Source organism: Ammospiza nelsoni, chromosome 19, assembly GCF_027579445.1.
Source record: "Ammospiza nelsoni isolate bAmmNel1 chromosome 19, bAmmNel1.pri, whole genome shotgun sequence".
NCBI classification, from domain to species: Eukaryota; Metazoa; Chordata; class Aves; order Passeriformes; family Passerellidae; genus Ammospiza; species Ammospiza nelsoni.
This window is the reverse complement of record NC_080651.1, coordinates 2,613,592-2,898,490: the sequence shown is the minus strand read 5'-3', so window position 1 is coordinate 2,898,490 and position 284,899 is coordinate 2,613,592. Positions and strand designations below refer to the sequence as shown.

The window sequence follows — 284,899 nt, the reverse complement described above, 5'->3', positions numbered from 1 at the left end:
CCTTGCTGAATAAGTTGTCAGGGTGCAGAACTATATTCTGCAGACTTATGCATGTGTAAGGGGTGTGTAACATTTTTGTCTGAATGGAGCCCTATGTTCTCATAATTTATAGTAAGTAATCTTATTTGCAAAGCATGCCCTTACAGTTTTAAAAAACAGGTTAATTGACTTGCATAAAAATCAAACATGTCAAAGTTTTCCATCTCAACACAAACACCACATTGAGCAGCACATTGCTACAATAGCCATGATGCAGTCTGAGCTACCTATTGAGATATTTCATAAACCAAAATGGAATCTTAAAAAGTTTGTCAGTTTTGCATACCTCTGAGTTTCTGAATTTAGGAGTCCATTACTCGACTAATTATACAATGTTTTATTTTTTTCCTTATGTAAATAAACAAACTTGTGTCTGAATTTTGGCAAGGGGCACTAGAAGCCAATTAGAAGGTGTTCCCAATGTATTACAGTATTACAAACAAGATGCCTTTTCTTAGAAAGGCGAACACACCGTGTTTCTTTTAATGAGTGTGAAAATATACCAGTTGCTTAATCACTAGCAACTTATAGTTATAAGCATAAGTGAGTCCTTTCTCAGGAATGAAAAACATAGCTTAGTTTCTTTACTAACAGATGACATTTTAATTTAAAGCTCCAGTTTTTGTCTGGAAGGGCTAAAATATCTGAATTATTTGAGAGAGAAATAGGGGGTAGAGGGGAGGTATGGGAGAGCAGGCAGGATTTTCTTTGAGTAGACTTCACTCCATGCTCCTTAGAGTGGTGAGAGGAGTGTGTGTCCCCTCAGGCTGTGTCTGCAATGCCATCTGAGGTACTGTGCCATGTCTAGCCTGAAACTGGATCCAAAACTAAAGCACCGTGACTTACTTAAGAGTAAAATATTCTCTCTGCATGTTTTAGGTCTGGGTTGGAGCAGCATCCCCGGCAGAGCAAGCCCAAGGAAGGATGGTGGCTCAGCTATAGTTTCTTCCCATGGTCCTCTTCTGGGTGAAAACAGGAACACAGCCTGGAGTTACTTTGAAAGGATAAAGCATCCTCCTGTGCAGCCCAGGCAAGTCACAATATGCTCGTTGTGAAGCAACAAAAATATTAAGCTGGATAAGAGGCTGGATAGAACAAATAGCTCCATATAGAGACCCTTTATCCTTGTTTTCCTTGAAATGTTTGTCTAGAAACATAAAGATTGCTTGATTTATGACTTGTTCAACAAGCTCCAAATCAGATGGTGTTGCATTCAGAGCAGTGAATCTGTCAGCCTGGCACTGCTCCACTGCAGCCAGTGGAGTGCTGAAAATTCCACACAACACGTCCCCAGCTGCTGCTCACTGGGGTTGTGGCAGGAGTGTGGTGATTGTCAGCAGAGAGAAGTGTGGAAGGATCTGGACCTTCACAATTTTTAATCCTCCTCAGAAAAATAAAATAAGCCTTGGGAAAGCTCTCCAGTGTTACTTAAAAAATAGAAGAAAGAGTGTTAGTGGTTTTACACGGATTATATAAATTACTAGTTTATTATAAAAAGGGATCATTTTAAAAAGAAAAAAATTCCCTTGAAGCAAATGTTTAACTTCTTTGCACTACTTTATGGATATTTAATTTTACATTTAAAAATAATTAAATCTTTTAAAGCAGAAATTTTCTCTTTCCTTTTTTGTTCTTTTTTTTTTTTCTTTTTCTTTTTATCAAATAACGCTGTCCCTGCTTCACAGCACCCCAGCTTCTTGTGTGCCATCCTCGGTGCTGCTCGGCCCTGAGGCATGAGCTGGAGCTCAGTGAGTTGCTGTGCCTGGCTTTGGCCAGGGTCTGTGCAGGTAATTCAGGGCAGGGCAATGCTGACTTAGCCAGAAAACCAAGCACAGGAGGCTTAATCCAAAGCCAGCTACACTGCCCAGCTTTAGTTGTGCCAGGTACATGAGTTAGATTCCTAAGTTAGCAATTTGTGTCCCGGGTTCCACTGGGACAGAGCACAGCTCTCAGCCTATTTACTGCCTTATTTGCTCTAAAGCACCATCAGAATTTTCACACAGGCATTGTATTAACAGCAAAAGCAGCTCAGGAGTCCCTGAAAGATAAGGAAGAAGAAGAAGAAGAAGAAGAAAATGTAGAAAATTGCCCCTTGTGCTGTGATTTATTTAGTGGAACATTGGTCGTGTCAAAAAAATGGGTTATTTTTTCCTTTTGCTAATGCATCTCAAAATGTTCAGGTTCTGAAAAAATTGTGAGGCTTTGATTGGGTAGAAAACCTTCTGTTAAAACCAGGGAAAAAATCAGGTTTGCTTGTAAAAATTCTTTGGATTTCAGTACCCAAAAGCGGAGGGGAAGAACTTCGTTCAAAACTAAAACATTTCAGCTTTCTGTCACTGAAAACCAAAAAGTTGTCATTGGATTTTTTGTGGTGAAAGCAATAGTTTCTAATCTAGTTCTGAGATTTTCCAGGACATTTAGGGAATAGCAAGCTATGCTGTGGATGGGGACACAGAAAGCCAGTTCTCAGCTTTGTCAGAGCTTTCTGACAATCTCTTTGGGTATGTCCACATGCCCTGACAGAGGTGACTCAGGGCTCTGCTGGAGTCAGTTATGTCTAGTTTGGTACAAAATAGTCACTTTATGCTTTTCTGCCTCAGTTTTTCTTCTGTAAAATGGGAATAATATTCTTGACCGCTTTTCTCTCCTCACTTGGTGCTCTCTGACAGGGTCTGTGTCTCTTGGCAGATCAGGTCCCCTTTGGAACTGCAGACACATCACTGTTAAAGGCTCCTGGTAGTACTGCTAAGGAAAGAATATATGTCTAAATACTCCCTTTTATTCAAATTTTTATTTGAATAAAGCAAAGCATTTTGCTTTACTAGGAAAGATCCTCAACCATTTCAAATTTGGAAGGTGTCTACCAAAGTGAGAGCAGCTCTACCAACTTACACCAACTGAAGAGCTTGGCCCCTAAGTGTGCTTGGGGGGAAAAAGTAAACTTTTGGTGTAGGAATCCTTTTGTTAATATAATTAACACATATTTTGTGTTTACAACATTTTTAAAAGTTCTGTTAAAAATAAATTCTAGAAGCCCTGAATAAATAAATACTGTACAGAAGAGTCCTCTGTAGCCACAAAGGTGCCAAAAATTATCAGTAATCCTCAGTCAGATGGAATGTACAGTTGGCAAGGGGATGGCAGGAAAAAGCCCTCACCAGTTCTGCCTCATATTCCCATACAATGAGAGATGCCAAGTTTTCCTGTTAGTGTCTGTGATGCAGTTGAAGATGGGAATGTTTGTCATTACAGAGACCTTGTTTTGGTTAAATAACCAGTGAAAGGCTCAGTTCAGTTGCATATTTTTCCATCACTAGATGTCAATTTCACGAGCTGCTTTATTTTGTTAATGAAATTTGACCTTCATTTCTTCTCCCTCTGCATTTAACCCAGTTTAGGTCAAAACATATACTATGCAAATGAAGAACCACAAGTCCAGCCCACTACTGATGTGGTTTTAAAGTCATGAATAAAAATAAAAATTATTTACAGGCTAGTCTGGGGCAATATACGCCTTGAAAACTGTTATACAGGATCCTGGCAGCTGACGTATGTATTTATTTAGGCTTTTACACTGCCAGGATTTATAACTGGGGGGCTGGGGGTGGTTTTTTGGAAAGTAACTGGTGATTTTAAAGGCCTTTATTCTGAGTGACGAAATTCAGACAAATGAAACTGGCATGTGCTCCCTGCTGTCTGAAATACAGCTTTGTTTGAGCCCTGTGTAGTAAAGCTTCAAGCTCTTGAGGAACCCCCAATCCCTTGTCAATGCTGTGTATCTTGGCCCCTGGGCACAGTGCATGTAAGTGGATAATGGGCCAAGAGCTGTTTTTATTTAAAACTGTGGAATTCCCGCTTGGTCCAACAGGAATTACACCTGTTCAGCCAAAGGCAGACTTTGGCCCAGGCGCTGAAATTTAAAGATGCATCAGGGCACAGCCACCCCAAGCAGTCACAGCCTCAGCACTGTCTTGTCTCACAAGTACTGCACCGACACCAAGCACACCACGAAGGTGGAATCACAAATAGTCAGAAAATGGGAAATCTGCTCAATCTGAGGTTCTCCAGTCAGCTTGACTGGCTCCAGCCCTAATAAATACCCTCCCTAAATGTTCCACCATTAGATCTCTGTGATGGCATCGCTCTGTGCCAACAGAAAAGTTAGAAACACTTTGCTGCTTAGAAAAAACATCTGCTGAAAAGTTTAGTAGCTTAATTGCAAAGTGTGTAGAAATGTTTAATAGCCAGAAGAGTAGAGCTGTAGGAGTGACTGTGCCTGCATAGCACTTGAATCTTTTCAATTAGCCCTGAAGGTAGACGTCTGAGAACAGAAAAATTAAGAGACTGAAAAGATTTGCCATCAATGCCGTGATTAAGCCCCATTCATACTCAATTTCTCAGTGTTTTCCAGACCCCAAAAACATAAAGGCAAAGTCTGAACTATTTAAGGACTGATGCAGCTCCAGATTAAATTAATATCTACATTATAGCAGCTACTACTGTGACTGTCAAAAATTAGTTTTACCCCAGAGAGAAGGTACAAAGGAAACAATGGAAGGTCTTCTGCATGAAACCCTGAAACCAGATCCTAACAGGCACACAGAGCTGTGCAGATGTAACACAATCTAACCTTTTCATGTTTAGACTAAAGCACTTTCATTTAACATTACACTTAACGGAACAGCTTTAAACCAGCCACAAAGAAGTGACCTGGCATGTTTTGACTATAATAAGCATTGATTCCATGCCTATAAATTTTATAGTTGAATCAATTATACTCTTTCTTTATAGGATTAGGGAAAATGTTCCATTTCAAATGGAATTTTTCTTTTTTATTCTCATGACAGAGAGGAATTGAAGAGAGAAAAAAGAAAAACGAGTGAGCAATGCTAAAATTATTAAGAAAATGCCTAAAGTATTTTCTGCGAGAATAAAAGCTGTCTAGATAGACTTCCACAGTCAGCCTGTGGAAAGATCCACAAGCACTGAAAATATTTCTTTTTTCCCATAAAAAGAGAAAATCATCAGCTGTGGTCTGTCAGTTCCCAGAGAAGTTAGGAGGTGACACTCAGATCCCAGATAGGCCTGTGCTATCAGATGCAGCACTGATAACAAGGGACACGCTTTTCCATCAGAAACAGGATCTGGGCTTTGGGGAGAGCCCAGTTAAATTTTCATCTCTGCCACAAACTTCCCTGGGCAACTCTTCTTTCATTGGAATGGTCAGGCCTGGTTCTGTGTTTTCATGAAGTGCCCAAGTGCCCAGTCAAATGGGACTTTGAGTCTTTGGTGGGACTGAACACAGAGCCCATTGATCATCAACTGATACAATTAAATTTTCTCTATGGAATGCAGTGTTCCCAATGCTTGTGGCATGCTGAGTGGTAAAGTTGCAAAGTAGTAGGGAAAAGCTCTGAAAATCTTTGGTTGAACATGTATGGAGGTTTTGAAGTACTTTTCAAACTCCTGATCATGCTACTATTATAAAGCAGACATAATTCTGGACATGTGCAGAAGAATCAATAAGACACCAAAGCCTGCTGTTAGTCAGAGGTCACAGAGCAAGGAAAGGCCAGACTAGAAACTCTTCCCATTGAGCCACATCCCACTCTGGAATGGAAATATCCACTTCACCATGCTGAAGAGAGATTATGAAACAGCTTGTGACAGATATCAACAACACAAACCAGAACTCTTCCGTGTCTCCAAAAGTCAGACAAACTTGTGTACTGCAAGTCTTTATTTACAAGGGCTCTGAGTGAGGTGCCAGTCCAGAAGTGCTAAAGACTACCTCATATGTAAGGACTGAAATCATATCTTTCCTTTTTAAAAAAGCAACTAGGACACAATTTATGCCCAAAAGTTTGGGGTACATGTTACAATGTGTGTTCCTGGGTATCCACACAGAGCTTTGCTGCAAGCCAGTAAAATCTAACGTGTGACCCAAAAACAGCACAGCGAGCTGGAAATTTTCTGGGTAAATCCTGCTCTGGGGAGACACCTCAGAAAAGCTGTACCAAGAGCAGAGGAAGCCTTGGCTTTGCCCTGCAGGATGCAGTGCAACATTTTCACAGTGCAAACGGGAGTGGCACAGACCCTGCTGTCAGAGCATCCCGGCCCAGAGCACATCCCTCCCCCGGATCAACAGTGATCACACAGCAAAAGAGAAAAGGAGCCTCTGGCTGTTCCTTTGCACTTCCTGAAGGTCAAAGCCTGAGCAAACACACTCTGTTCAAGTGATGAAATGCAGATCAAGGTGTACTAATTTATGATGTTTGATTTTTATAGCTCTAAATTGCACCTTTTTTCTCATCACAATTACTCTAAGTACCTGACAAAACAGTGCCCAAGCAAATTTCCATAAAATGGGGATGGGGGGGGGGGGGGGAGCCAGCTTCCCTTGAAGGATACACCAGGACTTCTACATCAGAAGCAGTAAAATATCCTTGAGGCTTCTACAAACACTGAAAATGTCTTTTCAGTCAGCTGAACTGTGGTTTAAAATAGATGAGATTTTTAATAATCTTCTGGCCTAAAAAAATTACTGATCTCTCTTTGCTTCCTTTATTGGAGTGCAGACATTCCTCTGTATAGTGCATACATTACTGTAAAAAAGCAGATATCCCATTTAGTCCGTGATTTTTTGCAAATATATCACCTTAAAGACCTGTTGATGCAACCAGCATGTATTTAAAGATGCCCTTCAAAGATTTCCTCAGGAGGGTAGTTCTGAGCAGGTAAGGATGGGTTCTTTTTGCAAAATAGGATTATTTCACCCCTGAATAGCCTGCCCTGGTGTGCCATCATTAGTAGCCTGATATGGGGAGTGATAATGTAACATTTCCCTGATTATTTGGGGGGTTATTTTTAGAATAGTAGCATTTATATAACAGTCTTGGTAGAGATTTAGGGTACAAAAACCCCCTAACCCAGGCTACAGCTATTAACCTCATGTGTTGTGTTTCTAAAAAGCCACTTTAATACAGTGCGGTATAAAGTACGTATAAAGAGAAAAATCCATTACAACCAAGGGGATTTTCAATTAAGTATTAGGCTGGTAAGAGGGTTAACAAGTTTGGTGCTTTGCTTCCCTTCCTTTCTTTTTTTTTTTTTTTTTTTTAATCATGGCACAGGTTGTTATAAGCAGTTAATGTGCAATTTTGGTGCCACAGATTAAATTGTGCAGGCAAAAGTACTGCAGGTTTTGTAAAGACATATATTCAGTACATTGATACATATAAATAAGATTATACTCTTTCCCCTGTATTTGCATTAGCCAAGACAAGTATTAAACATCATAATACAGAATGGTTATTCAGAGCTCACTAATTATTGCTTCGTATCTTTAAATGAGATTATAATATGGCCAGCTCTGGATCCTGGTACAGCCTGCCTGAGTTATGCTGTGACATTTAGAGGCAGCAGGAGAAAAAAAAAAAAAAAAAAAAACTTCACAAAATATTTCATATCAAGTTGATAAAAGTGTGTGTCTGTGTGTCTGTGTGTGTGTCTGTCTGTGTGCAGGGCAGGGAAGAACATGGACCTTCCCCTCCAGGTTACAAAGGGCTGTTCCAGAGCTGGGATCCCTGACACTCAGGCTGGCTCTGCAGGTGCTCAGGGGAAATCTCAGCAGGCTGCACCAAACCTGTGGTGACCATCAGGGGTGGCTGCCTCCCAGACACTCCCACGCTGCTCCCATAACAAGGAGCTTTCAAGGACTATCCCAGAGATTCCTGATCCAGCTGAAGATGGGGCTGTGCAGTTGTTGTTCTGGCTCTGGGGTCAGTAAACCTTTCCCAGTTCTGACCTTCAGATGTTTGAAAAAGAGGATGCAGGCTGGGTGAATTTTTATTTTCTTTAGTACTTTCATGGCACTGATATCTGTGTTCCATCCTTTTTTTCTTAGGAGCCTGTTGAGTCACTGCTGCTCTCCCCCTCTTCCACCTCTTACAGTTTTTAACACAGTCACATCCCTGGCTCTCAGGATGGCTGAGTTTTCCTTCTGTTCTCTACTGAGCTACAGCCTAGAATGCTTAACATCATGTGTAAATCACAAACAACCACACAGAATTCCCAGTAACTGCAGTAAGATAGGGAGGAAGAGAATCAGGCTCTGCATGCTCCCTCCTGGAAGCTGCTCTGTGCTGTTGCTCTGGGCTGCTGCTGCTGCTGAGCACACTTCACCCCAGGGCTGGCCACATTTCCATGATGAATGAAGCCACCCTGTGTCCAACATGTCTGTTTTGTTTTAATTCTGCAGAGCTCTTTGGAATCTTCTAGGAAGAAAGGCACAATATAAGTGTGAGATTGTTGTTTTTATTTGAATTGGGAAATAGCCTTTCTGAAAATAGTAAGTTGTAGATTAAATGCCAGACCAGGATGAGGCAATACAGCTTTGTACACAGAGAGGATTATTAGAAATATTTCTTTAGAATGATACCCAGAATGTGAATTACTCAACTTGCCAGGTTACTTATGAAACAGAAAAAGTTACAGAAGTGCTTATGTAACATTGTTTTTCCAGAAAAAATAGGTGATTTTTCTCAGCAGTTCCATCTGCTAAATGGACTAACATCTTGCAAAACCCCCTCACTGCTTTCCCTCCCAGAACTCCTGCGAGGGGACACACACAAAAGCAGATCTATGCGTTACAAAGAGCAATCTCAGATGGTTTAAGTAGGCAATCGGATACAAGAACAAGCTTGGACTATTTGATGGGTGAGAAAGGTCAGTTTGTTTTTAGCTTCTCTGCATATAAATCATCTATGAAAAAGTTTATTTTGCAAACGTCTTGAGCAGTACAAACAAGCAATACAAAGTTCAGTGATTTGGGGGTGGGTGGCAAGTTGGCCAAAAAGGTCTCTTAATGTGCTTCATCCTTGTCACAGCAGCACTCCCTTACACCCCTGTGACACAATCCCAAATTATTCCCTCTCTGCCAGCAGGGATTTGCAGGGGGTTGGCATCAATGCAGAGTGACTCTTGCAGGGCTCACCTCTGCTGAGTGCAGCAGTATTCATATATTAACAACTGCCCCCTCTGCTTTTGGAATGATTGGCAGGAATGCTTAATATTTGGGGCTGAATCCTTCTAGAAATGTAATTATTGTTTAGCACAGAAGGAAAAAGGCTTAGTCAACACAGAGTATTCCCTTCTAGGCAAATGTATGGGAGGTCTCCAGTGATACAAAGTTATGTTGTGCTACTGTTTTATCTGCTAATAGCATGTGCAATTTTGGGTACTGAGCTGACAGAGATCTCTTTCAGAGGGTGTATAATGCACCCCTTCAAAACAATGCTTCTTGATGCTTATTTTTTTATTGTATCTTAAAACTTACTACAGAACAAAAACAACCAAAAGGAAACCCTCCTCTGTGGCTCCCCAGTAAAGCACCAAGTGTCCATGTCACTCCTTTAATGGGCATTTCTATTTTATGCCATATTTTAAAAATGCATTTACAGATTTCTTTCTAATTCAATTTTGTGGATTAATTTACTGCTCATGAAAGTGAATGATTAATAATAGTGGCTTGGGCCAGACATGGTGGGGTAGGCATTGTGCAAATTTCCCTGCATGGCTCTGCCAGAGCGTCTCTGGACCACTTTTACCCTGGAGAGTGGGGCTGGCCAGTTGTGTGATAGTTGGGGCACGTGGCCTGGCTCTTTCATCACGTGCCACCAAGGAAGAATTTCCCTCTGGAGAATCAGTGGCTGGCATGGTCCTGTAGTTTCTGCTGCTGCCATCCGTGGTGCTGGCAGTGGTAACTACAGGAGAACCAGCTGGGAGCTTTGAGCTTGGCTCCATGGAAGCACAGAGGAGACCAAAATCCCTGTCCCTCACAGAGGGGCTGAAACTTCAGGACCTGAAGTTTGTTCATATTTCATGTCAAGGATGTAAATACTTAGTGTCTTTAGGAGAAGAGTCATCTTTCTGAAGTCAAGCATATGCTGAAGTCATTTCTTGCCTGTGAAGGCCGACAAGCAGCAGAATCCATAAGACAGGGGGGTAAGAATGACAAAGCCTTGAGTTCAAGTCATTACAAATCAGAAATCAGCATATCACTAATCTGTCTGTATTAAAGCATAACTTAGAAAGACAGTTAATAAACAAGATTCCCTTATTAGTCCTTACCTGCTGTTCCTTGAGAATCCCATATTTTTTGTGTGTTCAGAGCAACTCAGGCAAGTACTAGGCATTTATGGCCACACGACCTGATCTAATTACAGGAATAGCTCCATCTCCAAAAGCTTGTAGTGCCCAGTGGGTTTCTCAGAGAATCCTTCCCAGTCCTGAAATGCACATTGATTTTCACAGCTGTAATACGATTCTGAGCCCTCACTTGGGCATCCTCACAGGTCCTGTTGATACTGAAAACATGAAGTTATACCAGCTCTGAAAGGTGCAGGTCTGAGCTTTACTCAGCAGGATTCTTGAGAATATAGTCTTGAGTAAAACTTGTGCTTTGACACTTGCTGTCTCACAGAAATCCCTTTTATTCCTCTGGAAAGAAATCTTATCTTTACAATTATTGCCACAACAGAGCACTTCTAGAAAGCAGAATTCCCTGTGACAGCTGTTCCAGGCTTTCTCTTCCTATTTTTAGACAGTGGGGACATCACTCATCTAATATAATCCCAAGAAGCACTGTGAGTTAAATGTAAATTTTCAGTAGCAAGAGTTTAGTCCCAATGCTTTAAACATGTCTTTCAAATACATTTTAACTCTGACAGTCTTTACCATATTCTCTTTACATTTTTATAGAATAGACCCTCTCTTCACCACACACTTTCTATTAACAGTATTCTCAGCCCACTTGAAACTTAGAATAACAGAAGACATTAGAATAACAATTTTCAAGTTTTATACTTAAAAATATATCTCTCACTGCTGTGGGTGTGAAGCTTGGACACTTTTTTTAGGACAAGAAGGCAAACGGAGGCCAATAAATATTTACAAACTGTCATAAGAGGTTATTTGTTTTCATAAAAAACCCATTATAATTCTGAGTCTGCTACATAATTTCTTCAAACATTTTGTAATGTTGTAATAGATATGAATTACCTTCTGGAGGCAAAAAGGGCTCTGGACAGAATGAAATGATGCCACAGTTATATGAAGAGTAATTAACTGCAGTGTGTAAATAATATGTGTGCTGCTTGACCAGAATTAGCCAAGCCTAACACAACTCATCTGATAATGCTATTTGTGGTTTTAATTTTTCTCCCAGAGAGAGTTCTGGCAGTCCAGAAGAGTCCAATGAAAAGTCTGATGTAAGACTAATGGGAGTCAGTGGAGATTTAAAGTAACGCTGGTTCATACTGTGGGGTGAGACCAAGGATGGTTGCTGAGAAGTTTTTAGAAAACAGCAGTTGACCCAATAACATTGGAATAATTGACAGATATTCCCTGGACACAGAATCAATGCTGATGGAGCTGGAGGTTGCACATGGCATCAGCTTCTGCAGGGTGATCATGGAATTTGATGTATGGACTGCACCTACACTCCTAAAACTGCGCAGAGGCTCTTGGATTGCAAAACTCCATTGGACCCCTGCTGCACTCTGGGATCTGCTTCCTGCATTATTTTCAACACAGATTTTAGGCTATTTCATAGGCTAGTGGCTACTTAGAGTAGAAAATCCAGCAATGTCTTCCTTACCATAAACAGTTAATGTGAGGCTAAGTAGATATCTAGGAGCAGAGTGGCTACCAAAACTGCCACTTATAAACATATTTATTTTATAAATAAATAAGTATGTGTACATTGCACCCACATTTTCTTTCCCCTTTCAAAAATTTAGCTTTATAAACCCAGGATACCAAGCAGGATTTTTCTTTCTAGGACCTTATATAAATGATTTTCATATACTGCTTGAAATAACCTATCTCTTTATGATGAGACTTTATTGCATATTGGCTTTAATTTATTCACACCATGTTTTGCAAGGCTGTCATTATAGAAATTGCTTATGAAGAATGTTCTACTAGGCAAATAAAATGCCAGCTGAATATATTATGCAAAACTCTGATTAAATTTAAAAAAAATCAAAATCAAATCAAATCTTGATTGATCATAAAATGGGGTTTTTCCTGGTTAAAATCATGCTGTCTGCACTGAATTGTAGGTACGCTTTTTGCAGAGCTCCAAAAAGAACTTTCCATCTCTCCTCCTCCTGGCTTTCACTGCTGGAAATCCAATCTAAAACCTGGTAAACGAAGAAGGATCTTCACAAAAGAATTTAACACTTGTTCCTTGGGAAAGTGTAAAGAGTGACCATCAGATAGGACTTTGCAGAGAAAATATTTACCTGCATTGATGTCTCAGTAACTTTGAAGAGCATTTTCCAATGAATAGTCAATGTTTGGCTTCAACTCAAGTGGCCCAACACCTCATTCAAGCCGGCAAGTTTTGTTGACCCGCAGACCTAATTATTTACACTCTCCAGGTATTGTGACCTTTAAGAAGCACATTTTAGATTGAAGTGAATGGATTTATGCCAATTTACACCAGCTGAGGAGCCAGTCCTTAGTTTTACACCCTGTTCTTAAACATTCTGAGTCAGAACCAAAGTACAAGGGTTCATGGAATCTAAGTAATTTCTGGATGTGCTTCTGGATCCATATCCAAGATATCCTTGTTTTAGCCTTGCTTTCCATCATTATGAGCTCCAGAAGATGTGTTCAGTCAATGCTTCATGCATCAGAAAGGATTCATTGCTGTTTCAGTAATTCCTGTCTAAGTACAGCATTTTTTGTCAAGGCCCAGCGTGCTGCTGGGTAACACCAGGGAAAATCAGGAGCAATGTCACCCACCTGGCTACAAAAAAAGAGAATCTTTGCTGAAGACCACACCTAAGGAAGAAAGAGGAGAGAGTAAGGAATACACCAGCATAGAGCAAGCAAACTCTAAAGCCAGAAACAGCAGCTACATTTTCCAATGTTCTCTTAGTGTCACTGGACTAAATGGGTGTGTAATTCAGAGGCTGAATTCAGTTGTAAACTAAATCCATGGAAACACAGCAGAGGAGAGCTAGCCAGAATATCAGGAGCAAAACTTTGTTGTTGGAATTGGAAGGGCTCTTTCACCAAGTTCACAGAGCAGTTCTGGAGTCCTTGGCATGTAGAGCACCTAACTTTGAAGTGAACTGGCTCCAGCCTCCAGAGACAAACCCAGAATTCCTTTTTATCCCTTGAGCAATTGTGCACCTACAGAGATAAACTCTAGACAAATACACAGCTATTAGTGCAAAGAGCTGCAGCTGTCCAACACACAGCAACTGGAGGTGTTCGAGAGTTGTGGTGACTTTGTTGGTGACTTTGTTGCTCAACGTCACTGGATTCTGGTCAGGAGAATTTAATCCATCTTCTTACAAGTAATTGCAGAGGGGCAGATGAGAGCATTCCAAATCTGCTTATTTTAAAACCAAATTTCGAGTTCAATTCTCAATTTTGCCCAAGCATTGCTGTGATAAGGATCTCTATCTGCACTTAAGGTGTTTTTAGCCCATGGAAAGGGGCACAACCAAGTGAGCTACAGTCAGTGGAAAGATTTCAGGGGTTCCTGACTCAGTGTGTGGCACTGGTGCTTTGAAAAATAGGCAATGATGAGCACTAACTGCAACTGTCCTATTATTTTTCCACAGAAAAATACCAGCTTATCAAAACAGATTTTGAATTTTAATTCAACATTCTGATATTCAGGAAGAAATCTGGATCAAAATCAGAGAAAAAATAAAGAGTGAAAGGAGCTGCTACTTCCACCCGTTTCAAAATAGAGAAGGTGGTAACTGTGACAGTTACTTAGAACATGAGTTGACTGGCTTCTAGTCCCTCTGATTCAGAAATTTAAAGCTTATACAGCAGCTGTACACTAATTATTACTATGAATTTTTTACCTTTTTGGCTTCTTCTCTGATTTTTGGGCATGAGAATTCAGACAAAGTTTTTTTGTTCTTTGGGAAAGGCTTAAGAGTAAGTGCTAAAATGTAGCAATTCCTACAAAGTACAGTTCTTATTTCATAGCCTGGGTTTATCTCTGAAGCTCTCACAAAGCTGTCAAGAAGGGTTTCTGCACTCTTCCATCTCAGTTTCAGCTTTGAGTCTGTGTTGGGCCAGGGAGCTCTACTCCTATGGACTGAGATTTCTTAGGAAACACAGACATTACACTGTACAGGAAAGACTAGACAATATATAAACGTTCTTATTCTTTCAAAGTCTTATTTTATCTGTTGGCTTTAATTTCACAACCATGTGTATGAAGAATTGGGTGTGCCAATCCCATTAAGAATAATGGGAGCAGAGGGCTTAATTCTCCACTGACTATGCTGAAAATGTGCCCCCTAAAGAATGCTGAGTGTGTAATTGATTTGGGCTATTTGTTTGAACTTGCCAAATGGATTTCTTGAATATTTGTAGCTAGTTTTGAAAGCACTCCCATCCTCAGCCAGACACACAGGTTATTAAAGGATTTGATTTGACATTTAACAATTTTGTATATTAATATTCCCCACTTTTTCCTAGATCAACATAATCCTTCTAAATCCCAGCATCAACAGTCATTACACCAAAAGAACAAGATGTGGCTGCTGTCGCTGTGTTCCAGTATTGAATACTTGGTTAATTTGGACAGATTTATATTCTGCCATTTCCTGAACTGTGAGCAGGACCTTGCAGGTTCAGCCCTTTGAAAACATTCACATAAACAATCTCACTTCATTACTTTGAAGGAAATAGATTCAGTGGCATCTGTAAAGTGGTGATATTCTGTGACATAGAAAGATGTCTTTTTGCTCTCAGTCTTGGCTAAGACTAAATCCTAGCTAGGTACCAAGAGACTGGTACCTGATGGAGATCTGATCTCAGATCTACTGAGGATTCCTGTCATTCTAAGCTGTTTCAGAGCAAGAAGCTTATTTTCAATTGATGTAATGATTGATAGTATTTTCTATAGACAATGTGAACTGCAAACCAAAGGATTCAATGGGGTTTTTTCCCCAGCTTTTCCTAGGCCCTCATTCTGTCTGGCAACACTAAAGTGTTTTCCTGTCATCTCATTCCAATGATCTCAAGCTATAAACTGTGTTTTGCCAACCTGCCTCAAAGTGGGTATTGCATCACTCAACAGATAATTCCATTGCAGTGAATTGGGCTACTCAGAAAATTTACCCTTCAGCTTCAGACCTGGGTGTGATGGGATGAAGAGTCACTCATCAAGTGACTTCCCTATTCCAGTAGGTAGAGCAAGGAAGGAATGTTGGCTCTGTGTGAAGAGTCAGGAGCCAAAACAGCAAGGTCAGCATAGCAGGGAGATGTAGTTTGCTGCTGGTGTAAACCAGCAGTAATTCTCTACCCCCAAATGAGAGTAGTGACTCAGAGGTGTGTCTGTGAGTCACAAACAGCCTGGGGTTTATCTTCAAGATGCTGTGATTAACACTCAACCCCTTGTTGGGGGCTGTGCCTAAAGGTATAACATTCCCTACAGGATGAACATGGATCTGAGCTGGGATTGGTGCTGGATTGGGTAACACCAGTGTTGATCCCAGAGTCTGGGTGGTGAATGTGAGTAGTACAAGTCAGCCTTTAGCAGAGGACACTTTTGAGAAATAAGGAGACCTGAAACTTTTGGCAGAAGATGCCTAACTTTTAATTTAAACTCTTGTCAGACATGCTTCAAACCCAGGCTAAGGAGCTTGATTAGGTTAATTTAGGTACAGCTGAGGGTTAGTTATGGCGGAAACCCCCAGTGAGTGAATGAAGAACTATGTTTGGTACCATCCATTTATCAGCAGAGGTTTGTTCCCATGTACCAGCCCAACACTGACACTGTTGTGTTCTCCAGGCACCTCTCCAGGTTGTATCTATGGCAAAAGGGAGAGAACAGCTCTCAGTCTAGAGAAAGGCCCTTCCCCTGGTCCTACTGCTCCATACACCATGCTGAGCACCTCAGGAAATCTTTCTGACCCCTTTTGCCTTTAGGTGTAAGTTCTGGATTGAGACATTGGGACCTTCTAAAGTTTATTCATCATATAAACCAGCAGTAACTAAAAATATACCTCTTCTTTTATATACCTCTTCTCTTTTTTTTTTTTTTTGTTCTAATATGCCATCTCACTCTTCATATTTCTGTTGTGATTCATGGAAAGACCTTGAGTCTATGATTCACGTATTTTAAAAATCACCAGTGTTATGACCTTTATTTCCTAATGTGCTGACAGAAGTTGTGGTCTTGGTTGTATTTTGTAGTTTCCCCCTGGTAAAACATCTTGAGAGAAGTTGTGGTTGATGTTGTTATGCAAAAGAGGACTCTCGCAGTGAGGATGATGAGGTGTAGGTTATTTGCTGGGCTCAGCAGGACTGAAGTGCTGCATTAGCAGCCCAGGCATTGGCTTTTCTAAGCCTGCTTAGGACACACAATCCAAGTCTCAGTAGCATCTCCTTAACCTTTTCTGCTTTCAAAGCAAATTAATTAAGTAGCAGAGAGAAATGGGGTGAGAGCTTAAAATCTTCTCTAGCTGTTCAACAACACGTTACACTTTGGTCAACAACACGTACTTTTAACAAAACAGAGATTTTTTTTTAGTAAAAATACTGTGCTCTTGCTCATAGTGTTGGCTGCTTGCTGTTAGTGTTGGAACCTCATGGATCCCTAAAAGAATGAGAGTGGCAATGCAGCCATTGCCTGTGAGTGCTGTGGGCATTGCCTTGCCCGTGGTGGAGGGGAAATGGTGCAGTGCCTCCCACCTTCATCTTCATGGCACAGTTACCTAATCCATTTTCTGCCCTCAGCAGCTACAGCTCAGCATAAAAGTCACATTACCAAGTTCAGGAGGAATCCAGAGAATGGCTCCAGTGTTGTTCTTAGGTCTCTGCCCCTGTTTCTGTCAGCTGCAGCTGGCTCAGCCACTGCTGTGGAGAAAAAGGATTTCCCCTGAAAGCTGCTTCTCCCAATGCCAAAGCATTTTTGTGACACTGCTGGACTGTGAAAGACTGATACACAGCAAACAGTATTTGTGCCTTGCTGAAAGGACCATTTGGGGGTTCCTGTACTGTAAATGTTGAAGAAGCAGAACTTCTAGGGAGCTGATCTTCTCATATTCCACTCCACCCTCTCCAGGTTAAGATGCAGAATTGCAGTCTCAAAGGAAATTATTTCCCCTCTACAGTCTTAAACTTTTCATCTGGGCTTGCATGTTTGACTTACAAAAATCTTGAATTAGGCAGTAAAAGAAAAAAACTCTGAAACAAGGAAGCACATAGCTCATCTTTATTTGAGCTGAAGTTATTTACTCTGATAACAGCCAGTCTTTGGCAGCAGCACTAAAGACCTGTCCCAGCTCCTAGGAGAAGAGGCATCCACCCAAACCCACCTCATGTCCAGCACTTGCTGTGCAGTCCTGCAGCCACACATCCAGCCTGGACTCACCTCCTGGAGCAGGAGCTGTGCTCAGGGATGGGGTCCAGCTCTCATTCCTCTGCCTTCTGGCCCCACAGGGCTGCTCCTGGTGCCCCAGAACCTGATACAATCCCACCCCAGGAAGGAGAGACCTTGCTCAGAGAGCAGGAAGAGAAGCTGCCACGGTCAGGCCCACTGTGTGAAAAGGGGTGAGTAGAGCAGCAATATTGATGTTTGTGCTTTTGTTCAGTGGGGTTATTTTAACATTTTCATGTCCCTAAAAACCAGTATATATGTTCTACAATAAATGGGACAACAGCCCACAACTTAGGTCTGTCAGCTCCACTGAGTTCCATGCATGTTCCATAAATATGAATCATATAGTGAACTAAAAAAAAAAAAAAGGAGGGGGTGCTGATTTATGCTTATTTCCTCTGTACAACTACAAACATCTGTGTACAAAACAAATATGGACACTGAAGGAAAAAAAAAATAATTCCATCCTTTTCCTTTCCCCCCCTTATATGAAGCCTTACAAAGACAAGCCATGTGGTCAACATCTGGAATGTATGTGGGAATTATTCAAATGAGCCTTAGTGGTAGTTGCCTTGTGCCAGGCTCCTGAAGTGGCAAGGAGGAGTGACAGCCACCACAGTGTGTACATGCCACAGTCTTGTGCACCACATCCACATTCCAGTCATCTTCTGGCTGGGTTTACCAGTGGTGGCCAACAGGCCTGGGAACATGACCCCACCTACTTCATGTCAAGTATATTTTGCATGTGTCTGGCCGTGTCTGTTCCAGGATCTGTGTTTCACAGTGCCTTTCTTTGGGAGGGGGGGAATGGATGTTGCTGGCTTTAGTTTGGCAGGATAACCTTGAGCCACCTGAGCAGGCAGAGGACAGTCAGTCACATTCAATGAATTGAATGCTCATGAATTGAATTTGGGAACAGCACCAGGAGAGGCCATGAGCCACAGCAGAGACACAGTCCAGTCACTGCTGCAGCTCCCCAGGCCGTGCCTGGGAGACCCTGGCACTGCATGGCCGCCAGGTGAAGTCTGTGGCCCTTGTGCTTGGGCTCAGGCTCTGCTTGCCTGAAGTGCACAGCCCAGGCTCCAGTTTGCCCTCAACCTGTGCAGCCAAGCCAAGTGCTCTGACTGGCTTCAATGAACTTGAATACGTATTCGTGAATATATGGATGTAAAATACTGCATTTAGTATCAGGTAGTTTGGGATTAAGTTTTCTTTCCCCTTGACTATTAGCTAAAAGTCACTGTCCATACATAGGGAAAACTTTAGCAAAATCTTTGTCTTCTTTGCTACTCTGTGAAGAATGGCAGAAAACACCCTGTAACTAAGCACACTTTCTCTCCTGACCAGACAAATCTCGCTCCTTTTCTTCCCAAGTAGCCAAGCATCTTCTAATTTGACGCTGGATCGCGAATGCGTTATTCACATCAGCGGCTCAGTGCATCAGTCATCCGGCACTTACGCGGGTTCCGGGCTAATTCTCTCCGAGTTAACTTCGATGGGACAGGCGTGCGTAAGCAGCCAGGAGCCGGCGGGAGCGCAGCGATTCCTTGGTGAGATCAGCGGTGACCGAAGCTCTGCGCTTTCACCAGCGGAGCTCGGGGGGCGGAAGGAGGCGCTGAGCCCGCATCGCCACCGGCAGCGCTCGGGACTCGCTGCCGCCGCATCCCCGGCGCGGGCGGGCGAGGAACGGGCAGCGGAACCCTCGGACAGCCCCAGGGGCTGCAGCTGCCCGGGACCCGGCACCGCTCCAAGGCAGCCGAGCCGAGCCGAGCCAGCCGAGCCGAGCCAGCCGAGCCGAGCCGAACCGAGCCAGCCGAGCCGAACCGAGCCGAGCCGAGCCGAGCCGAGCCGAGCCGAGCCGAGCCGAGCCGAGCCAGCCGAACCGAGCCGGGCCGAGCCGAGCCGAGCCGAGCCGAGCCGAGCCGAGCCGAGCCGAACCGAGCCAGCCGAACCGAGCCGGGCCGAGCCGAGCCGAGCCGAGCCGAGCCGAGCCAGCTGAGCCGAGCCAGCCGAGCCGAGCCGGGCCGAGCCGAGCCAGCCGAGCCGAGCCGAGCCGGGCCGGGCCGAGCCGAGCCGAGCCAGCCGAGCCCCCGGCCGTGGCCGCTCCGCCGCTGCCCTCTAGCGGTGCCGGCCCCGCGCCGCCGCTCCCCGGCCCGGGGTCCCGGGGGGTGCTCGGGCAGGGCCCCGCAGCCCCGGCCCCGCAGCCCCGGCCCCGCGGGTTCCCGGTCTCTCCCGAGCGCTGTCCGTGGGCATCGCCGCTAGCGCAGCACCTTGGAAAGGCAGTATGTCTCACTGTTGGTAGGGCTGGCCACCAATATTTTGCCAAGCCTGTTTTTCAGTGGAAAATTGAATTCAAACAAACAAAAACCAAAACAAAAATAAAACAAAAACAAACAACAACAACAAAGAAAACAAAACAAAAACCCCAGAAACATCTTTTTCACGATGGAGATCTGCTTTTGCAGAAGAAATGTGTTTCCCTCGAGAAGAATTCAGCCTGAATTTTCAACTTCTGTCTGCTCTTAAGTTTCTGTTGAAATTACTCGTATTTAATTTTTTTTAACACAAAGCTTGCATTTCTACAGCAGAGGAGGAGTCATTTTCCATACAGGTCTATGAATTAACTCTCATAAAACCCCAGCCAGCAGCATGAGCATAGTTTTCTTTTTATGGATGAGAAGCCGAGAAGCAAAGAGGTTAAGTGATTTGGCTTCAATTCCTACAGGCACAATTAAAAGTTCCTGGCTCCCAGTTCTGTGCTCAGAATGTTAGATCGCATGACATATCTTTGAGAGGCTGTTAAATGCTTTCAGACTCCCTTGGATTTCAGTGGGAGGATCAGCCAATGGACAAGAACAGGAGCAGGGATGGAGCGTCCTCCAAGGGCTGGAGCCAGGCCTGGGGACTCTCAGTCGTGGCTTATCAGACAGAGCTGGCACTTTCTTCTGGCCTGCCCAGGCAAATCTTGTGTCTTAAGATGGAAGAGTGGTGGTTGTTCCATGGACAGTGGTGTTTAGCTTTGGTTTGATATCTAGTTGAGACCCAGAAATGGAAACTGGAACCATTGGATCTTTGTGAGTGGTGACAGTGCAGCATTACACCATCAGCCCCAAGAGGTGATGGTCCAAAATAAAAGATTGAGTAGCTGAAAGGGGACTGAAGGGCTCATCTGAGCCTTTCTTTAGTTAGAGCCAAAGAGCAGAAGTGCCTAACCTGTATTTCCAGTTTGGGTACTTTCATAATGTCTAAAATTGGTTAAATCATAGCATTCCAACTCAAACCATTCTACAACTCAGTTTTCCTCATACCTCAGTTTTCATATATGCTTATAAAGTGTTTTCTGGCCTTGTGAGGGAGCAAGGTCTTACTAAAAGGAATGGTATTTAGCTGGGCAGGAGCTTCAGTCAGCCATGCTGGGGGTTTTGTGTATTCTCCATAGCTGCAAGAGGCAAGATAACCTCCCACTCATGCTCTGAGTGTGCACATGGAACTCCAGGGGCACACCCAAAGCAAGGTTCCCACTGTCGTGAGGCAGCAGAGTCTGCAGTGATGTCTTTTTAGTGATTTCCACTGACATGTCTCTTCTCAGATGTTTGGGATACTGAATCACTTTGTGTATTGACTATCTCACTGAGAGCAGCCAGGATGGAAAATGTTACTTGGATTCTTTTGCACACTGGAAAACCCAACATTTGCTCTGGGTGGTTCAGATCTTCTCACTCTTCATACTCTGTGTGTGTTGATGCATTTACATTGAAGCTTTATTGTCTTCATTCACAATTTCTCTATTTTAGGGCTTGTTATTCCTTCACTTATGTTCTTCCCGTATTCTCAGCCAGTTTCTTGATGAAGCAGGTTGAGGAACTGAACTGTAAGTTCAGAACAATTCCCAGTCTTGCAGGAGCTACACAAGAAGCCCCACACCAAGTTCAGAGGCCACTGGCCAAAGCATGCCTTTTATCACAGGAGCCAGTACAATTCTTCTCCTTCCCCACTTCAGAAAGAGATTGTTTTAAAAATACAGTTTCAGGGATGTTAGTGATTTATTTTTAATTCTGAATAATTGATTATGGAGTCCTTACCACTTTAATACCAGCAGGTTTTTTTATGAGCAACTTGAGATATTTTTTTGCTGTTCCTTAGCCACTTGTGTAGTTGAAAAGTATCAGTAAATTTTAAGGGGAAAAAACTCCTTACTTTTTTTTTTTTTTTGCCAACACAAAACTTCTAATCTTGTTTTTCTTTGATCTCTAATTTCTGTTTCTTCCTACAGCAAAAAAAAAAAAAAGACAGATGTTCCTTGTTTTAGGGCCCGGTGGGCACTAATGGCCTGAACTGCCCTTCACCTGTGTCCTCCCCACGCTGTGCCCATGGGTCCAGGAGCTCTGTTTAAGCTCAGCTCTGGGCTCTGAGCTCTTGTTTGGTCAAAGCTGTTGAGGTGCCCAAGAATTAAAATCACTCCTTAAAATAGTGATCTGCTACCCAGTGAACCAAATTAAAATTTTTAAAATGCATATCCCCTTCATGTGGAAAGTAATTCCAGTAATTAATTTTAGTAATTCAGTTTTTATGTCCTTCCTCTACTCTGTTAAGGAATAGCCAGATAAATTGACACCTTCTAGTCCCTGGTGCTTATGCTGGTTTGAATCACAGAGTTCATGTTGGTGCCACCTACTTTGCCCCTCGTATGAGAGGTTCGTGAGATTTTATTGTACTGAAATCACTTTTATTACCAAGTCAGTTCAAATTCAGTAATTTCCAGTTCAAATTTTTCTATTTTGCAACTCAGACAGCAGGTGAACATCTTGGTCCAGATACACCTGTAGATGAACCTGAGACTGGTATCTAACCATCCACTTTGGTGATGTTTAAGCAGTGTAATATGTATCCTATACATTATGTAACAATTCCTAGAAAAGCCCATGCCATTTCTTTTATTTATTGATAAAAATTAACATAATCAGACAAAAAGCATAGGGTTTCTGCCTGAAACTGAGGAAACACAGGCACCTGGAGTCACAGCAGTGTGGAGTTGGTGGCTGTTAGTGGAAAGTCGCACATCAGGTCCTGGTGTCCATCACTGAAATACTCCATGAACATTAGCCCTCATAATCCCTCTTTCAAAGGCACATAGAGACAGAGCTGCCTTAAAATAGCCTGTGCTGTGCCTTGTCCAGGAGCCTGCATTAAGCCACTGGCAGATGCAGCGTGAGGCTCTTCAGTCCTGTCACTGTGCACCCATTCCCCCTCTGGCATGGTGACCCTGTCCTGTGCTCCTTGTCCTGGGCAGGTCTGCCAGCTTGAGCTGGAAATCTCCATACTGAGAGGGACTGGGAAAAAAAAAAAAAAACTAAATTGGGAATTGGTGACCTGGATTGTTCCCGTTCTTTGACATTTGATTTCTTCAATCCCTGATAAAAGGAGTCTTGCTATCTCACACCAACACAAATAGAAGGAAAATGATGTTCAGCGTATTTGAGGGAGAGGGCAATGAGGAGCACTTCCCCAAAATATTGCTTCAGAAATTTTGTGGGAGTTCAAGCTTTGGAGTCAGGAAAAGGCAATTCAGCTAGGCCTTCAATTTCCCTTTTTTTTTTTTAGCATGCTTTATCATAATTTATTATTGCTGAGGTCCACAAAGACGTTGTGTAAGTGGCCAGGACTTTCTCTAGTGAAAGCTGCTAAAATTCCCTGTAATTTGAGCAGGGCCACATCGATTGGCATGGACTGGGCATGGTCTCTCTGGAATTCAGTGGACTTCTACTAGTATCCAAAGCAATTTTGGTTGGAGATGCACTCTGATTTGTGTATGAGGTGCCTGGCAACGTCGTAATGAGCAGCTTTATAAATAACTCTGTATTATTATCTTTATGTCTTAGTACTGGTATTGTTATTTTTATGGTACTATAATGTTTATTATGGCTATTTTATGGTGTAATTTGATTAGTATGTTACCATAATATCACATAGAAAAGGGGAGGGCATTCCTATCATACTTCTGAACACTACCCCTTCTGTTTCCATCTGAGGAACCCAGAGCCCTTTGGTGATCATTAATTGTCCCACACCATAAGTGAACTCAAGCACAGAGAACTTAAATAATTCCCCCAAGCCCACACAACAAGTCCATGGCAAAGCTGAGAGTTAGACCTCAAGAATCCCAACTCCCTGATGTCTGTGTTAACCACTGGGAAACAATCCCATCCCAGGAACAGCAGGAATAATAGAAATGAAGATTGCCATGATGCAGGCTTTTTAGGTTAGCTGTAATTAGAACACTCAATGTTTTACAAACCCTTTAGGTTTCCTGTCTAGGACTTGATCAAACCATAAACTGCTCGTTTAAATAAGCTCCAAAAACAAAACATACTAGGAAGCTGAGGAGCAAGGAGACAACATTTAACAGCAAAGCTATGTTTATTGCTCATTTGCTTTCCTTGCTGGGATGATGCCGTGTACTCAGATTAAATATGCAGAGCCAAATTTATCCCTTGGGTGTAGTTTTTTTGGACTCTGAATGACACCAGGGTGAATTTGGCACATTTACACTTAAAATTATTATGGGTTTTACGAATATTTGGAATGGTGTCAAAATGTTGTGGGTTAAATTCTGTTCTCAGTTCCACCAGTGCTAACACAGGTTAACACCGTTCTGATCTGACGCTGGATTTACAGCAATGTAATTCCACTGGCCCAGCCTTCAGCTGGTGTGAATTAGTTTATCTGCACTGGAATGCAGGGAGCTCAGCTGCTTTACACCAGCTAAGAATCTGACCCACATTTAAACAGAATTATTCCTAAAATACACAATAGCAAATGCAATGTGAATTGAGTGCCCCTGATTTGATGTGGGGAAACACAGCTGAAGCTGGTTCTGCTGCTCTGGTGTGCAACAAGCCAAGCTGGTGTCACAAACCTGAACCTGACCCCCACTCGCTCTTGTGATGCTTTGTAAGTTTTAAAATAACACTGGAGCGTTGCACATGCTGTGTGCGTGTAAATCATCTCAAACTGCTGCAAATCATCGCCCGTTCTCCTGTTTCAAAGCAGAGATTGGGAAGTGCTTGGTGATATTTGGGCTCAGTTCAGATATTCCAAAGCTTGGATGGATGGATTGTTTTGATTCTTTCTTTGAACTCCTTTCCCACCCCTGCTAAAAGAAACAGATCCGCTCGGTTTAGCGACAGACAAGTTGGAGACAACGCGCCAGTGCCCTCGCAGTACCACCCCCCACATGCCAAATTTGCAGACATCTGCGAGCTGGAGCGCGGCGCTGCGGCAGGAAAGAAGGGCTGGTTATTCCCGGGATGTGCTGCCCTTAGCAGGCACAAATGACTGAAATTAACCTTCTTCTTCTATGGGCCTTAGCTCGCTTTATGACTGGGGGTCTTTGGTTTTATACCACTCCGCAGAGGTGCCTTTGCCGTGCTAAAGATTTAGCTAAATTATAATGAATGATCCTCACCAGCACTGTGCCCCTAATTAGAACAAGTCGCACAGACATATTGTCTCCTTGATTTCCTCTGTTACATTTCTCTCACTCTCTTTCTCTGCCTGAGACACATGGGTCCCATTAAACATTTAGCATTTAATGTGGTTCCCTTAAATGACTTCTCAAGTTTTCAAGTTCCATTTAGAATTGTATGTTACTCTCCTGACTGTGGTTTTGATTTTGTTATGTTTCATGCATTTAGCCAAAGCAACTGCTCTTCTCTCCCCTCTAGTGGGGAGCAGCTTGGGTCAGTGGAAGCTTGTGTTTTAGTAATTTTGTAGTCACCCATACAAATCTTTACATTTATATATAAAATAAGGAGATTGGGGAAAATAGCTCCTCATGATTGGTAGACACAAGTGTGGTGATTGTGTGATGCTCTTTCAGTGCAGTGCAGCTGATTTGTCAATGAAAACAAAGCATCTTTTATGTCAGTTTATTGTCATATTTCTATCAAGCTCTCTTTGTAAGTGGTTCTGTAATACACAGAGTTTCTTATCAATCCTTATAAATTTCCAATCTAAATATGAACTATTGACAAAAAGCTCTTCTAACACATGGTGACATGTACAATGTGTATTATCCTCACTGACTATCCCTGTTATACATGGGGAGTGCTGAAGGACAGAGATTTTGTTGTAGACTGTATTGTCTGTAATACACTTCCTCAGTAGCTGCTACAATGAGAATTCCAAATTGTCCTTTCCAAGAATACTGAGTCAAGTTCAAGGTCTGGACCCTAATCCTCAAGGTATTTTGTGGCCTGTGCCCAAGGTGTTTCATAAATCTTGTCTGTGTTTGACTTAAAGCTTGTCTGTACCACTGTAGTTATCCCATTTCAGATCTGTGCCTGGATAATTATTTTGGAATAAGAATTCCTTCTTTCCCTCACTCTTTCCCCATTTAGCTTATGCTCCTCTGAAAATGGGACACACTTATTTGAAGGAAAAGGGCAAGATAATCCAAGATAAGCATCTCTTTCCAAATAGTGTCATTAACAGTAAAGAATACTATAATAGCATAACTTTGCACTGGATTTCTGTGCTTCTGGTTACACAAGTGGTGCTGTATGAGGGACTCATGTCTGTAAAGCTGTTGACTTTCTCAGCACCAGATTAACCCTGGCTGCTGTTAGGATTGTGAATCCAGAAGCATATTCCTTCTTGTTAAAGGCAGTCCTGATCCTATTGTTGCAGCATTTTAATGGTGAACTGTGACAAGCAGCAACAAAAACACAAGATGTCATTTCAATGACAATGTCTTACTGCTTAGGGACCTCAGATGTGAAATCAGCTAAGATTTAATTATGGTGATTTACCAACACTGCTTGTTCTTTAGGTAATTCTTAAAAGTTTCTGTGATGTGTTGGGTTCCAGGGTTCAGCCACAAGGAGTTGAAATGCATCTCTGGCGCTGAGGTTTGGGTTTCATTAACAGTTGAGCCTCCGTCTGGAGTGCTGATAGGTTCTGCAGTGGGGGCCTTGGCTTGTTAGAAACATTAGCAGATTTGTGAGTCCTCCAACGTGTCCATGGGTAATTGTGTTTCAGCCTTGTGTTCTTCACTATAATCTGCTGTCTGATAATGGGTGACAGGGAAGATAAGAAGAGGAAACGTGCCAGGAAGATTTCATTCAGTCTTGTACACTCTACCTGCAGCTGCTGCTTCCTCTGGGGTGGTGGCTGGCTTGGCATCTTCTGCTTTAAAGCAGAGAAAGCCAGCATTGATGTCAGGCTCTTAAAGGCCTTTCTTACCAGCCCCTCGTGGAGACTTTGCTGCAAAGAGATATCCCAGGTCTAGGGACTGTTTCTGGAATCATTCTTCTTGCCATAATGCAAATGGGCAGCTTTTGTTTCTATTACAGCAATGATCATTGTTTATATTAAATAGAGCTCTTTGAAATTCTTTTTGACAGAGCAGTTTTCTATTGATAAATGCAGTTCAACTAAAATTGAAGTGTTTCTTCAGGGAGAGCATCAGTTTTGGAAAAATTTTCCATGGGAAAGTTAAAAAGAAGCATCTTGGCTTTTTTGAGAGGAATGTCATGAAATTGAAGTATTTTGGTTTAACTCCATAATTTTAATTGTTGTCTAGATTTTCATTTTTATACTATGCTTACAAAGACAGGTATTTAATACTATAAAGTTGCATTGGTAGATTTCATCGTTTCTACATGATTGTAATAAAAAGGTTTAGCTAATTCTGAAACTTGGAAAGTCTTAGAAATGCTGGGTTGTGGGGGGAAACGGAAACTTCAATTGAGAATGAAAGCAGATTCTAAATTTCCTATTAGAAGAAATGCTGGTTTCTGCATAGTTTGTGTAGCAAATGCAGACATTAATTTCTCTAGCTGTTCTTTTAATTCTTCATAGCTCTGCAGCCTCTGAAAAAACTTATATTGCATGAGAGCAGTTCATCAGAAAATATTATGATAAATATTTGCCTTTCTAAACTATAGAGTTGCATTTCTTCATCCTCCCAGGAAGGTAGTCCTGTTTCCTACAGGTCTTTTCTCACAATACTGATCCCTTAATTTATATAAATACCGCATGATTGCTGCTGCTGTCTTTGCAATATATTACAATCACAGCTGTGATTATAAGCACTGATGTTGGGGTTGAGATCAATTTTCTTCTATGAATTAAAAAAGGTGACATTTTAATTTATTAATTTCAAAAGGTGAGAAGCCAATATCCAGGCTCTCAAAGACTCTCACACTGTTTTGGTTCTGACTTGCTCTATCATGGTACTCCTGTAAGATCTCTGGTGAGGAATTAACAGTCCTAATTTTGCTGAGCTCTTTGTGGTGGCTTTCTAGCAGAAGCTCTGCGCCTCTCACCAACAACAGCCAGTGCTGAAACATCCTGACACATCTAATTTAAAGGGTTAAAAATCAAGGAGGCAAAGCACAACCAACAAAATGCCATGCCTTTGATTTAATAAAGAGATAATCCTCTTTCTATTAGCTACGATAATAATGACTCACCAGTAGTAAATGAAGGAATATACACAGAATGACATCATGTGAACAGCACAGTGTCTGTGGGACTTAAAACGAAGAGGATTATTCCAATATATCAGTTCTGAGCCTAAAACTGGCAAGGATGGATCTGGAGTAAAATTTAACATAAGAAAGGTTTTATTGAAGCACTAACATGAGAAAGGAATTACATAACTGAGGTTATTAAAAACAATAAGCTCCTATTTCAAAAGCTTTCATTTCAGTAGAATAATATACACCCAGCTCGACATAAGGCTGTAATTCTATTGAGTCATTCCAATGACATCAGGAACCACAAGAGGGGATGTGCTGTGGCTCATTGATGTCTGCAAACCACACCCCATCCCCGGATGGAATTACAACCTCCATCTTTCCATCTTGTGCTGGAGACCAGAGTCTCATCTGGCTCTTCATGCAGAAGAAATTGCCCTGAAGGCCATGGAGTGGTTCTGGACTGGCACTGGTGGAAGAAAGAGGAGTTACAGCACTGGTGGCTCATAGTTCTCAATTTCCAGGCCTCCTGCCTCTAGGCAGCCCATCGATGTGCTTTATCACACAATAGTTCCCAAGTCCTTCACACAGATCACAGATTATTCAAAACAAATTACATACTGGAGCAAAATAATATTTTGTTTATAAGGCCTTCATCTGATTTTTACAGACAAATATCTTGTTTAACTTGATTTTTTTTTGTCTGGATTGTCCTTGATCACCCCAAAGATTGCCTTGCTTGCATGGGGAGCGGCTGAAAGTTTTCACTTTGTCTAAGCTAGGACTAAAATGGCTGTTTAACTGTACTCTGAGCAGAGAGAGGTTCCTAAAGACAACAATATAGAACAAAAACTGAGTAAAATGCAGATGAGATGGTCAAGCTATGAGTTGCATACCAGGAACAGGCCACACAACTGACTCCTGTGCCCCTGGTGCAGCCTTGGGGAGGTTTCTCTGCAGCTCTGGTGGCCCCCATGGGGATACAGCTATGAACCTGGGCCCACAAAATGCTTCTGAAGAATCTTGTAGCCCACCTATTTCTCTGTCAGAAAGTGCAGGTGGTGTCACTTGTGTGTTCCTTAGATAGCTGCACTGGATACCAGTTAAAGGTTTACTCATACTAGGCTTAGATTTAACCTTTTATTATAACAAGTAAGGAAACACCATTAAGATCTAACAGGCCAAATCTCCTTCTATTTATTATTCTTGTATTTGGATAGTAAATCCTGAATGTCTGTTTCTGGTAAACTGAATTGCAGTGGGGAGCAGAGGAATCACTGGGAGGTCAGCGGGATTCACGGTGGTGCCACCAAGGACGTGTCCAGTGAGCCCTGCTGCTGTCACAGCCGTGCTGGGGAGCACCTGCCCTGCTCCCTGACACGGAGCTGCTGCTGGGTGTCCTTTATGAGGCATTGGAAATATTCTGGAATCTGCTTCCCACCCCGCTCCAAAGGAGCCCAGATCTGGTGGCTTTCCAGGCAGGTTGCAGAAGACATCCATTGTCAGAGAGGACAAGGACACAGCTCTGCTCCTCTGCCCCGGAGTGGGGTTAAAATGCTGGGGAGTTGATTTCTGGTTCAACTTCATTACCTGAAAACTAAATAGCAAATGTATTCAGACCCATTAGGGAAACTACAATAAGGACTTCTACCTATGGTTTGGGATAGGAACAATTTTTACACTCGGGACAGAAGGAATTGTTTATAAAATCTTATGTAAAATGTAAGAGTCTGTATTTTCCCCGTGTTTCTCTTGTCTTCCCCACCCACCTCTTCTCAATGACTACAGAAATATTTTGTTATCATTCAAAGAGCTGATTTCTTGGTTTGGATGTTGGTCTTTGATAACAAGTTTCTAAATGCCCACTTAAATTTACTCTGCTGCAGATTGCAGGAGAAAGGCAGTTACTAGATGAAGGCACATCAGTAAAAAGGTGGATAAATAAATGGACAGGGAAGACGATGCTTTGGAGCAGAGCTGTAAAACTTCTAAGTAGGGTCATTTTTCTAATTATAGAATGGTGAGGCCAAAGACTCCAGTGCCCAGGCAAAGGATGAAAAAAACTATCCAACTGAATAAATAAATCTCTTAAAGAAAAAGATAGTTGTCTGCCAAGAAACCTAATATGAAATGTTGAAAGTGCAATTCTGAAAAAGATTTAATTGGAAATATACTCCTAAGAATATGTAAATAGTCTTTCCATTTCTTAACTAAAAGGAGAAACAGATGCCAGTTCTAAGATCTGAGATCAAATATGAAAAGTACTGAAGCCCCTAAATGTCACTTTAAAAGTATATAATTAGATTCTTATCTTGCTAAGAGGTTGGCCAGTAGTTTTTCAGTGAAAGGTATAAACTCTTTGGATATATTTTACAGCAAATGGTTCAGTTGTCTGCTCTAAGTGCAGTGAAATTCAAACATCTAGATTTTAAAATGTAATTTAAAAATTTAAGTGGCCTTGTGGCAAACCAGTGATGTGTCAGTTTTGACTAGCCAGTGTTGTGGTGCTCTTTAGTTGGGACCTGCTGATCGGGGATCCAGGGTCTGTTTAGTGTGTGGGTGCCCCAACACTAAAAATTTCAGTGATGGTTTGTGGACTTGATTATGATGTCAGTTGCAGATAGATCAGTGAATTTGGGCAAAATAAGTAAACCCATTTTTATTCATTCAAGGGTCTGCTACTCAACAGAATGTTAGCCTTACACACAATGTTAGCAGTTCCATAGGATTGGGGGTCAGTCATTCAATTCCATCTGGTTTTCCCTTCCCTGACTTTGGTAGGGACCACCCAGGAAAACAATGAACCATAGAGCAGGAGTTAGTGTAGACAGAAGGGATGGCTCAGTCACTGCCTGACATGGAAATTTTCCATTTGCATGATGATATTATATAATTTTTTAAAAAATAATATAATGTGCACTATGCCTTCCTCAGCCACCAACAGACTGAGACACAGGGGTTTGTTTTGTTTGTCTGGGACAACCACTCTGATTGCAATTCTACTGAAAGCCAAGACATAAAATGATTGTGACATTTCTGATCCAGCAGGAATTTCTAAGTACCAGAAAATTCAAGCAACTTTCATTCCACAAGTCACAGGTTCAGGTAGGAGACTTGGTCCTGGGCTGATTTTGTTCAGTTTTGATTACTGCAATAAATCTGAAATTAAACTGAGCTTTCCAACACTGAGTTTCCAGTGATGCCAGGCTAGATTTATGGTTCTGGGAACAAACCATACAGTTTTGCAGAGATTGTGGTGTTGCCATAGAATCATAGACCTAAAGAGTCTGGTTCATTCCCTCTGCTTGCTCTAAACAAAATGAACTCCACCTAAATCCCTTCTAATCAGATGCTTGTCTGGCCTGTTTTAGAGACCAGTAATGGTGATTTTTCCCTCAATGTTCATAGAAAAATACCTAGAAAATGGAAACTACTCAGACCAGCTCCTTTGGTACACCCAGATGTACCTCATGTGTACACCACAGTGTCTGTGGCCCGTGCACAATGAAACCAGATCTTTCTTGGATTAAATGTTTCCATTTTGCTGTTCAAAAAAACTTAAATGAAAGAGTTTATACAAAATGATGGAGATAAAAAATGGTTTCAATAAGCTTCTTTCCCTTATCTTGGGGAAAATCTTGGTTTAAAGCTTGGAAAAGTCAGTACTTTCTAGTTTTTCCAAAGAAATGTCCTACAGTTATGAAATTGTGACAAAATGCAGAATTCCTCAAAACTGGAGTTGTCCAAGCATTCCTAGCAGGAGGTCAGCATGGTGCTGGAAGGGGAATTTTATACAGTTTCCTCTGCCCATCCCTGTTCTACTGGATGTGCTTCTCTTTCAAAGCTGCTTTGGAAGGATGAGGAAAGAAATGGTGAGCGAATATCACTGTCAGTAAAGCCAGCAGGAAACCTTCCCATTGCCTTCTCTTCACTCTGTAGCAGACATGAACAGATACTGAGGAGGATTAGGGGTGCCTCATCCTTCTGGGCTCTCCTTTGTGGCCTTGTTACCCCCAAAGCCACACTGAAGCCTTGCCCTGAGCTGCTCCTGCCTCCACTCACCCCCCTCTGCTAAACTTCTGTAAATCCTCACCATCATCCCAGTGTGTGCTCCACTGCTGACTTTGGAATTAACAACGAATGTTCAGCCTGGCCAGGAGAATTTCTGGGAGGGGTTTTTGTTTCTGTGGGGACAGTAGCCCTGGCCCTGTTTGGCAGCACCAGGGCCAGCACAGGCGGGTTGGCATCCCTGCAAAAGCAGCACCTCTGCCTTTGCTGTCTGCCCCACACTCACATCTCCCACACGGGCCTGGAATGTGCCTCTTGTCTGCTGCTCGGCTGGCTTGGGAGGTTTTGAAAAGGTTTAATTTAGCTCTCATTTGAGTCTCTTCGCGCTGCCAAAAAATCTGAACTTTGGTTCCAAACAGAGTTTAGAAATCCTGATTCCCAGGAGAAAAGAGGAGGGGACGACGGCGAGAAGTTGAGCGTTTTGAAGGAGCGAGAAAGAGATGATACCACATTGATTTTTTTTTTTTTTTTTTTTTTTTTTTCCCCCTCCTGTTTAAGGGGACAGGTTTTTTGTGTTCCCATCCTCATCGCGCTGTGGCCGAAGGTGCGTGAGCAGCTCCAAAGTTTGGGTAACAGCGACACGCCGTGGTCAGCGGGAGCGGCCGGGCCGCCCTGGCCTCGCTGCCTTCTGGAGGTGACACTGCTCTGCCTTGTACCGTGTTGGTGACAATGTTCTGGCTTGTACCGTATTGGTGACACTGCTCTGCCTTGTACCGTGTTGGTGACACTGCTCTGCCTTGTACCGTGTTGGTGACAATGTTCTGGCTTGTACCGTGTTGGTGACACTGCTCTGCCTTGTACCGTGTTGGTGACAATGTTCTGGCTTGTACCGTGTTGGTGACACTGCTCTGCCTTGTACCGTGTTGGTGACGATGTTCTGCCTTGTACCGTATTGGTGACAATGCTCTGGCTTGTACCGTGTTGGTGACACTGCTCTGCCTTGTACCGTGTTGGTGACACTGTTCTGGCTTGTACCGTGTTGGTGACAATGCTCTGGCTTGTACCGTGTTGGTGACACTGCTCTGGCTTGTACCGTGTTGGTGACGATGTTCTGGCTTGTACCATGTAGGTGACAATGTTCTGGCTTGTACCTTGCAGGTGACAATTCTCTGGCTTGTACCTTGCAGGTGACAATGTTCTGGGTTGTAGATGACAATGTTCTGGCTTGTCCCTTGTAGGTATCAATTCTCTGGCTGTACCTTGTAGGTGACAATGTTCTGGCTTGTACCTTGCAGGTGACAATTCTCTTGCTTGTACTATGTAGGTGACAACTCTCTGGCTTGTACCTTGCAGGTAACAATGCTCTGGCTTGTAGCTTGCAGGTGACAATGCTCTGGCTTGTCCCTTGTAAGTATCAATTCTCTTGCTTGTACTGTGTAGGTGACAACTCTCTGGCTTGTACCATGTAGGTGACAATGCTCTGGCTTGTCCCTCTCTGCCATGCAGGGATGTGCCAGGCTGAGCTCTGGGCAGCCCCTGTGTGAGGCTCAGAGCAGCCTCTGCTTCGCAGTGTCCCCAAGAGCTCCGGCTGTGGCTGGGCATGGAGGATTCCCAGGTTATTCCCAGGTTATTCCCAGGTTATTCCCAGTGCTGGAGTGTCTCTGGCCCACTGCAGCCCTGCCCCTGAGAACAGGCTGTGATATGTGGCAGAGAGAGCTGGCACAGACGGGATGCCCAAGGCACAGATGGGCAGTGAGGGCCTGAGGACATCAGGAGAGTGAGTGTCATTCCACCGTGCCACAGCAGCTGTGGGCACAGAGCAGCTGTGACAGGGTCTGCCCACACAGCTGCAGAGCAGAACCAAAGTTGCAGCTTCATGACCAAAGCAGGGCTGGCCTGGTGTAAATCACCATCGCTCAGCTGAAATCAATGCAGTGCTGGCGTATCTTGTGGTGTTATTGGAAGTCTGGCAATATTTGGTGCATTGCTTAGAGCCCCAAGTCTTATCTCACATGGATGCATAAAAATCTCAGTTTTTGTTTCCAGAAAGCTTTGTACTTGTGGGGGAAAGCTTGATGATGTGACCCAGCACTCTGTGAGGACTTAAATATCTGGAGGCATATGGAACAGAAAAAGAATATAAAAAGGGGAAGAAATCCACATGAGTTCTCTGCTACACTTTCAAACTTTCAAAATAGCCTCATTATTCTGGAGGCCCTGGTGGCTTCTCTATTAGCTGGGTTGAAATGAAATTTAACCATCTTCAGTGTCTTAGGATTTGACCTAAATTTCCTTAATACAATAGCATGGGTATGGCAATAAATTCTTCCCATTTCCTATTAATCATCCGTTTTTAGACCCTTTTTCCCCCTTTTCAGTGTATTTCCAACTAAAACACAGCAGCTATGATCTCACTAGCTCAGAAAGAGTAATGGTTTGTAATTTTGTAGCTATTGATAGTTTTTCATGCCATCCCAATAATTAGACAAACAAGACATTTCATGTGCATGTGTAAGGAACAATTACACAAAGTAGCAGTCACAGGAACCACATTTTTGGTAAGATATTTCTTTCCTGTCTGGTTATGGCATCTATGGCAGGCACTTCAGCAGCTGTCAGAGAGAACTCTGAGGATCCTCAGAAGATCAGCAATGGGACATTTCCTATGATCTTGTTGACCTCACATGTCAAACATAATCAGCTAACACACCAAGCAGTGAGCTGCATGGAGCTGTCAGCTTGCTCCAAACCAGCAGCCCCAGGGTGAGTTCTGCAGCCAGTGGGGCTCCTGAGACAGGAGTGGCTGCTGGGGAGGATGCACAGGAGGATTTCTCCTAAAAGAGTTCTGTGTTGCTGCTCATGGGTCTGCTCAGCTGCAGGCCAAGTTATGATGCAAAGAGCAAGGATAAAGGCATTTGTGTTCTAGAGAGAAGTGGTTTCACTGTGAAGTTTTTCATGCACTGTGGCCAAGGACTGTCAGGTTTTCAAGCTGACTGCACTGGAGGATGTGGAGGTGTCATTCATGCTCACCCTGGAGATGTCAGAAGATCTTGGGCAGCTGGGGACCCAAATGCCAGGCACATCTGAATGATGGTTGAGTAGAAAATACAAAAATCCCAACTTGCCCCAGAGAGGTGTTGATCATCATGAAGATCTCTCCCACCGTGGAATGTCAATTGCAAGGATCCAATTTACAGATGAATATTTGAACCGTACTTCAAACTTTTAGACTATCTAATATAAACCATGCTATGCAAAATTTAAGTTTATGCTTTGCTGAGAATTGTATCCCTGTCACTGACCACTTCCAGATGTGAGAAATGTTACTGATCTTTTGCAAGTGGAATAAAGTCACACTGTGTGACATATACTGTAGGAAGGTGAAGTGCTGCAACAATCTGGATGAAAAAGGGAGCAGAGCAAATATCTGAGGAGGAAGGGAAAATGAGTGGAATAACCAGGCAAAGAAGCATCCTGTGTGTTTAAGCTAAAATTGAACTATCCTCAAAGATCTTTACTTGGTTCTGAAATGAGGATATCTCAACCTGAATCTGTTCTATTGCAACAATGTAAATAATTACTTTGGAGACTTGTAGTGATATAAAGTGGAAGTAATTAAAAGGAGAATTGGGCCTGCTTGATGGAAAATGAAGAGCCCCAAAGTTTCAAAGGAACAGGCAACAATACTTTGTATTTCCATGTCACTCTTCAATTGAAATTCTATTGCACTTACAAATAGTAATTAAACTTCAGAATTGCTCCTTTACAGATTACCAGAGTAAAGTGTAAGGAGATTAAACAATTTTTCTGGGTTGACAGAGTGAGTGAAAGCAGAAGGAAAAGCAAGAAAATATCCTGCAGGAATGCAGTGACCAAAGTGCTGCCCAACACTGAAAATCCATGACTTGTTGAAGCAGCATCCCACAGGATTGACAGACTGGTACTATTTCTGCATATATCTTAGGCATTAAATTAGTTATGGGTTTCATCTTCAAGGACTTTATTAAGATTGGCAAATAGGCCATCAGAGACTTGAAATGCTTGTATTGGTACCCTCAGCTATTGCACATCCCTAGCAGCTCTCAACAGTGCTCAGCGCCTTCAGCTGGGTGACCTCAATTCATGGTTTATGAAGAGGAGAGTAGGAAAAGAGTATTCTGAGAAGGGGGCCAAGCTACCACAGTTTTAGCTCCATAGCCCAGATGCTGCATAAATACCACTCACAGCTCATGCTTCATTAACTTCTTTTGTAGATGAATCCATGTTTGTGTGGAATGCTTTAAACCTGTCTGCACTGATCCCGTGGATTCCCCAACACTGTGCAGCTGAGGGCTGCATCCTCCCCCCCATCTGCATTTTTGGGACCCACAGGATGGGAGCTGGCCAGCAGGCACGTGCACATGGATGTGGAAAAGGCACAGACATGACTTCCCTGTTGCCTTATTCATGAGAGATCAGTTTCTGCACAGTCATTGTAAATCACCATCATTCTGCTCTGCTCTGATATCCCACTTCATTCCGGCTGCCCTGAACACCCTGACCTGGAGTGCTGTCACACCTAATTAAAGCTGGGTGGGTACAAAAAGATTTGGCTTCAAGTGTGGCTAAACATCTTAAATGCATGCTGGGGCCAGATCTTGAGCTGCTGTATTTCAGCAAGGATGTCATTCTATATCTGCTGAAGACATAGCTCTGGTTTCTGATTAGCCAGAAAACAGCTTCCAAAAAAGCCTGGGAATATAATATGCTGGGAATTCTTCACAAACTGTTTTTCCATTAGAACTGGCTGCCAGCCTGCTTAGGAGACTGTCTGACATCAGGTATATCTTTCCTAGGAAGTCTCTATTATCTGATGCTGGTATTATTTTTGTGCCAATTAAACTATTCTGTTCTTATTTCAAAATGAAACCATTCTAATGTAAAAGCCCTGGATGGATAATATCCTTTAATTCAGCTGGCCCAAGACACTTCTTTTGTTTTAGACAAATTAACCTAAAATGGAAATAAAGGTTTTGACAGTCAAGAAAGCATAGTCCAAAATAGCTCACAATTTACAGAGAGCTAATCAGGCAGATGACTGAGACAGTGGAAGTAAATACTGATCTCATTCACACAGCTCTGAACTGAGAGCTACATGATCAAAGTCCTAGGAACCCCTTCTATCAGCTCCAGGCTGAGTTCATAATGATCAGCTATGGAACAGCAGCATTTGGCTGCAAATTAAATCTCACATCTTCTCTGCAAGCAAGCACCCTGTCCAGCTGCAGCAGGGACTTCAGCAGCAAGGAGTATTTGGGGATTGGTTTTTGTCACTGACCAAAGTTGAGGGGAGACTGATGAGGTGTTAGGCTGAGACACCTCAAAGGGACTGATTTTTGGAAATCCTCAAGCTATCAGGCTGTTCTCAGGGCTGGCTCAAGTCAGGCACCCCAGAACAGGCATGCAAAATCACTAGCCCCTTTTAAAAACCATCAGTCTTCATCTGCCTAGCAGGCAGATTGGAAAATCAGGCTAATGTAGAAATATTAACTGTGAAAAGCCTTGAAAGTTCTACGAATCTGAAAAAAGTACTTATTAGTGCTTGTAAAATCTGTGTGCATAGTGCAGGATTTCTTCTTCCACTGAGCAGTAGAACATGCTGTCCTTACTCCCATGCCCATGAAACTGTTAATATGCTGTATTTATGAATAGCCATTAGAAAAAGAGAGCTGTCTTTGCAGTTTTGGTGCTCAGCCAGCCTGCCCACTTGCCCTTATTCTCCCAGAACTGCTGCTGACTGTGCTGTGTTGCTCTTGAGGATGAATTAAGGCAGAGAGGGAAATATTTCTGATAATGATGCAAACTGAAAAGGGCTTGGTTTGCTTTAGAACTCCAGTCTAGGTTGTTTGGGAATCAGCCCAAATGGGCTAGAGCCACTCACACAGATCAGTTTACACACTTTGCTCTCAGTGGCACCTCCTAACAGGCCTAATTAACATCAGAGAGATAATTTATTAGATATTTGACTTCACTTTGCAGTTACACACCGTGTAAATAAGAGTTACCCTGGAAACATGTGAAGAATGACTGTGGCACGTTAATACAACCCCACTGTACTTTCAGATGGATTCTAGGAACGTGTAAAAAGGTGTTGGAAACTCCACTGCTGGAACTGAATACACTGTGATACATTTATTCAGGAGTTGGATTTTGTTCATTTTGGGCCCTTTTACCTCCTCCCACTCGTTCTACCTGTGACTCTCATCCTGGCATTCTGGTGAGCACTGTAAAAATTCATGTGTTGGCTTTGAAAAGCAAAATGATTCTTACCATCACTGATGATATTAACATCTACTAAAAGCTAATGAAATGGGTGGCATTATGATGTCAGGAGGAGCAGAGCCAAGGGTGGTTTTCTGAACGGAGACTCTGCATGAATCTCCCCAGACTGCCCAGCAGTCAAGGAGATTATATTCTCAACTGTTAAAGCTGTTTACACATACCAACCAGCACTGACTGCCTCTTTGTGGCAAGTTGTTTACATGAATTTATTTTGGGAAAATTCCATTAGACGGGACCAAGATTTCTTCATAAATCATTGAATTTAGCTTGTGTACTGATAAAATCTGGTTAGTCATTTATTCTTCTGAGCAGAGTTTAGTTAGGAGTGTTCATTATTTGTGAGGAGCAGCTTACATGGGTAATATAAAAATAATGGATTGCCTATGGCTGTTTTCACTGGTGGATATTTTACTCTGCTGGGAAAGATGTATTAGAAAATCACCCTCCTTACCAATTCAGCTAATAAAACAAAGGACTCATTAACTGGAGTCACAGACCTAATGTATGCTCTGAATTTTGCAAATTTAGCCAGCAAAAATCTCCCAGCGAGACACTGGAACTGCTTTGAAAGTGTCCTGCAGATCTGTTTGCTGTAGTCTGTGGCTGTGTCCTCTGGAGCAGTGGGGATCTGGCTGGGATATTCCTGCAGCTCCTGCTGCTGCTGCAGTGCTTGGAGTCAAAGGAGTCAGTGCTGATGGATGGGGCTGCAGCACCCCAATTTCATGCACCAGCACAGAGTTTTCACAAAGTACCATTTACCACATTGCAGGCATATACAGAGTTTGGGAGGACACAAAATTCATTCCTTAGTTTTGAACAGAAAGTTACTCTTACTCTGCAATTTCAGGTGAATCCACAAAATGTCTGAAAAAAAAAACTATCTTAACATTTTGTAATTTATAAAGCATCTTTTCTGCTGATTTAAAACTTCTTTTTTTTTAAACTACTGGCATTTGCTGCTTATATAGCCATAGATAACCACTATGCATTTTAGAAAGGCCAAAAAAGCAAAGCTAGGATCTAGACATCAGTTTTCATACAAACTTCTGGCAGGACCTGCCAGAATTCTGATTTCTTCATTTCAAGCAAGGGACCAAGGTCAGATTCTTTGTCAGTACAACTGGAATAACTTCTTTATAACTGTCTGCATCAGTTTACACTAACATGGAATTTGACACATTGCCATCAAATGGAAGGTGACTTTTCATCCTCTAAATTCACACAGACATATTAATCCAACACTGAGGTTTGGCATAATCTTTGATTTTATATAGCACATTTCTTCTCCAAGTGCCTGACAAATATCACCCAAACACAGCCATGTCTGGTAGGGAAGTTAGAAACATTCCTCACTGCTCACCAAAGAAGGCAATTTAACGCCTCCTTTTATTAAAAATAACATTAATTCACAGAACCACAGTTTCAATTGTGTTGGAAACATTCGGTCACTCAGACTGAAGGCATGAAGTTCAGTTAATGAGGTGTTTAGCTGCTCCTTCCAGACCAGCTCCTTCTTTACCTTTGCTTCAGGCAGTCTCTGTGTCTCTTGGATGATTCTAGATCTTTACCTTGAGTTAATAATTTGCAGGTCATCTCCAGCAGTTTGCCTATGGTAATGTCCAGTTTCCATAAGGACAAATGGATTACAGCTCCTGCAAACAAGGCTGCTGCCACAAAATGAGAGTGAACTGCTCTCAGACAAGGACAAGCAATATTTTGTCCTCTCAAGGACAAGCAATATTTTGTTATGGAAGAAATATTTCTGTGAATATTAGGTATTTTCTGTTTCATCCAGTGAATGGCTTTTTCCAGAAGTTTGTATCTTCATCTTCACCAGGAAACCTAATAGGCAAGTTATTGTGTCTGCTGGTATGTCTGAGTCCTAAAGCAGGAGCTCTGAGATCTTTCTGTGTGCAGATAACTCAGATGGAGATTCATCCTCCTGAGACAAAGGAAAAAAACTCAGATGGAGATTCATCCTCCTGAGACAAAGGAACAAAATCTTGCTTCCTAGACAAAAGGAAAAGGTTAGGACAGCACAGGTGTTTATAAATGAGTCCTGGATTACTTCAGCCAAATAAGGGGATTTAAGTCAGACTAACAGAACTGGAGTCTGGATGTTTGCTGCCTGTGCAGGTGAGGGAAAAATGCACGAACAACCCTTGAGTTCCCTTAAGCTCCTTCCTCACGTGTTAGGGTGTGGGTGCTGATTTTAGGGCTGCACTTTACCTTTGCAGAAGCAGTGGCATCAGTGGATGTTAGGAAATGGAGCAGGAGTTCCACATGTGCAGGTCCAAGTGGAGACATTTCCCTGCTGGACTGCAAGCTGCTGATGTTCAGAAGGACCTCCCTTTGCAAACAACAGCCTTATTTACCAGCTTGGGGTCCTGAGGGACTCTCTGAACAGCCTTTCCCTAAGAAATGCACAGGATCAGCACATCTCCCAGCCAGCTCAGCCCTAAACTCTGCTTGTTTGGCCCAACCAACTTTTGGAGCTCACCAGCCACACGTTGGAGCATCCCTGGAAAAACAGATGTGGCTGAGGCTGAGCTTGGGTGTGAATTGGACTCCAGAAGAGAAACTTCTCACTTGGCACAGTGTGGGAAGTCCTTGAGCAGCAACAAGCTTCAGGCCAAGCAGTTATTTAATTTTTTTAAATCCCCTTATTGATTCTTTGCTTTTGAAAAGAGATTCTCAGACCCAGTCCTCCTGAAAGCACTGGAGGGATCCAGGGCAGTGTGGGCAGGATTAACAGGAGGGCCTCCACAGAGCTTTGCCAATGCACTTTTCTCCTGGCCAATGCCTTCTCTTCCAAGCCTTGGCCCCTCCAAGGCAGACAGTACCAAGTCAGGAGGAACTGAGCCCTGTTATTAGGTGGTTTGGAGCTGTGGATCCTGCCCTGCAGAAAATGCTGTGCTTGCCTTCTCCCTGACCTGAGGCAGCACTTCCTGCTGGGCTTCCAAGGCAGAAAGTGGAGTGAGGCTGAGTGTGACCAGCAGGGAAAGGAAATGGTGAGGAAGGGCCCTGTTCACACCCCTGCCCAAAATCCACCCTGTGGCAAGGATCTGCCTGGGACTTCCAAGGGAGGTTCTGCTTTCTGCAGTGTTAGGAAATTCTGTGGCTCCAGCCTGTCCTGGGGATAAGGATTCCCCTTGCTTGCTGAATGTGGGGGCCTGTGTCTCTATTTTAGTTGTTGTGCTGTGCTCCACGGTGCCCAAACCCATCCCAAAGAGCAAAGAGGAGCACTGGGACCCTCCCTGGGGCTGGGGGGTCCTGGCTGCTCTTCCCCTTGTGCAGGGGCTGCTCTCTCTCAGAGGCAGCACATCCTCTGACCCCAAATACAGAGAACTCTGGGTTCTGCCTGATTTTCTCTGTGGTTTTGGGAAAACTCCTTGGCATGTCCACTTCTCTTCACCTTTTTTGCCTTTTACACAATCTTTAGGGATATAATTGCTTCTTCTAGAGAGGGGCTACAGTGTTAGGAATGCTGAGGCATTAAAAGTCATGTTCTCCAAGCTGGAAAATCTCACACTGAAATGAGTAAATCCAGAAACTGGCACAGTTTGATGTTTCACCCAATAGATCACTTTTAACTGATTAAAATTACAAGATTAGGGAAAACAGATTAGGGAAAACTTCAGCTTCCTATAAAACAACCAGAGTAAAGATAAGTAACTAGAGAAAGGCCATCTAAAAAAAAACCCAAACCAACCAGAACTCACAGAAAACAGTTTCCCCTATGGCTAAAGGCACAAGCTATAAAATAGATTTTTTTTTCCCCCCTTCACAAATCATTTAAACATAAGTAAGAAATCAGTAGCTCCCTCTTCAGAGGCACCCTGAGGAATAAAAGTGCAGTGAATCATGGGTATTTTATTACTAGTCTGTGTGTCTATCTGATGGCAAGCATCAATGGCTTCCCTTACACAGGGTGCCCAGGGGGATAGAAGAATGCAGGGAATAGCTTACTAGTTTCTGTGTCTGTCTGGTGGCAGAAATCCATGTTTTCTTATAGAAGACACTGTGGTAATGCAGGGGCAGCCTTTCAGAGTGTGTGTGTGTGTGTGTGTGTGCCTGGATTTCTGGTGGCCAGGCACAGAGTGGGATTGAAATGTTGCCACTCAGTCACGGCTGCTGTGCCAGCCAGGCACGGGTTTGGGCTCAGCCCCTCGCAGCAGAGCAGAAATGTTTGCCAGGCAGGTCTGTGGGGGGAGCCAAGGACAAGATTAGGAGAGTGCTGGGGGGAATATCCAGAGTTTAGTAATAGAAACAGATACTGGTACAGGAGTTTGTTCTGAGGTGTGGGAACACAGGTAGAAAGGATCTTCTCAGGCACCGGTGGATGCTCTGGGTTTGCCTGGCAGTGCAGTAAAGCACCAAACACCGGTGTTAGTGCAGCTCACTGGTTTCTGAGCTGCTTCTGGGTGAATGTTGACAGCATTGCAAAGCAGCAGCTCCCAGTATTTGACTTCCCATGTAGCCTGAGCCTCAGAGACAAGAACAGGGGATCAGAGAGGGCCAGAGCCAGCCAATCCCAGAGGAAGACATTTTTTATGTATAATGCTGAGTGACCTGTTAAAGGGCTTATTTCAGAAAATGGGTTTATTTTACCTGCACATGCTTTCAAGAGGGGCTCTCTGGCAGGACATGAGCATCAGCCAGGGACCTCTCCATAAATTCTATATGAGCTTTAATACTTTGTACAGAAAGTTAACCATGTTATATCTACACTGAGGTGTAAATATACACACCTGACTATCTGCACAGGGAAGAGTAAAGTTACACAGGGTAATTTGAAGCAGCTGGGGAGGACAGAGATCAGTCCAGCTACACTCAGCACAGGATCATTTGCCCTACCAGCACTACTCTGCCTTTTCCTGCTGGACTCCTGTGAGCTCAGTGATTTCCAAAGGGGGCTCCTGTCTCTGCTTTACATCTCAGTGCAACACCCAGACATGCACCAAGTCTTGATTTAAAGACTGAAAGCAACAGGAATCTTGTTCAATCCTAGATAAGATACCACAGTGATGAACTGCCCTCATTGTTAAACTTGTGCCTGTTGTTTCTTGGTATAGACACTGTCCCCAGTGTTGACATTCTGGTCTGAAAGGGAAGGGGTTTCCAAAGACCATGGCTGGTGCTCTTGAACCTCTTGGCTGCTCTGCCAAAGACTGGTGATCTTTTCTGATAATAGCAACACTCCAAGGTCTGGGCAGGAATAGCTTTTATTCTCCTTACTTTGGTGCATGCTTCTATTCATAATTTCTTTATAATTAAAAAAAAAAAAACAACTCATATACAATTTTGTTCCTCTGGTGATTTATTTTATTTTCATGGTGTCTGGAGACATGATGTACTCCCATCCTCTCAGAGTGGTTATTAGCATCTGGCCTGGCTATTTCTTATGGAAAATTATAAAAATGTTTGGTGAGCAAAAGAGACATGCTAAGTGCTTTGGTGGTCTGATCAGGGAGGGTAATTAGGGAGACTGCATATTTGGTTTTGAATGACTGAGCTGTAGCCTTTTCTGGTGGCAGAGACACACAAACTGCAGCAGAGTTTTGTATTTTTCCTTTCAATCATTCTTTTCACTTAAAATGTCTGGATGTTTTGCATGAAACTCCTCACTGGAATGTTTTCAGTTTAAAACAACTTGTGGTGTTTTGGTGAAGGGTAAGTAAGCATCCTGACAAAGCAACCATTGGAGCAGCCAAGGGCAGCCGAAATTTCACAAGAGTTGGAGGGTGAATGATTTCCAGTATCACAGAAGATCAGGAGACATGGATAGTGGATCTGAGTCAAAGGACTGGAAATCAACCTCAGCAGGCTCTGGATCAGGCAAGAAAGAGAAGAACTGGCCAGCTGGGAGAGGACAGCTTTCCAGAGGACACTGTAATGCTTCACTTGTAACTTCTTGGGCAAAAAACAGCTGTAATCAAACCCTGTTTGTAGTACCAGAAATGCCCTTTTTTCCCAGTGTAATAATAAACATTGAGCTTATAGGGAATTAGAGGTACCACTTCAGTGAAAACATGCTTCATTAATTCAGTTTTAACAAGAAAACCACATTTTTCTCATTTTTAGTGGTTTTTGTCTATGCAATTTTTGAAAGAAAAACAGCTCAGAATTTTCATGAATGCATTGGAATTAGTAAATGTGAAAAAACAAACCCAAGAAGTTACCACTGAAATTATACTAATGGAAGACAACTGAAGCCTAAAGTATTCAGTTGCTCAATATCAAACTAACACCTACAAGATTAAACCCAAGAATTATAAAAGATTATTAGAAAAACTAAATAATTCTATTGAACCTGCAGATGAACTATACAAATTTTAAGAAAATATTTAAGAAAATGGCAAAAAATAATGCTCACTGTAAACATTCTGGGACATGATTACTTTCATGGTTGTGTATAGAGAGGAGTTTTGTAATAGCCATAAATCACTTGTGGACCAGACATGGAATTACTATCACCAGCACTGGGATTGTTATTGCAGTGACCTAAAATAACATGGTGCTGCTCTTGGACACCCTGTAAGATCTCAACATATCCTGATTTCTTCTGCTTCTATAATTTCTGCAACCATATTGGCTGAAGAGCTCAGTTCTTCCCTTGGGCCTTGAACTGCAGGCTTTCAGCTGCTTCAGGGTAGCACTGGCCCACAATTTTGTGACTCTTTCTATAGTTCTGTGCAGGGAATTGCTAAGGGAAGATGAAATTCCATGGTGGAGGCTCAGACCTTCCTGAATCTTCCAGTTGCAACCCAGAGAGAAGATACCTTAGGGAGAGTACAAAACTTGCAACACACAGTCAATATTTTGTGCATATTCTGTATCAGACAATATTTTGTCCATATTCTGTGTTTGTCCATATTCTGTGTCAGTCAATGTTCCACATCAGCCCCTTTCCCCTGCAGTCCCCATTTTCTATCTGTAACTAATGTATATGCATACACATGCATGTTTTGATTTGCCACTTCATTTAACTCCTCTGTGCTAAGAGAAACACTAATATTTATTTCAGAGTACTGTAAAGCTTTTTTTTCCTACAGTGTCTGCTCCCTGATTCCAGGAGAACACTGTCATGTGAAAGAACCTATTCAAAATCCATTGCATTCCCGTCCTTTTAATTTATGCAGTCAGATTTATACTCTGACTTCACATATCAGTTCTTGTCTGCTCTTGAGTTCATTTGCTTTCCCAGCAGACAGAGCTGCTAAAGTAGCTGCACACATACCAGCCTTCTTACACTGGAATGATATTGTCCCTAGGTGGGTTTCCCTATAATTGCCACAGATCGTCCCAGAAATTCTGGCAGAGCACATCACAAGTTCAGCAAATGTGAGAGGATTGGATGATAAAAGCCTGTTTGTGCTGTTCTTAACCCAGCAGGAGTAAAAGCTGATTTTTCACGTGCCCAAAATGAAATTAAGGGGGCTACTCAAAGAGGTCGTGGTTGCATGGTCACTTTAATCTGGCATAAATCTGGCTGCTGCTGAAAGGGGCTGCTCAACCCTCTCCCCCTTCCCCTGCACCCAGGCACTTCTTTCACCCACTCCTGTCTGCACCAGTGTCTGCCTGGCTGTGCAATGTGTTGGACCACTGGATCCAGCTGAGTTCAACTCAATTACTTGAATATTTTTTTTTAAATCAGTTTCTTGGGGTAGTAGAGGCACATGAATGCTTGTGCTGTGGTATGAGTGTGTAGAGATGGTGTCTGGGGGAACAGGGAATGGATCTCCAGTTGATGCCTCAGGTTTAGCTTTTATATTTTTCAGATTCTGTGCTGCTTTAGTGTGTGAGTCTGGGCTTCATATTAGGGGATGGTGAGCTCTGTGCACAGAGTAGGGAGACAAAACAATTCCTGCTCCAGCTGGGCACCAAGGCCAAATGATCCAGATCTCAGGCCCAAGAGCACAAACAACATGGGCTGAAGAGAGAAAAACAAGAAGGATGGAATTTCATGGGCTGGAGCTGTAAATGGACAATTAGCTCCAATATGCAAACGGAACAGAACTTACAAAAGTGTGAGATCCCATCCCTGGTCATCCATTTTGGGCTGTGCTGCCCAAGGTGGATCCATTGAGGCCTCTTAATAAATCCCTACTTTATTCTTTAGCTCCATGTAGTCTCTGTTCTAGGCCAGCCTTCCCAAGGCATCACAGTAGCAGCCCAAAAGGCCATTGAGTGATGGCCTGATTACACCAGCAGCATCCAACCCACAAAAATGAAATACCCAGGCAAGGCTGTGAACTTCTCACATTTCTTGGCAAGTCCTCTTCTCTTTTCTCATAAGCACCTTCCCATTTCTCAGTAGCCACTGGGCACTGAGGTTTGCAAGGACTTTTTGTCCCAGGAATCTCTTTAGCAGTAAACACAGTTATCTGTGCTGCCTTCTTCTTTCCATTTGTAATGTCTACTATCCCCCACCAGCACTACTCCCAGCATGTCAAATTTATTCAAATTTCTTGTTGTTCTCTTTTTTATTTTCCTTTTACCACAATGTGCATGCCATCCTAAACTTTTCCAGAGACCAGTCAACCAAAGAAAAACAAGGTATTTTTCCACATTATCCACACAATGAGCATTTAATTTCTGAGACACATCCCAAAGTCCATTTCCCAGTTTTGTTGGGCTCAGGGGCAGCACACAGTTGAGTTGTCCCAGGAGCAAAGCAGTGCTTTGGTTGTGGCTCCTGGGTTTCCTCCTTTCCAAAAGCAGCAATCCATGTTGGCATTGTGCTCGTTCCCCTCCTGGCTGCTGAGCCGTGCAAGGGGAGCCAAACCAGAATTCCTGAGCTTCCCTGCCCAGCCCACCCTGCCCCACCCGGCTGTGCTGGGACCTCCACACCAGCAGCCAGGGCAGGAGAAGAAAGGGGAAATTCCCACTGCCAAACTCTGCCACAAGAGAGAAATTCCTGTGTCCACTGCTGGGGCTGGGCAGGTTCAAACCCGCAGCAATGGGAGCTTTTGTGGCATCTGTGGCTTTTTCTTTACCATGATGGAAAAAGCCCCTGTGTGTGGCACATTTGCACAAGACTTGACACCAGAATGTGCTGGAAAAGGGAAGCATAAAACCTAGTAACAGATCAAGAAAAAATCCAGGATCATTCTGGAAAGAGAGAAATCTTCCAGGTCAGTGTTTTGCATTTCTCCATCCTCGTTTCAGTTTTATCACAAAGCTGGTGATAAAACAAGCATTAGTGCTGGTTGCACTTCTGAATCAAATTGTCTGGTGCAAAACCACCCTACACTCCACAAGCTTCATCCTGTGCCACTGTTTCAGTTGTACTGGGGAGAGTCTGGGACTTGTATCCCACAAAATCTGCCCGTTCCAAAGCATAGCAGGATTTGGGTGTGAATTGCTACACTGGTGTGTCACAGTTTTCCACCACAGTGCAGGGTGCCATGTGGTGATGTCCATGGAGTCAGTGATCTGTACAGTTTACAGCAAATGAGGGTCTGCCCACTAAAACCCCTTGTTGGAGGGATAAAACTATGCTGAAACAAGGTTTTATTTTTAGGTGGAACCTCCAAAGTCAGCTTGCCATGAGGAGTTCTGCCATTCTGCTACTGGTTTGAAATACTTGCACTGTGAGGATAAAACTGAACATGACAGTAAGGCTTAAAGCTTTATGTAATTATCCTCTGAGATGAATTACACACAATTTAACAAGAGGTTCTGTGAAACAAACTGGAGTTTTCTGCAGAGAATTGTCTTTGTGGTTTTAGTCAAAACACAAGGGAAATGTTCTTAGCTTCTTTTTTATTTTACAAATTTTTAGAAGAAATGTTCTCTTTCTTGCCTTCTTTTTTTCTTTCCTTTTTTTTTTTCTTTTTTTGGTAGTTTGACTGAAATGATTTCTTATTTTTTTAATTGCTCTGGTCTGCTGTTTTTCCTCCCTGCTCTTGGAGCTAATTTCTCTTTCTTTGTCTCAAGAACTGATTGCATTTGTATCATCTTCAGACAGGTCACAGGATGTACACTGAATGCACATCTGGTTTATATCCTCCTCCCCTGAGCCACTTCCCATCCCACAATGCAGTAATTCTGTACCATTGCCATATATCAAAGCACAAAGGACACACAGACAGTGGAGCTAAGTGGACACAGTACATGAAACGCAACTAAAATCTCAATTAGTTTAAAATAGCCACTTTTCTTTTAAGCACAGTTCCCAGTTTGTGCAGTAGAGCAGTACCAAACTGAAGAACTTCAACACAATGTAGTTTTCCACAAGGCAAAACTGGCCAACAAACTCAGTGTTCTAGGTTTCCTTTGCAACAGCCTCCTGGCATTTGTATGTAATCCTGAGAGACTCATTTCAGGGACAGAAAAAAGAAGTCTCTATTTAGACAGAACTTGCATTGACTCTCATTTTTCATGATATGGACTAAAGCAGGGGTTGCTACAATACCTGTTATTTGTAGGTCATTTCTCAGGGACCCTTGAGCCTGGGACTTCAGCAGAGGGGCAATGTCCTGTAGGTGACAGAGGCAGTGGAGGTGCCTTCAGAGCAGCATCCACTGCCCCTTCTCTGGCAGCTCATCTCTTGGGAGGTGGGAGAATCTCTCTTGGTCAGCACAGGACAAGAGCTGTGGGTCAGAGTGAAAGGACTGAGCCAACAACCATCCCCGAGGCACCAGCACTGCAGGCCAGGAGATGCTCAGAGCAAGGCAGAAAGAAGCACTCTGTGCTGCCTTGGGCTGCTCTGGCTCTGGCAGAGTCTCACTGCAGAAGGTGTTGGTCCCATGGGCAGGTTTGGTTTGGCTGGCAGCAGCTGCAGCTCTCTAGGGGCTCATCTGCAAGTTTGAACAGACCTGCTCAGACCTGCTTGGTGTTCCAGACTTCTGCAGCAGCACAAGCCAGGCAGGGCTGCAGCCACGGCTGGGTGAGAGGAGATGCCACAAATCTGGGGCAGGCAATGCTGGGGGACTGACAGACTGACTGACAGACTGACTGACAGCCTGAGGGATGGGCTGCCTGCCTGACAGCCTGCAGACAGGGCTGCTGGGCAGCTCCAGAGCCAGCAGCTTCCTGAAGGACTGGAGTGTGCAGCCCCTTGTGAGTCTGCAGCCTCACAAGGCAATCCCAAAGATCAGCTCTCATAACTGAAGTCTCTGCTTCTATAAACTCTTGGGTTTATGGGAAAAAAATAAATAAATAAAAGGCCCTCTGAGTGTCAGAGCTGGGCTCTGGAAAGGGATGACAGGAATGAGAGCTCATCTAGGTACTGCAGGGATGGTACAAGCTGGGAAGGGCAGCACCAACTGCCCATTGTCTCCATCCTTCCACGCCTCCATCCCCCAAAGCTACGTGCACACCTGCACCTCCACACACCCAGCTCTGCTCTGATCTGCCCTGAATTGAATTAAGCTGCAGGATCAAAGAGCAAAGCTGGGACAGTTTCCACACAGAGCCTACACTGGGGCTCCCTGCTGTGGGAGACCAGTCCTGTGTTTGTCCCTTCTGGCCTCACCTGATTCAATCAAAGCACAGCCCAAGGTCTGCTGTCCCAGCCCCAGAGCCCTCCCATCACAGCCCCCATCAGCTTTATTCCCACTCAGACTCCTTCCAACTTTGCACAAAATGCAACAAAATGCCAGGAAAGTCAATTTCTTTCTTTTTTTCCCCTCTGGAGTTGGCATTAAAGCTGCAAGGAAAGTCATTTCTGTCTGGTCAGAGAGAGAGAATATCTGTTCCAAATGCTTTTAAAATAGGCACATCAAACTTTATGATACTGCCTCTGAAACAGTGGATTCTATTTTCCTTATATAAAATTTGGAGCAGTTTTCCATGCCCACATCCATGCAGCCTTTCTTGTTCCTGGCTTTGGGGAGGCTGGCTCTCCATTAACCAAGCAATGCACGGTTTCTTAAGGTAATCTTGTATTTTTGCAACCATTAAATCTTCAATTTTAGAGTGAGCTTCTATTGAAAGTGTGGCTCTTAGTAAATAATAATACACAGTTACAGAGTTAAATGCAAACTCTTAAGCAGAATTAAGCTACTTTACCTAAAGATTTCCTCAGAGCATGCAGTCCATTATACCACCCTAAAAATTGTGGGACAGTCAAGGTGATGAATTTATTGTTCTTAAGAGCCCCACCCTAATACCAATCAATTTGGGCAATGGCTGCATTGTCCATATGATGGAGACCAGGAGGGGAGGTTTGCAGGCAGTAAACTCTGCTCATGAGGCAAATGAAGGGAACAATGTCTGAGTGATAACATTATGCTAAATGCTGATCTCTGATTTTCTGTAACCACCAGAGCTCCTTTCAACATCAATCAGCTCTGTCACCACAGGGTGGACACAAACATTGCAGCCCAACCTTAGTGAGTTTGTCTACACAATATCCACAGCACTGCATGGGGAGGTGTTTGCACTCTGTGTGCCATGGCAGCTGAGTTTTGACAGAGAACACTTGGTGCTTCTGTAACTGGATTCTAGAAATAAAAGGAAGCTACTAAAAAGTGCATAGGCCAATAAAAACTTGGCATCTTTTGTAGTCCTTCTTGACTGATAATGCCTGTGTCCATCTCCTGCAGGATAGAGATAGCAGATGAGCACAGCTGAAAACAGATGAGACTCGTGTGTGGGAATAAACTGGGGCAACAGTTAAGGGAAAGGTGACCTTGCTGTCTTTTCATATATTTTCTTGTCTTGTTTAATTTAAGGAGTTATGTTCTAAACAAGCACGTTTTGGTGTTTCTGTTGTCCCTAAGCTTCTCTCTGTGTGCTGCTGATTTACTGTGTGCAGCCCGGAGCTGGAATCCACTTTTCCCTCTGCTCAGGCAAATCCTTCTGGGCACACATGTGTCCACAAGAGCTGCTTGTGTGGGAGTGTGGCTTGTGGTTCAGCAGCAAAGATGGAGCAGAATTTAAAGTTTGGGAATAAATCAGCTAGGTGGCTTGAACATTTGTCATCCCTGGTAATCAGGAAATAGATGGGCAAGTGAATTGATGGAAGTAGCATCCTGCTAGCCCTTGGCAGCCATGAATTTCAGACTGTGCAGGATGATTCCTTCCTAAGCAGGGTTGAAGGTGTTTCAGGGTGTAAATAATGCTGCAGAGCTCAGTTAGCCCAGTGAGTTCATCATCCACGCTGCTGGGGATGGATCCCAGCCAGGGTTACAGCAATGCCCTCTGTTCAGGGCACTCTGAAATCCACTGCCAGAGCAGTTGGTTTGAGGGAAGTTCCTCTTTGTTCCTGGGTGGATGAGCTGCCCTGAGCTCCTCTGGGGTGAGCCAGCCCTGGGTGCTGCTGGAATGATGAATTCAGAGGCGGGTCAGGGGCAGAGCTAAATGAGACAAGCAAACATTCACCCTCAGACACAGTGGGTAGGAAAGCTTTAACCTCCCTGGGCAGTTTGGGCACAGCTGCTGAGGAGGCTGTGCAGCTGATGAAAGCAGCCTGAACTGCACAGAATTATTCTCATTTCACCAAAGCTGGTGAGGAGACCTGAGCAGGTCCAATTCCCACTGAAAGCCTGGGGTGAGAAAAGGAAAACTTGTCACTCCAGAGGTCATGGTCTCATCCATGAGCAATTCTTCCCTGAGTCTGGGCTGGAAAGCTGTAGCTGGGGCAATCACACAGATCAATTCTGTAAGCACACACCAATAAATAAATAAACTGGCTTCTTATCAGCTGGAGGGGTTTTGGTCTTTGACTCTATTTTTGTGATTGTTCACTTGGCTGAAACTCATTGCATCAAAGTGTCTCTTAAGAAAAGCTTTTAGCCCCAAAGTCATATTAATATTTAAACTGTTGTTCTCCAGCAGTGCAACAGCTGTGTGATGTGAAATAAAGACATTTTTCTGTCTTTCCCTGAGCAGCTCTAAAGTATCAAATGGTAAATGAAGAAGGGGATATTTTTTTTCTCTGCTATGACTCTTATACAAAATACTAACAACTCACCCCCAACCCTCCTCTGGTGCTATAGATTTGATCTTAGCAAAACTTTGTGTATCACTGAAATGCACTCAAATAGTGAGGACTTAAAAATAAATCACTCTGGGCAGAAAATGTTCCTGGAAACCTTAATTTCTGCAGTTGGAATGCTGAAATGCAGTTCAGATCCATCCACTGTTGAAACCTAAGCTACATTTCTATAATTTAGAGCACATTAAAATATTCATAAATATATATATGCATGTAAAAATAAATATAGACACAGATCCACTTCATTTATTTGTTTTGCTTTTGCATATAAATGAGCCTGAAATCATGGTTTTCACAAGTGGGAAATGAATTAATGTATTTGCATAGTGGGCAGGGCTGAGTGAAGGCACAGCTATGGTTCTACCATGAGGCTCCTGCTCAGACTTGAACCTGGCCCACCTGAGAATGGCCAGCAAATATCAGAATTGGGAAGAACAAGATGTCACATGCCTTGGAACTGCTCCCTCCCTAAAGGCACAGAATCTGCTGTGCACAATTTGTGTTTCAAGTTTTTCTTCATACCCAGCAGAGTAGAACCACATTTTCCAAGTGATAAATGAAATTCTGGTTCCTTCATGGGACTCCAGGAGGTGACCAGTAGCAGTTCAGCCTTGATCCATCCCTGCTTCCAGCAAGAATTTGTTCTGTGAACATAACATTTGGAAAATATGTATTTTATCTCTTTTAAGTCATTGTAGTTGCATTTTTAGCAAGGTGAGGAATCAACACACCCTGCTCTGAGTAGGGCTCTGACAGGTTGGGATGGTCCATGGATGGTGACTCCATCTGCAGCCTCAGAGTAATGTTCAGCAGCAGGGAACCAAGAAATGAAGGAGTAAATTTTACATAGGTTGGCCTCAGATGCATTGTCATTTCCCAGTAAATTAGAGTCTTCCACTGGACCTTTAAATTTATTGTCCCAGCATTATTCTATGATTGCAGAAACAGCCTGGCCCTGTTTTGCTGGAGTGTTCCCGACAGGGAGAGCCCAGTGCTGCTCCTGTGTGGACCATGACTCCAATAAATTGAGCACAAACCCCTTTTTGTGGCTTTTCCTGGGGCTGCCACTCAGTGATGCTCTCTCTTTTTTCTCTGTTTTTGGGGCATTTTTTTTGCCAGAACATTAATCAAAGTATTTGCCAGGGAAGAAAAAAAAGAAAAGTGCTCTGCTAATTACTTGAGTGCTTATAAACCATATTTTGGTAATAGAAGCACAGGAGTTTATTACTGATGCTGGAACTAATCCTTTACAGGGCATGGGAAGTAGATAGAAGTCTATCCTGCACTGATGGAACATTGAGCTCTGTTGATATCTGGACAGGAGAAGTGCTGTGAATCAGATATTCCAGTCCATTTTGAGGATTGGTCTCAGTTTTATGGACACTACAGGAACATTTTCAGAGTCACACCAAAGGTTCTTAGCAAATCTCTAAGCCAGGTACATTCTGAACATCTGAAGCACTTTGCTGAATTAATTTCTTGAAATGTTTATTCTGACAAATACAAAATACAAAATGAAGCAATGTTCTGCCTCACTTTGGTCTAAGATCTCCTGTGTTTAAGGTTTGCTCACTCAATTTAATAAATGTATGTGCATGATGCTTGTGTTATATAGAAAGATGCCCAGATGGATCTTTTGATCCAAATTTCCCCAAATGTGGAAAAAACAAATGCACTTCAACTGATCATCTCTTAGTGAAAAAAACAAATTATGAAGATGAGCTTGAGATTTGGAATAACATTAGTGCTCCAAACTTTTGGGTTCATGTTGAGCTGACACTGGCCCTGCTGCTTTGATAGAATAAGGAGGATTTTATTAACTCAGAGTTCATTGAACATTTTCTGCTTTTTACTGTTTGTCATTTTAGTGCACATCTCTACCCCCAGACCTGACAAAGGATTAAAATGCCAGATAGGAGACAAATCACTCAGCATTTCTAATCACACATCAGAAATCTCAAGATACATAGTTCTCACAAGATTTTCTACTCTTTGTAGACCATAAAAGGCTCAGATAACCTTCTAAAATCCACTCTGATCTCTTTAGTCATTAAAAAATAAGTTCTTACTGAGAATCTAAAGTAGGCTCCTACTGCAGTGATCACATTCAATCAATCCAATTTCACTCCACTGCTTCAGAAATTATTTATGCATTCATTCACTGGGAGCAACAGAAATCTTCATTCAAAACAATATTCTGACAATTGAAACAGAAAAAAAAAAAAAAAAAAAAAAAAAAGAAAAAAAGAAAAGCCCTGGAGTGCTGCAGGGAAACATTTCCATACACAGTATATCATCATTACAGATGGTTATAGGCATTTTCTTTATAACTCTTTTTCATATTCATGTTTCAGTAATGTTCCAGAGCAGCTGTCCTGTCTTTGTGAGCGGGAGAACGTGCTCACCTGCTCAGCCTCCCTGAGAAGCAGACAAAGACTGAATCATCCAATTGGTAAGTTTAGTTTTGCATTTTTCATTACCTTCACCACTGTGAAAGCGAATTTCAAATAAAGCAAGTGACTGACTTGCTTTCAGGGAGCTTTCTGGAAATTCCTGTCTTGGTAAATAAGAACTTCTGGTGCATGTTTTCCTGCAAGGTAAGTCTGGTAGAAAGAGCCAATTAGTTGAACTGCCAAATGCTTAGTGGCATTAGTGTAACTAATTCATATCCTATTTATCTGTCTGTGATAAAATCTTTTGGCCTTGCTGAAAAAGTTGATGCTTTCAAAAATCCCAGCCTTTGCCTTTTTTCAAGGAATTCTTGTGTATTTAAAATTAGAGCAGATATTATGTATGTGATCTTTATAGAGAGACACTACATTTCTGGCCCTGGGCACAGTCTGCCTTTTCAGTACACTTTGTACAGCACCTAACACATATCTCCCTATGCTGCTGAAGATAATAAATGTAGGAAGATAATGTCATGCCTTGAAGAATGATGCTTTTACCAGTTGATCAGTCTGCAGCTTAATTTGGGGAAAGTGAACACGGATGAAATGATCTACTCTGAGAGGGAACAGCTTCTGCAAACCCACAAAATCTTCTGTTAGCAAAAATCTTCTGTGTGTGGATGGCAGGCAGTAAAAAGCCACAAACCACTACAATGTGCTTGTAGGAACTTTCAGCCTTTTCTTTCTGGCATAATGAAGCAGAACCACACCTACACCACACTCAGAGCAGTCTGCAGCCCAGAGGGGGAAAATCAGCCCTGTCCTGAAGGTCTTTATTTTATGGGATAGAGGTGACTTTTGATTTTGATCCATTGAGCTGAACGTTTTCAGAAAAGGAGTGAAAAACAAGCAGCAGGAGGAGGGATGTGGTGCTCTCAGCCCTGTGGGCTGGCTCCTGGTTGAGCGCAGAAACAGTGGCATCTAGTGGGCAGCTGCTCAGCTCGGGAAAAGCACTGCCCGTAAAACAGCGCAGTGATGGGAGCTTGTGATCATGTTTATATGGATGGAAGGTTTTCCCAGGAATGTTTTAATCCTTCTCTTTAAAAGCTTTTGGAAAACAATTATTTTTCCAGCTTTCCCACCTTGAGTATTCACCTTTCAGAATGCTTGTTCTTCTGGTTTGCAGGCATGTAGGAAAGTCCAGCGTTTTTCCCCAAGATTTTAGACATGGAGAAAAACAAACCTGCAACTAATCCTTGAACACACTCGGTCTAGTTCAACTATAGAGAGGAATTCAAGCACAGCAGAGCATTGAAGGAAAGATCTGTGTAGAGGAGGAGAATAAAAAAAACCCTGAAGGACTCTGAAAAAAAATCTTAATTACATAATTCTGTAGCTATAACTAAGTAAAAATTTATGCAGTGTTTACTTCTTATGCTAATTATCTATCAGTTTTTTCACTGCTGAGTCACAATAAATGCTTGAGCTAATTTATTTATACTTGATCTGAGATCCTGTTGTCTTGTTAGTTCACTGGATTCTGTGTAAAACACTGGGTATATGTTATGGGCATGCAGAAATACACAATAAGCAGGCTGAGGGGCTCTGCATCCATGGCAATAATCTAAAGCAGTCTAAAGCAGTCACATGCCTTCACTCTCTCTTCAGCTTTCAGAGTTTGCCAGTGATGAGCAAACTTATGAAAGTCTGCTGTGCTGTGCTGGCCTCCCCTTCTCTGGCTGCCTGTCCCATAGGCTGGAGGCTGTTTCTGTGTTTACCTCCAAAATTAATTCCTATGAAGGGATGACTTGGCTTCTTAAATCTGACAGAAGAGCTGCATGTCTTACAAAGCAGTAACTTGGCTATGTTCTTCATGATCACAGGATTCCTGAGGCACTCATAGGCTTTAGTCTAGGTTTCTTTTATTAACTTCAACATTTTTAGTTCATTCTCCTTTCCTTCATACTTTTTTTTCCTCCCTTTATTCCCTGTGTTTCAAACTTTCCTCTGTGGTGTCTGCTGCTTTTCTTGCCTTGAGGGACCAGGATGTTCTTCAGTGGTCAGTTCTAGCCCAGAACAGAGGTGCAGATATTTATAAGAGAGATGGGTTTGGTTTGAACATGAGTGCAAATATGAGTTGGCTCCTTTGCCCATCAGCCTGACACCAATGTGGGCTGAAGGCTCTCAGCACTACACCACAATTCCTTCCCTTGTGAAGTGGGAGAGAATGGGGATCAGTGATCATTAAATACTTCACTTTTCTGTTTCTAGTTTCCTCCTTGTTAATTAGACTTAATAGTACTTCACTTTTAGTTGAGATCCCTACATGAGATCTTTTGGCCCTCATGTGGAAAAGCAAACTGCAAAGCAATGAACAATATTCCACATTTGCCCCAGGATTAGCTCAGTGTTACTGAGAAGAAGGGAGCAGAACCTTCTGCTTAACCTTCCTGGTTACCTTCAAAATGACTGAGTATAACTAGGTGGGAGTTCTTTCATTTCAAAGAAGTACTTGAAAAACGACTTTCACAGGGTGACAGTTGACATAATTGTCATTAAATGAATTTTTCATTGTGCAAATAAAAACAGAGCCAGGATTTCACCTAGTGACTTTAACTCAAAGAGATATGCAAATTTAGATCTCTGTATTGAGAGACTTATGAATGAAGCACACAATAGCAGCCTGATTATACTTTTTCACACTCCCAGATTTAATCTATGATTTATCTTGGCAGTAGGGGAAAGCAAGCCTTTGATGCTTTGAGATTTAAATTATTTCCTTGGAGTAATCTACAAGAGCAGTTTTACTGGAAGAAAAGTATATCAGAAAAACTGTTGATCTAGTTCAGCCTGTCAAGAGCTCTGTAGCACTAATTACCTTGCAGATATTAATTAAATTGTGTTTTATTTTGCTCTCAGTCCTCAGGCTTCAAGTGTGACTGCAGTGAGGAGCTCTGAAAGTTACTTTGCTCCATTCATAACTAATTCTGTTGCCATAAGTAATTCTGATCACAGCAGTCATTTAAGAGCCATCAAGCATTTTTTTGTGTTGTTTTGCAGGTATCATATGTTTCCCATCTGACTGTACAAGATATTCTTTTCCAAGAAAAAGACTTATATAACATATATAACTTATAAGTTGTAAAGGCACACAGGCAGGAAAGGGTTGGCTGGATTCATTTGCCCCTCCTGGCAGAATTACAAGGGAAAAGGATAATTGTGCAGAGAAACTACACATTTATTAGTCAGCACCATTGGGCTTCCCAGCTGCTGGTCCTACAAAGTCTTCTGATGTTGCCTTGGTACTTCACAAAACTGAAGTTCCAGTGAGTTTTGTCAGAATATACTATGGGAGACTAAGAGAACAAAATCATCTGCAAATGAAATTGAGTCAAGCTTTTATTATGAAACAATACATGAAATACTCATCAAGCAGTAGGAAATAGTGTTACATAAATGTTATGTCTTCATGAAATATTATTTAACCTAGAAAACTGTAATTAAGGATTCCTCCAAAGCCCAGAAAGCTGGCCTTCTCTTCATGTTGCTATTCTGCAATTTTCTATTAACCTCTCCCTCCAAATTCCTCTTGCTTCAGACAGTCTAAACCTGTGCCCTTGAAAGGACACTCTAGGACTAATCAGTTGCCCAAACCTCAGAAACTGTGGAAACCCTCAATTCAGTTATTCATGCATGCAATCATTGCTGGTAGAAAATGCATGGTGATCTAGAGCTCATCAGGCCACCCAGAGCTGGAATTTCTGCTGTACCACGAGGATTGCAGAGAGGTTCTGCTCTACAGTGAGCACGTAGCCAATGCAGGAATAAACTTGTCCTCCTTAATCATGTGGAGACCTGCAGAAAAAAGAACCCAGAATATCAAAATCCATGCTGACATTGGCCATACCAGTGACATCTTAAGGGCTTCAAAAAATTTAAACACTTTTCTAACATTAATTCTTCACAGTGGCCTGGGAGCAGCTGTTGGGAAGAATTCCTGTAGCTAAAGTGAGCCAGCTTTCAGATGTGTCTCAGCTGGAAGATTTTTTTGAAAATTGCCAACTTACCCCCTAAGGCTGAAGTTTGGGAATGTTATGTTTTTGTTTTTAAATTAGTTTCAGACCTTTGTTTTATTGTGGATTAATAGAGCCCCACTGAAGTCTACCACAACCTCATTTTTTAAAGGTATTTAAAGAAGTACAAATAGATATAAGAATTTTAAGCAGATGAACTTTCCATCTTTTGAAACAGATCAGCTGTGACAGATACCATCTCTGTATTCTACTGCTTAAAACTTTTGAAATATGAAGCTAAATCTGCAACTTTTATATTAAGAAGTTAACTGGGAATGATATAGCTTCACTTTTATGGTTATTATTCAAACTTATCTCAGTTGACAAATTTCATGTCTGTTTGAAAAACCTCCTTGCAGGTCAGACTGCATCCTGAATATCTCCAGGATGACAACTGAGTTTAATCTTGCCCCAGTGCCACTGAGAGCTAAGAGAACAAGCACAAGACTTGAACAGAAAAGTTGGAAAAAGAACAGGAGGGAAGCAGGAGCAATCTGAAGCCACATTAATAAGAATGTTCTGCAGTCACCTTACACCCACATAGCAGAGAAATGCATAACCAGAGTTTTATTAACAGAACAGAGTGACAGAGTTGGTGCTGGGACTCTTCTGTTCCCTGCCCCTGCTCAGCTGCCCAACAGCTTCCAGCACAAGGTGCATCCCCACCCTCTCTCCCAGGGTGTGGCTCTGCCTTTCATTGTGGAGAAAAGAAGATGAACTGTAGAAGATATATATATAAATATAAATGTATATGTGTATATACCAGTTGGAGGGTGGGCAATGCCATTAGATTGGGTGCACCAGGTCCCTGTTGCAGTGTGGGAGGCAATGAGGATTCAGCCAGTGTTCAAGGAATTGCTCTTCTGATCTCTGCTCCAAGCGCTGGAGGTGAAGCATGTACTCCTGTTTAAAGCAAAGCAAAAGAACTTTAATTGTGTCATCACTCAATTCTAATGTCAGGCCAGGGACCCAGGATAATTTCACAGCTGATGGAAGAGCCAGTAATTTATCCATTAAAATAATCAAATATAGTGAAATATGTTGCTGGTCACTTTGCCCCAGCCTAGCAATATTTAGTGAATGATTTCCTCTCCAGAGCAGCAAAGGTGTTGAGCAAGAATTATACAACAATATTCATAAATTAGGAATTCTGTATACACATTTCTTATTTGCATATCAACACAGAAGCCTTTGTTGGGTACAAAGGATTCTCACAAACAGATTTGTTATAGCCCCTTTTGAAAACTGGTTCCTGCTGCTTAAAGAACATTAACCCTTGCAGGATCATGTGGCAGGACTGAAGGGTTCCAGTAGGTAGCACACACTATCTACACATTTGCCAAGCCACAAGCTGTTCTAGTGCTGCAGCCAGTTTATTTCCATTACTCTAAACATTTATAAATCTAAAAATACTTGCAGCAACAAAATTTAAGCTCTTATCTATGCCAAATCTATATCTTATAAAATTACAATGGCTTTATCAAACCCCATTTGTAATTCCTTCAACACTAGTTTTATTTTAAGCATAAGTTGTTCGAATTTTCAATACCTTTTGTGCTCATAATATCAAAAATAAGTTAAAACACCGGTGCTGACTGGTGATAAATAAAATAATGTGAATTTCCTACACCAATTTATAGAGAGAGGCTTTGGTCTCAGCAATGAATTTATTGAAATAAAACGGGCCGTGTACCAAAACCTTGACCTCATCAGGGACAAAATTTACTTTTAAAAAGTCCCAGTCCCAGTGGGCTCATAAGCTTTGTGAACACCAGATACATTTATTCAAAATAATCCCCCATTGCTTTGCAGAGTGGGCACTGCTGGGATGGAAGCTGCAGCCCAAACCCTCTGCACTGGCCAAGTGTTCCAGCATCAGGATCCTGCCTTTCCCTGGGCTCCCTCTGCTCTCAGCCCCAGAGCCTTGGCTCAGATCTCTGGGGAGAGATGCCTCAGGAACTGGCAGGGAACACAACTGTGTGACTGAGAGGATGCCACATTGTCAAAGCAGGGTCTCAGTCAAATTAAGTTTAAAGCATGCTGATAACATAAATTACATTTTCTTCTAATAATCCAAAGGGACTGATCTTTCTGTGTGTAACTGAACAGGTTTCTGACTCAAGCAGCACTGTGGAAGTCAAAGAGTGTCACAAAGAATTGCAAATCACGTTCCCCAGCTCAGCATGATCTGGCCCAGTACAAACAGCTTTTGCTTAAAACAGATGAACAGAGGTGGGTTCATCCCAGCATTCATTTCACTCTGCTACAAAGCACCCATACAAAATCAGTTTTTCTCCTTGAGTCCATGTGCACAAGCTGTGCCCAGGGATGCAGCAGCCATGCACCTTCATTCTCATGAAAATCTCCATGTTCCACAGGGCAAGGAGGGTTGGTTTTTTATCTGAAGATTTTTCCTTTTCTACTGAAAACCTTGACATTTAGGGAGCAAAACAAATACTCATGCTTTGGCTCTTCTTACAGAGGGTCAGCTTTGCTTTCTAAATGAAAAACAAAAGAAAATAAATAAAAGGAGGCTGAAATTTCTCAAAAAGTGGTAGGACAGAAAGTGTCAAGGACAGAGAAGCAGAGTCAGAAATCCATTTCTTTAATGGTCATGAAAAACATTTCTTTAGCCCTGAATCCCTCCTCTCCCCACAGAGTCACAGAATTCATAAGGATCACCACAACTCCCTGCCCCTCACAGGACCAGCTAAAACTAAACCATAGATTAAATGTTGCATGCATGCATGTAGAGCTTCTTGCCATACAGGAATTATCTCAATCCAACTGTTCTGCTGCTTCATTAATTCTGTATTCAATATTTGTTATATTTACCACATAACCTTAATTGTGGTTATACAGCAGATAGGAGCTGTATTCCTGCTCATTTGCAAAAACTACAAGGCTTATTTAACAACTTAGAAACCAACCCAGTCCTGAGTGTTGTGGGCAGCAGTGCAGCCTTCTGGTTTTTGGCTGTGTTGTGCAATGTTCAGTGTACAGGGTTGTCAACAAGCACGGAGCAATATCTGGGACAGCTTTGGTTTGTTGTGTGCTCACCCAGTGTTGGGCAGGTGGATTCTGTCTGTCTGGTGTACATTGCCCACTGGAAAGGGGAAACCAGAAGCTGTTTCTGCAATCCTGCAAGGCATTTCTTGTCTCCATGGTGCTCTTCATGTCCGGTGGCGCCCAGAAATGTGCAGCACCTTGCTAAACTGAGCCCCCTGTGCTCCTCACATGCACAATCCCCTGTGTGCTCCTGGCTTCTGTGGCTTTGCCTCTTCAGAACCATGTGATTTTAGCTCAGTTTATTTACTTTGGAAAGAAACAGGGAGTAGTTTTAAAATACCTTAAGTACCCTTGATGAGTGCAGGATTATGTGTTAGGTCTTGTCAAAGCAAGGAAAACAGAAGGCTCTTTAATTCTTTTTCTTTTGTTGTAATAGGGTTTAGAAAGAAATAAATGTAGATACTGCATGCAAGCCCAAAACAGTTGCATTAAGCCAGCAATGAAAAACTCTTACAATATCATAAAAAAATCCTATCTGTAGCATCCATAAATAAGTCAATGAAAGAAAATTATTTTTAAAGCTGGTTGAGAACTACCTCAGCCTCCACACTGACCACTGGCACCTCCATCTCCTCTCTGCCTGCAATGCAGAATGTCCTGTAAGCAGAAGACTTTTCCTGTTACTTACTTCAGGCACAAGCTCATGAAATCCACATCTCTATAAATTAAAAGCCATTTTCTTCTCAAAAATTTGATTGGTATTTTTGAACCATGATAAATGATCTCTTCATTCTGCAAGTGAACATTTCCTGAGCCATACTCAGCACTTGCAGAATGTTTTTAACTGTAATTGAAAGAATTTAAAGGTTTTTTAAATATTTCATGGAAGAACTCAGCTGCTCTAAAGGGTGATATTCATAACATAATACCTGGAAGCAATAGAAATTTAATACTAAGCTCAAATGGTTTGGGGGATTTGGTGTTGGGTTTTTCAGTTAATGCAATTTAAGAGTAAATAACATAAATCACCCTCATTGGTTCATCAGGGAAACCAGCTTTTCTTGGTCTCTCTTCACGACGAGTCCTCAGCAGCTGTTTGGCATCTTTTTCAGACAAAATTGGTGAGGTGTCTAAAGATAGAACAGCAGAAATTAATTCTGAAATTATCAAAAAGCTAGTATTTTATCTATCAGTTGTGAAATGAAATGTCCCCAAACCTGATTTTTTTCCTATAAACAAAGTGTTCTTTCATTACAACCCCTTCCTAGGGGATATTGCATTCCAAAAGATAGAAGAGGAATTTTAAACCATTTTTATACTTGTGTTTTCTCTTGTCCTACTAGTATGAAGCAAAGCCCACATATTCATGGTACTATAAAATGAGCAAATACAACAGCACCATCACACCACTGGCATTAGTTGCTCTTCCAACTCTTTGTTCTTTTCTGTGTTGCTTTATAGGATTCTTTTCAAAGTAATGAGTTAGATACATTGCAAAGAAGAGATTGCATTGAACATTCCACTTGCAGGACCTTGGTAAAATAATATTAAAATAGTAAGCAAATAAAACTAAAATTTTGTGGTAACAGTATGGTAATGCAGAGAGTTAAATATCAAATACAAAATCATGATTGTTAAAAATCAAATCCTGGAAAGCCTGCAATATAAAAATGGTTGAGTGTTAAAAATCAAATATATTAAAATATATGAAAAATTAATACTAGAATAGAAGGTTGACAAACTAATACTACTTATATGCTCTGCAGCTCTACACATATGCAGGTTTGTCGATATAAACTCCTACCTGTAACAGTGGTCAGTAGGACCAAAAAGGAGACCAACACAAGAAACTTCTTCATTTTGATTCTGCTTTCTCTCAGTCTGTTCCAAAATGAGCAACCCTGACCAAGGCATTCTCCTATTTGAAGGAACTACGTCAGTCCCAAATGTTTGTTTGTGCTTTAATTTCAGTGATAGTATGATTCTGAAGACATCTGGTCTGAAGGTTTGAATTAGTCTATTATCTGCTCACACATTCTCTGCATAACTCTTTTCCTGAGGGAAAGAAAATAGAAGGCCTTTTTTTCTACCTCAGGCTTCAGAGTTGCACTGGGTATTTTAAATAAACTTGTGAAAATAAAGTCTATCCCTTTATATTTAGCATGGCAAGCAAAGGTTTTTGGTGCCCAAGGTAAACTATTGTTTTTTAAAAGAAACAACTGCCCAGTACTGTTAATCTCAGAGGCAGCTGCAAAGGGGCCCCTTTTTCAAAGATTGTCTCTAACTTTGCTCCAGCAGAGAAGTATTTACTAATGGGGTTTAACTCTAGCAAAGCCAAATTATGACTGCTGAGAAAGACAGCAGTGTTTTCTATCAAATTAATAGAACCAATAGAAATGAAAAGCCACATAATTCTCCTCCTTTCAGGACAAGTTAGCAGAAAACAGGATCATAAAGGATTTAAGCATAGTGTTGAGTAAGGATGTAGGTTAGCAAATGTCACTGCGAACAGGTGGTTTTGGCTTTGAGAAACGTCTAGAGCTCTTCTGGGCAGTGCCATGCTCAACACGTGGTACCAGCATCACCAATTTGTAGGGTATGAAATGCATCCCTTCAACTATAAGATATGGTTGACATGAAAATAGGTACTTGGAGTTCATCATTGGCTCTTACATGAGGGAAGCGAGGAATTTCCCTGGAAATCTGAGTGTTGCCCAACTGTGCAGTATGTGCATTTTCAGTGTTTTTTAAAAGATAGAATAGACCTAGAATCCAATCAATTTTGTATATGCTGTATGAATTTACATCATTGCTCACTATACTGTTTTGAAAGTGCAAAAACCTGTGGGTTCTAATGGCAGCCACTATTTTTAGGACTGCTCCAGGGAAACAATCAAACATGTAACGACAGAACGAAATTATGACGGGAAGGCATTTATGGTTGGGCAATAAAGCACAACCATGGGGAGGACAAATACAGCACAAAGGCAAAACTTTGGGGACCTCACTGCTGAACGTGAAATGTTGTAGTGAGGTGGGGATTGGGCTTTTCTGCTGGGCCAACAGAGGACATGGGGAAACGGCCTCAAGCTCAGACGGGGGAGATTCAGATTGAAGATTATCATGGTTTGGTGTGTCAGGCTTTGGGAAGGGCTGCCCAGGGAGGTGGTGGAGTCCCCATGGCTGGAGCTGCTCAGGAGGAGCTGGGCCTGGCGTGGGTGCTGTGGTTTGGTGTTACAGTGGCAGTGCCGGTCGGACCGGGTGACCGTAAAGGCCTCTTGCAAATCTGATGACTCCATCATTCTGGGGCAGAACGAAATTATGGGGGAAAACATTTATGGCTGGGCAATAAAGGCACAAACACGGCGGTCACTCGGCCCCAAGCCAGCACGGCCTTCGCCTCGGGTCTGGGCCCGGCGGAGCCGGAGCCGGAGCGGAGCCGGAGCCGGAGCCGGAGCCGCTCCGCCAGGCACTGTCGCGGCCGCTGAGCGCCGCTGGCGACATCCCCGCTGTCGCGACAGGCGGGGGGCGGGCGGCGCCCGTGTCCTGGCAACGGCCCCGGGCCGCTTCCGCTTCCGCCGCCCCGCGCATCCCGCGGCGCCGCTCCGAGCCCGCCGAGCTCCCCGGCCCCGGCTCCGCCGGCAGCTCCCGGGCGGGCCGAGGGCCGGAGCTCGCTGTCCGCTCCGCCCCGTGTGCCCCGCGGCGAGGCGCAGCCGAGGCCGTGCGTTCGCGCCCTCCCGGCGCCGGGGACAGCGGCAGGAGGAGCCTGGGCACGGCCGGCGCCGCGCAAGGCCCGGGCGGGCGGCGGAGGAGCCCCAGCGGAACGCTGCCGTCGGCCCGATGCGGCGCAGGTCGGTGCCGAGCCGTGAGGAGGGATTGGAAGATGGTGCGTGAAGCTGCGCCTTGGCTCCCTGAGCGAAGGGGCCGTTGCGGGGCTCGCCCCGCCGCCTGCCCGGGAGGTGCGAGGGGTTAGGCCGGGGAGCGCAGGGATGGAGGGCTCGGGCGATGCCTCCCCCGCCGGGGCCGACTGGCGCCTGGTGCTCTGGACCCTGTGCTCCGTGCTGCTGCCCGTGCTCATCACGGCCTGGTGCAGCTTCCAGCGGTCGCGGCGGCAGCTGCTGATCCGGGACATCTTCCGCAAGAGCAAGCACGACTGGCACTACACGGACCTGTTCGGGTCGCCCTCGTACTGCTGCGTGTGCGCCCAGCACATCCTGCGCGGCGCCTTCTGCAGCTGCTGCGGGCTGCGCGTCTGCGAGCCCTGCCTGAAGAAGGCGGACCGGCGCTTCCTCTGCAAGGAGGTCATGATGAGGGGCAGCGCCGGGGCCCCCAGCTCCATGCCGCACCACTGGATCAGGGGCAATGTCCCTCTCTGCAGCTGCTGCGTGGTCTGCAAACAACAGTGCGGCACGCAGCCCAAGCTCTGCGACTACAGGTACTGCAAGGCGGTCTGACAGCGTGGGAGCACTGCAGTGCCATGTCAGTGTTGTGTTTTCTACAGGGTTGTTGGGAGACCACACCCCAAAAGAGATCCTGCAGTAGTCAGATAAGATACTATTAAAAAAAAAAAAACCAGCTTCAAAGAACCTAAAATTAAAATGGGTGCTTGTGAGTCATAGATTAAGAGTGTGGCATTGCATCTCACATCCACTCGCTCTCTTAATTGCATTACTCCAGCATGATGTGCAGGCTGCTGTATAATTACATACTAGAGACTCTCAGTGTCCAAGGGAGTTTGTATTTTAGGGGATGGTATTAGGAAGTTTCTAATAAATTTGTTGGTTGTACAGTGGATAGCCTGAGCAGTTTGACTGGCACAGCTCACAGTTCAGAAAACCAAAGTGGGCATCTCAAAATTGGCACCTGCTCTGTGTAAATAGAGCAAACAATGTTCTGTAGAGGTTTCAGGTTCATTTTTAAGGATGTTCAAAACAGCTAAAGAGCAGTAAGCTACCGCAATATATTGATAAAGATTGTGTTAAGAGCGTTTTAAAAATATAATGGACCATTACATGGACTTGCACTGTCATTAGTAAGGTTGCTTGCAAAGTTTTCAGTGCCAAAATGCAATGACAGGTGCCCCAGTGTGTTACTTCAGCCTACTCAGAGGATCTTTTCAGCCTAGATTCTGCCAGCTTTTGCTTTGCTTCTACGTGATACTGTCAAACTCCTTGGGAAGTAAGCAGAATTACAGAGAAGAAGAGCAGATTATCAGAAACAAAACCTTGAGAGTGTGTGTGGGAGAGGGAAGGGCAGGAATTTGGAGGCAAATGGGAAAGGAAGGAAGAAGAGGAAAAGAGAGTCAGAGCATAGGCCAAGTGTCATTGATACTCTAAATGTGTGTTGGATTAGTCAGGAGCACTCCAAAAATAGCTTTCCCAGCTGCTTAAATCAAGGCTTTGGATGTAGTAAATGAGGATTAACATTCTGCAGAGGCTGGAAGTGGATATTGCAGTATTTCCTCTTGTTCTAGTCTTGTTTTCCAGGACAGCTTTTAGAATAGGTCATGAAGCAAAGCAGTTTTGCATAACTAAATCCCATCAGCCTTGTACACTTCTGTGTAATCTTTTAGGTTTCATGTGTGAAGGGGTATTATCAATCTTAAGGAATGCATTCATTCGTGACTTGTATCACTGTATTGAATTGAGCTCCAGTATTTTATCTGTGATCTCTAAGATGAACAGGGGTTGAGGTTCTTTTACAGGTTTTCAGTGTAATTGTTGATATTACAAACAGGAGCATATTTATAGCACCTATTTTTTAATTAAAAAGAACTGAATTCGTCTAAAACTGTTGGAATTTTCCCAACAGAATTCAAATCTTTCCTAGACCTGCAAGCACATGACCAAATTTATGTAATTTTCTATAGCCAATACATAAGCTTCCAGGGAGTGAAAATATTACTTATAATGGTGCATGTGAACACAAATCTTTTGACAAAAGTCTAAAATAAATGAGCAAAATCACTGTGCCTGTTTGAAGATTGTTTTCAGGTGTTCTGGTCTTTTTTCAGGTGTGTGTGGTGTCAGTACACTGTGCATGATGAATGCATGGTGGATAGTTTGAGGACTGAGGATTGTACATTTGGAGAATTCAAAGACTTAATTATTCCACCCTACTATTTGTCTGCAATCAACCAGATGCGTAAAGAGAAAAGAACCAACTATGAAAAGGTAATGGCCTGCTGTTTCTTGGGTTTAGAATATACCAAAACAACAACCAAATAAACCCACAGACAGACCTTGAAATCTGAACTCAATACATTGTGACAGTAGCAACTGTCACGTAAATGTTTCAAGATCTGTTAAGAACTTGCTGTGTTAATTCAGAGGTGTTTGTCATTTTACTAACGTGGTTGTTGAAATATAAGCAGATGTGGATTTGTCTACCTTACTTCCTTGAATTTTTGTGAGTTTTTTACTGCTTTGTTCATAGCATTGTAGTATTCATTGTCCTGAGCACTGCAGAATCTTCGGCCTTGATGTGTCAGAAGTATTTGTGTTTTGTCTACTTCAGACTAACTGGTGACTTTCTCATTTCAGCCCTTGCAGGGGATGGGGCTCAGAGCAAGGTTGTAAACATTTTCAGATGTGCAGTATTTTTGTGACTGACTGGTTTATACCTTTTGCAGGTGGTCCCTTACTGCAGTAAGCACTGGATGCCAATAATGGTGCTGGCCAATACTCGCAGTGGAACCAACATGGGTGAAATATTTCTAGGAGAATTTAAAATGCTGCTGAACCCTGTTCAGGTATTCACAGTGCAAAGCCACCATAACAAAACCAAGGTTTAGATCAGAATAGATATCATCTTGTTTTCACAATGGCTGTAGGGTCTTGTGGAAGATCAGTAAAGGAAACAAATTCGTGCAGTTTGTTCTTTTAGCAAAGAACAGCTTCACAGAGAGCAACAAAATATGCAGAGGCTTCTCCCAGCCCCAAGTTTGTTAGGCTTCTAATACCAGTCCATTTTTTTTGCTTATGGTAGTACATGCAGTAATTCAGTCAGAATTACTGCTTGTATTGCCAGTATTACCAATTTACTGCATGTATTACCATATTACCAATTCAGTGGTACCAAAAGTATACCACTTTTGAAACAGTGTACACTTTTTAGAAAATGAACCATTTAAATCTTCTTTATAGGCAACCTGTATTTGAATCCTCACTTTATGTGTGGAAATGTCAGCCCTGACAGTTTTGCTTTGTGTTGTTGCTTTCCCCTTAAAATCCCCTGGGATGGCTCAGGATGTTTTGTAAGGCAGGCAGTTGTTCTTGGATTTCCTGGCTGCACCTTAATACTCTTCCTTTGAAGCTCAAAACCCAGCTGTAAAATACAGCCCAGGAGAAATCACTGTGTTTCTGTTTCAAATGCATCCCAAAAAGGCTTTAAAGAATAAACCTCTTTGTGTGCTGAGTATTTTAAAATTACTTTTATCTGAAGTCTTTCATCTTTACAGAATTCATCTTCATGCTTCTAGATGCAGACTGTTCCAAGGGTTCTGTCAGCTCAGTTTATCAATGCCATTTAATCCTAGGGAGGCAGCTGGTGCTCTGTTGTGAATTTGGGAAACAAATCCTGCTCATGAAAGTCAAGACAACTCATTTGCTAATGTAATATTGCAAATGGAGAATATTTGTTTTGCATTAGAGTTAACTTCTTGAAGTTGTTTATCTGTGAGGCAAATCCTGAGTCCTGTTCTGTGAACTTACAGAATTCCTTATTTTCCTTTTTTCTAGGTTTTTGATCTCAGCAAAATTGCACCTGCTAAAGCTCTCCAGCTCTGCACTTGGCTGCCCTGCAATGCTGTCAGGGTTCTGGTCTGTGGTGGGGATGGCACAGTGGGCTGGGTCCTGGATGCAATTGATGAAATGAAGATAAAGGTATTGTGTTTTAAATTAAAAGGTGACATGAGTTTTGGTGTTGCCAAAGTTCTACCTCTCATCTCTTACCTGCATTTATTGCCTTCATCTTCCCGAATAGGCTTACAGAGGAATATTTGCATAATTGCTTATTCATATTGGAAAAGGGTGTGGGAAATGCATCTTATTATTCCTTGTAGTTAAAGGAAAATATGAACACTTTAGATTTTAATTTATATTAATAGTAGTTCTTTTCTGCAAAACAAGGAGAGAACAAGCTGCTGGATATTTTCTGCATTGTTTTTTCCTCTTTGTCTGAACAGATTTATATTGTCATAGATGGTATTGCTGATATTGGCTGGTGTGCTCTGACTGCTCCCTTCTCCCAGGACACTCAGTGTTTTATAATAACCTCATCATTTTGCCAGCTATTCTGGTTATGTTGCCAGTGCATAAATGAGTGCAGTCATTTGCTTCTGCTCCTTGTCATATGTTCTGAAGAGTCTGTCTGTCTGCAGCCTTGCCTATTAGCTGCAAGTAGAGGAGAAAAAAACAAACTCTGTTTACTGTGGATTTGAAATGGAAGATGTTCTCATTTATGGGATGCTCCTAAGACCTCCTGAGAAAATTAAGAATGGAAAATAATTTTAATAAACTTTATTGCTTAACCTAATAAACTTTTTCTCTTGTGCTGAAAGAAAAAAAGGTTTTATATCAAAGTTTTTTACTGCAGCTTTCTTGTTAATACATAAAATGTTGTTATTACAACTTCATGCATAGTCCAACAACCTCTTTGAGAATTATTGTGTGCTGATGAAGTAGAAATAAAGTAACTATTAAGGTTAATGAATATGAGTATATGGTTGTGTGGTCCTGGGCACTTGATACATTGTCCCTCAGTGCTGATATAGTTGATGAAATCTGGGTTTTTCTTTGTCCTGTTCAAATTGAGTCATTGGTATTAGGTAAACTGTAGAGATTTATCAGCAAAACCTTTTTCTTATCAGCAGTAGGTTATTTGCTCCCTTCATTTATCTTGACTCTCAAATACAGGTTGATACCTGGCTGATAACCTTTCTGAATAAAATAGTAACCAAAGTGCCAGTTTACTGCAAGTGCTTTTCACAGCTGAGTTGCAAAGGCCATAGTACAGCTGAAGTAATTGTTCACCCTCCTGTGGTCAGGAGAGCCAAGGCCTTTGCTGAGGGGGCTGTTCTGAGCAGCTCCTGTCACTGTGCTCTGCAGAGCTGCTCTTCACCTGCTCCATGTGTGGGTGACAGCCTGAAACTGAGACACTGACTGTGCTCCTTGGAGTGTCTGTGTTTCTGTGTGTGCTTGAGCACTGGTACTCTGTGCATCTGTTGTTTAGACCTAACCTCACTCAGTCTTGTAGGAGCATTTTGATGTCTCGTTGCAGTTCACAGCCACGTGTGTTACATCTCTCAGTGTTCCTGTCACTTCCCAGATCCAAAGCATCATTCCTGGGAAGGAATACTCTGCTCAGTGTTCATAAATGTGTTGTTCCCATATTGTGTTTGTATCTCTTTCCTTCTCACAATGATTTAACATTTCCTTCCTTTACCTTATGTCTGGGTAAGTAGCTCAATGTGCCACCTGCTCTGCCAGCCCAGAGCTCTGCTCTGTTACAGGCTGCTGGGAAGGTGAATTGATCTAACCTGAGCACTGGGGATGGAAGGGAGGCAATGAGTGCTGGAGCAGGAGCTAATCTGCAGTGGTTTTGTGTCCTAGGGGCAAGAACGATATATCCCACAAGTGGCAGTTTTACCTCTGGGAACAGGGAATGACCTGTCTAATACTCTGGGCTGGGGTGCAGGTTATGCTGGAGAAGTCCCTGTAGAGCAGATCTTACGAAATGTCATGGAGGCAGATGGAATCAAACTAGACAGGTAAGGAACAGTGAAAAGATAAAATGTACAGAACCAAACACTGCTGTAGCTCTACTGATAGTCCATTGCAGCAGTTTCTTTACATAAACACAAGTATTGCCAGGAGCTACAACCTAACTGAGGTCTGAATTTAGTCTTTTAGTTGTTCTACAGGGCTTAACTCTTTCATTATTTAACTAAATTTGAGTGTTTTGCCTTAATCCCAGTATACATAAGATTCCTAACTACAGCTTTGATACTGAGGACTGTCTGTCTCAATCTTAAGTACCAACTGTTGTTTTTCAGATGGAAGGTTCAAGTAACAAACAAAGGATACTACAACTTAAGGAAACCAAAGGTATTGTTTGCAAGTATAATATGAATTCTGTTAAATACTCTATGTTTGTCTTTTTTTGTTGTTGTTATCAACTTCCCATTAAACACTGAATTTTAAACCCTAATAATGATTTTTAACAAGGCATATAATAATGATTTTTAATAATGTTTTTTAACAAGGCATAATTGGAAGTTCTGTCTTACAGGTATTCACAATGAACAACTACTTCTCTGTAGGACCTGATGCTCTTATGGCTCTGAATTTCCATGCTCATCGTGAAAAAACTCCCTCTCTGTTTTCCAGCAGAATCATCAATAAGGTGTGTTTGCTAAAGGGGCATTTCCTCCTTGGAGTTGTTAATTTGACTTCAGGCTATTTTAGGTTCACATTCCTTTACACTACATCCTTCTTGTCACTTTAAGAGTTTGAATTAGCTTTTCTTAGGGAAAGGGATTCTATGGGTAAAACATGTTGGCACACCCACTCATGAGTGTTCTGCCTTGCCTCTGCTTGCTTAGAAAATTTGCTGTTTGCTCATTTTTTGCTCAGAATTTCTCATTTGCTTTGAAACCTCATGAGTTAAGTGCTTATTCCCTTTTCAAGTGGAAATCTAGTTTCTTATGCAAGTTGTAGTTCATTTCATGAGGAAGATCTAGTTCAAGGATGTGCAAATATATTATGTGTATGTTTTAGATAAGGTTTGCACAGCCATAACTATACATAAATATTTCAAATAGTGTTCCTATGTATTATCTTTTTCTAACAATATTTTCTTTTCTCCCCATTTTGTTTGGGTTTTTTTTTTGTAGGCTGTTTATTTTTTTTATGGAACCAAAGACTGCTTAGTACAAGAATGTAAAGACCTTAACAAAAAGGTTGAGGTAAGTTTTTTAACTTGCTTATTCTCTGGACAGTCAGTGAAGTGTAAAAACTTATCTTGTGAAAGAAAAGGAGAGAAGCTTTGCTCTTTACCATATTTACACTTAATGATATTTGTGTGAGGGTGGCTGTGGCCTTGGAGCATTTTTGTGTTCCCTTTGCTGTCTGCAGCTTACTTCATGGAATTCATGTCTTTGGGCTTACAGCAAATTCCTGACTTTTTTCCTGGCCTTGACTCAGTTCTATCAGTGCAAACACTGATATTCAGCTATAGTTTGCCATAGCACTAGAGGCTTACATAAGTGAGAGTTCCTTTTTTCTTTTCTCTACGAATAGAAATTTACTGTCAGATTTCTTAAAGATTTTTTTAAATATGGAAAGAAAACACATTTTGTTGGTGCAGGGCCAATTTTTCTTTAAGTGGAAGCCTATTGAATGCATAAAGTAGATAAGTTCCATTGAAGTACTGAATTTGATCCACAGTAATTAACTTCTGCTTGTCTTTTAAAGCTAGAGTTGGATGGTGAGAGGATTGAGTTGCCCAATTTGGAAGGCATCATTGTGCTGAATATTGGATACTGGGGAGGTGGCTGCAGGCTCTGGGAAGGAATGGGGGATGAACCTTATCCTTTGGCAAGGTACAGAGGGCATTTTTTGCTTTGTTTTTTCCTTTAACAGTTCTTGCAGTGTAAGGAATTCCCTCAGCAGATTGTGCTTTAGTAGCCAGGCTTGTCTGCAGGCTGGAAGGATTCCTTGGGACAGGCTATCTCACATTTGTTTATTTTCCTTGGAGTAAAGCCATCCTATACATCAAGGGGGTTTTAAGACTATCTCAAAATGTCTGGCATGACAGACAGCAGAAGCATTGGAGAGAGAGGCTATTAACAATAAAGTGAGCCTTCAAAAAGTAGAAGATAGATCCATTTAAGAATCTAAAATACCACATCTCATTAGAGGTTAAAATGGAAAGTAGAAAACAAAACATGTCCAAAATTTTGGCTCCCATGTTGGGAGCAATACCAAAGAGAAAAATAACTTCAAACATTAATTGTTCCCTGTTGTGACTTCCTTCTTCAGAAGGCATCTGTATAAATATACACATAGTTTTGTTACAAGGCTTACAATCCTAAATTTCTAAAAAATACTTGGGCACGGTCCTTACCCAGATCTAAAAAATTAAGCCATTAAAAGATTTTATTTTTGATGAATATCTGAGTAAAAAGACAGAAAATTGTACAAGTTTATGGAAGAGAAATCCGCTGTGAGCCTTAAATGTGCACAATAAGCCTTGGAAAATCATACATCCCTGATTTCAGAGGCCAGCTCAAGTGTGCTGACTGGTGAATTGCTCCATAGCTGTTTGATGGCTTTCTTTGCTGCTCAGTGGGGTTTGTGCTCCAGCACACAAACATAAATGTATTGGTGGCACAACATTCGTCTTCTCTCTGGGAATAGCAGTAAGAGGACATAATATTTGGGGATATGTGCTGGAGCTCATCAGCTCACTGAAAGAAGTCTCATTTTTTCATTTCATAGACATGATGATGGACTTCTGGAGGTTGTTGGTGTTCATGGTTCTTTCCACTGTGCCCAGATCCAGGTGAAACTGGCAAATCCTGTTCGCCTAGGGCAGGCACACACAGTGAGGGTAAGTGCTGCTTAGGCACCTGTTCTCCTAAATATTTTTTTAATACACAATACAGAATCTCAAGCACTCAACTGCTTGAATCAGATCTGAAGTTGCAGTTTGCAGTTGAAATGGATATTTCTCTTGTTGAGTAAAAATGTATTATGTCATAATACACAGACCTCTGTTGCTGTGCTTGGTGGCCTGTGAGTGCCACTCACAGTTTCTCCCTGGCCAGGCTGTGAATGTGTATTGCAGCTGTAAAAGGTGATTTCAGCCCCTTTGAACTGCTGTGGTTGTATTGCTGTGTTTGGTACAGCTGTTTGATTGCTGGGTTGTGTTGTGTTTGGTACAGCTGGTTTGATTGCTGTGTTTGGTACAGCTGTTTGATTGCTGGGTTGTGTTGTTGTTTGGTACAGCTGTTTGATTGCTGGGTTGTGTTGTGTTTGGTACAGCTGGTTTGATTGCTGTGTTTGGTACAGCTGTTTGATTGCTGGGTTGTGTTGTTGTTTGGTACAGCTGTTCTGATTGCTGGGTTGTGTTGTGTTTGGTACCAGCTGATCCTGAAGAGCTCCAAGATGCCGATGCAGGTGGATGGGGAGCCCTGGGCACAGGGGCCCTGCACTGTCACCATCACTCACAAGACCCATGCTCTGATGTTGTACCACTCTGGGGAGCAGACAGATGATGATGATGCCTCCAGCCTGTCAGAGTGACACCAGGGCAGGGAGCAGCTGGATCAAGACCTGGAGATTTTGTGGAATTGGGATTTGATGTGCGGCAGTGAGGAACTTCAGCTCGTTAAAACACCAATGTCTGATCTGGACTGAGGTTTATCAACTAAGGTTCATACTTGTGAATGAACTAGAGCTGAGGAAAAAGCCATGCTTCTGCACTCATGGAAACTTTCACAGCTGAATTACCACCACTGGTTTGCTTTAGCTTGGTGGGGATGCCCTCCAGCCTTTCCAGCTGGAACATGTTCCTCTCATGGCTGGAAGGGGACGGATGCTGCAGCCCTTCCTTGCTGTGCAATCAGGTCTCTGCACACACACAGCACAGTGTTTCAGAGAGATGTTTCATACCCTTGGAAAGGGGAACAGCTGGGGTTTGACCTGCTTCCACCTGCCCCAGAGCAGTTCCAGAGCAGAAAACCAGCCCAAGCAGAATATGGGTTGATGTTGTGACAGCAGCCTGCTCCTGGCTGCCATCTCTGCCTGGGAGCAAGAGCAGTAACTCTGTGCACCTGCTCATGCAATGCATTTCTGATAAGCTTCACTGGGAGAGTAGAGGATCTGGGAGCTCTGGGGAAGGTACTCAACAAGAAAATTGCTTTTGGACCAAAGGTTTCTGGAAATGTTATTTAGGAAATGTCCTTTTTCAGTGGCTTTGTAAGCCAAAGAGTACCCTGAGGTCTTGAGTCCCCAACATACAATTCAAAATACTTGTACCATGAATTGCACTGAATGATCCTGTGACTTGACTTTGCTTCAGCTCAGTGAGAGACTAATTCCAGTTTTTGTAAGTAGCAACATCATAGTTTTTGGGCAGGCTTTTTGGAGGAAAACTTGGACAAAGGAGCATCTTCTTTAGCTGTTTAGAGAGAAGGGTTTTAAAGAAATTATGATGATTGGCAAATGTGGGGTATTTTTTAAAAACTTGTTGAAGAACGTGGCTCATAATTACCTGAGAATGATCAGTACTAAGTCAGTCTGTTAACTTTTAATTGTAAGTGTGGAGGTTGAGAGCTGAGTTTGCAGAGGTGCCATTCATGTGTAGGATTTGTTTGTGGAAAAAAGCATGGAAGCATTTGTTTTCTGACTGGCTCTTAGGTGGTAAGAGATGCCTTGTTGGTTACCCTCATTTCCCTTATGGATAGAAAGGGGGAAAAAGATGAGAGGTTGATCCTGGTCGTGGAGGTTCAGAACACCCACAAGAGCTCACAGAGACTGTCAGGCATGTCTGAAGCTTCTCAGGTTAAAAGCTTCTCAGGTGAAAACATCTTCATGGTTAACAAAAGTAGAAGATCTTATTCCTGCTCTTTTTGTTGTAAGAATTTTGAGCCTGCAGCAGGTGAGAACTGAGTTGAGGCTTAAAATATCTCACTGAGTAAATTCAGTTTAGTTACTGAAGGTGCTCTTCCAAGTAGGAAGAGAATTTATGCTGTGTAAGCCAAGATTATAAGAAGGTGAAGCCTTTGGTCTGAAGTTTGAATGTTGCTGCTTTTGTCATGATCCCCCAGTTTTTAAATTTTCTTTATGCTGACTGAAAATGAGACCATTGGGTAAAGTAGGCTATGTTTCTAGGTTTTTTAAAATGAAACCATTTTTCAAAAACCTGTAAAATGATGTTTGCATTAGCACTGAATGATCTATTTATATTTTAAAATAATTTATTGAAACTTGGCAAAGTCAGTATTTTTAAAACCTTCAACTGTAATCCTCTTTGGAAAGCATTTTTAACTTGATGGTATTCCTTGTAGAAAGTGTATGTACTAGAACTTCAATACTACTGATTCTCAGTGAATTTATAGCAGTCTGGAAATGTGATTAGAGTGTAATGAACTGTAAAGCAGAAGCCATTTGTAAATTCCATATTCATTAGCCTTATATGCATAACTTTAATTATTTTATTGTATGTAAATAGAGATGAAAAATAATAGTAAAATATATGTAAAAAGTGTTTAAAATACTTTAAGTATGCTATGCTAGATTAATCCATTACCTTTTTTATTTTAGTTATGAGCTTCAGTTTGTATTAGCTTCAAAAATCTTACCAGTTATTATTTTTTTAATGACTTGTAACCATCAGCACCCTAAAAGTATTTAAGTTCTATGCTGTAGTTTTTATGTAACTGTGGTTTACAAACAAATGAGGAATCTGTGGAAAAGCAGGGTATGTGCTCTGAAAAGCAGTGTTTGAAATGACACCACTGGCTACTTTAAACTGTACATAATGCAGTTCAGACTTCCCTGAAGTTGATCAGATGATTATTCAAAATGGTTTGAATAATCAATTTGAATAATATTGTTTTATAGCCCAAGAACCTTGAACTGTTGAAAAACGTCACTCTTTTCACTTCTGACATCTAGAAAAAAATAATTGATGCCAAGGTTGGAAGTGTCCCTGTGTTCCCACAGGTGGGTGGGGCTGTTTGTGCTCCCTCCCACTGCAGCTTTTCATGGGTCCAGTCCAACATGTGTGACATCCCCTGGGAAGGGTAAATCCATCATTCCTGCTGGAGGAACAAAGTGAAAGTAGCATTTAACTGGGTGCTTGTTTGGGACAACCCCTGCTCTGTGGTCTTGGTTTTGGAGGTGAAGTCTGTGTCTCACCAATGGACTGTGAGTGATGGCAGCAAATGTGGCCCTGGGGAAGCCTCTTGTGGAATTGTACCTATGGTTTAGAGAACATTCTGTAAGGCTGAAGTGTCCATTGGGACTCTATAGCTGTCATCATTTGTGTGGCAAAAAAAGGTCTTGTAAAACAGATTCAGCCCTGGCGTCCGTGGGAAGCCTTGCTGGTTCCAGCTGTTCTTTGCTTTCAATGTTTCCTCCTTTCTGGTGTGTTGCAAATTGGGTTAAAGCCTGTTTGGAATGGCTTTGAGGGAGCTGTTTCCTGTTTTAGCCCAGTTTGCCCTCAGCAATGAGCTCCCAGACTGTCTGGCAGCAGGAATGGACTTGGCTGATTTGTACCAGAGCTGGAGCTGCCCAGTGTGCATTGTGAATATAAACTGCTCCATGCTTTTTCAGTGTTGTAGGTGCATAGAGCACCATTTCAAACAGCTCCTCCATCCAAGGAGTTGCTCCTTGTAGGCTGGAGCCCTGGAAATCCCCACACTAAATTCTCTGTCTGGGAGAGGGGACTCTGCAGCTGGAGCTCCTGTCCTGCACTGAAGAGTTTTCCCTTATCCTATTAATCATAAACATTGGAAAAATTGAGAAAACAATATTTCAAAAAGCCAGATAACAAACTATTTCTTCTGCCAGTCTGTATATTATAGATTTGTGTAAAATGTACAGGGTAAACAGTAACACTGATTGTCAAGCACTTCAAAGTGAGTTCATTAAGTTTAAGTTATATTGTTGCATCTAGTAGCAAGTTTGGTCAGATTCTGATAACTTTCTTTAATGTAGGTTCTCAGTCCTGTGACAGGCAATAGAAAAAGCATAAATCTGCTTGGAGAGCCTTTCTGTGGGTCAGCTCCTCTCCTGGCTCACAGTGCACTGTTCACTCACATAGAGGATGTGCTGTGTATTTTTACGTGCACAGAACCTCCTGTCAAAGGCTTTGTCAGACAAGAAAATTGGAATGGCTTCACACAGCTGTTCTTGGCCCAGTGACCCACCTGGTTGGCTTTTCCAGTCACCATCACCACCAGGACTCCAAAGGTTCCCCAATACCCCTGGCCTGGATTGAATATAATCTTTGTTCTCATTGCTGCTGGGAGGAACGTCCCTTTTCTCCACAGGTTCTGAGAACTGATCCTTGAAGGGTTTGGTTTCAATTGGCCAATTCCTTCTGGTTCTGTGCTACATTGCACTGAAGCTTTTACAGTGTGTGCTGCTGTATCTCACTGGTTAAATAAAAAGCTCTGCACCTTTAGCTGTGATCAGCACAATAGCATCAGTGTTAGAATAGTTACTGGTTTTTACTTGGCAACAAATGCTTTTGGTAGAGCAGCACTGTAACCCAGTTAGTCTCTGGGGGAGAGCAGGACACTTAAAAATCTGCATGTGTTCTAACTGTACTGACTACTAGCAGTTTTCTTCCTTTTGGAAAATAAAAAAAAAAAAAATTAAGTCTTCAGTTGGAATTAAATTAGACTGTCTTCAAAAATACTAGGATGTAACTGATTCTTTTGAATGTCAACCACTGAATTTAAAATGCTGTTTTCTTCTGAGAAATGAGAGGTACTTCTTGAGCACAGGGTGAGGCAGCAGTGACCACTTCTTCCTGTGGTAATTGAGTAAATGGAGAGAATTTACACATTCTTTATTTCAGCAATGCTGAGGCCACAGTTGTAAAGCACGATTTTGTCATCCAAGAGTGCTGAATACCCAGTTCAGGCTTTGGGCATCTCAGGGAGATACTTCAGGCTGGAAAAAAGCCACATGCCTTGACTAAACCTAGTTGTGTTGTGCAGACTGACCTTGGCTGAGGATCTGGCCCTCAACTGTTCAAAAGAATGAATGTGCTCAAAATTGTACTTTTTAATGCTGCCTTGTGTCCTGTGCTGTGTCCCCCTACTGCTGTATGTAATTAATTCTTTGCATTGTTTAATTTGCAACTTGTTTGTAGATTTCAGCATAAAAATTTATGTGAGTTTATTGCATTCTGTACCTTCAAGGTTTACATCCCTCAAAAGCCATTTTGTCTGCTACAAACTGCTGTAATCCTTTGAATACCTCCAGCCATCTTCTCTTTCTAGGATTTTTGTAGTTAAACAGAATGGATTTTTATTTTTGTAGCTTGTAACTTCAGTATGTATAGTAGTTGTTTAGTAAGTAGTGATCAGAATACTGTAAAATGTTGTTTTTAAGAGCTGTAACTTTTAATTAGTAATTACTCCTTACAGGAAAATGTCAGCATGTTAACAGTTTAAAAAGAATATATTATTTAGCTACACATGCTGTGATGCTGCCACATGGGATTTATATTGAATGTTTGTCTATATGTTCTAAAGTGGCACTAAACAAGGAAAATATGAGCCTCAAGTGCAAGAAATAGCTCACAAAATAGGCAGTTTTCAATTGAGAAAGGTGACATTTGGAATTCAGTATTTTTTATTTCCCACAGAGCAGTAAGGAGTGATCAGTGGACTCTTAGCAGATCAGTTGTTTCCTTGTGGTGTAGTTTGAGATGTGTATTTAGTGCCCAAACGTGAGCAGACACTGCACCATTCCTGCTCCTCAGAGAGCAGAACCCCAGAGCAGCCCCACAGCTGTGCAGGATGTGAGGTCTTGCTTGCCATGAAAAAAACAGTTAGCATGGGCTTGGACCTCCAGAATAAAAGTTTAAATCAAAATTTGCAAATTTTTCCTTGCCATCAAGCCATGTTTTCAAACCTCAAACTGGTTTTCCTTTGGTTTTGAAGAGAGGGCAGGCTGAAATGGAAGAGTAAGGAGGTAATCCTGTAGAAGTCATTGTTAGAAAAGCAGAAATGCTGGTTTTATCTGCTGCAGAGGCACAGTGAGTGTGCTTCTGTCTCATACAAATTGTGATGGTTGGTGCAGGGGTTACATGGGCACAGTGTGTGATTTGGGCCAGGTTCTGCCTGAGGAGCTGCAGCTTCAGTGGAGCCACAGAGCTGCCCCCTCTGTAGTTACTGCACATTAACACAGGGAAACTGAAAACTCAGTTGTTGTACCATGGCCTCTCTCTGTGACTTGCACTCCCTGAAATTCTCTGTGCAGAAACATCTGCTCCATATTCTTCATAGAAATTTGTAAATACAGATTTTTTCCCAGCACTGGCTCTGTTACTGAATTTCCTAATGCATCTGTTTGTCTCGTTATTTGTTCTGTATTTCTCTGTAGATTTAAGGGCTTGGATTAAAGTATTTAAACTCACCTTTTCCTTTTCCTTGCTGTGCATAAAAACAAATGTGAGTCTTCAGCTCTGCAACAGCCCCAGGATGAGGATGACTGCCTGCTCTGGGAGGGCTGCAGCTAGATGAGCTTAGGCATTTTGAGAACAAAGTTGTATTTTGTTGAACTCTGTGGCCGTGCTACTGCCTGAAATTCCTGCTGCAAAATTTGAGCATCTCAAACCTCAACAAATTCTAGACAGCATGGTAATGTCATCTGGAGGTAAAACTAACACTGGTAACATGCAAAGGTCTCTCAGCAGCTGTTTGCCTGCTCCTGGTTCATTCTTCTCCTTGGGGAGGAGCTGAGGTTATGTGGATTTTCAATAGGTGTGGTTTAAATGGTTTGAATTCCCAGGCTTCAACAGTTAATGTGAAATGTCCATGTTCTTATTTCTCACCTCTGTTGACATTGATTTGGGGATCTTAAAACAGCTTCTGATGCTGCACATTATTTACTCGAAGAGGGGAAGGAGCCCTGCAAATGCCTTGGCTGTGATGAGCAGTTTCAAGTAAGAGGTTTAACAGGAGATGTTCTGGTATCAGTAGAAACTGGAGATGGGGCAGGAGGTGCTGCTGAGGGCAAATCAGCAAAACTCCCAGGGGCTTTCCCCAGCGAGGGGAAACATTCAGGGAGACATTCAGGGATCAAGTGGTTCAAGGCTTTCCCCTGGGGGCAGCAGATGGGTTCGTTTGGGCCCTTGGAAGTGAATAAATCCTGTGGGGCCACTCTGTCATAGTGTCAGCTCCCTCCCAAATCCTCTCCTCTGTTCCCTGCTGTCATTTGCACAAAGGAGAGAAGGGCTCTGGCCTCTCAGCTCCTGTATTATGCCACAATCGAACCTTTTAAAGACTATTTGTGTGTTGTTTCCCATTCAGGATGGGGTCAGAGCGTGGATATTCAGCAGGTTTTTCTTAGATGGATAAGACAATAGTTTCACAGAATTAGGGAGTTTAATACCAGCACAAACAAAATGCAACTAAGTTGCCTCCTTAAAGTTCTGTTGAACTACTTTAGGATCAAGAATTGCTCATGATGGTGTTTTCACCTGAATTACCTCCTCTTTTCAATTAGCTTTTATTATTTGATTGGTGGCTCCTCCCACCCTCCTTTAGTGCTTTGGCCAGACTCACACAATTGCCTGTATTTTATGTAAATGGAATTGCTACACCGTAAAATGATATACAAATGTGTCTACCACACAGAAGCTAATAAATGTGTGAATAAACCCATTATTCCCATGTAATGGCAGCTGATTGCAGCCTGGGCAACACGGGGATATGAGCCCATGGAATGAGGAGAACTCTGAGAGGCCACAATTAATTGACTTTTGGAATGACTTCTCTTTTCCACAGTTCTATTTGGCTGAGCAAGATTCACAAATTGCTGTCTTGAACTTTTTTATGGGACAAAATAGCTGCCAGTGAAAGTCTAAATTTGAGTCTGCAAACTTTAGACTTTAAGTCTGCAAACTCCAGAGATTTCTTTCCCCAAAACCTTCCTCAGCCCAATCCACATGGAGAACTTGAGGTGGAAATGTTCAATTTGCTCCAAACAAGCTCCATGCTTTGTTTGGGCTGACTTTTGAATCTGTTGAGGCACCAGAGCAGCTCCCTGCTGAATTGTTTTCCACTGGCCACATGAGGAAGCAGCAGCTCCCAATTTCACTGGATGAAATCATCAGGAATCATCACCTATGGCAGCTTCCAGGTGTAACCTAGGCTGGCAGATGCTGGATCTCACCCAAGGCTTTTTAGAGCAATCCCACACCATGTCCTTAATTGTCCAGCTTCCTCCAGCTGATGACCATGGTTATGCATGGTTGTCTCCTGTCACTGACATTTTATGAAAAATCCTTTTGCCAGGATCTTTTCTCCTGAGAAGCTGGGAAGCTTCAGCTTCTCTGTGTTTTGCTGCTTTGGAATGTGATTTGGAGAATTGTTTACCCAACATGTGAAATTGTTTTTACTTGGTGACCAATGACAGCTGCCTGTGTCAAGGCTGGGAGCAGCCACAAGATTTTATTATCATTCCATTCCATTCCTTTCCTTTCCTGCCTTCTGATGAAATCCTTTCTTCTATTCCTTAGTATAGTTTTAATATATAATTTTCTTTTAATATAATATATATCATAAAATAATAAATCAGCCTTCTGAAACATGGAGTCAAGATTCTCATCTCTTCCCTCATCCTGGTACCCCTGTGAACACCTCCACAGTCTCCAGCTGTGTTTCCTGGGCAGGATGATCTCCTCATCCCCAGTGAGGAGGCAGCACCACGGATCATGGGTGTGGGGAGGAGGCAGCTCAGGACCAGTCCAGAGCTCTGCCTGCCCTTCCCCAGCTCCCACAGCCCCGTGAGTGATGCCCTCAAGAGCCTTTGTTGTCTTCACTTCTGCCTCCCTCCCTGCTTCCGCCCTGAGCAGAGAACAAAACATTCAGAGTTAGGGTTCACTGTGAGTTTTTATTGAATTCAAGCCGCCAGCCAGCCCTGGAATGGGCACAGGGACCAGGTGGCACAAAATCCACGGAGGGGGCCCTGCCTGTGTGTGGCTGGCACAGCTACAAACAATAACTCACCTTATACAGACTGAAGTACAGGGCTGATATATCAGTACAATCAACAGGTTTATAACTGCATATCTTTTTCTAAATACACTGTTTTACTGGTGTCTTTAATTGAAGAAAAGATTAAACTTTCATTTATTTTCATTCAGCAACTGGTTTTTTTATTTACTCTAATTTGTATATTGAAATGCAAATCAATGCACATTCTCATGGTGTTAACACCAGAATTAGTTCTTTTTCTAGACTAAGTTGCTTTCATTTTAATACTAAAAAGAGAATTAAAATTTAAATATATGCTTCTATATATGCCTTGTTTAAAACCAGTGCAGCTCTTACAGGTAGTGCCCGAGTAAAACCACTTCAGTTGTGTTGGAAAGGCTTTAAAATGGTCATTTATCATGCAGTGACTAGTTTTGCTCCTCAACACACTAATATTTATTACTAGTTATTAAAGTTATATCACACTAATATTCCAAAATATGCAAGAGACCTGAAGCTAACCAAAAGATTTCTCAGATGCCCAGAGATTGGTCCCAGTAATGCCAAGGTCCCCAATTCCATCCCCACATGGATCATTCACTCCAGAGCTGGACTCAGGGATCCTTGTGAATCCCTTCCAACTCAGAACATTCTGTGATTCTGTGAATTCCAAATTAACAGAACTTCACTCTATGACTTCTACTCATTGATAGCACAAAAGAAAGAGAACAGAGGATCAGGGGCCCAGTGAAGGTTTGTTTCACTCCTGGTCATGGTCATGCAGGACCCTCATGTGTTCCACATGCTCGGTCCTACACCAGCGTCCCATGCCAAGGATCCCACTCTGTCCAATGAGGCAGAACAGAAGCTGCTGCTCTTTGCTTTGTCTGGGTGTCCCTCCAGACATGGCCACAGGCTCAGGCCAGCACTGACACCTCTGTAAAGCCAAGCAGCAGGGAACAGAGGATGGGGACTTTCTCCACTGCACAGACTGCTGGAGCCGTGTTTGCCCACAGCCAAGGGGGCAGAACTCCCTCAGCACCTGCTGGGTGCATCTGCAGCTCTGTGCACAGCCCAGGAGCAAAAGGATTTCTCAGAGGGAGCTGCTGTCATCTTTCACTGCTGAAAAACTGGAAGGGCAGAAAACCCAGTCTGTCACCCATTCCTGGCTCCCAGCAGGACACAGCCTCCTTCTGCACCTTTTGCAGCATTCTGCTCAGGCCGGGAGTTTCAGTGCTGACTGTGCTTTGGAAAGGGGAGACCCTTCAGAGGGCAGAACTGCTCCAAAGACAGCCATGGCACTTTCAGATCCACCATTCCATATCCTATCCTGACCAAAAAACTGGAAGAAATGAGACTTGTGCTATCCTTGACAAAGTACTAAGAGCTTACAAACCAAGTAAAAATAGACACCAAGCCTGAATTCCTGAAAGCCTCTCTCCAAAGCACTTTGGCTAATGTAGAGTGTAGTCACAGAGGCTCTTTTAAGCCTTCTAACAATTCCCTGCCAAACTGCCAGCAGTGGCTTTGTGTTCTATTTCACCAAGTCCTGTAAGGGCAGCTTTAGAAATCCAAGTCCAGGAAGGCTCTCGTGTGAGCTTCCCATGGGCTACAAGAAATAAAAGTTGGCACAAAAGTCCAGAGGCACCAACAAGGTACAGGTCCTATGAGATCCAAACACCTTGATTGCCTACAGACTGTTTTAAAGTTGTAAGGAAGAAGTACAGATTTCTCTGTACCTGGTGAGAACTTCTGAAGACATACCACAACCCAAAGAACACCAGGAGAATTAAAAACCCATCCCAGGAAGAATGGATGTATATTCTCCTTTGTTCTAATTCCCTTTATGTCAAAAGACTCACCCTGTCTGCCCACAGCTTCATGCAGAGAGGAACCAGCAGAGAGGAACCAGCATTTTCCAAGTACTGCACTCTGTCTTGAGACTCCTCAAACTGGAGTCCCAGAAATATGCAAGAAATCCAGTTTCTACCACCTGAACAACAAAAGATACACCAGCAGAGAATATCCCACCTCACAAAGAGGAAAAGCTTTATGACAGGAGACCCTGCTTTAAGCTAAAGATATCCAGCAGAGAATATCCCAGCTCATAAAGAGGAAAACCATTAGAGCAGGAGAGCCTGAGAGCAGGAATGCATCCCCTGAACTCCTCAGCACACACACAAACCCAGCACTGAAGAGCCTTCAGTGAAGACGTGAAGCATGTTCTGGGTCAGATGACACAGAATGCTTCATCCCACAACTTCACCACAGGATGCACACCACTGCTCTGCAGAATGTCTTCCTGACAACTCTGCTGAATTCCCAGTGTCTGGGGTGATGTCATTTGTTGCCTGGTGATTCTAATACCATTTATTTCCCATCAATTCTAGAAGTCTCTGCAGTTCCACTCTGATGAGATTTGTCATAGTGGCTTTTTTAACTTAAAGCCTGAACTTAGGGATTTCAACAGCTCTTTCTGTAGCATCTGGTGAGGTCCTACACTGACAACACCTGTATGGACAACAGTCTGTGCACAGGCCAAAAGGCAACAGTGAGACCTCCCTCAAAGCTTGAAAGAATTCTTCCTGTTTCTTTCTCAAAGGGGCCATTGTTACCCATGAACACATTATTGCTGTTGCTCCTTTACAGGAAACCACAGAAGCCACCGGCGCCACTGAAGACATTTAACAAGGATTTTCATCATAACTTTGATTTCAGGGCAATCAAGACCTTTGCAAACCCTTGTAGTTTGTACCATCACCAACATTTTGCTAAATCACTATCTAAAGGCTTTAGCAATTCAGACCAAAGAACTGGCAGATTTTCTAAACTGCTTAAAGGAGATGATAATTTCTGCATCAAACAATCAATCTTTGAAACAGATTATCTGTGCTGTAAATGAACTAATCTGAGATACCAGGCCTCACTCTTTCATGTGACAGAGAGAGAGAACAGCATCACTGGAGAACAGCCAGAAGGCTGGGTACAGGGCTTCAGTGAACTGGGCCTTGAATTTATAGATCAGGCTATTCTTCTCCCCCACGGCCATGAAAATGAGGAAGCCGCCATCGCAGTGGAGCAGCACCCCGATCTTGGTGGCCTTTGTGTTGGGCAGGCACTTCTCCACGTCGTTGTGCCAGGAGGAGAGCCTGGAGTTGAGCCACTCGATGCACCAGGAGCGGCAGTTCCTGCCCAGGCGGCTCTGGGGGCCCTGGCGCTCCATGCTGCCGTAGCACACGCCCAGCCCGCAGAAGCTGCTGGGCTGCAGCTCCACCTCCCAGTAGTGGATTCCCCTCTTGAAGCACTGGAAGCCCAGCACCTGGCGGTAGTCGGTGAAGCGCTGAGGGTGCTGCCTGTGCCCTGAGAAGGTGTCTGAGATGGACATCCTGGTGTAGTTGTCAGCCAGAACCACCGTGTTGTGGGCCGTGTTGTAATCCAGGGTGATGTTGGCAGCGTCTGCAATGACAAGAGTCACTCGGAGGGGCTGAAGAACAAAGCATTTCTGTTTGTCCTGTCCCACCTCTGCACTTGCTGCCTGTTTATCTGCCAGCTCGGCTCTCCTCCCCAGTGCAGCCAGCTCTTAGGCCACAGTACAAGCTGCTGGGTTCAGCTGCAGCTCTATGTCACACAACAGCCAAAAGGAGGGAGAGTTTTCCTCCTTCCTGCAGCCTCACAGGATCCCTTCATCACCCAAACACCCCAACAGAAGGCAATAGCTGATCTGGCAGCAAAAGGTATGCCATGTTGTATAGCATCTTAACAAGCCATCACAGGCTCACATTAAAGCCTGCATTTCATTTTAAAACAATCCAGGGCCTTACAGTGTGTTTCTAGGCTACCCTAATGCTGTCTTTTTTGGGGAAACCAAAATCCTTACTTAAAAAACTTCATTTATCCTCATAAAGATTCACAGATGCTGTAGATTAATTTGATTCATCCAGCAAAAAGAACCACTTAGAAACCTCCTGCCCCCCTTTTTCTCCAGAAATTTCCTTCATTTGTAACAACCTATTAAGCTAACAAAACCCCCTCAGATGTCACTACAGAGGACACATAGCTCCAGTGCAACAAGAGCAAGGTCCATCTTTAAGGAGTGCAATGCTGGGTGTCTTACACTGCAGGAGCTCCTCTCTGGGTTTCTTCAGGAAGCTGTCTATCAGCTCTTTGGCAGCAGCAGCAGCAGCTGGGGCACTTGGTGTGGCAGGTAGCGCTGTGTCAACAGAAGAACAGAGAGTTTGGCCAGCTGGGAAGAGACCTCACATGTTTAACACCCCATCAGACACGCTCAGGCTGGAGCTGATCTGATTTAGCCTCCTGCTCCATGCAGGGTTATGTTCAATATTAGCTCAGGCTGTTCACTGTCAAGTTTTGGAACTCCCACTCTCTGCACAGCTTCTCTCAGTGTTTGATTGCTCCCACAGTGGCCAGCAAGAGCTGAACTTTTGTTCAGTACACCAACACCAAAGACCATCTTATCATTTTAAGAGCAGTCAATGAAAATTAGAATACACATGATGAAAGTTTGGACTCACCAACTTTAGCAGCTTTCTTTTTCTCTTCTGAAGGGGGGGAAAGAAAAAAATAAAAAGAAAAAAATAAACTGTGAGTTCTACTGGGAGGCAAAAGCCACTGGTAAGACTGTGTCAGCTGTAATCCCATCACCAGCCCAGCAGGCTGAAGCCATGTACAAATACCCTCACACTGGAAAGCTGCACATCAAGCACAACCTTCCATTTGCTTCCTATTGCACAGGGTCATAAGCCTGGAAGGAGCTTGGTCTCCCCTCAGGAGCAGTGTGTCCAGGCACGTGGAGTGCTCCTGTTCCTGTGAGGAACACTGACTATTCCTTTCCTCTTTACAGCAGAGCTCTCAGTGCAGCAACAGGAGCTGCAGCTCCATTGCAGTCCTGCTTCCCCAGCACACCCCTGACTGCCCCACAGCCAGCACTTGGACCTTGTGCCAAGAGCTCCCTGGAAGTAACAGAAGCTGCTTCTTAACACATTCACTTCAAAAAGAAAACATGGAAGATCAGCCAAACAGGCTACAGTGCCCATTAATTCTGATATCTCGACAAAACAGAACTGAAAAGCCCCAGTAAAACCTGGCACAAAAACCATCACCCCAGCCCTAGACTGGAGGCAGCAAAATGTTTGAGTAAGGCTCCTTTAATCCCCACTTACTGGTGGTATCTGTCTCCCCCTGTGAAGGGACTTGAGCCTGGGGAACAGTCTTCTCTTTGCGGGTCTGGTCTGTGAGGGAGGAAGAAGAAAACCAGAACATGAACAGATCCTAAGCAGAACTCAATACATACAAATCTGTCAAAACCAAAAGGTGTTTGGCACAAACTTAAAAAACCTGCACCAACAAGAGGGTGGGGAGGCTCTGCTTTGCTTTACAGCCCACTCTGACACCACTAGAGGCTGATGCAGCCTTGTCCCTGTGCAGCTCACAAGGCATGCATCCCCAAACACCCAGAGCACCCTCCCTTCCCTGTGCCAAGGTGCAGCTCATCACTGCATCACCACCACAGCAAAGAGCCCTTTTTTTGTCAGGTCACTACAGGGGAACTGACTCAGCTCTTATTTAACAGTAAATAAGAGTTGGGACAGGATAGCTGGGACATAGCTGGGACAGGATGGTGTTCTGTTGTACTTACGTGGTCCGGGAGGCTTCTTTCCAACAGTGGCTTTGTTTGGATGAGCTATTGGAAGGACCTGAATTTTCACAGGTTTGGCTGCAATGGTGATAATTTACATTATGGTTTGTATGGTCAGGAACAGACATGCATTAGTGAGGACATTTTTCCATCTTATCCATCTTTCCTGCCTTTTGGCAGGTAGAGTCCTGCCACTCTAAAGCCTTTCCAATTTCCTCAAATCCACATCCTAACCACATCCAGCCCTGCTACATAGTTACACCATAAATTACTCCAAGGAAGAAAGGCTGAGCTGTGCCAGAAGGGTGTAATATCATGATACTCATCAGCTTATCCAAGTATAGATAACAGTGAAGAAACACTGGCACATTTTGTCTCCCAATTTAGCCCAGACTGTAATGTTTTTGTGTGGAAATGGAGCACTGCAGAGATTGGAAGACACAATTTACATTAACCAACTGTATTTGTTACACTTTTTAAAAAATTGTATTTGGATTGGAGAGGAAAAATCCCTCATTTCAGCTCAAAGCAAAAGTAGAAAATGCCAGTTTCCCCAGTGACACAGTACCTTCTTCTTTTTTCTCCCGACTCTGAATTACTGAAAGTTTCACTATGTCTTTGAGGGTAATGGCAGACTGGTAAGTGGAATGCACAACATTTTGGTCCATTTCAACTACAGGAACAAAAGCCTCTTTTGTTGATGTTCGTTGCAATGCTGTTGCTCTCTGAAATGACAAATGAGACCACCTTGTGTAGCACACAGAGAAAAATACAACCAACTCACTTTAGATGGGATGCAGTTTGTGCATTCGTCTCAAATTCAAGGGAACAAAGGCCACAGTCAGACACAGCTCATGGAAAAATTCCAGCAGCAGCTCAGACACCTCAATTCCCACAGGTAGCCAGTGACCAGCCAGGTCCCAGCACAGAGCAGCCACACCTCACACAGGTGACTCCTGCCCAGTGACCCCTGTGCCTGTGGCAGAGGCTGTGGCTGAGCCGGGACAGTCACCAGACACCCTTCAGCATTCCTTCACTGATATTTGTGTGCTTTTCAGGACATCCTTTGATAGCAGGTTCTTGCACACCACTGCATTTCCATTTGACTGGAAGTCTCTGGAAAGCAGGGGACCATAGCAGCTTTTTGTCATTCAGCATTCTAGAATGAAGAACTGGATTCACACTTAAATGACACATTACCTTCAAAAAGAGAATGTCATCACTTTCAGTCAGTGCCATCTCAATCTGATCTTTGAGAGACTGAATTTCGTTCTTCTTATTTCCCAGAACACTGTAAATATAATCAAACTTATTCCAAACTCTCTTTTCTTCCTCTGTAATTGCTTTCATGATCTCATTTTCTCTTTCTTCAATTACAGCTTTAACTTCTGAAAACTCCTTTCTGATCAATTCCTTCTTTCTTGAAGCTGTCTCCTGGGGCAGACAAGAGCAGATAGGCACTGATTTCAAAAGAACAGTTTATAAAGAAAATATTCTAAAGTGCTACTGAATGAAAGCCTCTGAGAAACATGGGCTTCTCTTCCTTGAAACAAGCAAGAGAAGAGCTGTCGATTTCTATGTGGTTTGGAAAGAAAATTCCTTCACCCACAAGGAATGGAGCCCATTCTCAGTGTCACCCTCACGTGAGGGTGTAAAGCCTTGCACAGTGCTGGGCTCACTCCCATCTCCCACAGAGCCAAAACTCCTCTTTTCTGTTCCCTCCCAGTGACACCTTCTCCTGCCAATGCAGCCTCAGCACCGCAGCCCTTGCCACAAGGGTACAATCACCAGCACCATGCAGTGGCAGCGGGTGCCAGGCAAGCTGAGAGCACTCTGAGCAGCTCCCCACTTACAGCAGATTGGTTCTGTTTTGTTTTCACCGTGCTCATTGCCCGGGCAGTTCTTTCACTCTGGTTATGCAGCTCCGCAAGTTTTTTCTTCAGCAGCGACTGCAACAGGAGAGGCCAGAAAGCATTTCAGAGAGGCAGCTGTCATGTCTGCTCTCAGTTTTAAATACTCTTGTAAGCATTTATTACTCTCAGCTTAAAACCTGCCTTCCCTTGAGCCTCAGGGGGTATAAAAGTACCATCCTGTACATTGTGGCACCCACACCCTCCTCACCTCTCCCAATGCCATTGCTGACACTCCCTTCACAAAGGACCCACTGCTTTCATCAGCACAGCAGTTCCCATGCTAAGAATAAATGCTACATTAGCTCTCAGGTTGCACTTCCAGCGCTAAGCTGATGCTACTGTTCACCCCACTCCTTTTGAGAAAGTTCTCCCTCAGATGAGATTTACCTGCTCCTTTAGTTCAAGATTCTGCTAAGCTCAATCAGGGCCAACTTCTGCAGCTAAGCTGCGTACACACCCACCGAACAGATGGGATTTTGACCACCTAAACCTGTTCAGCACACTTTACTCATCCACACTGATTTTCAACTGTGCTGGAAAATATAAAGGCCAGGTTTCCTTCCCTTCTACTCCGTGAGCCTCCTTCTGTCTTTCATCTACACACTTGAGATCCAGGATACCTTTATAATTCTTCTTAACATCTGCAGCGGGCTGTCGGCCCCTCAGGCAGTGCCAAACCCTGGCAGGGAGCAGAGCAGCCGAGGAGGCTCAGAGCTCTGGGTGACGCCACGGAATTTGGGAGGCCTCACTGCTGAGCCCAGCCCAGGACAGCCCAGCCCCGTCAATCCCCTGACAGCGCCTTCCCAGACCCCCGCTCTTGAGCAACATCTTGGAGAGACGAGGAAAACACGAGGAATGGCTCTGCGGACGTGCCTGAGCGCTGTTGGAGGGCAGATAAGAGCTCACCAATGCCAGACACGAGATTTACAATCGGCTTGTTCCGGCCTCCTCCCCGCACTCCAGAGCGGCTCCGCCGGCACCCAGGGAGCCCTTGGGAGGGGGTTCCACCGGCCACCCCCGCCCAGCCCGGCCGCTCACCTGGGCAGAGGCTTTTGCCTGCTCCAAGGGGCTGGTGGGGCACAGCTTGTGCCCGAGCAGGCAGAGGGAGCAGATGCAGACGCCGTGCTTGCCGCAGAAGAACTCGAAGAGCCGGTTGTGCTGGGGGCACTTGCGCTGCTGCAGGTCGCGCACGGTGGGGCAGAGCTGGTGGTCGCGGAAGGCGGGGCTGTCGCGGTGCGGCCGCAGGTGCTCGGCGCAGAAGGACGCGGTGCACGTCAGGCAGGTCTGCACGGCCGCCGCCTCCCGGCAGCTGTCGCAGAGCACGGGGGGCTCCGCGGCCCAGCACCCCCCCACCTCCCCATCCCCATCCCCATTCTCCTCCTCTTCCTCGCCCTTGGCCCCGGAGCGGCCCTGGAGCTGCTCCACCACCCGGCACAGCACCGTGTTCTTCTGCAGCTGCGGGCGGCCCGCGAAGGTGGCCCGGCACTGCGGGCAGCTGAAGCCCCCCGAGAGCCCGGCCCAGGTGAGCTCCAGGCAGGAGGCGCAGAAGTTGTGCCCGCAGGGCACCGTCACGGGGCTGCTGAAGATGCAGAGGCAGATGGAGCAGGTGAGCTCCTCCTCCAGCCCTGACAGGCCCGGCTCCGACTCCAGCGCCGCCATCGCCCCGTCCGCAGCTGCCCCAAAAACTCGAAACTAACCTGGCCTCGGAGAAACGAAACTATGGCTGGGGCTTTCCGGAAAATTACGTGTCCGATCCCCGCCCCGACGGGAGGGGCGGCAGCCGGGGGACCAACCCTGAAGCGCCCGCCCATGAGGGAGCCGGGCAGCCCTGGGATGGGGGGCTCTGCCCTGAGGAACGGGACCCTCGGTGTGGGAACGGGACCCCGGGGCAGGGACGGGACCCTGTGGCGGGAACGGGCGGACCGGGCAGCCCCGGGATGCGGGGGGCTCTGCCCTGCGGAACGGGACCCTCGGTGTGGGGACGGGACCCGCGGGGCTGCGGGCGAGCCGGGCCGGGGGCTCCGAGCCGGGGTCGGGGCAGCGTCACCCGCCGGTGCCCGGAGCGCTCGGGGTCGGTGCCGCCCGCCCTGCCCGCCCCGCTCCGGCCGGGCCCGGCCCGAGGGAACCCGGCACAGCCCAGGGTGTCCGGCCGGGGCTCAGGCAGGGTGTGAACCCCAAATCCCCCCCAGCACCGCCCCAGCTGCTCCGAGCCGAGGGTAACCTGGATGCTGGAGATCCTACGGACTCATATGTTTGGGTTGGAAAGGACTTTAAAAATAACCTGTTTGCAACAGCTGATGTCAGTGCAATGTTTTTAAAGCACACCGGTTACTGCTTTGTGATTGTGGAAACCATTTTAACAGAAGATGCTTCCTCAAATTTCTTTTTCTCAGTCTAACTGTTCAATAATCCCGTTTCTAACAGGAACATTGATGCTGAATAGCAACACGGCAAGTGCTCCTGTCTTAACTAGCTTGACTGCAAATCGTTCCACTGATCTCTTCCTCTTCTGCCCTGTCTGCTGGGGTCCCAGGGACTTCCTTGGCGCCCTCTGTATTCCTCCACCCATGCTGGCAGCAGGGATAAAAGGAGCAGCCTGGCACCAAGTCTGTCATCCCGCATTAATTTAAACAGAACCTGATAGACTGCAGCAGAAGGAGCTGTGTGCTCTCAACTTACCCAGTGGGCAAAGAACACTTTGTATGGAGAACTGCTGAGGTTCCCTTTAAAGTAATTTAAAAGTATTAGCAGGCAGTCTTGTTGGTGTTAGTCCTTGGGGACTTCCAAGAAGGTTCAAGAGTTACACAGAATCACAGAATGAACTTGGTTGAACTTTCAGTGAAGATTTTCTTTCTAACATGGAACCAAAACTTGCCTTAGCACAGTTTAGGATTGTGTCCTCTCATTCTGTCAGTGCTGCCTGGAAGCCCAACCCCACCTGGCCACAGGCACCTTTCAGGGGGTTGTGGAGAGTGATAAGATCTCCCCTGAGTCTCCTTTTCTCCAGGCTGAACACCCCCAGCTCCCTCAGTGCTTCCTCACAGGGTTTGTGCTCCCAGCCTCACTGCCCTCCTCTGGAAGTGTTTGAGCATCTCAACATCCTCCCCAAACTGAGGGGCCAGGACTGGACACAGCACTCAAGGTGTGCCCTCACCAGTGCCCAGTACAGGGGAAGGGAAAAATTACTTCCCTTTTCCTGCTGGCCACTGTTCCTGATCCAGGCCAGGGGCTGTTGGCCTTTTTGGCCATCTGGGCACACTGCTGGCTCATGTTCATGCTCACTGTATAAAGCACTCAAAGGAAGCGATGTTGGGTGGTTTGTTACAAGGGAAATCTGCTCCTAGCCAGTTCTTTTGGACTATTAAATTCAATCTGGAGAATCATTGTAAGCAATGTTGCACAGATAACATGAACTTGTACCTCCATCAGTTTTCCCTCAGGATAAGCTGCAGAGGGTTGTGTGTCACAGGGCTCTGAGTCCCTGCTCAGTAACAGATACAGGTGCAGGAAGGACCATGGAGGCATTTGGGGCTGCAGGGCTGTGACAGGAGCAAAAGTTCAGGGATCAGCTCTGTCATGTGCTGGAGGGTGGAGGAGTTTCAAGGAGATGGGCACGGTGCCACAGGTTTACAGCGGGTTGGGATGTGGTGACCAGGACTTTGTAACTGCTGTCAGAGGAAAGGCAAACACCTGACAGGGGGTGGCTGACACTGACTGCAAGGAAATGCACTTACAGAGCTGTGCTGTGCACGAGATGGGACACAAGAGCAGCTCTTAATGTCTGCATTTTTTATTTTTCCATAGGTGAACGAACACCCTGGGCTTATCCAGACTAAGCCATCTTTCAAAGACTCAGCACCTTCACTGCATTTTCTGTGGCACTCAAGCGGTATCAACTGATATAGACAAAGGTAGGCAAATAAAAAGGGTAAATATAAACCCTCACAATTGCAGCTTCTGCTTCCGGAGCATAGCACAGGATGTTTACAGCTCAGATGAGCAATTTAAGTTCCACGTTGTCAAAGAGGGCTTGAAATTCTGCCTTGGAGGAAGCCCAACCACTGCTGTTGTCTATAGGACAATGAAGTTGCTTCATGCAAACTTGGTAACAATGGGTAAATAAAACTCAAGATTTTACCTTCAAAACACCCTCTCTCAGGGATGTATTTGTTTTCAAGCATCTGTTTGCACAGCGAGAGTGACTCTGCATCCATTTAATTAATGCCAAAAATACACAGTAGGCAATGGAACAAGAGGTACTGTGAAACACTTGCATTTAGCTTTTGCAACTTCCTAAGAATTAACAAGTAACAATTTCCCTAGCAAAACAATCCTTCCATTAATCCCCACTGTCTGAGCATGACCATGTTCCTGTCTGGCATCTTCTTTTCATCCAGACTGCAAGAACAGCCACACAAATCTAACTGAACTTTTCTCTAAAAAAACAAATCCTAGCATGAAATAATGGTATCTGAAGTGAACAATAATGGTATCTGAAGTAAACCACAAAACACAAATTCCTTTTACTTGTATAAGACAATTCCTTCACAAACAAGGCATTTTAGTAGGGCTGATGCAAAAATGCACAGTACTTTAATGGATTCATGCACTAGGTCAGAGTACATGACAGCTAAACCTTAATGTACAAATTTTCAGGTGTTTGTTTGTATCTAGGGTTTGTTTTCTCCCATGTCTTCTCTGTAGGAGTCAAGTACCTAGCACAGGGATTATCTGGAACTGTAAGACTTGCCAAGGCTCCAGAGGTACAAGGTGCCCCCTCAATGCTAATAATTATTAGAGCTGTCAGTGCAGTGCCTTGCCAGCACCTGCTGACCCACTCTGCTGCTGGAAAGGGAAGAAGAAAGGCAGCACAGAAACTTCAGCACTTTAAGGACAAGAGGGTTTAGTCTGAAACCAACAACAAAGGCTTTCAGAGCCTACATGGATTAACACAGTGGGACACAATTGTGCCAGGGGTTCATGTCAGATTCCACTGGTCCTAAGCAAAGTTGACACTTACCAGTACTATTTATCTGCCTCAAAATTACAGAAGCTTGAAATCCACAGGCTTTTCTGGATGTGTTTAGGTGCACTCTTTAAGTAACTGCAAAGTGACAGCATTTGTATCCTGTGGCAGCAGCAACAATATTTATAATAATTTTCTAAATGAAAATGACCTCTGGCAGTTATACAGCTCTAGCCAAACCCAGACATTTAAACAGTTATTCACAGTACAGGGTTGTGTTTTATCTTTTAATCAAACCATTCCAGTTCTGCAGCTTGCTACAGTAGGATATAAATATTCAAACCCAACAGAACTATATTAGACTTCCTATAATAAACAAAGTTTTCATGTATTACATAAAAACATAGCCTAAGGGAAAAAACTGTTTTTCTTTTGGCCTACTTCTTCTTAAGACAGTAGCATCAACCAGTGCACCTGCCACCCTCAGAACCTGAAGGCAGCATTTCACAGATCTGTACAATTGTTCACATCTTTTCACATCCTAGATGTTCCATTTTCAAGGCTGGATCCATTAACTGGAGGCTCCACAATCAGTCTTGGCTCTATCAGTGCATCCCAGCTTTCAGTTATCTGAAAACAAACCACAGGCAGCACTTGGCAGGTGCCAGCAGCACCAGCAGTTTCTGTGCTATTATGCTTCTGCCTAGACCTGAACAGCAGCACCACTGAACTGAAATCACAGCTCCTCCTGTGAGTCACTGATCCCACTGGTGAACCTCAACCTGCCTGATGCCCTGGAAAGGTGCTGCTCAGAACAAGAGTGATGAAAGGAAAAGCTGGTAAGAAAGGATCTCTGTGAGACATGTTTTTTATTAGCCAAAACAAGAACTCTGATGGGTGGCTGTGACTCCAGGTAACTGAGTACCACACAAGAACTGATTATTATGATGTAAACATGCACGTTCTTGCTGGAAAGAAACAATTGGTTTTGCTTCCATTGGTTCAAATCAGATGCATGGTTACAAAGGGAATGTCCCTGAGGTGAGGAGAGGCAGGAAGCAGGGCAGCTGCAGAGCTGGGGGCAGCACCCAGAGCAGGCCCCACGTACCTTGGTGTCCTGGGGCACGGCGTACTCGATCAGCTCCTCTCCGTCCGCAGACTGGTACACCAGGTCAAACTTCCCTGGCTCCTTAGCAACTGAAAACCAAACAAACAGCTCAACCACCTACAAACCAAAGAAACTTTAAATGTTTACCACAAAAGCCGATGAAAATCAGTTTGGTTTTGGGGTTTTTTTGTGCTCAGTGTCTGGGTTCATAATTGTAACCAAAAATCTCGAGGGAAAATTGAGTACTACACACCAAAATTAAGGTAATTATCTGACTATTCACATGAGAAAGTCAACAATACGTTGCTGAAATTTGACAAAAATGCTCAGATGACAATTCATTAATTCTGGCTTACATGGCAACTGCAGGATGCAGAGTTTGAGAAACATTAATCATTGCAGGTCTCAGGAACTGCACCTGCAGGGGCTCACTTCCACACCCACTGAAGACACACATTATGATCTCACACTTTCTCTAAAATAATAATATATTTTCTTCCTTTCTGAAATAATTTCTTTCAGAAAATGAAACCATACTAGAAGTGAGTTACTGACCACTCAAACTGACTGAAAAAAATTATTTTGTAAATACCCATGAGCATCTTTCAGCTCAACTAGCAAGGGTTAGAACTTCTCAATGTAAATAGACATTTTGGGGAAGGAATGAGGAGGGGAGGGGTGTGTTGAGAATGATCCCAAGATAATTTGGAATACTCCTGAAAGACAAAGTGTTCCTTGGACTTCTGGTTTTCCAGGTGACAGCACATGACATCAAGCCCTTGGTGTCCCCAGGTACCTACATTGTCCTGCTGATGTTGAAAGGATCTCCAGTTCAATCTGCTTTTTTTCATCATTCCAACTGATTATTTTTGCCTCCTTCACAAGCAACAAGAAAAGAATCAGGTAAGACACACTTCAGCACTGGATAACTATTCCATATTGACAACCAGTGCACTCCTTGATTGCTGCCAGAGGAAATAAGTATATTTGGCTATCAAATTTTCTAGTCTCCGTGTATAAAATCTGCAAAGAATTAATGCTCAGCAATCTGTAACTACCGGCATCAACAAAACAAAGTTACTCATTGTCACTGACTTTGCAGTTTAAATCAGTAGTTACCCAGCAACCAAGTTATTTGAAGTAGCAACAAAATTTTACTTGCAACAGTTTTAAGAACTTGCCCTAATTTCAAATAGCACTAGACTCAAATACAGCTACATTTTTCTACTTGAGGGTCTGTATTTTTTGTCATCTCTAAAATATTAATAATCCTTCTAGTTGGTGGTTGTTTGTTTGGTTTTTTTAATCACTTTTAAAATTTTCAATTTGTTTTGGCTTCTAGAGTTTTGATTTTTACTGCTGCACCAGGAATAGCCTGTGGAGTGAACTGAAAAGAAAAACACTGCACAGCATCAAAATATTTAAGCCATACCTCACCTATCATAGTTCTGTGAAGGAAGGGAGGAAAGAAAACCAGTACCTTATAGTCAGAAATTTCAGGACTGTAATTTTCAGTTAGTTCCAGGCGCTGTTGAAAGAAATACAAGTAACAAATTGTAACTTTTCCCAATCTTTGATGGTTCCACCTACATCCAGACACAGTTTCCTCAGCAACAGAAAAGTGCAAGAGCCCGGTCTCCTACTCCTGGAACCCACTGCCAGTCATGGTCCCAGGTACACATCCAGGACTTGCTGCTCCAAAGGATTTAGGTTCAGGTCAGGCTGTGTGAAGAGATCAGGGAGATGGATCCCACTCTCCTCAGCTGCAGGGATTTAATTTTCATTTACTTTTTTATTTTGCAACGCAGTGTAATTATTTGTATGGTAAGATTTGCAGTAACATTTACATGGAAAATTACACTGCAATGATAGCAGAGACAGCCTTTCTTGTGTTCTACAAATACAGAAAGTCTAAAGAAATGCACTTAACTTTTGTATTTGCTCCAAACTTTGTAAAAAAATCAAAGCCAGGCTTTACAACAAGTGAATTTTTTAGAGAAACTGTTATGTCAGAAACTTAAGAGTGGCCCAAATGAAGCAATTTTAACCTACTAACATTCAGCATTTCCAGAGTTTACCTTAAAGGCAATTCTTTCTCCCACTTGGGGTGGAGCAGCTAGAAGAGGTAAAACACTATAGTCTCTCTTGGGAAACTCCACGGGATTCTGTGAAACAAAGAGCAACCCACTGATTAAATTATTTCATCAATGAAAACAGAGGACAATGTTCATGCTGTATGGATTGCAAGAATCACTGAGAAGAGCAAGGTACATGCTTTGTTTTTAGATATAGAATACAATCACTTTATTGTTGTTTCACGAACACATCCTTAGGCTGACAAACAGAATTACAGTAAGTAAAAAATCAGCTTTTATCCCACCAATCTATTTCTGCTGCTATGAATTACTCTCATCCTGCAGGTTCTTTGTACAGTTCAAGCTGCCAGAGGAAGGTGACCCCTGCCTGTGTCAGCACTCACCTGGACAAGGACAGAAGTGTTTGTCGCAGCTTCATTTAACTGCCTCTGTTTGTGGCCTTCACTGCTGTAGTTATAGAAGCAGCCAGGGTTTGCTCCTCTCCCATGGCCCCTCATCATCCCACGAAACCCACGGCCCCTGGGGCCTCTCCAGAAGGGATCCTCTCCCGTTCCACGCCCCCTTCCACGGCTCGGGCTGCCAAAGGATCCTTGCACACTGGCTGGCAACTGTCTAGTGCAGTTCCTTACTATGGAATTACCCAGTCCAGCACCTGCTGCAGACTTTTTAATGACCAGTGTCTCTGAATCTGAACTATCAGAGTCTGAAGAGGAGCTCTGTGCTTTGGGAGCCTTGGTGCTGGCTTTTACAGCCACCACATGGTTTGGCACTGATTTTTCCTTTGCAGTGCTGTCTTGTGCTGGTGTCGCCTTCTCATCCTCTGTACTCGAGTCAGAATCTGAACTAGAAGACTGAGTTTTTTTAGCATTTTTACTAATTGCAGTCTTAGTCTTTTCAGTGTTAGACTTTACAGTCACTTTATTAGTTTTCACATCAGAATCTGAAGCAGCTTGGGATTTGTCTTTGGGAAGTGTCACCACTACAGGTTTATGGGAAGATTTATTTTCCTTCACATTTAATTCACTGCTGTCACTGTCAGACGATGTGCTGGAGGTATCTGAAGGTCCCACCCTCTTTTTCCTGGACTGTGTTGTGATCTTTTTGGTGCTATTTTTACCAGAATTTAGAGAAAAGTTCTCATTTGCCTGTTCTAAAGCCATCTTTGTTGCAGCAACCTTTGTCTGCTTTTCATCCTTCTTTTTTGTTGCCAACTCCTTCTCCCTCTCTGTTTTTTTCATCTTTTTAGAATGGGAAGTAGAGCTCTCTTCCTTACCTTCTGCGAGTTTATTTCTTCCCCTAACTTCTTCCTTTCTTTTTCTTTTCGTGTACCTTTTCTGAGAGTCCCAAGTATCTACAGAGGTCTCTTCCCTACAAGAGGAATACTCAAGGTTGTGCTTCTCCTTTTTCTTTTTCCTTTTATGCTTGCCTTCATTCCTAGACAATTCTTCCTCATCCTCCTTGTGTCTGTGCCTTTTTTTGTCTTCTTTTGTTGTGTAAATAAAGCCATCATCTATCTCTTCATAATCATCTGCAACTATCTCTTCCAATTTTACTCTGTTAAAAAAAAAAAAAAAAACAAACAAAACCCACCATTCAGCGCAATGAAGAATGAAGGAATGAAGCTGCTTAGGCAGCTCAGGCAAGTTCCCCTAGAGTGAAGATGCTCCAGCTCTTCCCTGGACAGCCCAGAACCCTCCCCTGCAGGCACAGGCTCCCCTTCCATCTCCGGGAACATTTCCAACTGCTCGGCTCCCTCCATCCTGTTGGGCACGCTGGGTGTCTCAGGCGCTGGCACTCAGTGCCCGTGGGCACCCGGGAAGGAAGAGCTCAGACCCCGGGGAAACCCCATCCCCGTTCCACCAAAACCACATGGAGATTCACAGAATCCCAGAACGGGTCAGGAAGGGACCACAGTGGAGTCATCTGGTCCCACCTCGCTGCCTACGCAGGGTCATGCCAGAGTTGTGTCCGGAGGGCTCTGGAATATCCCCAGTGAGGGAAACTCCACATCCTCTCTGTCCCAGTGTGCGGGCCCTGCACCTCATGGTCAGCTGGAACTTCTGGGCATCAGTTCCTGCCCGCTGCCCTTTGTCCCAAGGCTCGGCACCGCCGGGCAGAACCCGCTCCGGCCTCGGCACCGCCTTTAGCTACTGATGGACACTGACGGGGTGCGGGACTGACCCCCGAGCCCGCTGTCCCGGTCCTGCTGTCCTCATCCCCATCCCGCTGTCCCGGTCCCGGTGTCCCCCTGTCCCGGTCCCACTGTCCCGCTCCCCCAGTCCCCATCCCGCTGTCCCTGTCCCGGTGTCCCCCTGTCCCTGTCCCCATCCCGCTGTCCCAGTCCCCATCCCGCTGTCCCAGTCCCCATCCCGCTGTCCCGGTCCGTACCGCAGCGAGTCGTTGTCCCGCACGAGGCGCGCGCTCTCGGCGGGCGGCAGCAGCGCCCCCTCGAGGAAGAGGCTGAGGCGGGCGCGGCGGCTGAAGCCGAAGCGGTGGCGGATGAGGCTGAGCAGGTCGGTGACGAGCCGCGCCTGGCCCGGCTCCAGCAGCAGCCAGCACAGCGCGCAGCCCGGGCTGGCCGGCGGAGGGTGGTCGAACACCAGCCGCAGCCGCACCGGGCCGCCGCCGCCGCCGCTGGCCGCCATCATGGAGGAGGAGGAGGAAGGGGCGGAGGAGGCGGGCACGGGGGGCGGCGCCTCAGGGCGGGCCGGGCTGGCCGGTCCCGTGACCGCGGGAGCTGAGGGAGGGATGGGGCCGCTCCGGGCTGTGACCGCGCTCTCCGTGCTGCTGCTGGCGGCAGGTACGGGCCGGGCGGGACGGGACGGAACGGGACCGGGAGCGGGGCCTCCGGGCTCGGGGCCTCGGGCAAAGCGCTCTTGTGTCCCGCAGCCGGGAAGGGCAGGGCCCGGGCTGAGCCGCGCGAAATTCCGCTTGCTGGGGTGGCGGTCGGGAAGGACGGAGAGGGCAGCAGCAGTCCCGGGGGAGCAGCGAAGCCTGGCCACCATGGCCTGGAAAAGCCTTATTGCTCCCGCTCCAGTGCGCTGCTGCCTTCTGCCCTGATCCGTGAGATTAAGGGACGGAGTGTCAAAGGTCTGTTCCGTGTCCGAGATCGACAGTAGACTGACTGCGTTAAGTGACCAGACTTTACTGAGTTGAATTATGTTTTAGATTCCTTTAGAAGTGACCCTGTCTGTATCTGCTCTCCCTGGGGGCTGTGGAGCGGAGCGGTCGCCGCAGACCCCCGGCTCGCAGGGCTGGGATGAGTGCGGGCGCTCGGGTCATGGCGCCATTTACTCAGTGCCTGCAGGTTCGATCCCCGCCCGGGCCGGTCACTAAACGGTTGGACTCGGTCTTTTTAGCTCCATTTCAACTCAGAATATTCTGTGATCCTTGTCGACACTGCAGCTGGTTATGGGAGTTAGTTCACTGGGGCTGTGCTTTCAGTCCAGGCCTTGAAAACACTTCAAGAACAAATTATTCCAGCGACTGGGCTGTTATTCCGGCGGCAGCTCTAAGGCAGCGCTTAATTACACACTTTATTCATTGACAATAACTCAGCCGTGGGTGGGGGTGTAGGTATAGGCAGGTTTCTTATAGTAATTTCTTTTCATAGTAGTAGCACTTCTAATTATCACACCCAAGATTGAAATGTAATGTTTTGGAGCAATTCTGGTGGAAAGTCCGAAGCTGAGCCTTGTTACCTAGCTGATTGTTATTGTTATTCCCCTCAAGGTGTAGTTCTGAGGCAGCCCCAAGAGCCCAAAGAGGTGTGGGGATATGTGGAGGTCCGGAGCAAGGCCCACATGTTCTGGTGGCTCTACTATGCAAACAACCCAACCAAAGACTTCACAGAGTTACCTCTTGTCTTGTGGCTTCAGGTAAGGTTTGGTGAGAGACACCTAAGCAATAATTCTTTCCATCTGTGCCTGGTTCAATCTGATATCTGATATTGTGCAGTTCTACAGAAACAGAATTCAAAACTTCCTGGTTCTAAATGCTTCGCCTTGTGAATGAGGTGTTGGGGTTGGGAAAAATAAGGGTGATTTTATTCTGCAGTTGTGGGGTGTCCTCAAGTGCCCGCCTTCCATCAAGTTGTATTGCAATAACAGAGGTTGTTCTTATCTTTCATACAACAGTAATGATTTTTGTGCATTGTAATTTCACAGCTCCTTTCCTGGAGAGTTTGAAGTCTAAACAATGTTCAGAGAGAGAGAGTAAATAAAATAATCAGAGATTGAGGATGATTTCTAAATGGAAACAATCCCAGTTTGATAAAAGTGATGGCGTGTTCTCCACAGTACATTTCAGAAGTTAATGCTGAATAGAATCTCTTGAGGACTTGTTCTTATTCTTTCTGGGCTATTTAATCAGTGTGAAACCCACAAGCTGTACATGCTGGTTAAATTAATTACTTGCTCTGCTCTCCAGTTAGCACATAGTTAACTTTTGCACTCCATATTTGGGGAGTAAGGTTTTCAAACTGTGCTCACATAGCAGGCAGCTCACCAGAAGCTCTCACAAGTGGGTGACTGCTTCTCTGTTGAATTCTTGCTTTCAGAAATGGTGTGTGTGTGCATAGCCCAAGACCACGAGAAACAGAGCCTGCTCTGCAAATTAACATGTAGTGCAAAAGCCATTTCTAAAATTTACAATCTGTCATTCTACTTACTGGCTGCCTTGTATTTTTCTTCCATCTGTCATATCTATGCCATGCTGCCTTTTAACATCTGTGTCATTTGATGTTTCCCTGCAGGGAGGTCCAGGATCTTCAGGCTGTGGGTATGGGAACTTTGAAGAGATTGGTCCATTAGACAAAGAAATGAAACCAAGAAATACAACCTGGGTACAGTAGAGTTCAGCTTCTAACTACTAATTACAAATGTTTGTTTGCTTGTGTAAGCAGATGATCACTACACAAAAAAAAAAAAAAAAAAAAAAAAACAGAACAATTTTTCATTTAAAGTTCAGTAGAACTATAATATTTCAAGTTAAAATATTGTGGTTATTAAATTAGCTTATAGGAGTAGCCTTGTTTAGAACTGAGGGGTAGACATTAATTTAATTTAATTTAATGAAGTGTGTCTCTTCCATGGAACTGTGAAATGCAGATGTCTGGGAACCAGAGAGGAGGGAAGTTGTAGAAAGTGTTCTTTCAATTCACAGCTTCATTGTGTGCAGTCCCAGAGCTTTTTCTGGGTGGCTGGCAGTGTAAAACCTATGGCTTATAATTACAGGTCCAGTATGGCCTTCAAGGGAAAACAAATTACAGCTGCCTGTGAAGGTGGAAGTTTAATTAGAGCAATGTATTTGTGGTCTGAGTTAGCAATAGTCTGAAGTACTCTGGGTTCCCCTAGGTGACCTGGATCACTGGGAGTTTCTGGATGTATTTCTCGTTACAGATGGGGCAAATTGAAGGACTTTCTGTTGCACCTAATTTTTCTGCAGGTTTTTTCAGGTCCAGGGATTTTTTGGCTCAGTTAATCATTTGTGCCATCAAAACTAAATTATTTTGCTGGTGCTGAACTGAGGTTTTATACAAACCTTCTTTCTGCTTCTACAGTTGCAGGCAGCCAGTGTCTTGTTTGTGGATAATCCTGTGGGCACTGGATTCAGTTATGTGGATGATTGTAGCTTGTTTGCCCAAAACCTTACCACAGTAGTTTCTGATATGATGGTTTTTCTTGGAGAATTCTTCAAGTGTAGACCTGAATTCCAGGTAAGTGAATTGAATTCTTGCTTACTTTTGTATTTTTCTCTGCTTTTCAATAGAATTCAAAAATAATTAGAGAACAGACTTCCAGATGAGCAGTGTTTTGCTGCTAGGTAGTGTGTGGTGCAGGTATAACCACTGTATCTTATTTTCCACATTTCAGAGTTGTATCTTGATTTTGGGGTTAGTTAGAAAAGCATTGGGGTGGATCATTGTCTGTTGAGTGATCTGAGCAGCATATACAGATCACAGCTGCTTACAGTTCTAAAATGCTTCAGAACCAACCCCAGCAAATCACCAGGATGTTATGGAAACCTAATGTACAGCTTAAAATAAGAAAAACATTAAATGTCTGATGGTGAGAGGTGAACAACCAGTGCCTGGGTCCTGTGGGGTGTGGGAGATAGTTGGAGGCATCTCCTGCCCTCCATGCAATGAGTTCCTTGTGTGGTTTTTCTCTCCCCAGACCATCCCATTCTACATATTTTCTGAATCTTATGGAGGTAAAATGGCTGCTGGGGTTGCTTTAGAGCTGCACAAGGTAAGTACTTGGAGGATACAGTTCACTTTTCACTTTAAAACAGGTTCTACAAGTACTTTTATTTTCTGGATTACGCTGTCCCTATTGCCTAATTCTCAGAGCTACTTACTTTTTTCACTTCATGAAAACTGATTCTAGAGTTATGAATAGCTAAAATTTAATTCTTGGTGTTTTGTTTTGTTTTTCCTCTTACTCATGAAGGCTGTTCAAAAAGGGACCATAAAGTGCAATTTTATGGGTACTGCTCTTGGAGACTCATGGATTTCTCCTTTGGGTATGTTTAAATTCCTCACTCTGTGGATGATTTATTGTTGTTATTTTGTTTTTGTTGGGTGTTGGAATCATTGCATGAGTGCCTGAAGTCAAAAAGGCCATCCCTGCCCTAAGTGAATTGACTCTCCAGTGAGTCTGGTAAATCAGAAATAAATACTGCAGCCTTGCAAGTCTTCTTGTGATTGAAGAGTCTCTTTAGAATGTGTCTAGATTAGGAAAAGTCAGAGAGCAGGATTAGCGAGGAGGACACTTGCATCTGAAGTGGAGGGATGGTAAATGTCCCTACACATCTCCTCAGCCTCTGGGGTGTTCTGTAAGAGTCCTGTGCTGAAATGTGACCACCAAGTGATTCACAAGGCTGCAAGTGAGATTTGTGTCTGGTGGAGGATAAAAAGCAAATGAAAGGGCTCTTGGTGCTTCAGTGCTGTTGGCAGGGGCAGCCTTCACAGATTCTCTGCAGCACAGAACAACACCAAGCAAACTCTTATCTGTCTGCCGTCAGCTGATCCTTCAGAATTTACAAGCAAAGTTGTCATAAAACAGATCTGGTTTATAACTCAGTTTTTCTCTTGTGACTTCTCAAACAGATCAGTTTAGATAATTCCCATCCTCTTGTTAGACCTCTGGCAATGTGCTGCAGTGCTGGGGGGGAACATTTTGGTAGAAACACGTTGGTTGCTTGAAATAAATTTCACTGATTAACTCATAGGGGTTAAATGATGTTGCAGGATTTGTAAAGAACTTGCTCTGTGGTACATAACCTTAGGGTTAAACAGAGCTTACTGATTAATTTTTACTGATTAATTCATCTCCATTTTTTTTATTGTTGCCCCAGTAAAGGAGAAGTAAGTTACATCTTACATCAATGATTGATTGTCAGTTTGATGTTTGAAATCTGTTCTGTTTGTTTAGACTCTGTGCTGTCCTGGGGGCCCTACCTTTACAGCACTGTAAGTACCTTAAACTCCTGGTCCTCACCTGATCCCTTGTGCTGCCATACAATACAAATGGGTGTTGAATTTTAAGGTTACCTCTTGGCCTGAATAAAACCTCAAAAGCATGGAGGCTGTTAGCAATAAATGGATGTGGAGTTGTAATTGAAGCTCTCCTTCTTTGTGTTTGTCTTCCAGTCTCTCCTGGATGATAATGGTCTGGCAGAGGTGACTGCTGTTGCCAAAGAAATAATGGATGCAATAAATAAAAATCAGTATGGGCTGGCTACTGAGCTCTGGGGCAAGGCTGAAGGTGTCATTGAAGAGGTGAGATCTCTGACTAACATTAAGAACTAACTGCTGCCTGGGGAGGCACAGGATTTCAACTTATCCTTTCTATGAGTGCTGAGCTGGCATGGAATTCTTCCACTCTCTGCCCAGTCATTTTTGCCAGGATTTGTTGTATCCCAGTGCTGATACAAAGGAGTGTTTGCTGTGCCCTGCTGGGAGAGTGACAGAGAAAGAGGGCAGGACAGCCCTTGTGGTCTTCCAGAATTGCACTGAGGTTTCAGCAGACAACTCTAGTCTTCCTGATTCCACAGTTTCAATTTAAATAAACTAGATCTCCTGGAAAGCTTTGAATATTGAAAACTGCATCCACCAAGACATGAAGTTAAGCACATGTCTCTATTTGAAGAACTACAATAGGTGGACAGGATGGAAAGGAACCTCAAGGTCTGGTACTGTGGGTCACTGCATCTCATTACTTTAAAAATTCCAGCATAGACTGGTGAAGTTTTGCTTTGGTTTCTCCTTAAAAGGTTGCTCCAAAATCTCATTCTTTGTCGCATCTCATTCTTTAGTACATGTAAGGCTCTGGCTTCCTTGGACAGAAAGGTTAATCTGGGGCCACTTTCTGGCTTTTTGGTTTGTTTTTTTATTTTCTGTGATTCATAACTGACAGTGCCTTGCACATAGTTGGTTTCACTTCTTGCTGTTCAGAATGAACTTTTGGTTCCTGTTTTACTTTTCAAATCTACTTGGCTTCCCCTCTCAGTTGTGATGGTGCTGGCAGGTGAAGACACTGCAGTTCTTGTGCAGTTGTTGTTGTGAGCTGATTTCTGACCTAAGCACCAGAACTTTAAAAACTCAAAAATCAGGTGAAGCAGGGCTTCAAGAATCTGGAGTAACTTCTGTAATGGCAGCACTGCTCACGTTTGTCCTTGGGTGCAGGCAGCCTCTGTCAGCTGCATCAGAGCTGCCAGTCTGCAGTGCCTGGGCACATGCAGCTGTCACAGCTCCAGAACAGGGGGGCTCATACCCAGCACCACGTGTTCCAGGAAGCATTTTGGATGTTGGAGGATTGTAGGTTGGAAGGATGTTGAGCAAGAGCAGCACCAGACCAGACCTGGCAGAAGGGGCTGTCTAAGAGCATCACCTGGCACTGCAGCTCTGTGCCATGAGTAATGCAGGGCAAGACTTCCTGTAGCTTCACATCTGCTTCAGAGGGTAAATAGCATCTCTGGCACAACCCATGTGTGAACAACACAGGCTTGAGGAATCTCCTTCCCACTTCTCAAAGCAAATGTAGAACTGAAGTTTTTCCACAAGTATCTTCCTGGTGTGTAGGTAAAGTGACAGGTCACAGGGTCCTTTATTTAGGATTTACTTTTTTTTTTTTTTTTCTTTTCAGGAAAGGCTGTTCTACGTCTCTGAGAGATGTTTTTATTAGTGTTACTGAAATTATCTTGTGTTTTCAGAACACAGACAATGTGAACTTTTATAACATCTTGACAAAGGAGGTTCCAGAAGTGAAATCAGATGAACAAGAAAATCTCCATCTCAGTAAGTTGTATTTAAATACTTGAACTTCTGAGGCCCTGTATTTCCATCCACATACCTTCAGCTCGGACGGTGGAAAGTCTCAGTTAGCACATCCTTAAAATGGATGTTGATATTCTCTCGAGCAGAACTTGTTTGCTGTTGCATAAGTAGGGACAGATAGGAATGTGGAGCAGCCCTATGGATGACACCTCCACCTATACATCCTGCACAAATTACAGCAAGGAAGCAGGCAATATAATTGCAACATTATTTCAAGTTACTTCCTCTTACTGTGTTTCATTTCTGTCTTTAAGACAGGACACCAGAGTGTCTCATCAGTAGAAACAGGCTGATTAAATTCTTGCTCTGTGATTTTTGTGCATCAGTGTGAAAAACACACGTGTAGAACTTCTTTCAAACTCTTTCTGTTGGCTTCATAAGGGAAGGTGAAATGAACTCCTGAAAGTAAAACATTGCAGCTCAAAAATAACTGGTCTGTTGAGAAGAGCCAAGTGGTTAAAGCAGAAACTGATGCCCAGAAAAAGTGCAGTGTTAGCTAAAAGTAGGAATGGATGGGCTCTTCCTGTCCTAAGTAAGGGTTGACTTCAGTGGTTTCTAGTAAAAGTAAGCAAATCTTTCTCCGTGGTGTTGCAATTTCATTAGGAAAGGGTTTGTTGGCCGTGATTGGCACTGCAGATTGTTATCTGTGCAGGATGGTGTGCTAAGTGTGCCACTGATCAAAGCCTGTTCCCTTTTTGCAGTGCGGCTTTACCAGCGCCATGTCGGGAAAATGCACCAGAGCAGCCTGGATGAGCTGATGAATGGGCCCATCAGAAAGAAGCTGATGATCATTCCTGACTGTGTGAAGTGGGGAGGTACTTTCCTGTCTGCTCACCTGATGAGTTCATCACCACTGTTACACAATATTGTATCCTGTAGGAGAATACTCTGGCACTGGTCACATTCAGTTGTCATTGTCCATGGGGCTAAGGAGGGGATTTGTTCTCAGAAATGAAGATGTTGTGGGCCAGGCCTGTGGGAGCAGATGTGGTTCTGATTCTGCTGCTCGTATCTATCTTTAGCCAAGTAACTAAAAATACAGGGGGAAGGAGGAAGATCCTCTGTATTTCAGGAACTGGTTTCTGTCTCTCATGCAGTCTTGCTGAAACTCCTGTCAGTTTTTCTGTGCCAGAAGTCTGGTATCTTATAATGATGGATCTTATGGAGGAGGGGGTGTAAAACAGCCTTAAAGGGCTGATGTCAGCACTCTGTGTGTGTAAATAGGAGCCAGAAGCTACAGCACTGTCTGTGAGCTCCAGTGGGAGCACAGCTGCTCCTCCTGTTCCTCAGACTGATAAATCACTGCCACTTTTGGCTAGGATTGTTTTTTGTGCAGCTGTGAACTCCATTTTAAAGCCATTAGCCCATGCTTCTGTCCCAGCTTGGGGATACATCCTTCATCACTAAAATTTGTTTTTCTGGTTCCAACCAGGTCAGTCCAAACAGGTCTTTGACAACATGGCTGAGGACTTCATGCGACCTGTCATCGATATTGTTGATCAGCTTTTGGCAGCCAATGTCAACGTTACAGTCTATAATGGGCAGCTGGACCTCATTGTTGACACCATGGGTGAGGAACCTTTTCCCTGGGGGTGGAAACAACATGGGATGAGTAGAATGTGGAGCTGTCAGTATATTGGTACCCAGATTTCTCCAATCTCCTGTGCAAACCTCTTATATGACTAGCAGTGTTTAAATACTACACTCATAAATGAGCAGCACTTAGGATGTTTTGCTTATATCCCTCTGAGAGAGGCAAATCCTTTACCTCCATTATAGTGTTGAGAAATGGATCTGCCACATCAGTAATTGCTTGTTTCAGTGAAGCCAATAATTCACTTAATCCTCCTGGATAAGCACATAGATGTGTGTGTGTGTATGCTCATTCATAGGCAAAGAATGCTGGTAATTAATGAGGGAGGGTGCAGTGGAAGGGTGATCACACCTGCTCTCAGTGCAGGCTCCTGCACACTTTGGGCTTTGTTTGCTGCTTGCAAGATGCTGGTTTGCTCCAGGGGCAGTTTGGGAGCCAGGCCAAGTGCTGCTGAAATGCCTCACAAGGCTGCTGTGCTCCCTTCTGCTGGTCTGTTCTCACTGAGTTAAAGAATCTGCAGTCACAGACTCCACAAACACCTTCCTATGCTGTGGAAGGCTTTATTCCTTGTATGTCTCTGTCCACTTAGATATTCAGATGCCCTTCATGAACAGCACAGCAATCAATAAATCCAGGAAGCATGGTATTTAGGCTGTCAAAACAGATGAGCAGTTAGTGATGCTCCAGTTTATCACATTTTCATCTAAAATTGAGCTGCAGTTAACATGTAAATTCTTCCAGCAATTCACAGGTGGGCTAAAGCTTTGTCCCCCCTGGAGTCCTAGAATTGATCTTGTTGCTCTCTTGGCCTCCACCTTCTCTTGCAGCACCTGAAACAGAAAGCCTTTTCAGTCTCCTCTCAATGAGTGTCCAGAAACAGAGAAACAGAGCCTCTTCTGATTTCCAGGAGGGGAGCTTGGTATGGCTGATCCCTCTCCATGGCAGGACATTCAAGGTGTTTGAGGTGCAGAGTGAAATATGTTGGAATTTCTAGGGCTACAGAGCCTCCAAGAAGCACATGTCCAATTTGTACAATCCTAAATCCATTTCATACACACCTTCACTGTTTACTTATTCCCTTCTCCTCTGCATTGGTTTGTTTCAGTTTGGCCTGAATTTTCCTAGGCATAAGAAAATTGGTTTTAGGATCTGAACACACAGACTCTGTACTAACTCTGCTGTACTGGTATCCAGTTCAGGGGGTGTCCAGCTGAACTGGACTCCCAAGCTGCTGTGGAACCAAGTATTGGTAATTTCCAAGTATTGGTAATCAATGCTGTCTCTTATTCCCAACAGGCCAGGAGGCATGGATCCGGAAACTGAAGTGGCCTGACTTGGAGCAGTTCAGCCAGAAAAGGTGGAAGGCACTGTATGTGTCTCCAGAATCCACTGAGACTGCTGCTTTCCACAAGGCCTATAAGAACTTTGCTTTCTTCTGGATTCTCAAGGCTGGGCACATGGTAAATAATAAAGTCCTTGGGGTGGAATCAGCAAGAAGGCTGAAGATGTGTGTGTAGCTGCTGTCTGCTTCCTCATAGCAGCTGCTTATCCTGTGCTGTTCTCTGTGCTAGGTACCAGCTGACCAAGGAGAGATGGCACTCAAAATGCTCAGGATGGTGACTCAGCAGCAGCACTAGGGAGGGGAGCTCATCTGGTCTGGCTTCCTGTCCACCAGCAGGGTTCTGCAGGAGTGTGAATCTGGATCCTAAGCCAAAGGAGGCACAGTGGCTGTTTGGGCACACAGCCTCCCTCATCTTGCTGATACTGTGCACAAGTGCTTGTGGAAAGGTGTTTTTTTTCCGTGAATGAGTTATTGCTTTTGAATTTTTAAGCTGTGATTTGCTGCCTTAACCTTGTCCATAAATGACTCTTCCAGAGGGAAGTCCCCTGCCATAAAGAACAAGCCCTGAACCTTTGCCTGGGAAGGATTTTGTGCTCTTGCCCTTCCCTGAATTTTCCCTTGTCTGTTTGCACACCAAGAGTAAAACTGATTTGACTTGATTTGCTTTGTGTTCCTCTGGGAGAGCTGACCTGAGGCTGTGGAATGTTCCTTCCTATGTCCTCAGGCTTCACCTCTCTGGATTCAAGATGAAGCCATGGAAATGCCAGGACAGAGGACCTGCCCTAGAGGAATCACAGTCCATCTCAACTTGCTGAGGTGCCTGAATTAGGATCCAGGATTCTTCAGTTTTTCTGTGCTCTGGAGAGAGAAAAACATCCCGCAGAGGAGGATTTGTCCCTTTTCATCTGACCATGTGTTTCTTGTTTCCATTCTTCTTAGTGCCCACTGCTCAAACTTTGCCTTTATCCTCAACACCTGAAGCACATCCAGCAGGAATTCCTGCTTTTCTGTATCCTGAAGCAGAAGGCCTTTAATACCCTCTTGTACCAAAGAGTCCCAACAGACAGAAGCTTCTTAAAACCCTCTGGGTTTAGCCAGGAGGAAAGGAGCATTATTTGAGCAATAACAGCATAGTTCTGAAATATTATAGGAGTGTTTAAAGAAGGATATACAAAATCTTGATTCATGTCTTTTGGGTATTTTTTTTAAGTCTTGCAGAGACCTATTATTTCAAAACTTTTTTTTTAAAGTAATACATAATCAAGAAGAGACTGGTCAGACATTTGACTTTTGCTATGGAGCATGAAGTAGTTGTTTTTTATTGGTGTCTGATTGAGGCACAACAGCTCCTTCCAGCTGTCAGCAACTCACTTACCCCAGCTACTGAAACTGTCATGAAATACCTGATAGCATTGTCTTAGCAAGAACTGAGGCACTGTCCTGGTGTAGGGCAAATTTGTGAGGAAACTCCAAAAGGGGTCCCTCTAGAAAGCAGATTCAAGCCCTCCCCTCTGCTGGTTTGGGAAAAGATCTCCTTGGAGAAAAGTGGGGAAAGAACTGTTTATTTAACAAGCAAAGTATTCACAAGCGTAAAAAATGAGCAATATTAAACAATAAAACCTCTCTCTGTTCTGAAGGGATGGCAAATTCAGGAAGTCCTTGTTGTGGGGTGTAGCTTGGCTTGCTCTGTCTCTTATCAGTCCCTCTGGTGCTGGAAAAGGGGGTGACCAGGCCCAGGTGGGCCACAGGTGTGAGCTCCCAGGGTTTCCTGGGTTTCCAGTCCAGAGCAGGTTTGAAAAGTTCCAAGAAAAAAAACAAAACACACAGTCCAGGGAACTTCACTGCCTCAGCTAGCTAAAAAACAAAACCAGCTAAAAAGGAAAGGAGAGCTCTCTCCTGCTGTCTGTCTGTGCTGCAGACAACACAGTTCAGGAGAGAAAAATGCTGAAGCTCTCTGTCTCTGTGTTTTGAAAACAACCACCTCAGACATTTCCCTGCTTCTCCTTCTCACCTCACTTCACTCTCAGATCTAGTTTTAAAGGTGCAAAACTTATTTCTGGGCTAAATAGACAAATGGGGATACAATTCAGCATCATAAAGTAACCCTAGGACAGGCACAAGGCTGTATGAGCACACGTGCACACCCAGCAGCTGCACTATTGGTACCTGATAATTGCTTTCCTTTTTCATGTTCCCTTCCTGTATTATTGAGACCTTTAGCAATGCAGATCCAGATTTGTTTTTTGAAATACTTTTTTCAATAAATAGGTCTAATTCATTTCTCTTCAGCATTACATTGATTTCACTGCTTGAAAAGGACATTATTTTCTGCTTTGGCTTTTAGGTGAACAAGAGGAGGTTGCTACCAGTGTGTAAATTTGCATATATGCATTCTTTGAATATTTTAAAAAATAATTTTCCTAGCAAATCAGTATGTTTTTGCCTGGGTAATGTGCTGGTTTGGGCTGTGATAGAGTTAATTTTCTTCCTAGTAGATGGTATGGGCTATGTTTTGGATTTGTGCTGGAGATTGCTGATAACACAGCTGTGTTCTAGTTGTGGCTGAGCAGTTCTGACCAGGCCTTTTCTGCCCTCACCAGACCCCACCAGTGAGGGGCCTTTTGGGAGCACAAGGATTGGAGGGGACACAGCCAGGACAGCTGAGCCCAAGGGATGTCCCAGGCCAGGGGTGTCAGCCTCAGCTGGGGGAGAAGAGGCGACACTGGGGTGATGCTGTTTGTCTTCCCAAATAACTGCTGTGTGTGATGGAGCCCTGCTTCCCTGGAGAGAGCTGCACACCTGCCTGCCCATGGAATGGTGAATTCAGTGGCGAATTAACTCCTCCTTTTGATTTGCTTGTTGCCTATTAAACTGTCCTTATTTCAGCACATGAGTTTTCTCACTTTTACCCTTCAGTTTCTCCCCCATCTATCTCAGGGGGAAAGTAAGTGTGCAGCTCTGTGGTGTTTGTTTGCTGCCTGGGGTTAGACCATGACAGCAGTTTGAGTTGGTCCTCAGTCCTGTTATATACAACATTCTCTATTAATCCTAAATTAATACTGTACGGCCTGAGAGAGGAAAATAACTGAGAAGGTGATCTCTTCAGAAAGCAGCATTTAGTGCTGTTCTCACCTCTCTTTATCAAATGGGACATTGATTCATTTGCCATGGGCTGGTGCTCAGTCACAGGCTTGAGGCATCTGTTCCTTCTCCTGCTTTGTTTTAGCTTCAGCAGGTTTTTCTGTTGGCAGAGACAGCTTGTGATGAAAAAAGATGGTGTCAAGAAGGCTGGTGGTAACGATTTGTTGGTTTTAGGGGCTATGCCAAATCTAAATGTGCTAGAATAAAAACCTATGGAGACAGGCTTTTAACCAGGGTTCATTTAAATGCAAACAACAAAGCAGCAATCCATTAGCATCAAGGAAAATTTGTTTTACTCCAGTAAAGGCTTTGTCATGGGTGTGTCACAGCTCTAGATCCTCACAAAGGTAGGTCACCTGCCCAGCAGATGCTGTAAGAAATCAGTTGCTTTGAAAGGAGTTCAGGTCCTGCTGTGTATCTGATGGGCAGTGATATCATTTGTCCACTTTGATTTCATGCACTGTGCCTTTTCCAGATAAGGGCAGTCACTTGGCAAATCCATTAGAGTGATTAATTCTAAATATTAGTAGGATATTTTACAGATGCTGGATCACTCTGAAGAAAACAGCCCAGTGTTTGTATTTCATCCTCTGCAGCTGCAGGCTCTGATTGCATAGGTAGCCTGACAGCCACTGACTTATTTTGCTCACCATCAGTTTAAGTTAATTTTCACAGGAACAGATCTCTGTTAAAAATCAGTAATTCAGCATGCTGCTTCAGCATGAACAGTATAACTTTCTATAACAATCTACCTTCTCCAAGCCAGCGAAAGAATCTTAGAAGTTTCTTTCAAAGCCACAACAAAAGAAGAATGTCTGTGTACTGAAGCAAGATGGAAATCTTGGAGCACTTCTTCGTTGTCATGTTGTGTCTGTTACCCTGTAAGTATTCTTATGTATGGCAGCACAATTTTTATGTGTCACTTCTGAACTCTGAGACATATTCATGATTTTCCAGAGGGGATTCAGGAATGGAGTAGTAATTTATCTGGCCCACAAACTGATGCAGAAACAGTAAGAACTTCAACAGAGCAGAGTTCTATTCTAACTCTCACAAAGTTTCTCTGAACCTGGCTTTAGCATTTGCTGTATGATAGATTTGATAGTTAAGAAGTAGTTACAGGTCTTGTAGAGGAACAAGTGAACCATTTGGTCATTGCTTGGAGAGGATTTTTTCCTTTGTGGTAGGTGAGTGAGGTAGCAGAGAACCATGTGGGAGGAGAAGGGGTGTGTTAGCATGAACACCTAATGCAGCAGTTTTCAACCAGGCACCTAAAACATTGCCAAGGAAAGCAAAGCATCCTGACATATTTCATATATTGACCATTACTCTATACTGTGTTTAAGTAATTCAGTGGCAAGCATTAGCAAAATTGATTATTGAATTAACTATAGCAATGATCTAAACCAGCTGGGAATACTCCTAAGCCATGTCCCACCCATAGAGGACCTCAGAACTTCCAGCATTGGTCTGAAATGCTCCTAAAGTGGCAATCTTCAGGACATGCCTTTTTTTATTCCCTCCTCCTAACCTACTTGAGGCTGGAAAAGAAGGCACTATAAGGGCACAGCACTGTGTCTCAGAAGACCAAAAACACAGATTCCAGCTAATGTGTCACTGGCTCTGCTGTTCAGTATTTCCATCTCATTATTGCACAATTCTGGATGCAAAGTACACTTGTGGTAAGGCAAGCTTTAGGATGTAGGACTTGCCCAAATTTCACTTGGATGTCATGTAGGCAAAAACAAGGACAGATTCACAGGGGACTTGAAAAAACAAAGCCAGAGAGGCAAACATCACACTTTTACTGAAGCTGGTTCAAAACCAAGAGCTTATTTCTCCCCTAGTTTTTATCCTCCAGTTTCAACACCAACATTTATAGGCAGATTCTGTTCTGAATAGGGCTGTATCAGTTTTTAAATGCTGTGAATCCTCTCAGAGGCAGCTGGAATAATTCCATCTGCAAACTGTGGTGCCTAGACTGGACAATGCCTACCAGTCATTTCTGAAGGCAGCTACAAAGGTATAAAGTTCATCTATAAAGGTGCTAGAACCAGCCTGGTTAAGCTGCTTTTCTATTGCTTCCCTGGTCCTGAAGTGTCCTTTTTAGGGCTATTTCTCTACAAGCTGTTTGCAGAGTGTCTTTGAACCAGACTCAGCCCCACTTGGCCTGTGGATGGTCACAGCAATAAAGATTCTGCACCTACATTCTCCTGTATAAATTTGTTCTGTCCTTTATCTCCCATTATCAGCCAGCTTGGACTCATCTCCCTCCATCTGTTTGGAGACAACACAAGTGATGACTGACATTAGTATCAGTATGGTATACCATGTTCTAATTTTATTATTCTCTCCCATTTCTCCTTGCTGAATACAGCAGTATCTGGGAATAAAATTCCTGTAGTCAGCTCTACTAAAACTGCAGATGGAATGTATGTATTCAGATGTGTATAGTCCATCTTGGATAGGACAAAATAAACAAGATGTTAAAACTTAATTTGAAGCAGTAAAAGATGACTTTCAACTGTATATTTGTTGTTATGGGTGAGTTAGGCTAAAAAAAAAATACACTGGATGGTGCATCCTCAGTTTGTTACAGCTGTTAGATGATTTTCTAGATGATTCATTTATTTGTTAACAAACTGAGGGAAGGAAAAGAGGAAAAAAGTCTTTGGGAATCTGGGGCTTAGGTCTATTAATGTAATTTCCTCGTTAGAGCCAGAGAGGAATGTCTGTGTGTCACCTAACAGCACAATTTGGGGTAGAAGTTGAAAAGAGCATGACTGCTGCTACTACATTGGGTCTGCTTTTCACAGAGTTTCCCTGGAGCTTGAAACATTTTATTACTCTCAAGAGGTTGCCAGATGCAATTGTATGTTATAATCTGAGGGAATGTACCCTGCCCAATGACTTGGGGCTGCTCGGAGACAGGCGGGCAGGCGCTGTCCTTTCCCTGAGGCACGGGGAGGTTTCTGGGCTGTGCCGAGAGGAGAGGCTTGGCCCCAGGGCATCTGGAGGACTGTGGGGTGTGGAGAGGGAGAAATCTCGTCCATTCGGCTCTTGATTCGGTTGATTCTTGCCAGCCTTGGTTGGGGACAGAGGTGCAGCGGAGTGAGCGGCCACTCGGTGGAGTCAGGAGACCTCGGAATGCCAGGGGGACACGCTGGCCTTGGCACCTGCAGCCCTGGGAACACCGGGAATATTCCTGTGATCCTGGGAATTCCCGGTGGAATCGGCTTTATGGGAACCTCGACAGAGATTGTTTATTTTAGCTGTAACTTCGGGAGAACAGGTAGTTTGGTCTTTGTGCAGTATATGTGCTGCAAGAAGAAGCAAATAAGGCATTAATGTGTTTGAATTTAGTGCAGTTGCTCTCTAGCTGGGCTCATCTGACACAGTTTTGCTCATGCCTAATTCATAACCTGGCAAGAATGCTGTTGAAATCAAGCAAGAGCATCCTACTGTGTAAAATTAAACCAGTAAAGCTTTTACAAGGTGAGGTCCTATAGCATTAAGAAAATTTCAAAGGAAGATCCTTGCCTATAGAAACATTTCTCCAAAAATTTTTAAGTTTCATTCTTGTTGTTTAACTTTTTATAATAGAAAAATAGATTAGAGGAAAGGCAGTAAAAAAATCAAGTATCTTGCTTCTGTTCCAAACTTAATTAAGATAGTGTGAGAAAACTCCATTACCTCTTAAGTATTTTTAAGTTCTCAGGGGCAAAGCTGTTAATAAGCTGATTATTTCTGCCTGTTACCTGTTGTTTGTGATATTTAAAGAGAATGTCCAGTTGATAAAGTACATCTGTTATCTGTGGTTAGCCAGAGCAGTCAATGGGAAACAGGATTTGATTCAAAATACAGTAAGACTATGAGAAGCCAAATATTCAAGGAGGGATATATTTTGTGTATTATGAAGAGAAATTGTACTGTGAAGCTGTTCGTAGGGGCTGGTCTCTGGGTGTGGCTGGAACACAACTAGAATTATAGACAGGGCCATCAGCCCTGGGGAGTGCCCTCCTCAGACAGTGTTTCTGACACCAGATTACAATTTGCTATGTGAGTGGAACTGACATTGATGGAAAAGCAGCTGATTGTAAAGAAATCCCGCAAATGACAGCCATGGCCTGTGGTATGCAATGAAATATTTCATCTTTAACTATTTATTCTTAGCATGCAAATATGGTAGCACCACCACTTGTCATATTTCAAGTTCTAGAAGGAAACTAGAGTGGCAGTGTGTCAAATATTTATTTCACATAGTTCATGAGTCAAATGGAGAAGTTGCCAATTATCTCTGATTAAACAGGTAGTTAGATATACCAATAAGGGAAAATAGTGCATATCCTACCTAGAAGTGGAAAAGCAGGGATGAGCAATGCCAGTTCCACCACTGGAAATAAAAAAAAACCTCCTGGATTCAGCCTTAAAAACTTCACCTTGGCAGAGCAGCTGCCCAGCAAGTGGGTGGCAAGTGTTTGCTTCACTGTCCTGATTTCAGTCCCCATGGGACACCCCCAGCTTTAGGATCACAGACCCTTACTGACAGCATCTCTCATCCCAATTCTCCCGTGTTCGCTGCTATCAAATCATCTCCCAGCTGTCAGATATTTGCTCCACATGTTCAGCTGTCTGCAATGACAGCTTCTACAACCTTTCCAGCTCTCTTATCAGCTTCATTCCAGTGCTTGCTGTCACTCAGGCTGTCTGTGGCAGTCTTTGGACTTCATTAATTCCCCAAACCACAGTGTCTAAACCCAAATCTTTGTCCCCTGAATCCACCCATTCCAAGTTAGTGCAAGATTGACACAGATTTTAATGATGACAGTTTTGATCTAAATCCCTGTTGCCCCTTACTTGGGTATCTAGACCAAGATCCTTCATCTTCCAGCAGAAGGTAAAGGAGAGTCAGTGGAAATTAACTGGATTTCATGAAATTGAGCACAACCCCTCCGTGGTGTGGATCTCTTCCTCTGGTCATGACAGACAGGAATATTCCGTTTTTTAAAAAAACTTTCCTACCACAATATTTATTGTGACTCCACTTCCTAGTGTGGGCACAGCTGCCCACCTGCACACAGAGAGGGGAGTCAGAAAAGGAGTCACTGAGACAAGCTCAGCAAACGAGGTGGGACAGTGACACTGATGTGCTCTGAGCCTTTGAGGAGGTTGGACTGATGTCAGAGCAGTTAGACTAATAGGAACTGATTCCTGGCATCTTCCCACAACTCCAAGGGCTACCAGCTCACACATTTTGAATAGGTGTCCCCAAGGGTGTGCTGAGCTCAATCCCCATATAACCTGAAGAGTTCAAGGGTCTCAAGATAAAAGTTAAACATCCCCATATCTCAAGAATCCTGCTCTAACTAGACAGCTCCAGAGAAGATTGCTGATCAAATATTCTGCTTCCCTTTTTCCTTTCACATCTCCTCATACCTCTTCAGAAATTCTTTGCTCTCCAAGGTTCACATCTGATCTCTGCACTTTGATTTATTTTTTTCCCAGACTGGAAAGACCATTTAGTACATCAGTGAGGGAAAGGAGAACTCTTCTGTGATTTTTTTTTTTTTTTGTAAAAAATAAAGGAAGATCAAAGTGGCAGAGGCTCTGGAACCAGCTCCTTATCTCTCTGAGGGTGAATATGTGGGGAATTGTATTGCTGTCACTGTGTTGTTGATTGACAACTGACTTGCAGGCTACAGGGCTGTCAAGCCAGCTTCTTTCCAAACCTTGAATTTGCACATAAAAGTGTTGAGAGACTCATGCTCAAAGAAATAAAACTTCCTGAGAACACACTGGTTTCTGCAAAAGAGATAAATTTGAGCAGATTGCTCTAATCGTGGAATTTTCAGGGTTGTTAAGGGCCATATGGACCTCTCCTACTGCAAGAAGCAAATGAATGGATCCTGTCTCGATTCAAAACCTGCTGCACTTACATGGTCATTTCAGTTGGACAGCTTTATCAATCACCTACAGGACGTCACTCGGTGATTGATGGTCACCTGCACTCAGCATCTACAGCAGGAAAGGAGTGCTGGCAGAGGCACCGAGTACCTGAGCCTGATCTCCTGAGCTCCTTCCTCCCCTAGAGCTGCACTCATCGTGCCTGGTCTGAGTGCAGGAGCCAGAGCCATCCCATCTCCCCTCTGGCAGCTCACAGCTGTGGGCTCCAAAGGCAGCCCAAAACACTCCTGAGAGAAAGAAAAGGGGCAGAGCACAGAGATCAAATTAAAACCCAGCCATGGAGCACAGCAGTTGCAGGCGGCTTTAATGAGGAATCCTGCAAAGGCAGGGACCTCCCTTCGTTCCGCTCTGCCTGACTGAAGCGGGGGTGGGCAGTGGCAGTGCCCGGCCAAGCGGCGATCCCTCCCCGGCTCTGCCTGCTCGCTTGAGCGCGGGGAGCTGCGCTTGTCCTGCCCTGCCTTAATTGCCCCTTAACTCTCTACACTCGGCTTCTCCCCTCTACCCTGGAACTATTCAGACCAGGCTTTTTCTGAGAAAAAATATTACAGTGTGACAGGTGTTTTATTTGGGGTGTCGGACTGAGGCATGGAGCAGTGAAGGGTCCGTGCGCTGCCGCAGGGCCCGGGGGATGCCAGGCCAGCTGCGTCCCGGGCTGCTGCTGCTGCTGCTGTCCCTGCTGTGCACCCTGCCTCGCTCCCTGCCCGTTCTCCGCTCCTCGGGCGGCTTCCCTGCCATGGCCGCTGTTCCCACATCCCGTCCCGCTGTTCCCCCGCTCTCCGTGTCCCCCCGGCCCCCCTGCTCTCGGGCCCGCTGTCCCCCCGTCTCTGTCCCCCCGGTTCCGCTGTCCCCCCGTTTCTGTGTCCCCGTCCCTCCCGGCCCCGCCGGGGCCTCCCTGCTGCCCGCGGCGCCCCCTGGCGGCGGCCGCGCCTCCCTCAGCGCCATCCTCCCGCTCTGCCCTATTGTTCTCCCGCCCGTCGCTCGCTCCCTCCCTCCGCCGGGGCTCGCGTCCTCCCTGCGCTCTCCACCATCCCTCCCTCCATCCCTTCCTCCTCCTTCTCGCCGTCGCTCCCGCCCCGCTCCCCGGAGCTGATGTCACGCACCCGCTGAAGGCGCGGGCGATCATGGCTGCTGCGGCCGCGGCCGTGCCGCCGGCCTCCAGCTAATGCCCGCGATGGAGCCGGCCAGCCTGCTGCGGTTCCTGCGGAAGCTCAAGGAGGTTTTCGATGTGTGCGATGAGGATGCGGACGGCTTCATTCGCGTGGAGCACTTCGTGGCCCTGGGGCTGCAGTTCGGCCAGGGGGATGAGGTGAGTGCGGCGACTCCCGGCCCCCGGGCAACTTTCACCTGCTGTGTGTGGCCAGACCCCGCCCGGGCCGCCCGTCACCCGCCTGCCCTCACCGCGCTCCCCGTCCCTTCGGGAGCCCCTGGTTCGTGCCTCGGGGCAGCCCGGTCCCGGCCCCGCTCCTTTCGGGGTGCCTCGGGCTCCCTCCGTTCCTCGGGGGTGCCAGAGCCTCCCCTTGGCGGCCTGGAGCCCTCAGGGCCATCAGCCGCCTTCCCCCTTTCCCGTGGAGCCCTTCCCGAAACCAGCCCGGCCCCCCCTTTCCCCAGGAGCATCTCCCGTCCCTCGGGGCAGCCTTGGACCCCTCCGGTACAGGGGCCGGTCGCGGCTCCTTTCGAGGGCTGTTTTTATTCCGGGTTTTGTCCGTCCTGGCTGAGCTGAGCTCGGTGGGGCATTGCGAGCGGAGCCGGTGCGGTGTCTGGGTAGTCAGGGAAGCACCTGTGCAGGAACCCCAAACCGCCCGGGCATAAGGGCTCCATTCATCCCTGCTCCCCCCAGCCCTTCATCCGTGCTCCCCCCAGCCCTTCATCCGTGCTCCCCCCAGCCCTTCGGTGACACAGCGTAAATCTGGAGTCGCGCCACCGGTCTCGGCGGAGCGTTGCGTCAGTGGGGCCGGTGTAAATCGTGACATCAGTGGAGATGGGAGTGGGATTCGGGCCAGAGGCGGCGAGGGCAACGCCGTGCGCTGGATGGAGACAGTTCCCTTCAGTGATTCAATCAAGGGCTGCAGCTCCAGCGAAATGAACCAGCAGGAAACGCTTTCTTAGCAGAGCTCTTGGGATGTTACACTTCACTGTTCAATTTCATCCTTTTGGGATGTTACACTTTACTGTTCAATTTCATCCTTTTGGGATGTTACACTTTACTGTTCAATTTCATCCTTTTGAGATGTTACACTTCACTGTTCAATTTCATCCTTTTGGGATGTTGCACTTTACTGTTCAATTTCACGATGCACCCCAGCAACTTTGGGTGCCCGGGAGGAGGAGTGAAGTTGGGACTATGACGAGGTTTGGGAAACCAGTGTCAAACAACCGTTTAGAGTACAATAAAACAAATTAATGTGAGGAGCTAATAAAACAGTGATTTATAGAGGCATGCCAAAGAGGAAGCAAAGCCAGAGTGAATTCAAGTAATTGTTGGAGCAAAGTGTGTATTTCTAGCTTGCCACTCGTAATGGAACACAGCTTGTGAATTAAATCAGGAAATCAGGAGACAGAAGGCTTATTACTTACAGATAGTCACAGGTCTTAAACATTTTCTTAATGAGAAGCTGCAGTTTGTGGTTTTAACAAGCAAAATAAGGAGAAATGAGTAATTGTAACAAGTTTTATTGATTTGGGTTTATTTGTCTCTTGTATAATTTTATATAAACTAATAGAAGTATTTTAAAATCCTTATTGCCAGATAAACTGCATCCAAATTGCTTTTTGCACTGCTGTGTTTATTTGGAAGCAGATCAGGGGCTTTCTTGTGCAGCACTGAGCAAGGCTGACAAAATTCCACTGGCTGTTCTGCAGCAGGATGACACTGAGGTCACAACAATTCTTTTTGGTTTTAGCAATCTTTCAGGTTGCGAGAGTGGAGTGGGTTCTGTAAGATGCAACAGAGGGTTCAGGTGATGATCTCATAAGCTTAGAGTGAATTGGAGTATATTAGTAGAAAAATATTTAAATGGAGAGAAAGAGAAAACTGGAAATCCCAGTAAAGACAGGGCTAGAAGTACCAGTTGTCAGTGATGTTTCAGGATGGGCTGCCTGGCTGGCCAGGCACAGAAGAGAGTGCCAGTGCTGAGAAATGCTTGCTCTGTATTTCTTTCAGTTGTAACTGGCAGTGTTTGATAAGATATTTGTGAAACTGGGACAGAGAAGTCTTATCTATATATCCTATTTCTTTATCTATCAGTGTTATATTATAACTTGTTCTGGTTTACTTCCCTGTGCCGGGTGTAGTTGGTGTTGGAAGTCCCTTGACTTCAAAGGAGCAGCTGAGTAAATGGGATTTGTAAATCACCCAAAGAGGTTTGCTACTGAAATACAGAATCAATTTTCCAAGTGCAGATTTACTCCAGAGCAACCACTGTAGGTGAGCAACTCTAGTTTAAAGGCTTGTTAAAAGTGAACTTTTCGTGTGATGAATCACAGTTGATGTTTGGAGATGGTGAGAATCTGCTCTCCCAAGGAACACAGTGCTTTCTACCTTGCAGGAACATCCCATGTTCTGTGTGGAAATGCATCTCATGAAATTAAACTGAGGAGACACTGTTAGGCAGCAGTTCTCTTTAACACATTAGAACATTTTTACTGTCAATGAAAATTAATTATATTTTTGATTATGCTAAACTTCTTGGGCTCCATCCATCTGGGCTCGCTTTACATCCAAAGAAATCTTTCCATGAGCATCAGTGGAAGATTGATTTGCCCTCATGTGCTATGAAATACAAACAGAATATTATTCTATTCAAAATAGGGTCCTATTTTGTAGCACTGTGTACTGAGTAATTCTGGTACTTACCAACAGTAGCCTGGGGTCATGTCTATGAAATGAGAGAGTATCTATGAAGGGCACACAGATTTCTGTCTCTTCTCTACTTCCTCAGAGCTACCACCATCCAAAGTTTGGAGTCTACAAATTCTTAATACTAACTTTAGTAGGGTTTGTAGGGCATTTAGCCTTTTGTGGGTTTTTTTCTTCTTCTTTCTGTTTTCTTTTTCTTTCTTGTGTGTGGTGTGTAGTCAACATGCTGAATTTTATTATTCCTGAAAGATAACAACTCTCTGAAAACTGCCCCAAGGCAAAATCGTTGCAGCAAGGCAGCAGCTTTCCCTTCAAGCAAAGCACTCCCTACCTGCACAGTCAAAATAATAAACTGTAATGTTTCTGGTTAACTTTTTCTATTTTATTTTAATGGGCTTTTGAAATCTCTGCTTCTAATAGGTTCTAGCAAGTTTGCTTGCAAGCTTTTACTTTGCCCTGCGAAGCATGTGGTTCAACTAGAGGGAAAAAGGATTTGATTGTATTGATTTGGCAGAGCCAGGAGCAGAACCAGGTCTCCAAATTCCTGAATTTACAGCGGACCTGACTGGCTGTCAAGCACTGCTTGCATATACACACAGTTGTGGAACTTGTACTTAGTTGGGCATTCTGGCCTCTGCTCATCCCCTCTGACTGAAGGCATTTAACTGAATCTCCATCAATCTTCCTCTGTGGACATTGATGAGCAGTTGAACACTCAGAGGCTGTAGCAGGACCAAAGGATGAAATAAATCCCTCAGAGATGCTTCTTTGTCTCCAGGACAACACAAACTCCTAGCTGAGACTTTTGGTTCTGTGCTTGGGTGTGACTTTCCTCGTGAATGGGGCATTTGCCGCTTGTGTAGAAATCTGAAGAAAGGCACCAAGGGCTGTTTCCACAGCGACTTGACTGGATGGCATGTGCTCACTAGCTAAAGAAACACTTCACATAACACTGAGAAATGCCAAGAGTCGCTCACCATCTGGTTCCCTTTCACTGGGAAATAGTTGCAGTACAGCCAAGTGTCTGGGAGCATTGTGAGTGACACGTTCAGCAAGCCCCAGTTCTGGCAGGGGATTGTGTGAATGTGGATTTCAGGGTAGTGCCAGTTGATGTTTCATTATGCCAGATTCTACGTAAACTCCACACTCAGTTTTCAGCAACAAGTGAAGTAAGCTGAGCGTGTTGACAGCTTCTTTCTGAGGCAGGTAAACGCCTTTTGGAGGTGCAAACCATGCAGGTGCTCACAGAATCATCTTTGTCAGGGTGAGATCTGCTCATCGACTTGAGCAGTGTCACAATTGAAAGGGACCTTCAGCAGCTAATAAAATGTATAGGCCAATATCAATTACTCACATGAGTGGACAGTAATTCACTTAAAGGCAAAGTGGTATAGAACAGAAATAGCTAAAAATGAGTTAACGTATTTCTCATGAAGAGATGAAAATTTCTGGCCAAAAAAAAAACTGCAGTAGGAAAATGTTTGTTGCTAATTTCAGTCATCAGCCCCAGTCAGGGCTGAAGTTAAAGGCACCAACCCCAAGTGCAGCCCCAGCAGTGGGTTGTGGCTGTGTCTGAGTTTAATGGCATTCCTGGTGCTTCCCTTGCTGTCAGATGTGTCCCAGGAGCTGAGGCTGAGGTACTCCAAACAGCCCTTGTGCTGTAACCACTCCAGAAGCTGCTTCTCCTGTAATTCAGGACTGTGATTTCACTGCCTGGCAATCCAGAGCCTTTCTGAGGAGTCTGGGTGAAATTCAGTAGTGAATTCACTACACCTGGCTGCAGCTCAGAGTTGCACCCAGAAATTGAAGGAACCAAAATTCCTGTCCATGTGCACAATGACAGAATAGCTCATATCTTCTTGGTAATGAGTCTGCAGCCATGAGAAAAAGAGAAAAAAGAGACTTTGGCACTGAAACATTGAAACAAAAGGGTGTTATTGAGTGATACTGCCATTCTTATAAGGGCATACTTTTTCTTTGCTTTTCCTGGAAATAATTATTGAAGGAAAAAATAAAATATTTGCCTAGATAGTATCAAGGATACAAAGAGCAGTCCCACGTGACAGTGTTTTCTAGGCAGCAGCAAGGCTGCTATGCATTCAGATTCCTTAAAACTCTATTTGCTAATGACCCAGATGTTTAATGTGATTTACAATGACTGGAAAAAAGAGAGTTCTGAAGTGGACAGTGGGTGCTCAGTTTAAGGATCAGTAAAGGTACAGCCACTATAGCCTCCCTAATTCCATACGAACTAGCAGTGAATATGTTTAAAATAGCCTTTTGAAAAATGCTGAAACCAAGCATGTATTTCTAAAGAGCTGACATAAAGCAAGCTTGGTATTTAGTGTTAATGAAAGGTTTGCCAAAGCACTGTGGTGGAGAGAGGAGCTGTGGGTTTGCTGTGCACTCATGAGTTTAATTTGTTATGTAATGTTTGCATTTCAAAGGTGAGAGCTCTGAGGGGTACAGCTGAGAATTGATGCATGTACAGCTAAGAATTGATTATTGCTGTGTTTTGCAACACAAGTCAGTGATCTGAAACAGTAAATTCTTAATGCCTGAAGGAAAGGAAATCAATTTTGATAGCAATTCTTGATATTTGAAGGAATTAAACTATTGAACTACCACAGTGTTTGCATTTAGCACAGGTACAGTGATACTGTGTTGACACATCATTAAATGCAAAAGTAAAAAATGCACGAATGAAGCATAGAAGACAGTACAGTATAGAAAGTAGCATATGTAAGTGGTGTGTTAAAACATTTAGCTGCCAGGCAGGGCCATGTATTTTCTATGCAAATTTTTCTTCCTCCATCCTGATTCAGTCCATGCTGTTAAGTTGTAAAATTGGTGTTCTTTGTCTGTGGTATGCCTGCATGTTCTCCAGAAATTTGCTCTTGCAGATCCTATGAAGGATTTCGGATTTCTCACATGTATTGATTTTATTCCTCTAATATGATTAAGCTCTGAAAAGCAAATTAAACAAAATTGCTGGAAGGGAGGGTAAGTCTTGGAGGGAGAAAAAGCCACTGCCATCCAGTATTGGGGGGGTGTGGGATCTCAGCACCTCAGGATGGAGGTGCAGAGAGGCCGAGACCACCCTTGGGGGGCTCGGGAATCCTGGAATGTTGCCAGAAGTGTCTGGTGGCTGGATTTTGATCCTACACAGGAGATGAGACCTATATGAGGACTGGGAGGAATTCACTGGGTGAATGGTGAAGGGATAAGTTAGTTAAAGTGTAAAACACAGGGTTTAGGATTTTGGTACAGGGGGGTCTAAAGAAGTAAGATGGAGGAATTGGGGCGTGTCCTGTCCTTCTTCTTCTTCTTCTTGGCCTCCATCTTCTGTGGTGGTGGTGGCACTTGGGGATTGGTTGTTACTAAAAGTGCACCGGTTAATAAGAGTAGAAAGTATTGGAGAAAAATGATAAATATTGTACACGTAACTTAGGGTATAAAGATAAGTGACCGCCCAGGGGCTTCGGGTGTGTGCCCATGGCTGACTTGCTGTGCAGACCTCTGTCGGGCTGAAAGAAAATCTTTTAGATAAACAATTAATAAACACCAAGACCGAGACAAGATCAGAAGTCTCTCCTCGTCCTTTGAAGCGTCGGCTCTCCAAGGCCATCCCTGGGCCTTTCCAGGCCACCAGAACAGCAACACAGAAAACCTTACAGGGGGGTGATCCCCAACACAGAAATTTTTTTGGCTTCTAAATGGCATTGTTACCTGCAATTTAGCACAATTGACTCATGCTCAGCAGCAGTGCTTTTGTAGCAATGAAGTGGAAACAAGTAAAAGGCCTTATAATGTTTAATGTTTTTATTTTCTGTGCAGTTGACATTATAGTTTCCTATTAATTTTATCATATTTCAATGCTGATCGTCACAAACATTTTAATATCCTTTATCTGATTTTTGCATCAGACTGTCTGCTCATGAGTTCTAGCAGTTCTTAAAATATGCAGGATTTGGGAGCACACGTGATCTCAGACCTAGATCCTGGCACAGGCTGCTGAGTAAACCCATCCCTGAGCGTGGTTAACTCAGTGCAGGCTGTGATGAAGCACATGAATGATAAAAGAGAGTGTCAGACACAATCACTGCTACTCCAACATATGGTTTTACAACAGCAGAGTGAGTGTGAACCAAGCACTGTATGATACCCTTTTACTCAAGATACAACTGAAGGGCCTCGCTTGGAGAGATTGCAGGTGTTTCTGTCGTTGTGTGTGCTGGTTTCAGGTTTTGTGTGCAGTTAAATTATAAATAATAGCAGGGCTCCTTCCTAAGCCTTGAATCCATTTCAGTTCTGAAGGATGTTCAGCCCCAGAATGAGAGACAGGACTGAACTGTGGGGTCAAAATACAGCAAGGGAAGCAGGGTCAATGCACAGGGCACAAAATGCAGGCACTGGGAAAATTGCAGTGACTCCTTGGATTTTAAAGCTGCTTTGACAGTTTAGTTTGGGTGAAGGTTTATGGTTTTAGGGGGTCAAGTGAAAAGCTCAGAAACAGGTGAGACTTTTCTCTGTTAGGATTCCTGAAATTAGAGGGAAGGGTACTGGGATGGTGTGCTCTGGAATACAGAGGATATTGGGCTGGTGAAATGAGGGGTGGTTAAGAATGATTACATTTCAGAACTTATATATGTGTTTTTTCAAGTATTTCATAACATCACATATACATCTGCATTGTCAAACTTGGTTTTTTCCCCTTTGGGGGACATTCTGGTGGCTCCATCACCTCCAGATGAGCTGACTCTCCCTGATGGGATCCAGATGGCTTCTGGAACATGGGATATTATTTTCCAGTGGCACTTCTGTTGTTATGATAAAATATCCAAGCAAACATGCAAACAGCTTTGTCCATGTGTTTGCATGGTATTAACAGATTTGAGAAACTATCTTAAAATATTGGTGACTTTTCTAGTTTAGTAGTAAGTGACTATATGGGCAGTTTTAAGCCTAATATAGGATGTGTATGTTGGGATGTGTTCTAAGGCCACTTTCTCAGTGTTGTAACCTACAGGAGAATTTTGTAGGAGAATTTTGCTGCACACTTTACATGGATTCTTTAACAATTGCTTTATCAGTCTGGCACATTATTTTTGCCTTAAAGAGGTAGGAATGTCATTAACTTCACCTTTTGGGGTTTCTTATAAGTATGATATCTTGATGGATTTAATTTGAAGCTAGCTTTTTATTGACACAATTTAAATTGGAATATTTGGCAAATAACAAGTGAAAATGCTCCAAAACATAACATTTTGCTCAACACAAAGCATTTTTCTCTTTTCTTCTGAGAAACATGAAAAAGAATAAATGGGTTTGATTTCCTTTTCTTGGTAAGAAAGCTGAAAAATCAATTTTTTACCAAGTTATATATTGAGCAAGTGCAGAGACTTTGTGGATGTTGGAGGAAGGAAAAATATGTTGTTCAGTTCTCTGCCTAATGGAGTTGTGTTCAGGTTGCAGTTATCCAGAGCTGTGGGGAAAATAAAGCAACAGGTAAAGCAAAACCATGAATAATGCCAAGCCATGTAAGAGACAAGACAATGTAATCTGCATGAAAAGAAAATCAGTGAGTTCGTGCAGGAACTAGGAACAGCTTTAAAGTGTGGTACAAGAGAATGTAGGATTATGGTCCGTTAATGTTTGCTTGGCTATGATTCATTTATTGCAGCCAGATATGGGGGAAACTTGTGAATTTTAGCCTCCAGCCTGAAGAGTGAATTGTGTCTTTCATTCCTCAGTTCTCTCTGGGATTGCTTGAAAATAAAGAATTGAGGAGTGCTTTGAGACACATCTTCAAAGGAGCTTTGATAATGTCAGTTTTGCTTTTCCTGCTGAGCAATTACAAGGCCTGGAAGTTTCCACTGAGGAAAGCTGCATCTTGCCTCCTCACCTGGGAGTTGATGCTCTTTGCCAAACACAAACTGCTCTGCACGCTCGGCTGCATTTCCCTGGGATGTGCTGTGATATTTGCTTCCAATCAGACAGTCAAATGTGGCTTCTTTAGAGAGAAATAGGTTTGAGCAGTCTGCTGTGGACAGCTGTCATTTGGGAAGGTCTGAATTTGAAGGTCAGTGCATCTGTAATGCCAGTGTGGCTTTGGGGGTGGCAGATTATGATCTTCATCAATAATCTACCACCTCTCCTGTGTCCTGTAGTCACCTTGACTCGTGACTCTGCTGGTGCTGGAGAGGATTTCTGGACATCTTTCAGCAGGATTGGAAGCTTGGGCCCTAACCAAGCTCACAATGTCTTTCCAATGGGTGAAAAGACAATTTGCTATGTACAGGGAATTTGGCACAGGTCAAGTTACTGTTGTTGTGTAAATGCTGGCAGATGCAGATAATTTGTTTCTTGATTTAGATAGTCACCCAGATAACCTCTGGGAAAGGTCAAATATTCCCAAATTTCTTGCATTTTGCCAGTGGTTGTGGCAAGATTGATTTTTTCTGTGTGTGTAAGCCCTGGTGATTTCTCTTACTGTATTTTTCTTGTACTCTTGGCCTCACTACTGCCAACTGCACTTCTTTTCTGAGAAATAATTTTTTTCCCCTGTGGCATTCTAAATATGTTTTCAGAAGCCTGACAACCCTGGTGTGTGGCAGCATCCTCATGGTACTCCTGCCTTGTTCTCCCTGGGTGGGTGGTGGGGGCTGGTGATGCTCTGTATCAGGGGTTTCTTTGGGGTGGGCGCTGAATATTCCATGCATTGGCACAGCAGGGCCAAACTGCTGCTCTCAGTCTGCTGCCTGGGGCCACAGAATGGTTTGAGGAGGAGGAGGAGGGCACCAGGCAGCAGGGAAATTCAGTGCAGGAGGATGGATAGTGCCTCAAGGGAGGCACCATGAACAGACTGCAATCCCCACTGTCACTCTGCAGCATCACAGCCCTGCCTGGGCACTGCTTCTGCTGGAGACTCTCTAAAGCAATGTGTGATGTTCTGGCCTCACTGTGTTATTCTCTGGATTTATTCCTTCCATCTTCAGGGACAGCCTCAGTTCTGGACTCACCATGGCTTTTTGGTGGGTGCTCCTGTTTGAGTGAGGGTCATTGTTAAGCTCTGGTTGTGTTACAGCAAAATGGCACCTGTTTGGAAGGGAAGGGAACTTTGGAGGGATTGGTCTAAGTGGTCATAAACACAGATGATTTACACAACACTTCAGGTGAAAAGTTTGCTTGATTGAGTTGGTGGCATAATGTGGCCATAAATTACCTTTGGGTTTATTGCAGTTGGCTGCTGCAGCAGGTCTTCAGCAATACATTCTGTTTGGTGGCACTGCTCCCAATTCAGTGCCTGACACTGCTTGCATTTTGTAGATGTTGCACTATTCTGTAGAGCTGCTTCCCTGGGTTTGTGGCACAGGGTGAAGAGAGTAGGAGAATAGACTCCTCCCATGGCAGGAAATTGCTGATGACTCTATTTTAGGGAAGAAGTGTAAAGAGGCACATTTCAAATACCTTTTTACAGGAGGAAGGGTTGCCATGGATAACAGCTGTGAAACATTAACATCACACCACAGCTGCCACCCCCTGCCCTGTTTGACTTTGTTCTGGAAGGACCATGAGCATCAGATTTGTCCTCCAGACCTCTGGATGGCAGAGGATGGCAGAGGATGGCTGAAGAGACACAGACAGTTATTCCTGTTGGCTTCCAGAGGTGTTTCCTAAGCCCACGGGGACACCAGGCTGAGCTCCCTCTGCAGAGCAAAGCTGCAGAATTGGCCTTTGGGAGCGGGGATTTTGGATAAAGAGGCGTGTCCTCAGTCCTTTGAAGTGCCAGCGAAGTGGAACCTCGCTGAGCTGGTACCTCCCTTCCCTTTTCACACTCTGTGACTGCCTTACAGCTCCCAGTGCCTTAGAAGGTTCATTCATTGAATAACACGAGTGCCAGTCACAGAAGGTACTTCTTTAATTAACCAAATACTATTTCAACTTTAATTTCTCTTCTTTTCCCCTGTGTTCTCTCTCCCACTCTTGCTGCTGATAGAAACATTCCCATTTTACAATCAGTCTTTTAGTCATCACTTCTGCTTGGCTTTGGTGAGCCTGCTCTCAGTAGCTCTGTGCCACCATCAGCTCCACCCTGAGGTTTCTCTAAATCAGCTGGACAGAAGGATCTCCTTGGGAAGGGGGAAGGAGGATGTTCCCTTCTAAAGGATTGCAAACTTATGGTCAGCAGTGAATGAATGCAAAGGAAATAACTGGTGAAGTGCACCCTGTGAAACCGGGAGTTGCTGTTTGAGGGAGTACCTGTGTGTATCTTAATCCCCACAAGCAGGAATTGATTTCTAGGAGTAAACTGCCAGCCTGCAATGGAAATGGATTTTAAGACCCAAAGCGTGTGCTCAGTGCACACTGTAATTAGATTGTGATTGCAATTTCAGCACAGCACTGAACTTCAACCTTTTAAAAACTCCATCTTTCTTCAGAAGCTTATGGGGTTATCTATGATATCAGCAATGGACTCAAGGAATATCACAGCTATCAGATGGGGAGGAAAGGAGAGGCTGTCAAAAGATTAAATTTTGACAGCATTTTAAATGTTACCCCTTACACTGTATTTAATGGTTCTCTAGTTCTTCTAAAAATCAGTGGCTCTAAAATACTCCAGTCATTTTTGAAAATGTGATTTTATTTCCCCAAGTACAACACAGACTTAGTGAAATTTTGCTTTGGCCCTAGGAAAAGACTCAGGAGGTGCTAGACACAATAACTCATTGCTCTCCACAGAGCAATTTTCCCCTCTGTCAGAACTGACTGCTGTGCTTTCTGTTATTAATGAGGGAGTTACAGTTCTCTTTAGGAGAGGTTTCCATGTTATCTGCTGCTTGGCACTTCAGAGACTCTTACTAAAGAGCTGATGTGATTCCCATGAAGATTTTGTGCTCTCTCTGTTAAATGGGTCACTCCATGCCAGATAACATGAGCAGTGTCTGCACCACTTCTTGGGACCAGCAAGGAAAGCAGGCTCAGTACAGGCTGTGTGTCAGCACTGCTTGAAAGGAAAACCCCTCATGATTTTAAAATATTCATCTTTGCTCAACTAATAGGACCAAAATAAAATAATAAAATAAATGGGGTTTTTTTGGTGCCAGATTAATAGATTTAGGTCACAGACTGTAAATGAGCGTGACTCAGCTGTGTGAATAAATCAGTTCACTTGATTGTGGGATGAATTTACACATGCAAAGCTTTTAATAGGTAATGAATATTCAGGGTCTACCACATGGTAGGAGATCTGAAAAAAAGGCTTAGGTTCCAGCAGGCCTGGCTGTCAGTGAGCAAGTGTTAGAAAAAGAGTGTCTTGGGGTGGCAGAGAGAGAGCAGTGCTGCTCTCATCCCTGCTTTTTTCCTCTTTGCTGTTGCTGATAGGAATGCAACAGTGTGATGCACCAAATGTGCAACTGGTGGCTTCACAAGACAGGTTTGACCATGCTGTGTTGATGCTCAGAGCTTGTTGTTCTGTTATCACCATTTGTGGACATCAGATGGAGTTGAATGGGTGTTGATGGGGATCTGAGATCTCCCGGTAGCTGCAGAGCCCTTGGGGAGCAGTTGCTCACCCCAGCCCTGTAGGCAGGGAGGCAGCACCAGGCCCTGTTTTAGTTTAGGGTAAAAGGCTCAAATCTGAGCAGTTACAGGAAATGTTTGATAGAGCATTTACCAACTAAGTTCATGGTGAAGAAGGTGGCTCCCCTGGGTTCTTAGGAACCAACACGAGGTTTGAGGTGGTAAAATCCTGTTTCAGTGAGAGTCATGGCTTTAATTTGCACTGCAGAGCCCGTGCTCATGTAGGAACAGACAAGAAATGCATGACTTTCCTGAGCCCTCTTGAGAAAGTCAGCATCCTGTAATAATTCCTATTTTCTTATTTTTTAAATACTATTCACAAGAGTGGTGGGGAAGGGAAATAAAGCTGCTGGTGCAAAGTTACCCAAGTTAAGAACAGGTCACAACATGACTATCAAGTGTTTTATGTTCAATATTTTTGCTTGCAGTAGAGATTTCTTGCCAGAGCTCTCTGTGGAATTAGTTTGAAAATCTGAGTTCGAGGTAGCTGGATAAGAAAAAAGGATTTGGCAGTTCTGTGGAAATCTTTAATCAAAAAGGGTCTATCCAACACCTCAGCAATGTTCTCCTGGGCACAGCCTTTCAGTGCTTTGCATGTGCCAGGACTGAATCACAGCTGATGACGAAGCAGGAGGGGTGACAGGGCTGATCTGGAACGTGTCTGGTGCAGGTGTGGTGTGTGTCAACCTGCACAGGAACTTGGTGTGTGGACAGCCCTGGGGATGATCAACACCTCCTGAAGTGGGGAAAAAGGAGGAACACGTTTCTTACCAAAGCTGAGCTTGTGATCCATGTGCAACCAGGACCTTCTGAAATTACAGCATGCAGTTCCAGAGTTTGTGGTGCTGACAAGCTTGATAAACTTCCTTACTTCTGCTGAAAATTGATCAACTCAAAGACAACCAAACAAAACAAAATAAAAGGTGTCTGAAAGGCAGGAGAAGAGCTTAAAAGCAGCATTGTTGCAGGGAAGTCTGGTATAACCTGCGCAGCTTCTGCTCTGCCTGAGTGTAGCCAGGCACTGATGGATGGTCTGAAACACGTGGCAGTGTTTGTACCATTGGTAAAAAGACAATAAAGGAGAGGAGAAACCAGGGCTCAGCTGTGCCAAGCACTGAGATGGGTGCTCCTGGGGATGTTAGTAGGGTTTGGGTGTGTTAAGATAAAAGCATTGCTGGTTTCTGTTGAGTAAAAGGCTCAAATTGAATGCATTTGATGATTTGTTGAACTTAAACCATATTTCTTTCTCCTCAAAAAGTCCTGTATGATTTGGGGCATCTGTTCTAACAGGATTGACTGGAAATCAATCTGAAAGCATGAGGGATGTAAAAATTGACAGTTTTCTAGGGTTTAACCATATACAGAATTCTACAGCAAAAATACATTTCATTCTTAACTTTTAAAAACAGAGTAAAAATCTGCCATTTCCATTCACTACCACAGGTTTTAAGGTGGTTAATTTATTGTTTGATTCTGTTAGCTGTAAGAGCTAAGCAGTGGAAGAAGCTATAAAATGTTTAAGATATTTGAGTGGAATGCCTGGGTATTACTGAATCAGTCCTCCCAAGCTATAGCATAATATTCCTGGTGAGACAAGGGCCACATCTTTGAGAGACAGCTCTAAGGGCATAAGGCTAGCAAACAGAAAATGGAGAACCAGGAAGGTTTTTTGACGGACAGAGGGTTTGAACCTGCGGAATTCTGAACTGGCAGCTCAGCTTTGTGGCTGTGCTGAACTGGGGCTGAAGTGCTCAGTGTTCTTGCAAGGTGGGAGTCTGAACACCAGAGCAGGGCTGGGAAGGAAAGGAGCTTGCTGATCAAGATGTTCCAAAGTGCATCTTCAGGACAGGTCTGAGTAAACACTTTGTGATAATGCTGTCAGACTAGATGATAACACAAAATATTCTGACAGCCTACTTGGTCTGGAAGCAAACACTGTCTGTTCCTTTGCAGTGATTTCTGATTAAACTGGAGACTCTGGTTGCCAACAGCCCTGTGCTAGCCACTGGGACTCAAGCATTGACTCCTGTTTGGCATGAAATATTCCAATGTTTAAATAAAATCATGTGAATGATAAGAATCATCTTTTTATTTGGAAAATTAAACTGCTTTAACACTTTATTAAAGCTCTCTGAGCTCTATCTGAGGCACAGACAGCAGTGAGAAAGCTCACATACACATGACACAAAATAAAATGCTCAAGAGAAGGTTTTTGGTATAAGTGCCCTCCATCTATACTTAGCATTTGTATCTGACCTTTTAAAATAACCCAGGTGCAGAAAACATGCTGGAATACATCACACCTAAGGTGATCTTCAAATACACTTCCTGCCTTCCAGAGAGCCCTGCTGTTTGCAGTGAAGAGCAATCAGGTTAGTCAGAATAACTGAGAAACAGGAAATTATATGCAGGAAAATCTCCAGGTGTGCAGATTGTGTGCACTACCTGTGTAGCAGAGTCTGCATCCTGGGTAAGCTGTGCATTGGGAACAGAAGGATTTGTGCCAGTCCATGAAGCTGATTTACAGTAGGAGGATTAACAATAAATAAACAGGTTCCTCTTCACTAGGGATGGTCTGTCAACATATTGTGACAGTTTGGTGCATTAGTCAGCACAGCAGACATCATGTGAAAGTGTCACATCTGTCAGGAAATTGGCCGAATTACTCATAATTCTCAGGACTCTTGTTGTCTCTAAATGGCTTTTTCCTTATGTGAATTTTCCCCATGCCATCTTCTTCCTAAATCAAAGGTGGGGTGTTGTCAGAAGCTACCACCTGAAATGTGGCATCTCACTTTCTCCTGGTGTAAAAAGGCTGAATGTGCATTGATGAAGTTGACATAAGTTGCTTTTCCATTTCATTCTCTGCCTTGAGTGTTCATGACCAGAGCTTGACCAACTGCCTGGAAACCAATCTGTAAAGTTAAAGATGCTGTGGTCATCTGCCCCAGTCTGGTGGAGCTCCTCTGACTTGAGGAGGGTTCCCTGTGTCCACAGAGGATGGCCAGAGCAGAGATGAATCTGTTTGTCACAAATACCTTGAAGAGAATGGGAAGAGGATCAGCTGTGCATTTAGAAGAGCATCCTTTACCAAGGACCATGGTGATTAGGACAGAGCTAAAAATAGATGCAAGAGATGCAAGGAAAATTAAAAAGTGTCAGAATCATTGAGACAGAGTGGAAGAGAATAAGGTACAGCTCCTGGTGCCTGTTCAGTGTGCTTAAATTGTGCTTGGATTTTAAAATTACAGGACAGACTCAGCAAACAATCAGTCCTGGCACTTTCAAATCAACTAAAGGGCACTCAGCAGAAATGTTAATGGGTGAGCTGTAGTGAATGCAGAAGGGAGAAGGGTGGAAATAGTCTCAAAGGGTATCAGCAGATTTCTCTGCATTGCTAAATGCAAAAGGCTAAAGAGCAGTGGCTGAACACTGTGACCACTGCACTCACTGTACATCCTTCTGCAGTGTTTACTTTTTCTTCCCAGTGACAGCTGTGATCTGGAACATCTTTTGACTGCTTAAAGACAGATCTTGTTCCTGACTTAATTTCTTGCTCAGGAAGAACAAAAACTTACACCCAGCTCAAGTCTGCATCTTTACAGACAGGGTTGCTGTGTCTGTGGCAGGGAAGGAAGGTACAGTTCTGATTGTATGCAAGATTCATAATTTTGCCTGAACTGGGCTTAGCCAACCTGGACCTTTGAATTAAAAGTTTTCAGTGCAAGCAGAGCAGTTCTTTAAGTGTTTTCCATGTCTTTGTCCTTGTGGTAGGATTGATCTTTTCAAACAAAAACAAAGGTGTTTCATCTTAGACTGACTATCTTTGGTCTTTGCTGCTGGAAACCCCACAAGTCTCATACTGTTTTTACTGGAATGAAAGAGATAACAGGAGGGAGAACCTGTGTGTCCTCTGTCACTCTTAAAAACACTGGAACATGAACAAAAGAAAATAGAGTCTTTAGTGACCTCGTGGAAAACCACCTAGAAAAAAAAAATTGCTTCTTTCCTGTTAATAGATGAGTGAAATCTCTTTAGGAATTTTATTCCTTTGATTGAAGGACATTTCAAGGGTCTAACTCTGTTCTCCATTACTTCAGCATTGGTATAACTGAGCATTAATCAAATGCTGATTAATGGAACAGACCTGTAATGGTTCTCCTACAGAAACAGCAGCTGTTCCAGTCTATGCTTTAAACTCAGGAGCCCAATTCCCAAAGCAGTTGAGCAGCATTTATACAGAAGAAACAAGGAAGTGATTAATAAATGCTATTTTAAATATTCACAGGTCTCTTTGTCTTGCTTCTTAGAGATGTGGTATGAACAGCTGTTGTGTAAAAACTGCCCAATCTCTCCACTTGACCAGGATTTTCCCTATTTTTGTGCACAGGATGCAGTCACAGGAGTAGATGCCTGACTGCAGTGCTGTGCAGGAGTCCTTACCCATCCAGCCCCAGCCCCACAGCCCTGCACAGGGGAAAGCTGTGTCTGTGTCAGTCACCCTTTGGAGACCTGCAGTGATCCCTTTTGGTCACATCCTGGCCTGCCTCCTCACTAACTGGGAGCTTTACTTCACTCACTCTCTGGCTTTTCTGGCTGCTCATGAAAACAGCAGCTCCTGGGAATTTCCTCCAAGCTATGGGCAGAGTGGCTCCTGCCATTGTTTGTGATCTCCACCCCTTGCTGCTACCCAGGGGTGGGAGGCTGATGGGCTCCCATCACTCCTGACAGACCTTTCCCATGCACATCGCAGCTCCCTGGCTGCTCAGGGGCTTCTAGGCTTGAATATTATGGTATGTTCTCAGCCCTGCAGTAGGGAGTGGGGTGCTGGTGGGATCAGCTCTTGTGGTGGATGAGCAGGAGCAGAAACATCTCAATAAGGGACACTGGCAGGCAGGTGTTCAGTGCTTGCTCAGTATTCAGCCTGCATCAGCAATCCAGTGCTTTAGAAATACACAGCACTTTCAAAGCTCTATTTGTAAGATTTTTCCACTTCTGAGAGTAAATACTTTAGATTAGTTCCATGATTTTAGTGTCACTGATCCCTGCTTGTGATTGACTTCAGCAGCTCATCCTTAAAGTGTTTTCCCCTCATTCCAAATCTTTATTGGTGAGTTATTTGCACAGGGTTTGCTGCTGCCTTTTTTCTGCTGTTGGAATTTGAGCTCACTGGCTGTGTGCTGGATGGTGATTGCTTTGGCATATTTCATTTCTTCTTTTGGCAGGTCCTAAGTTTATTCCATTATCTTTATGAAGTGAACAACGCCAAGCAGAATTTCCACTGACTTTCACTTTTATTTAATTAGTGCTTTATCTTGACATTGTCTAGTGTGTAAATCTTGCCCTTTTGAAGACCAGGAGCAGTTGATGTGTGGTGGTTTTGGCCCTGGCTGCAGACACCTCTCTGCTCAGCAATTGGTGTGTGGCACAAGCTCATTTCTGCAGTGGGCAGGTGGAACCACTGCTGCAGTTTACTGAGAGTATCTGATAAAGTGTTCTGTTCAATAGTAATGGAGAATGTGATGTTTTATTGCTGCCACATGACAGCATGTGCATATTCACACACATCCAGCGCTCTGAATCCTCCATTCTCCTCGGTTTCTTACACTGCACCCCTCATTACTTGCTCTAAACAGGCCATGAGTTTGCAATATCCTGTGCCTCTGCTTCCCTCTCTTAATTCCAAAAGCTGTAAAGGACAAAATCCACACATATGAGCTCAGTGCTGAGCCCAAATTCAGGGCTTGCACTGGGCAGCCCAGACACTGCCTATGGATGTTGGTCTAATGTTTTGGATAAATATGGAGCATTAATCTGCCATGCAGTGTGATACTCTGGAGAGCACTAAGTGGCATCTAAGCCCAAGGGGACTTTTTAGGAGCCCATGAAATGACAGCATAGATCTGATCAGCTGCAGCAGCAGAGATTGTGTTTGTTATATCAAATAAGCCAAATTATGCTCATTGTACATTGTAGTGAGGTGAGGTTAATTGAAATTCTGTCATGCCAGCATGTCTGACTGCAGGATTCCAAGCTTTTCTGTGTGCTTGAAAGTGTTTCTTGTTGTGAATGGGGTGCTGCAGTACTGTGAGTCTGACTGGACCATGCACAGGTTGGATATGGGAGAAGCAGTTCACCTGCCAGGCTTGGGCTGCAGTGTGTGCAAATGGCATCCACAGAGCAGGACACAGAGCTGCAGCTCCAACCACAGTCTGAGGCTGTGGGAAAACAACTGATTTTCCATCCAAATCAATGACAGTTCAGTGAAGGACTGATAGTTAAAATGGCTGGGGCCATTTCCAGGCTTGAACTGCGAGCAGAGTTTTGTCCTGTGTTTGCTGGGAGAAAGAGGAGCCTCCAAGCCCTCTCACTCATGCAGTGCCCTTGCTGGAGCAGAACAAGTTAATTGTACATCTGACACAGCAGGAGCTTACTGGGTGTCTTTTAGAGGAGTTGACAACTGATAATTATATGAGAGCTACAGGCTGTCTGTCCTCTCTTCCTTTCACTAGGGGAAAGCAGCACAAGGAATGCAAGAAAACCTTTGATTATAGGGAAGGAAGTAGGATTTGTTCTTGTTGTTGTTTGCTGTTATCATCTCCAGCCAATCTTGAATCTCACAGTTGGGATAGTTGCGCAGTGTTGGGCGTGTTGCTGTTGTGTTTCAGATCTGACTCTAGTGGGTGGCTGGGGAAGATCTGCACATCCAGGCAAAATTCTCTTTCTGGTTTTAGCTCTCAGGACACACTTCCAGTTTGCAAGAGCAGAATTTGGGATGCAGCACATCCCAAATGTGCCATCTTTAGTGGGATCTCATGCCTGATCTCCTGCTCTCACCATATCTGCCCATCTCTCAGCAGTAACCCAAAGTCAATGTCAGTGATAAAATAAAAGTTGTTGAAAGTGTTAGATGAAATCTGGGTGTTATGTCTCCTTGCAATTGTTCCCAGGTACAATATAAGTTCAGCTCTGTGGCTGAATGAAATGGGCTGTGTGTGCTGGGACATTAACCTGCACAAACAATTACAGCACTTTCACTGCTTTTCCCAGCACCAGCTATGCAGCACCAGTTGTGCAGGAACTGGAACATGCTGTGGTCAAATGAAAATGGGATTGGGAAGTGGGGAAGAACAGTATTTCTTGCAGCTTGCCGTAAACTTGTGATGGGATGCTGTGACTCAAATCTGAACCCTGGAATAGTCCTGCAGAGGAGGAAGCCTTACATACAAGAACAGGATTTTGGATTGGCTTGGTCTATTCTGGGGAACCAGAGGATTTTTTGGGTTTAATTGTTCCAATTTTGCAGCTCATATAAGAGAGCTCAAACCAGCCAGGCTGGGGATTAAATTCCTGTTACTGGATTAGAGCTCTGTGTGTTTGATTTAGCATTAGGGTGATGTCCTACATCAGTTCACTGACAACTAAATTTTGTCTTGCATCAGAGCTCTCTTTTGGCTGATTTGAGAATTTGACAATTTCTGGCTTATCCTCAGACTTAAAAAATCTCTTCTTGCATGTCTTATGTATGTATTTGGGCCATGTTTAGACTCCAGAAATGGTGTGCCACTGGGATATTAGGGAGTGCAGGGCTGCTCACAAAGCAGGACTGGAACCAGGTGTTCCTTGGGCACTGGGGGCTGCTGCCCAATCTGTCAGCCAGGCCAAAGAAACATTTTCCCCCTCATGCTCCTGTCCCTCTCCCTGCACTGGTTGTTTTTAGAATCTCTCCACCTCTGCATGTCAGTTGTGGAGCTCTGTTGCAGTAGATGAGAGCAGAGGCCAAGTAGGTTCAAACCAGCCAGGCTTGGTGTTTCTAATGGTTTTTATATAACACTGGGTGTATACATGGTGTTTATATAGATGTTTGCTTCTTTTCTTATATCCATGCTCTATGCCAGCTCCCCACTGGAGCATTGTTCCAGTGCCTAAAGTGGAATAACATTCTGTTTTTCAGTAATGAGATTCCTTCACATGGGACTTATTGCAAGAAGAAATCTATGGATACAGAAGCATTCACTTGGCCTCTTAGAGTTCTTGGAGTGCTGTAATTGCCACAAGTACTTGCTTTAATGTATACAAAGCTGTGTATGCACACAGGTTTGGGGTCATTGCTGTGTGTCTCAGTGTGTACTTACTGTCACTATTCTGGGCTTTGAGAGTGGACACAAAAAGGAACTGATGACCTGTCCATGTCCAAAACACTGAATCTGTGGCTGAGTTGGTGATTTAACCCAGGTCTGCTCAAAGCTGAGCTACTCTTTCAAGAGTTGAGACTTATTTTGTATGGAAGATGGTGCTGGGGTGAGTTTTGCATACCATCCAGACCATTTCAGCAGAGAATTAGGCTTATTAATTACTTGCCCTCCTTCCTTAATTGAGTATTTACTTAATATCTGACCTCTTTTAACATACTCAAACAGTCTGAAATGGCTTTTCCAAGGAATTCAGTTGTCAGCTCTTTATTCAGGCAGAATTATTTTTATACCAGTTATGCTCACTTTGGAGCAGGGCCAGCAGCTCCTGCCCAGGCTAAACCATGGTCTTTCACACAAGGCACAGGTTTTTTCATACTTGCCACCAGGTGCTTTAAAAGCACTTGGAAGTTTGCTTTCAGTGAGGACAAGAGCAGAATTCAGGAAAAAGATAAAAAATCTGTTTCTGTGGCATAGATGGAGGTTTGTTGTAAGTTCAGCAGGGACTAGAGAAAACTACGTAAAAGCTGTGTAGAAAACACTTCTTGTCTGGAGATATTTTTCCAGTGAATATCTGGAGATATTATTCCAGACTGAATAATCTTGGAGCACTCAGCTGCATGGACACTTGCTTGGTGCAGAGTGCAGATGAGATCTGACTGCACTTTGTGTCACTGTGGCTTTTAGAACAGGAAATCCCTCTCCTCTCCCCACTTTTATTTTCCATCCATTTGCTCTTAAAGCTTCAGAGTCTCACCTTCTCTCCAGAGGCAGCTTTGTGTCATTAGGGCTTGAGTCATGCTTGCCTCTGGTGTGAGAAGATTCTGGTGTTTGGATGATAAAGAAGGAGGACCCTGGGGCAGGAAATGCCTCAGCTGTGCTTGCAAACTTCCACAGGTGAGCAGTCAGTGGATGCAGCTTAAAGTACCAAGGAAGTAGAACAGAAAAATAGCGATTTTTTTGAGAATAGCATTGTGTTACATTCTTTAAGCAGATAATTTATTCACAGGGTGACAGATTGTCTTGTCTGTCTGAGGCACTAGCCTGCAACCCGGATTTAGCTGTGGTTTCCACAGATTCCCTTTGCTGTCAATATGCAGTGTATCCAAGCATAAAATGAGCCATCAGACCACAGCTCAGGTTCTGTCTAAAGTTTGAATGGCCAGGGTGAGAAACATTGAAAAGCTGTTGGCTGCACCTGATTCACAGTCCTCTTAAAGGCTTTGGTCTGCAAGGCTTTATTTCAGCACTGAATATTAGCACTGAGTTTATATCTTTATTAAATGTTCAGCAGGATATTAATAGCCTGCATAGCAAGTGTCCTTTGGAGCAAGTGGAGGGTTCGAATTTTCCTGTTTGAATCAGCCAAGAAGTTGATCCTGGAGTACAGGTACAGGAAAATGCTTCAGAACCAGATGAGAAAGGCTAGAGACAACTCTGAAAGATCAAGAATGAAAAACTTACTTAGAGATGTAGTGCAGAAAGGAAATGTCCTAGAGAAAGAGTATCCCATGTTATATGGAAAGTTTTTTCCACTGCCAAGAGAAACAACAGGAAATGGTGAACAGAGAAAAGATTTTCCAGGCGTCTGACACTTGCAGTTTGCAGCTTTTCCCTGATACACGTCTGACAGAGCTCCAAAAAGCTGCTGATCTCTGTCAAATCCCAAGGTAACTCTCACTTCTCCTCTGAGTGCTGCTGCTTGTGAGAAGTTTGGCCAGGGCTGAGAAGGACTTGCAGTAATTGTCTTCTCCTTAGTGCCAGTTCTGCACCCTGACCAGGAGGTGTTGGGGTCAGTGGAAAGGATCCTGTGCACCTCTCTGAGCTTTGGCCCCACACCACAGCTGGCTCAGGGTTGCACCTGTGGTACAGGGATCTGTCCTGGCTGTTGGCCTCTCATCATGTCCCAAGGCTGTCCCTGGAACATGTCCTGTCTGCTGTGGAACCCCTCAGCCAGGTGGGCAAGGCTCGCTGGGGATCTCAGCCCACAGGAGGTTTGGCCACCTGACACCCAAACACCCAAACACCGGTGAGGTGGGCAGCACCTGCTTTGTTTTAACCAGTGCCAACCTCCCCAGTGAGCTCCTGTGCAGCTTTAGGCTGAGCTCTGTTGCTGGAAGGTGTCACAGTAAAGCTCTGCAGCTTCCCCTGAGCTCAGCACTTGCTGTTCATCTTCCCCAGTCCTTTGTACACCCACATTCCACAAAATTGACAGCAACAAGGACAGAAACATCACCTCCTGATATTTCATCCCTTTGTATGAGCGTTGCCTTCTGTTTCCTTGGCAGACTGACCTCTGGCTGGAGCTGATGCTGCCATTCCCTGGTGCACCATTCAATGGGCACTATGCTCTTAGATTCTTTTGTTTAATTATTATTATTTATTCATTTTCATCCCAGGCAAAGCATGCACAGCCTTTATAAGGCCTTGCCATTGTTATCTGCAAGTGCAGTGGTAATTCAGTTATTGTACCTTTCCCTAACTCTCACCAGTGCAGCAGCATAAATACACAGTGAGCAGAGAGACACATGGTGAGAGCCAGAAGCAATTTAGCCACGAGAGTTTATCATCAAGAGGCAAAGCACCCTGGAGCAGGGAAATTGCCTCCTTTGCCAGCTCATGGCCTGACTGTTGGCCAAATACATGATGCCCTTTTTTTTTCACTGACAAAATATTCCTTTTTGTGGAGCCATGGTGCTTTCCCTGATCTCACTGCTGGATGCAGACGACATGAAAGAGCTGTTCTGTGCTGTTCAGAGACATGGAGCCTCCCTGCAGGCTCCATTCAATAAGAGACCAAGGGTATCTTCACAGAGCTCTGTTGGGCAGGCTCTGGTTTGGTCTTGAGGGGCATTTGCAAGGCTGGTGGTCCCTGGTGGTCTTGAAAGGGGCCACCTATTCCTATTTCCTATTACAGTGAAGAGAAAAAAACGTTTTATAAACTCTGGGCAAGAAGTAATGTATTCTGTTCTGTGGCTCTTCACCACATCAAAGTCTGCAAAGCAATGGAAGTGATAAATTCCTGTGATGAATTCCGCACATGAGACGTGTGGAAAGTTACCCTTTGTATGCAGGTTTGGAACAAGAGTCTGCACCAGCATTTCTGAACTGTATCATGATAGACAGCCCAAACCCAAGAGTGCACTGGCCAAAAACCCACAGCTGCTGAGAGAGGCAGGTGTGTAGGTTCAAAGCTCTTCTTGTTTGTAATCCTCAACACTTCACATTTGCACTGATCTGGCCTAATGAGGCTTTACAAACTGGCTATGAAGAGATTTGTTCCGGACCAGTGAAGGTGGAGGATGTGCTGTGCTCTAGGGAGTCCTGACTGCTGGACCATTTCTGAGTTATGGTGCCTGCTGGGAAGTGACATCCACATGGATAAAGGCAAAGTCATGGTCTGAGATGAATCTGATTTAAGTCCACATCATAATGATGCCTTCCAGGATCTTTCAAATAAGGAGTAAGTGTTGTTTGCCAAGGTTTAGAAATCTATTGCAAAAACACTTTTTAGAGTTAAAAATCTCCCAGTGGTTTTGGTGATTTACAGATTTTATGGCCATTAAGTTCTTCTAGCATGACTTACATTGTATAATACAGTACAAGTGGTTCCTGTGTCAGGTTCTTGCTTCTGGCTTTGCTCAAGGTCAAGGTGCCAAGGGAATTGTTTCCCCCTCCTGTCTATTCCCCCCCCTTGTGACCCCTGTCCTGTGAGCTTTTTATGATGTGATGGTTCTTTGGCTGCCTCACTACCTCAATACCCCCCTCACTGCCTCTCTGTCTGGGCAGGGCTTGGTCATTTAATAAAAATGCATCGACCTTTATTTGTGAGAAATGTGAATGCACACCTGGAAGGAGCAGCAAGGACGAGCTGCCATCAGGTGTAGCATTTCACTGTAACTCAGCTTAGGTGTGTGCATTGGAATGGCAATTGCCCTGTTCCAGGTCACATTCATCCAGGTGGCTCCCAGAGCGTGACAAAGCATCTTCAGGACCTCTTCCACCTTCTCCATCCTTGGCAGGCTGTGCAGGCACTCAGGGACCTGCAGAGAGCTGTCCAGCTCAGGGGGACGTGGTGCCACCCAGCTAGGACATTGTGTTTGTCTCTGGACCATCCCAGAGCTGCTGCTGGCAGGGTGCCCATCTCACAATAGCTGTAACCTTGCCCACGAGGTTGTTATTCCTACTTGTACAGGAAGTGCATGGATCCTGTCCAAACCAGGAGGATTAAGAGGTATGGGAGCTGCTGGCTCTTCAGGGTGTGGTTTGCAGTGGGGAAGGAACATCTCTGCTCTCCCTGAACAGTGCCTGTTTGTTTTTACACTGAAAGGTTGGTTGGTTTTGCTTTCCAAGCAATTCATTTTCACTCTCTGTGACCCTGTGGTGACATGTTGTCATAATAACTACAGGGAACTTACATTCACTGCAAAAATCAAAATGACAATTTTTTGGTCAGGCTGTTTGGTTTGATTTTAATGTGGGAAAAAATGAATTCACATACTGATACACAAAGCATCAACAGATATCTAAAATAAATTAGCATATACCACTGGGAGATGATAAATATACACATGTTGACAGAGAAGGCAAGCTACATGCCTACTAAAAGGCAGTTGGAAAAGGCAGCTGTAGAAATGAGCAAGATCAAAACAGTAACTTCTTGAAAGGCTTTAGAAGGATGCAATTTCACAGAACAGGAAACAGCCCTGTGGTCCTCTGTGCTGTACATACAGGCATGAACAGTCCAGTCCCACACACCTGGACAGAAATACCTCTCCAGTGGCTCTTATCCTGAGTGACAGCTGGATGGGAACAGTGACCTGCTTACCTGAGCCTGAGATGTGATTTTCCAGCTGATGGAAGTCACCACATCATTACCTAAATCTCTTTTTCAAAATCTGCCTTTTCCTACTTAGTCCCCAGGCCCAGCATACTTTGCAGTCCATCTGTTTCTGGATAAGAAGAGAAGGTGAAATCACATGTCAGTTGAGAAAATTGCCTTTGTGCCAGATACTATCTTTCCAATAGTGTGTGCAGTGAGCCAGGAATGCTGGGTCCAGTCCCTCATGGAGCTTCTTCTACAATACCAAGACTAATTGATAGCAGATTCATTGGGCACACTGCTGAAACACAAAAGTACAGTCCCATTGTAGCTGTTCACCATCATCTCTTTTGGGATTTTTCTATTGCATTTTGGATCTTTCTTCCATTCAGCCTTGTAACCATTTAGAGGTACTAATGTTGGCCAGGCTGTGATGGCTAATGAGGATGCTCAGTGCAGGCACTCCTGTAACATGAGGCACCCTTGTTCAGCTTCTAAGGCTGTAAGGAATGTTCCTTTTCTGTGCATTCAGGCTTTGTATTTCTGACCCTTCCCACGCAAAAATGCTGGCTGATTATCATTCCTCTAATGGCTTTCCCCGGTGTAGATCAAAGAGCAGCGTGGATTTCTTTGTGTGATTTTATACAAAGTTTGCTCCGCTGCAGTTGCAGTGACACATTTCTGTACGGGGGGATCGCTCATGGCCGGGGAACTGAGGGCTGCGCTGGCTCCTGGGCTGGGCGTTGCCGGAGCCGGCAGCTGCAGCGAGGCACGGGGGGAATTAGAGAGGATTAACACGGTGAGAGTGCCCTGCTCAGGGCTCTGGCTGCTTGTGCGAGCGGGCAGGAGGGGCTCCCTGCTGCCCTCAGCCCCTCAGTAGTTTTGCTGTTGGCTGGGGGGTTCCTTGTTTCCCCCTGTAAGCACTGACAGCCCGGACTGTGCTCATCCCTGCTTATCCTGCTTCCCTGCTCTTAGCGTCACAGGAGTCAGCTGCTGCTCAAACCTGTCACCCTCATTCCACACTTGGTAATTATCCCACCCTAATGAGTGGCACTTACTGCTCATTTCCTTCTCTGGTCCTCGGGGAAGGAGGGAAGGACGTTATCTCCCAGCCACACTTTTCTAAAGGTTAAGATCTTTCCCTTCAGCTAAGTGGAATATTGTTCCTTTAATCATACCTTTCTGCCTGATGTTTGTCAACTAATGTGTCTCTCCCTGAGCTGGATTGATCCCATCCTCATTCCTCCCATACTCGTTTTTGTGTCAAAGCATTAATTTGCCATGAAGTTTCTTTCATTCAGTTTAATCTCAGGACTGCTGCTCAGGCTTTTTCATTTGAGATCAGATCTCAAGGCCTGCATTTCGTGCTCTGTATCTGTGAGCATGCCAAAAGCCATTCCCTTTAAACAGATCAAAACTCATTTCAGGAGACCAGGCTGAGACACCTGAGGATGCCCAAATTTTGCTACTCTGGGCAGGCCTCTGGCTGGCTCTCAGATCAAAATATAAATTCTTTTAGAAAGTAGATGTGTGTGAAGCATAGCTCTGTGTGCTGGTTGTATATTGTTGGGTTAGCTTTGTATGTTAAGGGGAGAATATAACAATAAAGCACACAGTCAAGAGAAGTGTCTTGTCTGAAGTGTAACATTTGCTTTGTAACTTTGAGGTTAGAAATCAGCCTTGTGAGGATTTGCTGACAAAACTGGCTGATACAATATCTTGTGAGTGTTGTTGCACTTAGCCGCGTTCTTGACCTGGGAATGAGAGATGAACGAGTGAAGTGCCATCGCAGGGCTGGCACAAAAGTGCCTTGTTCTGATTTGTGTCAGCCCTGCAGTCTGGAGCCACTGCCTGGATTTCAGCGCTGGCTTTTGGCTCTGCTTTGGTGAATTTTCTGAAGCTCCTGTTTGGCTCTGAGTGCTGTGTATCCCTGATATCTGAACTGCTCCCTGTAACCCACCTACCTGACTTGCTCTGCTCTCCCACCCTCTCCAGCTCCTTCCTGCTGGCCTTTGGTATTTCATTTGTTCTTTGCAAACCATAACACCTCAATTAAAATGCAGATGTGTCAGCAAGGAAGGCACCAAGAAAGTGTTTTCTGGCACTACGGGCCCCACCTCTCTCCCCAGTTTTACTACAAAACACGAAAATTATTCTGAGAGTAGATCTGGCTTGGCTGATGTCTCATAACTGAAAGCCATGAAAAACATTATTCTGTGTAAATTCCCTTTATGTACTGATGAGAACGATCACACACACTACAAGCTGCAGAGAGGAAGAATATTTTCACTGAAAATCAATCCATGCTGCAGCACTGTAGATAAGCCCTGATGATATGGAAACATTTCCCTGCTCCTTGTTTAAAGGAAAATATGCTGCACCCACATGACCAATTGCCTCATGTATCTCTTGTGATCTGACTATTTTCTGCTGTATTTGACTTATGCTAATGGGGACGATAATGGGCTGTGCCTCTTTCAGCTTGTCACAGCTTTTGCTAGCAGCCTTGTTTTCCTTGGCTTCAATTCTGATAGCTGTGGAGGAGAAGGTGTTAATGCAGCTCTGCTTATTTTAGCAAGTGAGTGAATCAGTGGTTTTAGGAAAACAGTTCAACACATTAACCCTTTGTTTCCAGAACAACACAAAAAAAGCACTGTAGAATGAGCAGATGGCTCGGCATATTTTTAGCCTTGCTCTCTGTTCCCATGGTATTCCAGACTCTGTGGGATTCCCCATAGACTGTTGTAAGATTGGTCGGCCCAGCCAAATGTCTTGTTTTGCAACACAGCATCAGAGGGAAGGAGGGAAATGGAATCCTGTTTAAATCAGCTGTTTAAATAACTAAATGAAAGGTTCTCAGTTCTCACATATCCATAGATCGTGGGAGAGACTGGAGAGAGAGGTTGGTCTTATGATTCTGGCACTTGCTCATTGTCAGCTGCTGCATTGCATTAAGAGGAACGAAATAAATGTGAATTACTCTTCTAGAGCTGTTGTGTGTATAAACAATTGATATATCCAGAGGTGTAGATTGGCAGAGGACAAGCTCACCAGAATTTTGCTGGTTTCTGGTTTGAAGATAAAATGGGGGAGGGTAATTTTTATAGCTGTGAACTGTCTCTTTGGGATGTGTACTCTGAGGAAATTCTGAAACTTCTTAATTCGAGGCAATGATCCTTTCTCAAGTGAGGTCAGATTCAGAGTTATTCACATGCACTCTGTTTCAAACTTCATTGGCGATTCTTTGTGGTTGTAAAACGTTTTGTTGTGTAAGTAGAGAGGTTAACCAGGAAGGTGTATGGTGTGAGAGAAGGGGTTCCTTAAGACTAATGACTTTTGGATCTCAGCTGTGGTTAGACATGCTAACTGTAAGGATGATACCTAGAAAATTGGGGTATGTATGGCAAGAATTGTATTTGTTGTTATCCCAAATTAGGTTTGTGTCATCATGTGTTAAAGACTGCAAGTGATTTCTCATTCTGGAGCAGAAATCAGAGCATCAATTTTCCTAACACTGCCTGTATTTCTGTTATACACAAACATTTATTGAGGTTCATGGGATATTGTGTTCTCTTCGTAGCTCATGCCCCCTGTGCCACAGCCCCATGGGCACTGAGTGCCAGCCCCACGGCCTCTGGGTGCCAGCCCCATGGGCACTGGATGCCATCCATTACCCCATGGCCACTGGGTGCAGTGTCCTTCCCCGCAACAGGGATCTCCCAGTCAGGATAAACCCTCCTGCCCTGGGGGCTGTGGTGTGGGTCCTACAGCTCCTCCAGAAGGTGTAGGAGGCTGTTCCTGCCCTGCTCTGCTCCCTGTGCCCGTGTGCAGTGCTGGGCAGGCTGGAGCTGTGTCCCTGCCCTGGGGAAGGGCAGCAGCTGCTCTGCCCTGTGTGCTGCAGCCACTCCCGCCTCAGCAGCTCTGCTGTGCTCACCATCTGTCACCCACCTGAGCCAGCGTGCTTCTTGCACAGAGCATTCCTAACACATCAGCACTGGAAGCTTCCTTTGCCTCTGAAGGCACTCAGCCACCTGCAGTGCTTCTGGAGCCGCCTCTTTCTTTCTGTGCCTTTGTGATTCACATTTCACATCCTCCTCATGGTGGATGTTTTCTCCATCTGGATAACTGCTGGATATTTTTCTCCCCTTGGACTCAGGTCATATTTGAAAGAAGATGCAATTCCATGTGTTATGCTAAACCCAGGCAAGACAAGTGAATGGACTCCCTTGGATTTGATTAGACTTTTTGCATTGCAGCCGTTAGTAAATGATGGATTTGGCAGATTTAGGAATTTGCTCAAAGTTGAGGCCAAGATTACTCAACAGATTTGCTTATGTCATTTAGGACACAGTCCCAAGATCTGCCTTCTAGCTGGTAAATTGGGTGTGCACAGTTAAAGCAGAAACTGAAACAATTCTTTCTATTTACAGACAGCTCACAGAGAAGCCAACTTTCAGGCTTGAAGCCCACAGATAAAGGGGCAATGAGTGATGCTTGAAATCAAAATTCAAAGCAAATTCAAAGCCATTGTTTCCAGCAGTGATGTATGTCCCTGCATGCTTTGGGATCAGACAGCAGCTGATGGAAATTCATGATGCTGTTTGCAGTGGTATGAATTATTTACAATGCACAGTCTGCCAGGACTGAGTGGGCTGGCAGTCTGTTGGACTCATGACTCTGCAATGCTGTGCCTCCACTCCTTCCATGTGTGACTGGGAGCATGGTCCTGTGTGCTGTAGGGTCAGGCTCAGGGACAGCATCAGCTCATCTCCTGTGACATCCTGAAATGGTGACAGCTCAGATTGTAACCCATTTTTCTGGCCTAGGTAAATTTTCTAGGTGCGTCTCACCTTCTCAAAAGGCCTCAGATGAGGGACTCCAGTTGCTTTTTATGGTTCCAGACCCTTCCTAATTTATAGTTCTGGTGCTGATAAAACAAGTGTGCTTTGCTTTTAATTGAAGTCTGGTCAGTTTTATTTTGCAGATAATGGTTCTTTATGTCTTCCCTCTGCTACAATCTTTTTGAACCTGCTTGTAGTTCCCTGCTTGCAGAAGTCTTTTACCTAGCAATCATCACTTATCTCCCTTTTGCTAAATTAAACAGAAGAAAACTCGCTGGTTTTGGTTGTATAAGATGTTTTAATTGTATGTCAGTTCTCTGCAACACATCTGTGTATTCAGCATCCCATATGACAGTGGGTACCACAATTGTGTGCTAGTTTCTCCAATGCAATGTAAAATAATTTCCCTCTTCTTGTGTTGCTTCCCTGAAATTCCACAATATCAGAGAGAAATCTCATTGCTTTCCCCTCCATCTATAAATCCCATCTCATCCAAGACAGTCCTTCTGACTGAAGAGCTCCAACATCTGGGGCCACATCAGTGCCAAGAACACCTGAACCAGGGGCTGGTGAAAGGACAGGGGTGGCTCTCACACACGGGGTGGTCTCATTGCCCAGCCCTGCAGCCAGAGCACAATTCCAACTGTCCAGGTGTAAATTCACTCCCTTTCCAATATGGGAAAGACCAATCTATTGAAACCAGGGCAAGTGCAGTTCTGCTGCTCCTTTTATAAATCATGTGGGAAGCTCGCTAATTCCACCCTGTGGCATTTACATGTTTAATCTCCTTTTGCTGGTTTTTTTGAGGTTTCTCACAAATGCTTCTGCTTCAGGAGATGCTGCCCAAATGTCACTGCCACAGCACAGCCTGACCTTTTCCTGCAGGTGCTTGTGTTGCCTTTGTCACAGCTCCCAGGTGCTCCCTGCTCGCACTTCAGGGTGAGACGTGCTCACAGACTCCTGCAGTATGAAGGCAAATTACTGAGACAAGTTGTTTATTTCAAATGGCATCCTCTGGCTGTGATTTGGATCCTGCTGCAAGATTTCTGTGGACAGAGCTGGTGTGGGGTCCCTCTGAACTCAATCACTTCTAAATCTTACAAGTGTTTTTTGTGTTAACAAAATCTCTTCCTTTTTGAAGAAAATTAAGTGAGGTCAATAGAGGTCTGAGTTTCTTCTTGCCTGCAAATGGAAGCAGGATTCAGTTCCAGACAGAAAATCTTTGCAGGAAAAAGTACTGATGGTGTCTTGGCAGCTTCAGCACAAGAGCTGGCCAGGGCTCTGGAGAGGGTACCTTGGCTGTTCAGTGCAGGTGCCTCTGTATTGAACTCACTTGCAAGAAAAGATCTGTTTCAATAAATCTCTTCTGAGGTCTGTCAGTGATTTGTCCTCTTTTCTCCCCTTCCTCCACTCCCTCTTCTATAAACCTCCTTTCCATTCTGCTTCTTCAAGTGTTCCCAGCCTCTTTTTGTGTGTCAGAAAGCAGCACAGGGCAAACACCCCCTTGCAGGGCAGCCAGGATGGCTGGGACACCCCAGGGACAGGAGGCAGCCCCTTGTGTGAAGTGAGCAGTTGTTACAGTGGAGAAATGTGTTTGCATTGAAAGGGTAATCACCCATTCATCCAGGCCAGTTAAACAATAGGGACAGAGGTTTGCTTTTCTCCAGTTGTTTCCCAAAGAAAAATGATTTATTTCTTCTCTCTTATGTCTTCTCTCTGACTATTGGATGTCTGCTGAAGAGTTCATTAGAGACAGCCTTGCAGCTGCCAAAAGAACCAGCTGGATTATTGAGCCTGCAGCTCAGTTTTCCTGCCTTTGTTCCCTTCCTACAGTGAAGAACGAGTTTGCAATCCTTGTTTGTGCTGTCTGTCCCACATGGTGGGGGACTGCTCTGTGCAGAGAGTGTCTGTCGCCAGCCCAGGACACTGCCCCATCTCATTGTGATGACTTCTGATGTTAAACTCTGGAGCACACCTGCTCCCTGTGCTGCTGTAGGTCCCACAACAATCACACACTCATTTCACACTGAATTTTGGCAGCAGTTGGTTGTGTGGTCCTGTGTCCATGGCAGAGCCCAGGGATGTGGGGCCCAGGAGCCTGAGTGTGCCCAGGGCTGGCCCATCCTGTGTGTCCCACCTGTGCACACGTGGGGTGTGCCCCCTGTCCCATCACAAGGACAGAGCTGCTGTCCCTCATTCCCTGCCAGGGGCTGGGCACTCCCCCAGTCCCAGGGGATTGCTGATTGCAAAAAAAGCTTCAGTGTCACCCAGCCTGCCAGGTGGGCTGACAAATCCATGAGGTTCCCAAGGCAATGAATAAATAAAACAACTTTTGATTCATTGTGGGGAGCCAACCCTTTCTGACAAGGAGGAAAGGACTTTATTTCTTTACAAAGTGAAGCAGAAGGATGGTTTAGGCAGTGTGGACACCAGAGAAGATTTAGGGGTAGCTGTAGTTTATTGGCCACAGATTGAAATTTAACTTAAAGCAACGCCTTCAGTCTGGAATTAATAAGGAAGAGCTTCTTGCCTTATTCCAGAAAGCTATTGGTAAAAAAGCGTGATCAAATGCACTGCAGGCTCTTGAAAACTGTGTGCAAATATGCAGGGATTTATGTACCAAATGTGTGTGTATATTAATACACAAACTCTGTGCAAGTATCCACCCAAGCACAGTCCCTGGTGATCAAAATCCTTTTATCCCCTGACCTGCAATGGGAGCTGTGTTTATTCCTGGCTGAAGATGTGAGCGCTGCTGGCATCAATTCCATCAGGCTGTTCTGTAAATTCTTCATCATCTCCTGCACTGATGTCAGTTATTTGCATTGTAACATCCAACTGAAAACCTGCAAATTAGATTTAGGGGAAACTGGACACTGAAGCACTTTGCTCAGGTGATAATTTCATTTACTCTTAAGGCATTGCTTAGACCTAAATGTGAACATATCCTCTGTTCCTCCATAATACACACTCCCAGGCATATAACATCTCATTTAATTTGATTTTAAAAGTGTAATTTTAGATGTCTGAGAAGCTGGTGGACAAAAATTATTGGATCAACTTTGAGAAATAAACTTAAATTGCCAGATTCACCAGGAGCACCCAGTGACACCACTTGTTATAGCACAATATTAAATAGACTTGAGGCTTCCCAACTGGCTGCAAGAATCTGTGCATTAAAATTTAAAACACTGTTGTTTGTGAAGCTGACAGGGATAACACCAACCCGGATTTTCCATATCAAGCATGTCTCTACTTAATTGGTTTCAGTCAGGATTTTCAGCTAGTCTGGTGTGCATTAACCACACACTGGTTTCTGGTGAAGCAGCTTCTTTTTTTTGGAAACACAGATGTGTGTTCTGGTGCTCTAAATTAGTGGAGTTACAGTAATTCCTTGTGATGCCAGGGTGGGAATTTGATCATGAGTCACACCATAGCTGACATTTGGGCTCTGTTGCCCAGCTGGCAGGACTGGAGCTCTGCAATATGAAAGTTTTCAGAAAATGTCTAACTTGTCATGGGCTCTGAACTCATCATGTAACTCCTTACTTGCCCTGCCTATACAAGCTGATTTTTTATTTTCCCTAGGAAAATGAGAGGGGAAAGGATTTAATTTAAGGATCAAATTGTGCCTTTCTCATTCGATATCGAATTTTGCAAATGAGTAAATTTTTTTTCATTTTTTTTCATCCAGATTTGCATGTTCTAAATGGGCCCTTTGGCTTATCATGGCAGTTATTGGTACAGAGGGAATTTATAGGCCCTGAGAAGTGCCTGTAAGAAGAAGTGTCATGCGCACACACGAGTGAATTATCTGCAGGGCTTTGGGAAGCTGCTGGGGTTTTGCTAGCACGTGGGAAAAAAACCACACCAGAAAACTGAGAAACTAGGTCATGTGGATTCATTTGCTGCGTCTTTGCAGCTGGGCTTTTGTTGCTGCTCAGGCTGACATTTCTGAGCTCACACGGTGCTGCAGCAGGATTCTGTGCCTGCTGTCCCTGCACTCAGCTTGCTCAAACCCCTCGGTGTCTGGAGGGCCCAGCCAAGGGCAGGGCTGTGTGGAGCTGCCTGTGAGCTCTCAGGAGCAGTGAGGGGCTGCCTCTGCCTCACTGAGGGTCCCTGCAAGGCGCTGGCACACCAGGGGATGTACACAAGCTCCAGCAGAGCGGCTGTCAGAGCAGCCAGCTGTGGGTCCAGGTGTGCACTCACCTCCCTGGACTGGTCTGCTTCTCACTTTATTCTTCTTTGGCTACTTGTTCCTCCCTTCCTTTTTTTTTCCTAGATAGCACAAGAGCCTCTCCAGTCTAGGCTGCTTTTCTTCCTCTATCTCAAAACCTTCCTGAAAAATTTGCCAGACCGTTTTTGGGGCAAGTGCTAATTTGGTGACTGTGTTTAAATTCAGTATATTCTCATTCTATTGGTGAATAATGATCAGAGAGACTAAACTGTGAAGCTGAGATTATGAGGAGTAATTGCTTTTTTGCACAGGGTACTGTGACTGTGTTCACAGGGGCCTTAGGATGAGGGAAGAGACAAGGATCTGACTCCATGTTTCAGAAGGCTTGATTTATTATTTTATTATATATATTATATTAAAATTATACTAAAAGAATAGAAGAAAGGATTTCATCAGAAGGCTGGCTAAGAATATAATAAGAAGGAATGATAACAAAGGTTTGTGTCTCGGACAGAGAGTCTGAGCCATCTGGACTATGATTGGGCATTAATTAGAAACAACCACATGAGACCAATCACAGATGCACCTGTTGCATTCTACAGCAGCAGATAATCATTGTTTGCATTTTATTCCTGAGGCCTCTCAGCTTCTCAGGAGAAAAAAAATCCTAAGGAAAGGATTTTTCACAAAATGTGTCTGTGACAGTGTACTAGACACAACCATTCTCTCATCACGAGTATATTTTCATACTGTTAATTTTCCTGTACAAAAATTATATTCTCTGCTGTGTCAAGGAAGTTTGGTTTCATTCCAAGTGCCCAATGGGTTTTCTCTCCTATAATCCAGATTATTTAGGAAATGAGACTGCTATGGACTGTGCACATCTTGGTCTGTCCTTTCCCCTTCCCTGAGAACTTGTGATAGAGGGGTGGAGAACCACCAAGGTTTTAAGTTCCTCTGAGCTGAATGCATGGCAAGAGCTGCCAGAGAAGATTCTGTCAGCACCCTGCTCTGTGGTAAGAGGACCTCCCCTTATTAAGCTCTTGAGATCCCCATAGGACAGGATTGATGTGTCCCAGCTGAAGAAGTTTTTGTCAGATCACATGCCTTGGTCAGCACCAAGGTCATACAAAGCATGATTTCTCCTTGCAGAACCATTTATTGGCTGGTTCAAGTGAACAGTGTGAGTGTTCTTCAACTTGTAGTCGTCTGTAGAAGATACAGACTGTTCAGAGCAACAGACTATACACCAGGCTCAACACATATTTTATCATCTTTTATTTTAGGTGGAAAAACTGGCAAAGTACTTGGACCCGAATGATTTGGGAAGAATCAATTTTAAGGACTTCTGTCATGGAGTTTTTGCAATCAAAGGTATGTGCATATTTCTTTAAAATAATCTTGTTCAGTTCCCCTAATGTTTCTCTGGTTGCAGAAAATGTAATGATCAAAGACATCCTCTCTTTTAACTCTGGTTATTTGTAGTGACAGTAGAGCAGCTCTGGGAACAGAGCCAGGATATTTTTCCTTTTTTTGCATCTCATCATGCATTAATGGTGAGCAATGCTAGAGTTCTGCATCCATAGGTGCTTGGACATTGGTTTACTGCTAATTTTTATCAGAATAAATGTGTTGTGGTTTAAAGACAAATACAGCAGAATAAAGAGTAGCTTTGTGGTTAACAGACAGGGCCCAGGTTTGATGCTTCCAGATTCTGATCTGGTTCTGCCACTGATTTACCTCAGGGAGTTAGGGAGCCCTTGGGCTTTCAGTTCTCTACTAGGAGAATGTTAAATTCCTCTTGAGGCATCTGAAAGGTATAATTAGTTCATGTTGTTAGGGTACTTGGGGTCATGTATTGGAAGGAAATAAGTTAATTACAGGTTGGTGATACAAACCCTGAAGATTAAGATCAGGTGGATCCAACCACCTCCCTTCCAAGGAAACAGTCCTTGACATTGTTATGCTTTAGAGCTTAGCCTAAAGGCAGCAAAAAACCACTGAGGAGGGACTTCAGCTGATTTGCTGCTGATTGCTTTTCTGACTTCCCATAGTGAAATAATCCATCTTTTCTGGACACGTGCTGTGTCCTTTCTAAAGTGTTGGAGTGATGTCACAGCCCAGAGGCTTCACTTGGGGACAGGGTGAATGTCCCAGTGATGGTGGTGTGGTTCCAGCAGGAGCCTCTGGAGAGTCTGCTATGATGAGATTATTATGAAGCTATAACGATGCAAAACCATAAAACCACAGTACTTTTAATTAAAGTTTATGGCAGCCAAAGACAGTGTATAATTAGGTAAAATTACAGTGAGAAGCTGCTCTCATCAATATTTTTGGAGACACCATCCAAGGTGACACTGATGTGTTTGAAGAGAAGGCAAGAGAAAGCCCAGGAGGAAAGTTATTCCATTTGTGCCCAGACCCTAAAGTCTCTGCTTGGGGTTTTCCTTGAGCAGAAAATGCTGTAGCAAACTGAGTTGTAGTTTAAGACACAAGCTCTGTAAATCATCTGGTGTCTTCTGTAATTCATACTGTAAAGATCCCACAAATGCACAAAATATGATCAGGAAAGGATATAAATGACCCAGAACATCTCTTCTGTGGTAACTGTGCCCTTGTCCACGTACTCTCAGTGGTGGACTGGGCAGCTCCATCTCCTTTACTGTGGGGACACTGTGAGAATATTGAGTTATCAGTCAGGAGGCCTTGGGGTTTTCATCCTTGCTCACCTTGTGGGACCTAATTCTTGTGTTCATATCCTAAGGTTTAATCCTGCAAAGATGTGACCAGGACAAACCTTGCACTCCAAGTTCATGAGCAGCTTAAAGCCCGGGGTTCAGATCATTGTGTGATGGTTGTTAGGATGTAGCTGTGAACAGATGCAGAGAAATCACCCAGTGCTGCAGCATCACCTAGAGCTCCCTTAGCACATCATTAGCATTTCAACACTTCAACAGACTCACTGCTAAGTGTTTATCATCCAAGCAGCAGCAGCTGTATCTATTTCTGATAAGACACTGTGCTGCATGTTTTCACAGCATCTCTTTAGAAACACTGCTTCTATTGCTCACCTCACAGCATGGAAATTTTATTCATCTTTGGCTACCTGCCATATTTTCCTTAAAAATTAAATTGGTTATGTTGAAGTTCAGAAAGGGCATGCCTGCCTTTCAGAATGGAAAGCCTCCACCATGTTGTTTTAGTGCAGCCACATCCCAAGGGGAGTAGCAGGCTTATTATCAAACAAAAGCAATTTGTCTTGGCAGCAACAGATTATAAATATGATTCTTTGACATCTCAGCCTATTACAATTGCTTGGGGCAGTCAGATTAATAGAGCAAAATGGGATGCTACTATAAATCCACTGGGGTTTTCAGTAATAGAGTATGAAGTTATGCTATTCTTAGCCATGCAAGCCAAATGTTTAAATTCAAGCTTTACAATCCTAATGCCTTACTACATTTCTTATTTATGGGATTTCAAATTAATTTGTCCTAAAGATGCTTGCCTTTACAGTATGGTGATGAAATTGTTTGCTGCACAGAGGTGATATAGTGTCAAGGTTTTTTGGTGGTTCAGTGCCTTGAATTTGTTTAAATCATGAGGTTTCAGACATCTAAGAGCAACAGGTTCAAATCAGAACCGACATCAAATCAGAGTTGACCTCTGATGATGTTGGTTTGAGCATTTCATATCCAGGGTTGGATTTCTATGAAAAGCTAAATACTGGAATTTGAAAAAATCCCAAACATCTAAGTGTTTAATGCTCTCTAACTGGTTGATAGAGAAACTCCTGCCCCTGGATCTAAAATCTGCAGCTTGGCCTCTCTCCTCCATAAACCAGGGCATTGTTTACTCTTGCATGGTACACATGAGAAGTGTTGTGTTCCTCTACAAATGGACATCAAGCCTTGTTTCCTCCTGGAGCTGCATAAACCTCATGCCATATGGGTCATGTATCTGTGGAAAACAGTTCATTTCCTGCAGCTGCTGAGTAGCAGGAGCTGTGGGTGAGGATGAGCACTCTCACTGACAGTGGGACCTTGGGAAGTGGTGGAGAAGATTTGTGTAAGTGAGGTGAGCATGCTGGAGGGCAGGAGGTGCTGCAGGAGCTCCTTCCCACTGTGTCTCTGGGGTGGAACACTGGGCAGGTGTGGTGCTTGCTATTTATGGAAAGCTTTGCTTTGTCTGCTGGTCTTTTGTGGATTAAAGGACTTTGCCTCAGCTTCTGTGCTGAGTCCCTGCTGTCCAGGCTGCTTTCCCCATGCAATTAGGCTTTGCCAGAGCCAGGGATAGGTTTGCCATCAAATTTAAAGCTTTGCAGCAATTTCATTGGCATGCCAGAGTATGAAGGTTTTACTTGTGCTCAAGCTGCCCTCTCTATCTGCTGCCTGCAGGGCTTTAATAACTGTCTGCCTGTAGAGCAATTGCCATGAAATAACACCTGTAGCCTCTTGCCTAAGTGCTTTGTGGCACTGCTCAGAGACACTGAGAGCAGCCAGAATATCTCTCAAAGGCTGAATTCCCATTAATTTCAGCAGGGTCAGCATGAGAACCATTACTGTTTGCTCAGCAGAGCCAATGAGTGTTTTTGCTGCTCTGAATTTATATTGTACTGATCCAGTAAATATTTTCTGCCACTTGTAATACTTAAAGGCTTGAGTGGAGCTGTTAATTCCCTGTCTCTGCAGGCTGGTGGGTTCCACAGTCAGATATGTTTGCAGGACCAGGCTCTAATTGAGTCTGACTCCTCTTTGTATTCTAAGATTTCTATTGTCTTTCCTATCTCTTTACTTTGATATTCTGCTTAAAAGTACCCAAACCCTGACAAATAAAAGGGGAGCTCCCCCTACTGCCCTCGGTGTTACAGCTCACAGGGATAAGAGGCTACTGTATGAACACAGAAGAATAGAGAATTAAAATACAAAGGCAGATGTGTTCTGACTTTATAGCTTATTTTAGCCATGAAAACAGTGCTGACTGCTGTGCAGTGTTTGGAGGGTCGTGGCTTTTTATAACAGGAGAGACTGAGCCACGTCAGCACAGAGCATTTCTGCATTTCTGAATCTCTGTGCTTTAGCAGAATCACTGTTTTTTCAGATGAAATCATACAGCCTGTTGTCTCCTGGAGCAAGGGAGTCTTTCCTTCATGTTGTAGAAGTTTTAAGAACATTTTAGTTATGCTTGGTTATGGAATTTAAAAATGGAGAATTGTAGGATCTCCTTTATATTCATTAACAGTATGGAAGAGGCACAGCTGTGAATTTATACAGCAGTGAATTTCCCCACCTGCAGTAATAGCAACCTTTGAATCTTCAAAATAGTAACACAGACCATTTTGTGCCTTCAAAAATCCATCTCTGTGCTTCCCTAGATCCTGAGGCATCTCCTTACTGCAGTTGGTTGGAAAGCTTCTAGAAGCAAGCTTATATATAAGCACCTAAAAGTTAAAAAGTAGATATGTTTCTCTGTGAGTTCCTAGCACTTTTTAATGAAAATTCCAAGACTACAAATTTACCCAACGTTTCAAAGAAATGTTCCAAAAGGGATGTTGGCTGTTCTGCTAGCTCAGACTGTGACAGGTTATTTGGACTGTGAAATAATACGAAAATAATAGAGTATGAAATTTGATGGTGTTTTTTCAAAACAAAGTTTTCTAAAGCAGAATATTTGTGGCCTTCTGCTTCACTGGAGATTATTTTTTTTCTTAATAGCTTTTATAGTTCCATTCAGATGCTCCAAGCCAACATATTTCTCACAAAACCAGTGCCAAGTTTTGGCCATCTCCTTCAACTAATTATAAAATCTAATTTCCAGTCCCATAGCTGAGAAGAGTGTTGTGCCAGCTGTGCCCTGGAGATCCAGCATGGACTAAGAGATGGGTGTGTTGCAGTCATGTAAAAGGGAGATTATTTACCTATAATATCTAGGACCAGGACAGCTGCACCAGCATGGGAATTTCAGTAAAGCACATCAGAAAACCCCAAAGTCTACATGAACCCATTTAGGTTTGTAGCTGTGGATCTCAAACTTCAGTGAGGCTGTAGCTGGAGCTGATCTGATGGATCTCTCTGTTCTGGTAAGAATAACTTACTGACAGGGGTGGTGCTTGGGATGCTCCAGGGACAGGGACTGTCAGTGAGTGTGAAGAGCTGATCTCTCCTGGAATTAATTACTTAGAGCTGCTCAATGGACTGAAATTGGCTGCTCCTGAAAGTACTTGAGAGTTTTCTAAGACTCCACTAAATTTCACTAAATACACTCTGAAACCATAAATGAGTCTAATACACCACTAAAGATCCAAGGGCAGATAAAGTGAAAAGCTCTTGCAGTTAGGAAAAATGCCAGAAACCAACTACATTCAATTAGGTAACCAGATTTGATTTCCTATAGCATTAAAATTGCTTAATTGCCTGTGAAAATTGTCTGATGTGTTGTGGTTTAAATCTCCTTCTTGGAGCATTTGCAGGAAACAGCTTTGCTAAAATTGAATTTATTTGTGGCCAGAATGTCTCTTTGCAAATTAAATTTTTGTTAAGGTGGGAAAACCATTTTAAAATAAAACTGATTGTAAATTCTTAAAATTATCTCATGAAGAATATCATGTCTAGCACCTGAGTGAACTGAAAAAGTTAAAGGTTTATGTCTTCCCCTGCAGTGATTTGTAAATGATTTTCATCCTCTTTGCTTAGCACTGGAGATGACCCTGTTCTGGCCAAATGAATTGTGTTTGCTTTTGCATTTGTAGTATTAGGATAAATATTTTTAACTCAGATAATTTTGTCAGACCAGGCTAGAGAGTGACTCAGTGCTTTGTTAAACTAGAACTCGTACACATCCACATTTCAAAGTCTCTTGAGTGGACAGAGAAGCTGCTTCTGTGCTGGCTCATCAGATGTTTCTAGCCAAGAAAGAAATTTCAGCAGCTTGTGGCCACTCTCATTTTGTGATCTGATTGTTTTTTAGTCCTTTCTCCAGCCACAAGCTTGCTGCCATCTGTGTCACAGTGATTTACTCTGAGCACAGCCTTCACTCTGTGTCTCCATAAAGGGCAGCCCTCAGTGGGGCTGCACAAGGACCTGGAGCTGTTCCTGCCTTGCTCCTTCCTCTCTCTGCTTCCTCACTGTTATTGCAGTGCAGATAGATCTTCTTGCCAAGAGCTGCCCAGAAATGTAGATGAAATTTTCCCGACTGCAGCAAAGGAGAGAGAACATTGAGCACATTTATATCTTGTGATACAGGTAGACATCCAAATGAAATATCTCTAATCAGCCATGTAAGTGGCTTTCAGTTCTACCTTTTCCAGGAAAATGAATTTATAACAATAATAGGACATCTCTAGTGCAAGAGGCCCTTAAAGTAGCCAGGAATTATTCCTTTGCTTCATTGCAATGGGATATTTTTGGACAGATTCTAGCCTTGGGTGCACGCTGCTGCACAGCTTGAAATATCCACCATGGCAGTTCTGCAGACCTCAGTGCATGGGGTGCTGCTCAGGAGTGGTTCTGCTAGCAAAGAACAAATCTTTGTCCAGTACCTTCCTATTTCCATATTGAGATTTGCCAGAGCAAACCTTGATTTGTTGTTGTTTTCTGTCTGGCCTGTGACACACTAATTTAGCTCCCTCCACTTCCCAGGCTGCAAGCCAGGATGTGTTCTAATAAAAACATATCCTGGGTAATAAGAGCACACATGGCACACCATTGGAGACACTCCAATGTTCTCTCTTTATGTTACACCATTGTGTAACCCTCCTGGAGTACCTGAAAAATTCAAATTATATTTAGATGAGGGGAGCAAAAGGTGAGATTGTATTGGCATTGTTGCAGAAAAACACTGAATAAGAAAGCTGATTCATCACCTGACTGTGCATCACCTTCCTGGTGAGAAGGGGTGAAAGGAGGACCAAGGAAAAGACCTTCAGCATCCGTTCTCCAGAGTGAAGAGGTTACAATTTGTGTCCTCACAGGGAAGAGGAGAACAGAGAACTTATTCTTAAAACTCAGTTTTTAACAGGGATAAAAAAGTGGCATAATCTTGAGACTCTTGAAACCATTGGATATTTTTTCATTGATTTGCTGGATGTTGGAAGAGGTTCAGCTGTCTGCAAGGCAGTGGTGGTGTGGTCTAGTAATCTCAGAGGAAAACGGTCTCTCAGCATTTCCTTCTCTTCTTCCCTTTTTAATGGCATATAATCACATGCAAATCTCCCAGGAGGATGAGGAGAGCCAGGCTGTGAGGCCAGCCTGCATGCAGAGCAGGGCACAGGGGATCCTGCCTGCTGCACACCCAGACACCTCCCCACTGAAACTCACCCTGGCAGAAGGAGACTGGCTCAGCTGAACTTACACCCTGAATCTGCAGCACCAATGGAAACTTGGCCTGTCACTGCAGTAAAAGCAAGATTTGGCTTTGTTTGCCATTTTAAGCTATGGAGTTTGGTAATCAAATTGGATCAAATGGCTGCTGATGTTCTAAAAATGTATCTGGTGCTTGGCCAGGCTCTGTAGAAGCCTGGATCAGGTGCTCTGGTGAAGAAGTGGTGAGGCTGCACTGAGTCAGTTGGATTCAAAGGAGGCATTGCTTTTCTCCCCAGTGTTTTTATTGAACAAATGATAGGCCAAGAGCTATCATGAAGTGGTCCCCCCTAATGGACAGGGAAATGAAAGAATGTGATCAGGAGTAATCTTAGATAAGAAATGAAAGGCAAAGAGGGGAAACAGAAGACTCTACATTTCAGACCCTGGAGATCTGGGAGCTGTTTGTGACTCTAGCTCTAGCAGACCAGTCTGTCTGACCTTTTGAAAGGAGGCAAGGGAGAAACATTTGTCACACCCTTGTTTTGGGCAGTTAAATCCTTATTTGAAGACCCACAACTTCTGTGATTTTTCCCCACTAAAAAAAAAGAAAATTGGGACAGCACTGTTGTTAGCGCAACTGTATTAAGTAAAGCCTGGAATTATGGTGTAAACTATTGTTGTTGAGAAATTTTAGAACATTGTAAACATTATCTGTTCATTACACTAACCTGCATCCATTACTATGTAGCACTTGGTATTTATTTTCCTTTCTTGCTGGAGGTAATTCACTTTAAGGAGTGGTTGCTCCATCTCATGCAGAGACCTTTTAGCAAAGCAGTTCATACATGTGATGAGTCTCACAGTGGGTGCTGGCACAAGGCAGTTTGATGAGCAATAAGCTTTAGTTGTTAATGTCAAAAGGTAGAAAAAATAAATTGAATTTTCCTCTGTGAGAGGACTAGCAAATAACCTTAGGCAACACTTTAAGCTAAAACCAAGAGGAAGAAAAGGATTATGGCTGTGTGGGAAATGTGACAGTTACAGGTAGGGCAAGTTATATAGAAAGATGCTCTCTCCAGGCAAACAAGTTTAACATCTTTCCTCTGTCAAACAGTAGATTATGTTTTTGATTTTTAATCCCAGATAAACTCCTCTTTGGGAAGTGACCCTACCACACATTCTTTCCCACTCACTTCTCCAGCAAAGTGGGTATTTAACAGCTTTATTTATCCTCATTTATCTGCTCAGTACCACCTGAGACTCTCACTTTGCTGCAGAAGCTGAAAAAGGAAAAAAAGGTCTTGCTGCCTTTGTCCATGTGACATTTCTGAAGTTCTAGTGATGTCTCCATCCAGCAGTTGCTGCCTCAACATGAGCCTGTGTGTAGCAGACAGGGACAGCACAGTGATCCCCCTGTTAGGCTTCTCCATCTGGTCATTTTTCCTGGTTTCTAAAGCACTCCTTTCCTTTGCAAGGGACTCCTCTCCATAACCACAACATTTCTTCATCCCTACAGATGTTATTCCTTCATGTAAAACCAGGAGAGAAGGTCAGCTAATGGTATAAACCTGTTCAGTTCACACTTCCTTCCATCCCCGTTTCCTCTGGCTCACCTGCTTTGGGATGCATGTGTAATGTCAAATATATTGCATTAGTGCTGTGGTGGAAGGGAGGAATAACTGCTGGGCAATGGCAGCTTCCAGGTAGGATAGTGCACAACAATGCTGAGAGGGTTTCACACAGTCTGGGCCCAAGGCTGTGAGCTGGGTGCTCTGAAATAACCTGGCCTGACATTAATGCCTTCTGCAGCTCGCCCTGCCAAGTGCAGTCTCTGGTAATTAATGACGAGCGAGGCATCTGGTGATTTCAGTGTTTCTGTATTTGTCTCAGGTTTTCAGATGAGAGAAGGACCGAGGGAAACACAGATATTGATTTTTCCAGCTCTTAATGTGGTTGTTTAACAAAAGCAAACACACAAGCTTCAGGTCTCTGGTTACAGTGCATAGATATTTGCTTGTGAAACACTCTGTGACAGAGGTTTTTTCGAAGGGGGATTTGTGACACTTGGGCATTGTCTCTTTGTCATTTTGACCAGAGAAAATCAGAAGCAGCTCCACCTGACACTGATGTGCAGTAGTTGGTAGCTCATGCCAAGCTGCAAATGCAGTGTTTGACTCCAGAGCCTGGGTTTGGTTAGAGGTGGGTTGATGCCCCACAGGGTGGTTTGCCAAGCCAAGACATGCTCAGCTTTCAGTTTCATTGCAGGCTAGTGTATCCATGCTGAGATAATTGCACTTTTCAAGTTCCACATGTTGAATGTGTGCTGGGCAGAACTCTGAAGGCAGAGTTGTGTTACATCTATCTAAATAAATCCCAAAGCTGCCTTCCAAAGTTTTGTGCATACAGATTGGCTAGAAACCAGTGTTTCTTCCTCCATTGTCCATGTAATGGACAATAAGCTCTTGGCCTGACCAATTCCTCTTGTTTCTCTTTGCCAGGCTGTGAAGAGTTACTAAAAGATGTCCTGTCTCCTGAAAACTCAGAGCCCCAGCACTACCAGCCACAATATGTTGATTACTATTACCAGGTAAGAGAAGCACTGTTCCTGTCTGGTGTTAGTGGGCTGAGGAAGCCTCTGGAGTGATATGTAGTTGGATCATTGCAAATGTTGTTGTTTTACTTGGCCTATTGACTCTTCCTCCCTAGGTGCATGGCTGTCAGCAAGCCATCCATCCTGTTTAACTGCATTTAACACGGGTTAACTGGTGGGAAAGTATTTAGCATTTAGGTAATGCTCCTCTTACAAGCCTCAGTATTCACCGGGCTGGGAAGGGAGATCCCTGTACAAGCTCGCTGGCACCTCACGAGTGGAAAACACTGGTTTGTATCTAATTTAATCAGTCAAACTTTGTAGGTGAACAAGTCCTTAGGGACCTTCTGCAGATAATAAACAGGGCCTCAGCAGCTGTTGGACAGAGGAAACAATACACCATTGGAAATCTTTGCTAGTATTTTGGCTGGTGGGTGTAGCATATTTTTAAACCATTAAAGGTCCTCATTTGTATCCTGAATTTGTCAGTGTCTGTGCAGTCTAAGAAGTAGAGCACTGCTAAGTTTTTCTTTTAGCATCTCTTTGTCCCTTCTTCACTTTACTTTGGTTTTAATCATCTCCACTCATGTAAAGATTAAAGGTGCAGTTGGCATCGTGCATTCAGAGAAGGATTGTGTGTTAGTGGTGCTACAGACTGCAAATGATAGAGAAATCAACAGGACAAGCATTTTGCCTTCACAGGTAGTGAAGTGTGGGGACAATTCTCATGTGTTGAGGAAGGATGTGATAAGTGTGCTGGTGGGCTGCAGTTGGTTTCACTGTCCATACAAAAATTACAGAGACATTTCCTGCACCTCAGTGCCCATCACCACTCTGCTTGTTTCCAAACCCCTGGTTTTTGTACCTGATGACACAGATACCCACCATGCTGTTGCTTGGTTACCTTAATAGATGCCATAAACCAAACTCCTTGGTTTGCAGTAGCTGATAGAGGCTATAAAATACAAACAGGCTCTGCACAGTCAATGTTCCCCTGTTGCTATGCAGATGTGTCAGGCTGGTTCTGACACTCTTACAATGCAGGTGACAGTTGGGTCTGTATTCCTTAGAGATTTCACATCTGCTGTCATGCCAAGATGTGCTGGGGAGAGCTCTTGAAGACAAACTGCAGAACTCTGCAAACTGCACCTCCTCTGCCATTCATCCTCCAGGAGAGCCCGAGGGTTGGAATTGCAGTTGCTAATCCTGGTAACAGCTGCTGAGCTTCCCATTTGAGTGCTGGATTTGTGCCTCTGGAGAGGGAGGGGGCAGAGGGTGACCCTCCCTGTTCAGGAAGAGCTGGTCTGACCCTGCTGTGCTGGAAGCCCTGCTGGTCACTCCTGATGTCCACCAGCCCCCTGGATGGTCCCTGCAGGGGATGGCACCGCTGCAGTGGGGTCCTGCAGTGGTGTTTGTCCACTTTAATAGAGCCAGTGTGGGATTTGTGCAGCCTGGGAGCAGAACCAGCTCCTTCCACACCTGCCAGGCCAGGTGAGCTGTCGTGGTGGGAGAGAACAGGGAATGGTGTGCACTGCTGTACATCCCACACTTATCCCACGGCTCTTCTGCACCGCTGCTCTCCGGAGGGGCTGGTTCCACCTCCCATCTCCAGGTGCAGTTTGGAAAGTGTTCGCTAGATGTCAGCTAAGGACTGGGAAAGGGCGTGAGCAGCCTCTGCTCCCGCCCCGAGGATCCTCTGCTGTGGCAGGAACTTGGAATTTTCTGTCTGATGAAGCAGAGGAGAGCTGAGGGTCGGTGGATTTGAGGTTGTCACCGTTCATGGTGTTTCTTCTCCGTTCCCAAAGAAGAACATATGACAAACACATACACTGTCCTTGCATCTCCCAGACCTTAATGAGTGTGAATTCCTGGTGCTGTAATCAAGTTTGTGGGCAGCTCCCATTGGCACAAATGGCAGTTGCCTGTCTAATCTGATTTTCAGCCCAGTATGCCCTTTGCATGTCTCTCTAATTCTCAGGTGCACTCAAATTCCCAGGCAGGAGAAGGACACAACTGCTCTGATGGTACAAATAGATACTTTAAAAAGAAATGCATCTTTTTTATTCCACCCAAGGGGCTGTGCTTACACAAAGGCAGGTGCTGAGCTGGTTCATTGTTATGCTGTCTCTGCATTGATGACTTGAGAGGAAGTTTCCCCTGTCCTCTGCTTTCACTTTTGCTTCCCCTCCCCAGAGCCCCCTCCCTGCATTGTAGCTTTCTGAAGCCCAAAGGCAGCAAACTGAAGAGGTAAAGGTAATTCCAAGAGGTGGGATGAAGTGGCAGGGGCCACTGTGAAGTGCTGAACTGGTCCAGCTGTTTGCATATGTTGAGTCAAATGGGGAAGAAGAAACTGCCAAGCCTCCAGCCTTTAATTAAAATCAACTGAGTGCAGTTAATTTAAAGGGATACATAAAACCCCTTGATACCAGGAGCTCGGGGCATTTCATTTGACATTTTTTAAATGGTCTAATTTTACTTTTTGTTTTTCTTCAGTGTAAACAAAGAACAAAAGCCAACAAGCTTTTAATGTCTGAAAACTTTGTCAAACAAAAAAAAAATAAAGGCAGGGAAAAAAATCCCATTGTGTATGCAATTCAAAATGTAAGGGCCATTCCATGGATGGTTGTTCATGGCCTGTATTGAGAGGCTGTGTGAGTGATATCACAGGCAAATGGAGAGCTCTGCCTTTGAGCTCAAGTCTGTTAAGGTGTGATATGCAGAACATAAAGAGTGTAACTTTTATGGGTTACTACAGGATGTCCCACTGACTTCCATCAGCATTGATTCAGGCTGCAGACTGTTTTCTCTTTGGACCAGAGGCAGCTGGTCCAGAGAAGCTTAGGAGGATGGGATTGCAGTTAGGAGACGGCAGTTCTAGAGCCCTTCAGCTTTGGAACATAGAAATAAACCTTTTCTGTCTGTCTGTGAGTTGAGTCTGTTGATTTGGTTAAAGTCTGAATTGTGCTCTGTTTGAGGCACTGCTTCAGTCAAGTGCTGTTCATTAGTATAATTTCTGTCTCTCACAGCCTTTAGAGAGGTAATAGAAATACTCAGAATTTGCCAGAAGCCAATTTGTCAATCCTAAATTCCTTTCCCAGTGTTTGCTGCTATGGCATCAACTCTTGTTTTGGCTTCAGATTGAAGGGAGACAAAAGTCTCCCTAGTCCAGTTTGCTTTGTGGCAAGCATCTAGTAGCACTTCAGAGGCCTTGGATAGCCTTTTGGAGATGGTAACCAACACAGAGTCCACATCTCAAGCTTGTGTGTGAAAAGGCAGGCCCAGATTGAGGCAGCTCAAACAAAGCAGAGTGCCTGTGTCTCCAATTTCCAACTGGCTGGCTCGGAGCCTTCCCGGGCACACAGCCAGCTGGAGCACTGGCCACAGCACTCACAGGGCTGGCCTGGCTGCATCTGCAGCTCTCGGGCCAAGGTTTGCACTGCCGGCCCTGGGAAGCACTGGTGTGGGTCTAGGGCTCTTCTGTCTGAGCACCAAGTTTGGGGAAATGGGAATCAGAACAGGAGCTCCTTTGGCAGCTCTTCACCTGGTGGATTTGGGCTGTTCAGATTTGAAGGGAGCCTGAATTGAGACCACCCCAACAGGGGACACAAGAGGGGGTTGAGTGACAGATCTTGGAGCCTCTCACATCAGCTAGCAGGGCACTTCTGAGTGCTCCTTGTGAAGGGACAGGCTGTTTTCCCATGTCAGTTGTTGCCTTTTCATCTGGAATCGATGGCCAGAAGCCACATGTGCAAACCCAGTGGAAGAGCATGTTGTAAAGAACAATAATGGCAGGGTCCTTGTTTCAATCAAAGCTGTTTCTTATTAACTGGTGCTGTATTGAATTGCCACATACCTTTTTTTTCTGTTCCCATCTGTAAATAAGAGTGAGTTTGTCTCTTCCCAAAGTACAGGATGATCGCTGCATATCAAAGAATGAGCTGTCTTTTCAGTCCTCTGTGTGTTCCCCTGCCTGCCAAGTGATTAATTACACTGTATGAACAGCAGAAAAATTGTTGAAACATGACAAATAAATTGTGTTTGCCTCTGGGATGGAGCTGGGACTGCTGGCTGATCTGCTGCTTTGAAAATATTTTCAGTAGCAATTAGGAATCCCTCACCAGCTTGTGAAATAAGTTTTTTTCCCTACTAGCTGCTTAAGGATATCTCCAGACACCTGTGTCAGAGCAGAGGGGACCTTCTGCACTGTGAAAACACTGATACAAATGGGTTTTTCACTAGGCTGTAGAAGGAGGTAGCAGGAGAGCCTGAAACCAGAATATTTTGAATTTTAATCTCATATATTCTGTGTTTAGAAACAATGACTCCACCATGATCATTGCATTGCCAGTGTTTTTGGAGAGAATAACTGACCTCATTTGTTAGATTTTTCTTGATAGTGTTTTTCCTGACATCAAACTCTGGTGTTTCCAATCTTAATGTGAAATCCATCTTTCCTTGCACCTTCTGTGGCAGCAGTAGTGGAGACACTCCTGTCTTAACAAAAAAGCACCCAAGGGTTAAGGTGGAAATGCCTTTTCAACCAATGGCCAAGAGGAGAAGCCAGTCAGTGTGGTAAGGACAAGCAGTATTAAACACATCAAACTGAAGCTTTTTCCCCTGTTTCTTATCATCCTCCAGTTTTCTGCAGCACCCACACGCTCTGCTCTCAGTCCCTCTTGGCTCCCATTGTGTTTTGAGCCCCGCAGATGCTCAGTGTCTGTGTGTGAGGATTCCCCTCCCTGTGCTCGGGACCTGGGCTGTTTCTGCCCCCCTGGTATCACACACTGCATGTTTGCAATTGCTGGGGGCTCCTGTGTCCTGCTGCCCCCGTGGGACCTGGCACATCCAGAGGTCTCAGTTGGATCCAGTGCTCCTAAATCTGCCAGGTTCTCCTTCCCCTCAGCTCCTGCTGCATCCTCTGAGAAATAAATATGCTCAGCATCTCCAGAGATGGCCTTTTGGGATGCCCAGCCTGATCCCAGCCCCTGCTGAAATTGGTAGAAACAATTCTTAGCCCCTGGCAGGTGTTGGATCAACCTCTGGGGTTGTTCCCAAGGTCGTTGTCTGAATCCTTGCTGGAGGGGTGAGGTGGGAGAAAAGCTTGCTCAAGTACAGCCATGCAGTTATAGAGAGAAAGAAGTGCCTGTTCCTAGGCAGGATTTGACAGTGGCAGTGTGCACTGTCTGCACCAGTGAGAAGTTTATTGTAACCTCTACAGGCAGTACTCTCAGCAATTCATTTTTCCTATTTTTTTTCAAGCATCTAAAAGCAACATTAACTACAACTGCTGAGAAACCCCAGTGAGCAATTACCCACAGCAATGAAGAGCATGGTGTGCCACCATTTGGAATTCATTTACATGGAAATTGCCTGCTTTCACCTGGTGATATTCTGAATTTTATTTTTTAGGTTTGTGCATACATGCAAAAATAACTGTCCTTGGTCAAAACACCTGCATAAAAATAACCTGCCTCTGTGGCTGCTCAAGCTGATTCTGAAATGTTGCCCTGAAGAGCTGCTGTACTGAGAATGAGCAGTTCTGCACTTGGGGCAAGGCAGGCACCTTTCAACAAAATAAATGCCAACTCCTCCAAACACAGCCATAAAAGAGATTGAAGATTATTTTCTTTTTTCAAAACCAGCTTGAATTTTTGATTTGGTAGAACATCACACACTGACATTTTTAAAAGGGAAATTACTTCACCCCTGACTCATTTTTGCTCAGTTGTGGTATAAAATATCTCAAAAGAAATAACACACTTTGGTCTGGTCAAAAATAATTCTTCTCTTTCTCAAAATATGTTTTGGGTTTTCTTTAGGGAGAAAACTTAGGTTTTTACTTTCTTATCCTAGGCTGGGTCAACAAAATACTCTGGGATCTTAGAGCCTGTAGGCTGGAGAAATCTTTTCCCATGCAGTTCTTGGCACAACACCCCAAATGCAGCCCCAGTGTGTGAGGCCAGCAGGGCTGGGGGTGACCTGGCAGAGCAGCCACAGCCCTCAGAATGGAGAGTCTCAGTGCAAAGTGGTGGTTCAGGGAGGGCCCTGTGAGAATCCAGCATCTGGGCTGAATTTGTGACGGTGCTTTTGTACAAATTCTGCCAGTTAGCTGGTTTAAATTTTAAGCACCTGCTCTTGCAGGTGAATCACTGTGATAGAAGCATAAATCAGTGAGGGGCCAAAGATTGTTTGCTTCCCCACAGGGTTGTGTCTGAGTTAAAATTTACTGTTTCTTAGGGCTAAATTTGGCTGGGTGGTTTGAGACAGGGGGAAGTGTGACTGCCTGGTGCAGACGTCACAGCTGTGACTCGGCTCCAACTGAGCATTCTTCCAGGCATCCAGAGCAAAGTCATTCTGTACACTTATTGTTATCTATAGATTTTTTTTGAGTATTTATTTTCTGTGGCCCAGGTGGAGTTTTGTGTAGCATTCACAGCTTTACCATTCTGAAGCTTGTCACCCCTCTCTATGGCAGAACCACTTAATAGACATTTTCTGTCTCAACCTGAATTTTCTTTCTGAGTCATTATCTTCAACCTTTTAATCTGCTGATTTTCTGACAGAGCACAGTTTTGGGGGTGTTTTTTCTGAATTTGTCAGTTGCCATGGCAAAATATTCCTCCCATCCTTGGATAAACCAATTTAGGCTGTGTCATAGTCTTTAGGTAGAAGCTGTGAAATGACTGAAAGCTAAAAGTTGGTGTCTTTTATTGAGGAGGTCTCATCCCTATTGATTTAGTCCTTCAGGTAAGTATGGCTTTGTGGTTTAGTGCCTTTTGCCTTTTGTTTGATGTACTGAAAATCTGTCCACTTCAATATGTGGTGTGTCCTGAGTACAGCATTCTTAGCAATAAAAGCAAAGAAATATTATGGCAGCACTCGCCTTGCTTTGTGTTCCTGTGAAAGAAGTGCAACTGCTTGGTCAGAGGATGGTGAGCAACTTCTGACTGATAGACAAATACAAAATATCTGTAATAAAAGTAGCTCTATGAGGGCAGGGCACACAGCATTCACTGGCTTTCTTGACACTTGCTTGACAAGGAAACCTTTGTGCTCCACTCCATAAATTGACACTGGTTCTTTCTTACTTGTTTACTTATTTTGTTGTTTTTTTTTTTTTTTAATTTCTTATTCTACTTTGTATCATTTCTCCTTGCTGCTTGGGGAAATTTCTGCTTCATTTATAGAAGATTGTGGGACAATGCACAGTTGTCTTTCTTCTTGGAATATTTATGGTGATAAGGCTGTGAAATTGAAGTATAGGGGTTTTTTTTAAGTAAATAACATTGATTTAAATTGGTTGGTCTATTTTTTTGTTTGTGGGTTTGAGTGTTGGTTTTTTTCAGAACAAGAAATTTCTATGTAAATGTGTAAAAACTGGTTGATAAAACCAAGCTGGTTAATAAAACCAAGATTCCAGGTTACTATGAAACTGTAAAGAGAAAGTCAACCACAGAGGGATGTTCTAGCTGATAAAACCAGCAAAATCCCTCATTGCACAAACAAACAAAAAGGATCTGACTGCTTCTTTTCTCCCTTTGAACTTCTCTGACAAACCTGAGAGCAGTGTTGTTTTTTGAAGGTAGCTTCTTTCATTTTTCAAAACAATAGCTGCACATACTACTAGAAACTTTCCCACTAAAATAAAAACATTCTTCTGTAGGTGAAATCTTACAAGAGTTGTTTCTGTCACACAGCTATTGCTGTGTTGAGACAGTATTGCAGGGTTCAAATACATTATTCCAGTAGCCTCAAGAATTGCCACCAAAGTGACCCAGACAGTTCATGAATTGCCCAATTCCTTTCCCAGTTAGGAAAGCTCCAGGACACCTTTCCCACGTCCTTTGTCTCTCAGGTCTATCCCAGCTCTTGCCACATCCAAAGTCCCCACAAGAGCTCGTGGTCTTTGTCCTGCTCTCTCAGGTGTCCCCAGGCTCTCCTGGCCTGGCTGTGACCGGGTCCTGCTGTGGGACTCTGCCACAGCAAAGTGTCACACAAGTGCCACCATGGCAATGTCCTGCATCAGAGGCAGCAGAACTGTTTAAAATTAAACCAGTATTCAGCTGGGCTGATAGAGCTAAAATGAGATCTTGATTATCCTGTCTGTTTTTAGAAACTGGAGAAGAATCAAAAAGTAATTTTTTAATTATTTTTTTTTTACATGCTGCAGTGTAGAATGTCTTTGTCTGGGTGGAGGCAGGCTTTGCCAGCCCTGTCACACATCTGGGCTCAGAGAAGCAATTTGTAACTGAACAGGAAGAAAAAGTAGGCCAGCCTGCAAGAGAGTATCTAGGAATTACTCCTGAGGGATTTGTGCTGCACTGCCTCCAGCAGCTGAAATAACAGCATGAAATTGCGATTAAAAATTAAGAAGAGATATGGGCTATTTGACCTTCTTTCAGTCAGGGACACAGAGGCCCTGCTAGGATGGGGATGCACAGAAATGCAGCTTCTGTTGAGCAATTATGTGCCAGCAAGAGGCTGCTGAGGTTCATCCTAAGCTCCATGGAACAGGGAGATAATTTCTTTCTTTGCAGAACCTAAACCAGTTTCAGCACTGGTTAAAGTGGAGAGAAACTGTCCTTGCTCCAACAGCTACAGATGAGAAATAGGAAAGGAACTGTCAATTGTTACATTTTCTGAGTTTACAGAAATCCAGGCAGGATTAATTAGGCCTCTGAGAGGCCATGTTAATTAGGATTTAATTTGCCAAACTTGCTCTTTGGCTCACCTTTTTACCCACACTGTTGGTGTGAATGCCCAGCTGACTCCAGCATCAGCTGGGAGCAGACCATGAGGCAGAGCAGCCTGCTGGGGTGGATGTGTACCCTGATCCCAGGATTGTTTTGGAACTCAGTTATTATAAGCTGCTGGGAAGTGTAAGTTGGAATAATAACAATAATATAACCATGGCAGTGTTGACACAGAGCTGACGCAAGTGCTGATGAGCATTTTGGGCTGACAATGTGAATCTGGTGGCTCAGTCTGAACCACCAGGGCTAGGAAGGGTTTGGAAAGGGAACGCACAAAGCAGAAAAGGCATATCAAAAAGGATGATTCCTTGGAGCTTGTGCCAGCCTGTGTAAATAAGCCTGTGATAACAAAGTGTTTGACTTTGCAAGAGGTTTTGGTTTGTCCTGAGCTGTGGAGCCTGAGAGTCGGTGAGGAGACAGCCCTGGTGTGAATCCTGCTCCTTTGTTACCTCTGGGCATCAGTCTCTGGTCACCCCACAGATTGTTTGGGGAAGAGGCTTTCTCAGTGTGTGTTTGTGCAATGCCACCAGAGCCAAGCAGGATAATGACTGGAGGAGAGAAAGTTTGCAGGCTCTGCACCCTTTGATAGGTGCAGCAAATACATAAATATGGTATAAATCCATCACAGAGTTTTGGCTACCCATTTGTATGGAATAGTGCAATACTTAGGTAAACTGTCTTGCCCATGGTAGAAATTTATTCATAGCACCCTAACAAAGCCTGACCTCATTTAAAATGGGGAGAGCTTCTCAACTGACTTGACTGTGCTGCCACCTTCTTCAACTGACAGAGAGGATGTTTGTCTGGTTTTGGTCACAGAATAACAGACAGAACCTTAGGTATTTTTGTGTCTTCTCCACAAGAAGTTTCCTTTATCTGTAATTGTTCTGCATTTATTACTGCCATATGCATGTTGAAAAAATTATTGGTGTTTGTTGCGTCAGTGAGTTCTTAATCATTGTGTCCTTGAAGGCTGATGCCATTGGGGAACATTTCTGTGGGTAACTGGGGCATGTGTCTTTCATCAGGAGATGGACATATGGTCACAATGCCCCAAGGCACAATCATGGGAAGGTCTAGTGCATGCAAGGTGGGAACCTGTCCAGAATGGAGAGGAGTATTGAAGAGCCATGAAGAACTGTTTGTCAGAGTCTTAGATGCTAAAAATCAATTTAAGAACATAAGAGAAACAAGTTTGTGTTCCTGCTGAGCTGGTTGGGAGTTTTTTTCTCACCTTGTAAGCTTTGGAGACTGTTACAGTAGGAGCTTTACCCATATATATCTCTTCTTCCAACTCTTACAGCTTCACCTTTGGCAGGGTTCTCTTTGGGTTTTCAGAGTTTCAGAATTTAAAATGGCTTGTCACTCCTCAGAATATTTCACAGGCTAGTTATTATTGTGAAAAAGTGAGGAGACCTGAATAATGAATGAAGTCAGTATTTCACTGCACCTCTGAGATCTGGTTTTTATGGAAATCAGTAATGCAGAGTATTTTATGAGACTAATAGATAAATATTGCCTTTCACAGATATTTGTTTTCCTCTGAACCGTTCAGCACGAGGATCAACAACCATCCCACAATGAATCACACTTTGCAGGGTTATCTGCCTGTGGGAGCTGCCACAGGTTTGTCACCTGGGAAGCTGTTAGTCAAGTGGCAGAGTAAACCATCAGCTTTCTCCTTCCACTGTGTTTTGAAACTGCACTTAAATGTTTCTGTTTGTCTCACTGCCAAGCAATGGTGAGATATTATGGGGAATTATAAAAGGGAGTTTTGTGCAGTAAATTCAGAGTTCAACTGTTCTCTAGTACAATTCCTTGCCTGTAAAGGAACTCTGAGGAAGCCTTCTCAGATTACTGCACCCTGACAAAACACTGCCATCAGGAGACATCCTGTGTCATGGTGTGGTTCTCATATCAAAGGGAAGGAGTTTGTGCTCAGATACTGCAGAAGGTGCCCTGCCAAGAGTGACTGATACCCTGCTGGTTTACAAAGAACAGTTTTAGCAGTGAAATGTACTGAGTAACACTGCCCCATGTGCTTTGTGAGGCAAGGTCCTGGGGCTGGGGAGTGTCCTGGAACACTTTCTCTGCATTTATTGAAGGTCACTAATTTTCCTTTATAAACAAAATCATCAGATTGTTCCTGACTTAGAGCCAGGGCATTACTTGTATACTGTTGAGGGACATACTTTTCCTCCAGCTTGTGTGTAATCTTACTAGATCAAAAGCCTTCACAGGAAGAGACAGTCTCTCTTGATTGTATTTTTATAGTGCCTGTCTTGTGTTCCTTTGCCTCTCTCCTGGGAGGACAGGATCACTTCATTTTAGAAGGAAGTCATTAGAAAGGGAAGAAAGCACCACTAGTAGGAGTATTTCAAGTTTTACTGAGTGAACTGGTCATATTTAGTGTGACTTAGATACTTGCATTGTGCATGAACTCACCTTCCTATGCAAGGTCTTCCTTTCTGTGGGGGAACTGATACCCAAGAGAGGAAGGACTCTCCTGGAGAAGCTCCCAGGAGTTCAGACTGGGTTAGGACATCCCCTCTCACCTCTGTGAGCGTGGCTGCCTGGGCAGGTCTGTTTGGGGAGGCATCATGTCCCACTTCAGGAGGCTGAGGCTGTCCTGGGGTTTGGAGCTGCCCTGGAGGCTGGGGCTGCCGTGGCACCCCTGACACTTCCATGAGAGCCCTGGGTAACAGAACCATGTGGACCCTACACCTTCCTGCTTCCCGAGGCACTTCACATCTGTAACTGCTTCTTGGATCACTCAGGGGCTCTCAGAGTTTCCCCTGTGCTGACAGCTCTCTTCTCACGGCATCCCAACACTTCCATTCTGAACATGGTTAATTAGAAGGGAGAGGTGAGTGTCAAGGGCAGGGATCAGTGTTTAAGAATAGTTCAGTGTTTTAATTTGAGCAGATTATGGAAGTAGAATGTGAAAGGTAACTAGAGGTATTTTGCTCCCTGCTGAAATGGTAAAGAAAGGTCATATTTAGCACAGGGGGGGCCCTTTCCATGACCTGTTCTTTACAGCACATGGGGCACTGCAGGCCCTTGGCTGGACTCAGCCCACAGCCATGGGGTGTCTTGGTTTTCAGTGGATGATTCCAGTCTGCTCTAGGTCATGATGCAGATGCTGGGTGGGAATCTTCTTCATTAGCTTCATTTCCCTCTAATACTGTATATTCAAAGTATCTGTGCAGCACCAGGCATTGACAATACTGCTGATTACTTCACATCACTGTTTAATTAGGATGAAAGACACGGAATGAGCAAGCCGAGATTTTACACTAGGGAAAGAAATTGATTTATGGAACAATCAGACTGTTAGCTCCACCAGACTTGTTAAAAAGTCACTGGGGTTGATTTAAATCAGGGAATTTGTACAAAATTATTCTTCTCAGCCTTTGATTGGAGAGACCCAACAATGGGGCAGAAGTGGATCCTCTGCTGCATTCTGTGCTGTTTCTCAGGAGTGAGGAGCTCAAGCCTGGACTTAGCAATGCCTCAGTTGGGCCCATTGAAAAGCCTTGCCTGGGCCATACCTGTTCAGTCACAGAGCTCTGCTCTTGCTATAGCAAGGAATTTCTGTCCTTTGGTCCATGTAGAATCACCTGGGAATTAAAACTGATCTAATCTAAAGGCAGCTGGGGGATGTACCTAGGTGCTGCCCTTTCTCATGCCTTGTATAAATGCAAATATCACCCAAAAGGTGCAAATCAGTCTGAAAGGTCTGGATAGTGTTAATATTGTCACAGCCTTGCCCACACTCGTGAGCTTTGTTGGGCAACTGTACATTTCTGCTGAAGCTGGGAGTTTTCCCTGAGGCGTCCTGAAATAAATGCTGTATGAATTGAAGGTGTCTTGCCTCCTACAGCAGATCTGCACCTGCTGTTCCTGCTCCAGGCTCAGCCCAGCACACCCAGTCTGGCATCATCACACCCTGCTCTTGCCAGGCTGCCATGTGAGGGCCTTTGCTGTCTGACACCAAATGTCTCCCAGTTCCTGCTCACAGTGGGGCTGAACAGGGGTTATGTTTTTCCTGGGATGTCTCTGTTTGTCGAGGAAACTTCGCTCTGCTGATATTTATAGTCTTGGTGCCTGTGAAGGGACCATAACAGAAACAAAAGGCTGTCTGTCATTCTCTCAGGCTGCTGCAGCACTTGTTGCCCCAGAGTTCCTGTGGGGAACTGTAGGTTTGGCTGAGCTATAGCTGATTTGTTTTTTCTTCCAATTTCTGTAGCTAGAAAGGGGAGTATTTCTGTGACCAGGGCAGAGAAGTTGATACAGATACTTGGCTAATGAACATTTGTCAGCCAAGAAAAATTAATTCTACCTTCACTGTTAATGAAAGGTGTATTTGGAGGGACTCTAGTGCTAAACACAGGACCAGGAGAGAAAACAGCTGAATTAATTTTCTTATTACTACAAACCTTCTGTGATTTTTGGGAAGGGCAGCTGAACCATGCCCTCCATATACCATGCTGTCCTCCCTCTCAGTAAAATAAGGATAAAACTATAGGTTCTGACTGTCTGCATGGCAAGCTGGCTGGCAGGGCACATTCACACTGTAGTTGCCAGCTGTACTGAGCAGAGTAGCCCCCTCCTCTCATTTCTTGTCCAGCTCCAGAAAACTGCCATGGAATTAACATGTGCTGCCCCAAGTCTGGGAGCAGCAGCCACATCCCTCAGCAAACAACTCCAAAAGGGCTTGACAGTTAAATAATTGCCTCTGCTGCCTGGCTTTAAGAAATTAAGTGGAACTTAAATGGGAGTTCTGCAAAGTTTGATAGTCCTTCCACTTTGGCAGTCCTTCCACTGCCATCATTCATGGTGGGTGTTCAAGCTTCCAGTCTAATGGGGATTTGTGACGAGGCATCAACTCAGAAAAAGTGTCAACAGCACCATAGGTCAGACAAGGACATATTATTATGCACCTTTGAAAACACAGCCAGACTTCACATCTCAGCCCAGCATGCAGCAATCATTAGTCACCCTGCATAATCCCCTTGACCTATTTTTTTTTTTCCTTTCACAGTGGTCACATTTGAAAATATTGTCTAGAGCTGGTTGGGCCCACACAAGGTTGTTAATTGGGGCTGTCTAGCTGAGGGGTGACACAGAGGCCAAGTTCAGCACAGTGTGCTCAGCACCCTGGTGTGATGCTGAGGGCTCCCAGGAAGGGAGGTGGTGTCTGGGAGGCCTTGTGTCACCAGTGTGCACAGGGACTTTATTCCTGATGCTTCTGAAGGGGCTGGTTCTGAAGCACCTTGGTGCTTTGGTTTATCTGGAATTAAGGATTTGCCAGGAGCTGCCCCAGCAGGAGAGTTGGAATGTGAGAAGTGCTAATGACATTCACTTACAGGAACAATGGAGCAGCCAGGAAAAGTTGCCCACACACCTCCATCCCAGAGAGCTGGGTGGGAATGCCCTTAGTCATTGGGGAATTTAAAAGTTCTTGTTTTCCCTGAAGGCTGGTGCCAAAGCTGAGGGAAGCAGCACAATTCCCAATGCACTGGGGCTGTCACTCATTACCATCTCACAGCAGCTGCTTTCCCTTATCCTGCAGAGACAACTGTGGGGTGGCCCTACATGGGTGGAGAGATGTGGAAATGATCTGCAAGCTCGGTACAGAGGCTTGTAACTTCAGAGAGATTTATTCCACATCCCATATATCAGTTAAACTCCTGGAGGCTGAGGCCAGAGTTATGTAGATGAAGGAATTAGCATAAAAACTATTTACAATACTTATTCCATTATTATACTATCAAAGTGCTTCACAGGCTCTAATAAATTCCTGTTGCAGCTTCTCTGGGAGCTAGAAAATTGTTATTCATCCAAGTCTGAAGATAAATTGAGCTGTTCAGGGATAAGGCCCCGGTTGGTGGCAGAGTCAGATTGGTTTCCAGATAAGCCAGGAGCCTGCATAGCACTGAGGTCACAGGAGATGTCCATCATCGAGTGAGAACAGGTACCTGGGGCTCAGCTGGTGCCCTGTCTGCTTTTCTATCTGAGCATCTATAACAGCAGTGCTCCTGTGCATGTAGGTGGAATTTAATACCAAATTTCAAAGGCTAATAATTTTCCAGAGTGCTTTTCCTTGTCCCTCTGTCTGCAGAGCCTGCCCAAATGAAAGGCAGAGCAAAGCAGGGCTCCTTTGCCTCAGCCAGGGAAAGGATCAAAGCCCAGGATGGTGCTGAAGGCACAAGCCTGTCTGCTTACCTGCACTGGGTTATGAAGCTGCTGGTCCAGGGAGATTGGTAGGTGTCAAATCTGCTTTACAACACTGCACAAGGGTGACATTATAAGTTTGCTGCACCCTTGTACAAAAGGCATGTTCAGTTGATTAGGTCAGGCTGTGTTTTGCTAGAAGCAGCCACTTTTGGAAATCTTGCTTCTCCCTATCACATCAGCCTTTCCCTGGTGTCTCAGGAGCCACAGGTGAGTGTGAGTATCCTCCAGTCCCTACAGGCATTTGTAAAATTTACAAGGCTGAAAAAAATTTGCAGTGCTAAAATTTGGAGCTGATGGTCTTGAAGCTTGGTGCCCACACTGCCAAACAGAGGTGGTCAGAAATTGCTTCTCTCCTGCTGGAAGGCTGCACTTGATGTCAGGAGTGGTGCATTGAGTGCATTTGAGGTATGGTGCAGGTGTCTTTGTGAAGCTGTTTCCTTGTCTGATTTTGATCTACCATGACAGGACAGAGCTGTGTCAGTCTGTCCTGATTATTCCTACCTTTATTAAAGCCCTGGGTGCTGAGTGCTACAGCCTGTGCTCTTGTACTGTTCATTCAGGGATTTAGGGCAGGAGTGCTTCATGTTGCCATCATCATCTTGTAAGGGGCAAGGAATAAATGTGCTGCATTCCCTAGATCCAAGATAATCATATCTGACAGCATACTAATTAATCATCTCACAATCAGGTAATTCTTTCCCATGTAGCTGTCTAATTACTGTTTAGTACCCCAGAATTCATTGTGCAAATAACTCATATTTTCAAGCAGGGGTTTCAAGGAGGAGCACAGTGGGCCATGACTCCTGGTCTAACTGCTCCATCTTCTTTGAATTACTCTTGGGATAAATTTGTTGTGTCAAATCTTTTAGTCTACTGAACCACAGAGCAGCCCTAATTGTTACCATATTGGCCACAAGGAAAGAGTGTGCCCAGCTCCTCTGGTCAGTTCAATGGGCTGAGCTGCTGATAATGTGCTCACAGTACATCCATATGTTGGCTCCCCAGGAGCTCTTCCTAACCTAGCAGATTATAAGATAATGAGCTTGAGCCATACTTTGGGGATCAATATACAGGATGCTCTTAAAAGATGGACTTGTATATTAGAGTGTGCTGAATGTCACCATGGTAGAGATTTACTTGTAAACCAGGGAAGACAGCAAAGATCAAAATTACAATTAGCATGTATGGCTTGAAATTGCTTTATGTCTTTGCCTCCAGGTCATTCCCTTCTGGTTTAGTTGGGTTTCCCAGTGTTTGTGATGTGTCCTGACTCTGTGTGTGCATGCATGAATCCAAATTCTATCCAGCCAAAAATTTAGACTCATTCAAAAATTTTAACCACACTTGGAAGAGCAGCAGAAAGTTTACAATATTAATCTTTTGTGTGTCATAAAAGAGCTTTTTTATGGGTTTCATTAAAGCAAGGCAGACCTTCATCCGTGGGACTTTACCAGTGCAAAAATGATTTCATACTTCAGCACTATTCCCATATGTGAAAGAAATCAGTGAAAGCTGATACAAGGCAGTTTCCCAATTGCAGAGCTGCCTCTTGGGCTGGAAACATTATTTAGGTGTGTGTGATTTGGGTTGTTGCTAGCTATATCCCATAATATCTGTGTCAACACTATAAAATTAATCCCTAAGACATCAGTGTCCAGCTTGAACAGCATATGTACACTTACCTTATGTTGGCTGTGGACCCACTGATAATTTAATATCTCCCATTTTTTCAAAGCTCTGTGACCCTAACAAAGAGGTGACTTCATGTCCTGGTGTCAGGTTTACCCCAGACATATTGCAGCAATTTTCTCATGTTTTTATTGCTCAGTTGTACTCAACTGTCTCTGTATTTGCTGCATGATTACGCCTTCAGTGTCCAGATCATCAGACCTTTGCCCAAACCGGCCTGAGAATGGCCTTGCAAACATTCTGAGGAGCTGGAGTGTGTTTGATTTTCCTTGGCTTATTTGCTTTCCATTATGTGCCTTCATGGTGATAAAAACTGCTGCTGCCAACCTCAGGAGTGCTCCAGCTCTGCTGTGTGGAACACACAAAAGGAGGAATGATGTGCGGGCTGTGCTCCCAAAAACTGCCTCGTGGAGCTTCTCCCCAGAGGAGCCAAGAGGAGGGAAATGTCGACCACATAAATAGCAGGGGCTCTCCAAGAACGTGTGCTGAAATAAAAGCAGCTAAAAATAGTCTCTGGGACTAAATGTGAATCATCTGGAGAGCAACTCACAAAATTTTCTGCAGGAAAATCCTGAAAGGAGGAAGCCATGCTTTCAGAAGCAATCATGCAAGCTGGAAACAAATAAAGGCTTCCTATGAAAAACTACAGCTTCCAACATGTGTCTTGGAGAGAGCTCACACCCTGCCCTGGGTCTGCCTTCTCCAGTTGTGCTAGGGCTCAGTCTCATTCTCACTGGTGCAGGTTTTGGTTAAGTCTCCCAAGCACTGGGATTTTTATTTTCCCAGATTTTGATCCTAAAGAACCGGGACTCCAGCAAGTGGAATCAGGCTTTGTTACAACAGCCAGTCCACAGAATTTCTCTCTCCTCCAGGCAGTTTGCAGGTGCCAGAACCATGGGAAGACGGCAAAACTTTTTAAAAAATAGTGGGTTTGGTTGCACCCCTTCTTCCAGTGCAAATGCTTATCCTCACTGGCTTCCCTCAGCCATTCATTTGTCTCTCTTTGCCAGTTGTAATCTGCTGGGCTTTACCAGAGCTATTTCCAATGCAATGCCTTTAATCCCAAATTGAAAAGTCTTTGTGCACTGGGGCCTCGGTGTCCTGTGGTGAATATCTTAGATGCAGAGAGGGAGCAAGGTGGCTTCTTAGTTACCAGTAGTTAACACAACCCATTGTGGCTGATTTAATTGCCATTTATCCGTGTCTTTGTGTGCCCTGCTCGGAACTGGAAATAAGGCAGAGGATAAATAGCCATAAATAGCCGTGGTTCACTGTGGCACCAGGGGAAAGCTCAGCCATAGAGCAGCCCTGGAGTGCTCTGACAGGCATCGAGGAGCGGCTGAAGCCTTTCTGCAGGACAATGCTGGGCCACAAAAGCAGCATTAGGGTCAGCAGCATTGGGGCCAGCAGCATTGGGGCCAGCAGCACTGGGGCCTGCAGCATTAGGGCCAGCAGCGTTAGGGCCAGCAGCATTAGAGCCAGCAGCATTGGGGCCAGCAGCATTAGAGCCAGCAGCATTGGGGCCAGCAGCAGTAGGGCCAGCAGCATTGGGGCCAGCAGCAGTAGGGCCAGCAGCATTATGGCCTGCAGCATTGGGGCCAGCAGCATTGGAACCAGCAGCATTGGGGCCAGCAGTGTTTGGGCCAGCAGCAGTAGGGCCAGCAGTGGTAGGGCCAGCAGCATTAGAGCCAGCAGCATTGGGGCCAGCAGCATTGGGGCCAGCATCATTGGGGCCTGCAGTGTTAGGGCCAGCAGCAGTAGGGCCAGCAGCATTGGGGCCAGCAGCAGTAGGGCCAGCAGCAGTAGGGCCAGCAGCATTGGGGCCAGCAGCAGTAGGGCCAGCAGCATTGGGGCCAGCAGCAGTAGGGCCAGCAGCAGTAGGGCCAGCAGCATTGGGGCCAGCAGCATTGGGACCTGCAGCCCCAGCCAGGCAGGAGCAGCTGGTTGCAGAGTGATCCCCAGCAGAGCCCCTGGGACAGAGCTGCCATGGGCACACTGCTGTGCCAGGAGCGGGCACTGAGCTGGCACAGGGCAGTGGAGGACCCCTGGACAAACAGACTCTGCACCTGTTAAAAACCAGAGCAGGCCCCTGGTACTAAAGTGATTTCAACATTTATTATAAGAAAAAGAAAGGCCCAAAGCAAGGGGGCCCGGGCCGAGCAGGAGCGCTCCTGTCCAGGATGCTGCAGCGCCGGCGCTGGGGCTGCTTCAGCAGCGATGGCCCCGATGGAGCAACACAAATTCAGGGGGTCAGAAGCCCCTTTTTGTCCTGTTTTTTGTCCCTCTGGATTGCTTTCTTTTTGGATCCTTCATTTGCATGAAGGTTTAAGGCGCTTGATTGGCCCATTACTGTTTTGTCCAGGCTGGCTCGTTTTGCTTGGTTCACTTTACTGAGGTGCTTTATGGCACATTGAGTACCTTTTACAATATAATAACCAAACTAACAGTTCATGCTTAATGATCTATCAACTATTTTACAACAGTTTCTATCCCATTTTTAACACATCCGCACCTCTGCTCCACCAGCTGGGTGTGTTTCTTCTCTGTGTGTCTTGCAACTTCTGGTTTTGCATTGGCATTTCTGGCTGAGATGCTGGATGTACCAAATTCAGTGGTAAAGTTGTTTGTTGTTTCCTCTCAGAGTTGAAATGTCCATAAAACGCTGATTTTGACAACATTTTGGCTCAGGAAGAAAGGAAATTATTTGTGAATATCAGAGTTTCTCATTTTGATGTGTTTCAAAAGTAGAAGCTTGAGGTTTTCATTTTAACTTGATTTTTTTTTGTTTAATCCTTAAGAACACTTCAAGAAACTGATTTGCACTAATCTTTACAAAATTCTTCTAGTGAGAACTTTCACATTTTCCTTTAATTCTTTTCAGGAGTATCAAAATTTCCCTTTCAGAATCCCTATTTTCAGCCTGAGGCTTCTGAAAGACAGGGCAGCTACCAAGCAAAGCAATCTAGGAATATAATGGGAACGATATTTCATGAGAAATTGTTCTTTTCCATTCAGGAGAAGAATGACTAATGTGTAGTGCTTTTCTACTAGCTGTTAACAATGCGTTTCGTTTTTCCTGACGTGTTTAGAAGAATGCGACAAGAGCCCCGAGGCATCTTCTAACAAAGAAACGTCTCACTTGGCGTTTTTACAGCGAGCTGAGGCTTTTCTGGGTTACACACGTCAAAGTGAAGTGGTGGGTGTACCTTCCATTACCCACCAGAAAGGAAACAGAAGGAAACAGCCTGATAAAGCCATGGGTTTATTAAGCAAATATTTCTATGTAAGGTCAAGACATTGCTGCCTGCTGAATTTATTCCAGACTTCAGGCCTGCTTTTTAAAAAGCTTTAAGTGTGAACAGATAAGGAGTTAATTTACCTTTTCAGAATTAGACCTTCTTAGACCTTCTGAAAAATTCATGGAAATTGTGAAAGGGAGAGATACATTTTTAAACATGCTTGGTTTATTTAAGTGCAATATTTGCCAGTCTTTGCTGTGATGTGTGGAGCCCTCCCCTCTCAGTTCTTATCCCAGGATATCCTAACTGATGGAAAATTGTCTTCACCCTCTGCCCTGAACCCTTGGCTCTGTATTTGTGAATTTTACAGACATCAGGCCCAGCTGTGCAGTGGTGTGACCTAGAAACAGAGCCTTGCCCGCCTGAGAGTGATGTGCCTTCAGCATCTGTGTGCAAAGAGCGGGAGCTGTCCCAGGTGCCTCGCTCCCCGGCGTGTCCAGGAGTGGCTCCATTAACAGATGATCATCCTTTTGGCAGAACTGTTCACGCTTAATCTCTTCGGGGCTGAGTGATGAAGCTGGTTGGAGGCAGAGCACTCCAGGGCTCAGTGTAAATGCAATGCCAGGAGCTGGCAGAAGAGCAGTTCATTCTTCTTCCAGAATGTGTCTGGGAGTACAGTGAAGTGTAAAAACTCAGATGCAAAACCAGAGTTACCTTCCCGTGGTACTTTCTTGACCTCATTGTCTCCTTTTGCTTCCCACTCTCCTTTTCAACCCTATTATTTGAAGTCAGGAACTGAGGCCCTTCTGGGAGGGGACATTTAACTGATTTACTCCAACCATACTACACGTGGTCTTGTACAAGGAGTTCATTTTAAGTTATTTACACCCCCATAATGGTAACTGTAGGAGGAAAGCAGAGGATTAAAGTATATCCTCCCCGAAAATTTAAATATTGGGAATGTTTGATCCTTTCCACTTTGAGCAACCCCTATCAGCAAAATTCACCATTCAAAAATTTCCATTGTTGCAGAAATCTGAATTATAGACGTTGGTCTAGTTTATGATTAAATTATAGGAAAGGGCAAGAAGTGTGTTTTCCATACCATTAAAATTTGAAAGATACTGAAAAATGTTGCCTACCCTAACTCAAGAAGTAATTTTCAGACCTGTTTGTGAGCAATAGGGAAAAAAGGAAAAAAACATGTCAGATCAGTCATACTGATAATTTTAAAATGCTTTGATCTGACTTCCATAATGTAAACATTGTTATAGTAGTTGACTCACCTGTAGAAACACATATTAATGCTGAACAAGGAAGCCGGAGTGCATTTAGGATCAGCTGTAACACTGGAAAATGGGATTTTAAATGTCTATTCACTTCTTCTGGTTTTGCACCGGCTTCCGTGAGCTCTGTGAACCTTTTCCATCTTAGCCACCACTAAGATACAGCCATTAACACAATTAACACATTATGAAGGGACAACAAATTCAAAAGGATGAGAGCCCAAAATACTCCTGTAACACTCTGGGTATTACAGACCACCTGTAATACTGATTTGAAGGTAGCAGAGAGGTCGTATTTTTTTCAGATAGACAAGTTTGGCTTCTGCTGCGCTTGAGATTTCTGTCTTCCTCTTATCTGAGTATTTCTTGCTCTCTGAAACTTCACACATCTTGCATTTTGGACTGTGATATCTTTGAGAAAAACCTTGGCACCAGGAGAGATGAGTGTCCAGGACCTGTTGCCACAATGCAAAAGTTTATTGTGTGTTGCTGCAGCAGTTGATTTTATGAATTCTGTGTTTCCATCAAGAGTCATTTACCTGCAGATCATGACATTTTGGCATGGCAGATTTTTACAGTTGTTCAGAAATAGCTGATTCAACTGCAGATTTTAGCATCAAACCTGGGGGCAGACTTCAATCCTGCCATTGTTTCCGACATCTCGGAGCAGCTCAAAGCAGGGGGGTGAGGCAGAAAGTTTATTTATTTAAAGAAAAATTAATATAGTTTTTAACATCGGTTACAAATCCGGATAGAAAATGTTTCGCTAATAAACAATATTTCAGACTGATGAGAGCACTTAATGGAAGTTTATCTTTACCTGAGTTAAAGCAAACGCTGCCGTTCCCAGCCCTGTGTGATGCCGTGCTGAAAGGAGCATTTGATTGGGAATGCCTTGGCCAGGGCCGGTCTGGGAGCTTTGGAGTCTGCCCCGGGAGCCTTGGCAACGATACACAGGAGAGAGAGCCCGCAGCAGCACAGCTCAGCGCAGAGCGTGTCCCAGCTCTGCCTTCAGTCCCGCGTGTGCGAGGCAGGAGGGAAACTTTGCTGCTGCCGAGAGAGGCTTCAGACACACTGCAGTTCCCGTAGAGACTTTCACAGTCACTCTCAGTAAGTACGATTTTAAATTAAGGAATGGTTTTTTCCCCTCTGAAGTTGTCTTTGTTAAGCGTGCTGTAGTTCAGGGATAAAAATCAGGTTAAAACGCACAGTTAAAATATACAGCAGCCTCCTTTCAATTAGTGTGAGGCTGCTTTAACCAGCCATTCACTGAGTGCTGTGGGACTGAAGGAGTCGAGTCTTAGAAAACCTTAGAGGCTGGTAAAGCAGAGCCTGACCCTTCCCCTTTGTCAGGCTGTTGTTTTCAGGGTGAGCCCGCGGCATTGTGTGTGCAGTGGCACCGACAGCAGAGCAGGGACAGCCCCGGGCTCTGCTCATCTCCCCCTGCACGGCTGATGCAACAGGAGCCATTCCCACCCTTGGGCACTGGAGGCAGGGACTGTGGTGAAGAGGCTTGAACAGAAAAACTGAGCTGAGCTGTTCCCTGGTTTCTGAGGTGTCTGTTTTCTCAGACAGACTGAGAAATGGAGAACTGGAATGTATTGTGAGGTTTCGTTCTCACCAAGCTTTTCTGCTTTCTGAAATGTCTGTGTTTGCTTTTGGTGGAGTACAAAGTGATTATGGAAAACCTGGAGATTTATCCCAAATCAGAGGAGAGGATATGATTGTGGTTGTACGGCTGGTTTAGGATAGGGGTGTCTGCATCCATCTGTAGCCTCTGTCACAGTGTGGCCTCAGGGAAGGAGCTGCTCTCCCTGAGCAGAGGGAGCCCACACAGAGCCTTTCTCCTGACATGTGATGTCCCTGCGTGGGCTGCACTGGCGTGGGTGGGCATGACTGCTGCTGGTGCTCATGGCAACCTCTCCCTGTGCCTGTGATGCAGACAGCAGTGGCTGCAGGGATGTCTGCACTCCTGTGGAAGCATTTTGGGCACAGCTGTGCACAGACAGTGGCACATCCTGTGAAGTTGCACGTTCCTGTGAGGTACATGTAGTGTAGAGCTGTGGCACTCACAGCACAGCGCAGGGCTGGGCTGGCCCAGCTCCCTGCAGTGGTACCTGTGTTGCTCTGAGAAAAGGCCAGGGCACTGGCACAGCTCCTCACGTGCAGTTCTCTCACAGCTCAGCTGCCTGAAGCTGGATCCTGAGGAGCACAGCTCCCATCAGGGCTGGGTGCTAACTCAGGCTGCTGCCAGGAGCTGAGTGTGTCTGTTTGTCCTTCAGCCAGGGACAGGGACCCTCTGTGCCCCCCACCCCAAACAGCAGCACTTTGCAGCAGCCCCTGGTGTGGGGATGCAGCAGATTAGTCACAGAGCGCAGTGAGTGAAGGACTCAGACCTTTGGGAACAGTGAGCACTGCAGTGAGAGGAAGAGGAGTCACGACTCGATTTATTGATGCTTTTTGATCAGGCAGTTGTTTTCTGTGGGGGGGACTGAGTTTAAAGGAAGTTAGTTCAAAGACTTCACACATCTGATGCTCAGGCCAAATCCCTGTAGCTTTGGTTCCCTGCTGGAATGAGTGTGCAGTTCAAGTGCAGGCTGTCATACTTGACTGGCAGCCAGATGAGGCTGCTGCACCTCATCAGCTCTCCTTGGCCCAGACTGCTCACAGCAGTGTCTGTGGGAAGCCAGCTGTGACAGAGCCAGGGACCTCTTGGGCTGAGAGGTGACAAGGATTTGGCTGGCCCCGCTCTTCTCCACTTCCAGTAGCACATGGGAGATAACCAGAACCTTGCCATTTAAATCAGCAATGCTCACTGAAGTCAGCACTGGGACTGTGCACCCTAATTAACAATCTGGCCTGTCATTTCTTCAGAAAGAATCTGACAGCCCTGCTGAGTGAGAGGTGTGTCCTGTGCTCCCTTGGTGGTTGGGGTGGTGTGTGGGGAGCTCCTTGGGTGTAGTCTGCTGTTGATTAGATGGTTTGGGATTTCCTCTTGCCTTGGAAAAGGCCATGCACTCCACAGCAGTGTCCATATGGATAGTTCTGATTACTCCCCTGCAGCCTCGTGTGATGGCCTCAAGGGTTAAGTGTAGCTTTGGCTGAGCCTGTTCCTGCAGAGAACTCCTCTGTGTCACCCAAATAACCTGGGCACATGAACTGTGCTCTGTCTGGCTCAGGGGTGCCAGTTTGCTTCTGCCATGGCTGATGGGGAATTATTGTGGGAAAGATGCAGAATAGATCACATCCTTATCATGTTGTGGCCCAGTTCACTGTAATACTTGTTCCCTACAAGGCTGCTTAGGGATTCCTAACCCATTTTTCCCCTTGGAGAAAAATGTGGTATTTTCATAGCAGAAACCAGTATGGATATTAGCTAATTCCAGATCCCAACACCTTGTGGTGTTTCCTGTCTGTTTCCCTCATCCATCTCAGTGTATAAAATGTGCTCCATGAGGAGACTTTCCATGAGCGAGGAGCAAGTCTCTTTCATCTGTGCCTCCCTCCTCCCTCATGGAGTGTTTGTGTGTGTTAAATAAAGCGTCAGGCTTGGTCAGCTCCAGCTTGGACTCATCTCCTGAGTATTAAGGACTCTCTGTCTCTCTCACTTTAATCTTCCCCCTGCTTTCTTTCTGTTCCTTCCTCTATTTTTCAGCAACAGTGCCACCTAATTAGGTCATGGATTGTTTCATACTCAGAACCTTTTAGGAGGTTTTCCAGTAGCTGTGAGTTTTGTTATTCAAGGCACTGGTTCTGCTTGCCCAGCTTTCCTGCTTTGTGCCTCTGTTAGCTGTTCCCAACACTGAAATATTTCTCATTCACATGGCTGCAGCAGTAAAAGCCTTGTTAGTTCCATAACAAGCTGCCACTGACTCCTCAGGGAACTCCCCAAGAAACATTTTACTCTGAGATCAGTCTGCTTTTCCGCATTCCCTACTGTTTTATTAATAAGGATATTTTCCTGAGAAGGAGATTCTCACATGAAGCCGCCTGCAGCTTCAGTGGCTGCTCCTCCCTGGAGCCCAGATAATGCCTCCTGCTTGCTCAGGATGTCAGGATCCCCATCAGGAGAACAACACACAGGCTGCTGCTTTCAGGGCAAGCAGGGGTCAGCAGCATGTCGAACATCCCTGGGAGTGTGGCCTTAACTCGTGTGAAACACACCTGATCCAAGGTGGGGCTGGCCCCAAATTTTCTTGTATCCAGATTCAAGGACTCATTTACCATGAGTCATTACTCATTTTTACCTCAAAAACAAAGTTCAGTTAAGCTTGAAGGAGTAATTCCAAAGGATGTGCTGGATGTGCTGGTCAGAGGGGCAGAATTGGATTTTTTATATCTGTAACCAAAATCTAGGAAACACTCGATACATCCAAATCAATCTGCAGCCAGAAGTCTGTGACAGAATGAGCTGGGACTAGATGCAGCCCTTATAAGTGGTATTTGTAGCAGATTGCTACCTCCTTCCTCAAAACAAAATACCATTTTCTCCTGTTCTCTAATCCTAGCTTTTAAAGCTTTTTTTTATGGTCCTAAATTATAGTATCCCCAAATATTCTTAATAGCTGTATTAATACACAGGAAAAAAAAAAAAAAAAACAAACCCAACCCAAACAGATGAAAGAAGGGCTGATAGTTCAGAAGGATTGAAAAGATTTCTACTTTTCTTCTGAGTTAATTGAGAGCAAAGGCTGTTGCCCCTTAACTGCACAAATTTCAATTAGGCTGGCAGCAGAGCTGGTCACAGAAGGCTGAATCTGGCCTGTAACAATTTGTCAAGGAAAATCTTTCCTGTTTCAATCATTGAACCTTATTAAATCAATTTCATACAATGTTTTAGTCATTGCCTTTCATTCATGCCCAACTAAAGCTTTTTTATAACAAGCAGTGACAACAAAGTTTGCATGCAAGCAATAACGAGACTGGCTTTGCCTGGTCACGTGTGGCATAAGAGACTGTCCAGAAGTTTTCATCCTCTTGTCTGGTGGGTGAAAAGAGGGGCAGGAGGTGCTTCCAGCTCCTTCTCGAAGCAAGGTACCAGCGCATCCAGGTGAGATGGGGTGTCCAAGTTTTTAGCCTGAGTAAGTGTTTCACTCAGGGTGTTTTGTAACACTTTTCAAAGTGAAGATCACATATGGCTGTGGAGGGACCACCTTGGCTGGCTTTTTTCCTGTGCCATTTTTTGACATTGCTTGCTAAATGTGGCTTAGCAAAAGAGTGGAGAGTGATGAAAGATGGGAGTTGGACAAGAAAACTACATATAAAGTAAAGGAGGTAAGAACTAGAGGACAGCTTTCCAGTCAGGTAGGATCTGAGCACCAGGTCTGAGCACCACTCCTGTCTCCAGAAATCTCATAAGGTAAGTTATTTAGTAAACTTTCTGGGCTAGTAGATAACATCTGTTTTGCAGTGCATTTCTGCTCAAATTTGTATCCATGGCTTGTTGTGTCACCTCTGATTTCTTTTGAGATTCACTTCTCATTCCTTAATCATGTCAAGCACTTAAACCCAGTGGGAATTTGGAGTAAGTCAAGAGTTTTGAGCTGAGCCTCTCCTGCTGTCTGAAGCCGTAATGAGCCAGCCTCAAGAGCTCCTTGAGAGATCCTTTGTGAGCAGGATGTCCTGTCAGGTTTACATCGAAATTACAACTGCCTTGATAATTTTATTTTTTAACATCTCTGTGTTGCAACACGTGAGAAATCAGGGATGCAGGCTGACCTGGGGGAAAAGGCACGCTGCCAGGGCAGTAGGGCTCAGGTCTTTGTAGAAGGAAGTGTCACATTACCAGCTGATTAAAGGCGTCTGGCAGAGCCTGAAGCACAGAGCATTGAAGCAGTAATCCAATAACTGTCTCGAGAGGAGCCAGTGCAGCCTTTGGGGTGTTCCCAGGTGAGTCCCTGCAGTGTCTGCAGCCTCACAGGATAATCCATGGGTCTTGTGCATTCCTCTGAGTTTGGGGTGGAGAAAGGCATTTGTACTTTGCAGAAGGGGCTGGGGGGAGGATTGGTCACACAGCTCAGGGCTGCTCAGGTGATAGAAAGGCTGAAGGCTCTGCCTGGGGTATCTTTAGCTCCAGCCACACAGGCAGCCTAAGAAGTCCTGCAAACTGCAGTGAATTGGTGTTCACATCTCAACACATGAGATGAGGAGCCCCATGGAGGCTGTGGCTCTTCTCACCCTCTCTCCTGGGTGCCTGTGCCTACCTTGTGTGGTGTGGGCTCCTGGAGAGGCTGTGTCACATCCGTGTGGATGCCTTGAATACCCTGAGGTTTTGGAGTGGCATTAAATGTCTGTATTCAGGGAGCTGAAGGCAATCTTCAGTCACTCTGGACACCAGGTAGGAGTGACTGATGGTGCTGATCCATCCCTGGGCTGTCAGTGCTGCCTCTGCCTGCCTGGGGCTGGGCCAGCAGGAAGGAAACAGGGAGCAGACACTCCCCATCAGGGATAGCTGACAGCATGGGGCCTGTGCAGACACTGCAATTATTTCCTTCATTTTCCTTTTTCCTAGTTTTAAGATGTGTGATTGCCATAGGGGGGACCACATACTGTTATACTATGATTTGAGAAAGGCTTTGAACTTGTTTCTCTTGAGCTTTGGTCAGCCAGATGTAAAACAGAAGCAATTAAAACATGGGAGAAGTGAAAAGACCTGGGAGATGGGTCTGGAAGTCTGGTCAGAGCCAGCTCTGCCAAGGGGGTGGAAGAGAAGGAGGGCAGGTTTATCTCTGGGGTGAAGGGCACTTTTACCCCAAGACTTGCAAGAAGCCTTAAACAAGAAGAGAAGAGAAGCAATTAAAGGGTGGGAAGTGTCTGACCACCTTTCAAGGCACAGCCTCTCTCTGTCAGATTTCTTTGCAGTGAAATGGCAGCAGCCACTCTTTTTTTTTTGTGCAGGTGTTAGGAAATTACACTGGTGGTATCCCAGCTGTGTTGCCTGGAACTTTCTTCCTTGCTCCATGTCTGCCCTGCAGCACACGACAGCACCTCCCAAGGGCCAGTGAGTGAGAAAAGCTTCCCTGGGCCACCTGGGGAAATGAGTGCAGCTGTTTGTTCACAAAACAGCAGCATTTCAGGTGAGCAGCATTGAGCAACCTCTGCAGGCTCCCCCTGCAATAACCCCAGGTTTCCTCATGTCCTTTCTGGTGTTCTCTATCTAAAAATGACCCTCTGTTGAAATAAACTTGTGACATGTAGAAACTATTGCAATGATCCCAGAAGAAACCACAAACTCGAGATGTGAGTTTCTGACTGCTTCCAGTTAAACACACAATGGGTCCATTTTACGTCAGCTGGCATTCGTCAAACTTATCATGATTTATGTTTACCACAGTGTTCTTTGGGGAACCATTAGAACTGCGTGTGTCACCCAGGGAAAGGCCACAGGAATCCAACTCAAAATATTTGCATTGCTTGCAGCCAGGCTTCACAGCATGGCAAGGGTGGTTCACAGTGCTGGATTTTGGAGCTGTTGGTGTAGCTGTGCCCCAGGTATTGAGCCAGGAATTAAAGACACAGCAAGGGCAGAAGGTGACTGGAACTCTCTGCATGTGCTGCTGAGGACAGATGGCTCACAGGCATCCCTTCCTTCCCTCCTCATTGCCGCTCAGTTTGTACTCTGACAAATAACAACAAAAGGACTTTATGAAAGACATTTGCATTTGTGATGTTTATAGTACAGAGCCTGTTCCTCCTACTTAACTGTATCATGAGTTAATCCATTCATTTCAGCTGCAAAGCCTGATGCTGAGTTGGTTTACATTGGATAATTCCAGGTTAACTAAGCTACAGTCACTGAGCAGTCCCAGTTACAAGAACATTCTTGAGTGCTGGAGAGAAATTAGACAAGATGGAAGCTCAGGCACACCTGGCAGGCAGTCAGAGCAGTGTGAGTGTTTACAGACCTTACTGTGAAACAGGGAGGTGAGGCTGGGAAGAGCTCGTGATTGTGAGCCTGTGTATTCAGGCTTACAGGTGGGGTTTGTGTGAAAGAGGAACGTTTGACGAAAAGTGCTGATGAAGACCAGGCTACTGTCCCAGTACAGACTAAAAATACATTGCATTTGTCATTGTGAACATTTGCACTTATTAATAGCCAATTTTAAAAATGCTTTCTGAGTCCATCTGTTAAAGTGTCTGGCTCAGGCAATGTATGTTTAGGGTAAGTTTTTGAAAATTCCTGCCTTGGAAAAGATTTTTTTGCTGACTTTGAAATGTTAACAGCATTTTTCTGAAATTTGATAAAAACGTTTTACTTACTCAGGTTTATAAATCATGATCAAATTCTCACTGTAGCACCACTGTATTGAGCAGTGTCTGAGGAGTATTGAGATCAGAACTGGATATGAGTGATCCAGCCTTACATTGGCATGGTCAGGACTGTAGCCACCCCTTATCAGTACATCAAGGACTTGGATAAAATAGAGAGATCATGCACCAGGTGAGTGATTGATGATGCTGGTTTTGGGTAGCCACTTAAGACAGGATAGCACATGGATCCAAGATTTATGTGCTGGGAAATCTGTAAGGAAAAAGGCCCTTACATTTTCCAGCCTGATACAGGACATCACCGTTGTGGGATATAAATCTAGAAGATATAAACAATTATCTCTGTGTGGGTGCTGGCTCAGTGTGGAAATGAAGGGGCTGAACAATTCCACACTGACCCAGCCCCATGGTGTGACAGAGCCAGAGGGAACCCCTTCATGTGACCCCTCCAGTCCCTTGCAGTGGAGGGACAGGACACCTCCTGCAGCTTTGGCCTGGAGGAGCCTCGTGTGGTGCTAAAGCTGCCATCCCTCGTGTTGTTCCAGGCAGCAAGTGCATTTCAGGGTGAGCACCCCTTATCAGGGCTCCCATGCTAGTGACTGGGTTGTCCTGGTGACTGACAGCTGTGATAATGAGGTTATTGTGAGGAGGCAATCAGTGCACAGAAATGTTTCTATGTCTTATGGTCTGGGATCTTGGGGGTTTTGTGCCCTGAGAGGCTCCAGCTGGCTGGGCCAGAGCAAAGGGCAGAACATGGAATGACTGTACAAGAAAAGTCCCTGTTGCTTTCTCATCTGCATTAGGGGTTAGTTTGTCAAAGTCATTGTAGAGCTGTTTGCTGTAGTATCAAGACAGAGTTTTCTAAGCATTGTTATGTACCTTTGAAGTAAAAATACCTGGGGAGCAAGGCAAGTCCATTAGTCCCTATAAACAACTGGTGGTTCACAGATGCTCCATTTCTAGGTAAATCCCCTCTGCTGCTCACTCTCTCAATGCTCACTGAACTCTGTTGACTTAACTCCAGGTTTTTACACAGCTGGCTTATCTCTGTACAGTGCTGTGCCCCTGGGAGCCTCAGATCTGGGTCTTGGCTTAGACCAGAACAAAATGCTGAGGGATCTGACTGGATCTGGCTGGGCAAGGGTGGTGTGGAGGAAGAGGGTGTTATTCTGGTTGCAAGGTTTGATAAAAATTTACCTTTTCTCTTTTATTCTGTGTTTTTGTCTCACTGGAGTTGTGGAAGCTTTTTCCAAAGCACCACTTCCACCATGCAAAAATCTTGTTTCCTTTCTCTCTCCCCACTGAACTTCTGCCTGTTATATATCTGTGAGTTGCAAAAAAGAGCCTCAAACCAGCAATGGTCACAACAGCTCCTGTCTCTCAGGGACAAGATTAAAATCCACCAAAATGAGATGTCATGGAAAGCATTGAGTTGCCATTCTCTGGTGCCACAGAAAATTGACTTCCTGTGTCGTGCTGCAGTGCAGAGCCCATGGAAGTACCTGGATTTCAGTGTGAATGGAGATGGGTGGTGAATAGGAGCCACAAATCACAAGGGTAAAGGAATGTGCTAGGGATGGCCCAGGTTGGAAATTAGATTATTTTGATGTCTGTACTGAGTGAAGGCTAGAATTCATGTTCCAGATGATAAGACTATCCCTATGTAACTTTTAAATTAGAATCTGTACATTTCTTACTGAGATTGGACTGTCCTTGGTAAAATCCAACCATGCCTCTGAAATGCTTTGTAGGCAATATTTATAGGAAGTAGTGGGGGTTTTCCATCTGTACCTTAATATTTTAGTTGTTGCTATTTTTTAGCCATATCCAAGAATGAGAATTCTGTTTGTGGATGGAACTGGTGATTGAGCCCATTCCTGACATTCTGCATGATCCAAGATCCTAAACACAACAGTAATCCCGAACCAGGCGTGTATGAATTTGCTGCAGCTGCAACTCGGACTGCAATGACTTTCTGAACATTACTTACTGAAACAGGTTTAGCCTGACAGTCCAGCTCCCTGCTCACACTGGGGCAGCGTCTCTCCTTCAGAGGGAACTGGAAACATCTGGTTCCTCATTTGGTAAAGCAAAGAGCCAAAAGTGAAAGAACAGGGGTGCAGCAGCCAAGTGTCACTGAAGTGCAGAGCCACAGGAGCAGAGCAGTTCGTGTCTCTCCTGTACCCATGGAGACCCCGGGCCTGTAGGGGCTGGGGCTGTGACACTGCTGTCACCACGTGGCCACAGGTGACAGGAGGATGAAGCTCAGCTGGCAGGGAGGGCCCTGCAGGAGTCACAGGTCACAGTGAGACAGCAGAGCCCAGGCAGAGCCACACCATGACCTGGTGGGAATGGTCAAACACTGCAAACAGCTCAGGTCCTGCACTCTGCAACCTTCTCATCCCTCTGACAAACAGCTCTCCACTCTGCCTGGATGGAGAGGCTACAGCTCTCAGTGCCAGGGGCTGAGCCAAGGCCACCTCGTGCCCATGAGTGTTTTTTCCCTGGTGACACTGGTGTCCTGGTGGCACTGGGATAGATGACCAGCTGCTTCAGGAGTCCCATTGCTAGGTGTGTGCTACATGAAGATGGCACTGGATTGATAAGACAGAAAAGATGAATGGTCTCAGATTAAATTTTCCAAACAAATAAACTTTGATCTGCAATGTAATTTAGATTATCTAAATCCGACAAAGTCTGGGGCCTGAGATGCATCAGGATTCTCAACTAAAAAGCATTTCCTTTGGCACAGTTTGGTGTCTTTCAGGCATAGCAAATGAAAAATCTTTTCTTGTAACTTCCATGTCCCTCTTCTCCCCAGGTTTTGTTGTCTTTCCTAACCTTATTCATCTGCTAAAAAACAGGGCTGGAGACAGGAGCTTGTATTGGGCAGACCTGTGAGCACTTGTGAGGCCTTCTGTGAAAGAGCTCATGAGGTGAAGCAGAAACTAATGTCTATATTGCATTAAAAGTCAACATTTTGACAGAGAAGTTTTCTTTTGAGATAGAAAACTGTCCATTTGAGGGCAGAAAAGGAAGGATCAAACATCCTGCAAGCTGTGGTGTATCATCATATGGTGCATGGTCAAGCTATCAGTCTAAACACTGTCTTGGTTTGCAAATCTCCATAAGCACAGATGTGCTTTGGGCACAGTGGGCTCATTGTCCCAAGAAAAATTGAAGGGAGCTCTTGAATGATGTCCTATTATAGAAATGTTGCTGCTAAAAGCAAATTCTCCCAGAGAGTAAGTGCAGATTTTTTCTGTTATTGATTGCCACGGTCTCTGCTTCATTGAGACCACATGGCCCACTTTGTTTTTGTAGCTGTCTTTTATTAAAACTGACAAAGAGGTATCAGCATTTAAAAAGATGAGTCTTGAGAGTCCCCTGGGCGGCATTTTCATGCTGTAAAGTGATACTGGCACATTTGATCCACAGATGCTTTTAACACAGTGATAAAACAAAACCTTTCCTTCCCAGGGTGGTCTTCTACCCTACAAAGCTTTCTGGTTTTTCCATGCTCAATGGGCCAAGAAGTGGAGAGAACCTGCAATTCCTCCTATCTTAAACTGTGCTCTCAGGATCTGGTCCTGTGTTCTAAGCTGCTGAGGACATCCCTATGTGTTTAGTTCTTAAATATACTCTGCTGCTTCATCAAAGGCTCATAATGCATTTTACATTCACATGGGTTATCTGTACTGGTTTTCAATATTCCTGAGAGTGGTCAGAAAGTTTTCATCCTTCCTGGTAACCAACATTTATAGTCCCTAATCCTCTCCTGTTCTTGTACCTGACTTTCTAAGAAGCCAGTCAGAGTTTTATTTGAACACACAAACCTTGTTTGTTTTCATTTTTTGGCATTATATTTGAAGGTATCTAAAAAAATTTAGATCTGAGACATTTCATACTAGGACCTATCATGAGTGGAAATGTTTGACCTCAATCTGTCTGTGCAGCAGCTCCTGATCTGTAAAATGGGAATACCATCTTCTCTCATTTTGAAGAGACTTTATGAAGATGAATTAATCGTTGCAGAGCACTCAGATGTCAGAGTGATGAACACCACAGAAAAGCTTAGGGGGAAATAAATAGTTCTGTCTGCAGAGCAGGCTGTTAGTAGTAGCCATAAATAAGACATGAAGCTGCACTTTGATCAAGAGACTAAAGCAGATATTGAATAGTTGCTGATAAGCCAAGCACCAGCCAGTCAGGGTCCTGAACACGTCCAGACCAGTGGGAAGTGGTGTGTAATTGTGTGATTAAAGAGATGTGGTAATGCAAAGGAGCAATAGGACCAAAGTGAAGTTGCACCCATGAGCTCAGTGCAGGTTTGTTCTTGCTTTTGGATGTTCTGTTCTGCAGCCTTGCTGTGTGCCATGAGAGAAATACTAGCCCCTGGTGAGCATGAATTATTCTTATCCTGGCCAGATGATTCTTTTCCTTTCCTCTGCTAACCAGTTGTGTTACACAGAGAAGGGACTAAAAGCTTAAAAACGTGTTGTGAAAAACATGCTCAGAGCTGAAACTCTCAAAAAGTTCTTCTGGCAGCAGCCTGTCTTCTACAGACCATGCAAAGCAAAATCCAGCAGATTCATGTGTGTGAAGGGCTGTCAGAGCCCCCTGCTCCATCTGCAGCCCCAGGCTCATCTGAGCCCTGGCCAGTTGCTTCCTTGGCTAGGAAAAAAGCACTGTAGCCTCCTCTCCCTTCAGCCACAGTGGAGACAGGTGAGTTAATGTGATTCCATCTTTCTGGTGCAATATGGAGCTGCTTGCCTCCACCTTGGTTTAAGCTCTGAGGTGGCTGAGGGATGCTCACACTTCCCTTTCCTTTCTATGCTCTTGGCAGCACAGTGAATGTGTCTGTGCCTCACAGAGTCCTCCCAGCCCATTTCTAAAGGACAGGCTATGTATTTTTCACTTGAATTTGCTCATGTAGCCTGTTTTGTTTTGTTTTGTTTTTTTTTTTTATTACTGATCATTTTGACAAAGGTTAAATAGAATAGATTTTGTGTCTGGCATATTTTTGTAATGCTTTTGACAAAGGTGCTTTAATAATGGATTCACAGCTACAATTCTGAGATGCCTTCAGAGCTTGACATGAAAAACCTAATGGTACAGTTGCAGTGATGAGAGGGATGTGTATCCTGAGCTATCATCTGGCCTTTGCACTCACAGCTCTTGACTATTTGTCCTCATGAGGGGTTTTGGAGAGGAACAAAGGAAATCCCTCTGAACGCCTCATTAAGCAGCCAAAGTGTAACCTACTGATGGCACAGAGGTTACAAGTAGCTCATCTCTGGAGAGAGCAGAGGGTGAGTCTCCTGAAATGTCCTCATGCTGTAATTGCATGTCCCAGAGCCGGGCCCAAGTTCATTCCAGGCCCAAGGAATGGATGCTCGTGGCCCTCAGCCTGTCCTGCCTTTGGTGCTCTCACCCTGCACAGAGAGGAGCCCCATGCTCAGGCAGAGCTGTTTGATGTGCCTGCCTCTTCCTGGGGGCAGGACACGAGCAAGATCTGCTCCGAGGGTCAGGGGAGAGCAGACCCCTGTGGTGTAGGGTCTCAGTTGCTGCTTCCTTAATTACTAAAATAAGCCTCTCTGCAGGCACTTGGGGTTTTGTTTTTTTGGGAGTGGGAGCAGGGGTTGAGCTATGCCTGCTGCACCCAGAGCAGTGTTCCCCTGCAGCTGTAGTTTGGAGCTGACCTCCTTACCCTGTTCAGGGATGAAGGGATGGGGAGGGCAGGGAAGAAACTGCAGAAAGTTCTGGAAAGGCTCTGCCAGCTGTAAATGCAGCCTGTTTCTGCCTCCTCTGCAGTCTTCAGCTCCCCTACTCTGCACTTGTCCTGTGTTCATCCTACCTCAGCCCCCTCCTGACTTCCCCCTAAATCATGGGAACAAGTTGTAGTTGGGAGCAAGTTCATTCTGTCCTCTTTTCCCTACCTCAAATGTGTTTGCCTGTTGTGATTGCAAGGTCTTTGGGGTAGGGACTGTATGCTCCCTCTGTTTTGGCAGAAACTGCCTTAATTAGGGACTGTTCTTGGTTTGTTCTGTCATAATAAAAGGGACTTGTAATAATACTGCAGTAACTCATGCCAGTCTTACTGCATTTCCTTCAAAGGAAGCACTCCAAAATAAGATGAGAGTGGATGAGATGAAGATCAGACCAGCTGTAATTACAAGTCTGAGATATCTCATTTTGGAGCAGAGCAGTTACACACAGTAGTAACTTGGCCAGCTCTTATTGTAGGGGAAAAACCTACACAAAAGGTATTTTTACATAAGTCTCTGTAAAATAGCCACCAATATTCATCAGAGAGAGCATGATTAAAGGCTTTTGAAACATGATTGGAGTTGCCAGTTTTCATGAGATAATTAAGATGCAGGTTTGGTGTATATATATTCTGGTGATCTCATTACCTTCATTATTAATTAGTCTCTGTTCTTCACATTTCAGCTCCAGTTTCTTGTCATTAGGGTGACTCGCCTGTGAGTGATGCCTTAGTGAGATGCAGAGGAAGGATTCTGCCTCTGGAACAGCAGAGGAGGTGCCAGCCTTTGTTCAGAACTGCTCCAGAGGAACTGCAGTGCTTTGTACCAGATCAGCAGGTTTCCCTGCCATCAGCCCTTTCAGTGATGTGCCCTGCTCGGTGTTTCCTGGCCAGGAGCCCCTGGTTTCACCAGGCACTCTGGGAAATCATAGAATCAGGGAATCATAGAATGGTTTGGGGTGGAAGGGACCTTAAATATCATCTCATTCCAGCTCCCTGCCATGCCTCACCACCTGCAAAGGGAAGGGGACAGCAGTAGTTTTGATTTAGGCTCTCAGTGATATATTCAGCAATCTTCTTCTAATCACCAAAATAATGAATACTTTCCTCAGATTTTCTCTGGCCTGCTTCTGCAAGCCCCGTTTTCAGGATGCATAGTGTTGGTTTGAGAGATCTGTGGGATCTGGCTGTGCCAAGCATCCTTTTGCCAATCTCTTTCCTTTCCTGTGGTAATGAGGAAAAATTTACTCTCCATTGACAGCTACTTGTCACTGTGCTCAAACCCTGGCCAGGACTCAGCACAAGTACTTTGCAGGTACCCTTAATACAAGTGGCATATGGAGGGTGGGACTTAGGAAAAAAGATGAATTAAGGTGGAACCTGAGTGTGAAGGGACGCCCTGGGCGCAGCAGTTATGGCAGAGTGTAGGCATTGAAGGACTTTCCTCAAAAGGCAGCAGGTCTGCTGCTGATGAGGGCACAAATCCTGTGCTCAGGAGGGTCTCAGTGTGCAGAGCCTGCTCGTGACACCACACACAAAGCTTGGAGCGTATTTCAGTGTCTGTGGTCATCTGAGCAGTCACTAACCTGCACAAATTCCTCAGCTGCCTGAAATCATGACAGGAGAATAGGCTCCAGTCTCAGATGGGAGAAATGCATCACGCGAGCTCTCCTTCCGCGGCGCTGACTCAGTTGAGCTGCAGCTGCACCGAGCGGAGGCTGCTGTCCCAGCAGACGTGCAGACACCCTTCCTCTGCAGCCCTGCTGCTCTTAGGCATGGAGCACCTAAAGGCCTGTGTCAGTGCCAAAATTAATCCTCATTCCTTCACGAGAAGCCAGTGATGGTCACCTGCCCAACCTCAGCCATGACAGCGTGCTCTGCTTTTCCCTTTGTAGCAAACAAATCTTAAATCATATTAAACAGAAAATTATCACTTTACCATGAAATGTGTAAAAATAAGGTTTTTGTCTCAATGGAGATCAAAGGGGCTTATAACAATCTCTACTTAATCAGGCTTAGCTTTAATGAAGTAAGAAATGAACCTGCATTATAGCTAGGGTTATTACTTAATAAAGATTTTATACAGTCGCTCCTTAATGAGGAGTGATTGTCTAAAGTCCATACATTATGAGAAATGCATCTATCAATGAGAGATTTGTGCCTTCTCAATTATTACTGTGCAATAAATATCAAAGCCCTGGGTAGCAAACTGAGTAGGGTGTTCAGCAGGTGTACCACACAGCTGTGCATATGTTCTTAACATTTCTATTACAATATTCATTTTAACTATTGCTGCTTTATCTGTTTAATGCTTATTTTATGTTTTTCTCATCACAAGCTGTTGAAAGTAGATCTCTGTTGGGTAATGGTTCTGTAATTGTCAGGTTTCATAATGTCCATAGTAGTGCCTGATCTGTGTAATAATACAAACACTTCTGACTTGCATCTTTCAGGAAACAATTACAAAATGTACCATGCAGGTAATAATTTCATGTGTGATTGTTGTTTATTCTGCAGTGAGCCCTTGACGTACAACTCTCTCTCTCAAACTGAATACTGAAAGGAAAAGCAGATTTTAGAAGTGTCCTATTTAAAAAGCAGTGAAGTTGTCTGTCCCTAAATCTGTCTTGCAGAAATTGCTTTGCCCATTCATTCAGATCAATGAATAGGAGGATGCTGGGGAGAGGTTTTGATTCCTGTTGCACTGTTCATGATCAGCTTCTCAGTTCCCCAGGAGAGCCCCTGAACAGGAAGGGTCTGGGGTCGCTGTGCCCCCTCAGGGAGCCCAAGGTCTGCAGGGTCCCCGTGTGCAGGGACCTGCCCGAGTCCCCGTGCCCTGCGAGTCCCAGGGACCTCCTGGCACACGTGGGGACGGCAGTCTGTGCCGCCTGAAGCTGCACTTGGCTTTCATCTGTTGCTGTAACACTTTGTCTCACTAAACCTCAGGCATCCCCTGCCCTTCCAAAACTTCTGTGCTCAGCAGAGATGGAATTCTTTTCATTTTCTTTCAATGAACTGCAAAAAGGGTCAGGTTCAGTGAATTGCTTTAAGCATTGCATATATATATAAGAATTAGGCCTGATTAATTTCTTTCTCTTTTCCTTTTTGAACAGCAGTGTTTTACACTTAGGAGTCACTGGCTGTGATGAAAATGAGGGCAGGTTCAGGGAATACATGGGCCATGAGATGTTACACTGGTAGATGGGTTTGTGTCTGCCTGCTTTGCTCTGTTTTCTGAGAATTTCCTTATCCCTTGCTTCAAGTAACGTTTGGACCTCTCTGGAAAATGTCTTTGGACACAATAAAGTCCAAAATATTTTAGAAGTATAAAGTACTTAAGTGATCTTTCAGTGATTTACACTTACAGCATCTTTGTAACTCCATGTACAAGCACTGTTTCAGAAGTACACCCCAAAGAGCTTTGCCCCTTCTGAAATACCTGGAGGTGACATTAAAGACAGGCTTTGGAATATGTCCAGGTCAAATGGCAGAGTAGTGGCTGGGGATTCTTTTATTTTCCTTTTCTGAGACTTTCAGTGCCATTACAGTTGGGAGGGAGGTGTTTGTTTGCTGGCTGAATCTGCAGGATGGTGTTTCCCTCCATGTGTGACACAGCAGTGACAACTGTGACAGTCAATGAGGACAGGGTTTGGCTCCCAGATAGAAATTTTATGGAAAAATGGTTTTATTGTATTCCCCTTTCTGCCTTGTAGTCTAATGCTGCAAAGCCATGGAATCAGATTTTCTTTATTCTTTTCTTTTTTCTTTTCTTTTCTTTTCTTTTCTTTTCTTTTCTTTTCTTTTCTTTTCTTTTCTTTTCTTTTCTTTTCTTTTCTTTTCTTTTCTTTTCTTTTCTTTTCTCTTTTCTTTTCTTTTCTTTTCTTTTCTTTTCTTTTCTTTTCTTTTCTTTTCTTTTCTTTTCTTTTCTTTTCTTTTCTTTTCTTTTTTCTCTTTATTAGCACGGACAGCACAGTAAAGAGCTCTTACAAGGTGTTGCGAAATAGGAAAGGAAGTTACACAACTTCCAAGAAGTAAAATGAATATAAAATAACAAAGTCAGTGTGACTGTTCTCAGCCTTTTTGTTTTGCTTCTCATTATCTTGTAACTAAAGGGATTAAAATCAAGGACAAAACAGACATCACTTCCTAACAGGATCTGCTTTGCATTGAGCACACTGAGGGTGCTTTAGCTGTCCCCATCGCAGGGAGGCCGTACATGTGCTCAGTTGTGACTCTGTTGTAGGAATGGGGGTACATGGGGCAGGTGAGGCTGTCCCCTGTGAACCCTGATGTCCCCAGAGATGGTCCCTGCCTGGGGAGCTGACAGCCCTCAGCGTCTGCTACTGCAACCCCTTCACGTATGAAGTGTCAGAAACCCAAAATCAGTCTGTAAAAATTCTTCTGTTCCACCTCAGATGTGTTCCTGCACACTCACCACCTGCAGGAAGATTGTCAATAACGCTGGGCTGGGGAGGCTCTGTCCACCCTGGCCTTGAACACTTGTGGATGGGGCATCCACAGCTTCTCTGGGCAAGCTGTGCCATTTGCACACACATATAATTATATAAAAACATATAAATTACATATAAATATGTAAATATAGAAATAATAAACATGTAATGACATCAATTTTATTATATATGTTATACAAAGTTATATAATATATCATTATATAATATAGAGAGAATTAATCGGGTTCTAATCGGGTTTTAAGCCACATTTCATTTCTCAGGAACCCTCCGCATCTTCCCCTCTCACCAGCAATTGCGCATAATTTTAATTACAGATCATTTTGAGCAATACCGCATTATTTTTGAGCAAAACCGAGTGACTGCGACTGAACCCAGGAGCGGGGTCGGGCGCGCGTCACTCACACCCACCGGAGCACAGCACCGTCCGTGTGGCGGGGCCCTTCCCGCCGCTGCCCGCCCGCCCACGGCCGGACCCGCGGTGGCGGCGGCGCTCCCGGGTCCCCGAGGCCCGGCCCGGCCCCTCCGCGTCGCCCGGCAACGGCGGGGCGGGGAGGCTCCGAGTGCCGCCCGCCCTCTCTGCGGGCGGGGACGGGGCGTGGGGACGGCGGCGACCTCCCGGCGCCGAGCCAGGTACGGGCAGCCCGGCAGGAGGAGGAGGAGGAGAAGGAGAAGGCGGGAAGCGGCCGTGGCTCCTGCGGGGTGAGGAGGAAGTTTGCGCCGGGGTTCTGGGGGTTTTCCAGCCGCAGCTCCGGCGCGGGCTCTCGCTCTGCCCCTGCGGGGAACCCGCGCCGGGGCTGCGGCGTGAGGGAAGGGGGATCCGTGAGGGAAGGGGGATCCGTGAGGCCGCTCTGCTCCTGTGGGGATCCACAAGCGAGGGGGGAAAGCATCGCTGGGTTTTTTGGTGCGGTATCGGCGTTTTCGTGAAATGCATGAAATTGCAGGTGGAGCGAAACCTGCTGGGGTTTTTTCCTGTTTGCCGAAGGAGGGGATTTTCGCTCCGGAGTTGTGTGTGCTGGAAGGTTGGGCTCGCTATGGAAGTGAGCGGGTCCTGGGGATGTTGCTACACGGGAAAATCTAAAAGCGTCTGTGTCTGTCAGCAGCTGTGTGGGGTGAAATGGGGGTGTAGGGGAAGAGGCAGATGTCTCCCTCATAGCTGAGCCTCTTACAGCTCCCAGCTCTGTAACCTGGAGGTGCCCAAATACCTGGGATTTAAACCTTTAAAAGGGAAAGAGGAGGAAAACCGAGTACTTTTTAAGGATGAATGCAAGCAGGGGGCTTGCTCTGTAATTATTTTCTGTGGCGCTGGCAATGTGCTTGGATTGCCATTACTTATTGTTGAATGTTTTTAATACCCAAATGTGGTTCTGAATGCATTTGCTGGCTCCGGGATGCTAGTGACATAGGCACAAAAATATGATTTGTGGTTGGTGTGTGGCTGTCACGACAGCCTGTGCTGGAGCTACAGATGCTGCCTGTTGTGGCCCTGGTGTGGGACCGGCCGTGCCCTGGTGCGGTGGGTGAGGCGGTTCTGCCCCCCATGGCTGTGTGAGATGTGTTTGGCAGCATTTGAAAGCAGCTCAGAGCAGAGGTCTTGTAGATGTGAGCAGTTCCTGGCCTGGAGTTCGTCGTGTCCCTGAAATGGAGAAGGGCAATTGTGCTTTTCTGTTAGGCAGAAGTGACGTGTGGTTAGAGATCCCAGGGCAGGCAGGCGCCCTCATTGCTGGGTGCTGTGCTGATTTTGAGGTGGAATTTTATTGTTGCAGCTTTGGTAGTAGCAATATTTTCATTGCTTGTGGCAGATTTTTAAGGTTGGTGGTTTTGGGGCCAGAGAGAATTATTTATTCTCATGGTATTCAGCTGATTTATCTACTGTGGGTAAGGAGGAGGCACAGATGGGAGAAAACTTCTGAAATGGGTTCAGAATAGACTCCCTAAATGTGAACTCAGTGGTACCTGTATCCAGTATATTATATTATTACCTATATACCAGTATAATTTGTGATTATTTTGATCCCTTTTGCTATGTTATCATAACTACTTCTGTTGAAAATAGTTTTATTCCATTCAAATTGCATGTGAATGGGGGGATTGCTCCGGTGATGGGACTGGATTCCCCTTTCCCAACAAAAGTTATTTTTCTGCCTGTGATCCCTCCAATTTTTGGGGGAGGTGGGGAATGACTTGGTGTCACCACCAAATATGTGCAGTAGTGTGGAATATTCTTACAAGTGGGCACAGAAGGAGGGTGGAATTTCTATTGGCTGTTTGTTTGCCCAAACTGAGGGGAGTGTGAGCTGTACCCTACACAAGATGTGGCAGCCTCCAAGCAGTTTCAAAACCATTTGTAATGGGTTTCTTTTAAGTTTGTTATTTGAAGAATTACTGCACACAGCAGCAAGTCTCCCAGAAGCCACCTGATGTGCAGATGTTTCTCAGCTGTGATTGTCCTGACAGGGCTCTTACCACCAGGGTAGTTGGGGAATCTTTGCCGTGTGCAAAACAAAACATGGGAAATGCCAGAACAGCAGGGGTAATGGAAATGCTTTGCTCCAGTTATTGATTAACCAGTACTGCTACATTTGTCAAGCATAGCTTGATCTTAACTTTTTCTTTAAAATAGTGTTCTAGTGAAACACTTTAAGTTAAACTATTTAATAGTTTATTAATTTTATAAAATTATAAAACGATAATAACTATTAATAAACTATAAATAGTTTATTAATTTTAATAGTTTAGGAATTTATTAAATATTTAATAACTAGGTTATTAAACTAATCATAGGTTGTTTCTGAATTAACCATTATCCAAATATTAATATCTTCAAATGCTCACCATGTTTATGTAGCTGACCCTTAAAATTCTGAAATGCAGTATAATAATGTCACTCCTTTTGTACTTTCTTCAGTCATTTAGGTTGATTACCAAACACAGGACAGGCTCTGTAAGTGCTTCCTGACAGCACAGAGCAGTGCTTTGGGCACTGTGTGGCAGCAATACTGAAGACTGCTGGTTAGTAGTAGGGGGTCTCTGCATATGACTCTGCTTTGAATTGTGTTTTCAGTGTGCAGCCTAATCTTATAAAGGATTTCTTCTTGGTTCCCATCTGCTGTGTCTGTGCAGGTTCAAAGGTATCTCCTGCCTATGTGTATTTACTGTGTAAATAAAAAAAAAAAAAAAAAACAGCTTATTGACAAAGCCAGGGTCTATGATCAGTGGGTTCTTAGTTTGTGCTTTACATGTGGGCAGCTCGATGAGGTGTGTGGCAGCCCTTCTGCAATGAAGTGCTTTAACTTCACTGTAGAAACTGAAAAAAAAAGGGGAAATACCCTGTAAAACAAGCACTTTTTCACTGAAAAAAGAGCAGGTATGTGAGAGACTTTGTTTAAAAAGAAATAAAATGTCTTAAAAATAGATAGGGAGACTCTTTTTTTTTTTTTTTTTTTTAATTCAGCACTTGCAATCTTTGCTGGGTAAAGGCTGCAATTCCAGTTATTCCTGCAGCAGAAATGCCTTAACCTGTGGTTTGCCCAGCCACCAGCTGAAGAGCAGCCAAAGTCCGGCAGCTCCTTTCTTCTCCTAATGAGGAGCTCTTCAGAGCTACTTCAGTATTTCTTAAACATGAAGTAAATTACCTTTTAGGCTTGTCTACATTCAGTGACCAATGAGCTCTGGGAAGTGTTTCTGTATAAACTACAGCAAAGCCACATCCTTAATGCTTTCCCTCTGCTTGCCAACATAAACTGCTCCTCATCAGGCATAGCTGGACTTCTTACTGTGGTGGAGAAACTCGAGCTGTTTCTCTACCTCTTGGGGTCTGAAATTGCTCCCATTCCCCGAGCATCCCTCACTGCTGGAGGCTGCAGTGTAATCTAACCCGGCTGGGTGGCAACACAGAAGTATGAGTGTGGGACAAAAATCTTCTTTTTTTTTTTTTTTCATTGTTTTTGTTTAAATGGCTTCATTTCCTTGTGTTTGCTGGAGACCAGACTTGCAGTAGTATAGAAAATAAATGCAAAAATTATAGTTTCCAAATTCCTCGGGGGGAGGGAGTTTGACCAGTGTTCCTGTGAATAATTAGCTTAGACACAAGCAGAACTGTTCCTGCCTGGGACAGCTTCTCCCTGTTCTTCACGCTGTTTGTGCCTAATGGTGCTGTGGAGGTGCCGGGAGGTGCTTCCTCCTCCTCCTCCTCCTCCTCCTCCTCCTCCTCCTCCTCCTCCTCCTCACCCAGGGGCCGGGGCAGCACGAAGGCAGCTCAGGGAGCTCTTGCCCGTGTGCCTGCAGCACCCGCGGGCAGGTGTGATGCAAGGGGTTTGTTATTTATCGAGGCCCCGCAGGGTGACCTTGAGGCTGCTTAAGGAAAACGCGTTGGGTGTGAGCTCAGCTGTCCCCGAGCAGCCGCCACCACTGGCCAAGAGCATCTTGTAACTTGGAGCTGGTTAACTGGGGGTGTGAGCTGAGCAGCGAGTCTGAGCTGTGCCTCAGGCATGTGGACATGTTTTTGAAAGCAGCCTCCAGCTCTTTGTCAGCATAGGTGTTCTCTGGTACCATTGCTTCAAAGTAACATAACCTGACCATTCCTGTGACCCTTGGGTCTAAGACTGGTCTGTACTGGGGCGTCTTTGGGGTGCCTTTGACCATGAGCTGCAGCTCTGTGTTTGCTGTGCGAGCAATGCTGTGACATCTGGCCAGGGCACAGTTTTGCCACCAAGCGTTGCTGCCAAAGGAATGGTGAATTGCTGCCCCCGGTGTGCCAGAGCTGCCCTCGTGCCCTGCTGGCAGGTTCAGCAGGGGCTGAGCCACAGAGCCAGGCAGCAAACCCTGCTGAGAGTTTGACATTTTCTGTCCTCCCTCCCTGATACTGCCGCTCTGACTTTAAAAATAGAATGAGATTGTCTCATCTCAAGGCAAAGGCTTCTCAAGAGGGTTCATTATGTCAGATGTATTATCTGCTCTGCAGATCTTTTTAGGCAAATATGAGTTGTTTTTTTTTAAGTTGTACACCAGCTTTTATAAACCAATGTCTGCAGCACTCCCACACGCAGCAGGAAGGTGATGCTGAGCTGCCCACAGCTCATTTTACATACAGCTGAGCAGGGTGCCCTGTCCAGGAGGAGGGGTGGCAGGGAGTACCCGCTGTGGGCTGTCCCAGCAGTTCACTCTGTGGGAAGGGCCGTGTTACCTCTCTGAGGAGCTCTGGCAGCTTGCACAGTCACGAGCATTTCACTCTAGAAATGTCACCAGAGACTTTTCAGATAGTTAGATCTCGTTTCTGCTCTTACTGGAGTGGGCAGTGGAAACTTGGAAGTTTCCTGTGTCATGTTTGTGGTGTGTCAGCTTGTTGCCACTTCACACCTTTTCTAGATATGTGAAAGAAAAGGAAACTGTTGCAGTTCAGAGGTAAAAGTGCCTTAGGCAGTGATGGAACAAAGTGCCAAACGATGTGGTGGGTTTAGATCTGAATTCCGGTTGATGTGCTGGCCCCGTCCATGCTGAAGGTAACGCACTCTTGTTCCTAACGCTGCAAATGAGGATGTTTTTTCATCTGCAAAGGGATTCTCCTTGCTTTGATGACCCTCCAGTGATGGCTGATGAGAGTATGATAGTCCAGTAGTGGGGAGCAGCCCAGGGAGTGATGGGACACAACTTCAAAGTAAAAGGAAGAGCTTTTTATTTTTTTTTTACTTTGTTCAGAGGATCAAATTAGCAGTCCGCTAAAGCCTTTTAATGCTAAAACTTCCAGAGCATAAACAATGACCTGTGAAAAGGAGTGCTTGGTTCTGGACCCTGCATATGATGAAGTCTGGCATGTCCATTATGGCCAATTAAAGTGACAGCAGAGTGTAAACACTCCTGACTCCTTCTCCTGGCTGCACATGGCCTTTCTCCTCTGCTTGGAAGAGGCACGATGTCACTTTGAACTTCCCAGCCAGGGCACAGAGCAGCCTTTCAGAACCTCTGTGCCCTCTCCTCGGGTGGTTCAGCAGGAGCAGCCCAGAAGCTGAAGCTTGGTCTTCCAGTCAGAACCTGCTGTCCTTGAATTGCACAATTGTAGGAGACACAGAGGTTATCCTGCAGGGGAGGGAGGCTGGCAGTGCACTGCAGCACGGGCCTGCCCTCTCTCTGGGGACTCTTCACTGCCTTTCCAGGATGCTGTCCAGCACTCAGTCCAAGATCTGGATTTTAGCAATAATCTTGCCCCTAGAAGTTCCTTCCAATACTCACCACAATGTGTTAAGCTTTGCCTTAAACAGATCTTCAAATATTAGATTTGAGTAAGTAAACAATCACAGGAAGCTGTTGTGTTGACCAAACTAACTTTTGGCCCTGAATAACTTCATATTTGAACAGCTTAGTAGGATATTGGTGCTCTGCACGCTGATCTTGAACTCGGAGAGATTTTATATTCCCAGTTATATGGGGAGACTGGGTGTTCTTCCGTGTTCTGCAGCAGGAGATGGAAGTGGTTTGTGTGACTTCCTCCCTCCCCATCAGCCTACCTGTGAGCAGCCTGCCCTCCCCTGTGCACAGGCACAGCAACCTGGGTGACAGAGAGCCAGATGTGCGTGAGAGCCAGATGTGGGCAGGAGGGAGCCAGCCGTGGGTGAGAGCTCACTCACGTCATGGACACGGAGACACACGGGTGGCCTCACTTAGTGCTCCTACATTTTCCTCTTCTGTCTCTCCAGTTCCCATCAGATCAAAGGGTAGATCAGCACCTCCCCACCTCTGCCTGACAACTGAAAAGGAAAGGAAACACGCTGGGGAAAACCTGTGCTTTAAAAAGTGTAGCCCTCTTGGTGTAAATATGCAAATGTTTGTAGAGGAGTGGCTGTTTCTACAACACATTAGGGAGAAATGCTTCACACCCTTCTTTGTCAGTCAGTAATTAAGAGAATACTTGCCTTCCAATGCAGTGGCTGCTTAAATAAAGATGAGAGAGCATGGATTTTCTCTTATGATGGAGTGCAACAGTAAGTAACTTTCATCTGAAACCAAGCTTGGCACACCTCCACATGGCACCTCTTCCAGTTGTGGTGAGGTGACTTTTCCTGTGCTTTTGTTGGGAAGAAAGTGGCTGGGGAAGGTGCAGGGGCTCAGGCTTGTATCCCACAGCAGATTCAGCCTGTCAGAGGCATGATCCTGGTGAAGGAGGGCCATGGCCCAGCTGCATGTGGCATTTCTTGTTTCTGGTCGTGTGTGATGGGTGCAGCTCTTCCTAATCAGATTGCAGAGTGGTGGGATACTTGGATCCTCTTTTCTTCTCTGTCTCCTCTGGCATACTGTGAGGCTGTCTAAATGTCAGGGGTGCTGGTGATTTGGCTGTGATGGGAGTGAATTTTAACGAGGCTTGCTCTTCAGCATGAATGTATTGATGTAGGCATGTCATGTAGCCTGTCTGTCAGCCAAGTTTCTAGCTTTCAGCTGCTTTGTATGCCTATTTTGGAGATTGCTTCCAACCTGGGAAAGCCCAGTCAGGTCACTGCAGGGCAAAGCAGAGCTGTATTCCCATACCCACCTAATGCTGACACTGCTTTCCTGCCCCACGAGGATCAGAAGGAATCCATGGGAATCGCTGTCTTCTGGCTCCTGCTTCTGTTTGGGGTGGCTCTTGCAAAGGCAGGCTGGGCTTACTCATCTGCCTTCAATGCAGCCACACAAAGCCTCTTTCGAGGAAGGGAATTCATTAGTTTCTGTGAAGTGGCCTGGGATCTGTGGGCAGCAGGTGCTCCTATAGAGCAAACTGTTGCTGAATATTCAACAGTTGCCATACAAGCCGTCTGGCCGGCTGCCTGTGAAGCACTTGGAGTTATCCTGAGCATCCGATTGGATAAAGTGCAAACCACTTAGGGCTTTAAAGATACCCGCAGCTATGTTGTCTTGGTGGTATTTTAACTTTCGGGGTTGGGTTTTCTTTTTATGAGAATCTTCCAAGATCATAAGCAGCAGCTTTAGTCTTTTGACTCAGCCAACAAAGAAGGGAGCTGCCTAGGAGAATGACAGCCGGTGATTCATATTCAAGTCGTCAGAACCTCATTCTCTTGGCTGGTTTCTGCTAATGACATGTGCACTGGAAACAAATGACTCAGGCTAGAAGTGTCTATTCATTAAACTTCTTAAACTCTCCTTAATCTCAAGTTAGCTCTCTTGAGGCTACCTGAATAACACTTGTTCTTGCCATCCTCTAATTTGGTACATGAAATACTGTAGATATCTAAACTATGAAGGAATAATCTGAGAGGCTAATGTGTGCAATCAGCCCTTTTTTTCACTTTAATTTCCTTAGGTGTGGTTTGTTAGCAGCTTGTGCTAGATGTCATCATTGGAAGTATAGTTCTGTGAGAAACCATGATCACTGAACAATTACAGCTTCAAATAACTCACAGCTTTGCTCAGTAAGGTGTGGATGCCTGTATTTGTTTACCAGCAACATGGCCTGATTCTGTTGTCTTGTAATAGCTTACTTAAACCTGTGTAAGTTGTTTTAAAGATGCTTTGTATGTGTTCTCCTACTGATTATGCCGCAGAAGGAAAAGTTTTAATTCAGTGTGTGACTGTGACAGTTGCACTGCAGGCTGGTTTCACCCAGGGAGCTGAAGGGACACCAGAGTGGTGTTACCTGTTTCTGTGCTTTACAGGATCTGCACGAGGGGTCCCCATGTGCCAGGAGTGTTGTATTTCCAGGGGGCAGGGATTCCACACCCCTGAGTTCTCAAAGCTCAGTGGTACAGCCTGTGGTTTTGCCCACAGGGAGCAGACTGGAGCACGGTGGGCTGATCCTGGCTGCTGTGCATCGCCTGGAATTGTGATAGCACCCATTGGAGGTGGACCTTGAGCACCTAAAAGAGAGAACTGACAGCTACTGGAGCTGAGCCCTGCTCCTGGCAGGGTCATTTGTGGTGCTGCTGGCTTTGGAAGGGCTGAGGTCTTCAGTGAGTGATTTTGCTGCCAGGTGCTCAGGGAGCAGCTGAGATGTGCTTCCTAAACATCCACTTTGTTTGCATCGGGCACTGGGGTCGGGCCAGGTTTGTGAAGAGAGGCCGTGGTAACCTGGGATGTGGCATCCACTCTCCCTCTGAGGAAGGAGCTGGGCTGGGCCTGTTCTCCATTTATCCAGTCCCCATCAGTCCCTGAGCTCCCTCTGCTCGAGGGTGGGGTCAGCAGAAGGGAGGACCTGCCTCAGAAGGGGTTCCATGTCTGGCAGTGAGGATTTCAGAGGCTGTAAAGCAGGTGTCGAGGCTTATGATGGACCATCGCCTCCAAAAACTCATTTATTTTATTCTTCCTTTTTTTTTCTCTTATATATACGTATACATACATATATATAATTTTGTTTTCCTTTCCCAGGAGGCTTTAAAGTGCAGGAATAGAGGAATTACACTTTGGAAAAGAATCCCTGGCACTGAGCAGGCTGGGGACAGTGAGTGTGTGCTGTAGGTGTAGATCAGCTCTCCCATACAGGTAAAGCTGTGAAGATTGCCAGAATGGGCCAGAGAGGAGAAGTGAGCCCTCAGCCCATAGAGATGACTGCACGTTTAATTGCTAATGGACTCTTCAGAGAGCACCTCAGCTGCTATTATTAGAACAAGCAAATGTGTGGTGTTACCTACAGGGAGCAAAAAGGGAGTCTTTGTGGTCTTCTTGACCTTTACTTTCTTGTGTTAATTTGTTTAATACCGGGGAGATTTTCTTGCTGTAAAAACTTGCTTAAGCAGAGACTTCTCCAAGATCTCTGAAAATGACATGCTTATTGGGAGCTTCAGGGATCCACTGTGTACTGTTTGCCCCTCTCTTTCCCTCCTGGATCAGACTTTTAACAGCTGGTGCAATTCCATAATTGCAGTCAGGCTTTATTGCATTAAACTTACTAAGAAAATAATGTCTGTGCCTGTGGGGCTCAGCGTGGGGGAGGAAACTTTGGGAAAATGTAAGATAAATAAACCCTTCTGAGTACTTCTGAAACATTGTACTTGCTCTTCGCAATCTTTGCTTTTTCAACACCTACTAAAAGGACTTACTGCTTGTGCTGTTTGGAGCTCCCAAGGTAATTTGCAAAGAGCAGCAGTGGCGTTGTCCCTGCTGGCTTTGGGAGGGGGCAGGTCAGGTGTGCTGGAGAACCCGGGGCTAAGGCAGGGCAGGTTCCAGGGCTGGTGTCTGACCTGGCAGACCCAGACTGGCTGGGGATGAGGGGCTGGGGCTCAGAGCTGTAAATCTGATTGCATGAGGAGTGTGGCTTCAATGAGTACTGCGTGGTATAGACCAGGATAAATCTTTGGGACACCTCTTGAAGCAATACCTCAGGAAAGTTTCAGGCACAATAAAGCTGACACAGAAAAGTGGGAGAAGGCTTTTTGAATAGTGCCAGGTGTTTCACTGACATTGCTTGTTAGTCTGGAAGGCTTGTTGAAAGCTCAGCTAGAAAAGCACCCAGGTGTCTGTTCTGAGTGTGTACCTGGAGTTTCAAACACAGCAGGCAGTGCTGTCCTTTTCTCTGCTGGGGTATTCATTAGTTAATGAGATTTGAGCAGGTGGGGTTGTTTGGAATTTCTTCAGCCTCCATATGCTAGGAGATTTCAGAGTTATATAAATTAGTATTTCAGGAAAAAGGTGGATGGTAAGACCTACATTTCTAACAGGAGTTTCTGCAAATCTTGAAAAGCTGCAGCTGCTGCCTGACTCTTTTCCTATTGAAGTAGAAAAGACAATTGGTGTCATCAGCACAGAGCATCACTGTTCTGCAAAAGTGGATTTGAGCCTCCTTGGCTCCAGCAGAAGAGTGTCCAGAGGCTGAGGGGGTGGGCTTGGAGCTGAGTGGTGCCACTGGGCCAGTGTCAAACGTGCTCACCAGCAGGGCAGGGAGTGCTGGTGGTAGTGCCAGTGCCTTGGGATTCCTGGGTGGGAGGACAGTTGTGCCTAAACACGAGGTACATCCATGAATGAAATGCTCCATTCCTTGTGCCAATGAACTCAGCTCTGAAAGCTTCCCTTGCTAGCAGTAGCTCAATGGTCAGGCTGCCTGTGGAGCTTCCAGATGAGCTTTGGAGTAGAGCTCTGAGTCAGGACTTGCTCTGCAGCTCTGAGTTATTTGTGTCAAAGCTGAATTGTGTGGCTGCTTATCAAAGGATAGAGTAAAATCTTAGCCTTTATTTTTTCAATTAAGAATTTTTATTTGTGCCTCAGGGACAAGCAAATAGAACCCAGCTTGTCTTGGCTATTCTTAGTATTTGTGGGGCAGGAAGGGGAGGGAGAGGGCAAACAGCAAGAGCAAGGAGCTGCAGTAATGAGAATGATGTCTTATTTTAGTTGATGCTTAATCAAGACATGTGGCTCCAGGAAGCAGGATGAGATGATTTTGCCCTTTTTTTCCTGCTCTCATATATCTTTGATTATCACCAGACTTACCCTAAACAATTTAATGCCTGCCAATTCTTTTTTCATCTTACAAATTTTTGTCCATCCTCAAAGACAGGGTAAACTGTTGGGCTTATCTGATTTGCTTTTGTTTAATCTGTAATATAAATCAGAGGACTAACTCTTGGTGACTAATATATTACCATCTCTCAAAAGATGCCTAACTTTGTTATAAAACTTTGAGGATATTTATTGCTTCAAGAACATTTTATTACATGTTATTTAATGTAGTGAATTAGGGTAAAATTGACTGGGTGTTGTGTCCTTCTCTCCTGTGAAGTCAGAGGCAGTACCTGAGCCCCTCTGGAAGGTACAGGCTACTTTATTGGCTTGCAGGAGCTGGCTTTGTAAAGCAGGTCAGCTTTTTGTGTCATGGCTTTTATTCAGTGTCGCTCTCGCCTACCAGGGCATCAGAGAGTGCCTTGTTGCTTCTCCTGTGCGTGCTGCACTGCCTTCAGGGTTGATCTGCACTGACTCCCCATTTTCCTTGTGCCAGGGCACTGAAATCCAGGACGGTGCCTACCTGGACAGCGAGAGCACGTACAGCGAGCCGGAGCTGTTTGCTGATGAGGAGGGGATGACTCTGGCGCAGCAGGAGGTGCACCATGAGTCTGACATGGACAGCGCCATCGAGAGCGCCCAGAGCTCCGAGGCCTCGGACGTGTGTCGCGGCGAGGACAAGGACAGCGTGCTCGGTGGCCTCTTCCTGCCCGGGGACAAGTGAGTGGTGCCAGGGAGCAAGGAGCCTCCGTGTGGCTAATCCCTCCTGGGGGAGGCTGAGGATGCCTGATGGATTTACAAACTTAACATCCATTTACAACATAAGGGGGATGGAGGTCCAGGTCCTCTAAGTGGCTTTGTCTCAGTCCTGGCTCCTTCTGGCACGTTCTGTGAGCACTCACAGGACTTGCATGTTGTGTGTTGAAGTGAAAGCATTGGGTCTCTCCAGAACAGATCACTGCAATAACATCCCCAAAAACAGAGATTCTTCTCTGGTGCCATAAGCTTTATATGCTGGAATTAAAACAATACTTCTTCCTGCAAAGCAGTTCAGTATGGGGAATACTGCTGCAGTCTTTTGTACATCTACTTGTGTGCCTGGTGTTGTGGCCTCTGCTGATTTGCTTTGCAATTTCGTGTAGCGAGTTAATTCTTTGTGTTTCTAATTTTCCATAACCTTTCTTGTGCAACAGTAAATTGTGTTTAACACGGGGTGTCCTGGCCTGTGTGTGTGTTGTCATAGTTTGCTGTTAACACCAGTGTCTCTGTAACCCTAACTTGACTCTTCCCAGGTGTGCACCTGGGAGTGCTGGTTGAAGATGGTTGTGGGGGAAAAGACCCTAATTTGGCTTAATCCTGCTTTGAACTGAATTAATGCAGTCACTACCAGACAGAGCTCAGCTGGGCTTGCTTTGTAAGCCTCTGCCTTGTCTTCCCTATTTTTGGCCTGTCATCTTGATTTGTGCCTCTTGAGCTTTGTTTGTTGCTAAGGCAGCCTTTCTTCTCTCTCCTGGGCCTCCTCGGGTGCTCCCTGTGCTGCCTCATTCCTGCCCTCCTCCTGAATTTCTCAGCTAGCTGAGTTTTGGCTTCTCCCATCTGCCCAAGCAACCTCAGAGACTTTATCAAGATAATTACAGTTTCCATCAGCTCTTTATCAAGCTTGTCTCCTCTGCTTGCCATTCCCAGTTCTCCAAAGCCCCATCTTTGTGGTGACTGGCTTTTTCCCATGCTGTATTTGAAATGTTTTTCTTCCCAGCTGTGCCAGTCAGGCTCTTGTGAAGGGGGTGGGCCAGGCATTGTGCCTCCTGTACCCTCCTTCTAGGCCAGGCAGGAGCTACCAAGAGCTGCTGTGCTCTGATAGACCTTGATTTATCCTCTGAGACCTCCTCAGCTTTGGTAAATCTGTTGGGGAGAAAAAAGCATGAGAAGCTTCATGCTTTTGTGTTAAAAGAGGCAATAGAGCTATTTACTTTGGGCAGTAGAGAGATTTACTTTGCTGCTTGCTGAAGGAGCAGGTGGGTAGTTATCAGGTGTATCAGGCCTCTGAAATCTTGCTCTGAAGAACAGGAGATTACCTTTGAAAACAAACCAAAAAAGCACAAAACACTTGAAAGTTCCCTTCAGAAAGTGTTAGAATGAGGAAAATCTGTCACTATTAGCCAGCTCCTTTGCAAATGACTGTGTAATTCCTAGGCCTCTGATCTTGGTGGGAGTGTTACAAGGAGCTTCTTCCCAAACTCACTTGGTGTAACTGCAGTTGAGATGCAAGCAGCAGTAGGATTGTAGGATCTCCCAAAAACTTACCACCACACAGTCTGTCTGTGGCACACTTTATGAATAAATGTTAGTGTGATATGTTGAGCTTCTCACTAATCCCTCAGCCAAGGAGCCTTGTTAGATAAGTTCCATCTATTTCTTGTATGAGTATTCCTATCTTTATCCTTCAGTAGTGTGCCTGGCTTGACTTGCCCTAATTTCTGTTAATGTGAGTTAGATAAATGAGTTGCAGGTTATAAATGGATCTCATCAAAACAGGGGAAACAAAAGAGCATACATCTGAAATGTTGGCAGGCTTCCTCTTCTACTAATTGCTTTTGGAGGGAAGGGATATGCAAATGATGCTTGCAGCATCCACCAAAGGAACACTGGTGCATCTCTTGTTTACAGCTCACAAGTGGAGTATTAGAGGAAGAGGACTCTCCCTGTAGAGAGGTTGAGAGGCTTAAGGTAGACTCAGAAGAAATTTTGGAGGAAATATTGTTGAGCTGCTGGAGAATAATGTCAGCTGAGAGTTGCTGTCCCAGGGCTCAACTGATGGAGCTGGAGATACAAGCACTGTGCACTGAAGCAGAGGGACAGAAAATCTTAACCTGATCTGCATAAAGTGCCAACAAATTTCATTGGTGCTTGGTCTGTACTGCAGAGAGGGAACAGTTGGGCTGTGCCAAGGCCTCACAATTGAAGCATCTATTTCAGGTCTTCCAGGTGTATTTTCTGTAGGGAGAAGTTTGTTTTTAAGAACTTTTTTGTGAATTTACTGGCTTGTCTGTTTGACTGCCTCACCAAGGTGGGAGCTGAGTAAACCTGTGTAAAACACCTGCATTCTGCAGGTGCACTGCACAGGGCAGTCTGGAGTCTGGGCAGGTGAACCCTGTGCACCCTCTGCAGCCACCTTGCTCTGTTTTATTAGATTTGATGTGCTCAAAACTGCTCTGCCAGCTGCTTTCCTGTGGTGCCTGACTCTGCTGATCTGTTTACCTATGTGCCCTCTTTCTCTGAAGTCACAGGGTCCTGCCACTCCCTGCCCATTTAACATCATTTCAGGTACTTTTCTGGTAGTTAGACAGCCTTTTCTTGTGGTCCATATATCCTCTGCAGGACAGAATTTGTCCTGATGGAAGGAGGGGAGGAACCCAGCCTCCATGAGTCACATCAGAAGCTTTAGTGACTCTGGTAAGGGGTGAACAGAGGTTTCTTTCTGACCACACAGAGGAGAGTGGCTGGAATTCCTGGGGTGTGGGAGAGGGTGTGTCTGGATTACTGGGAAACTCTCTGTGGAATAGAGTGACAGCTTCTGTCTTATACATGTTCCTCTCACTATCCCATGCATTTCAGAGCTGTCTGCATGGTTCCTGCATTCAGAGCAGAAATCCCCATGTGGTCTTCACATGGAAATGGTGGCTGAGGATCATCAAAGTGTGCTCTTTAAAGCAAAATGGTTTGTGCTGATCCAAACTTGTCACACAGGTACCTTGTTCATAGATTCTCATGCTCTTGTCTCTCAAGGCACTGTGTCAGCTGCACATCAGGTACATTGAGCACTTCAGGGCTTTAGCACAAAGGTGGGTTGCAGCCTCAAAGAGGGGACAGCCTGTGAAGGTGGAGGTTCCATATGAGGTGAGGCGCTATCAAAGTCGGCCTTCGAGATGTTTTGACCTCTTGTTTCAGGTCAAGTCCTCACAACCCTTCTGCAGCATCTGACCTCTCTACTTATTCCACCGCCTCCCTGATCAGTAATGAAGAGCAGTTTGAAGACTATGGGGAAGGAGATGATGTGGATTTTACTCCCAGTAGCCCATGTCCTGATGATGAGACCAGAACCAACGCCTACTCTGACCTTGGCTCATCTGTCTCTTCCAGGTTGCTCCTTATTCATTAACAAACAATTTTTCATTTTTATTCTTCTCTGACCATAGCAGAGTTTACACTGGTTAGGTAGACTCACCTTAAAAGCAGAATATTATGAGTTCATTTCCTGCCTTTTAATTGACAGACTGCATGTAATAATAAGAGCTATAGCAAATATGTTGTTTCTGATAACCTCTGTTGGGTTCTGTTGAAATAACTGGGCTATTTCACTTGTAGAGATTTCTTTCTATTGCAGACAATAATTCCACAGTTTAGGGCTAGTACTGGAAGGGATTTGCTGCAAAGGAAACCAACTTCACATTAGGTACCCACCCTGGTATAGTGAAGACTTACAAGAGAGCTGTTTCTGTTTAGCATTCTGATACTACAAATCCTTAGCACTAATCTGTGAGGGGAACTGCTGCAATATGTTCAGGGGGTTATTTGAAACAAGCATCCTACTGACTTGGAATGTCTTGGGAAACATAAGCAAGGAGCTGCTGTCTGTTAGGAGCTACAAATCCACAGCAGTGCCCTTGCCTCCTGCATGTATCCTTAGTCTCTGCAGCTCTTACCTCTTGTGGCCAAGGCAGGTCCAGACTGTACGGTCCTTCCCCCAGGCAAGGAATGGGTGAGCAGGGTTGGGAAGAGTTGAGCAGGAAGATTCTCTAGGATTTGTCTGCTTGGATCAATAGCACACAGAGGTCTTGTCTTCATTGCTGACACAGGACAAGCTCACTGCATGCTTCTGTTCTGCATGCAGCCCCCCCGTGCTCCCTGTGTTTGCAGCATTTCTGCAATCCTGCCTGGCCACGTCTCTCATGCATGCAGAGCCAGACCCCTCCCCACTGCCCCTTCATGGTGATGGCTCATGTCTTCCATCCCCTCTTTCCTCAGGTTTATGCAGCACTTTCCATTCTCATTCCTGGGGCTCAGTGCACATCATGCTATGATTGCTGTCTTTTATTTGAGTTTATTTTCTCTTTATCATGCCAAGAGGTACTGTTATCTCCTCTATAGACCTGGGTCCACTTCTCCCTTCCTCCTCATTCCAGGGTTCCTATCATCCTACCATCTGAGGGGGTTCATGTGACTTCCTACCAGACCACTCTTTTCTTTATATTCCTGCCTTTCTCTTGGAGAGAAGTCTCTTCAGGTTGCATGCCAGGCTCTAGTGGGAAGATGGGCAAGATGATAGGGGGACATTGCTGAGGTTGAATATACTCATGTAGCTGCCTTTGCTATGTGCATCACAGTGGACCACATGTATGTTTTGCTGTTCTTTTGGTCACCCAAACTGATTCTTTCCACTGCCACCCAGAAATATCCACATCCTCTGGAAGGCCTCAGCTCAGACAGGTAGACTTGCCCTAAGAGTAGCACAGGCCATCATCAGCTCTGACATAGATGAGCTGTGGTTAGAGATGGTTCTTCAAGTCCCTCATCTGTGATTCTGACACACAGTCACAAGGAAAACCTGTTGTGGGTTGGTTACTACAGCCAGTAACATCTCTCCTTTCCTGCAAACAGTGCTGGCCAAACCCCCCGAAAAATGAGGCATGTTTATAACAGCGAGTTACTGGATGTTTACTGCTCACAGTGCTGCAAAAAGATAAATCTCCTCAACGATTTGGAAGCCAGGCTGAAAAACTTGAAAGCAAACAGGTAAGCAGCCTATTGCACTGCTTTTTGCAATGCCCCCTTGACATGGGACTGGCTAATAGCAGGAGGAGAGGGAGAGCAAGCCTCTCCCTTCTGTATCCCATTCCTTCTTACACATGTTGTTCTTACAAAACAGTAAGAAATTTAGACTTGGATATGTAGCCCAAACCAAAATGCTGTTCTTCATCAGCTCTTAAATATTTTTTCTGATTTAAGGTGCAGATATCATTGCTAAACTCAAATATTTTAACCAATGAGCTCTTTGATTGCAGAGTGAGAGTGATATTTCAAGGAATTTTTCCCAGGAAGTGGGATCTGCTGTGCTGCTTAGTGCAGATCTACAGTTAGCTCCTGCTTTCTCCAGGTGGGAAGGAGGGATCTCCAGATCCTTGGCTAATGCACATAACATTACATACACCTCTCCTAAAGCTACTGGTCAGCAGAGGTACTTGGCTTCTCTGGGATTTTTTTAATGATGTCAACAATACTTGAAAAAATGATAAATCCTGTGGCAGAAGTTACTTTTGGAGTTCTTTGCCATTTCAGCCTTTCCCTTATGTTTCTCTCTCTGCCACTTGCCACTCGATCACTCCTAAGCTGTGCTGAGCACTTAGAAAGTGCTTCTAACAATCACCTAGAGTTTTTGAAGGGAATTATTTGGTGGGATTTTAGCTCCCCCTAGAAACTGGATGTGAATCCTGCCTGTCAGCGTAATCCCTGGGACGCAGCGCTGCCCTGCTGCTCCTCCCTGTGCACAGCAGTGTGGAACCTGCCATGAACAATGTTCTGCCCCAGCAAGGCTCTGCCAACATCCAGACCACGAGCAGCCAGGGCTTTGGGAATTTTCTGAGGGAGGCTGGATATGCCTGACCAAGAGCTGTGTCTGTGCACACAGAGATGTGACATCCTCTTACCAAGGCATGCAGCAGGATATTTTTGATCTGGTTCCAGTGCTGTCTGCAGCAAAGGGTCTTCATTTAGATAGCACCAGTCTCTGGCTGCACAAGGGAACTGTAACAATGGAAAGACCTCAGTTCCTGTGCTGAACTGGGAAGCATTATGGGGAAGGATAAACTAACTGTTCATAAAATCATCTAAAAACTGGAAATCCAGAATAAATGTCCATCACTAACTTGGCGTCCCTTTGTGGTGTTTCTAATGTTAGTTTCGCTCGGATTTACACTGACAAATCTCTGCTACATGTAACAGTATCTGCAAATTGACTTATTAATGATCACACTAATTTGTCGCTTCACTCATCTTTGTGTTCTTAGTAATTGCAGCTTTTGATTCAGTTGTTAAAGAATATTGTTCACAGAATCATCTTTTGAGTAGGCTAAAAATGTCCATTATATTTCATTGTGCAATTGAAATTGAAGTAAATAACTGTTTAATTTCTATATAATTCCTTCTGTATCCATGTAGCCCTAACAGGAAAATATCAAGCACAGCTTTTGGAAGGTAAGAGTCTTCAAGTTTTGTATGAATATTTATGGAATCAGCCATAACAATTCCATAAGTGGGAGTGGAAGACAGAAGTAGGAATAATTTTAGAAAAATAAAAATGTACCAAAATAGGTTTTTAAGGGAAGGGGCCTGTGTTTGGGTATGAATGTTGCCCCTGTTCCTCTTGGAGCAGGCCCCTGAATTGGAAACAGCTCTGTTAAAAATATAGATAATTTTTGCTTCCTTGTCTGCCAAATGTATTCCTTTGTACTGCTATTTTATCAGTCCAGCTACTGCTTATTTAACCCTCATAATGTGAGCCTTGCTGCTGGTGCCAAAATGTGAAGGAAAGCAAGAGCACCCCTTTAAAAAGGACATACAGAATTGTCATCTTCCTTTGACTGAGCGAACCAGCCCTGGTCTGGGGAAGGCTGTAAGGTTCAAGGACATTTTAGATAATCTCCAGTGTTACATGTTCTGACACTATTCTGCAGTGGGAACTGCTTGATATTTCTTTTTTTCTGTTTTGTTTTGTTTTTTTTTTTTAAGTTCTTACAATATGAAATTTTCTAGCTTAACTGTACCAACCAATGTGCAATGGTGACCTTATTTTAAATTTGTAATAAGGCAAATACAATTCAGTGCATAGTATGAATAAGACTTAAGTATTTTTAAAACTATGTTAATGCTAGTGGCAGATCCTATCAAAAGCAACAAAGAACTCACTCCATAGAACTAATGTCATTGACTGTGCTCAGTATGACTTCATTTAGCTCCCAGTCTCTTGTAAGGCTTGGGCTTAAACAGTTGTAATTGTAACTGAAATGATTGCACAGATTTTACCATGGATGTTCAAAGTCTGAAGCCAGACTCTTTGTCCTCCCTCCTCATCAAGCAAAGTAATGATCCTTCTGATCTTTCAGACAACTCTTCCACAACAGTAACTTCAGCAGCAGTAATGGCAGCACAGAAGACTTGTTCAGAGACAGTATAGACTCCTGTGATAATGATATCACTGAAAAGGTGAGAATCTGTGCCCTGTGAGTAATGTACCCAGCCAAATCCTGCTGGAGCCCAGCATCAGGGGATCAAGATCTTGCTCAGAATTACCCATGATCTGAAGTAGCTTATTTCAAAATGTCCTTGATGTTCCATTACTATTACAACTTTTCAGGCTTAATGCAAGAACTGAGCAAGCACAGCTCTAGGCATTGTGTTAGGACTTCTTTATGGTGTATTTGCAATGATCACCCTCAAGGAACATGCAGGGTCTGGAGAACTCAGAATTGTGGGGCTTAATTTTGCTGCTGGCTTTGCAGAGAAATGTGCCCCCTTTTAAAATGGTAGAGTAGCTAAATGCCAGTTAGAATAGTGAGGGAGTGTTTGAAGAGGGACTCAAACTGAGTCTGTTTTGCTTGTCCTTCCAGGTCACCTACCTAGAGAAGAAGGTGACAGAACTGGAGAACGATAGCCTGACAAATGGTGACCTGAAGAGCAAACTGAAACAAGAGAACACCCAGCTGGTTCACAGGTAACAAAGCACAGAGCCAGGTCTCCTCACCACCACAGCTGTGGGGAAGGAATATTTCTACCTCTAGAGTATGACCAAGTCTTCTTCCTTAATGCTGATAGATGAAATAAGGCTTCATCTGGAATTGGGGCTGCCTTGCTGAATTTTCAGCAAGAAGAGGCCTGCAGGCAAGTGTTTTTGACAGAGATGTTACTGACTTGTACAGAGAAAATGCTTCTGCTGTAAGAGAGGTTACCCCTGGTGGTTGGGGTTTTTTCCTTGCTTGTAGCAAGAGCAGAAGGCGGGGTCTTAGTCCCAGCTTCATGAGACTGAAAGAATACTAGATGAACTGATACTACTTAATTCTGTGTTTATTAGTAAATAGAGATACTGGGAGATGTTAAATGCCAAAATAGATGGTGAATTAGAATGAAACAAAGGAGTAGGCAGAAAAGAGAGAGGCAATGAATTTGCTTCTGAAGCTGTTACTGAAATGAGATCTGATTTCCTTAGAGTTCATGAACTAGAGGAATTATTGAAAGACCAAGAAACATCAGCAGAACAGACTCTGGAAGAAGAGATAAAGAGACACAGAGAAGCTTACAGCAAGTATGAAAAAGAGAAGGGCACTGAAATTGAACTGCTAAATACAAGGTAACAAACATCTTGGTGCTGCCTTGAACAGGGAGAAAGGGCCTCTTTTCTTCGTTTTTACTTTGCTCGTAAATGTAGGCTGTTCACCAGCAACAGTGCACAGATGGTGGCAGGTTGGCAGCTCTGTAGAGTAGCTCTGCAGTCACATGTCTAATGCCCAAAAGCTTGGAGGATGCTTTACATTAATGCTTTAATCCACGTGGGCCATGTAGACAGCTTAACTGGATATTTGGCACACATTCAAGGAGGGAATTGTGACCAGTTCTAGCAAATGTTTGTGCCTGTGTTTGTTTTTTTCCAACTTATGTTTTTTCAGCTACCTGTTGTTAGGAGCACAAGAACCTGAGGGTTGGGGTAGCATTTTGGGCCTTAGAACTGAACAAGCAAAAATGCATGTTAAAAAGTGCTGTGGTTAGAAAGATTTTCCCTATTTGGTCTATCAAGTTCAAGTGAGATGGCTTTTTAGAGCATGCTATTGTGCATGTCTGTGTTCTTGAAAAGAGGTATTTGCTGTAAGACTTTTTTTATTAATGCAGGGTTCAGCAACTGGAAGAAGAAAATGGTGATCTGAAAAGCACTGTCACACGGCTGAAATCCCAAACAGAGAGATTGGATGAGGTAACAAAACTCCTGAGTCCTTGAGCAACTTAACAGCAGTTTATGTAAGAGCAAACTCTTACAGTGCTTGGCCCAGCTTCTTACATTTTCCTCCCATAAACCAGATTATTGATGGAATTGGAACATTGGTCACCTTTAGGGGCAGGAATGTCCTGAGACACAAGGCAGTTTATGGCCAGCTGTGTCTGTAGGTTCCTGTTGTGAAGCTGAGGTGTGTCCTGCTCTTGCCCCCTGTTCTGAAGTTCCCTGTTGGTTCCAGGAGAGGCAGCGCATGTCAGACAGGCTGGAGGACACGAGTCTGCGGCTGAAGGATGAGATGGATTTGTACAAGAGGATGATGGACAAGCTGAGGCAGAACAGGCTGGAATTCAACAAGGAGAGGGAAGCAACACAGGAGGTAAGTGTGAAGAGGGATGTCAGACCAGGCAGTCTCATATCACCTGCATGGAAGCCCTGGGGAGAAGGAATGGGCAGGATGAGCACTGAGAGCACCATATCCAGTGAAGCTATTGCTGGATTGTGTTTCTGTGGGAAGGGTGCCCACAGAGCAATGAATGCTGCAAGAATACTTAAAAAGTGCCAATCCCTGACCCAAAGGGCTTACAGCTCTTGGAGAAATGTGTGCCCTAACATTTCCCTGTGTTTGCAAGGGAAATTATGCATGAAGCTTAGGAATCACAGCCATTGCCAGCTCTGGGGCCTTTAAGGGGACCTGTGATTGCAAAGGAAGAGGAAGAGGCTGTATTGTAGGACTAGCCTCAGCCAGGCTCAGGAGTGCTTTTGCTGGAGTACAGAGGGGGCTGTTTGCAGGGAGGGCTGCACAGACAGGGCCTGTTTGCTGCCCACAGCTCATCGAAGACCTGCGGAAGGAGCTGGAGCACCTGCAGCTGTACAAGCTGGAATGTGAACGTCCTGGACGTGGCAGAAGCTCTTCCTCCAGCCTGAGTGAATTCAATGCCAAAACCAGAGAGGTGGAAATGGAGCATGAAATAAAACGGCTGAAGCAGGTGAGCAGGGAAGGGCCTCTCAATCCACATCAAACGTACAGGAATACCTTGAAAAATGCAAGCCCAAACACTCTGCCTTCAGATTTTGTCCCCTCCTTTCTCACACAAGCACAAAGACGCTTGTTGCATCTGTGCAGGACTTCTTGCACTGGTGATGTAAATTATGCTCCAGGAAAACTCAGGCAGGGAGGCCTTATCACTGGAGGTAGGAGTTGCTGTCAGCTGCACCCTCACTGTATGTCATCCAAGCTACCTGTGATGTTAAAATATTTTTTTTAAGAAACCTTGTAAGAAGAACTTAAAAAAAGTCTTTTCATCCTTAAACAGGAGAATCAGAAACTTCGTGACCAAAATGATGATCTGAATGGACAGATTCTAAGCCTCAGTCTTTATGAAGCTAAAAACCTCTTTGCAACACAAACCAAGGCCCAGTCACTGGCTGCTGAAATTGATTCTGCATCAAGAGATGAGGTAAAGTGCTTTTCTAATCAGGCACTACATCCAAGAATATGCAATTTTCAATGTAATTAACTGTCAAGGTTGAACTCTCTGAAGCTGACAAATGAACGACAGAAAATTCTGCTTTGCTAGGAGTTCAAGGATGTTAGAAGATTGCCTTAAATCTAACACTGTTTTGGTATCCTTATATTATAACTCTCCCATTTTTCTCTCAAAAAAAATTGAATTATTAGGATCTCAATGAACTGTTTTGCAGTTCTAACATTTTGTATCTTGCAGAGTAATGTGAGAGCATGACATTAATTTCATACAAAAATGGCCATTGCTAGTTACTTTAATTTTTACTTTCTGTTCTAGATTTAGTTCATGTTACTTCACTAACAAGCTCTTACTTATATATTTGAGCTATATATTCCCTGTAGCAGAGCTGAATTCTTGGAGAAAGTAACTTCTGTGCAAATAATAACTTGGTAATGCTTTGAAAGATATTCTGGGGAACTCCTTTGTATGTGGGCTGAGTCCAGCTGATGTAGCTTCCTCTGAGCTCTAAGACAGATTGTGAGATCAGGCCAATGGATACATGAGAGCTCCCAGGGAAGAAGACAGGTTAGTGGTGAAGGAGATTAAAGGAATTGTTTGTCCTTGATGCTCTATCTCTTCCAGACAGAATTTCCCATTTCTTCATCAAGAAAAGTTGTGACACAGAAAAGTCCTTTTTACCCAGTCTGTACTGGACTGACCTGTCAGCCTTAGCCCCTGGGCAGGCCCTTGAAGTGAAGGCCCTTGAATTATGTATTTGAGAACTTAATTTCTTGTTGAACCAGAGGACTGTGAAGAAAGGCTGTTTGCTTGTAAAGCTCTAATTAGGTAAAAGCAAACTGGCTTTTGCTATTGTCAAGAAAAATTTGACTTTGTCCCTTTCAATCTCGTGGCTCTGGCTCATGTGAGGAGTATCCAGCACTCCCCCTTTAAAGGAATAAAGGCCTGAAAGCAGTGGCCCAGACTCAGCAAAACCTCACAGACCTGCACAAACTGTTCCCATTGTGCCATTTTCCTGTATGAGCAGAACAAAGGTAACAATCTGCAGATTCAGGGTGGGACTTCTGTGAAGTCTTATGAAAATGGACAGGCAAATAACATGAGCTTTAGGAGGATCTGGGGCTCTGACATGCCTTGGCAGCTTTTTCAGTTTGGCATTAAACATTCAGAGATGAAAAGCAAAGCAGTCTTCATCTTTAGAGAGGTTGAGGGGCCTTTTACAGCCAAAAATCTGGTGAAATACATGTATGTAATACAGAACATTGAGTAGCAAGTGGATTGTTCTTGTGGAGTATGTAGTGGTTGTTTTGGGGATTTTTTTGAGAGAGAGTATGCACATCTCTCAAAAAAATCCAGAGGAATTCTCGAGGAAGCACATGTTTTTCCTGGTGCAAAACACTGACATAATTGTTTGGTTCAGCAGCCTTTCATGCAAACACATTTAGATTTCAGTAGTAATGAAAAAATTGAGTATCATGAAGCTCTTGCTCTGAGATGAAGCAGTTGATCCATGGTATGGATGCAGGATGGATTAGCTTGTTAGATGGGGAACTTGTTTCAAATGACCTGCCAGAAGATCCCTGAGATGACTGTTCACCACTTCCTTTGATAGCAAAGATCTGTAGCCTACAGATTTGTTTCTAGTACAGATACAGGGATGAGCTGGAGTTAGAAAACCTGTCACAAAAGGAATTGGTGATCTTGAGCAGGCACTGGTCTCTCACCTGTCTCAATTTCAGGCTGTTACATAAACTACTGAGAATATTTCAGGAGTAACTTGGAAATGTTGTGTTTTAGCTCATGGAAGCCCTCAAAGAACAGGAGGAGATAAATTACAGATTGCGACAGTATATGGACAAGATAATTTTGGCAATCCTGGACCACAATCCATCTATCTTGGAAATAAAGAATTGAAGAGAATATGAGAAAGAAAAGCAGCAACTGCCTGATATTTCTGCACATGCCACTGGATCTCAGCAGCACTCTGATACTGTAAATGAACCTATAAATGATAGAATACACACTAGGTGTGAGTGTGGGTGCGCGGGTGTGTTTCTATGATGTTTGGTACACTGTTATTTGTCATTGAATTGGCTTGGTTAGACTTTTTCCATGCACTTTCAATACCTGTGATGAGATGGATACTGTATATTAATGTAATAACAATATAACTGGATCATGTTGTTTTAGATACTGGACAAAATGACTCTACCTCTAGTTGTAAAGGTAAAAATAGACAATGGAAACATGGATGTGGCCCTAACTTTAGGAGCAAGAATTTTTTTCTTTGTTCTTCCAGGAATTTGGGTACCACAAACCAATTGACATACCCAGGTTCAGTTCCTGACTGGTGCTGACTGTAGTTTCCTATTTGATTTAGTTTTAGTACTTAAACCACACATCAGATAAAAAAAAAAAAAAAAAAAACAAAAACAAAAAACCACCAAAACCACACAAAATTTGGGAAAATACACAAAGTAAATGGGAAGGAAGGGAAGATACTGCAGAATTTTTGCTAGTTATGAAAAATCACCATCCATTTGTTTGCCACTGTCAGCACAAAGTGTTTTTCATATAAGATCACTTTGGAGCCTGCTTTCAGATGCTCTGAGCCTGCTCTCTAGTGTGTGTGCATGTGTGTTTTTTATGTCAGGGTCCCTGTAGCATTGAGGCAAAGAGGTTTCAAATCTGTTCCCCTATTTTCAGGGGTATATTATGGGCCATTAAAATGAATTCTGGGATTCTGCACCTTCCCCATACCCTGATTTTAAAGATTTCACTGAAGGAACACATTCCAGTTCTTACCAAAAAAAAAAAGAAACAGAACAACAAAATATTTGCATGAAATATCTCACCTTAGGGGGAGGAGGAGGACCAGCCCTGCACATGATGTGCTGAGTTGCTTTCCCACCCCAGACAGCCGCACTCCTCTGGGAATGGCATTTTCTGGGCAGGCTGTGCAGAGAACGGCTGGTTCCTGGCACAGCAGTGGAGGACAGTCTGGGACAGAGTGGCTTCTGCCTATAGGACAGGCAACAGGAAAAGAGCTTCATCTTGCAGGAGCTGCCAGTCCAGACTGAGCTCACATGTGCATATCTAAAGCTCTGAGTAGGGAGCACATCCCAGTTCAGATGAGCAGTTGTGCAGGTGCTGAACTTTAGGTGTGTGCTGCATCTGCTCATGGACGTCAGTGGGACAGAACATTAAGCTTTAAAGTTGAGTGTTTGCTTAAATGCTGCCTTAAATAGGGATGACTTCAACATGTGCCTGTGTTCTCTAGAGCTGGATCTATACTGTAGGGCTAGGACATTTTTAATTAATAATGTAGCTTATATAAGGAGCTTATGGAATTGTTTGGGTAGTTGAATGCTAAAAACAAATTTTATTCCATGCACTTTTTTTTTTTAAAGTAAAAGTTTCACACTTTTGATTCACACCAACTGGCACAGAAAAATCAGCCAGAGTATTTGGCTTTCCCCAGTGCATAGAGATGTTTCCTCTATTAAATACACTCCCCAGGAGAATGTTACAGTAGCAATGACTGTGCTTTTCTGTGTATTTCTTGCTGTTGGCAGTGTCTTGCCCCTAGTATTCTCTGGATGTATCTTGGTGTGTATATGTGATGCATTTTTCCTGAATTTGAATACATAAAACTGTATTCAGTTAAGGATGTAAATATATATAATTTTTTTCTGCAATCTCTGTGCTCTTGCCTTCAGTGATGTGTTACTGGAGTGATGGGAAGCAGAGGACGTGCTGAAATCAGGCTTTCTTGAAGGCAAGAAAATAAAAACAGTTTGTTTCTATGTATCTGCATAGGCAGGTGTAAAGTAATGGAAAGAGAGAGGAGCCAGAGGAATGACTGAGAAACAACACCCCAGTGCACACAGGTCTGCAGTGCTCTGGGAGAAATGGAACAGTCTGCTTCAGTCTGTCATGTCACAGGGCTGGGTTCCTGAGGCTCTGGGGTAATCTGGAGGAAAGGATTTAAAGACCACTCCTTTGCCACCTGGGAATGGTGTAAGATGTAACACTGCAGCAGCTTCTGTTTGTTTAGAAGTAGGTGGAACCCCATGGAAACCCCACAGATCCACCTTTCCCACCTGCTGCTTCTTCTGGATGTGCTGCCCAGAAGGTGGGAGAGAAGCAGTTCAGCCAGCTCGGTGCTTCCTGCCTGCAGAACTCCTCACCTGCACTTTGGTGATGGCATTTCCCTCTGCCTGGTGCTGTTTGTGGGTAGTGCCAGAGACTTCACTCTTTGTGGGCCACAGAGAACTCTTGCAGTGCCAGGGGGCTGTTGCAAACCTGCTGTGACCAGCAGGGCTGGGTGACCCAGCAGCCCTGCTTCTGGAGCTGTGTTGCACTGCTGTGCTGCTCTCATGCAGAGCATTTCAGTTAAGAGTGAAGCTCTTGCAGCTTAGGCTGGTGACTGAATGTTTCCCCCTAATTATTTTTAGGTAATCTGGACTCAGCTTCAAAATTTCAGTGGTCTAAAGCCCAGTCCCATTAGGGTGGAAGTGTTGAGGACTGTTGCACTGAAAGCAAAGCCTGTGGACTTGAACAGAAGACATTATTATAGTGAGAGCCAAGTTTTTGTGCAGATAATTATATGTAGGAGGTGAACAGTCACTAGTAGTGACATGTAGTCACCAAATCTGGCTGATATCCCAAAAGGAATGCTCTAGCCAAGGGTACTCAGCAGTGGAAATTTCTTAAATCTTGCAGGACTTCTTGTTCAGCTCTGTACCCAGCTGTGTAAGTATTTAGAAACTCTTCCTTGCTCCAGTGTTTGCATTTGAAGAGATGTCTTACCACCATGTTGGTGGTGTTTGTAGCTGTGTTTTATTGTGTAAAGGAGGTATCCTTCTGCTCCTGTGGGGCCCTTGGTGTGGTACTGCCATCTGTTACTGTGGAAATCATATCCAGATACTTACTGTGTTTGACAAATAATGTGAGTTGGAGGTGGGAGAGGCATTTCACAGGCAGATATATTTTCCTCTAAGGTATCCACCTCTAAAAATACTAATTAGCAACTGCATTCTTAGACTGAGTAACTACAGATATTAGAGCAACTCATCTTGCAGCTCAAGCCCTGGAGAACCCTTTTATCCCAGAAAAGAAAGTCATTGTGTTTTATGACAGGCAGGTAATTTGGTAATAAAGGATCACTTGGTGGCTCACTGGGGCAGGGAGGGGAGTGATCTGATAGCAGTCTTGCAGAGAGTGCACATTGTGATCAAGTGGCAGACAGACACTGGCAGAACAGACAGGAGATGTTGCAAATGGGGAGACACTAACTTCACTGTCTGTTCTCTGATAAATTTCTTACTTCTTTGCTGTGGACAGCCTTTGTATTCTCAGGCTGGCCAGGAAAGTACAGCCTGCCTCTGTCAGTGTCACTGTTGGTGGAACAAGGGCCTCCATTCCCTGGGTAAATCACTTCAGACACAGAAATGTGGTATCATGTCTCTAGCAATACACAGATGCAGTAAACACTCCTGTGTCAAACCCATGGTTCTCTTTAACCCTTGGGGGTGCAAACACAATCCCAGGTACTGTACCTTGACCTTAGATTCTGAAAAGCTAAATGATATTCTGGTCAAACCTGTTGCAAACCACTACAGGTATTTCTGGACAGTGGAAAATAAGACTGGCTTTTGGCTAGAAGCTGCCCTTGGTCAAGCTAATCCCACACAAGGTACTGCAGAAAAATTGCCTCTTTCAAAACTTGCACTCAAGGAGTACCAGAGTACCAGCAGTCTCTCAAGATTTTTCTGGTATTGGCTGCTTCCCTCCAGACTTCAGTCTTCAGCTGCTGCCTAGTTCTGATTTCAGAATGATGCTGATTCAAAACTGCTTTGACATCAAAAGAAGATTTTTCAGCTTTTTGAATAGCTTCTATTTAGGACTGAAGCTGTAAAGAATTTATATTGAAGTGCAACATTGATGAATTGTAACTATCCCATCTATGTTTAAGGAATTTTAAATATGCAAATATGTAGGAAGTTTCAAAGAAACCCAGCATCCAAAGAACTTTTGTTGCCAACTTTCCTTTCACGGTCTTTGAGAAAAATTCAGATATTTCTCAGCCAGCTCTGTAGGGAGTTGAACACAGTATTATTAATTCTCAAAGATGTGTATCAACAAATATTTTGCTGTCTGAGTGCAGCAATGCTCCATTTACTGTGGTGGAACTGCATTGCTCTCCAGAGAGGATCTAGGGCAGTATTTAGGCTCCTTAATCTGGTTTGTAAATGAGGGCTTGGAAGCTGATCTATAAACACACATTGTGGGCTGCTACACGAGGCACTGCTCACTGGTCTGTGCATCACAGTGCCCATGACATGTGACGAGTCTAAGAACTAGAATTTACAAATAAAAGAATGCTTTTTTTACATTCTTTAATGGCAGTGAATATGCAGTTGTTTTCTCTTAAATAGTGTATGGTGTGGTCTGAGGGATTTTTTTCCAAGGAAGGAAGGAAGTAGCAGCTGATCAAACACTTGCCAAATCAGTGGCTTGGCTTATACTGATTTAAGTGAAAACTTGACTCAGACTTTAACTGAGCAGCTCCTGGTGTAAGCAGCAATGCTCATATTCTTGTCAAGTCATTTGTTACTCAAGAAACATTGTCAAGAAGTCACAACTGGTTGGTTTTAAAGGACATAGCACCACAGTTCTGACATTTTGTTCCTTTGCATCTCAGTATTTTTGAATTCATTCAAAACATCGATCCTAGGAGCAGTTTGCTGTTAAATCATGCATGGGTTTCTAGTTAATGAGACTCTGCATGTAGCTTTAGAGGTTGATGAAGGTTGCAGTCAGTGCTGGGTTTGAATCCTGTCATTCTGCATAATGCACTGGGAGTTGGTCTGATGTGCAAGAGAGTTGTTTCTTTGTGGGACTCTTCCTCAGCGTTCTGTTGAATTTACATTCTTGGTCTTGTCCCCAGCCACCATCAGGTGTCTGTGTGCCTTGGGGCAGCGCTTTGAGCAGATGGGAGGGACAAATTCAATATTCTTGGCTTTAGTGTGACTTAAGCTACCAAGGCAAGAATTTCAGTCCTGTTTTGATACCAGACCAGTCCTGTCCTTGCCTTTTTTTGTGGTTGTGAAAACTGGTTGTGTCCCATGTACATGACAAAACTGTAGCTGGTTCTCATGGTATACAGGCAGGTGGGGTGAGTAAAGCTGAAGGTGATCCAGGTGAGGGATCCCTGGGATGTGCCAGGTTCTGTGCAGGTGTCCCACTGCACACTCTGGAGCCTCAGGCCTGCAGCTCAGCGTGGCCAGCACATCACAGAGTGACAGCAGCAGCCCCTGAGGATCTCAGGCAGAATCTGCAACAGGGCCACACTACCCGAGTTTGCCACAGTGTGGAGCCAGCTGCCAGTGCTCTGCTGCTCTCGGCACCCGGCCCTCAGCCTGCTGGCTTCAGTCTGCAGCTTCTGTTCAACTGCAAAACTAGTACTGATAGAGAGATTTGGTTTTACTTGACTTTAAACCTAACGAAAGCATTAACAAACTTGGGCTTCTGCAGTGTAATTTGGACACCTAGCCCTGGAATGGAGGTGCTGTGAGTGACACCTGAGCTGTCAGCTTTGCTGTCACTGCTCTGGGCACAGTGACTCCCTGCACACCCCTCAGAGCTGCTGTGCCCCAGTGAGGGGTGGCAGGTGACAGTTCTGGGGGACACATCTGTGCAGGGGTCAGGGGGCTGCAGGCACTCCTCCTCCCAGTGATGAACTCACACTGCCCAGCATCAGCCCTGATTTATTTACCACCTTATCCATAGCTAAATTACTCTGGCTTTGGAGAAAGGACATCAGAAGGAGAACCAAGAATTTAGTATCCTGTGAACACTTCAGTACACTACAGGGCAGTAAATGTTGCACTGATATATATTTAAATGCTGAGACATTTTCAGAATTACTGTAAAATCAGTTGTGAGAGCCATTTGTTTTTCTCTGTTGCACAGACTAGTCACTTTTTTTGCATGGTTACATATTTTAGTACTTGTGCCTTTTACTTCTCTGTTGTGAGGGTACATTTTATTTTCACATTTTATCATCTGGTTTTGGACACTTTTTATATACACTTCTTTAATCATCTGGTTTCTTGTAATGTACATGTGTATATATAAAATAGATCAGATTTGTATTCATGTGCCTCTGAGATGTAAAAAATATTCATTTTGTACAGGTTTTTTTAGAAGCACTAGGTCATGGTCTAAAATACGTAGCAAATGAAATTTAACATAATTAGCAGTTCTTTGTCTTCTTTTAGGAATGTTGTGTCAGATGGTTGGTCTCTTGTAAGGCAATGTCACACGCACTGCAGATTTATTGTTTTAGTATTGTTTTGAGACCAATTCTATCCACTTGTTGGCTTAAGTTAATTCAAAATAATAAAACACTTAATTAAATGTTACAGTCCTGACTTGGTGATTATAGTTTTTATTTCCATTAAAGCAAATTTGCTTCCTTTTATACTTGAAATGGGCACCAGACCAAAACCTCATTTGAACACATTGCCCATTTCAGGTTAACTTCCATTCTGGGATTATTTTTGTGGGATCAGGCAAGTGATTTACTTTGACCATTGAAATGGAAAAAGAAATAGCATTACCAATTGATAGACTCTCCATCTTAGAGTGCCTAAAATCTTTTCGTTTCCTTGTCTTCCCTGCCTGGCTTCTGTGGCAGCGTTTCCTAAGGACAGACCCTGGGTCTGCATTCCTCTTGCAGATGTGAGAGATTGGGTGTCTTGCTCTTCACATTTTGGCAGATGCTGAACAAACTCCTTCCCTTGGGGTTTGTAGCACAGCACTCTCCCACACCATTTGGGAAGCTGTGTAGATGCATTGTGAGCCTGGACATCTGTAACTGGCAGCGAGGGCCCTGGTCCTAGAAGTGCCCTTCCCTCCCTCCAACCTCTTCTCGAGCTGGCGGTTTTGTTTCTGGAGTGTTGACCCTGCTCGTCTGATGAGATCCTCAAATTGTTCCCCCTCTCACACCTTGTTGTTTATCAATACCCCACTCACCAGCCCCCAGACAGTGAGACAATAAACTGTGGTAAGTCTCGAGGAAAAAATCATCAATATCCCCTAAATCTTTCAAAAAACCAAGTTTTTATCTATGAAAGAATATGTTCCATTCTCACAGAGCAGAATTTTTTTACTGAATTGGACACCCATTTCATAGAAAGAAAGCTGCCTTAGAAACAAGGAGGTGGTTTTATTTTTTATTTCAAAGGCTGCTTGGTATGAAAATGAGCAAAGTTCACTTGCTCTATTGTTACTGAAAAAAAGAAGCCAGCTAAAGTGGCAAATGACTATTTTTAATCTCATTCTGTAATTTATAACATCAGTGAAGTGATGTCAGTACTGTTGCAATGTGCCATTACACTATTTTCTCTGTATTTTCTTGAAATACTTTTTGGGGACAATAAAGCTGTCCTTGCTGATGTGGATCCTTCAGGTAGCTGTAATGTACAATCAGAAATGTAAATAAATTATTTGCTTTCCCTGCATGACTAAAGCATTGTCTGTGGTGGGTGACTGATTCAATGTCCCTCCTTACCTTCCTCACTGGTCCACCTTTATTTCTGTGCTTCATTTAAAGAAGGACTGCCCAGTTCTGTTCCCACCTGCCCAAACACCAGCTTCATTCACTTTGCATAAGTTACACAGATGGCACCAGGGAAGATGTTTGCTCAGTACGTGCCTTACCTGACATCCACAGTTGTGTTAAATTTCCAAGCCCAAGCTTCACAGGACCAGCCCATTAATGTCTCCACCAACAGCCCTGCCTTTCTCTATTGATGGAACTCCAGCTGGGAGCTGTTTGCAGCTTTTTGGCTCCAGCTTTTTTATGTAACTTAAGTACAATTATTTACTGACCCACGTAGCAAATGAGCACATGCTGTGGCTCATTCCCTGAGGAGCTGTGAGCTGTTTGTGGGGAGGGCACAGCCTGGAGCTGTGTCCTGGGGGATCCAGGGCTGGGGCAGTGTGACCTGGCATGGCCAGCAGTGCCCGCCCCAGGGCACGTGCTGAGGGGACTTTCACACCTCAGCCGAAGGCAGCAGCTTCCCCAGAGAGTCCTGAGGGAAAACTCTGCCATGGGCGGGGGAGTCCTGAGGGAAAACTCTGCCATGGGCGGGGGAGTCCTGAGGGAAAACTCTGCCATGGGCGGGGGAGTCCTGAGGGAAAACTCTGCCATGGGCAGCCCCTGGCAAGGCCGAGGCTCCTGGGAGGGCCATCCTGGCAGCAGCACCGCAGGCTTTGTCCCTTTGTGAGGGACCAGGACAGTGCTGGGATACCTCTGGCCGTGACTGGGAGCCAGGACCTGTCCCAGGTGCCAGCTGTGCAGACCAGGGGGGACCCTCAGCCTGGATCAGGCCAGGACTCCCCACGTCCCGAGCTGGCGGAACAGGCTCTGCATGAGGTGTGATGGTGGAGGACACACCCAGGCCTGCTGGACCCACACTCTGAGGTAATTTTTTCTTTTAATCCCCAGTTTGAGCCACCAGACCTGCTGGCTTCTTCTCTGGGTTTTGTTTTAACTGCTGGAGTCAAAAGAATGACAAGTGAGGAGCAGCTTAGGTTCCAGGCGGCTTTTTGCAAGATCTCTGTGGAGGGAGGGGAGTGCGCCATGGGCCGGTCCTTGTGGGCAGCCAGTCCTGAGCTGGTGTCAGTGGGCACATTGCCCAACAGAGGGGTTCAGTGCTCTGGGAAAGTGCTGCTGACAGAGGGACAGACATTGTCAGCCCAGAGAAATGCTGGATGCTCCTTACTTGGGAAAAATGGAGCCTTTTGTTATGTGTTGGGAACACCCAAGGGTGAGGTGTCCCCTCAAGCAGCCCAGTGCAGTTCCCTGCCCTGTCCCAGCTGCCCAGCAGCATCTCAGGTGAAACCACCAGGGTTGGCCTGGGAATGTCAGCAATGTCACCACGGGCTGCAGGTTGGTAGGGATGTGTTTCCACGGGGGTTTCGTGGGCTTGAAGTTTAACTCTTGAGAAGCTGCTGCTGCTCCCACCCCCAGCCTGCACGTCCAGTGTCACCTCGTGTCCTCGGGCTAACAAAATGTGACCACTTTGCACCTGTGTGAAAGATAGTGAAGGGAGCCAGGGAACCAAGCCTATGGCATGTTATTTAAAATACAAAGCAGAGTTTAGGGTGGTAAGATCTCTGCCTCCAGTTGGGCTTGGAGCAAGGCAGAAGAGGAAAGGGAATTTTGAAAAGACTTCACTAGTCAGTTCAAGCCTTTCAGGGCAAATTTGTTCCTTTCAAAAATATTTTGATGGTCTTCAAGTGGTTATACTATACCAAACAGCTTTCATTTGACTGACAATAGTCTCTAAATGTGGTATGTGTCTTTTAGAGTATCATCCCATGAGGCTGTGAGGTAGCTTTTCTCACAGTGGGCACAGATATTTGGGGAATGAGAGCAAAGACACTGCATGAATAATCCATGGAGCAATGTACCCATGTGTTATCTTCCCTGTTCCCAGATTCCTCCCAGCAATGAGATGTTGGATATTCAGATTTATAACAGGCTCAAAGAAAAACCACTTCACCAGAGAGATAGGGAGCAGTTTTGTTCCCAAATCTCAGCAGCTCATTCTAATGTGCTGTACTACTGACCTACTTGCACAGCAGTTACTTGCTGGTACATGAGAAAGACACAGTGGGAAAACAAATCACGTGTTACTCTGGGGGCAGGAATCATCCCCACCACATAGCACAAAGTCTGTAATAGTTTCTAGCAAGTTGTGCTGTTCTCACTGGGCTGGTGGGACACAGGACCCTTCGGTCATTTTACAATCAGGAATTAAAGCTCAGAACTCCTGGGAGGTGATTGTTGCCTTGCTCTGATCATCTGGGGGGGAAAAGTGGGTTTGGAGGCAGACAGAGGCTAACTGGGGTTAGCAGAGTAGGAAAGAGATTGTAAGAGAATTGGGGAGTGACAAGGAGAACTGTTAGACAGATGAAATACATCTCATGAGAGCAAGAAGGGAGTACATCAGGCAGCTCCTGTAGTCTGGCAGCAGGCTCTGATCTGCTCAGGTTGTCTTGGCTGACATATTTTCTTCAGCATAGCAGTCTCAAGGCCTTGACTTTGATGTTTTCCCTTGCTCTGTTCACTGTTCCTGATGGCCCATGTTTCAATGTTGTCCTGAATCTCTGATGGCAGCCTGGGATCTGGGGTGTGTCACTCCACCCTAAATGCCTTTTGACACGTGCAGTGCAGGAGGGACTCTCATGGCTTGCATAACTCAGGGTGAAATTTGTCCTGAGAGCCAATGTTTTTTGGTTGCGTATGACCAGTAAATTGAAGACTGTCCCAGATGTATAACTATAACTATTTGAGTTATTGGTGATTTTTAAATGACTTTGCAATGATCATATGTCAGCATGTCCTCTGGCATGGTGCTTAAATCTGAATTTCCATCACACTGGGATCTTTGTGCCTGAGCAGACGAGGATGCAGTTTGTATTTTGATGTGATAGTGTGCAACAGGGGCTATAACTCAAGTACAAACCATTGCTGAAAAGACAGAGGAGTTGGGCTGTGGCACCAACAGAGGTAATGGAACTCAGCTGCTGAAAGGCTGTGCTTGTCCCTCCCTGCTGTCCTGGAGAAAATTGCTGGCTGTGTTTTGTGAAGCACAGTCTCTCTTGGCCACCCTGTGGCTTCTCTTAACGTGCTCAGGCCTTTATTTGAGACCTGAGCAGTCACTGGGCAGAGCTGCTGTCAGCCCTTTAGGAACCCTCTGGTCAGCCTGAGCACTTGTCCCACCTGAGAGAGCAATAACCCTGCCCAGGCCTGTCCCTGAGCTCTGGCTGTGCACAGCAGGGAATGGGGGATGCCCTGAAGAACAGCAGCAGCAGCAGAGGGGCTTGCTTTCATTCTAGGAAATTCTGTGTAAATCTGGATTAAAGGTGCAGCCCCTTCTCAGTGGCCCCATTGCAGGGAGCAGCAGGGCCGGGCCATGGGTACAGCAGAGCTTCCCTGCAGCAGAAAACAGCGGGGCTCTTCCCATCACCCTGCCAGAGCATGGGAGGGAGCAGGAGCCTTGCCAGGGCTGCCCTGTGCTCACGGACGTTTCACTGCCCCGAAATGCAAAGTCCAGGGCCAGAGGGTGCAAAACATCTGCAAGTTCTGCAACTCCAGCGGCTCCTGCCATCCTGCTGTTTTCAGGATCTGAATATCGCTGGGATCCTGACTTCCCAAATGACTGTACCCTCAAAAAGTAAACCTTACTTTTTTGGGATAGGCTTGTTGCAGTATTTATTTGAAGACCTAAAAATGGGACCCTCAGGAAAGCAACTGTTTCTCTTAGGAATGAGTTGATCAAGCCTCATGGGTTTGGTTTATTCAAGCAAGGAGCACATTGTGAATGCAGGTTGCATGCCTGTAATAAAGGTTGTGTAACTCAGATCTGATTCAGCAGAGAGTGGGACCTGGTTACAACTTCATAAAGTGAAAAAGTGATTCTACTATGTCAGATTGGTTCTAACTGTGCCTGGGTTTTTTTGCTTTTTGTTTGTTTGCTTTGGCGTGTAGTTTTCAGGAGGAGCATGTAAGCCAAAAAAATACCAGATTACTTTCTGCTGCCCAACATTGGTTCAAAACTAGAAAACAGGATGAAAAATTTCAATTCAATGCTAAATAATAGTTCAAAACCACAACTTTCAAATTCTTCCCTCCTGCCCTACAGCTAGTGGTGATAAAAATGAGAGCTGATTCATTTCTTGGGTTTTAACCAAGGGTTAGCCATAAGACTAAATATTTGGTAGCTGGAAACCCAAAGGAGGAAATACTAATAATCCAGTATTGTATTTATGATTTATACTATTATGATTTGACTATGTAAACAGAACATAATGGGTTTGAAGTAAAATGTGAAAATTCAGTTTGAATATCAGGAAACATAGACCGCCTGATAGCGTCCCAAGGGAAGGGGTGGAAACGCCGGTGTTCGCCTCTGGGGAGGCGGCGGCAGTGCCGGAACGGAGCCGCGCCGTGCCGGGACAGTCCCCGCCGTGCCCGGGCCTGTGTCCCACCGGGCCGGTGCCGCAGCGCTGGCTCCTGCCCCGGGGGACCCTCCCGGCCCCGAACCGGGAGCAGGCACCGGAGCACCGAGCGGCAGCGCCGGAGCCGTGTGCGAGCTTGGCAGGGCTCTCCTCGTTCCGAACAGCGCTGTTTGTTTCCCGAGGCTGCTCGGTGATTTCGCAGCGATGCTCCGCGTTCCTCTGCCGTGAGAAACACCGGGAGGAAGGAAAGCAAAGCGCCACCGGGGATTCCGCGGTGCCGGAGCAGCGGCGCTCGGGGACACCGGGGACACGGCGGGGGTGGCGGCAGCGGGAAGGGCTTTCCGAGGAGCGCCGCCGCAGCGACACGGTGCAGGGGATGCCGAGCTCTGCGGGCGGGGCAGGGCCCGCCCGCGCTCCCGTTCCTGGCGCTCCGCCCCGCGGCCTCACGCGCCCGCGGAAGCCCCCGCACGGCGCGGCCGCTCCGCCCCGGTCCCACCGCCCCGGGCCGCCCTCCCGGCCTGACCCGGCCCGTCCCGTCCCCTCCCGGCCTGGCCCGGCCCGGCCGCGCCGCTCGCTGCCTTCCACTGGCGGCGCGCGGGTGCAGCCAGCCCGTCGGGCGCGGTGGCCAAGTGGTAAGGCGTCGGTCTCGTAAACCGAAGATCGCGGGTTCGAACCCCGTCCGTGCCTGCCGAGGCAGCGCGGTGCGCTGCCAGCCCCGCCGCGGGGAGGCCGCGGACGCCGCCTCGTTTGCGGCTCATTTTTGCTGTCAGTGTCGGTGATCGGGCCCCGGAGCCCCGCGAGGCAGCTGCGGATCACGGGGGAAGTTCCACCGTGCGGCCGGCCGGGTGTCCCCGAGCCCCGCGTGTCAGTGCCGCAAAACAGGTCAGGGGTCCGTGGGTGGTACCGGAGCCCCGGTGTCACCCCCAGATCCTTGCACACACTTCTCGGCGTTTTCCTCAGGACCTATGTCCTGAACTGGGTGAATCACAGCTAAAACAAAGCAGATGTTTGCGCTGTGATGCTGCAGGGCAGGTGTTAGGTGCGCTCAGTGTGAGGAATCTTCCTGCTGGTCCTTTCTCCGTACGTGCTGGATTTCATGTACCTCTCACAGATAGGCGGAATCTTGGAATAAGCAAGTGCTTAGTGCAGTTAAAATCATGCGAGTGGTAAGGCTGAACAAGCTCTGTAAGATCATCGAGTCCAGCCATTAACCCAGCACTGCCCCGTTCACCCCTAAACCGTGTCCTCAACTGCCACATCCACATCTTTTAACCCTTTCAGAGATGGCGATTTCACCACTTCTCAGGGCAGCCTGTTCTAATGTGTGACCACCCTTTCCATGAGATTGTACCATTTATACCAGAATTTACCCTAATTGCTTGGTTCCTGATCAGTCTGTGCAAACCATGACACATGCAAGAGCATTTCTGCTGCCTCTGTATAACATCACTTTGGTTATTGCTGCTTTCAGAGAGCTTGAAATATGTCAAGAGTAGAGTCATCGTATTGCAAAATCAGCAATAGCCAGATATCTGGGCAGAGCAGAGGAGCCTCTTCAAATCTTCCTTTGATGCTTAAGAAAAAGCTGGTTTTGCTGTTTTCTGTGCCACACTTGGCCAGGACCTGACAGGCAGGAGGCTGTCTGCCTTTCTCAGCAGGGACTGGAAGTGTGTGTGCACGAGGTGTTTGGGGAGGTCTGTACAAAATGATTGTGCAGGATGTTATTAGCAAGCCACAAAACAAGCTGTAGTATGTTTTGATATAAAAGCAGGAAATACAGTTTAGAACTTGTTTAGAAAAATGCAGACACTATTTTACTTGCAAAATAGAGCGCTGTCAAATCCCATCACTTCTGTTGGAGGCTTTTGAGGATGAAGTTCCAGCTTTGAAACACCCTCTTTTGATTTATTTTTTTCCCCTACATCATTTCACAGCGGAATGTCAAACCAAAATGTTTCTACTGGTTCAAAAGCCATCTTGCTGCTTTTGCAGGGATTTTCAGAATTCTGTGGGTTTGTTTCTGGTCGAAACCAGTTGTGAAACTGAGGTTCTCCCTGGAGCAGGTTTCCCATCCTGTAAACTCGAGCAGCCAGGTCCTGCCCAAACGTGTGCCAAGAACCCAGGACTGTGAACCAGGTATTTTAATAAAGCTCTGGCATCGCTGTTCTCTGTGGCCATAACACATCCAGGCAGCTCACCAGTTGCTTAACTTCAGTCTCTGCAGAACTGGAATATTCCTTTCTAGCTCCCAGGTGTCTGTGGGGAACGTCCTGCACAGGCTCCTGCTGAATTCCCAGGGAGAGGCCCACGGGAAAGCCTTGGCCCAGGATTGCTGTTGTCATCTTCACTTCTGGAACACCACCACGAGGGGATCCTTTCTGTTCAGGGACAGGCAGCTCTGTGTGGGCCATCCTGCCCTTGTTGTTGTCTCCAGGGCAGGGTTGTGCTGGGCAGGTCACGTATTACTCACCTCCCAAATTCCCACCCCCTCTTCTTGCTCACTCAGGCAATAAATTTGATTTTGGCTTTAATTAGTAGCTAAAGTCCTGAAGTGCCAGCCAATGAACTTTAATCAAGGCATTTATGATCTGATCATAGCTGTGCTGGGGATGAGTTTGGCTTAGGGTTTTTTGGTGGGTTGAAGAAAGAGTTGTTTATTTTGGACACAAGTCCTGACTGAAAACATACAATTTTTTAGGTGGCCCTTTTGAGTTGCTTTAAGATCTTTGATTTCTTTTTCTCCAGAAAATACTGAGCTGCCTTTCTCTGAATATAACACCTCTATGAAATGAGGAGCTATTAAATGAGCATTAAAATGAGGCCCCTCTTAATTACCTAATAAAACCATATTACAATTAAAGTACTTAAAAGATGTGTTACTGCTGGAAATCTTGGCCACATTTAAAAACAGAATTCCCTGTCCTCTCTTGCTTGACAAACCAGTTATTCAGAATCCAGACATTTTCCTGACTGCTTTAAAATAAGTATAAAAATTAATCAATTTTAACAGTATTTCTTGTAAACTTTCAATTTTAGCAGTATTTCTGAGTTATGTGTGTTTAAGAGGCTGACAGAAAATGTTTGCTTTTTAAAGGTAAGATGTGAATGGGCACTGAAAATAATGGGGTTTGTTTGGATTATATGAACATTTTCAGCGCTTTGCGACTCTCCTGAGTGTCTGTTGCATCCTCCCTTGGGTCAAACTTCAGCAAGCAAAGAGCAGAGTGTTGGGAACACGGCAGGAGCTGTGTCTGGGTCAGAAATAGCACTGAGATCATTGGAAAGCCTTGCTCGGACCTTGCTGATGGAGCCAGGCAGGGGGATTGGCCCAAAAGCTGGGCAGAACTGCCTCTCCCATTAATGATGTGTTGGATTGATTTCCCACCTCTCTGCTTTTTGGGTTATCCTCCCATGGAATGGCTGGCACCTTAAAAAAAAAAAAAAAAAAAAAAAAAAACAAAAAACAGGGGGGAGGGAGAAGAGAGAGGGGAAAAAAGCCCAGGCACCCAAGGCCTGAAACCTTGACCTTGGAAAGAAAAGGGCAGTGCTGGATTGTGCAAACAGAGCATGGTGTGCCAGGGGTGAGCAGGCTGAGCCAGCTGGGCCATGGGCCTGGCACAGTTTGCTCTCCCATTGTGGGGGTTGTCCCTGCAGCCCAGACCCCTCTTTGTAAGGAGAACAGCACAGCCAGGCTGGGAGGATGCTCCATGTGCTCTGTCCAAAACCTCAACAGCATTTCCTGCAGGTTGGACAACTAAACATACAAAGGGTTTTATAAAGCTGCCAGTGCCAGTGAAACCACCCCAACCTGGGCAGGAAGCAGTGAGCTCAGATGAGGCACAGAACAGTATTTGCAGCATTGTCTGAGTCCCAAATATATGGCAGAGTAAATTAACCCATGAGTAAATAAACCCCAAACTGTGGAAATCCTCACATGGCTAAAGGAATGTGATTCTCATTTCTATTATGCCTGGAATTTAATGGACTGCTGAAGTTTGACCAAAAGGCATTTCTTGTGTCAAAATGAAAAATTACAGATCAAAAGGGTGACTTTGCAGACAAACATATCGATCTAAAGCCTGGGTGACACAGACTTCCTGGAAGAGAGCCCAGAAGCATGTCTGTGTTTAAAGTCAAATGGCTGTAGCCTTTTACCACTGATGAATAAAAAATGTTTTTGTCTGCATGCTGAAAGCTCCAGCAGAAACAGAAATTACTCGATTCGTTCTGCCAGAGGAGCAGGTACGTGTATGCGAATAGTAATCCTTTGAATGCTGCAGAATTCAGTAATTTTAAAAATGACAGTGAGATAGGAAATAAGAATTATTTTTTCCCCTTGAAAACTCTGTTTATGAGTGAGAATCCTTATTCTGTGTTCAAGGGACAGAGCTGCTGGTGTCCTCTTCTCCAGAAGTGTGAGCAGTTGAGAAACTGCCCTGTGAGGAACCCAGTTGTACTTTTGCTTTACTACAGGAGTAACAACTCTTACACAGGTCCCCAAGGTTGCTATTGCCATCTGTAATTAGATATTAATGGCCAGGTCGGGGTGTTCCTACCTGAGCAGGAAGGTTGGAGGGCCCAGCACAGCAATGCTGCTGCTCCTCTGAGAGCCAGGGGTGCCAGTGGCAATGAGCTGCAGGATTTGGTGAATGAGCTCCGAGGGCACCCACGAGAGGGAGTGGGAATCCTCACTGCCGTGCTGGTGGAGGGCAGAGCAGCACTCAGCTTCCCCAGAGAACCTGTGCAACAGATTTTAGATTAAGAAAGTGGTGCTGAATGGCAGCTACTGCTTCTGGGGAACCCAGAAAATGCCAGCTGAGCAGTGTGGCTCAAATGACCTGCAATTATGCAGGGAAGGAGGAGCAAGATGGATGGATGGGAGATTACTAATCCCTTCTTTGCAGCCTGTTTAACCTCAGCAGCACAGGGCCTGCTGCTCACAGAAGCCCTGCTCTTCTCCCTGACTCCCTCTCAGGTACTTTCTTATGTTCCTGGCTGTAAAATACATGGAAAAAAAAAATTAGAAAGAGTATGAGAGCCTAGGCCTGCAAGGTTTGTGTGCAGGGTTCTCTTTATCTGTGTACACTTTTGCCTTTACCAATGAATAAGTTCACTGCAGTGAGCGAGCTGTTGCAGGATGAAGAGCAGTAACATGAGCATAGCTTTTATTGTGATGATCTTTCTGTTAATTGGGAAAAAAATCTATTTGAGCTGATGAAATGATATGTTTGTAAATGCAGTGCCATGGGAGCAGAGTCAGGTGTTGGATTAATATAGCAATAGGACAAGAGGAAATGGCCTCAAGTTGCACCAGGGAGGGCTTAGGTTGGATAGTAGGAAAAATTTCTTCACCCAAAGGATGCCAAGCCTTGGTAAGAGCTGCCCAGGGAAATGGTTGAGTCACCCTCCCTGAAGGGATTTAAAAGATGTGTTGCTTAGGGACATGGCTTAGTGGGGGACTTAACAGTGCTGGGTCAATGTTGGACTCTGAAAGGTCTTTTCCAACCTAAGCAATTCTCTGAATCTCATGGAGAGGAATTGCCTTTGCACTCTGCCCAGTGCAGCTGCACAGGCCTGGTGATTACAGTGACAAAGCCAGGCTCAGAGGCCAGCCTGGGATATCAGGTCAGTGCAAAAGCTTTAGCAACAAACAGGATGGGACAAAGGGCACACACTGAAGCACAGGAGGTTCCATTCAAAATTAAGGAAAGACTTTTCCAGGTGAGCAGGATTGATGTTGGAATGGGTTGTGCAGTCTCCATCCTTGGAGAAATTCAAAAGCCATCTAGACACAGCCCTGGGCAGCCTTCTCCAGGTGACCCTGCTTGAGCAGGAGGTGGGACCAGGTGACCTCAGAGGTTCAGCCTCAGCTATTCTATAAAACTCCTTTGCCTCTAAAGTTTTACTGTTGGCTGTGTCTGGAGGACATGGGCCCAAACCATCCCCTGCACTGGGAGCAGTGGCTGCCTCAGAGGTGCTCCCTGGGGCTCTGCCTTGCCAGCTCATTTGTGGCAGTGGTGCTCCAAACTCGTGCTGAGTAGGTACAATCACCCAAGTTAAAGAATTTAAACTGTATATGAATTCAAGGCAAGGACAGCCTAATATAGAATGTAATGTTTACTGTCTTTAAAGAAGCTGTAATAAACTTGGATGGGAAGCTTAAGCAAGAGATGGAGGAATCAGCTGGCCTTGCAAGTATGTCAGAGGGTCCTTGGGAGCCTGAATCTTGTCTGTGTCATTGCTGGGCATTGTGGCCATCAATTGAACCCAGATGGTGACAAGAGTTCAGTGGTGTGCAGTTTGCACTGTCACAGCCTTACTGGCACTGTGAGGATGATGCATCTGGATTGGAGGAATCCCTGTTACTAATTTCACAGGGATTGTACCCAAGTTTGAGCACAGATTTCATCACAGGAAAAGAAAAGTGGGAGGTGTGTGATGCTTTACTGGTGAATCTGGGTTTGAAGCCTCATTTCATATGTCCAGAGTATAGACAGGAGGACTCATACTGTGGCAGCATCTTTAATTTTAGGGAAGCATCTTGTAGAGTCCCGTGATCACTGTCCCCTCTCAGCAGTCACTGCAGTGCCTCAGTGCCTGTGCAAGACCTGCACAGGGAGAAATGAGCTCCAAGCCTGAGCCTGGTCCCTTTGAGACTTGCTTGGGCTGAATTCCTGACTCCTGTCCTTTCATCACTCTGGGCCCAACTGAAAGAGTACTTGTGAGCTACCAAATATAGAATGTGCACAGCCTATTTCACAACTGGAACTTGCAAATTCTGGAGTGGATTTCATGGACTGAAGCCCCCCAGGGAGGGAGCATTACAGTAAATAATGTTAATGCATTTGTTTAATCCCTGGGGATTGTGGAACGTAGGATTAAAGTGGGCTAAGGGGATTTCCCCATTGACAGCTGCTCCACAGTGCACAAACACACACATACCCAATTTTTTTTTTATGTAACTTGTTCAGGCCCAAAGAATTTAAACTGCATATGGTGCTGACCGTTATTTCCACATCTGGTTACACATATCTGTCTCCCCCAGTAATTGTCTTTAATAGACACAACTGGGGATGAGGTAGTTGTCCTAAGAAGAGACAGAGCTCTGTGTTTGAACAGGAAACCATTATTTCTGAGCTTGATCAGAGCTCATTAGTTCTGTGATTTTCTCCTTTCTCCAATATACGCACACATGCTTTAAATATGAAGGCCCAGTTTTTGGTAGGACATTCCTCTTGTATGGATGATTTGCCAGAGGTTCTTTGGACAGGCAGAGCCTTGGCCAGTGAGCAGAGAACCAGAGCATGTCTGGGCAGTGACTGGGGGCTGCAGCTCACTGGTGTTACAGGGGTGCTCTGAGGGAACCACCAGGTTCTAGGAAGGATCACAGAGGAGGGACTGCAGTTTCCTGTGCATCCTGAATGGGCCTGGCTGCTTGGTGTTCCTGCACAGGTACATGGGATCGGGCCAGCTCCTTGCAGTACATCATATTTGCACATTTCTGAACTTTTAATCACAAACTTGCTATTCCTACTGTTCTGGCTAAAACAAACAAACAAACAAGATGGGGGAAGAGAGAGAGATCTGACCCTTGCCTCTGGCATGGATTTGTATTCGTGGGTGAAGACCAGAATTTCATCCTGTGCCATCAGTGGATTTCAACTGTTCCTATTGTTACACTGTGCTCAAGTTTAACATGTTTGACAATCCACTCTCTTTCTCAACAAGGTCAGATGCCAAATTACCAAGCTGTTGGCTACAAGCCGTTCTTGCTCACATGCTGCTTAGTACCACACTCAGAAGTTAAATCAGTGGATCTCCTGGCAGAGAAAGGTACTGCATAGGCACAGGCAGGATTGAGAAAGACAGACTCAGATTAATGCATCATGTATTCACTCAGCTGGACCAAGCACCATGCACAGGGTCCATGTCCCATTCAGCAGCAGGCAGGGCACTCTCCCATCCACAGAAGATCCCTCCTGACTTTGGAAGTTTCACACCTGGCTTCCACTTTGTGAACACCTTTAAAGAAGCTACTCCATCTGGTTTGTGGCTCTTGTGAAAATGTTTTTTTTTTTTTTTCCGAAGAGGGCTATTTTCAGAAGTGACAGAATATATTGTTCTATAGTTATTGTTCTGGGCTATTGCTGGTCAAACCTTCTTAATATATTAACCTTTTGCCTGCCAAACAGCTTGAAAGAAACTGGTTATTTTTATTTTTAGAATTGTTGCTTAGAATTTTTGGAAAAGTTGTGTTGCTTTATAACTCGATATGCTTCTGATTACATCTGAACTCTATGCAGACCTAATCCTCTTCCCAAGCTCCCATCCAGGCAGGGGTGTGCTCATGCATTCCCTGTGCATGGATTCTGCACATCATGAAGGGCAGCCAGCAGGAACTTGTGAGAGGAGATGAAGTCCTAAGACCCAACCTTCTCAGGTATGGAAGTACCTCCTGCCAAGTGGAGACTTGCCTGAAATGTGCCTTTTCCTGTGACTGCCACAGGGCTGCCAGGGGCACCGGGGGAAGTGGGAATGGGCTGCCAGCAGCTGAGCACGTCCCATGGGATCAGGCTCCCTGCAAAAGAGCTCCTGCTGGGCAAAAGTGTTGTGTGAAAGTCTCGCTCTGCTCTCATGAAAATTAAGTGGTGCTTCACATCAGTACTAGTGGGGCCAGGTCAAGACAAGAGGCAACATGTTTTGAGGCTGCTGAAAATAGCAAATTAAGCAGTTGGTCAGGACATCAGAGAAGCAATGTGCCATCAGGTCAATTCGGGAGGAACTCCATTCCCTGGCTCATGCTCTTCCTTCCATATGCATAGGTACATTTTTTTTGCTGTGAATTTGTTGTTCTCAGAATTATTCTGTGGCGTTTCAAGCAGCTACATGATTGAGACCAAGAAAAAAAAATTTAAAAAAAATTAAAAACGAGAGTGAAGTGGGCAGATTACTTGCATCCTGTAAGAGCAGCAATCTCTTATTTCCTAAAAGCTGATGAGGCCTTTTCTTGTTCAACCCAAGGGATTTCTACAGCATCTATTCCCTTCACCAGAGAAAAGGTTAGTGTCTTTTACACCTTTTTGGGAAGTCTTAATTTCTACTGTACTCTCTAGGCATCATCTCTGCAGAACCCTTCCAGATGGTCAAGAAATTCTTTCTTTTTCTACCTTCTGCCAGAATGTCTCATTTTCAAAAGGCTCATAGAGCTCTGTCCCTCTTCCAACCTTTTCACCCATGGCCCATGATTCACTTTGCATTCTACTATCAGTTTTAAACAACGTGTTCCTTGACTCTACATATTCATCAGGCCTCTAGCCAAGGAACAAGTTCTTCTGTGTAGAGGATGGTTTCACAGTGTTGACCGAGAGCAGTTCTGTGGCAGATCAGTTCAAGTTCTCTCTCTGCCATTCTATCCACACAGGCCAGGTAGAGTCACTTGCCACCTCCATAACGATGCATACACAGGGCTGCCTTGTCTCCAGTATAGATACAGGAAAAAATGTGGTGTAGATGACAGAGAGGTGCATTGGGTGCTGAACCCAAAGATTTAAAAGATGAGGCCTCTGGCTGTTAGCTTTGATTTTTTCACGCATGAACACACAATTATTTAATGCATGAACACAAAATCACCACATGCATGAAAGCACAATAATGTCATGCATGAGCACACAAGTATTTAATGCATGAGCACACAATTATTTAGTGCATGAACACACAATTACCTCATGCATGAGCACACAATTACGTCACATGTAATGCATAATTACATCACACATGAGCACACAATTACATAATTCATGAGCACACAAGTCACCCAAAAGAAGCCAAAACCTTTTCAGGTTCATGTGGCATTTTCTTAAAACATATTTACAACTGAGTGTAGTGTAAAGAAACGACACAATTTATCAGGGTACAGCTATGCTTTGTGGCCAGATTTTCTCAGTCGTAGAGGTGTACTCACCCAGTTTTACTGGAGATGTAAATGAAAAGACTTGGCACACATGGAAGGGCAGAGGATGTCCTCTGACATACCTGTGATACACACAAGGTGTCCATGCCCACCTCAAGATGTGCAGGGGAAGGCTGGACATATAGGCAACAGTGCAGGGAACAGTGCAGGGAGACGTGTGGGGAGATACCCATAGAGCACTGCAGGGAGATGTACGGGGAGATATGCAGGGAGCAGTGTAGGGAGATGCTGGCTGCGAGCGGCCTCGGTGCGTGCGGGGTGCGGAGCGGGTGACGCCGCCGGGCGATGCCGGGGTGGCCGCAGGGTTTGTCTACAAGCTCTGTTTGTGGGGTCTGTCCGCAGGGTCTGTTTACAAGGTTTGTCCGCAAGGTCTGTCCTCGCGTCTGTCCGCAGGGTTTGTCCGTGGGATCTGTCCGCAGGGTCTGTCCGCAGGGTTTGTCCGTGGGATCTGTCAGCGGGGTCTGTCCGCAGGGTTTGTCCGTGGGATCTGTCAGCGGAGTCTGTCCGCAGGGTTTGTCCGTGGCATCTGTCAGCGGGGTCTGTCCGCAGGGTCTGTCCGCAGGGTTTGTCCGTGGCATCTGTCAGCGGGGACTGTCCGCAGGGTTTGTCCCCCCGGGCCCGGCTCGACCCTGGCCCCGCTCGGAGCAGCGCCGGGAGCGGCCGGCAGGGGGCGCGCCGCCCCCTCGGTGCGCGGGGCCGCGGGGCTGCCCCGGCGGGAGGAGCGCGGGGAAGGGCGGGCGCGGCCGGGGCTGCGCGGGGCGCGGCGGCCGCTCCAGACCGCGGAGCCGCCGCCTGTCCCGTGCGGGGCCGGCCGTGCCGGCGCGGTGTCGCGGAGGGCAGCGGGTGGGGAGGGCAGCCCGGCAGAGCTGCCGAAGCCGCCGGGCCGGGCTGCGGCGGGAGCTGCCCGGCGCAGGGGTGGGGACTGGCCGCTTCCTTAAACGGCGCGGGACCGGCGGAGCGAGCCCGCACCGCCCCGGTGCGCCGGGCCGCGCCGACCCTCCCGGGACGCGGCCGCAACACGTGGAGCGAACTTTTGAGGGACGCGTGTCTGCGCCGGACGGGAGCCCCGCCGCCCGGGACCGCAACGCTGCACGGAGCAGCTCGTCTCTCTCCGGTTTGATGGCTTTGGGTGTTGGATTTTGGCTTTTTTTTTCTTCTGCTTTTGGGTGGTTTTGGTATTTTTCCCCTCTTTCCCCTACTTCTCTGGTGCTCTTGTGTCGGGACACTTCAATCTCGCTGGGGCAAACGCCGCGTTTGAAAAGCCAAGAGAAATGTTGCAACGTCCCTTGTGGCATTTTTATTTTATTTTTCGCCTTTTGCAAGGGCAAAGAGGAAGGGTAGGAGAAAACCCACCGTGATCAATAGTGGCTTAAATACCCATCTGCGAGCCCCTGGGCTGCGGGAGGCAGGAGCGGGGAGCGCGGCCGCCGCCGCTCCCCGCTCGGCTGTAGCTCAGCCCGAGCCCTTCCCGTGCGGATTCCCGAGGACCTGCGGCTCTGGGCGGGGAGGCGGCGGCGGGGGCCCACGAGCCCCTTTCCCGTGCCCCCCCTACTCAGAGCAGGTAACGGAGGGCGCTCGGGATTTTCTGTCCGTTTGGTGTTTTCGCTCCCGCCTCTCCGCGCACGAAGTTCCCGCAGGAGCGGGAGCGGGATCAGCGGTGCCGAGTCACGATGGGCGTCGGGGCCCGGCCCGAGGTGCGGGACCGGCTCCGGCAGCCGGGATCGGGACTGCTCTCAAGTTCGGGGAGGGGCGGCGCGGATCGCTGCCTTCCTCGGCCGGGGGATGATCCCGCTCCGGCGCGGTCCCCGGTGGCCTCGGGGCGGGGGCTCTGCGCTGGCGGCGAGCACCGGCCAGAAAAAGGGGTTCAGTTAAAGATAGCGGTGAGTAGTGGTCGCCTGCGCCTGATGGGCGAGCTGAGGGCTGGGTCTTTGCGGGCGAGATGAGAGGTTCGTGTCTTCAACTGGCCTACAAAGTCCCAGTTCTCGGCTCCCGGGACCTGCCGGGCGCGCAGCGGGCGAAGACGGAGCGCGGCGGCGCCGCTGGCGCTGCCCGGGGCCGCTCGGGCGGGACGCGGGGCCCGGCCCGGGCGGGTCGCTCCGGGGCTCGGCGGGCGCTGCTCGGGCGGCCCTCGGGGACCGCGCTGGTGCCGGCGGGTGCCCGGCTCGCCGCGGGGAGAGGACGGAGCTGGTTCTCCGCGAACCGTAAGTGCATTTTGTATTCTTCTGCCTCGGAAAGGGCCTCAAACGTGCGCGTCCTACCGGTGCTGGCGGCCATCCCCGCGGCTTCGCGGCGGTCCGGACCGGCTGTGCCCGGCCCTGCCTTGGCGGAGCGAGCGCTCGGTTTCGCTCCCGCAGGACCATGTGCATCCTTCCCTCCGCTTTCGCTTTCTAAAAACACATCTGTTTTCTTTTTTTTTTTTCCGTTTTTTTTTTTTTTAGGTTTTTCTTTTTTTTTTTTTTTTAGTAAATCTAGTCACATCCATACGGAGCAGCCGGGCTACCGGAAATTCTCTTACTCACCTAAGCGTTTTTACCACCCAGCATTCCGGAGTTCCTTATTATTTGTCGGATTTCGATTCGACACACTGCACGTCTGCAGACACTGGTTTGTGCTCCTTCTTTGGGCACGGTGTATATACAACTCCGGGTGTGTATATTACTCTTGGCTTGTATAGCGTCGTATTTATAACTTCTATGCCCTTCTGTGTTATGTTACATTACATTTTAAGTTCTTAGAACTATTTTCAGGGTCCTCATAATTTTTGATTTATGTAGAGATGTTTTTTACTTCTCTCTTGTAAAAAGTCAATGATATTGACCTCCATTAAAGAAAAAGGCCAAGTGGCAACAGAATTCTCATGGCTAAGGTCTATAAAACCAAATGGAAAATTAAAATATTCCTGTGTGTTTTTTTGAGCCACTTAGAATTTCATTTTCTCTCTGATGCCACATTGTAGGAGTCTACATTCTGTATGTGTGTACACAGACTCACACAACTTTTATGCTCTTTTTCCATGAAAATTTTACGAACAAACTCGGTTTTCAGCACAATTTTTTGTAGCCATTGCCCATGAAAAATAAGCGTTGTTTCTTTTGCATTTGGGAGAAACTTACAAATGCTGTTCTAGACCTCTGCATGTTTTTTCTCCTTCAGCCCTTTATATCCAAACACTTGTGTGCAGCACACTAATGTGTATTAATAGCTATTGCTCTGACACAGCTCCTGACACAGTCAGGACATACAGACCTTGACAGATCAGAATTATCTCCTCTGTGTGGTCTCTCAGGTGCTTCTTTTGACTTGGGGGACACTGGATGCAATCAGGTCTTACTTGGGCCTGTTCCCTTCATGAACCTATTCTGGTTGGGAGCTTTCTTTGAAACCAAAATTTCAAGGAAAACTTTTTGCACGTTTCTTTTCCCCATATGCCTGTTTTTCCAAAGAACCCAGTCTAGTGGCCACAAAAAGGAAAAATACCTCCAAGTAAGGAGTAAAAGCAAAGATTCTGTTACCCATTTAGGAGAGAACCCCTTGGAGCCCACTCTGCCGGCCCGTTTGCAGCCCTATTCCCCCTGCAGATCTGTGGCCCTTAACGAAATGAATCTGCAGTGAAATCACAGAAATCTGATTCTAATCATCCGCCTGGAACAAGCCGGCGCTGCAAGAGGACGAGCATAGTGTAAAAATACTCGAGGCACGCGGAGCCGGATCATTAACATTAAAACCTGATGGTGTGAAAGGGGGACGGGTGCAGATTCCTGAGCCTCCTCAGCCCACTCCTTCCAACTTGTGCAACTTGTTAGGCATCTCTGGCAAGCAGTGATTTTTGTGGAGGTTGGTTGTGTTGCTAGTTGGGCTCCTGGACTTGCTGGTGGGCTAAAGTGAAGTTTTCCCTTTCGTCCCAGAGTTTTTTAACTGTGCTGTTCTTTGTTAAGAAGGGTAAACAGCTGAGTTTAGCTTTTGTCAGGTTTAACGTAATCTGGATTCTTTTTTTTCCCAGCAACAATTAGTTTCTTCCTGCCTTTAAGTAGCTCTAGCAAGTTTTGTATGCTTGAAACCTATTTTGGAGCACTATACAGCATAATTTGAATTACTACCTTTTCATTTGAGCGTACCAGTCAAGATTCACTGGAAGCCTGGCTTCTGTAGAAAGTGAGTGCTCAGCATTTTACGGTCACCAAGGCTTGTCAAATGTGTACCTTTGAGCTTCCAACTCCCTAGTCACTTGTAGAGTGTTTTTTCTTAATGGCATTTGCCAAGGTGAAAGGACACATTTTTTAAACAATATTCATCTGTTTGCACTAGTGTGGATATAGTTGTCTATAGCTGTGAGAACTCTGTTGACAGACTGGCTGGTACTGGGAATGTGGGTTTTTCTCCATTCATCTGCATTATTAGGATTATTTAGATCGTAGCCACACACACTGCATTGACAGGCACTTTCCAACTTCTGTCTGTGCCCCAAAGAACATACAGTACAATGCAGATGTACTTCTTAGCATCTGGTTTACACTGTGGAGTTTAAACATTCTCTCTGAATTAATGTTCAGGCTGGAAGGGAACATTCCCTCATGCCCCAAGTGACTTTTTGTGGGTCAAATTACCAAGTAAAAATATTTTATTTTTAAATAATATTGCTCTGAAGGCTGGGTTGGGGGTAGACCATGGTTTAGCACTTTCCAAATGCTAAAGAAGATGGTTCAAGCTTCTGCTGCAAGTTGTGGACAAGCTCTTAAATTATTGCTTTAGCTCTGAGGCTTTCATAATGTTCTGTGCTCTCTGGGATGCAGATTCAATTATTCCCCCCCTCCCCGGTTAATAATGGGGCTTTGTTTTATTTTCACTTATAAACTTTATGCCTCTCTTGCTAATCTTTCTGTGTGTACAAATATGCTTCCTTTGTCAGTCAGACTTGGCAATACTTGGGCCACACTAAACTAGTTCTGGGCAGTACAGCAAGGCTTTCTATTTATCAGGGCCTTTCCGGGGAAGTTTATTACACTGTAGGGGTGACATTTTCAGCCTTCTGAAAGAGTTGGTAAATATTTGGCAGGTTTTACTCCTTCAGCAAAAAAAAGGGGCCATATTTTATCTGTGATAAGGCCTGAAAGAAAACTATCTAGGCATTAAGGTTTGAGTTGTCAGGCAGAAGGGTGGGGTTCGTGCAGGATATTCTTTGAATTGCCCTGAGTGAAGTCAAATGTTTGCCTGCAATTTAAGAACCACTGTTCCTCTATGTTTGCAAATAGAGACCTTCGAGCCAGGGCTGTATTTTAAGTTGCTGCAGGAGGGCACAGAGCAGAGCAAGCCTGTGATGTCTGGGTTACAGGTATGTGTAATCAGGGACAGGCTGGAGTCAGATCGTGCCTGGGATCTGCTCTGCTGTCCAGTACAGACCTTTCCCAGAATGCTGGACACTCTGTGTTGGAGCCTTGCACCCCTGGAGAGGGCTGAGCCCCCAGGAGTGCAGCAGTGAGTGTGTGCCCAGCTGGCAGGCACTTCTCCCTCTGCTCTTGGCTCCATCTGCAGATGGCAAATGCCAAGCTTGGGCTGTGCTCCAGGCCAGCTCCTGCTCCAGGCCAGCTCCTGCTCCAGGCCAGCTCTTCAGCACTCAGAGGCAAACTGACAGGGAGGGGAATGTTCTGCTCCTTCCCACTGCTGGCCTACTTGAGAAAATCCTTCCAGCTCCTGCTGATTTCATCACTTCCCTTCCTGAGGACCCAAAAGTGCCAGGCCCCAGAGGGGAGGGGAAGAGGGGAGGAGAGCCTGAGGAGGCTGCAGGATGGCTGGTGCTGGCCCACAGGTGGGGAAACACCTCTGAGGCTTTGGCTCCCTGCCACAGTCCAAGTGACAGCCCTGTCAAAGTGAATTGGTGGCACCTCCATGACTTTGCCAAAGCACTTTGCTGTTTCCTTTTGCCAGTGTGATCCTTGCTTGGTAGAGGGGTTTCTCTTGGCCTTGATTGCTCTGGGGGAGCAAGTGAGAAGAAGGAGGGTCTGTGTGATGGTACTGCCAGGAGGGTTACAACTGCTCAGATCCCAAAGAGGGGAGTGTCTGATGGCTGGGGTAGGGAAACCCTTCCTTGCTGAAGGCAGAATGCCTCTGTCAGGTCCCACTGCCAGCCTGGGCGTTTGTGTCAACCTTGGTGTGAGCCAGCAGCAGTGTGGAAAAGAAATCATGTGGCTGCAGACTGAAGAAAATGAGCCAGGGTGATGCTGGTCTGGGGACAGCTTCCCCTTCCCAACTCATGGGCTTTGGATTCGTGGCTTATTTCTTTAGCACTGAAGAATGAAAATATTTCCAAGACATTGCTCAGTAGATTTGATTTTGGATAAACTTCCTGAATTTTATTTGGATCTCGGTGGCCTGTCAGTTTATGAGGCTTAGGCTGTTGGGTTTTCCCTTCTATAGCAGCAGGCAATAGGCCTTTGTTCTTTGTGTCTTTTGGGAGAAAGTCCTCCATGATGTCCCTGATGTCCACATGGGTGGATGTTGTGCCCACATTTGGAGGATTTCAGTATTTTCCCAATTTTTTCCCAACAGATTTGTTAGTGACACCATTTATAGGTCCAGGGCAGGAGTTGTGACTCCTAGATCATGCCTGATAGAGCTGTCATTTGTTATTGTTATTATTTTAAATACAAAGCATCCCACCTGACCAAGGCTTTGGAGTCCTGCTGAGGCAGTTTCTGTGCAGGACTCGGATGTCAGCCCATGGAGTAATGCCCACTGCTCCAGGTGGGACTCTGAGAGCAAACATCACCTGAACTGTCCAGTCTGCTGAAAGGGCCAGTCCTGCCTGGCTGGAGGCAGGGCAGGATCTTTTCACATCCTTTTGCTGGTGAAATCCCATGAAAGAAAACAGTGGCATTCCAGTTCTTGCAACTGGTTTGAATCTCTATAAGTGAACTTCACTTTCTTTTCTTTTCCCATTCCAAGTATGGAATTTCCTCAAACCATAAAATTTGAAAGCAGATTTGATTCAACAAAATCTCTCTGCATGATAACTTTTGAAGTATGGTGAGGAACTCAATTTAAAACACTTTAATTCAATCAGCAGCCTGTAGGAACTAATTTACAGTGGCCCAAAGGCCTGCTAAAATTAGTCACGGTTTTATGTTTTTGGAAAAAAAAACTCTTTAGGGGTGGCTCTGTTGTTACAAAGAACAGGACTTTTGAGTATATGACTGTTGGTAGGGTTAAATTCAAATATGCAAGTGCAGTAGTTTGAGGAATAAATTCCAGAAGCTGTTCAAGGCTCAGCTGCATTACAGAGCAATGATCAGGTTGGGTTAGGCAGAACTGCCACGGACTGAAACATCTGGAATAATATCACATTTCCCCAAAGTGGAATTTTCTTTAAGAGCAGCAGCAATTGCTGATATTTGAGAGGGTGGAGCCAGCAGTAACCTACAAATGGCTGGAAAATGAATTAAGAATTTATAGAGTGAAATATTGAGACTTTGTCAGGAATCATGATTTTGATTAGGATCTCTTGTTTAAAGCATCAGCTAATTCTGAGAGCTGGGGCTTTCCAGGCTGTGGGGATTGGTTGGGCAGTTTCTGCCGCAGCCAGAACTCGGCAACTTGGCACTGGGCTTTTTAGTCTTTTGATGAATTCCAGTGAAACAAGTTGTGGCAAACTGATTTGGAGCTTTGGAGCCAGAATATACATGAAAAATCTTGTATGAAATGAGAGATTGTTTCATAAAGAATTTGAATCTAGTTCAGTTAAAATATGCTGGATTTAAAACTGTAAATTATATTTTGTTTTTTTAAAGAAAGATAAAGTTTCCTCAATTCCTGCATTATGGGGTGTAGTTTACTCTTGAAGGATACTATAAAAGACTTGAAGTCTCAGTTGCATATTAAAGTACTTTTTATTAAAAAATCTGCTTTGACTACAGAGATATTTTGTATGATTGTGACTTCATCTGTTAGTTTGGAAGGAAATATTTCTGGAGAAGAAAAACATTTCCATGCAAATAGCAGTTGTAGAGAACAAGAAACAGAAAGGTGCTTAATCACAAGTGAGCTCACCCATTTTAATTTACCTTGGACCATAGCACCAAAAAAAAAAGTCATTTGGAAAAAAAACCCTAATCAGGTATAATCAAGTATTTACAGTATCCATTTTTTCCATCTTGTGGATTATTCAGCACTGCAGTTAATGGTTTACATCAAGCTTTCAGTACATTAAGAATGTGTGCTGCTGTACACACCCCAAAACCAGCCTGAATCCACATTTTGGAAACAACCTAAGTGAAGGGAGGTTTTAAACAATTTCACTGAACAATAAAATTCAACTGAGTAACTTAAGCCGAATTTCTTAAATCTGAGTCAGTAAAGAGCTCCCAAAATGTCATGCACAATAGATGGTAACAAAGGAGCAGAACTTCCCCGAATCTTTGCACAGTGTTTGTTACTGCAACTCAAAGTGCTACTTTGAGATTAGAATTACTTTACTCCAAGTCCCAGCCTAAATTTAGCTCCAGGATTCACATACTGCACTCGCTTCATTGGAAGAGTTTGGTTTTCTTGCAGCATATTTGAGCTAGTTTTGCATCTCCTTGGGGAATAAATTACAGCCTGAATGAGAACATTCACACGTATTTATGGCATTAATGCTCTGTGCAGTCGGAGGGGCTGTGTGCAGGCAGCCTTTAAAACTAATGCTGCCTCTAGCCCCCTTCCATTTAATTTTTGTATCAATGGCCATCAAGGGCAGTGAGAAACGATGAAACATTTTTTCTTCTGACAGTGTTTCTTTGAAAACACAGCAATAAGTTTCTCACTTAAGAATTTCTATCAGAGGGAACTCTTTCCCCCCCCAACAGCCCAGCCCCACTTAACTCGCACTCGTGTAGCGAGTTGTTTCACATGCCCCAAATAAAAATGCAATAAATCCAGAGTAAGAAAAATGCTTATGAGCCAGTTTAAGGTGTTATGTAATACTAGTTACATAAAGTTTTGGATATCTTTTTACTTTTATGGTATTGCCTTCAAAAAGAACACAAACTGCAATTTAATTTCAAAACATTTGATAGTAGTTTTGTCTTAAAATACATAAATTTGGCTTGTAGATGTGGCTACATCACAGAATGAATTTACAGCTCTCCAAAGAAACAGCAGGTGTGCCCAGTGCTAAATAAAACATCTCCTGTAAGCCAGCAGAGATCTCCTGATCTGCACCAGCCCAGGATTTATCCCGTGCTCTAATTTTGGTGACGGGGGATGTTTTCAGACAAACAGTCACGAGCACACTATCATTTTATAGCACTATGCTCAGAGCTGTTGGGAAATTCTGATACTTTCAAACCTTCTACAACTTTGAAGTATGTTTTCCAAACAGAACTATTTTATAACTGGTCAGCTATCAGTATTACATCAATGCCAAATTACAGTCAGTTGTTTGCAGGCAGCAATCAGGGTTTCAGTGCTTAAAAATACATCTAAAGAGGCTGTTGCAAAGCACAGTATGAGCTGTGCTGTAGGGTGGTGTGGATGGGATTATTATCCCTGAAGCTCTGACCTGGTGGGCTGCAAACATGAGGGTTTCTTTAAACGCTGTGGTCAGGACCTTGTGTTACCTTTGCCTCTCCTGCCTGTGGCCTGTGCAGTGCCCAGGAGGTGAAAGGAATCAGTCTCAGGCTGAGCTCTTCCTCCCCTGCCTCCTGTCCCCCTGAGTGAATTCACACCCGGAAGGAAACACTTCAGTGCAAGAAATGTAGAACATCCCAATACAGCCTCTGGAAATAGTCTCCCACCTGAATGATTTCCACAGCAACCAAAGATTTTACTTTTAATGAAATTTGCTATTACTTCACTATTCCAGGCACAGCTTTGAATGTAAGCAGTGGCTGCTGAGCTATTACCTGACAGCCAGAAGCCTCTTGTTCATTAAAAGTATTTTTAAAGGGATAGAATTTCCCCTTTTGCCAAGCATTTCTTGTGCCCCCTGCAGTACTGAAGGGCAGTCATGAACCTGGACACTCACAGAGCATTAACTGGTAACATCTCATTCTCACTGAAGTATCTCATTGGAAGTATCTGGCAAAATGAGTCCTCATTCACCCAATATGGAGTTCAGTTGGCTTCACCAGTCTAAACAGTGGGTCCTTGGTCTGGACTTCCCCTCAAGGCAGAGGAAAGGGGGAGATGGCTCCAGGGTCAGGGTGTCTCACTGAGTGAGTTAATACTTGGGGCTGGGAGACAGCTCTTACCTCACTAATCAGGAAGTTTGTACAATCAGTTTTGGGTCACAGATGTGAAGGCTCCCCAGCCCCTGATGCAAATGGGAAGGTTTTAGCCACATATTTCAGTTAACTCTTAGATTTGCTTGATGGCTTTGGTATGAGAGATCTAAAACTTGTAGATGAGAGGCTCACAGGGACTGGTGGTTGGGCACTGAACACCCGCAGGCTCCAGCACCAGGGTGTGCCTGCAGCACCCAGCTGTTCTCAATGTTGCTGTGACTTTCTTTCAGTGAATTTGGTTTCTTTAACCTGTTCTCATGGCTCTGAAGTAATAGCAGTTTTAAGGACACCTAGCTCAGCTTCGTGTTGCCAAATCCTGTCTAGTTTAATTAATGTCATTCAGCAAATGAGGGGGGGTTTTCCTGTGACTTGCTGCTGTGAGGAGCTTCTGTATATATAGAGTTGGACCCCAAAACCAGTGGGCATTCTCCACAGTAACCAGTGGTTATGAACCTGTGCCTGGTAACGTCCTCCCTTTGAAAAAAACATTTCAGTTACCCATAAGAAGTAATGTTGAAATGAGAGGGAAAAGTCATGTAAATTTCCCCACACATGCTGCACTAAGTCTGTGATCCCTAGGAATGTAAACTTCATTTTCTGTGCAAGATTTTACTGTGTATAGTGCCAAAAAAAAAAAAAAAAGAGCTTAAGCTAACAACAAAAAGCAACATCTTAACCAGAGAGCAGTATAGTTTAAAAGCTCGAGGTCAATGTATCAGTGCTTCAAGAAGAGTGAGTGCACCTGGGCTTGACCAGCTGTCTCTCTGGGAGCTGGGGTTTTTTCTCTTCTCTGTTGTGGCCCAGTATCCAAAATAGACACTTTTCATGAATGTGCTGGCAAGGAACAGCATGTGATGGGATTAGTGATGAGGCGAAGCCAAAACACTTATCAATTATTGTATCTGTTTACTTCCTCAAAGAAGGCTCCCTTCAGAGGCACGTGCCCCCTTGCTTGTAACCAAACCCTCTGTGCTCTCCCTCGCTTGTTGAAAATTGATTTGCACATGCTTTGCTCTGGTGGAAGTCTCTTGGCTTGTGCCTGTGAGATGTCACTGTGGTGGCGGTAGCTGGGCGTGGGTGTTCCTGCCCTGGGGACGCTGGCACTGCCCGCGGGTCACACGCCTGCCTCGAGGAGTGGCTCTGTCCAGCCCATCCAGCGCCACTAAAAGGGCACTTGTGTCTTTAAAAATAAAAAAAGTGTGCAACTTTCAGGTCCCAGTCTTCTCTACTTGCTCCTCCCCAGGGAATGGACACAATTTGACCTCCTGTATTATTTTGAACTAGGAATAAACCTTTGCTGGAAAGGTGGAAAAGCGCAGTGAAAAAAATTCCCAGGATCATGTAAGCTGTGGCTAATGAAATGTGGATTTACGTGACCACCCATAGCTGATGCACATTTTCTGCTTGACTTCTTCCATGCGATGAGTCCACTGCTAGCAGGGGCAATAGTTTCAATTATATGCTCCATATTTTTTTTAGGGCTTTGTACACTGCCCAGACATAAGGGAACTAATCCACAAAGTGTGCAAATGAAATTAATCTAAGTTCTTACCTGAAGCAGTATCTAGGCAAAGTAAAAAACGAAACCAAATGTTTTTTAAAAGCTTGAAAATGACAATAATTCGCTCATGTTTTAATGCTAATACATTCTGATCATATATGTAGTATTGTAATGCTCATAATTGGTTCAAAAATGGAGAGAACAAGTCCAAATTTGTAATTTTTTAAAAAGTCAGAGACTGGACTTTGTGTGAATTCTTTGGAGTGTATGAGCACAGGAATATCCTTACATTCTTTCCACTTATTTGACCTCAAAGAACTGGTAAATGGAGAGCACCAGAACACCTGATAGATGTACTTAAAGCTCCAGGTCAGTAGCATGCTTAAGCACATGCTTAACTTAAAGCATACAATTAATCACATCCCTTGTCCACAGAGTAATTAAAGTTGTGCTTATGTACTTTGTACAGCACAGTACCTGCCTGCAGGCGTTCTCTGAATAATACTGTGCCTGAGAAAGTGGTGAATCAGAAAGTGATTTTTGGCTGGAGTTTGAAAATGAACTTAAAAGAGTGAGTTAGGCACCCAGAACTTGTTAGATTTGAATAGCTGTGGAAAAGCTGGTCTTGTCAGCAAAGCCCAGTAAAGCAGCAAGGTGTGGACATTTACTTTATAGTAATGCCTCAGTTTTGCTTAAAGTGAAATGATTTTAAAAAACCCTTTTGCTTGGTAATTCCCTGCTGCTCTCCTATAACTCTTTGCTTCCCTCAGTGCTGGGCAGAGCCCAGGTGGGGCAGCCTCTCTCTGGCAGCTTCTCTGTTAACTCACTGGTCAGGGTTTAGGTGGGTTGAGCACTGGGGGCCAGAGTGTGGCTGCTTTTCCTGTCATTGGCCAGTGTGGGCAGGGCTCTGTGGGAACACACTGCTCTGGAGCCAGCAGGCACTGCTGCTCATTATCCATGGCCCCACAGCCCTCTCCAGCTGCTCCAGCACTGCTGGGGCCAGAGCCCTGGGTTACAGCAGCACTACTGAACCCACCAGCCGATGGTGCTGAGCGTGGTCCTGGGCACAACTGTGACCTGGGACTGCTCCAGCCCATCCTGGACATTGTCTGAAACTCAGCATGAGCCATGGACCATTATCAGGAGGCTGTTCCAATGTGTCCCTTTTCCCCCTTCTTTTGGAGACTTTAACAAGACAGCAGTGGCCAGACTGGGCTGGCTGGCCATGCCCTGGTTAATTTGCTGGAGCCTCTTCCAGCCACAGCTCCTCCCCTGGCATTTGTCTCCTACTGCTCTACTGTTGTCCCTTCCTGTCCCTGTCCTGGTGCCAGCCAGTTTGATGTGTCAGCCATCACAGCTCCCACCTGGGCTGCTCTGGGTGGGTGATGTGAGCAGGCAGCTCTGCCATCTTCTTTGCCAGCCTGAGCCAGGTCATGGTCTCTTGCCCCCTGAGTGTAATGTGGCAGCCTCTAGTAGCTTGTTGATGACTAATTGTTTTATTTTTTATACTTAAAGTCAGCTGCTTTAATCTGCTTGTTCTCCAAGGCTCTGTGTACAAATGCTAGTGAGGTCACCATGCTGAGGCAAACCAGGGCAGCATCAAAAGCTCCTCTTTGAAATATTGGTGCCTGGGTATCTGAATGGTGGGAGGCTCGTTTGCAAAGCAGCCTCTATGGAAAGTCTGCGTAATGTGTTTGATTATCCAACCTTGCCATTTTCAAAGGGACCCAGTCAAGATGAACAGAGCCTGGATGTACCATCTCCTAAAAATAACTCTGGTTTTCCAGCTCCTCTGCTGGTGTTGGGAGTGGGAGAAAAAAAAGTGATGCTCCAAAATGGGGATTGTAAAGAGAGGAGATGTCAAATGCACGTGGTTAAACCCACCTCTTGTCAGCCCTGGGGGAGCACCCTGGAGGATGGCTGCTCTTCCAGCTGTGCTCGTGTTCCTGCCCTTTTGGGTCCCAGGCAGCTTCCCTGGGCACTCTCCCCGCCAGGAGCTCAGCTGGGCAGCTCTGCTGGAGACAGTGACAATGGGGACATGGTCTGTTCCTTGGCAAAGTGAGACCCTTCCTCAATTCTCCTAATGTGTGTATTTTTAATTTTTTGTGGGTGAGGGACAGGGGCAGAACTGGCCAGGATGGATCACAGCTCTCACTGTGCATTTCTTTTGTGCTGTACAATTAAAAATTTCTTGGGGAACTGCTCCTGTAATTTTCAAGATGGTGATCGGCCTGATCTTGGTTTTGAGAGAAAAATCAGAGCCACCCCTTGTTGCAGAAAGCAAAGCCCACATGTAATGGTTTCTGGAAGTTTTGCCAGCGTTTCTCCAAAGCAGCTCATTAATTCCAGGGCCGTGCTGATATGGGCTGCTCTCTTGGTGTGGTGTCCACTGGCTCATGCACCTCGAGTCAGCTCCAGGTTTGGGAAGGGCACAGTCCCAGAGTCCTCAGAGCCTTGGTGTCCTTTCAGCTGCTCTGAAGGCAGCCCTTCGTCTTTCCCAAGCTCCGCAGATCCAGCACTGCTGCCATCTAAACCCGGAGGCTGAAGCTCTTGTCCGGGCACAGCAGGATCGGCAGCTGCTGGTTAAAAGGCTCAGCTCTCTCCTGTGAGTGGGTGTTACTCACTTGGTAATACCAGTCCATTCCAGCTGAGGATCTGTCCCTTTGTTTTGTGTATGGGACAATTTGTTTTCAATTTTTGTTTCTGAAAGGAAACTGTCAAGACAAAATTCACACTTAAAAAAAATTAAGGGAAACAGCCTTTTGTCCGTTTCTAACAATCCCCTTCCATGACTAAAGCTGGAAGAATTCTAGAAACTGCAATAATTTTCTACCTTCACTATGGTTTTATTCTGCTCTTGCATTTTCTAAGTTTCAGATACAGCACAACAAAAATAATTTGAGTTAACATCAGTGTAACCTAGAGATGTGTGCTTTGATCATCAGAATCTGATTGTGCTTTATCTGGAAGTGGGACGGGGGCAGCAGGGAGCCAAGAGCAGCTTAGGCAATATTCACTCTTCTTGTAGTGCACATCCTGGTGCTGGCTTTGCAATCCAAGAGGGAACATGCAAAACCTCTGTGGAGGGTGTTCCCCTTGAGCACGTATCCATCCTCACTCAATTCTGCCAATGACCCAATGCCAGTGAAATAAAACTGGGGTGAGACAGCCTGCCCAGGCTGCAACAACTCCAGTTACTGCATTTCTGTGCCCTGGTCTGCTCTGCCTGCTCGTGGTGGGGTCCTGGCTGCTGGGGAGCTTGTGCTCTCCCTGGGCCAGGGGCTCATCAGATTTTCCTCCATAGTGGTACAGCAGCCAGTGCTGCAGGGACCTGGTCCTGCCTGGGGCTCCCCTCAGCTAGAGAGAATTGTTTATTGTCAATCCAAGGAGAAGAAAATAAAACCAAAAAACTTTTGAAAATAACAACATGCATCTCATTTTCATTTTAGTCCTAAAAACTACTTGATGCTCATTCCAAAAATGAATGAAGCAGCCAGGAGTGCTGCTTTCAGTGTGGGACTGCTGATGCTCTGACTCATGCTCTGCTTCTCGTGGGCTCTTTTATGCTTCATTTAGGACACCACCATCATTAGCATTTAGAGGGCTGCTGCCTTTTTTTATTATTATTGTCACACTGCTGTTGTAAGTTTCTCAAAGATGCAAATAATATTTGGATCCAGTCATGGCTCGTGTTTTATTACCAAATCAGGGCACAGGGTTTGCTTTCAGCTGACTTACAGAAGAAATTGTAAATGAAAATAAGGTGTGGCTCTGTGTAGTTCTGAGAGGGTCTCCAGGGTTTTTGGATGCCAGGTTGTCTGTTACCATGGATGTCATCCCATGTGGGATGGCTGAGGATATTTTTCTTGTGTTGCACAGGGCTGGGACCTTTGTGACTCCCCGAGCATCCCTGGTGACACCAGCTGTGAGATGGCTTGTGAGACTGGCAGCACCTGCAAACATGATACTGGCAAAGGGTCCCTCACCGAGGCACCAATGTGATGCTTTTTCTACAAAGGAAAGAAGAAAAGCCCTGAGAGTGCTCAGGGGTTCCCTGCTTTGACACAAACTCTCCTGGAAGTCCTTGAGCATGTCACAGTCCTTCTCAAGGGCAGCAGCTTGCAGGAATGCTTGCAAGCCCATTATGGGATGGGGCCCACCCCAGCTCTCTACAGGCAGAATTCATGGGCAAAGAACAGAGCAGAACTGTGGGAATCTGCCTGTAGTTGCTGTTGAGTCCATTGCCATCAAAATACTGATCAATTGAAATGAAAGTGTTACTCCTTGCCCTAAGAACATGCAGGGCTGGGCTGGGATTTCCAGGAGGACTTTTGAATGAGGGTTGAAAATTCCCAGCCAAATACTTAGCCCCTTTTTAGTTGGAAATGTATAGATCTTCTTCAGATATTACTCTAGCTGAAAGTTGTTAAGAAATCAGAAATAATTCTCTAAAATTCTCAGCTTTTAAAATAAATTAAAGGCAACTGCTACTGCAGATGGATGTGAACTTTCCTGTTGGGATCTGAGTGCTGCAAATCCCCAGGGGAGCTCCGAGTGCCCCTGGGTTGCAGGGTATGCCCCAGTGTGGGATGTGTGGGGCCAGTCAGCCCTGGGGTGTCCACTTCCCCTGGCCAAAGAGCACCACTCACATGGGTGCCAGAACAAGGGCACCCACAGGATGAGGTAATCCTGCCTTTTGCCCTCTGCCTGGTGTGTGCCAGGGCTGCCTGCAGCGAGCTGTGCCAGGCTCTGTTCGGTGGCATCCCTGTGAGTGACAGACGAGCCATCTGGCATTCTGCTGGAATTCAGCCTGGCGTTCTTAGGAGGAGCCCACAGGGATGGCAAAGCAGTTGCACTCCTTCCCCTGCCATGGGCTGGGGCTGGGACACTTGTGGGCACATCAGCAGAGCTGTGTGTGCCACGCTGGAGAGAACGGACCCTGTCACACCCTGCCCTCCTGGGGACCGACTGAGCGGCAGCAAGAAAAATGAGGGACTTTCAGGGGCAGCTGTGTTTTACTAACCCAGTCATAATGCCCCTAAAAATCCTTATTGTTCTTGCAATAGTCAACTGTGGCACGGGGAGGCCTGGAAGGAGAGCTCGAGGCAGGAAGGAGGGCGGGCAGGCTGGAGCAGGGTGTCAGGCTGGGGACAGGGTTTCTGTTGGAGCAGAACTACAAGGACGTGGAGTTGTGACCTGTGGTGTGGAGCATCTGCTTCTTATGATGCTCAGGGCATGAGAACTGGAGCACAAAGATGCAGAAATTAAATAAGCTGAGTGCTTTCCCTCCCTATTGTGTCTGTCTGACATTTCCCCCCCCAACCAGAAATAAATAGAGAGATGCACCCCAAGCCCACAGAAAGAGCCCTTACCCAAAGAGCCCTTACCCAAGATCCAGCCCTTACCCAAACCACTCCTCCCCTCCCAAATCTGTTTTACTCTTCTTTCAGCAAACTCATTGCAGGTCTCTGGTCATCCACAGCATCTTCTCTGAGCTTTATTCCTGCTGTCATATCTCAGATCAGACCATGATGAAGTAATTGTGTGGAAAGAAGCAATCTGTTAAACAGAACCATAATATTCAATTATTTGCCATCTTTATGCATCTAATACTTTATTTGCACTTCTGAGAGTTTCTGTATGCTGAGTAAAAGTTTTTATTTTCATTGAACTCTGCAGCAATGTTCAAAGCTTTTATCCTTTAATAACTCTAGGGGTATGGATACACAAATTAATGGCTCCCTGGCCCCACAGCAGCAGCAGTCCTTTCACACTGTCTCTGTGGATTACTTATTCATTATCTTTCTGAAAAGGCTTTGTTTGTGGCTTTTAGCATTTAGCATTTTTATCAATTAATTGATATGATTATCAATTAATTCTGCTTAATATGCCCATGCCAATAGATTAGGGGTGCATGTTTTTTTGTTTTTTTTTTTTTTAACTGGGTTTTATGGCTCTGGAGCAAGATTTACTCATTTGTTATTTGTCATTCTCAGGAGCATTTCAACTGCTTTTCTTAAAGCTGAATTCTTTATAAAGGAGAAGTGACTAGAAACCCTGAGCTGAGTCCCAGGTCTGGCTTAACTTTGTAAGGCACACTGACACACTGAGGCTGCTCCACTTAAGGTATGGTATGAACCAGGAGCTGATCCCGTGCCTGTGGAATGAGTGTTCACATGGAGTCATCCTCTGGAGCTACTGCAGCTGCTGTGTAAGCAAGTCCTAAAGGACAAGCCCTGTCCCAGTGACAGTGTGACAGAGAAGACAGACAATGGGCACAAGGATGAAGGATGGATTCTGTTCAACCCACAGGGAACAAAGAAACCTGGGCTGCTCAAGGCCCCACAGACCTGTCCAGGAGTGTCCTTTGTGCCAGCTGATTCCAGGAATGCGGCACTTTTGGAACTGTTTGTGTCAGGACTTCCTGCTTTGACACCTGCGATTTCTGAGACTGCCTCATCATAGGAAACCCCAGATCTGCTGCTCCTCTCCACAAGGACTTCTGTATCCAGCAACTCTCGTGTCTTCTTTGGATACTGAAACGAGATAAAAGGGCTTGAATGTTTCCTTGGCAAGATGGGTGGATGGAATTGGTTTAATCTGTTCTGATTCTGACACCTACAAGTCCACTGACCCAATCACCTCTTCTGTTGCAAAGCAACACTCTACTACTGTGGAATATTCTTTGTGATGAAAGCAGGAGGATCGGGAATGGGGGTTTGTAACTTTTTTGGATGAGTTTCTGTTACAATTTTTATCTTTAGTATCAACACTTTAAATAAGGATATTTATATGTTAAAATAAACACATTTTTTGCCCTGAAATACTGGAATACACCTCCCCAGCCTCTTCCTACCTCAGTTCTGCCACTGAAGAGAAGCCACCCATGGATTTTAAGGTCAGAAGGACAAGTCAGAACTTCTAAGAGAGGATGTGCACAGAACAACTCCTGTAGTTCATCCTGCAGCCCAGACCCTAATGAATGGATCTTTTGCTTATGTGCTGTGGGAATTCTGCCTATAGAAATGTCTGAGGAGCTGTTCCAGGGCTTTATAACCTTGAATCTTGTTCCTTGTGGCAAGCTGCAAGTTGCCTGCTTATCCTGGCAACCCTCTGTGGACAAAACCTTCCATGTGTGTGACTGCAGTGGGAAATATGAGAGCACTGTGGTTTGATGCTGTTTTGTCAGATCTGTTCCAAAGCAGCTCCCCCAGGTGCCTGTCAGAGCTCACATGCAGGATCCCTTGTGCACATCCTGCATCCCTTGTGTCCTCTTTAGCACTTGAGGACATTGTCAGCAGACCAAAGTGCATTTCTTAGTGCCCACACCAAGTCACTGAGACTTCAAGAACAAATCTGACTAGATTGAATTTTCTTTCTTTTTAAAGTTCAGTGCCACTTAACACCTCCAACTTAGCTTTGAAAAAGCAGAAATACCTAAAATAAATGTGTTTTGAACAGTACATGCAGGCAATTATGGGTTTTTTTCAGACTCAGTCTTGGGTGATACCCTCAGCTTCTACTGCTGTTAAGCACGGCCCCAGACTTTCTTCAAGTTGCCATCCCCAGTCTGTGCCAAGCATCATGAACATGAAAATAGATCCTGTTGAAATAAAACACCCTGGTCCTCACAGGCACACAATTTTTTCTCTGAAAATCAGGTAATAGGAGATGAACTGACCCTGAGCCACCACTGATGCTGCTTTGCCCATCCTTGGAAGGTGCAGAGCATCTGGACTGGTGACTGCCCACAAAGAACTGACCTGAGGCAGCACAGAGCAAAGGGTGCAGGGTGAGATCCCAACAGGGAAAAGGGAGAAGAAAAAAATTTCTCTTCAGGTACAGGTAATTCTGTTAATGCCTGCAAGGAGTCTCTCACTGCAGGGGATGTTGCTGAAATGCCCTGCACTGTTATCAGCTGCTCTCAGTGCACAGCTCCTGTCCAGAACAATTTAATGTGCTATGTTCAATCAAACAGAAATTGTATGTCAGACACATACATGGAGTAAAAGCAGAGCAGGAAATACATTTTGCAGGCAAATTTATTGCTTTCTTTTATTGAAGCCCTGTGGTACTTTGCTGTAGTTTCTGATGAATAAATAGCTGCTTCACAGAGGAAATACAGTTATTTAGGCAAACTTTTGTCATAGTTTAAACATTTGATTTTCAGCAAGACTGAATAAATCCAAGCTTTCAAGAAACCTTTAGCTTTAGCAAGTGGTTATTGGGCTTCGTCTTTTCAATTGTACCAGAATTGGCCATGTTTCTCCAAGAGAACATTTGCTGGAGTTGGTGGGAAAGAAACTACAACTTCTCCAGTGGGATGGCTGGGCCAACCTTCACACAAACAGGACCCTGTGCCCAGTTTGTATTGCCTGGGGTTCAAAGGCTGGTACTTGGTACTTTTTTAAGAGAAAAGCCAAAACAATACCCCAGCAAAGTGAGCTGACATGCCTGGGTCCCAATTTCAGAGCACAAACTTTTCACCTGATCTAGAACAGTGTGACTGTGCCTTTCTCTGCCGCGTCAAGTTTGAAAAATTTGTTATGGCATTGGAGCAGGATTTGTCTTCTTACCCTGGAAGCCCAACAGACAGAAAGTCCTCTTGTTACTGAGCTTGATGCTGCTTTATATGCAGCTTTTAGGAAAAAAAATGAAAGAAAAACAAAAAGTATGTGCTGTTTCCTTAATACTAAGGATACCAGAAAAAGAGTTGTGGTGTCCCAGGTGAGAACTGTCAGGTGTAATGATTTAAATCCCACATTATAATTGTGAGGAGTCCTCTTGGCTATTTGTTCTGGTGTCATGGGCCCATCACCTGGCTCAGTGTGACAAACACTGAAGGGGTCCCTGATGATTAGTGTACCTGCAAAATGTTCCTTATAGTTTTAAGTTGATATTCCTGTAAACTTCACTTTTTCTTTCTGTCTGTAAACTCAGAATGGTTCTTTAAGCTCATTAGCGACACCCTCATAGATAAAAAATGCAGAGAAATTCAGAGTTGTAGCAACCCAGTTAGTAAATGAGGGTGCCAGTAAGCCCATGGAGCTGGGCAGGATGCATTTAGCCTGCACTCCAAGGAAGGCACCCCCAGACCCTTCATGAGAGAAGCTGAGCAGCACAAGGACTCTCTGCTGCTCTTCTGAACCTGTGGAAAAACAATTTGTTTGCTCAACAATTTTCTCATTTTTAAAGGAAAAGTTAAAGACTTACTGGTTTCTACAGCCTACCCTGTACAAATATACCCCCAGTTCATCCACTTCTGATGATTCATTCATTCTCCACCAACAGACTGACATCCTGAGTAGTGCCTGCATGTACAAGAGGCATTTTCAATCATTACAGAAGGAAGTGGAACAGGGAAGGACTGATGATCCAGTAGGAGCCGGGGACATTTCCAGTGTGCCATTGCACAGGACAGGTTGGTACCACACTCAGACCACAGCCCCATTACAGTATATTCTGATATTTATGTCTGGTGCCATGGATCTTATGCTGTGTGTAGTATCAAGTGGTTTTTGCTCCATGACAGGTGAGAAGCAAATCTATGGATCCCAGTGTGTGGAGTTCCAAGCAGTTACAGCTTGCACTTAATTGGGGGAAAGGAAGCCAAAGGAAATCATGTGCATTGGCATCAAATACCATTTTTAGGAGTGTGTATTTCAACAGTGATTAAAATAGCCAGGGACCAAGGTACACTCATGATTAATGGTCCCTGTGGGCTGAGGGCATGTCCCACAGCCTCAGGCCCTCCTGAGAGACACCCATGAGGAGCAGGAACTGCTTGGTTAGGCCTTATCTCCCTTCATTGTGTGGATCAGCTTTATCATGTGGCTTGAATGACTCTCTCCTGTTTCTGGAGCCTGTGCTGTGTGTGAGCAGCTCCAGCCCAGCCTGAAGCAGAGGCACATCCCTGCATCCCATTCCCATGGAGCCAGCATGGAAGGCACTTCCTGAGCTCTGCCTGGCATGGCTGAGCTGGTGCTACACTTGGAACAAGACCAAGCAAATTATTTTAAAGCCACTTATTTTTCCTGACTCTGTTTTCCTTCACATTTTGTGACTTTGCTACTTCCTGAACCCCTGCATGTCCCTCTGGCCAGTTGTAGCCAAACCACTGAGCAGTGACTTCCCCAGTGGTTATAGACAGTTTAATGAGGGACAAACCTGTGAGACACATGAAGGTGAGCTTGGAGGCCCTCACTGTACCCTGTCCCTGTCACAGGACACAGCTGGGTACCTCAGGACTGCTCAGCCCTGCTCAGTGAGGCTCCCTGGCAGCGGTGCTGGCACTCTCCAGTTCTCTCATTATTTGATGCCAGATGAGAAGCTCCTCAAGGCCCTCAGGTCTCCTGGAGCAGCTGTGAGTCTCTCTGAGGGTGCTGGGGAGGGCTGAAGCACACACAGGAGATGAGCTGGGGGCTGCTCCACGCTCCCCCCTCACTCCCTGTGTGGCAGAAAGCACAGGCTTAACCTCTGCGTGCCTCCCACCCGGCTGGGCAGACACAGGGAACTCTCAGTGGGTTTCTGCAGCCCTTAATTGATTTGTGCTGCTAAACAGCCCTGCAGTAAATGAGTACAAGGTGTTAAAGAAGGATGAGTTAGTGGGAAAGATCCAGCTGAAACAAAGCTTAGATAGAAACCATGTGTGTGCAGCGAGAGCACTCTCACCCCGTTCCCAGTGCCCGGCCCTGCACGGGGTGATTAATGCCTCACAGAAAGCCTGGCTTGTTTTCAGGTCTCTGGCTTGTCCTGGAGCATCCCACAGCCCAACTGTCCAGTACCAAGCAGCCCAGTGGCACCAAGAAATGCAGCTGCCCTGCTCCAGCAGCATGCACACACCATTGCTTTGCCCATTAAGGATGTCTTTTCCTGCATAGAGACAACAATACAAGGCAGTGCTGTAAGAAAACTTGAAAAAGACACAAGTGAGGAACTTCTGTGAATTCCTCAGGTTTTTTTACCAGCTGCAGAGGAGGGTGAAAACTTTTGGTTACACAAATATTATAGTTTATGCTGTTAAACAAATCATCATTTGTCAACAGGTAGCTGAATTACGTCCAAGTCCACTGGCAGAGCCAGACCTGATTTTGCTCCCAATGATATTGTAGAGTTAACAGCTGGCAGCAAACTGGCAGTGAGGGCTGTGCTGGGCTGATAAATAACCCAACCAGCCTCACAACAGAAGTGGCTCATGGAGAGACTGCAGCTCTGGCTGGAATGTGTGGAGTAAACGCTTGTTAACAATCTGTGCACAGGCAGAGAACTGCCTGATGAAAAGGTACTAGAAAAATGTTATTTAAATACAACACAGATTTCCTAGGGTTATCAAAAGAACAAACCAGGTTTTAGGTCTAAGAATACCAAACCACAGCAGCAAACCAGCAAATGTTTGCATTTCTCACTGAAACCAAGTCTGGTAATAATGAGTGAAATGTCCCAACCAGTTCTAAGATACGAAAGGCAAGCCAGAAAACCAACAGAGAGAAATATTTCTGTATGTGTTTCACAGCCCCCAAATTCTGCTGGAGAATTTTCCACTCTTCCAGATGTTTTCTGAGGGAGGGAGAGAGATGTTCTGATTTCAAATGCTGTGCTGCTTCTAAGCCAATATGACCACTCTGTACCACCTGGGAGAAGGCAAGGTGACAAGTGGCAGTGCCCCATGAGGCTCAGGCAGTGATGTATCACTGCCCTGTGTTCTGTACTTAACACTGCTCTGCCTTTGTCTTTGCTTTGCAGGCATTTTATCTTTATCATGGGTAAGACCAGGAATGTGTGTCTCTGAGAGAGAATGAGCATGGGGCTACAAGCTTCATCTCAGTGCAAATAATATTTTAGCAGGAAATCTACAGGAGATTAAATTAGGGGCCTAATGACTGAATATTAAATATTTCAAGTTTTGAGTTCCTTTAAATAAGCAGCTACAGAAAAAGGAGAAGTCTGACAAAATTAGCAGGTCCAAAAGCACTAGAGGAATCCACTAAGGATTATTTGTTTTTTTGGTGCAAATTTAAAAAGACTTTTTATTATTATTTTTATTAGTAGCTGTATATGTCAACATGCTATTTCCTCAATGCGTTTCAAGTCCAGATTAGCCAGAGTTTTAGGTATTGGCAGACTTGCTACAATGGAAGGGAAATGCCAATGGAATAACTTTAAACATGATCCAATCCCTGATGATTCACTGGATGTGTTAAAATTTCCTTTGAGACCATGTAAGTAATGCAGGGACTGGAGTGCAGAGTGCCTGTGACTCAGCTCTCTGAGGCAGCGGGAGGATGTCAGAATTACTCACTGGGACAGGAGGAATCTCATTTATCTATTTATAGGCAAGGCTGAGATGAGCTTGAACCATTAAAGAGCTGAGTTTCCAGTTCCCATAGGGGAGGAGGAGGGAAGGACCTCACTTTAGCTGTTGAAATCAAAGCTTCGTTTTTTCCCCCATTTCCAAAGCTGGTGACTGGCCAGTTATGCTTTCTCCTGCTCACACAGGCAGCACAGGACTCCTCCTCCCTGTAAGAGGCCAGTGCCCACTTTGCCAAAATCCCATCTGCTGCACGTTTCTAGGAACACAGGGCTCAGCATTACTGAGCCAGTCTCCCACTATCACAATCAATTACATCATATCATGCTTTTTGGCAGCCTATTCCAACACTTCATCTTAAATTTCCAACCCTCATACCATTTGTTCTTGTGCCAGCAACTTAGTTTAAACAATTCTCTTTTTTTCTCTGATCTTTACCTATCAGATGTATTTACCACAAACAATCCTATCTGCTCTAGTCTTTGTTTTGAGAAACTAAACAAATGAAGCTCTTCTAGTCTCCTCTTGTTCTAAACCCTCTGATCATCCTTAATGCCCTTCTCTGTACCTGCTAATCTTCCTTGAACATGAGTGAACCTGTATCTTCTAGGACTGGGTTTGCCTTTCCATATCAGATTGGTGGCTCACAGTTATCCTTCAGAGCAAGTAATTCTCTCTATGTGTTTTTTTTAACCACCCTGCTTTTGTCCTTTTCAAGTGAGTAATGTGATATTCTAGTGATTAATTTTTAACTGCCTGTCTTTATACTTTGTCTATTCTATCTCAAATTCTGTCATTAAGTTATTGCTGATTGATGTTCTGATCCTTCTCTGGATTAGCAAAGCCCATGTCCTCAGCACATTTCTTTATGACATTCTTACAGCTGTGCCAACAAAATAAGTAGGACTGGCTCAAGAGTGACCCTTGAGGAGTTCCACTCTCTGTCCAGCATTTCTGCTTCCCACAGAGCTCCCTGTCCTTGGCTTTAGCAGCTCTGCATTTGCCATCCACACTAATCCCCATCTTCTCAACTTCAACTACTAATTTCCCATGTGGTGTAATATCAGATTCTTGACTCATGTCTGGATAGAGTATATCACCTGTATTTCATTTGTCTTGGAAAAAAAAATCAGTCATCAAAGAGAAATATGAGGTTACGCTGAGCTCCTTTAATGTGCCATTCTTTCCAAATCCTGAGGTGGAAATCTGCCAGGGCACCTTGATCTGAGCACATGGAATTCTTTAAGCTTTTCCTTCCGTCTTACATGTGATAATTTTCATTCCCTTAAGTATGTTCCTACTAGAAATCCCATCTTTGCCCCATTGTCCAATATGATAATCTCTACTGAAAATGTAGGTAAAGTGGTTTTAATTGATTTTGGACCATATGTAGACTAGTCTAATCTCAATCCCACTCTCACTATATAATGACCATGTTTTTTCTTTTCTCCCCTTCTGTATTTATCTAACTGAAACCTTCTACCATCTGCTTCATTTCCTTTTCAAAATCTGATTCACAACTTTACTTTTGACATTTCTCATTCTACCCTTATATCTTCTGAACTCAGCAAATTAAAACAGGAAGACTGAAGCAAATAGTTCCTCCAGTCTTGCCCCAACACTCTTCTCTGATGCCACACTCCTGGCAAAGGTGACAGAGTAGCTCATAAAGCAGGTCCAGAACTGCTGGGCTGAACATGCCCTTGGTGATGGGCTGCAGAGGCAGGTGCTCATTCCCTACAGACTCTGATTTCAGTCCCTGACTGCACCTGAACCGAGCACCCCATTGCTGCTCAGACCTTCTGCCCATCCCTTGTCTGCTCTCACCAAACTCCTGCATGTGTTTGGGGCTGGTTTTGGAGTGTTTCCCTTCAGGGTTTGTCCTCTTGCATGTTCTAGCTAGTTTTGGAATCCAGTTCCCATCACATTCAACTCCTCAGGTCTTCAGTGCAGTTGATTCCACTCCTTTGTTCCCTTAATTTCTCAACGTTTGTCCTTTGAGAGATGAATACCGAGTGACTGTGTGTGACTACAGACAGTGCTGGATTCAGCCCTAATGAGGTACCCTTAGAAACTCTCAACCAGAGTCTTCACAGGCTCTGGATGACTCAAGAGCTCAGTGCTTTAGAGACAGTCAAAGAACTTCACTTGCCTTTCTTGTGTGTGTGTGAGACACTGTAACCTTTCTCAGGATGAACCAGCATTTTCATTTCATAGACAACTGAGACATAAAGATCACACTTCAGAACATACTGCAATCTCTGAGGAATTAGTTAAGTGCCTGAGGTGAAGTTCAAAGCCTCCTAACCCCCCTGAGATTGCTGCAGCAGCCAGACCTTGCTCACCTGAAAATGAGATGGCTGTGCCAAGCTATTCACTTTGAATTCTGTCTGGTTCTTGAAGAAAGCAAAGCTCACCCAGACCCTGGATTGACCTGTTCCAGACATGCAGCCAGGACAAGCAGCAGAGGCTCACCTTAAATTGGCTGTACAGGGCCTATTCCAGAAAAGAGGAAACCAACACTCAAAACATATCATAAAAATGTACTGGTCATCCAAACCCCTTTAAAAATCACTGTCACGTAGGGCTTGTGTACTCAGTGGGACTTGAATCTCAGCAGAGGGTCACCCACCCACTCACTGACTTCCCCACTGCCATGAGAATCACTCCAGGATCCTGCCTGTGACTTGTCCTTGCTTTCCCTGTTTTCTGAGTTGCAGGATGGCAGCAGCACAGCCCTCGCTTCCCAAAACAGCATGAGAGACCTACCACAGCACTGAGGCCATGCTGCTGTCCCAAAAAGATGGAAGATGGATGGAAGCTCTTCCATTGGCAAACTGATGCATGTTCCATCCCCATAGAAGAGATGGAATGGCAGAGCAAACCAAATTTCTCTCCTCTCCATTAATATACTGTAAATACTCTGGAGGGGGAGAAAAGCTATGCCCCTCTCCCAGAGCATGTCTGCCTCGAATTCACAGTGCTCTGCTGGGCACCTACTGACCTTGGCAGTGTCACAGGACTAGGGTTTGTCTAAAAAAGTAACCTCCTTGTGAACAGGCTCTTTGCTTTGGGAAACACAAAGCAGTCTTGTCTTCCAAGTGTCCAAGCCTTCTTTTCATGTCTGTTTAGTCCTTCAGTAGCATTTATTTTTGGCCTTGAGAGAAAAACACAACTCCACATTAAAGGGATGGTGTCCAGTTAAACCCACAGGCTGCACCACCCTTTGCTCCCCCCTTGCAGGGGAAGGCAGTGGAGGAGACCAACAAGAAACAAGAGGAAAGTCTATCGGCTGTTGGGCACAAAACTGCTTTTGCTTTCTAGTGAAAAGGAGCAGAGCACCCTCAGCAGCACAGAGCAACTGGCCAAACAGGCCAGAGCCTGGATGCCTGAGGCTTTTTAGTAACAGTAATAACAAGTCCAGAGGCTACATTTCCACTTGTCTTCACTTCCAAAAGCCTTTCCAGATGAGACAGCTCAGAGCAGGGAGACACCAACGTTCCACGTTGTTGTCTTGAGTTTGTGGTGGGTCTAAGTCTGGCAGTGCCAGACTTCAGCACATCACCTATAAATGATACCAAAGCAGAAACACACCCTTTCATGCTGCCCCTCAGTGCCCAGAGCCCTTCCAGCCCCTCAGGACAAGGCTGCCCATGTGTGAGGAGCTGAGGAGGGGCTGCAGGTCACCACTGCCTCCTGAGCCACATGGCCACCCTGTTCCAGGTAAGTGCTAAGGCAAAGTGCTCAGGCTTCCAGTGGATTATGCTCACCTGTTTAACTCCATACAGGAGAGGGATTCCCAGACCCAGTGCCAGCCTTGTCACCTCCAGCAGAGTCTCATGACTGTGTGTGGCCTGAGGCAGCTGCAGAAGGGCTAAGGGCTCACAAAGCTGAAGCCTGAGGCACAAAGTTCAAGGCAGAGGTTCTGTATGGAGAGTGTGTGTGGTCAGGACCTGCATTCCTTGGGGGAGAGGCAGAGGAGAGCAGGACTGCCTCAGGAGCTCTCCTGATGGGATCTGCAAGAGGAAATAAGCTCATTTTGGCCACAAACTATGTTTTGGGCCACCCATCATCATTCAGCATCCCAGGTCAGGAAGCTGTGATCCCTGCCCATAGCACAATGACTGAGCTGGGCCCCAGGACAGTCCCTAAAGCACTCTGCTCTCAAGCTCCACAGGACAGTGACCACAGCCCTGCTCCCTGAAATCAAGGGGACTCTGGCCACCATCCTGATTCCTCTCCCTCCTACATCAATACCTTATCTTTTACATCCACAGATTTCAGTGATTGGAGCTGTCAGGCCATGGATGTCCATGAGGGCATGGCTGGGCCCAAAGAGATGGAGAACAGAAGCTGCAATCCGTGTCTGCCTCACACTTAGCGAGTCAGGGGAATATTAACAACGCATCACTCGGAGCAAGTGCTCCTGCCTGACCTTGGCAAGGGGCACTTTGAGAAGGATAAAACTGCATTTTCATTCCTGAGAATCCTCCTCCAGTAATAAGATGTCCCCCATGGGATGCTGGTAGCACATTGGTATTGTCTGCAGAGTAGCTGGGGGCTCGGGGCTGACATTGCTAAACCGTACACACAAACCACCTCTGAATGTCATCAGTCCAGACCCAAGATTTACAAACACACAGACAGTCAGGTAGGCTGTCCTCCAATTAGTCTGGCAATCTAAAAAAAAAGAAAACAAGCCCTACCAAACCCCTCAGTAATTTTGTATCCTTTCCTTTGCATATAAAACATCATTAAAATAATTAGTAAAACAGATGCATTGTATCAGTAACTGACAAATTAAGAATTCAGTCATGGTTGTTCAGAAACCCACTGCCTCCTTGCAGTACCAATAATGATTATTTATAGCCTGCTCTGCAAGGAAAGCAATCCAGAAAAACAGAATGATTATAATGTAATGCACTCATCCCCAGGGAGAAGTCTGGTGCAAGTTGCAGCCGACATCTCACACCATTTTCTTGTCTTGAATTTTAAACTTTATTGTAAGTTTGTGTGTTTTGCAGAGAATGTCTCAGTTCCTCTATAACAAGTACTCATTTTATTCCTCCTGAATTTCATTGAACTTATTCCTGTTATAAGAGGCAGATCCATATTACTGCTTTATAGAGCAATCTCTTAGCTGCCTATTCACGAGAATGTGCAGCCTGGCAAAAGAATGAGCTGAGGGAATGAGCTGGGTGGCAGATGAGCTATTACTCTCCATATCACCATAGCATCTGGAGCAGTTACACACAGCACTAACATGGCCTATGAGAAATCCTCTGCTCTCAAAAAGAGCTAACAAAGAAAATACACAGAGGGTGGGAGGTATGGAAGAGCCATAGAAAAGAGAAGGAGCTGAACAATGTCACATTGCCAGCAACTGAGAAAAGCAGGAGCAAAGTCCCTGTCTCAGCCCCCTCCAGCTTCATGCTGCCTTTGCTCATTTTTGATTCTGCATTTGGATATGATGCATTTTTAACTGGAAGTTCAATTCAGAAAAAGAAAGTAATTTTTTTCTTTTTTGCTAAGAAAACTGCCTTTCTGCTGGTTGTGCAAACAAATTCTTTCCCATGATTAATACCTGTCTCCTGTGCTGAAGACATCAGTCTCTGCATGGATCAAATCTTAATGAAGCAAAACTCTCTTCTCAGAAAAGAACATTTCTCATTTTTCTTCTGCAAGCATTCGTCCTCACAATTTCTCTTATTTAGCCCTATGATAATTTTATGATGCACTCCCAACATAACTCACAGTACTTCTCCTTATTGTGTGCCACAAGTGTTTACAGAGCCATTTTTGTGGCAGACACCAGCCTTTAGACATTCCACATTTCCTGTTTCGCTGGAGCCAATCACTCACTGTTCACTACTGAGATGCAAGTCCCTAATTAATTTATACACAACAAAGCACTTCAGTCATTGCAATGAAAGCGTAACGGAGAGCAGACCATTAGCAAAAATTGGCTATCAAGCATGGAGAAATTATTTCCTTTTCATGTTTCCATCAATTTTAAGATTGATTCATCATCTTGCAAAAAACCCCTCCCCCAATACCAAACTGCCTTTACACTTTTCCACCAATGCTGGATGGGATACCTGTGCCAGTTTTGTTTTCTCTCACATCAAGGAAACCTCTCCGATATGCTGAGAAGAACTGGGGACTTCACAGGGGACTTCGCAACTGGTTCAACCCTACTCATATTCTCTTTATAGAATAACAGCATAATAGCCTGGTTTTAACAAAAAAAAAATAAATCAAGATTAAATTCAATATATTCTGAAGGAGTGAAAATTCCTAGCAACAGCTGAAAGAGAAGTGGAATCTATAAATGCCTCTTTCATCTTTATCAAATTACTATTCAGTGCAGTTACATTTATTAATAACAACATCCCTTAAACCACATTGTGAAAACCCATTAGCAAGAAATGCTTTAAAATGCTCAACAAGCTATAACAGATGATTTACCAAAAGCTAAAACAATTAAATACTATGAGCAGAGTGGGCATTTTCATGGGCCATGGAGCTTGGCAGGGGGACATTATGGTATGATCAGAAATGGACAGTTTGCATAGCATAACTTTTTAATTCTATAATCTTCATTAGGAAGTAGATAGGCAAGCTAAGAGTGTTTTCTGACTTTTCCTTCATCTCACTTCCATATGTACTCACCACTAAAATTGCTGATGGGCATTTCAAAGTCATCACCTGTGGCATTTGCTACACACTGAGGTACCAGACTGCTCTGAATCAGGTTTGGAGAGGAACCTGTGAGAGCAGATCACTGCTCCCAGAAGAAACATCCTCTGACTGTCCCAAACCCTGACAAGAGCCCTCTAAGAAGTTTCATTGTCCCCATGAGGGTCTGACCGGGGGGCAGTCACTGCATTGTTTTCTCCTTCAGCACATCCTGCACCGGCCCTGGAAATTCTCCTACTCCCCCCCTGTATTTCTTTACTTGTCCTTTTGAACACAGTTGAAATGTCAACCTCTGTGAAAGAACTGGATATTGACTCTAATTCAGGTGGAAGATTCTGTCCTTATTTTCCTGCAAAATATTGCCATTCCTGGCTTTGGTGCACACCCCACAACACAGAAGGTTCCCTCAGGTCCTGGGGGATGATTCCAGAGGGACAGACTGAGTCCTTCTCTCGCTGCTTCCAGCTTGGAGCAGAGAACAATAATGGCACAGAGAGCTCGGCTGTCCCAGCCGTGACTGCGGCCAAGGAGCTGCGTGATGACATTTGCTTTGTTGCTGCAGAAGGCAAAGCC

At 44.7% G+C, this 284,899-nt stretch overlaps 6 protein-coding genes, 2 long non-coding RNA genes and 1 other non-coding gene across 14 annotated transcripts; 5 read left to right on the top strand and 4 right to left on the bottom strand.

The window, feature by feature from the left end:
- Positions 1-57,996: 57,996 nt before the first annotated feature.
- On the bottom strand, positions 57,997-63,601 carry C19H17orf67 (chromosome 19 C17orf67 homolog). Its single transcript, XM_059485938.1, has 4 exons — positions 63,502-63,601; positions 62,727-62,827; positions 59,452-59,591; positions 57,997-58,470 (listed from the first exon to the last, which is right to left on the bottom strand). Exons 1-3 carry the CDS (start codon positions 63,554-63,556, stop codon positions 59,475-59,477), a joined length of 273 nt encoding a protein of 90 aa, XP_059341921.1. The 5' UTR covers positions 63,557-63,601; the 3' UTR covers positions 57,997-58,470; positions 59,452-59,474.
- A 1,805-nt stretch (positions 63,602-65,406) lies between these two features.
- On the top strand, positions 65,407-80,860 carry DGKE (diacylglycerol kinase epsilon). 2 transcript variants are annotated; one of them, XM_059486076.1, is made up of 11 exons: positions 65,407-66,132; positions 67,711-67,870; positions 68,329-68,448; positions 69,437-69,580; positions 71,309-71,466; positions 71,752-71,803; positions 71,988-72,101; positions 72,592-72,663; positions 73,172-73,299; positions 74,198-74,309; positions 74,846-80,860. In XM_059486076.1, the coding sequence occupies exons 1-11, from the start codon at positions 65,687-65,689 to the stop codon at positions 75,002-75,004; spliced, it is 1,665 nt and encodes a 554-aa protein (XP_059342059.1). In that variant the 5' UTR covers positions 65,407-65,686; the 3' UTR covers positions 75,005-80,860. The 2 variants fall into 2 exon arrangements, with proteins under 2 accessions (XP_059342059.1, XP_059342061.1); XM_059486078.1 differs by lacking the exon at positions 74,846-80,860 and adding an exon at positions 74,469-74,532.
- Positions 80,861-83,321: 2,461 nt separating this feature from the next.
- TRIM25 (tripartite motif containing 25) lies at positions 83,322-92,684 on the bottom strand. Its single transcript, XM_059486074.1, has 9 exons — positions 92,032-92,684; positions 90,934-91,029; positions 90,281-90,514; positions 89,649-89,805; positions 89,081-89,158; positions 88,605-88,673; positions 87,957-87,983; positions 87,539-87,634; positions 83,322-86,880 (listed from the first exon to the last, which is right to left on the bottom strand). The coding sequence occupies exons 1-9, from the start codon at positions 92,650-92,652 to the stop codon at positions 86,348-86,350; spliced, it is 1,911 nt and encodes a 636-aa protein (XP_059342057.1). The 5' UTR covers positions 92,653-92,684; the 3' UTR covers positions 83,322-86,347.
- A 1,967-nt stretch (positions 92,685-94,651) lies between these two features.
- COIL (coilin) lies at positions 94,652-101,811 on the bottom strand. Its single transcript, XM_059486075.1, has 7 exons — positions 101,552-101,811; positions 99,547-100,717; positions 99,146-99,232; positions 98,548-98,595; positions 97,868-97,943; positions 97,068-97,156; positions 94,652-96,589 (listed from the first exon to the last, which is right to left on the bottom strand). Exons 1-7 carry the CDS (start codon positions 101,809-101,811, stop codon positions 96,494-96,496), a joined length of 1,827 nt encoding a protein of 608 aa, XP_059342058.1. The 3' UTR covers positions 94,652-96,493.
- SCPEP1 (serine carboxypeptidase 1) lies at positions 97,911-113,717 on the top strand. Of its 2 annotated transcripts, none has more exons than XM_059486080.1 (13): positions 97,911-97,970; positions 102,896-103,041; positions 103,917-104,006; positions 104,724-104,879; positions 105,340-105,414; positions 105,616-105,688; positions 106,600-106,637; positions 106,818-106,946; positions 108,380-108,464; positions 109,205-109,318; positions 109,936-110,073; positions 111,394-111,557; positions 111,669-113,717. In XM_059486080.1, exons 2-13 carry the CDS (start codon positions 102,967-102,969, stop codon positions 111,732-111,734), a joined length of 1,203 nt encoding a protein of 400 aa, XP_059342063.1. In that variant the 5' UTR covers positions 97,911-97,970; positions 102,896-102,966; the 3' UTR covers positions 111,735-113,717. The 2 variants fall into 2 exon arrangements, with proteins under 2 accessions (XP_059342063.1, XP_059342062.1); XM_059486079.1 differs by lacking the exon at positions 97,911-97,970 and adding an exon at positions 101,810-101,963.
- Positions 113,718-121,652: 7,935 nt separating this feature from the next.
- On the top strand, positions 121,653-232,035 carry RAB11FIP4 (RAB11 family interacting protein 4). Of its 4 annotated transcripts, none has more exons than XM_059485611.1 (15): positions 121,653-121,850; positions 157,301-157,388; positions 166,813-166,901; positions 218,527-218,750; positions 221,979-222,170; positions 223,689-223,823; positions 225,246-225,281; positions 226,190-226,289; positions 226,694-226,797; positions 227,290-227,430; positions 227,967-228,048; positions 228,308-228,445; positions 228,897-229,055; positions 229,383-229,526; positions 231,351-232,035. In XM_059485611.1, the coding sequence occupies exons 1-15, from the start codon at positions 121,707-121,709 to the stop codon at positions 231,465-231,467; spliced, it is 1,893 nt and encodes a 630-aa protein (XP_059341594.1). In that variant the 5' UTR covers positions 121,653-121,706; the 3' UTR covers positions 231,468-232,035. The 4 variants fall into 4 exon arrangements, with proteins under 4 accessions (XP_059341594.1, XP_059341596.1, XP_059341595.1 ...); XM_059485612.1 differs by lacking the exon at positions 121,653-121,850 and adding an exon at positions 157,143-157,197; XM_059485613.1 differs by lacking the exon at positions 221,979-222,170.
- Positions 232,036-238,786: 6,751 nt separating this feature from the next.
- On the bottom strand, positions 238,787-239,241 carry LOC132081732 (uncharacterized). The gene is made up of 2 exons (XR_009419731.1): positions 239,134-239,241; positions 238,787-239,035 (listed from the first exon to the last, which is right to left on the bottom strand). It is a non-coding gene; the product is annotated as an uncharacterized LOC132081732 (long non-coding RNA).
- A 4,967-nt stretch (positions 239,242-244,208) lies between these two features.
- TRNAT-CGU (transfer RNA threonine (anticodon CGU)) lies at positions 244,209-244,280 on the top strand. Its single transcript has one exon. It is a non-coding gene; the product is annotated as a tRNA-Thr (tRNA).
- Positions 244,281-254,491: 10,211 nt separating this feature from the next.
- On the top strand, positions 254,492-272,144 carry LOC132082069 (uncharacterized). The gene is made up of 2 exons (XR_009419765.1): positions 254,492-254,677; positions 271,317-272,144. It is a non-coding gene; the product is annotated as an uncharacterized LOC132082069 (long non-coding RNA).
- The last annotated feature ends 12,755 nt before the right edge of the window (positions 272,145-284,899 follow it).

Bases quoted from the DNA above. Each gene is read 5' to 3' on its own strand.
- RAB11FIP4 (XM_059485611.1), top strand. From the start codon at position 121,707: ATGCCCGCGATGGAGCCGGCCAGCCTGCTGCGGTTCCTGCGGAAGCTC. The intron at 226,798-227,289 runs GTAACAAAGCAC...TGATTTCCTTAG, and splicing joins AACACCCAGCTGGTTCACAG to AGTTCATGAACTAGAGGAAT. The intron at 227,431-227,966 runs GTAACAAACATC...TTATTAATGCAG, and splicing joins ATTGAACTGCTAAATACAAG to GGTTCAGCAACTGGAAGAAG.
- TRIM25 (XM_059486074.1), bottom strand. From the start codon at position 92,652: ATGGCGGCGCTGGAGTCGGAGCCGGGCCTGTCAGGGCTGGAGGAGGAG. The intron at 89,806-90,280 runs GTAATGTGTCAT...TTGTCATTTCAG, and splicing joins ATGACATTCTCTTTTTGAAG to AGAGCAACAGCATTGCAACG. The intron at 87,984-88,604 runs GTAAGTGGGGAT...CCCCCCCTTCAG, and splicing joins GGGGGAGACAGATACCACCA to AAGAGAAAAAGAAAGCTGCT.
- C19H17orf67 (XM_059485938.1), bottom strand. From the start codon at position 63,556: ATGAAGAAGTTTCTTGTGTTGGTCTCCTTTTTGGTCCTACTGACCACT. The intron at 62,828-63,501 runs GTAGGAGTTTAT...TTCTATCTTTAG, and splicing joins CCTACTGACCACTGTTACAG to ACACCTCACCAATTTTGTCT. The intron at 59,592-62,726 runs GTGATTTATGTT...TGCTTTAAACAG, and splicing joins TCCCTGATGAACCAATGAGG to GAGTACATGCTTCACCTCCA.
- COIL (XM_059486075.1), bottom strand. From the start codon at position 101,811: ATGATGGCGGCCAGCGGCGGCGGCGGCGGCCCGGTGCGGCTGCGGCTG. The intron at 99,233-99,546 runs GTGAGTGCTGAC...TTTGTTTCACAG, and splicing joins ACACTTCTGTCCTTGTCCAG to AATCCCGTGGAGTTTCCCAA. The intron at 98,596-99,145 runs GTAAACTCTGGA...TTCTTTCAACAG, and splicing joins GAGAAAGAATTGCCTTTAAG to CGCCTGGAACTAACTGAAAA.
- DGKE (XM_059486076.1), top strand. From the start codon at position 65,687: ATGGAGGGCTCGGGCGATGCCTCCCCCGCCGGGGCCGACTGGCGCCTG. The intron at 72,664-73,171 runs GTAAGTTTTTTA...TGTCTTTTAAAG, and splicing joins ACCTTAACAAAAAGGTTGAG to CTAGAGTTGGATGGTGAGAG. The intron at 73,300-74,197 runs GTACAGAGGGCA...TTCATTTCATAG, and splicing joins GAACCTTATCCTTTGGCAAG to ACATGATGATGGACTTCTGG.
- SCPEP1 (XM_059486079.1), top strand. From the start codon at position 101,810: ATGGAGGAGGAGGAGGAAGGGGCGGAGGAGGCGGGCACGGGGGGCGGC. The intron at 104,007-104,723 runs GTACAGTAGAGT...CTGCTTCTACAG, and splicing joins AACCAAGAAATACAACCTGG to TTGCAGGCAGCCAGTGTCTT. The intron at 104,880-105,339 runs GTAAGTGAATTG...TTCTCTCCCCAG, and splicing joins AGTGTAGACCTGAATTCCAG to ACCATCCCATTCTACATATT.